General features: G+C 36.9%; 12 protein-coding genes and 3 long non-coding RNA genes across 23 annotated transcripts; 9 read left to right on the top strand and 6 right to left on the bottom strand.

The window, feature by feature from the left end:
• Nucleotides 1-14,462: 14,462 nt before the first annotated feature.
• Nucleotides 14,463-16,046, top strand: LOC110892518. The gene is made up of 2 exons (XM_022139677.1): nucleotides 14,463-14,729; nucleotides 14,835-16,046. The coding sequence occupies exons 1-2, from the start codon at nucleotides 14,463-14,465 to the stop codon at nucleotides 16,044-16,046; spliced, it is 1,479 nt and encodes a 492-aa protein (XP_021995369.1).
• A 45,876-nt stretch (nucleotides 16,047-61,922) lies between these two features.
• Nucleotides 61,923-63,472, bottom strand: LOC110896437. The gene is made up of 2 exons (XR_002567913.2): nucleotides 63,095-63,472; nucleotides 61,923-62,079 (listed from the first exon to the last, which is right to left on the bottom strand). It is a non-coding gene; the product is annotated as an uncharacterized LOC110896437 (long non-coding RNA).
• Nucleotides 63,473-70,294: 6,822 nt separating this feature from the next.
• On the top strand, nucleotides 70,295-71,913 carry LOC110892517 (PKS-NRPS hybrid synthetase CHGG_01239-like). The gene is made up of 2 exons (XM_022139676.1): nucleotides 70,295-70,627; nucleotides 71,131-71,913. The coding sequence occupies exons 1-2, from the start codon at nucleotides 70,295-70,297 to the stop codon at nucleotides 71,911-71,913; spliced, it is 1,116 nt and encodes a 371-aa protein (XP_021995368.1).
• Nucleotides 71,914-72,129: 216 nt separating this feature from the next.
• On the top strand, nucleotides 72,130-73,294 carry LOC110892516. Its single transcript, XM_022139675.1, has 3 exons — nucleotides 72,130-72,190; nucleotides 72,266-72,706; nucleotides 72,804-73,294. Exons 1-3 carry the CDS (start codon nucleotides 72,130-72,132, stop codon nucleotides 73,292-73,294), a joined length of 993 nt encoding a protein of 330 aa, XP_021995367.1.
• Nucleotides 73,295-90,348: 17,054 nt separating this feature from the next.
• On the top strand, nucleotides 90,349-91,842 carry LOC110894274 (probable WRKY transcription factor 75). Its single transcript, XM_022141478.2, has 2 exons — nucleotides 90,349-90,775; nucleotides 91,522-91,842. Exons 1-2 carry the CDS (start codon nucleotides 90,402-90,404, stop codon nucleotides 91,697-91,699), a joined length of 552 nt encoding a protein of 183 aa, XP_021997170.1. The 5' UTR covers nucleotides 90,349-90,401; the 3' UTR covers nucleotides 91,700-91,842.
• A 9,558-nt stretch (nucleotides 91,843-101,400) lies between these two features.
• On the top strand, nucleotides 101,401-106,552 carry LOC110894273. Its single transcript, XM_022141477.2, has 13 exons — nucleotides 101,401-101,564; nucleotides 102,687-102,760; nucleotides 102,884-102,958; nucleotides 103,086-103,161; nucleotides 104,107-104,171; nucleotides 104,332-104,433; nucleotides 104,587-104,676; nucleotides 104,749-104,823; nucleotides 104,930-105,043; nucleotides 105,529-105,576; nucleotides 105,727-105,789; nucleotides 105,900-105,950; nucleotides 106,255-106,552. Exons 1-13 carry the CDS (start codon nucleotides 101,522-101,524, stop codon nucleotides 106,378-106,380), a joined length of 1,002 nt encoding a protein of 333 aa, XP_021997169.1. The 5' UTR covers nucleotides 101,401-101,521; the 3' UTR covers nucleotides 106,381-106,552.
• A 56,385-nt stretch (nucleotides 106,553-162,937) lies between these two features.
• Nucleotides 162,938-172,439, top strand: LOC110894270 (agamous-like MADS-box protein MADS4). 6 transcript variants are annotated; one of them, XM_022141469.2, is made up of 8 exons: nucleotides 162,938-163,298; nucleotides 165,427-165,508; nucleotides 168,904-168,971; nucleotides 170,055-170,154; nucleotides 171,285-171,326; nucleotides 171,410-171,451; nucleotides 171,522-171,676; nucleotides 172,217-172,439. In XM_022141469.2, exons 1-8 carry the CDS (start codon nucleotides 163,114-163,116, stop codon nucleotides 172,299-172,301), a joined length of 759 nt encoding a protein of 252 aa, XP_021997161.1. In that variant the 5' UTR covers nucleotides 162,938-163,113; the 3' UTR covers nucleotides 172,302-172,439. The 6 variants fall into 6 exon arrangements, with proteins under 6 accessions (XP_021997161.1, XP_021997165.1, XP_021997166.1 ...); XM_022141470.2 differs by having other exon boundaries at nucleotides 162,941-163,298; nucleotides 165,430-165,508; XM_022141471.2 differs by having other exon boundaries at nucleotides 162,942-163,298; nucleotides 171,531-171,676.
• Nucleotides 172,397-172,844, bottom strand: LOC110894272. The gene has a single exon (XM_022141475.2). The coding sequence runs from the start codon at nucleotides 172,836-172,838 to the stop codon at nucleotides 172,629-172,631; it is 210 nt and encodes a 69-aa protein (XP_021997167.1). The 5' UTR covers nucleotides 172,839-172,844; the 3' UTR covers nucleotides 172,397-172,628.
• A 3,987-nt stretch (nucleotides 172,845-176,831) lies between these two features.
• LOC110894269 (calmodulin-binding transcription activator 4) lies at nucleotides 176,832-192,147 on the top strand. 3 transcript variants are annotated; one of them, XM_022141467.2, is made up of 13 exons: nucleotides 176,832-177,294; nucleotides 178,148-178,273; nucleotides 178,386-178,501; nucleotides 179,054-179,142; nucleotides 179,303-179,348; nucleotides 180,900-181,323; nucleotides 182,240-182,406; nucleotides 182,504-182,588; nucleotides 182,689-182,912; nucleotides 189,183-189,820; nucleotides 190,369-190,936; nucleotides 191,371-191,664; nucleotides 191,887-192,147. In XM_022141467.2, the coding sequence occupies exons 1-13, from the start codon at nucleotides 177,282-177,284 to the stop codon at nucleotides 191,950-191,952; spliced, it is 2,856 nt and encodes a 951-aa protein (XP_021997159.1). In that variant the 5' UTR covers nucleotides 176,832-177,281; the 3' UTR covers nucleotides 191,953-192,147. The 3 variants fall into 3 exon arrangements, with proteins under 3 accessions (XP_021997159.1, XP_021997160.1, XP_021997158.1); XM_022141468.2 differs by having other exon boundaries at nucleotides 176,833-177,211; nucleotides 182,249-182,406; XM_022141466.2 differs by having other exon boundaries at nucleotides 176,833-177,211.
• A 2,047-nt stretch (nucleotides 192,148-194,194) lies between these two features.
• Nucleotides 194,195-206,639, bottom strand: LOC110894268 (histidine kinase 3). 2 transcript variants are annotated; one of them, XM_035980821.1, is made up of 12 exons: nucleotides 205,550-206,639; nucleotides 204,784-205,050; nucleotides 204,533-204,702; nucleotides 203,892-204,104; nucleotides 203,618-203,804; nucleotides 203,467-203,518; nucleotides 202,803-203,032; nucleotides 202,602-202,700; nucleotides 200,629-201,701; nucleotides 199,409-199,720; nucleotides 198,795-198,824; nucleotides 194,195-194,610 (listed from the first exon to the last, which is right to left on the bottom strand). In XM_035980821.1, exons 1-10 carry the CDS (start codon nucleotides 205,958-205,960, stop codon nucleotides 199,492-199,494), a joined length of 2,931 nt encoding a protein of 976 aa, XP_035836714.1. In that variant the 5' UTR covers nucleotides 205,961-206,639; the 3' UTR covers nucleotides 194,195-194,610; nucleotides 198,795-198,824; nucleotides 199,409-199,491. The 2 variants fall into 2 exon arrangements, with proteins under 2 accessions (XP_035836714.1, XP_021997157.1); XM_022141465.2 differs by lacking the exon at nucleotides 194,195-194,610 and having other exon boundaries at nucleotides 198,294-198,824.
• A 3,245-nt stretch (nucleotides 206,640-209,884) lies between these two features.
• LOC110896434 lies at nucleotides 209,885-211,395 on the top strand. Its single transcript, XR_002567911.2, has 3 exons — nucleotides 209,885-210,396; nucleotides 210,524-210,630; nucleotides 211,355-211,395. It is a non-coding gene; the product is annotated as an uncharacterized LOC110896434 (long non-coding RNA).
• A 4,620-nt stretch (nucleotides 211,396-216,015) lies between these two features.
• Nucleotides 216,016-217,281, top strand: LOC110896433. The gene is made up of 3 exons (XR_002567910.1): nucleotides 216,016-216,268; nucleotides 216,396-216,502; nucleotides 217,241-217,281. It is a non-coding gene; the product is annotated as an uncharacterized LOC110896433 (long non-coding RNA).
• A 14,538-nt stretch (nucleotides 217,282-231,819) lies between these two features.
• Nucleotides 231,820-261,124, bottom strand: LOC110926943 (ATP-dependent DNA helicase PIF1-like). The gene is made up of 2 exons (XM_035981209.1): nucleotides 260,406-261,124; nucleotides 231,820-232,009 (listed from the first exon to the last, which is right to left on the bottom strand). The coding sequence occupies exons 1-2, from the start codon at nucleotides 261,122-261,124 to the stop codon at nucleotides 231,820-231,822; spliced, it is 909 nt and encodes a 302-aa protein (XP_035837102.1).
• An 8-nt stretch (nucleotides 261,125-261,132) lies between these two features.
• LOC110892513 lies at nucleotides 261,133-265,507 on the bottom strand. Its single transcript, XM_022139672.2, has 6 exons — nucleotides 265,255-265,507; nucleotides 264,875-265,129; nucleotides 264,346-264,784; nucleotides 263,301-264,241; nucleotides 261,990-263,210; nucleotides 261,133-261,902 (listed from the first exon to the last, which is right to left on the bottom strand). The coding sequence occupies exons 1-6, from the start codon at nucleotides 265,505-265,507 to the stop codon at nucleotides 261,133-261,135; spliced, it is 3,879 nt and encodes a 1,292-aa protein (XP_021995364.2).
• Nucleotides 265,508-272,071: 6,564 nt separating this feature from the next.
• On the bottom strand, nucleotides 272,072-282,729 carry LOC110892512. Its single transcript, XM_022139671.2, has 5 exons — nucleotides 282,675-282,729; nucleotides 272,788-272,887; nucleotides 272,554-272,681; nucleotides 272,345-272,429; nucleotides 272,072-272,270 (listed from the first exon to the last, which is right to left on the bottom strand). Exons 1-5 carry the CDS (start codon nucleotides 282,727-282,729, stop codon nucleotides 272,072-272,074), a joined length of 567 nt encoding a protein of 188 aa, XP_021995363.2.
• Nucleotides 282,730-288,358: the final 5,629 nt, after the last annotated feature.

Here is a 288,358-nt window from a genome sequence, read left to right as displayed (position 1 = left end):
ACCCCTAAAAGTTTAGTCTAAATCCGCCACTGGCAATGGTTGTGTAATGTATGCATTATGGTTTGTATAGTGGTATTGATATATATTATATATAGATATAAATTACAATGAACCTGTCAAACGGGAAAAAAAAGACGCGGGTTCATCGTAATGCGCGAGTCCTAGATCAACTTAGTTATTTTATTTTGTGTTTTACATTTCGGTTTAATTTCTTCGCATTAACACCGCAACTTCAGTGTCGGTGGTCGCTGACAGTAGTATGGCATTAGTGCTCGCCCTCGCCGCAACGCGAGGGGTGCTTAATACTAGTTACAATGCAAATTGAAAGTCTTCCATTTTCCTCAATCTAAATCAATCCCTTTAGAGCGACTTTTAATCGATAAGTACCTAATAAAAATGGGGTCTTAGAATTTTGGAGGCCTGAAGCATTAACTTTTAGTACTAATTTAATACTAACGGGTTGGCCCTAGTGTAGGGTGGATGTGTTATGATGCGTATGACTGTATGTATACGTGTATTATGGTGAAATGAACATTTTTTTACAAAAAAGTGAAATGGAAAAAGGTTGTATAATATTGTGTGAAAGTTATAATTTTAAACAATATCTACTTTAGTTTATAAAGTTATGATTGTTAACCAAAACTATTATTATTATTATTATTATTATTATTATTATTATTATTATTATTATTATTATTATTATTATTATTATTATTATTATTATTATTATTATTATTATTATTATTATTATTATTATTATTTTAAATTCAATAGTAACGAATAGTGTAAAAGTTTAAATTTATGCAATAACTACTTTAACTATAATAATTACTTAATTATAAAATTGTGATTTTAAACTAACTAGCATTAAGACCCGCGCGCGTTGCGGCACGGATTCTTCGCAAGCATCGAATGGATTAGTCCAAACGTTATGTGATGTGTTAACCATATGAAAACACGTATTTTGACGTATTTGATTAAACTCAATGTAACCTATATAAACATTACGATTGGATCAAAACATAACGTAGATCAAATAATAGAGTAAAATCATAACGTATTATATATGACCCGAGTCATACATAGAAAACGTAACGGGCATAACGCAAAAATGAAAAGAGATTACTTAGAGCTTTCAAAAAAGGAAAAAAGAAACCACAATCTGACTCCACTTGGATTCAAACAAAATTTACAAAACATTCATAAAATAATCACGAAAACATATTATATTTGATCCGACTCGTTTTGTCGTGCTTGTAGATTTTCATGAGTTTTTTAAGATATAAAATTACTTGGATCCAAACAAAATTTACAAAACATTCATAAAATAATCACGAAAACATTCTAAAAGCCTTTAAATTTTAGGAACCGCGCGTTGCGACGAACTTGTCAAATGGAGAAAAATAGACGCACTGCGATTGGCATGTCAAACGGGAAAAAACGTTGAACCCCACACGCACGTTGCAGCGTGTTGACTCGCAAAATATAAAAAGAAACGTAAAATGAAAAACTTGCGAAAGATGAAAAATATGGGGGGATCAAAGTTGAAAATATAAAAGTGTTGGGGTTAAATTGTAAAAGATGAAAAACTTTGGGTTAAAAGTAAAAAAGTAAAAGGGGTTAAAATGTAAAAGATAAAACCTTTTGGGTTAAAATTGAAAAATGCAACTTTTTTTTTGAAAAACCCCCAATGCATATATTACAACAATATAAACCAACAACTTGTTGCAAATTTATAATATAGAAATTAGTTTTTATATTTCAACTTTTAAGATACGACGTATTATAAAATTTAAGATATGGTGTCCTGGTGTGTCTATTTTTATCTACATTACCATAAAAATAAAAATAAAAATTGGAACTGAGCTGCGAATAGCAATGTACAATGAATAGAAATACAAACGTACATGTTATTAAAACTACTCATATTTAGTGTTTTATTTTAAACCAATGACGTTTACCCTTTTCATTATTTTAATAATATAGTGTAATGTTTTATAACATACTGAATATAGCCTTGTGACGTAATTGTTTTAAATCTTCGTCTCAATAAAAGTTTTGTTTAAAATCTGTTGGAATAAACATTATTGATTTTTTGTTTTTTTTTTGTTTTTGTATTGTGACGAATCAAACCAATACCGTGTGCGTGGAGAGTGTAAATTGTTTAACCTAAAGGAGTAGAAAAGAGTCATGTTGTGTAAACACGTTGATAACCTTATGCTCTTCTACATGCCTAGACAAGTTCAAAACCTATTGATCACTAGTTAGGTCTTCAATGCCATTATCTAAATCTTTTTTTCAAGATTTTGGAAATAATAATATATGTCGTCACTAACATAGTTGCCTACCTCATACATCGTCTCTGAAATGTCATGAACTGAAAAACCTATATATGTCGATCATGTTCACACAAAAGTTAGCTTACCACCTTCGTATACACGACATGGACTCTTTGTTAACTTACCACCATGTCATGGCCTTATAGTGCATAGAGGAGGCATCCCAACTTCAAATTTCATATTTTTACTAGTTAGGATCATGCACATTAAACTAATCATAAACACATCAAAATTAGGGTAAACTTACCATAGAGTTCAAAAACTTCCTCTTCCGTCAGTGGCTCTCGTATAATCCAAGTGGATTGTTGTGGCTCTTTCATTGTTGGGATCGTATACATGAGATTCTTGGGGAAGAAGATGATTGACGAGCACGGCGTGTGTGGAGAGTGTAAATTGTTTTATCTAAAGGAGTGGAAAAGAGTCGATGTTATAAATGAGGGATTTGGGGGTGAAAAGGAGGTTTTATGACCTGGGATTGTTGGTAGGTGGATGGACATAAAAGCCCTCACGTGATAATCACGTGACCAGACATAACTTCAATTTTTAACCTTGTTAGTGGTAGAGGATTAAAAGTACAATGAGTTTCCAATTAAAGGACTGTAGCTGTAATTATTGAAGTTAAATGACATCCTATGCAACCCGCTACAAACATAAAGGACGAAAAGTGAAATTTAACCAAGGACTGTAGCTGGAATGATTGTATAGGAATTTCATAGGTGAAACGATGGTAGGGCTACCGTCTACTTGAAAGACAAAACGGTAATTGACAGATTCTCTAAACCTAGGAACACTTCTCAAATCAACCTTGGTTCTATCTTAACTTTAACCGGATATCATAAGTTAGACTCATCTTTTGAAAGAAAATTAAAGTTGAAAGAAATCATGTTCTTTGGTTTCACCGATCACCTCCATCTCGCTCTCTTTTCTTCTTTGTGTGGGGCAAGTTGTTGCTATTCAAACATATTTAATAACCAAAGGACTTCGTTGAGTGACGAATGCAAGATTTTTTCGAGTGAGATTCCACTAAAAATTCAAAACCGAATGAGTTCCTCGTAAACCCAGTAAGTGGCCAAATTAATGATCGAGAAAAGAGGGTGATATGCTAAAAAATGGGCAAATGGCCACCGAAAGAGACTACCGATGGTGTAGGAATATATGTTGGTGTTTACTTTAAACCAAGATTGACTTCATTGAATGTTACTATTTAATAATACGTGTCAGACATATTTAATAGCAAAAGACTTCATTAAATGTTACTATATAAGGCTACACGGTATGGGGGACGTCCCCACACCGTCGCGGTCCGACGCCGCAGCAAACACCGTGCCCCCCCCCCCCCCCCCGTCGCGTCTTCCCCGTCCGAATTTCGCCGTTGGCGACGTTCCAAAAATGTGGGCCCATTCCGAATTTGACCGTTGAAAACAAGAAAATTAAATACTTTTTAACGGCTATTTTTTTAATCCTCCCCCATTTCACTTCCATTTTTATAAATACTCACCCCTTTTACTCATTTTTCACAACTTTTCACCCACTACAATCTCACATCTCTCTCACATTTTATAACCCTCTTCCCTTTTTATAAAAACTCATCTATTTTTTTACCCGCTACCACCCCATCTCTTGCTAAAAAATTATCATGGCTTCACACATTTCTTCCATTTCTTCAATTTCTTCTATGTCTTCATCGTCTTCGTCTGCGTGGTATTCATCATCTTCGAAAGAGGATGCTATTATGCACAACATGATTATGAACGCGGCTCAGGTGTTCATGGCGTCTGATGAAGGATCGTCCCAACGGCTAACTAGACGAGCAAAATATAACCGCGACCAAGAAGGTATTTTACTTTTTTTCCTTATGTTTTATATAGATTTGAAAATGTATTTTATAATTAATTTCATTTATGTTTCGTTTGAAATTTATAGCCGGCCACGATAAACTAGTAGCCGATTATTTTGCTGACGAACCCGTGTACCCATCCGAGATTTTTTGACGTCGGTTCCGCATGAGTCGTCCACTGTTTTTACGTATTGCAGGCGACATGGCCCAGTCTGATCCGTTTTTTACATTGCGAAACGACGCTAGGGGGCAAAGGGGTTTCAGTAATTTATAAAAATGTACGTCGGCCATTCGCCAACTTGCGTACGGTTACGCACCCGATGCATTAGACGAGTATATTAGGATGTCTGAAAGAACCGCACGTCGATGTTTGCACAAGTTTTGCCAATGGGTTGTCAAATTGTATAGCAAGCGATACCTGCGGAAACCGAACGCAAACGACGTTCAAAAATTATATCAAGCACACGAACAGAGACATGGTTTCCCAGGAATGCTCGGGAGCATTGATTGCCTGCACTGGCAGTGGCAGAACTGCCCAGTTGCATGGCAAGGTCAGTATACTAGGGGAGATCAGGGACATCCGACTATCATTCTAGAGGCTGTTGCGTCACAGGATCTCTGGATATGGCATGCTTTTTTTGGTCTACCTGGTTCGCTCAATGACCTTAACATCATATACCAGTCACAGATATTTGAGGATGTAGTGGCGGGTACAGGTCCAGACACAAGCTTTACGGTTTCAGGGGTGGAGTACAGGCGAGGTTACTACCTAGCCGATGGGATTTACCCAACGTACTCGACAATCGTTAAAACTATCCCGCACCCAACCGACGACAAAAGAAAAAAGTTTGCGAAGTTTCAAGAGGGTACAAGAAAAGATATTGAACGGGCTTTTGGTGTTCTACAAAAAAAAATGGCACATCATTTCACATCCAGCACGTTCGCAAACACCAAAGAGGTTACGACACATTATGTACGCTTGTATCATCCTTCATAACATGATCATTGAAGACGAAGGGAGAGCGATATGCGAGTACGACGAAAACGCGTCTACTGGAAATTCTGTTCCAGTTAGTGAGGAACAACAAGATTTGAACGCCTTTGCTCTACGTAACGAGTACACACATCACAACCTACAAGCGGACTTGGTGGAGTACATTTGGAACAACGCTCAAAACGAACCCAGCCACCACATGGAAGACGAAGACTAGTAGCTTATTTTAATATGTTAGGATATTTTTAAGTTTATTTTTTTACTTTATTTTTTTTAAGTTTATGTTTTTTTTTAAATTTATTTCTTTAAGTTTAATTTTTTTTAAGTTTATGTAATGTTTTTTAATATTAGTGAAAATATTTTGTTACTTTATTTGGTAAATGTTAAATAAAAGTTGAAGATTAAAAAAATAAAAAAAACATAAAAGTGGTGGAGGACTATGACTAGGACCATCCTCCCATGCCCTCTAGTTTTGGAGGATGATCCATCCTTGGGAGGACTATGTTGTGTCGCCTACGTGGCGGATCATCCTCCAAGGATGGACCATCACCATACCTTGTAGTCTAAAGATTTAATAACTGACTTTCATTAAGTGTTGCTAATTTTTTTACTGAAAGTTGTGGTTCGGAAACAAAAAGAGAAAAACAAAGGAAGGACTTCCTCAATTTTTTTTTTTTTGAAAATTAAACTTCATTAACACAAACGATCTCTAGATCCCCAAGACGAGGACCTAGAAGACCACATTACATCAAGTCACAATTACACCATTCTTCCCAATTACATTTTTCCTTTTTATTCCTATTGTTATACCATAAAAAACCATAAGTCTTCACATCTCAAATGACCTCATCAATCCTTGTGATCTTGTTATTAAAAATACGGTCATTTCGGGCCTTCCAAATTCGCCAGCAACCAATAATCATCAGACCGTGAACCATGTTTCTTGTAACCGTACGAAGCCGCATACTTTTATAAATATTCGTGAGATCGTGTAAGTCACAAACATAAAACATCGGGAACTTACACCAATTCGCAACAACTTGCCAAAGGACATTTGAAAATATGCACCCTGTAAATAGATGATCTGCCGTCTCTATGTTATCTTCGCAAAAGACACAGAAATTGTTGTCGACATGTATGTTTCTCTTGATCAAAGCCTCTTTAGTTGGAAGTCTTTCCAATCTCGCTCTCCACATAAAAACATTGCACTTTAGGGGGATCCATTTGCACTAATCGAAAATAGCCGCCGGTTGAGTCACCTCATTAGCCGTGAACCAAGCTTTAAGATTCGCCACTGTAAAATCAGAACCGGTACCATGCCACGACCATGAATCTTTCTTTTCAGAAAGCTTCACGTTCGCAAGCAAATTAAAACAATCCGTCAATTCCAAAGTTTCGTCTAAAGATGTCGGATCGTGTTTCCATCGCCAAGCAAAGCTACTGGCACCACCCACCTTCAACACTCTATCCGACACCTTACATTGTTTCTCCATCTCAATGCGGTAAAGAGTAGGAAACCGCACCTTCAATGGAGTGTTGCAAACCCAAGGATCCAACCAAAAGCGGATGTTTTCACCATCACCAATATCGGCCCTAATCAAGGAATTAAGATTCACATCGGCAATCTTCGTATCTCTACCCAACCGGACTATCGAACACCAAGGACCTTTGATCCTACCATTACTCGGGTATAGCTCCCAAAGTCGAGCCGAAAGATGAATTGAGTCAATCACTTTTTTCCACAACGCATCCCCTTCACATCTATATCGCCATAGCCATTTCAACAAAAGACAATGATTCGAATGCTCCAACTTCTTCACACCCAAACCCCCTGTATGAATGCCCACCGTCACCTTGTCCCAACCCACCCAATGGAGTTTTTTCTTCTCATCGCTACTACCCCACAAAAAATTCTTCATAAGAATCTCTAGATCCTTAATCACCTTCTTTGGAGCTTTATATAGTGAAAAATAATAACAAGGAAGACTCTCCAAAACCGACCTTATAAGAGTAAGACGACCGCCAATAGATAGAACATGAGCTTTCCATCTGGATATTTTCAATTCTTCAATTTTTAAATCAATAGAGATTATCATTTACAAACTTCTCCCTAGTCTTGTTAGGATCCACCGATCTTTTTCTCTAACTAAGGTAAATATTATCTTCGCAATTTCTTCATGGTCCACTTCTCTACACCATTCTTGCTTGTCATCAACACGGGATCTATATATATCGGTCTTAGGCTCTTAGCTTGTTTACTTGTCTAGACGGAGCACAATCAATCTATGATTGAACAGTTCGTCAACCACCCTCCCGTATGATAATCTATTGCCGGTTAGACCATAAGGACTTCCTCAATTGAATGTTACTATTTTACTAAACCTGAATGATGATGGTTGACATCATTAAATGTTACTGTTTACTATACTCTAGCTAAAAAAATTTTAATTTAAAATGTAGCCACGTCTCCAAAGTATTGATTGATCATCTATGGTAATTCATGAATTAATATAAAAATGCAATTAAATTACACAACTTGGGTAATTTGACTGACTATTGATCAAATCAGTTGATAAAGTCATGCCACAAGTAGAAAAAAAAACCCAACTATTATCCGTGGGTTCAACCCGACCCGAACCGAACCCGAAAATTTTAAACGAACCCGAACCTGAAAATGCTGTCATACATGTGAACCCGAACACGGCCAAAATATTTGCGGGTTAACCCGAACATGTCACATTCAACCAAATTTGCAAATAATTCATGGTCCCGCTACTACGTGTCGAATAACGTCACCCTTTTACGCCCCGCGTCACTCCTCCCTTTTTCGCATCACACCACTTTTCTAACGCCTGTGGACATGACGTAGCGACCCGTTTTCAAGCCCCTCGGTGTTTAGTCTAAAGGACAGGAGGCAAAATATATTCAATGTAAATTACGTATTTGACCTTGGATGGTTGCTCTTAGCCCAACACATTCTGCCATGCTTTTTGGCAAGGAAACGAAACAAAATGTCTGTCTGTCTATATGTGGTGTGGCCGTCACATAAGACAAGAATAAGGAACATTTAGCATAATATTAAACCTGAAAATAACAATACTACCCCTCCACACCACACCACACCACAACACAAAAAGGTCCTTTAGTAAGTGAGTTTCCAATCGTATCATTCTTGGGATCGTGAAGGATCAAAGTCTGATCCATTCTTTTAGTTGTTTTTGTGTTGCGTTCAGTATTTTGTTTTTAATTTTTTTTTCGCTCAAGTCTTTTTAGCTCAAGTCCTTTTTAGCCGGCGAAAGTTCAAGGGCGAGTCCTTACTCAATTCGTAAGGACTAGTAGTTTCCATCCGCGCATTGAGGCGGAGACCCGGCAGGAGTGAGTTCGCTCATATCGGTAAGCGTAAGAGAATAACCAAAAATTAAGCTCGTACATGACTAAAACGATATGTACATGGGTTTGGTTATAGCGGCTACATTATCATCATCATCAAAACGTAAATAAAAAAAATTCAATTCTATTGATGTAACATTTTTTTATAAAAGGGAAATTTCATATTCATGTATTTTATTTTATTATCTACATTTTCAAAATTGTATGAGCATGAATACTAAACCATATATATATATATATATATATATATATATATAGGACCGCTAAAATGAAAACCACCTCCAGTTGTAAGAACCATGAGAACTACACCGTACGGGACGAGTTGGACCAAAATTTTTTTAACGTCGATGCGTGTATTATAAACATATTTGTAAAAAAAATGTTGTGTGTGTAGTTTGAGCACCACAAGTTTGTATTTACGGGTACCGTAAAATTTAAATAAAATTTACGGTACCCGTAAAAACAAACTTGTGGTGCTCAAAACTACACTCACGACATTTTTTTTTTTGATTTTTTTTTACAAATGTGTTTATAATACACGCATCTACGTCTATGAAAAAAAAATTTGGTCCAACTCGCCCCGGATCAAAAAGTTATCATGGTTCTTACAACTGGAGGTGGTTTTTATTTTAGCGGTCCCCTATATATATATATATATATATAGTGGAAAGTTCAAATGAGAACAAATTTTTTGTAAGAATAAAAAGAACAAGTTTTAAACCAATAGAAATGCTCCATTTTACTTCATTTAATATGTACATTTAATGTTATTAAAAAGGGCATATAGGTAAATTTATAATTGTAATTAATTAGCTAACTAATTAAACTTTGTAACTCACTTAGAAATATACTCTTTCAAGATAAAATAATTTATGGTGAAGGACAATTTTCGACATGTGTAGGATAAATTTTAATATGTGCAGGATAAATTTTGAAATGTGTATGATAAATTTAGATATGCGTAGGGTAAATTTCGGTAAGTGTAAGATATATGTAGCATAAATTTTGAAATGTGTAGGCTAAATTTTTCTTTGCTTTATTAATGAAAGATAACATAATTAATGGGAGGAGTTATAAACTATGTAATGTTTTACCATTATGCCCTTTTCTTCTTTTTGTTCTCACATTAAATTTTCTTCTCAAATGAACCTTCCCCATTATTGCCAAAATCGCCCCTGAGGTTTGGGCACATTTGTCATTTTCGTCTAAAATAACACTTTTGTACTATTTTGCCCCCCACGTTTGTAACTTTTTGTCATTTTCATCCAAACCACTAACTTAGTTTATTTTTTCTGTTAAGTTAAAGAATATTTGGATAAAATGGCAAATATAAACCACAGGGACGAAAATGGCAAATGTGCTCAAACTCTTTTTAATTCCTTTTATTTAGTTAATTTTGTCACATATATAATAAAAAAGAATATACATGCAATTTTTATACGAAAAAAATAATAGTTTTATCACATATGTTTTTATAAATTTTCATCCATCCACTAACTAAGTTATTTTTTTCTATTAAGGCGAAAGATGTTTTAAATTTTATAAATTAATTTTTTTCTATTAATTTTATAAATTAATACAAGATCTTTTATTTATTAAATTTCAAAAGAAATCTAAATACAATTATGAATATTTTTGTATTGTAAATTAGATATAATATTCTTTTTAACGAGCAACGATACCATACTTCTTTGGTATTGGTATCAAACTGCACCATATCGGTACCAATTCTCATTTTACATGTATGGTTACCACTACTATAGAATGAAACATCAGACGCGGTCAACGTTTTTTTAGACACGGTAAAAAAAACCGTCATCAAAAAGTGAGATATATATTGTTCAAAATTTGTTTAAGAAACAACCAAATCCCGTCTAAAGGGTTTTATAATGAACCAATTTAAAATGCTTGCATCTTCCGAGCCATCCTACTTCATTTGTTGGATAAAAACAAGTTTGAGTTTTAAGTTGATTTTTTAAAAATTTATTTATTATTTGTATCAAGGTTACTATATGTAGTATTTTGTTCAATAGAACTTTGTTTTCTTTCTCTAAGTAACATGAATATTTCGATTCTGTTTTTGAGAGTTTAACAAGAAAATTGCTCGTCGTGAAAAGTGTTTATCACAAAATATTAGATGGCATTATACTTACTATTTGGTGGGTAATTTTAAGGTTTGGTAACGGTACGTTGTTTGATGGGGGCACTGGCTTTTGTTTTTCGTTAGGAACGAATTTAAAAGAGTAGAAGATGAATTACAAACTTGGTACATATGATAATATTTGTTTATTTGACATTTTTCTATAAGGTCACAAGCATTTTAGTTTTATAAAAATTAGAGGTTTAAGTAGATTTGTTTTTATAAAATTGATCTATATAAACAATTGTAAATTAATTTCTGTATTAATTTATAAAATTTAAAACATCTTTCGCCTTAATAGAAAAAAATTAACTTAGTTAGTGGTTGTATGAAAATTTATAAAAAATATGTGACAAAACTATTATTTTTTTTTTCATATAAAAATTGCATGTATATTCTTTTTTATTATATATGTGACAAAATTAACTAAATAAAAGAAATTAAAAAGAGTTTGAGCACATTTGCCATTTTCGTCCCTGTGGTTTATAGTTGCCATTTTCATCCAAATATCCTTCAACTTAACGTAAAAAATAAACTAAGTTAGTTGTTTGGATGAAAATGGCAACAAGTTACAAACGTGGGGGGCAAAATGGTACAAAAGTGTCATTTTGGACGAAAATGGCAAATGTGCTCAAACCTCAGGGGCGATTTTGGCAATTAACTCTAACGTAATTAACGGGAGGAGGCAAAAGCTATTCAATGTAAATTACGTATTTGACCTTGGAAGGTTGCTCTTAGCCCAACACATTCTGCCATGCTTTTTGGCAAGGAAACGAAACAAAATGTCTGTCTGTCTATATGTGGTGTGGCCGTCACATAAGACAAGAATAAGGAACATTTAGCATAATATTAAACCTGAAAATAACAATACTACCCCTCCACACCACAACACAAAAAGGTCCTTTAGTAAGTGAGTTTCCAATCGTATCATTCTTGGGATCGTGAAGGTTCAAAGTCTGATCCATTCTTTTGGTTGTTTTTGTGTTGCGTTCAGTATTTTGTTTTTAATTTTTTTTTCGCTCAAGTCTTTTTAGCTCAAGTCCTTTTTAGCCGGCGAAAGTTCAAGGGCGAGTCCTTACTCAATTCGTAAGGACTAGTAGTTTCCATCCGCGCATTGAGGCGGAGACCCGGCAGGAGTGACTTCGCTCGATATCGGTAAGCGTAAGAGAATAACCAAAAAATAAGCTCGTACATGACTAAAACGATATCTACATGGGTTTGGTTATAGCGACTACATTATCATCATCATCAAAACGTAAATAAAAAAAATTCAATTCTATTGATGTAACATTTTTTTTTATAAAAGGGAAATTTCATATTCGTGTATTTTATTTTATTATCTACATTTTCAAAATTGTATGAGCATGAATACTAAACCATATATAATATATATATATATATATATATATATAGGATAAGGATCATTACAGAACACTAATTATTGCGAGAACAAAAAGAACAACTCTAAATCTCTAAATTTTGGGATTTAAGGTCTATATTTCTTAAATTTTATGTTTCTTACATTCATATGTGTATTATATTTACATAAAAAAATTATAAATTTTTTCCTACACATAGTCTACATACATGTAGGTAATTTAGCCTACACATAACCTACATGTGTGTAGCACATGTAGGTTATTTAAAAACTGAAGATTTTTCATATTTTGTTTTAAATTCTAGTGTTAGAAACAATAAATCTTACATTTATAACATTTTCTTTTAGTTTTTAGGTTTTTTAGATTGAAAAAATGAGTGATTCATTTTGTTCTGCGTGTTCTCGCAATATTTAGTGTTCTGCATAGAACCTTCCCCTATATATATATATATATATATATATATATATATAGTGGAAAGTTCAAATGAGAACAAAATTTTTGTAAGAATAAAAAGAACAAGTTTTAAACCAATAGAAATGCTCCATTTTACTTCATTTAATATGTACATTTAATGTTATTAAAAAGGGCATATATGTAAATTTATAATTGTAATTAATTAGCTAACTAATTAAACTTTGTAACTCACTTAGAAATATACTCTTTCAAGATAAAATAATTTATGGTGAAGGACAATTTTCGACATGTGTAGGATAAATTTTAATATGTGCAGGATAAATTTTGAAATGTGTATGACAAATTTAGATATGCGTAGGGGTAAATTTCGGTAAGTGTAAGATATACGTAGCATAAATTTTGAAATGTGTAGGCTAAATTTTTCTTTGCTTTATTAATGAAAGATAACATAATTAATGGGAGGAGTTATAAACTATGTAGTGTTTTACCATTATGCCCTTTTCTTCTATTTGTTCTCACATTAAATTTCTTCTCAAATGAACCTTCCCCTATATATTCAGAAAAATATGACTAGAAACACACAAAAACATATGACTGGTGTGTGTGTGTGTGGTAGGGTTTCAAGAGAGGCAACGCTGTTTTAGCTAACAGAGACACAAAGCAAGAGCAGAAGCGTCGTTTACCCCCTTTCCCTAAACAGGCTCCCATGCCTATCGATGATCAGAGTTCCAATTCCGTGAAAATGTGGAGCGTATATAAAGAAGGCCTTGGTATTTCTTCTCCAAACAACTCTGACTTCTCAATCTTCCACAACCATGAGGTTCACCATCCCACTCCTGAGCAATGTTTTCAGAACCGGACCGGAGGTCGACTCGGTCGCCTTACGGGGTCAAAGGTCGGACCGGTCCGACCGGTTCGACCGAACTTAATATGTATATATAATATATTGATATAGATATATACATACGTACCCATCAAAACTATCAAATTGTTATGAATATTGAAGGGGTAAGGTCCCAAAAATCCCACAAAGATATGGGACCATACCACCAAACCGACCTTTCAACCTCTCTAACCTTGCGCGGCCGCGCATTGGTCTTGCAGAAGGAAGAAAGAAACTAACGAGCGATAGTCGCGCGCCCAAAGAGAAAACCGAACCCTTGCGACGCCTTCCATTTAACAAAGGGTCAAAAACCCTGAGACCAAAATGTCCACCCAAATATCCAGACTTGGATATTATTTTACCCAGACTGGGATTTGTTCAGCTGTGTACACACTAAGAGGTGTCACACCAGATTACTGCAGTAATCTTCTAGAAGAGGTACAATCGTGCACCACCCAGACGGTTATAACCGTCTGGACACGTGTCATCATCACAAACATTACTGAAATCACAACGATAGCATGTGATTGAAGAATGATCTCCACTTGGATCACTTTCCACGTGGCAATTCCCTAGCCATAGGATCAGGTCACGATCCGTGTGCATCCACGTCTGATCAAGGCAAACTAACAAAGATTAAAAGAAACGTAACGGAAGGAAAAATAACCGCTACGGCGTTAGCATCTTCCGTTATCTTTTCAATAACAGATTTTCCCTCCCAAACTCTCGGTTATAAATAAGAGAATTCTTCAGGTAAAAATTCAGATCCAATTTCACTACTCAAATACCTTTATCTTCTCCATTCAAATACTTATTCTCACACCGGAGTCGGGTCAAGGAGAGAACCCTTTTTCTCCCCTTGACGAGGCTAACGGTGCTCTGTTTTGCAGAATTACCAGAGAAGGAGTTCGATTTCCACTGAACCAATTGAGAGAGAACTAACCTTTTATGCGGATTCAAACCCCCTGGTTCAATTGATTCTAATCTGTTGAACCAGTGTTTCTTCATTGGCGCCCACCGTTTTCTCAGTTTTTCTAGTTCCTATCTCGTTTCGGTTCAGTTCATCTCATTTTTCTGTTTTTGCATATGGCAGAAAATTCATCTTCTCACCGATGGTCTGGTCCTCGACCAAATGTCGGAAACAATTTACCAGTCAAAGGGATGGTGGAAGAGGCCTCAGACGATAATGAGGTTCAATCTAATGGAGCAAATGACCCTGTTACTCTAGGGATATTTCCCACAAATCCCGCCCAATCAATTCTACCACCGGGGGAAACTCCGATATCATGGTATGTCCGGTCACAAGGAGCATTAAATGCAGTGTATACACAATTATGTGCTCAAACCGCTCCCGTAACACAATCGCGAAGGCCGGGATCTAGAGCTCATGCTTCCCAACGAGAAGAATCAACGAATGATGGAACAAACAGCTATTAGAGACAACACCATGAGTCACAGCCTCGTCAAAGGCAATCAGTTCATGATAGGTTGGGCTCCCCTTGGGATGCTCACACCGATGAATCTAACCAAACGTATCGTTTGAGCGCAAACACCAGCGTATTCAACAGGCTGCACCCAAACTCTAACAAATCCAGGCCCCGAGCGGTGTACAACCCTAAGGCAGAGCATAATTACGACTTAGTTTACCGCCCTGCAGAAGCAGCGGAAAACTCGAAGTTTATACTGGAAATAGCTCTGGCTCCGTTAGAAAGGGCAAAATTACCATCTAACGTCGGCAAATTCAATGGGTTAACTGATCCCGACGATCATTTGAGGGTCTTTACCAGCGCAGGATTGGTCGGCGGTTGGACTCTTCCGCTTTGGTGTCATTTGTTTGTTCAAACATTAACGGGGCCAGCGCGAATCTGGTTTGATAATCTACCAACGGGGCAAATCGAGTCATGGAAAGACCTGCGCCAAAAATTCTTAACACATTTCAGCCAGCAAAGGCGCTCCATGCGGGATACATCTGATATCATGAACATATGGCGTCGAGATGATGAGAATTTGGAAGATTTTATAACCAGGTATAATAAGGAAGTATTAGAGATCGGTGGTGTCCACGAACAGTTAATCCGCGCTCAGTTTAAGTACGCGGTTAGATGTGACGATATGGTCAAAGTGCTGTCCGGAACAGAAGGTCTTCCCAAGAGTTGGGAAAAGATAATGGCGGCGGCCAAGGTTTACGCACAAACAGAGAAAAACCTTACTAAAAACAGACCACCACCACCACACAGCAGGCCCACAGATTTAAGTGCAACGGGCGAGCGAAGATTCAAGAAATCATGGCGCGAGTCATCTGGAAGCCGCTCCTCTGAAGATGCTCGCGCAACAATTAACAAACTCTCTGCTCAGAGAGATAACAAGCATGAAAACAGGGAGAGGCAGTGGACCCCACTGACCAAGACCCCGGCGGAAGTCCTGAGTACCGAGGATTATCAGTTTAAACCGCCAATCCCGATGAAGAGTAAACGTGGTCAGGACCTAGCGCAGTATTGCGAATATCATAAGGATACGGGACACACCACAAACAATTGCATTTCCTTGCGCATTGAGATAGAGAAAGCCCTCAAAAATGGGGAGTTTATGCATCTACTCCAGAATATGCGCAAGGAGATAAAGCAAATCACCCGGGGAGAAGAAACCTCCAACAAACGGGCCAAGACTTAAGAGACTCTGCAGAAGTCCCCGCAGGAAGAAAACGTCAAAAAATGGCAGAACTAAGTTAAGTTCCATCTAATTATTAAGACTTTGTAATGCCTCTGCGCGTTATCCATGAATAAAAATTACAAAGTTTCTATCATTTGTATTTACAAAATGCATGCAATTTCTTTTTAGTAAGCACGAAAACATTATGGTAATATAAAATAAGCTCCATTCGCGGTCGGTGATTATTTCACAAACGACCATAGACTCCACGCATGAGCTTCATACCAACTTCATTCGCCTTACTTAAGTAAAAGCAATTGTACTCATGCAAAAAATTGTAAAGGCATTCAAACAAATAGAAACATATTACTTTCAGCGTACAAATACGCCCTGACAAGATTCAAACACGGCAGTGTTTCGAGTTTTTACGCGAACAGCGCAACAAAACAAGGATATACATCCCACAAAAAGAAAAGGGGGAAAAACACAAATTGTTCAGAAACAAATTTCACCCTACTCTAAATTTTCTTCCTCATCAGGGAAGATTTCTTTAAGCTGCGCTACCGGATCGTCCGACTGCAGCGCTACATCTATCAACTCCATAACTGGGAGTTGTAAGTTATTAAACTCCGCCTTCATAGAAGCAAGCGCGGCCGCAGTATCTACACCAAAAGTAGCAGACTTGCTGTCATCCCAAGTAACTTTCAGCGCACTCGTTACATGATGAGAGCATTCTGCATAACCTTGCGCATAACCATCCCGCCGCGCAGCAACCACTAAATCCGCAACAGTCTTATCCAGCTCTTTAGAGTTTAACACATATTCAGCAACCTATGAAACCAATCAATAGCGGTTAACACAAAAGAAGAGAGAGAAAAAAGCCAACACAAGCGCATATATAAGGTAGGAGCTTACACAGGCAATCCCAAGATCCTTCAACCAGGTTATGTCATTCCTTAAGGGCTCAAGCTCGCTCTCTGCTGAAACCCGCGCCGTCTCTGAATTTTCCAGTTTTTCTTCGGTCGCAGTCAAGCGGCGGGAGAACTCAGCATGATCAGAACGCGCAAGCTCCAGGTCCTTTTTCAGTTGTTCCTGGTCAGAAACCAAAGCAGTAAGTTCCTCTAGTTCCTTATCCCTAATGGCAAGAGTGCTTAAAGCTTGTACCTCCCGTTGCTCGCTACGTTCCCTATGAGCACGAGCTTCTGCCAACAAAGCTTCCAAGTCAGCTTTCTCTTTCTTCAATCTCTCAACCTCCGCATCTTGATTCTTCAGCTTTTCAACATCAGCTTTGAGGTTATTTATGATAATACGGAGATTTGCCTTCTCTGCGTTATCCTTTTCACAAATCTTCCTCCAGTTTTTTCGTTCTTCAGAAAGAAGAGCAGCTTCAGCTTCAGCCTTTCTTTTCCAACCAGCAACAGACCACTCCTCAGTCTTCCGCTCAGCCTCAAACTTGGCTTGATCATTTTTTAGTTTCGCCATCAATTGGGCTAGACGTCTCTCATCATTGGAGAATTTCTTCTGAGCCGCCGCGAAAGATTTCTGCTCCTTATGCATATTATACCACTCCCGAACAATACGATGGGTGGTAGAAACATGAGAGGCGGTCTCAGCAACGTAAGACTGATAGGCTTGATCACAAGATTGGCTTTCTTGAAACTTGACCTCCCCAGGCGGAATTATCCCCTGCAACCAATCTTGGCACACATGCCAGTCCGCAAAATTATCTCCTTTCTTCAAATTCCAGACAGGAGCATGAGGGTCAGCAGCATCCTTCTCCAAATAGCTCCGATAATAATAATCTCCCAAAGTTTCCTCTGGACGGATAGGAGATTGCTTACTAACACCGGCTGATGAGTCTTGTTCTTCAACTGTTGTCTTCTCAATATGCTCCGGTGTAGTATCTGAAGGAGCAGGACTAGGAATTTTTTCGGTTGACCCTCTCCCTTGGTCTTGAGCAACTACCTCAGGAGCCGAAGGATTATCCGTATCATCCGTCTTACCTAGGCCCGCATCAGCAGACCTCTCAATTTCAACAGGCTTCTCCGCATCGTCATCAGCGCCTTCTGCAGCGTTCGATTGAACAGTTGCAGAAGCATGCGGAGGAGTAGGAGGAAGTTCTTCATGCACCACGGCTTGAACATTGGTGGGAGATGGAGCAACAGGAGTTACTGTAAAAGTAAAAATCCATAAAAATTTAACCCATAAAAAGGAAACAAGAGAAGATGCTGCTTACCAGGAACAGATTCCGTAACAAAAGCATCAAGATTCCCCCTTCGAGTAATCTTCTTTCTTTGAATCTTCTTAGGAGGCTGATCCTCCGCGTTCGTATCAGTTTGTTTTCTCTTGCTTGCTCTTCTCTGCACCAAATGCTCAGGACTAGATTCCAAGTCAATTGGATCATCTGGGTTGGATGGAGGAATGTCAGCAGAATCTTTCGGCTCTGGTTTCGGCCGCCGAATAGTAACTGCAGGCGTAAGACCCTCCAAAGTATCAGAAACCACCACATAATCACACTTGTCAGAAGAATGGCGCATACCTTTCTTCTCAACATTTTTAACTTTGAAAGATTGAGTCTTTCCCGCATCACCTTTCTTGGGCGCAACATTAGTAGCCGTAGCGCGCCTTTTCCTCTCAGGGCCTACGCCCAAATTTGACAACTCACCTACAAAGCGCAAAGAACAATTAAGGCGCGAGTAAAAAGATAAGACGGACAGCGCACACAATCTTACCTGCGCCAGCAGCTGGAGGATCAGACAAATCCGCGTCCCGCGGAAGAGAAAAATTCCTTGCAATACGATCATACCAAAATTCTTCATCAGGATCTTTCTTAATGGTACCCATTCTCCCCCGTTCTCTTTTGTAGGCAACAACATACAGTGAAACAACTGCAAGAAAAAACAGACAGGCTCAAAAAAAAAAAAAAAAAAAAAACTTAAACCGTACCATGGCCCCCCTCTGTGTATACAGGCTTGTCGTCCCGATCCATCTTCCAGTTTAAACTCATCCCAGCTCCGACAAGGGCTTTCTCCGGCAAAGCAATATTAGGTACCTCCTTCAGATCCTGGTACCAAGTTTCATCAGAAGGGGTCCGGAGTGTTTCAATAGGAACATCCTCTTTTCCCCTCAACACCATCCTCATCGGAATCACTCCGGCCTTAATAAAGAAAAATTTCTGTTTCCAATCATGGAAGGATTTCGGAGGATTGAGCAAAATCTTCTTTGCAGTAGCTCTCTGAACAAAAGAGTAAAACCCCTGGGTACAGTGCATTTGGTGGAAAACCCTAAATCGAGGAACGGTCGGCTCAATATTCATAGTCCGACACACGAACTCAAAATGTTGAACCCTGACCATACCAATAGGATGCAGTTGAGAAAGATGAATATTATAAAATGTAAGGATGTCAAGAAGAAACGTCGTTGCAGGCAAACGGAAGTTGCTATCACAGAAGAAATCCCAGAAAAGGGTGATGTATCCAGACGGAGCATCTGCCGCTGTCTGCCCTTCTTCAGGGTACAGAGCACCCCAACTTTCCGGAAACTTAAGATTTCGCATCAAACCGTCAAAAGACCCCCTCGGCCACTTCAATGGTGGAAGTTTAGTAGACATCTCTTCAGCAAGACCTTCTTGATTTTCTCCGGTCGACATAAAAAGAGGAATGATGGATTTTTCAAGAAAAGAAAGGCATGGGAAAAGTTTCAACAGAACAATGATGGCACTAGGAGGTTACCCAAACGTTATATACTCATCGCAATAAATAAGCATCGGGAACCGTCACAGCAATTTTTTCGGATATCACAGTCCTTCGAAAGAGCAGGAAAAGTACACACGCGTTTGCACACGCGCGTGAAAGGCACGAATAGCAGCATATACCTGACAATGTCAGCTTGACCTACAGTCCTAGCTGTACCATCCTATAAAGACAAAAGATTTCCAAAATCCCCAAAATAAAATAGAGTCTTCTCATAGAATATTTCTCATTTTTCGCGCTCAAAAACCATCTCTCTCCTAAGTCCAGTGCTCCACTTATTTGCATAAGTACAACACTAGACTGGGGGGACTTGAAGGGGTAAGGTCCCAAAAATCCCACAAAGATATGGGACCATACCACCAAACCGACCTTTCAACCTTTCTAACCTTGCGCGGCCGCGCATTGGTCTTGCAGAAGGAAGAAAGAAACTAACGAGCGATAGTCGCGCGCCCAAAGGGAAAACCGAACCCTTGCGACGCCTTCCATTTAACAAAGGGTCAAAAACCCTGAGACCAAAATGTCCACCCAAATATCCAGACTTGGATATTATTTTACCCAGACTGGGATTTGTTCAGCTATGTACACACTAAGAGGTGTCACACCAGATTACAGCAGTAATCTTCTAGAAGAGGTACAATCGTGCACCACCCAGACGGTTATAACCGTCTGGACACGTGTCATCATCACAAACATTCCTGAAATCACAACGATAGCATGTGATTGAAGAATGATCTCCACTTGGATCACTTTCCACGTGGCAATTCTCTAGCCATAGGATCAGGTCACGATCCGTGTGCATCCACGTCTGATCAAGGCAAACTAACAAAGATTAAAAGAAATGTAACGGAAGGAAAAATAACCGCTACGGCGTTAGCATCTTCCGTTATCTTTTCAATAACAAATTTTCCCTCCCAAACTCTCGGTTATAAATAGGAGAATTCTTCAGGTAAAAATTCAGATCCAATTTCACTACTCAAATACCTTTATCTTCTCCATTCAAATACTTACTCTCACACCGGAGTCGGGTCAAGGAGAGAACCCTTTTTCTCCCCTTGACGAGGCTAACGGTGCTCTGTTTTGCAGAATTACCAGAGAAGGAGTTCGACTTCCACTGAACCAATTGAGAGAGAACTAACCTTTTATGCGGATTCAAACCCCCTGGTTCAATTGATTCTAATCTGTTGAACCAGTGTTTCTTCAAATATATTATTGTATTATTATGGTTATCAACTCCTAAAATAGACTGACTTCTTCTCCAAGTTTCCTTCTCCTATATATACTACATTGTATCTCTTGTAATAGATATCTCAATCAATGAAATATTAGATCTCTTCTCCCTTTTATTTTCTTCTTCTTTCTTTGCTATTAGTCTTCTTTCTTTGCTATTAGGCTAGTTTCACAACACATTATCAGCACGAGTTGCTTTTGAACTTGGATCTCATTATCACAAGCTTTAATTCTCTCTAAATGGGTCATCAACATCATCGTCGGTAAAGGTACGGTTTAATCATTCATGATTTAATATCGATGTTAATCATTCATGATCTAATATCGATGTGTTATCTTTTGTGTTATATTTGTGTGTTTGTTACCATTATTGGATAATATTAATGGAGGTGGGATGGTGGTTTTTCACAAGATTTAAATTACTTTTGTTTTGAGATTTAACTAATGAGTTACCACATGAGATGAGATTATTAATAAAATAATCAGTAGTTTTCATGATAATCGATAATTCCTAAATCTAAGAGTTTTTTTTTAATGTTAATATAATAGATAAATGGTATCTCTTTTAAATAGTGTGCACCTTAATCGACATTTTTTGTTCGAATATCATAGATCGATTAGATCTCTGTATGTTTAAATGGTTTTATACTTATGTTTAAATGGTTTCATACATGTTTGAGGGGACGATAACTGTATTTTTGGTAATATTTAACAAATAAGGAAAATGGAATCATCCGCATGAATTTTTGGATGGCCACTTGGTTAAACAATTCAAGCTTTGAATTTATAAAAATATAATATTTATTACTTGATAAGGCTATACGGTATGGTCATGACTCTCATGATCACCATGGCCCTTCACATCAACGTTATATCACTTACTTCTAATCCATCATCCAAAACCACTACCCTAAGGGTGTGGTCATGACTCAAACCACTATTATCTTACTTTAATTTATTTTTGTGAAAAGGAAAGAAAATATTGAATAAGGAAAGGAGGCTCGTGGTTGCCATGGTTTAATGCATGGGAATCATGGTGGATGAGACAAGGGGTGGTGTAGCAATCCATTAATGGTCTTACGTGACGATTAATGACCCAACCATGCCCCTCACCCTATAGGCTAAGTGTAAGCTTTTCATTTAAAAACAATTTAAGGATTTTATTGAATCATGTGAAACCAATTGTATTAAGATATTAATATATTAGGTGATAATAATTGTTTATTGCTATGTATACATTTTATTCGTTATTTGTAATTGGACATGGTTTATTGGTACCATCTAGCACCAGATCAATATCATCTAATTAAATTATAATAATTTCATCAAATAAATTATAATAATTTCATCAAACAACATTCACTACAATTGTTTTTCTAGAGTGTTATGATTTCTAAATCTGATTAAACCAAATTACAAATAAAGTTCCTGTTATGTTATCTGGAATGTATGACTGCAAGTTATAAGTTAAAATGTTGAAAATTGTATAATTGTACTCTGTGTATATGTATTCTTGATGGAATATTATTATTCTAATACTTGGCTTTTGAATAGTATTAAATAATTTAAGTAAAATATCAACTGTGAGTTATTTTGATTCTCATATAAACGTGTTTATATAATAGTAAAAGATAACCACTTATTTACTTAGAATAATATGACATGTCATAAGTTTTTGCCTTTACTGAGTTGATTATAGGGTTCACATCTTTTGATTCTAAAGTTCTAAGCTTTTGATTTAACAAAAAGTCATGTATCCTTTTATTTGAAGAAAAGTTAAAATTTAAGTTAATGGTTGATATGTGATTTGATTACATTAACACCAACCTGTATCCTTTACATTAATGGTTGAATCGGATAAGCATATATAAGTGTAATTTGTGATTCAAGATGTATACTTCCGGTGAATAATTGCAAATTAACTTTACATTGAGATTATTTGTTATTATAAATTTTATTTGATTATATGTTTTTAAAACGACTTGATGGAAAGTTATATTTTATAATGTTTTAATACAACTTGATCAATATGGTGTTATAATGTCATGTAATATATAATTTGACTGTATATTATTGATCATTGAAAGGTATTGATCATGGATATAATTGAGAAGTTACCATATAGAATTGTAATGATGGTCATGTTAATAATGAGATCGACCATCTAAAATGCAACGATGATCATGTCAATAACGAGGTAGACCCTAAAAGTGTCATAACATGATTGTTGAACTTTGAAGTTATAATACATTTGTTGTATCTTATATTTTGTATTACATACATGCAAGTAATACATATGCGATCATAAACCAGAAGTTTATGGATCATGATTATTTACTTATTCGTTTTTGCCTTTGTTTGATTTTATTCTAATTGTTGTTATGGTTTAATTTGTTCAGGCTCCAGTGAAGTGAACACAAGGGGTGCTCGGGAGTGGATCAAGCTTCTGACGGATGCTGGTGCGAGCATTGGCTTCAATATCCAGGCACTCTCCATTGCCACCAACGACTGGGTCAGGGGAAGAAACCCGAACGATGCCAAGTCCACGGTGCCCCTTAGGTTTTTTGACAGGGTTGTCTTCTACCAGCCACAGCTTGATTATCCTCTTCTAGGCGGTTTCCTGTTCGAAGCCAGGAGGGTCCTCAAACACGGCGGCTAGGTTCACCTGCTGAGCCGTCCCGACAACCCTAAGCAGCCCGCCAAAAGCGCACACCTGACTTGGCCTTTGGAGACGCTTGCTATTCAAAATGGGCTGGTCTGCTCCGTGGAGATCAGAATCTCATGGGGTGGTGAAAAGCATAACCGTCCTTGGACGCTTGTGGTCTTCACCCTTCTGGTCGGTCCCGGTGGTTCCTGTTGAGGAGAATAGCAAGGTGTGATGGTTTTGGAGCAGAAAGTAAGATGGTTGCTAGTAAATAAGTTTGGTATTATTAGTTATGCTAGTACTTTTTAGTGGAGATCTTGTGACTTTGGTGATTCTTGTGATGTGGTTCAAATGTTGTTTTTTGAAATGGACATGTTTCCATGAATTTAGTTGTAACATGATCACTGTTTGTGTCAAAATCCTATCTTTGAGCACAGTTTAACTTTATGTCAGTCAATCCATTTGCCCTTGCTTGGTTTCAGTCATTTACACATGAGCAATGTATGTGTATGTGTATGTGTACTTTCTTTTATTGAAGACACCCCCATAAGTTGAACCTTTCTTTGAAGGACACTCGGAAGGTCGACACTTTTAATCAAGGACGCTCACAAAGTCCAACTTTTTAATTAAAGGCGCTTGAACCATTCTATTAAGACAAAAAAATTATTTTCATTTTACAATATTATGATTTGTGTCTCTGGTCAAATTTTATATGTAAAAAAGATTTGAAAATATATATGTAAATTTGTGACTTGATACTTGTCATACTCATTGAGTGTGCAATATAATGAAGACTCGAGATGTCAGGCATGTAGATGTATAAAATGCAATATAACGAAGTATTCAAAGCAACCAACTCCACTAATATGGGATTAAAGGTGTTGGATTTCTAACTAAACTAGGTTTGTAGCCTATGCGCGCGTTGCGGCACACATGGGTTTAACTAAGACAAAACAACATGGGTATTTAAAGCAAACACATTCAAATAGAATGAAGCCTTCAAAAACGTAATAAACTATTATAGAACACGAACAAAGAGAGACTTTTCTCTATATATATTACCATAACACGAACACGCATGCATTGATCAATACTTCATGCGAGTGAGAAAATTTAGTCTGAGTTGATTAACCTAACTTGGGAACTGTTCATAAACAAAATGACTTTAGGACCATTTACACCTAGTTGGCAGGTATATAATTTCCATATTTGGCACATACTTCTTAACCTCCCCACTCTTCAAGTATTCCTCGATTCCTGGGAACTTGAGCACATAATTATCTTCGCTCATGGTCGACAGTGGTGTAACCTCAACTTCGGATCATTTACACCTTGTTGTGGAGTTCCAGTTTTCTTTACAAATGACTTGTAACAGTTGAGAATATTGAATTATTAGTTATAGAGAAAAGATAAAAAGTGCTCAAATTCAATGAGCATGCATTAGAACTATATCAAATGTTGAATAAAATTACTTGTACACGAGGCAACCAAAGGATAAGTGTATTGAATATCATATATATTTGGTGCATGGAGGGAGTACTTGTTGGGCCTAAATACATTCCTCTGTGACGTCATCACACAATTTACAGATTCAATACCATGTTATCACAAATTATATATAACCCAAGGTTTTATATGGTGCTTTCTTTCCCGTCTATTCGTAAGGCGTTACATTCTTTTTCTTATTGGGTATGATGTTCAACACATAATTTGCCGATAAGATTGCTTCCCATGAGCTTTCCATCTGGATATTTTCAATTCTTCAATTTTTAAATCAATAGAGATTATCATTTACAAACTTCTCCCTAGTCTTGTTAGGATCCACCGATCTTTTTCTCTAACTAAGGTAAATATTATCTTTGCAATTTCTTCATAATCTTAATCTTGGACCACTTCTCTACACCATTCTTGCTTGTCATCAACACGGGATCTATATATATCGGTCTAAGGCTCTTAGCTTGTTTACTTGTCTAGACGGAGCACAATCAATCTATGATTGAACAGTTCGTCAACCACCCTCCCGTATGATAATCTGTTGCTGGTTAGACCATAAGGACTTCCTCAATTGAATGTTACTATTTTACTAAACCTGAATGATGATGATTGACATCACTAAATGTTACTGTTCACTATACTCTAGCTAAACAAATTTAATTTAAAATGTAGCCACGTCTCCAAAGTATTGATTGATCATCTATGGTAATTCATGAATTAATATAAAAATGCAATTAAATTACACAACTTGGGTAATTTGACTGACTATTGATCAAATCAGTTGATAAAGTCATGCCACAAGTAGAAAAAAAACCCAACTATTATCCGTGGGTTCAACCCGACCCGAACCGAACCTGAAAATTTTAAACGAACCCGAACCTGAAAATTCTGTCATACATGTGAACCCGAACACGACCAAAATATTTGCGGGTTAACCCGAACATGTCACATTCAACCCGAATTTGCAAATAATTCGTGGGCCCGCTACTACGTGTCGAATAACGTCACCCTTTTACGCCCCGCGTCACTCCTCCCTTTTTCGCATCACGCCACTTTTCTAACGCGTGCGAACATGACGTAGCGACCCGTTTTCAAGCCCCTCGGTGTTTAGTCTAAATGACAGGAGGCAAAAGCTATTCAATGTAAATTACGTATTTGACCTTGGATGGTTGCTCTTAGCCCAACACATTCTGCCATGCTTTTTGGCAAGGAAACGAAACAAAATCTCTGTTTGTCTATATGTGGTGTGGCCGTCACATAAGACAAGCATAAGGAACATTTAGCATAATATTAAACCTGAAAATAACAATACTACCCCTCCACACCACACCACAAAACAAAAAGGTCCTTTAGTAAGTGAGTTTCCAATCGAATCATTCTTGGGATCGTGAAGGTTCAAAGTCTGATCCATTCTTTTGGTTGTTTTTGTGTTGCGTTTAGTATTTTGTTTTTAATTTTTTTTTGCTCAAGTCTTTTTAGCTCAAGTCCTTTTTAGCCGGTGAAAGTTCAAGGGCGAGTCCTTACTCAATTCGTAAGGATTAGTAGTTTCCATCCGCGCATTGAGGCGGAGACCCGGCAGGAGTGAGTTCGCTCGATATCGGTAAGCGTAAGAGAATAACCAAAAAATAAGCTCGTACATGACTAAAACGATATCTACATGGGTTTGGTTATAGCGGCTACATTATCATCATCATCAAAACGTAAATAAAAAAAAATTCAATTCTATTGATGTAACATTTTTTTATAAAAGGGAAATTTCATATTCATGTATTTTATTTTATTATCTACATTTTCAAAATTGTATGAGCATGAATACTAAACCATATATATATAGTGGAAAGTTTAAATGAGAACAAAATTTTTGTAAGAATAAAAAGAACAAGTTTTAAACCAATAGAAATGCTCCATTTTACTTCATTTAATATGTACATTTAATGTTATTAAAAAGTGCATATAGGTAAATTTATAATTGTAATTAATTAGCTAACTAATTAAACTTTGTAACTCACTTAGAAATATACTCTTTCAAGATAAAATAATTTATGGTGAAGGACAATTTTCGACATGTGTAGGATAAATTTTAATATGTGCAGGATAAATTTTGAAATGTGTATGACAAATTTAGATATGCGTAGGGGTAAATTTCGGTAAGTGTAAGATATATGTAGCATAAATTTTGAAATGTGTAGGCTAAATTTTTCTTTGCTTTATTAATGAAAGATAACATAATTAATGGGAGGAGTTATAAACTATGTAATGTTTTACCATTATGCCCTTTTCTTCTATTTGTTCTCACATTAAATTTCTTCTCAAATAAATCTTCCCCTACATATATATATATATATATATATATATATATATTCAGAAAAATATGACTAGAAACACACAAAAACATATGACTGGTGTGTGTGTGTGTGGTAGGGTTTCAAGAGAGGCAGCGCCGTTTTAGCTAACAGAGACACAAAGCAAGAGCAGAAGCGTCGTTTACCCCCCTTTCCCTAAACAGGCTGCCATGCCTATCGATGATCAGAGTTCCAATTCCGTGAAAATGTGGAGCGTATATAAAGAAGGCCTTGGTATTTCTTCTCCAAACAACTCCGACTTCTCAATCTTCCACAACCATGAGGTTCACCATCCCACTCCTGAGCAATGTTTTCAGAACCGGACCGGAGGTCGACTCGGTCGCCTTACGGGGTCAAAGGTCGGACCGGTCCGACCGGTTCGACCGAACTTAATATTGTCACACCCCGATCTCCACGTGTCACCGGTGGGCCCGGTGTGGGGTACAGTGACGTGGTTGGCATCGTCATAGACAAACAACAGAATATAATAATGCACAGCGGAAGCAGAATAGATACATTTCAACTTTAATTAAATTGACATAATAAATATCACAGTAGTTGAAACGGATCCACAGGCGGATCAAATAAAAATAATAAGATATAATGTTCAACAGTTTATTTGTCGTCCGAGCTTGCGAGACTATAGTGGACGCTCTTAGGAAACAGTCAGCCTAGTTCGTTTAGTACCTGCACTTAACCTTTTGGGAAAATACGTCAGTTTACACTGGTAAATACAAATCGACTGACTCATTTTGAAAATGATTGAAAATTTATTTAAATGCACAAGGCATAAATATTTTATTAACTTGGGATAATTATGCAATATAAACTTGTGAACGAATTACATGTACTCGTACATTTGGTGGCCCGGGATCTGCTGTCCGGGCTAAAGATTAAATGACACACCACATTAAAGAGTTATACACGCCGGGTGTACGCCTACACCCCGTGCTCTGGTCGTGGCCATCTCGTAAGATAATGCCAAGGATATCCGGGACACGGTCAATAACCCCCCAAAGCCTAAAGTAAGACAAGACTGTTTAAACGAGTCGCACAAACTATTCAAGACTGTACACCACTAGGGCGCAGGATTTGTGCGCTCGATCAAGCGGTATTCTATATACCGTACCCCAAGCCCGTATAGGGAAAATAAGTCAACATGTATTTACCTGAGCAAGTATGAATCACAATTGGTAAGTGTAGGTAGCTTTTACTGGGCCTCCTAATCTGGAACAAAGGTTTATAATAACCTATTAGGTTCCTAACGGGTCCTTTATTTAATCTTTAGCTTAGACCGGTTAGTTTTAAGGACGATACGGTACAAGCGCACGATTAAGCGAAAGACCGGATAGAATGTGATTTAGACCCGACAAGTTTGAATACTTGTATAATATGGGTATACTAAATACATTCTGGATTTTGAGCTAAAAAAATGATAACGTTTGACCCGTTTCGGTCAATTTACGCAAACTAGTTACGTAAACCGAACCGAACGCAAAAAGGGCGTTACGGGTAGCCAAAAGAGTCAAATGCAAGTTCCCTGAGATAATATGCTTTAAATATGATATAATATCAGTAAGTTATGTTCTATTATGCCCCGAATGATTTTAAACTCAATTTATGCCTTAGAAGGGCATTTTGGTCATTTAAAAGATTATAAAAGAGTCATATTAGAAATCTGAGTTTCGGGTCTGGTTCATACAGTAAATATACTTCATTTAACATATTATAACAGTAGGGTATGACCCATATACCAAACTCATCATTTAAAATCAAACTATGCACCGTAGGGGTATTTTAGTAATTTCACAAGGGCTAAAAATGCCAAAACTGGAAATCTGAGTTCATATACTTATACTTACTGTTATTATATGAAAATATACTAATTACATCAGTAGGTATGAGTCTTTATATGTTTAAAATGAGTATAACGCTTACTATGCGCTAAAAACGCTAAAAATGCGATTTAGAGCCGTTTCCGGGTTTTCAAAAGAAAGCTGAGATTTTTATATTTCCAGAATGCTCAAAATAATTTATTTAACATATAAAATCAGTAGAAAAAGGTTTCGGGTCAAAAGGATGTATAAAACTCATTTTATGGCTTAACGGTCAAAACCGGCATAAACCGAATCGACTAAGCGACTTAAGAAACGATCAGCCAAAAATTAAATAAAAATCATCAAAATTCCCAAAATAATATATAACATCAGTGGGTAAAAAGTTTTGTATCAAAACGTGGCCTGAAATGGGTTATATGCAAAATGCGCCGATTATGTAATAATAAGATATAGTTTTACGATATCGGCCATAACTCAAAATCTGGACCACCAACTGATCTCAAATTTTCGGTGCAAGTTTATAAATTAAAAATAAAGATTTCTACTCTTTCACTTTTCCAAAAATCACGTTTTATATCAAAAAGGGCAAAATAGTCAACTTTAAGCATAAATCGGAAACATGCAAATGAATCGGCTAAACATAGACTCAAGTATCAAAAATTCCAGAGAGTTTTACCAAAATAAAAATGGTCTAAAATGTGCTCTAATACAGATCTCAAACATGCATGCACGGATCCGAATCGATAGTCTACGAAAAAGTCGTTTTACAAGACTTTCGGTTCCGATTCGTATTTATACTAAAGATTGTCGAGTTGATGATGATAAAACACATTCTTATATCCATTATAAGTTATTTTTGATGATCAAACGGATTGCATGTCATCTACATTACCATTTAAGCTTATTTTTGCAAAAACAACTTCTGTTGACTTTTTAGAAACAACTTTGACTCGACAATTAGCATGCATAAAGTGGGAATCAGAGAATACCCTTTTGAGGGTTTGTTTCCCACATAAATACCAACATATTAGTGGTTTCAATTTGAGAAATGACAGAGCTAAACTCGTTTAATCGAAAGGTCAAATAATAAGAACAACGGTTTTGACTTTTACTAATAATCAAGGCAAGAACGAATTAGAGACTGATATAGAAGCTTACAATGGTCCTATTGAAGCTTAGTTAACACTTAGAGTCAGCCTTGTCGTTCAGATTTGCTCCAGAAGTGTCTTGAGAGTTCTTGAGGGTGCTAGTGTTCTTGATCACAATGCAAGTGCCAAGAAAGTGAAGAAATGATCTGATTTATGGAGGGATCAGATGTTTGTGGATAGCTTACTGTTGTCCTAGGCATGCAAGGGAGTTTATTGGTGCAAAAGGAGGTGATATGAGCTGTTTACCACTTCAAATTCGGACCCAAATTGCAATATTCGCGAATTTCTGTATCTGATAGGGTCACGCGGCCCGCTTGGGTTTGTCCAGGCGGGTCGCCTGGCCTCTGCTGTTGTCAAACAACTTTCATATTTGGCAGTTTTGGTCCCTGTCCTTGCACGCGATGTTTCGGCTACTTATTTCGACTCGTAAACCCCCAAAATTGGTTTTTAAGAACCTTGGGACATTTACCAACATGGTAATGTCCTCGGATAACTTTGCGCTCAACCGAAAAGTCATGAAATTCGACGTTGACGCTTTTAACCCCTCAAGTACGGTTTTGGCCATAACTTTCTCATACGTTAACGAAACTTCACGAAATTTTTACCACATATTCTAGTGAGTATATTTTAGCATTACAAAGCTTCGGGTCTGCCAAAAGTTCACTCAGAGGTATAAATTCAACATGTTGACACTTTTGGCCCCTATAGTTTGTAATTCCTCACTTTTGGGCATTTTTCGCTTCGTATGATCCATGAACCATCCGTTTAAGGTTATAAACATTATGTAGGGTTATCATAGAGTCTATTTATCCATTGTTGACACTTTGGACCCTTACGTTCCATAGTTTTCACCGTTTGTCACTTTTAGTCCCTCTAAAGTATATTTTCACATACCGGAACCTTATGACACGTGTCAAGACATTATTGGACGTAATTTTTTGAGGTGTTACATCCTCACCCCCTTAAAAGAAATCTCGAACTCGAGATTTACTGAAACAAATGAGGATATTTCTCTTGCATCGTGGATTCCACTTCCCACGTGTATTCGGGACCTCTACGGGCATCCCATTTGACCTTTACAATAGGTATGTACTTCCTCCGAAGCTTTTTCACCTGTCGATCCTCAATCGACAAAGGTTTTTCCACGAACTTCAAACTCTCATCTATGTGTATATCTGTATGCGGTATAACCAGTGATTCGTCAGCGAAACACTTCTTCAAATTACAGATGTGGAACACATTATGAATAGCGCTAAGTTCTTCAAGCAAGTTTAACTTATAAGCAACTGACCCGACACGTTCGATAATCTCGAAAGGTCCTATATATCTCGGGCTTAGCTTGCCTTTCTTTCCAAATCGCATCACACCCTTCCAGGGCGATACTTTAAGCAATACTTTATCACCTACATCAAAGTGAAAATCTTTGCGCTTAGGATCCGCATAACTTTTCTGCCTATCCCTGGCAGCTTTCAAACGATCGCGTATCTGCACGATCTTGTCCGTCGTCTCAAAAACGATATCTGGTCCTGACAACTGGACATCTCCAACTTCTGCCCAACAAATGGGCGATCTACACTTTCTACCGTATAAGGCCTAAAAAGGCGCAGCCTTGATGCTGGAATGGTAGCTATTGTTGTAGGAGAATTCAATCAGTGGTAGGTTCTTATCCCAACTACCACCCAAATCGATCGCACATGCACGAAGCATGTCTTCCAAAGTTTGAATAGTACGCTCACTCTGACCATCAGTCTGAGGATGATAAGCCGTACTAAAATTCAAACGAGTGCCCAACGATTGTTGGAAACTCTTCCAAAAATGCGATGTATATCTAGTATCTCTATCGGAGATAATAGATACAGGTATACCATGCAACGCTACAATCTTATCGACGTATAATTGAGCTAACATATCGGAGCTATACGTCTCCTTGATGGGTAGAAAATGAGCTGACTTAGTCAGTCTATCTACTATGACCCATATGGTATCATTTCCCTTTTTCGTCTTCGGCAACTTGGTGATGAAATCCATTGTCACCATTTCCCATTTCCACTTGGGAATTTCAGGTTGTTGAAGCAAACCTGACGGCTTCTGATGCTCAGCCTTGACTTGCGCACAAGTCAAACATTTAGCTACATGCTCAGCTACTGACTTTTTCAAACCAATCCACCAGTAGTTTGCTTTCAAATCCTGGTACATCTTATCAGCTCCAGGATGAACGGAATATTTAGAGCTGTGGGCTTCCTGGAGGATAACATCCCGAAGTCCTCCATAAACTGGAACCCATATTCGTCCGTTTAGTCGTAGCATTCCATCTTTGTCGTAGGATAACTGCTCCTTAGTTACTCCTAACTTCTCTGCAGGATAGTTAGCTTCCAACACAGCTTCCTTCTGTGCAGCTAACACCCTTTCATTCAAATTATTTCTTATTTCAATGCGCTTGGCATTAATTCTGATTGGTTTCACCCTTTCCTTTCTGCTTAAGGCGTCGGCAACTACATTTGCCTTGCCTGGATGGTATCTTATCTCGCAGTCATAATCATTTAAAGTTTCCATCCATCGCCTTTGACGCATGTTCAATTCCTTCTGATTGAACAGATGCTGAAGACTCTTGTGATCTGAATATATTATACACTTGGTTCCATACAAGTAATGTCTCCATAGCTTCAAAGCAAATACAACTGCACCCAATTCCAAATCGTGGGTGGTGTAGTTCTTCTCGTGCACCTTTAGCTGTCGAGAAGCGTAGGCAATGAATTTGCCTTTCTGCATGAGTACACAGCCCATGCCAGTGTGTGACGCATCACAGTACACCACAAATTCTTCTACGCCATCAGGCAATGTCAACACTGGAGCATTGCTCAACTTCTTCTTCAAAATATCGAAGGATTCCTGCTGCTTAGGGCCCCAATCGAACTTAATCTTCTTACGAGTCAACGAAGTTAGGGGTGCAGCAATTCTTGAAAAGTTCTCGATAAATCGCCTATAATATCCTGCCAATCCGAGGAAACTACGAATCTCGGTAGGAGTCTTCGGCTCCTGCCAGTTCATGACTGCTTCTACTTTAGCGGGATCTACTTGGATACCACGCTCGCTTACTACATGTCCAAGGAATTGGACTTCTCGAAGCCAAAATTCACACTTCGAAAATTTGGCATAAAGCTTCTCTTGATGCAGAAGTTTGAGAATACAACGAAGGTGTTTCTCATGGTCAGCTTGGCTCTTCGAGTAGATAAGGATGTCGTCAATAAAGACGATAACAAATTTATCTAGATAGGGCTTGCAGACACGATTCATGAGATCCATGAATGCGGCTGGTGCGTTGGTGAGCCCAAAAGGCATCACTAGGAACTCGTAATGTCCATAACGAGTCCTAAACGCTGTCTTGTGTACGTCTTCCTCCTTGACCTTCAACTGATGACAACCGGACCTCAGGTCGATCTTTGAGAAGTAGCTTGCTCCTTGCAACTGATCGAACAGATCGTCGATCCTGGGTAACGGGTACCTATTCTTGATAGTGACCTTGTTAAGCTCACGGTAATCGATGCACAGACGCATCGATCCATCCTTCTTTTTAACAAACAAGATTGGTGCTCCCCAAGGAGACGAGCTAGGTCTAATAAAACCTTTAGCTAACAAATCATCCAACTGCGTCCTCAACTCCTTCATCTCCGTTGGTGCCAATCTGTATGGTGCTCTTGCTACAGGCGCAGCGCCTGGAATGATGTCTATCCGAAACTCCACTTGCCTATCTGGTGTTAAACCGGGTAGTTCTTCAGGGAATACTTCAGGGTATTCTGAGATAACAGGGATATCTTCAATCTTCGGCTTCGGCTCATCAATGGTAACTTGTGCCATATAAATGACACAACCCTTCTGCATGCATCTGGATGCCTTGAGCATGGACACTTGCTCCGGCAATCCATGCTGGGTATCTCCTTGAATAGTAAGTGACTCACCAGACGGAGTCTTTACTATCACTTGCTTTCTGTTACACAGAATCTGGGCTTGGTTACGCGCTAACCAATCCATGCCTATCACTATATCGAATCCAGCTAGCTTAAAGGGAAGCAAGGATAACGGGAAAGAATGATTCCTAATGGATATAACACATCCATCTAGAACAGTCGAGGCGGTTTCTATGGTTCCATCGGCTAATTCCACCTCATATTTCACGCTTAGGGTTTTAACAGGAAGGTTCAGCAATTTACAAAACTTATCATCTACAAACGATTTATCAGCTCCTGAATCAAATAGGACTCTAGCAAAAACATCATTTACAAGAAAAGTACCTGTAATGACGTTGTCGTCTAGAACTGCTTCCTTGGCGTCCATTCTGAAGACTCTCGCATTAGTCTTCTTTCCTTCATCGGCTTTCTTTGCATTCTTTGGGCAATTTGGCCGGATGTGCCCTTTCTCGTTGCAACCAAAACAAATTGCATCCTTAATCTTCTTGCAATCTAAGGCTTTATGGTCTGTGGACTTGCAGATTCCACATCGTTTCTCGTGAGACTGGGATTTCGCTTCCAAACGACATTTCCCAAAATGGTGTCTCTTGCAGGTCTTGCATCTGGGTTTCTCACCCGATTGATGATCTCCCTTCTTAAATCCCGACCCTTTCTTATGGTCGTTGTTCCCTCTGTGTCGTTTCTCCGATCTTCGTGAGGTGTCATCCTCACGTTTTCTTTTGTTTTCCTCCGAGCTCTTCATAGCTCTCAATCTGACTACATCTTGAGTGAGGGAGAGGGATAGATCAGCTACGGATCTGAATGTCGTAGGCCTTGATGCCTTAACGCTCGCTTTGATCTCTGGTGCCAGACCCCCAATAAATCGAGCAATCCTTCGCGGCTCCGGGGTCACCAAATACGGCACTAATCGAGATAAGGTGTTGAACGTGGTGAGATATGCCTGACAATCGAGGTTCTTCATTACCAGGGATACGAAATCCGACTCAATCCTTTCGACCTCATGCTGCGGGCAGAAATTCTCTTTGATTAGGGCTACAAACTGATCCCATGTCAAGCTGTACAGAGCGGCCTTACCGGCAGCTTGTAGAAGAGACTTCCACCATGCTAGAGCATCTCCCTTGAATGACTGGGATGCGTACTTCACAACGTCCCTATCAGCACACCCGCTGATGTCAACAACTGTATCCATCTCATCAATCCATGTCATGCAGTCAACTGCTCCTTTTTCCCCAGTAAAATCCCTGGGTTTGCATGAAACAAAATACTTGTACGTACAGGACTTGCTGTGCGTATCATGCTTCAGCTTGATTTCTTGTTTAGGAATACTGTTGTGGTTGGAGGAGTGATTATCCCCCTCATTCTTCTTCGGCTCATTCTTCTTAGACGGTGGCTTACTATGAGCCTCTGAATGAGTCTTGGGCTTTACATGCGTTACAGTTCGGGTCCTACTCCGAGTCCCGCTAGATTCCCTGAATTGCCTATCCATAGCTTTGGCAACAGCGTTTTCAACCAGTGCTTGCAGTTCCGCACCAGTGACGTGAATCTTTGTATCATCTGGGTGTTCTCCAGAATGACTGTTGGTCTCCTCCGATTTGGCCATGTAGCCTTAAGCTACATAAAAGGACAAGGTCTTATTTAGAAACCTAACAGTATTATCGTTCTAGACGATTTATTAACCATGATATTAAGAATCATGATAGTTAATTTATTTAATTTCATTCAGGGCTTTTATTAGCAGCTATATTATCGAATGAAATATATATTGGCGCAATAGGCCTAGTCACTTCGGACAACTTCTAAATTATAAATTTAGATTTTTATAGGATTAGCATTGTATAATTAAACAAATAATCCTTTACTTGGCAGGGAGTCATAAACCACAACTGCCTTTTTGCCTTATATGACATAGTCATAACCCGTAGGTATCAAGTCATAATCAGACTTGTATACAGATATAATCTGTAGATAATTTATTAAAAAGGGTGACATGTGTGATTTTACGAATCACGCTTAGTCAAGAATGTTAACATGTTTTCAGATGTTAACAGATATTTGAATCTTTTCAACCAGGTTTTACCATATTGGCTAGGCCTTTTAATAAGACATTCAAGCTAGGTTCTACCTTACTAAGATTCTTATTAAAATGGCAAATCAAATAAAAATTGATATTTTCCATTTATTTAAATATTAAATTCATGCACATAGATAAAATGAAAAATTTAAATTAACCATTTTAATTAAAGTAAACTAGTACAACTTTTGCCCTAAACGGGACTTTTCTCAAATAACATGCCCACGCAGGGGCTAAACCAAACAACAGACAAACCAAACAAAACAAACCCACGCAGGGGTTAAACAGAAACAACATACCCACGCAGGGGTAGAATAAGAGAAATATACCCACGCAGGGGTAGAATACAGGAATAAATGTCCACGCAGGGACATGAGTAAAAGAGCTAACAACAAAGGATTTAATAATCCTTCTTACTCTTACCCTTAATCAAGTCAACCATCTTCTTGAACATACCGCGGTTGTGTCGGCGATCATTTTGCAATTCCCGTCGCACGTCGTGTATCCCTTGCAGGATTTCTTGGACTTGCGGTGGCGACATCATCGGCGCCGGCGGCGGTGGCTGTGGAGGCTGCGGCTGCTGGTACCCTTGCGGTACGTACCCAAAAGCTGATTGTCCCATAGCCCAGGGACCTCCAAAAGCACTCTCCTGGTTGAGAGGGTTGTAGCCTGAAGCTAACCAGTAGGGATCTCCCGTATAATCATAACCGGGAGGAAAAGTCGGCTCGAAAGGGTTGAACTGTGTTGCGCTAGCATACGCAGGGATGGGCTCTCCAAAGTTCTGCGGCGGTAGTGGCGCAGTAGTCGCAGAAGTAACCTCTGAGACGGGATGCTGAGATTCTCCCATCTCTGACTCCTCGTGGAGCGGCGAGTAGCGGCCGCTACCTGAATGTCGAGGGGTGGCAATGCGAATCCCTCCTCGCGTAGACATACGCGCGTTCCTCCTTGGCCTCTGAGGCGGAGGAGGTAAAACCGGTGGTGGTGGTGGCGACGGAGTAATCACGTCGCGCCAAAAGGCCTCAGATGGGTCCTGCTGCAAAGGCGGCTGCTGAAGCTGCTGCTGCTGAGATTGGTGCTGAGAGTGCACGGGAGAACCGTGATAAGACTGGTGCATGGGAGAGTTGTGGTGGCTGGGGGTATAAAACCAATCATGCTGCTTAAACCTCTCCTCGTAGCTGTCAACACCATTGAATGGTGATCCCCTGTATGGTGACCCATCCGATATCTCAATGGGATGGTTAGGCGTGCCGGACGGTGGCAGGGAAGGGTCAGTGTCCTCGTCGACCTCCATCTCGTTACCACCAGAGAAGTGGTCTTCAGGTCCTAGTGGGTTATGACCCACTGGTTCATCCAAGTAAGCATCAGGGTTGTATAGGCCCTGATAAGCTGGTGTTGGGTAGTGGTGAGGTGACTGGTGTAGGGGTATGAAAGATCCATGGGAGTCATGGGGCCCATTTTCAGAATGTGGCCCAAAGGAGTGAGGTAGGGATGGTGAGGTACTCAGTGATATCGAGAACAAAATTTTTGTAAGAATAAAAAGAACAAGTTTTAAACCAATAGAAATGCTCCATTTTACTTCATTTAATATGTACATTTAATGTTATTAAAAAGTGCATATAGGTAAATTTATAATTGTAACTAATTAGCTAACTAATTAAACTTTGTAACTCACTTAGAAATATACTCTTTCAAGATAAAATAATTTATGGTGAAGGACAATTTTCGACATGTGTAGGATAAATTTTAATATGTGCAGGATAAATTTTGAAATGTGTATGACAAATTTAGATATGCGTAGGGGTAAATTTCGGTAAGTGTAAGATATATGTAGCATAAATTTTGAAATGTGTAGACTAAATTTTTCTTTGCTTTATTAATGAAAGATAACATAATTAATGGGAGGAGTTATAAACTATGTAATGTTTTACCATTATGCCCTTTTCTTCTATTTATTCTCACATTAAATTTCTTCTCAAATAAATCTTCCCCTACATATATATATATATATATATATATATATTCAGAAAAATATGACTAGAAACACACAAAAACATATGACTGGTGTGTGTGTGTGTGGTAGGGTTTCAAGAGAGGCAGCGCCGTTTTAGCTAACAGAGACACAAAGCAAGAGCAGAAGCGTCGTTTACCCCCTTTCCCTAAACAGGCTCCCATGCCTATCGATGATCAGAGTTCCAATTCCGTGAAAATGTGGAGCGTATATAAAGAAGGCCTTGGTATTTCTTCTCCAAACAACTCCGACTTCTCAATCTTCCACAACCATGAGGTTCACCATCCCACTCCTGAGCAATGTTTTCAGAACCGGACCGGAGGTCGACTCGGTCGCCTTACGGGGTCAAAGGTCGGACCGGTCCGACCGGTTCGACCGAACTTAATATTGTCACACCCCGATCTCCACGTGTCACCGGTGGGCCCGGTGTGGGGTACAGTGACGTGGTTGGCATCGTCATAGACAAACAACACAATATAATAATGCACAGCGGAAGCAGAATAGATACATTTCAACTTTAATTAAATTGACATAATAAATATCACAGTAGTTGAAACGGATCCACAGGCGGATCAAATAAAAATAATAAGATATAATGTTCAACAGTTTATTTGTCGTCCGAGCTTGCGAGACTATAGTGGACGCTCTTAGGAAACAGCCAGCCTAGTTCGTTTAGTACCCGCACTTAACCTTTTTGGGAAAATACGTCAGTTTACACTGGTAAATACAAATCGACTGACTCATTTTGAAAATGATTGAAAATTTATTTAAATGCACAAGGCATAAATATTTTATTAACTTGGGATAATTATGCAATATAAACTTGTGAACGAATTACATGTACTCGTACATTTGGTGGCCCGGGATCTGCTGTCTGGGCTAAAGATTAAATGACACACCACATTAAAGAGTTATACACGCCGGGTGTACGCCTACACCCCGTGCTCTGGTCGTGGCCATCTCGTAAGATAATGCCAAGGATATCCGGGACACGGTCAATAACCCCCCAAAGCCTAAAGTAAGACAAGACTGTTTAAACGAGTCGCACAAACTATTCAAGACTGTACACCACTAGGGCGCAGGATTTGTGCGCTCGATCAAGCGGTATTCTATATACCGTACCCCAAGCCCGTATAGGGAAAATAAGTCAACATGTATTTACCTGAGCAAGTATGAATCACAATTGGTAAGTGTAGGTAGCTTTTACTGGGCCTCCTAATCTGGAACAAAGGTTTATAATAACCTATTAGATTCCTAACGGGTCCTTTATTTAATCTTTAGCTTAGACCGGTTAGTTTTAAGGACGATACGGTACAAGCGCACGATTAAGCGAAAGACCGGATAGAATGTGATTTAGACCCGACAAGTTTGAATACTTGTATAATATGGGTATACTAAATACATTCTGGATTTTGAGCTAAAAAAATGATAACGTTTGACCCGTTTCGGTCAATTTACGCAAACTAGTTACGTAAACCGAACCGAACGCAAAAAGGGCGTTACGGGTAGCCAAAAGAGTCAAATGCAAGTTCCCTGAGATAATATGCTTTAAATATGATATAATATCAGTAAGTTATGTTCTATTATGCCCCGAATGATTTTAAACTCAATTTATGCCTTAGAAGGGCATTTTGGTCATTTAAAAGATTATAAAAGAGTCATATTAGAAATCTGAGTTTCGGGTCTGGTTCATACAGTAAATATACTTCATTTAACATATTATAACAGTAGGGTATGACCCATATACCAAACTCATCATTTAAAATCAAACTATGCACCGTAGGGGTATTTTAGTAATTTCACAAGGGCTAAAAATGCCAAAACTGGAAATCTGAGTTCATATACTTATACTTACTGTTATTATATGAAAATATACTAATTACATCAGTAGGTATGAGTCTTTATATGTTTAAAATGAGTATAACGCTTACTATGCGCTAAAAACGCTAAAAATGCGATTTAGAGCCGTTTCCGGGTTTTCAAAAGAAAGCTGAGATTTTTATATTTCCAGAATGCTCAAAATAATTTATTTAACATATAAAATCAGTAGAAAAAGGTTTCGGGTCAAAAGGATGTATAAAACTCATTTTATGGCTTAACGGTCAAAACCGGCATAAACCGAATCGACTAAGCGACTTAAGAAACGATCAGCCAAAAATTAAATAAAAATCATCAAAATTCCCAAAATAATATATAACATCAGTGGGTAAAAAGTTTTGTATCAAAACGTGGCCTGAAATGGGTTATATGCAAAATGCGCCGATTATGTAATAATAAGATATAGTTTTACGATATCGACCATAACTCAAAATCTGGACCACCAACTGATCTCAAATTTTCGGTGCAAGTTTATAAATTAGAAATAAAGATTTCTACTCTTTCACTTTTCCAAAAATCACGTTTTATATCAAAAAGGGCAAAATAGTCAACTTTAAGCATAAATCGGAAACATGCAAATGAATCGGCTAAACATAGACTCAAGTATCAAAAATTCCAGAGAGTTTTACCAAAATAAAAATGGTCTAAAATGTGCTCTAATACAGATCTCAAACATGCATGCACGGATCCGAATCGATAGTCTATGAAAAAGTCGTTTTACAAGACTTTCGGTTCCGATTCGTATTTATACTAAAGATTGTCGAGTTGATGATGATAAAACACATTCTTATATCCATTATAAGTTATTTTTGATGATCAAACGGATTGCATGTCATCTACATTACCATTTAAGCTTATTTTTGCAAAAACAACTTCTGTTGACTTTTTAGAAACAACTTTGACTCGACAATTAGCATGCATAAAGTGGGAATCAGAGAATACCCTTTTGAGGGTTTGTTTCCCACATAAATACCAACATATTAGTGGTTTCAATTTGAGAAATGACAGAGCTAAACTCGTTTAATCGAAAGGTCAAATAATAAGAACAACGGTTTTGACTTTTACTAATAATCAAGGCAAGAACGAATTAGAGACTGATATAGAAGCTTACAATGGTCCTATTGAAGCTTAGTTAACACTTAGAGTCAGCCTTGTCGTTCAGATTTGCTCCAGAAGTGTCTTGAGAGTTCTTGAGGGTGCTAGTGTTCTTGATCACAATGCAAGTGCCAAGAAAGTGAAGAAATGATCTGATTTATGGAGGGATCAGATGTTTGTGGATAGCTTACTGTTGTCCTAGGCATGCAATGGAGTTTATTGGTGCAAAAGGAGGTGATATGAGCTGTTTACCACTTCAAATTCGGACCCAAATTGCAATATTCACAAATTTCTGTATCTGATAGGGTCACGCGGCCCGCTTGGGTTTGTCCAGGCGGGTCGCCTGGCCTCTGCTGCTGTCAAACAACTTTCATATTTGGCAGTTTTGGTCCCTGTCCTTGCACGCGATGTTTCGGCTACTTATTTCGACTCGTAAACCCCCAAACTTGGTTTTTAAGAACCTTGGGACATTTACCAACATGGTAATGTCCTCGGATAACTTTGCGCTCAATCGAAAAGTCATGAAATTCGACGTTGACGCTTTTAACCCCTCAAGTACGGTTTTGGCCATAACTTTCTCATACGTTAACGAAACTTCACGAAATTTTTACCACATATTCTAGTGAGTATATTTTAGCATTACAAAGCTTCGGGTCTGCCAAAAGTTCACTCAGAGGTATAAATTCAACATGTTGACACTTTTGGCCCCTATAGTTTGTAATTCCTCACTTTTGGGCATTTTCCGCTTCGTATGATCCATGAACCAACCGTTTAAGGTTATAAACATTATGTAGGGTTATCATAGAGTCTATTTATCCATTTTTGACACTTTGGACCCTTACGTTCCATAGTTTTCACCGTTTGTCACTTTTAGTCCCTCTAAAGTATATTTTCACATACCGGAACCTTATGACACGTGTCAAGACATTATTGGACGTAATTTTTCAAGGTGTTACAAATATGTATATATATTATGTTGATATAGATATATACATACGTACCCATCAAAACTATCAAATTGTTATAAATATATTATTGTATTATTATGGTTATCAACTCCTAAAATAGACTGACTTCTTCTCCAAGTTTCCTTCTCCTATATATACTACATTGTATCTCTTGTAATAGATATCTCAATAATGAAATATTAGATCTCTTCTCCCTTTTATTTTCTTCTTCTTTATTTGCTATTAGTCTTCTTTCTTTGCTATTAGGCTAGTTTCACAACACGTTATCAGCACGAGTTGCTTTTGAACTTGGATCTCATTATCACAAGCTATAATTCTCTCTAAATGGGTCATCAACATCATCGTCGGTAAAGGTACGGTTTAATCATTCATGATTTAATATCGATGTTAATCATTCATGATCTAATATCGATGTGTTATCTTTTGTGTTATATTTGTGTGTTTGTTACCATTATTGGATAATATTAATGGAGGTGGGATGGTGGTTTTTCACAAGATTTAAATTACTTTTGTTTTGAGATTTAACTAATGAGTTACCACATGAGATGAGATTATTAATAAAATAATGAGTAGTTTTCATGATAATCGATAATTCCTAAATCTAGGAGTTTTTTTTAATGTTAATATAATAGATAAATGGTATCTCTTTTAAATAGTGTGCACCTTAATCGACATTTTTTGTTCCAATACCATAGATCGATTAGATCTGTGTATGTTTAAATGGTTTCATACATGTTTGAGGGGACGATAACTGTATTTTTGGTAATATTTAACAAATAAGGAAAATGGAATCATCCGCATGAATTTTTGGATGGCCACTCGGTTAAACAATTCAAGCTTTGAATTTACAAAAATATAATATTTATTACTTGATAAGGCTATACGGTATGGTCATGACTCTCATGATCACCATGGCCCTCCACATCAACGTTATATCACTTACTTCTAATCCATCATCCAAAACCACTACCCTAAGGGTGTGGTCATGACTCAAACCACTATTATCTTACTTTAATTTATTTTTGTGAAAAGGAAAGAAAATATTGAATAAGGAAAGGAGGCTCGTGGTTGCCATGGTTTAATGCATGGGAATCATGGTGGGTGAGACAAGGGGGTGGTGTAGCAATCCATTAATGGTCCTGCGTGACGATTAATGACCCAACCATGCCCCTCACACCCTATAGGCTAAGTGTAAGCTTTTCATTTAAAAACAATTTAAGGATTTTATTGAATCATGTGAAACCAATTGTTTTAAGATATTAATATATTAGGTGATAATAATTGTTTATTGCTATGTATACATTTTATTAGTTATTTGTAATTGGATATGGTTTATTGGTACCATCTAGCACCAGATCAATATCATCTAATTAAATTATAATAATTTCATCAAATAAATTATAATAATTTCATCAAACAACATTCACTACAATTGTTTTTCTAGAGCGTTATGATTTCTAAATCTGATTAAACCAAATTACAAATAAAGTTCCTGTTATGTTATCTAGAATGTATGACTGCAAGTTATAAGTTAAAATGTTGAAAATTGTATAATTGTACTCTGTGTATATGTATTCTTGATGGAATATTATTATTCTAATACTTGGCTTTTGAATGGTATTAAATAATTTAAGTAAAATATCAACTGTGAGTTATTTTGATTCTCATATAAACGTGTTTATATAATAGTAAAAGATAACCACTTATTTACTTAGAATAATATGACATGTCATAAGTTTTTGCCTTTACTGAGTTGATTATAGGGTTCACATCTTTTGATTCTAAAGTTCTAAGCTTTTGATTTAACAAAAAGTCATGTATCCTTTTATTTGAAGAAAAGTTAAAATTTAAGTTAATGGTTGATATGTGATTTGATTACATTAACACCAACCTGTATCCTTTACATTAATGGTTGAATCGGATAAGCATATATAAGTGTAATTTGTGATTCAAGATGTATACTTCCGGTGAATAATTGCAAATTAACTTTACATTGAGATTATTTGTTATTATAAATTTTATTTGATTATATGTTTTTAAAACGACTTGATGGAAAGTTATATTTTATAATGTTTTAATACAACTTGATCAATATGGTGTTATAATGTCATGTAATATATAATTTGATTGTATATTATTGATCATTGAAAGGTATTGATCATGGATATAATTGAGAAGTTACCATATAGAATTGTAATGATGGTCATGTTAATAATGAGATCGACCATCTAAAATGCAACGATGATCATGTCAATAACGAGGTAGACCCCTAAAAGTGTCATAACATGATTGTTGAACTTTGAAGTTATAATACATTTGTTGTATCTTATATTTTGTATTACATACATGCAAGTAATACATATACGATCATAAACCAGAAGTTTATGGATCATGATTATTTACTTTATTGGCATGACCGATTAGACCACACCGAGTCAATGATGATGTGAGACATAATGAAGAACTTGAAGATCCTTCTAGCTGATAGCATGTATTGTTTGCTCTTAAGGGAAATTATGTATTTGTCAATTAAGGGTGTGTAACCCTAAATATTCTGGAAGTGATTAAGGGATATGCATATCCCAACATGATACCATTTAGTGTTTTAAATTGATGCATCGTCTAAATGGTTATCAAATTCACAACTTGATGTTTGTGTAATTTATGGCTTAGCTAATAAGATAGCAAGCACAATAATCCAGATTGCATGTATTTATTAGCAGTGACGATAAGTTTATTTCCCTATCTATTAATGATCGGCAGAATAAGTGTTGAACTTCCTGTAGATTATGTTCATACAGAAATTGCTTTTGTTAAAACGATCATTGAACGTCTACGATTGATAGAAAAGCCACTAATCATGTGAGCAAGTTCATGTTTATATATGCGTACATGTAATTTTACATGCGATAACATTAATATACATCAAGCCAACATGTTGTAATAGTTTCTCCCTATAATAGTTGGTTTTTGGTCAGAAACCAAATATATCCCTTCTAAGATTTTGGTTGTGTGGTATATATTGAAATTGATCCACCACTACGCATAAAGATGAGACCTTAAAAGATGGTTGGGAATATATGAGAAATTAATTGATATCCACCTCAATGGATTAACATTCCCAACATCAGGGGGAGATAAAAATCAGTTGGAAAATAAATGAGTTGGTATGAATTATCATTGATCCTCAAAAACTAAAAGTGTGAACCAGAAGTTCAAAGAATAACTCATATACAAAGGTTAGCGAATCTATTACCAGACGCATTCACTGACCTTAAAAAGGTGATTATGTCACATATACCAACTGCTAATGCTCCAATTAAGATGAGTGTCTTAGAAGGACAACCACATGTTTGTAATGAGTCTATTGCACGTTTGAAGCGTGGTAGACTAGTCGATTCCAATAATAAAATTCCTTGAAAGTTGGAGCAACTAATTAAGATGGTCAAGTCGGGGTTATATTAAAAAGGTCTCCTGAAGAGACGGTAGACATGATGGTTCAAGAAGAACCTCAGGTACCTGAAACTAAAGAGATCTCGATAAGTTGTATCATGTCTAAGAAATGTATGGAATCGAAATAAAAATCGACGTCGTTATACTTTTGTATATAATATAGCGCTTGAAATGATGAAATGACGAGGATCAAGATTTAAGATCTGCCTATGAATGAAAATACATAAATGATTGGCCAAAATGGAATGACGCAAAGTATGGCAGATTTAAATTCTCTAATGAAATGGAAAGTTTTTGGACCAACAGTCCATACAACTGAATTTGTAAAGTATGTTGGATATTAATGGGGCTTTTATGCGAATCATGTGAAAATCAAATTAAATGAGATAAGGCAAATATGGTGCACAAGGATTTTCGCAAAAATCCATGATTGATTATAATGAGACATATTCTCTAGTGGTGGATGTAATGACTTTCCAATATTTTATTAGTCTGGTAATGTAAAGAGAGAATTGATATGCGTCTTATGAATGTTATGTATCACTTGATACTAAAAGTTTACATGAAAGTCCCTCAAGGATTTGAATTATCAAAAATCATGTAAAATGAGTTATCGAGAACGATATGATCGTTGTATACAAATTCATATTTGAATACGTTGAATATAATTGGAACTCCTGATGAGTATCGTAAAGCATTTAAGTGCTTTTAAGGTTAGTTGAAACATCTTAAGGATGTAATTCTTGTGCACCAATAAGTATACATAGAAAACTTGTGCCTGGTTATTATGGCATCTTAATGTACAATGTATAAGCATGGTACAATATGGATTAAATATTCAAGACATCCTTGCATATGATATAGAAATCAATGAGGAGGTATATGTAATATAACTCCTAAAGAGTGGATGCACGTACATTGTTTTTCAAAGTTGAAAGAAGTATGTATATGATTGCAAATGCCTGAAGCATTGATTTCAAGTCCTCAAGAATGTATCTTTATAAAGTTAAAGATAGTATGAACTAAAATAGTCAAGTTGAGTGTTGTACAGCTCATGATATATTCTGATAAAGAGCAATATAAGTTTGATAATATTATCCATCTTTATCAAATGTTCTTTCTTAAAAGTTCACTATAATCGCAATTTATAGTGATGATGTCTTAGCATCATCAAGAGAAACTGGCGAGCTTCTAGAACGGGAATTTTTTTAATGACCCTAGCACAGTCTAATTATTACTTGACTTCAGTTCGAGTATATTTGTAATCATACTTTTATTCATCTATCAAACTACTTCTAGAAGATGTTGGTGGGACATTTTAGTATGTAGAGAGCTCAACCTTATAGTATGTTAAAGGTTGTTTAAACACTTTTTATAAGAAATGATTATTATCATCTCCTTCCAAAGTAGAGATTCTCATTTCAAAAGTACCATGGCTAAAGTGCAATTGTAAATTAACTTAACTTTCTAGCTATACATGATAATATATATTTTTTATTTGAATTTATCAACATGATATAGCACATGTCCAATGAGGAGACATTTGAATGGTAAAGCAGATATGTCGATACCCTAAAGCACTAGAAGTCTCACAAGAAGATTTTACAACATTACTCAATACAAAGGATTGCACTTCAAGGCATCAAACGACAAATCATTCTACAAAACTTTTGAGCAACTTTCGAGGATGATGGACACACTTTACTTAAAGGATACATATTATAATGAGGGGGAGATTTATTCAAGTTGCACTCTTTTTCCCTTAACTAAGTTTTATCCCAATGGGTTTTATTAGGCAACATACATGATCCAGAAGTATCAGGGGGAGATAATGTGCATTACACACTGCACTCTTTTTCCCTTAGCTGAGGTTTTGTCCCACTGGGTTTTCCTAGTAAGGTTTTTAACGGGACAGCATCTCAAAGCGTATTAAGTTGATAACCAAGGGGGAGTGTTATAAATATATTATTGTATTATTATGGTTATCAACTCCTAAAATAGACCGACTTCTTCTCCAAGTTCCCTTCTCCTATATATACTACATTGTATCTCTTGTAATAGATATCTCAATCAATGAAATATTAGATCTCTTCTCCCTTTTATTTTCTTCTTCTTTCTTTGCTATTAGTCTTCTTTCTTTGCTATTAGGCTAGTTTCACAACACAAATGAGATTTTAAGTTTCTATTCATATTTTTCATAAAGCAAATCAACAGCTTATCACTTCCCAAAATATCAATTTTACTTTTTCAAGAAAACCTGCCATCTAATTTCAATCAAAATTAAAACACCTTTGACTTTTCAACATATATTAATATTTACTTATTTTCACACCTCTTTATTTTCCTTTTCCCAATACCCATTCCCTACCAAACACAAACCCTAAATTCCTCTGCCATCAAAGACTCTAACCACACAAACTGAAACAACCATGTCAACTGCTTCTCTCTCTTCTTCAATGGATTTAAACATGACCGGCTCGACCTCAACCTCTGACCCGCCGGCCCGACCGCCCGGCTGCCGGCCCGACCACCGGCCCAATGTTGAAAAGGCTCAAACATTGCTCCTGAGGCAGAAAAAAAGTGCACTCAGAGATCCCCGTAACAAATTCATTCCAGCTCTCCCTCCGAAACCAGCAACTCCCCCTCCTCCGGCCACTACTCCCCCTCCTCCGGCCACTACGGAGCTCCCAGCCAGGCAGTATGAAACAGTCGACCACTTAAACCAGCTGAGGAAGAGACTTATCTACGGGAACACCTACCATGTCCTGGTGGTAAGGAGAAGACAACTTCTCCACCTCTAAGCGACTCGCTAAAGAATTCGGTACTGGGAATCTTTGGGCTGCCAACTTCTGGGCCACCTCCGAACATCCTCCAGGTAATTTCTTTCTTATTCGTTTTTGCCTTTGTTTGATTTTATTCTAATTGTTGTTATGGTTTAATTTGTTCAGGCTCCAGTGAAGTGAACACAAGGGGTGCTCGGGAGTGGATCAAGCTTCTTACGGATGTTGGTCGAGCATTGGCTTCAATATCCAGGCACTCTCCATTACCACCAACGACTGGGTCAGGGGAAGAAACCCGAACGATGCCAAGTCCACGGTGCCCCTTAGGTTTTTTGACAGGGTTGTCTTCTACCAGCCACAGTTTGATTATCCTCTTCTAGGCGGTTTCCTGTTCGAAGCCAGGAGGGTCCTCAAACACGGCGGCCAGGTTCACCTGCTGAGCCTTCCCGACAACCCTGAGCAGCGCGCCAAAAGCGCACACCTGACTTGGCCTTTGGAGACGCTTGCTATTCAAAATGGGCCGGTCTGCTCCGTGGAGATCAGAATCTCATGGGGTGGTGAAAAGCATAACCATCCTTGGACGCTTGTGGTCTTCACCCTTCCAGTCAGTCCCGGTGGTTCCTGTTGAGCAGAATAGCAAGGTGTGATGGTTTTGGAGCAGAAAGTAAGATGGTTGCTAGTAAATAAGTTTGGTATTATTAGTTATGCTAGTACTTTTTAGTGGAGATCTTGTGACTTTGGTGATTCTTGTGATGTGGCTCAAATGTTGTTTTTTTTTTAAATGGACATGTTTCCATGAATTTAGTTGTAACATGATCACTGTTTGTGTCAAAATCCTATCTTTGAGCACAGTTTAACTTTATGTCAGTCAATCCATTTGCCCTTGCTTGGTTTCAGTCATTTACACATGAGCAGTGTATGTGTACTTTCTTTTATTGAAGACACCCCCATAAGTTGAACCTTTCTTTGAAGGACACTCGGAAGGTCGACACTTTTAATCAAGGACGCTCACAAAGTCCAACTTTTTAATTAAAGGCGCTTGAACCATTCTATTAAGACAAAAAAATTATTTTCATTTTACAATATTATGATGTGTGTCTCTGGTCAAATTTTATATGTAAAAAAGATTTGAAAATATATATGTAAATTTGTGACTTGATACTTGTCATACTCATTGAGTGTGCAATATAATGAAGACTCGAGATGTCAGGCATGTAGATGTATAAAATGCAATATAACGAAGTATTCAAAGCAACCAACTCCACTAATATGGGATTAGAGGTGTTTTATTTCTAACTAAACTAGGTTTGTAGCCTATGCGCGCGTTGCGGCACACATGGGTTTAACTAAGACAAAACAACATGGGTATTTAAAGCAAACACATTCAAATAGAATGAAGCCTTCAAAAACGTAATAAACTATTATAGAACACGAACAAAGAGACTTTTCTCTATATATATTACCATAACACGAACACGCATGCATTGATCAATACTTCATGCGAGTGAGAAAATTTAGTATGAGTTGATTAACCTAACTTGGGAAGTGTTCATGAACAAAATGACTTTAGGACCATTTACACCTAGTTGGCAGGTATATAATTTCCATATTTGGCACATACTTCTTAACCTTCCCACTCTTCAAGTATTCCTCGATTCCTGGGAACTTGAGCACGTAATTATCTTCGCTCATGGTCAACAGTGGTGTAACCTCAACTTCGGATCATTTACACCTTGTTGTGGAGTTCCAGTTTTCTTTACAAATGACCTATAACAGTTGAGAATATTGAATTATTAGTTATAGAGAAAAGATAAAAAGTCCTCAAATTCAATGAGCATGCATTAGAACTATATCAAATGTTGAATAAAATTACTTGTACACGAGGTAACCAAAGGATAAGTGTACCGAATATCATATATATTTGGTGCATGGAGGGAGTACTTGTTGGGCCTAAATACATTCCTCTGTGACGTCATCACACAATTTACAGATTCAATACCATGTTATCACAAATTATATATAACCCAGGTAAAACTTAATTATTATACTTTAGAAAATCAAAACCCTTAGATTGAAATGAGCTATATTCCCAAGTAATGACCTCTACAGATCATGAAATCAAAGTATTGTGTTCAAGTTCTTTATCTAGAATTAATTTACCTAAAACTGGTTTAGGGCATAGCAGATATTTTTGTATGGGTTAAACTGGGGCAGGCTTGGGCTACCTGCACATGTAAAGGCAATTTAATAGAGGTATTATACATTGAGTATAGTTCAGACGACTTTTAACCCGGTTCTCAAATCTTCTAGTTCAACAATCAACACGTATCTGGGAACCCCAAAAACCGAACACATTCATAGAATTTTTTTTTTTGAAAGGCAAGCGAGAATCAATTTTATTTTAATATATTAATTTTCTGGAAAAAAATAGAATTAAAAAATAATAAAATTCGAGTTAAACGGGGCGTGTTTGGATCAACCGTTAATATTCTGGTCGTGTTTGGGTTCATATGTATGACATGATTTTTAGGTTCGGGTTGTGTTCGAGTTCGTCTAGATTTTTTGGGTTCAGGTCAGGTTGAACCCGCCAACCCATTTTTGTAAGTAAACTTAGCATACTAACTATTGATTAATAGTTGAAGTATTTTTTGGGAAAGAAAGGAGTTGAGCCAACCCCTATCCATATCGACTCATACCAAAATGCTACTCGGTTTGACTGTTCAATCTAAAGCCGTTTTAACCAATTTCTCAATCTATCATGACCTGTCCATTTTTATACCTCTATCAATAACCATTCCCTTAATTCCAGAAAAGAAAGATTATTTTTTAAATACAAAAGAGGCTTTGTATATCTATTTGACACACCAACCATTTATTAGAAAACGTTGAAATTTTCAAACAGAAAGCGTGTCGACCTATACCAAATAAGAACACCATCACCTGTTTTGCTTTGTACCAAAAAATTCCAGTTGTGATCCAACCCCATTTGACATGTTATCAGCCAAACTACTTGACGTGCCATTTTAATGCCTTTACCAATAACTATTTAAAAAAAGCATCATTAAAGATAGTTCTTTTTACCTGTAAATTATCAAAGACTGCTAAGTGTGACCAGCATGCGCCATATGTTGAGCTAAATCATGAAGCAAGGGCAGAACCCTTGGTGGTATGAGAACCAGAGGATTATAAACAACTTTTTTCGGCAAAGGTGGGACCTGTCTGGCTATTAGAAGGGTTCTTGCCACTCGGATCTGGTGATCCTGATGATGCCAGAATTGGCTAGGCAATCATACAGCCAATCGGGTTCCACGGGCTTGCTGAAAAGAAAATCATTTTATGATAATTAGTTAAGTATTCATCAACATTGGGGTGGCAATTTGTGACGGGTTCCACCCAACCTGAACACGATCCGTTTACCTAATCGTATCGAAAATTTGAACGATAAACCAGATATGTATCCGTATAACCTGAGTAAACCAGATATATAAACAGGTTGTCGGGTCAACATGTTGTAGCCAGGTTGATGGATATAAATTATGCGCCTATTTTAAGTGAGAAGCACATGATGATCTGTGGTTTTGATTAGTCTAAGAACCCAAGAGATTTGGGTGTAAGATACTGCTCAGGATTCTCAATGACAGATATTCATGCACGATCGACTTGTGAGAAAGGAGTATGTTGACTTTCTAAGTATAGCAATGAACAAAGAAAGAATAGTATTGAAAGTACCTTAGATAATGGTAGTTCGGTTACATTTGATTGCACAAATGAGCTTTCCATAACATATGGGACCCATTAAGTCCTTTCAAACATGCATCAGTAAATATTGTTCCTGTGATACAAACAGAAAATCGACACTTTCTCAAGTTCATGCTGTCGATTTCATATTCCAAAATAGAAAGGTCCAGCGAGAAGGCAAGAAAAAATAACAACATATATTGGCTAAGATGCAACAACTTTAGCAAAATAATCATCTAGTTTGCTGCTGCAAGTTCAATAAGAGAACAAAAGCACACTATAATACACATCGGTTTGCAACTCACACTTAAGTCTTAAGCAGAATAAGACTCAATAAACAAACATGTAGCAACGAATAGAAATAAAAATCAGTTAGGACTTATGCCATTGAGAGTGTAGCCAAACCCTTTCCAGCCTTTGCCACCACAACCTCCGTGCCACCATCTTGAGTTCTTTTTGTTATAGCAACTATCTCTTCATCTGATAAGTTATTTGCTTGTGGTGTAGCCTTCATTTAAAAGCATTCATGAGAAAAGCATTAATGAGTCCCACAAACCAACAATTTATATACAATGTATCCATGTTCACAAGCACTACAATTGGTTCTTGTGTACACTTTTACGTGTGAAGATGAACCAAGAGACCTAGAACCCTGTCATACAACCTCAAAAGTCTTTTCATAAAAAACATGTGTAAGAACAAAGCAAGCTATGAAAGTATCTTGTGAGGGAAAACGAAATAGGTACCAAGTTAGTTCAAAATCAAGCGCCTCGATTGTTTCGCAAACGCTGACTGTTGTCAACGCCACTTCTTTCGATCCAAAACACCCAAAAATCTTTCCACCACCATCAGAAAGCCATGCTCTAATTCATCAAACTCATAACATTATACCCCAAAATAACAACAATTTAAACACAGCTAATAAAATAAATTTATACAAAAGCACAACAATACAGACCACATGCTTCCTCTGTACTTCAAATCATAATTTCATTTCAAATTTTAGTAGTTTGGGATAAAAAACAAAATATCATGTTTTTACATTGACGTAATGTTTATAATATGACTTGTAAAATACATTGAAAATAAACTTCTATCAAATGTATTATTTTTTTTATCAAATTTATATACAAGAAATGTGAGGTTGAAACGAACATAAAAGTAATCGGTAAAGAACAAAATTGAAAAGAAAGGTAAACAGACCATTCTTTCACCCATCTTTGTAGGCTTTTCAACTTCTGCAACCTCCAACCCTGTTCACCATTTACCGACCACCGCCACCTCCAACGCAACAAACATCATCACCCACCACCTCGAAGCTTATCGGGGTCGTTGGATTAAAGCAAGTCGGCGTACCATCTGGCCTATCCTCTGATCGTGAAATCATAAAACCCGTTTACCGACTCGTTTATTGATTTGGAACCGGAGTGGGTTCCAACATAAGAATCTAGAGGAGTGTTGAGAGGTGTGCGGTGGCGGATTAAGCGGTGGTGGGGTGGTGCGAGGGTGTTTAGATGAAATTGGGTTGGGGAGATGAGAAGATGATTGTGTGTACGTGTTTTGGTGTCTACAAGAAAGGGTGTTATATCAACACGTGTTATCAACCAGCCACCTAGGTGAGTGGCTGGCAGGTTCAATTGTTCATTCAGTTGAGCTATTAACAGATATTAATTTTGCATTACTCAATAATTAAAAATGAAGAGTTATTTATACAGATGGTCCATATGATAATGTTATATTACGATTTTATTCCAAGGTTTTCATAAATTATACTTTTAGTCTCAACTATATTTGTTTCATGACAATAAAAGTAAAAGTTAGGAGTGTCACCAATCAATTTACCCATATAGGTTATTATTATTTGTCAATAAGTCATCGTTTGGATTATCAAAATCAATCTTCTAATATGTACAACGTTTGATTCATGTATATTGTAGGGCATTATAAAAAGCGCTAACTAGAGCTATTATTCAAAAAAAATGTTTCATGAATCGTGTATTAATACTATTATATGGCTCTAATTTTGTTAGATTTTTTTGGGCTTTTAGAGTGGAGAATATAACGTATATTACTATTAAATATGTCACAATTTAAATTATTCAATTAATACTTAGTAAGCTCACAGAGTCTATTTTCTAAAAAAATAGGTTCAAACTATCAATATGTAATATCATTTTTTAAATACGTCACAGTTTAAATTATTCAAATCCAATTTTCTTCGATGTATGCAAAATAGAATATTTGTCTCAGTTTCTATAGTTTAACTAAATATCACATTTCTCCTCTATGTGTTGTTTGGTTCAAAATGTGATGGAATTCATAGTGGAATTAGAATTAATTCCATTAAAACTCATGTTTGGTTAGCATGGAAAGTAATTTGAATTGGAATTCTTTCCATAGCTCATGGAATTTTGTAAATGCTTTCATCATTCTCACATTTTCACACCTCTTTTTACTTTATTTCTCTCTCTCTCTCTCTCTCTATATATATATATATATATATATATATATATATATATATATATATATCTATGTATGTATAGAGAGAGACAGAAGAAGTGGTGTGTGAATATTAACTCGTCAAATCCTTTCATTGGAATGTTTCAAAATGACAAAAGAGCCCCCATATCCTTCCTATCCTATGGACTTCTTTTTCATCATAGGACCTAATCAATAATCAAAGTCATCAAACTCTTGATGGAATCAACACCTACCAACTCAGCTATCACAGGAGAAAACCAACTATCAATACAAAGATGAGAAATTTGAAAACGGTTGCTATAAAAATGTTCGTTCATACCCAGATAACCGATTGATCTATCATTCAATAGAAATGTGTTTGTTTGATCGATTGAGATTCTAGGATTGGAATATAAATTTGGAACACAATTTCATTTTAATGGTGATGAACAAAGAACATTAGATCAATTGAATAGAAAAGCACGCGAAGGTTTAGTTAGTGAGGGCTTGATGGGACACACTGGAGGACATGAAAATGGAAGCATTCATCTCCCATTAAATATTCAAGAAAATGTATATGCAGGAAAAAAAGTTATGGATACACCAAAGAACATGAAAATGGAGATTAGGTTAAAAAAAATGGAAAAGTGGCGTTAAAAGAGGAAAAGGGTAATTTCGTCTTTTTGATTTTCTAACGTTCTAATTCATTCAACTCATTTACTATCTACAATTTCGTTATTTTTGACAGAATTAATTCTAATTCCTACAAATTCCAGTTCTTTCAGGTGATTTCAATTCCCTAAAAAAATATTTTGTGAATCAAACGACCCCTAAATGTATCTCTAAGTTTTATTTAGCCTACCATATCACATTCGCTATCACTATCTCTATTTTACCCACATACATTTATCTTATTATATGTTCTCTTTCTTAGATACTTACAAACATTTGTAGAGATGATTAATAGTGAATCAATATATTTGGAGAATTATTATTCATAAAACTCTAAGTTGTAGAGATAGATATGGAGATTATATAGAAAATAATTCAAACGTTGAATATGAAGATAAAGATAAAGATTTAAATGGTGAATGCTCTAAAAGATATCATCTATAACTTAGGACACACATCACACCATAATATGAGAAGTTTAGATCTAAATAACCCACATAAAACAACAACGATGGCAACAACAACACGAAAATTTCCTTTAAATTTCAAATAAAGGTTTTCAAATTTTTCATCATAAATTTTTAGGACAAATAAGTTATATACACATATCTAATTAGGTTGAACCCACTATATACATCATGACCGTGACATGGTATAACACCTTAGGCAAATCACGCATCGGTTGTGGACAATAGAGACGTTGGGTTCAAAACACATGCCCCACCTCAAATATTACTAACGTGTTTTGGGCGAAGTTGTGGATCTCATCAGAACTCCATAGTTAAGCGTGCTTGAGTGGGAGCAGTATGAGTGACCTTTTGAGAAGTTTCCACTCGGACAACCGTAAACAAATATGTAAGCTCCTTATAGTAAAGTGGACAATTTTGCTGGTACAAGAAGCCGAATATTACATAAGAATTTCTTTAAAAACAACTTTTTTCTTACATATGATAAAAAAATAAATACTTGTAATCATGTTCCATATTCTTAAATAGAGATAACAAATGAATCAAAACCTAGCAAGAATATCTGAAACATTTGAGTTAGATTTTAAACCGGGTATGATATTGGTTTTAAAATATCGTGGGTTTGTGAAGAATATAGGGATGGTAATGGGTTGGGTTCGGGTCGGATATTGGTAATCCCATACCCATACCTGGTTGTAAAATCGTGTCCCATGCCCAACCCAATAGCCGTCGGGTATATATCGGGAAATTACCCGTCGGGTACCGGGTATACTCACGGGTATCGGGTATACCCATTAGTTTGTTAAAAAATATACATTGAGATTTCCAAATACATATTTTACTATTATAATTATTATATAATTTTATTTATGCAACAACTATTATAAATTAAAATATACATTATATACATATAAGTTTTATCATAAATTAATAATAACTTTATAATATTTATACACATATATGTATATACTTCACAACATACAAAATATAAATACTATCATCAAATACATATGCTAAAAGAAAATTTATTTTTTCATATTATGAACATACTAAAATAAATCACTAATAGATAAGGGTTAATGGAAAATAAAAATACAGATTAAAAACCTCGGGTATATAGTTCGGGTAAACGGGTATGTGGTTTCGGGTAATCGGGTCGGGTATCACCTAATCCCATACCCGACCCATACCCGTGGAAATTTTTAAAACTAAACTCATACCCCGCCAAATACCCGTCGGGTATCGGGTATACCCGTCCCATTTGTGTCGGATTTCAGGTATACCCGTCAGACTCGGGTATTTTTTGCCATCCCTAGAAGAATATGGTATTAAGTGATATATGCCTCAAAACCCAGACACAAATATATGTATCGAAGCAGAATATATTGATCTGATATATAACCTTAAAGAATATTATAAATAGTATCATGAACATGTTGTTAACTTAAAAATATCATATAACTGTTAGAAATGTAATTGATTATATTTAGTATTCCAACTCAGGATTTCAAAGGAGTTTTAAGATCGTGTTTTTATTATCACATATGACTATAAACATGTATATTCGGTACCCATGAATCAGATGAATATTGATTAACAGGTAAGCGACATATATGCGACATATTTTTCTTACCGACTATGGAACTGAGATTTTCAAAACTCCATCCATACTCGAGCCACTAGCATCCCTATGTTTAAAGTGCCTTATTCTTAGTCTTGTGTGAATTAATGTTTTATGTCCTTAGCCGTTCAAAAAGAAAATGTTTCATGTCCTCATATTTTGTTGGCTGGTAAATCAATATATTTATTTGATGGTAACAAGCTTGTTATTCAATTGTTTGTAAGCTCTAACTATAGTATGTATATGTGTATGCATGTATGAAAAGACAACTTGAATTATTACATGAACCAAAATTTTAAACCAAAAACAACATTGTACATATCAGCTGAATCTATAGACGAATCATATGGACTAGCTAGTATGTAACGAGCCAAATATATTAATATTATTGAAAATCAAACAAGTCAAAATCAAGGGTAAATTATATTTTTCGTCCTTTATTTTTGTATCGAATTGCAATGAATGACCTTTAACTTCAATAATTACATTTACAATCCTTTATTTGTAAAACTCATTACACCGTAGGTCCTTTAGCACTAACATCGTTAAAATTTTCAGTTAAATCCAGTCATGTGCATTGCACATGAGGGTAAATTCGTCTTTTTACTGTATTAAGGACTATTTGTGTAACAAATATGTTTTGCTCTTTAATCCATGCCCTCTCTTTCTAAACTCTCTCTATAAACTGTTTGCACTAGAACCATCCAAATCCGCCACACACCACCGCCTCAATCTCGATCCACCACACCGTCACATTACCTCCGTCCACCACACCACTACCTCCATCTAATTAAATAAGGGTCCTAATAAATCCACATGGTATCATATTATTCTAACATGGTTTATACGGGCCGTATAAGGTTATACGGCCCGTATAGAATAAAGTGAACCGACAAAGGCTGTGCCAGCAGCCTTTGTCAGTTCACTTTATTCTATACGGGCTGTATAACCTTATACGGCCCGTATAAACCATGTTAGAATAAGATGATATTGTGGTCGTATATATATTATACGACTACTTTATACGGGTTGTATATATCTATACGGCTCGTATACAATGAATTTCCTTTATTTTATTGTTTTATTACTATTTGACGCGACGTATTATTCCTCGATTCACGTGCGAGTAGACGTAAGATTCTCTGATTCGATGTTATATTCCTCGATTCTCGTGCGATTTATGTGATTAGACGTTAGATTCCTCGATATTCGTGCGAGTTATTTGATTCGACGTTAGATTCCTCGATTCGCGTGCTAATCATTTGAAACGATGTAATATTCCGTAAAATTCTTGTAACACCTCGGAAATTCATGTCCATTGAAATAAAGACACGTGTCACGAGAGACAGACGTGTCAGAAAAGCCGGATTAAATAAAAGATGTTTGGTAGGGTTTTAAGGGGCGTCATGTTATTTAAATACCTCTGAACAACCCAAGGGTGACATGTTATTAAAACACCTCTGAGCGACCCGAAATTTCTTTTTATATAAATCCCAAGATCCTTAAATCTTTTGAAAATCATCCTATATGATAACTGGTTGTCCCAAATAAATAAAGTTCCATCTGTTATGTGAACTTGGGATTTGACAGGATTGTTACTAATGATAATGCTGAATAAAATTCTCATAAGAAAGAACCAAGAATAAATATATGAAGCTTGTTAGTTAATTATGAGAATCCAAGGACTTATTCTTGATGTTTCCGTCAATTAAAGTTGCCATAAGATTCCAGGGTGTCAACATTCATGCAAGCATGCAAAACCTGAAAATGGTGGACCCTACATTGCAGTAAAAGTCTGATGTTTCGACATTTGAAAGTTGCATGGTCAAGACTTAAAAGTTTGCAAATTTTTGTCCTCTGACCATTGGTTACGGACCGCAAAGCCTGAGGCTTACGGTCCGTAAGGAGGGTACCTGGGCGTGTTTCAGTAAGGGCGGTTACGGACCGTAACCATTTTAGTTTACGGTCCGCAAGAGGTGTTTACGGACCGCAAGGCCATAGGCTTACGGTCCGTAAGGAGGTCGCTGGCAGCAGATTTTGGACAGCTGCCTGTTCAACCTGTTAACCGACTTAAAACGTAAATATTTGAAACCAGGGGCTTGCTAGGCAGTATTTAGTCTTATAGGGGCACCTGGGATCATCTCCTAACTATCCTAGAGTTACTTGGCAAGATCCTAAGGCACTTGGCTTACTATAAAAGGAGCTTGTGTTGTAACTATTTTTCACTTGTTCACTTGGCACTCTTGTTCAAGATCTCTTGGAGCTTCTCTGGACATCACCAAGTTTTCTTAGGCTCCATAATCCTTCTTAGGACTCTTGTAAGTGTCCTTAAACCCCTCTAATTACTTTTAGCTTAGCTAATTAGCTAAAAGTCAAACCATCGTAATTAAGGTTTGACTTCGTGATTACTTATAATGTGCTCTGTCAAATCACGAATTAAAGATACCTTTAAGTAGATAATTATGTGGGTAACAAACCCTTAAAAGGGTAATTCCAGATTCCCACTCTAACTATGTTAATTGTCGAGTCAAAGCTTATATTAAAAAGTCAACAGAAAGGTTATTTGCGAATTAATGCATAATTAGCAATGTAGGTTACATGCAACCTGTTTAATCATAAAAATAACTTGGTAATTAATGTAAGAACATGTTCCAACATGTTCAACTCGACAATTTTAAGTTTAGGCTCGGTTTGGAACCGAAAGTCGCAAAGTTTGACTTCTGCTTTGACTTTCAGTTCTGACCCGTTTAAGCCAAGATTAGGATTGCCTTAGAGCTTCTTTTGAACCTATTTTCATATTAGTATAACTCTCTGAGTTTATACAACCCGGTTCAATAGATATCCTATTCACATGCATGTTTCCGTTAATTGCTTATATGTTGACCATTATGCCCATTTGACCTTAAAACGTGATTTTTGAAAATGTAAAAGGGTAGGCACCTTAGTTGCTAATTTATAAACTTGCACCCAAAATTTGAAGTCAGTTTGAGGTCTAGATTAAGAGTTATGCTCAATAGCGTAATTAAGAGCTTCTTTACTAATTAAATGGCGTAAATTACGTATAGCCTATTAAAACCCAAATTTTTATACCAAACTTTTTACCCACTATTATAAAATAATATTTTGGGAATTTTGAAGATTTTTATCTATTTTTAGGCTGAGCATAACTTAGTGTACTAAGGTTTATTCGGTTTATGCCGGTTTTGCCCTTTTTAGCCATAAAATAAGTTTTACAAAACCTTTTGACCTCAAACCAATTTCTACTAATTTGTTATGATAAATAAATTATTTTGAGTCTTTTGGAATATTAAAAATATCATCTTTTTACAGAAAACCCGGAAATGGCTCCAAATCGCCTATTTAGGCATTTTTAACACATAAGTGTGCATTAGAACCTTATTAAGCCTAAGGGATTGAACCTACTGATGTGATTAGCAAGTTTTTATATTTTAAACAGTAGGCAAATGTTTTGAACTCCGAATTCCAGAATTGACCTTTTAGGCACTTGTGAAATTACCAAAATGCCCCTACGGTGCATAGTAAGGTTAAAGATAATAAATTTCACATAATTTTGATACCCTACTGTTATAACTTAGTAAATTAAGTATATTTACTAATGTAATCAGACCTGTAACTCAGGTCATTAATTTAACTCTTTTACACCTTAGAAAATGACCAAAACGCCCTTATGAGGCATAGTTTGGTTTAAAATCATTTGGGGCATAATGGAAGTTATCATTCCGATATCACAATATATTTTAAGCATAATAACTTCAGAAACTTGTATTTAACTCCTATGGTTACTCGTTACGCATTATACGCTTTCGGATCGGCTTATGTGGTTAATTTGACCCTTATAGCCGAAACGGGTCAAACCATATCTTTTTGGTCTCAAAATTCAGAATGTGATTATATTACCCATATGAAACAAGTGTGCAAGCTTGTTGGGTCAAAACCACATTCTTAAACGGTCTTCGCCTTATTGTGCGTTTAAAACCGTAATCTTTATATAAAACTAACCGGTCTAAGCTTAAGACCCGTTAGGATTCTAATAGGTTATTAAAACCTTAATTTCCAGATCTAGGAGCCCAGTAAAAGCTACTTGCACTCGTTATATTTGGTTTATGCTTGCTCAGGTAAATACATTTAACTTATTTTCCCTATACGGGCTTGGGGTACGGTATATTGTAACACCCTAGTTATTATTTAACATTTTTCGTATAATTTAAACTCATAATCATGTAATTACAATCACAATTATAATGAAAATACGGGCTTTTTAAAAACTTTTATAATTTAAGCGATATACATAATGTGATTTAATTCGCCGTTTAGAATAACGACACAACAACGTTGCGGAAGCTTTATCAAACATGTGTTCGGTTCCTCATTGAGCTTGACGCTTGATTTTCATCCGGGCTCTCAGCATACACCTGTGTTCAAAACCAACTCAACAGTTAGTTTTGATACTTTAAATAACGGTACCAATCAAGATAAATGATAATGGAAAGAAATCCCAAGGATAATCTCTTGATCCAAAACATTGCATTTCAAGTTTGCCTCCACCGTAACTTACGGTGGCACCGTAAGTTACGGTGGTCTCTGTTTAAGACTTTCCCCACCGTAACTCAGGGGGAGACTGCCGTAAAGAGTTCAACTCCACCGTAACTTACGGTGACACCGTAAGTTACGGTGGTCCCTGTATTCAGCCTTTTCCATTTGCCGCTTAATGACACGAAAACTTCCGTGTCTTTCTAATCATTAGTCTGTTCGACCTACCGTTTCTTCCTATGTGATCGTAATTTGATCCTCCATCATATGGAGTTAAAATCCGACATTCGGCTTAGCAAAACTTAAGACTTTTAAGTCTTCAGCTTATTATCCTTTTTACCAAATATTGACCCGTTCATGATTTTATCACACCAACTTGCTTATTTGATCTTTAAAATCATGAGGTTCATTATATCAATATCTCCTATCATATTACTCTCAAACCACGGGTTTCTTATATAATAAAATCCCGTTTACACTTAATTGCTTATTTTGACCCATTAAGAGTATTTAAGCACTTTTAGGCTCACAATCGCTTTTATTCTATTCTAGCATTGTAACCTATATTTCTTATATAGTATTCTTCCAACACAACTAATTGTGTGTTGGATTTAAAGTAGATATCTATGTGTTCCGAATTATACCCCTTGGAATATCATTTTACGGCAAAGACTCATAAGGAGTCTTTCGACCCAAGAATTTTATTTTCACTACTCATACTCGTCCTAAGCTTTTGTTTAATCATAAGACTCGTTTCCAAACAACCTCTAAGGGTTGTTTGTTCAATTTAGCCTACAAGGGCGTTTTGGTCGATTTTGGTCCTTCTTTTACAATGAAGGACTCTCACCAAATATTCGACCAAAATATCACTTTTAACTACAACATAAATATGCGTACCTGGCTCGGATCAACAAATAGACCCGATTTATGCCTCGCTTTTATTATCACACCATCAATGATGACGCAACTATCTGATTTGCTAATTAGTCCTGTTAACATAAGACTTGACGACCACATTAATCGATATTGTCAAATGGTGTTATCACCACCATTCGACCCGTTTGGACTATATGCCCAACATTGTCTTATTTAAATCAAAAACACCGTTTTTGATTTCCAATTTGTACATCATCCCATCCCGGGTTTTATAACCATACCCTTTTTCTTTTACACTCTTTTCTTGCAGTTTCAACCCATTTCGGCTTACGCCATGGGTATCCTTTTTAACCATGATTTACATAAGTCAACACTTGACAATTTTTTCCAAATTTCCAATATTATTGTTTTCACGTTCATAAGTATCGAAATAACAAGCATTCTACATAAGTGTGTAAATTACACTTACCTTGCATCCGAGCTACGCTTTTCTTCTATACTTGACTTGTTTGACCCGCTTTCACTCCAAGCTTCACCTAGCTTGTTTAAGCGCCAACTATTGTTCATCATTTACAAGGTGGTTAGATTAGTCATTTACAATCACGACTATACCACTTTACTTATTTTCTTAGCCGAAACCACTTATTCGACTTCATCACTAGTTAGTTTGACTTTCTAAAGTCAACTACATTTAATCATATAATATGCACGATTAAGGCAAATCAACATTATGATTAGAACCCGTTTTATCCCATGTCTCATGTAATTAGTCAAGCTTGTCAATTACGCGTTTCACTTGAATTTCAACACTTTACTTCTCATTTAGGCATTTTAACAAACACCTAATGGGCATCATTCTATACTTTTGCTAACTAGTCCGTAGTTAGTCATTTTTAGCAAGATTAACATCAAATTTCAACCCTCTATATCTAGTGTTCATGGACTACATCAAGAACTTATATCATAACAATCAATATTCATCAAATTAACACTCCGATCCGAGTGTTCATCATAACATACAAAAACCCATTTAGCACATAATAGGGTAATTATCAAATCCCTATTTTTGACAATAATTCATCAAATTTTCTACTAGGGTTTGTTTATAAACCAAGATATAATCATAATAACACTCATAGAATCAATATTCATTCCAGAATTTCGATTATGATTATTCATCATAATCTCAAAGTATCACCAAATCATAATTTTTAACATACCTTGTAATCCCCATGACTAGGTGATCACGAATTTGTGTTCATGCAATGATTTGGCTCTTGATTTGGGCTTCAATTTGAGAGATTCTTGAGGGATTAGGGTTTTGAGCAAGAGAGCCCTTCTTGGCTCTGGTTGAAGTCGCAGACACACACACGTATGTGTGTGTTTTGTTTATTAATTTGTTTAATTGAAACTTTAATTCAATTGTCCATGTCTAGTCCCTTCACTTTACACAAGTTATTTAAAGGGTAGCTTAACCACATTAGTTCTATTTTGTCAAGACACTAACTAACTAGGTTAATACTCCTAGTTACTTGGTGGGTTCCAGGAGCTAAAACCCCATTTTATTTTAAGTCCCGTTGACTCGGGTTCTTATAAACTCAATTCCTTAATTCTTTGATTCGCTTGTATTTAAATTATTAGGATTTCTTATTAAATCCTAATATTTACCGGGTTATCTTTACTGCTAACGGTACTTTACCCGTCTTTTGGTATTAACGGAGTATGATTACCAAACCCGTTTTAGGGGTGTTACAAGTCTACCCCCTTAGAGAGGTTTCGTCCTCGAAACCTTTTATTACATAATTCATTGAGTTTAGACTCAATGTATTTGAGCCAATAAGTCTTTTAATCAATAACTATACCTTTTTTTTTTTAACAAATCGTTAGTATTACCGAAAAGTACAATAACATCTTTTTGGTTACTAATTGTCTACATATCTCATGTGACATAGTGTAACTTCGAAATAACATAATCTCGTTCTTTCCACTAGTTTAGTTAACTTAGCGATATCCATCGCTTTCATATACTATCGAATTCTTTATGAATCCGTTACTTTGACCCGTTTAAGGGTCTTTAGTGAAATATTTCACTTTTAGCAACTATTTTTTTTGTTTTCAAATTTATTGATTCGGTTCAGCTATACCGAATCTACCACCTACTAGCAAACCAAATTTCTTGATTTGAATTGGTGACCTTAACCGGTCTCATTAACTAGTCTTATTAGTTCAGTTACTTTTATCGCTCGCTTGGTTATAACGTGATTTTATTTCACATTACATTTCCTAACCATGATCGTGTCACATCGCGTTTAGTTTGCATCAACCCTTTTTATTTTCGAAAATAACACTTTTCGAATATGTCGTCTTGCGCCTATCAGTGTCAAGACTTGTATTTTTCATGCTTATTATTTAAATTACTATCAGAATTTATGTTTGTAAAACGTTATTTCTTACTAAAACCGAAGTTTTAGTTTTAGGATCTTCTCATTAACCTTTGTTCATTGTCCATACCAGGATATTGACAGTCCATAATTTATTCTTTTACAGTCTTAGTCTTATGCGGGGATTCACAACTAGTTCCCCTTACTTTACACTATTGACCCGTAGATTCTTTCACTTAGCCCCATAGGCTATTTCTTTAAGTTTTTCACCTTCTTAAGGTGAGATATTAACAACTCGTTTCCCTCTCTTTATGACCCGAGGGTCTTTTTTTTTTTTTTTGTCTACCATGGTTTTTTGATCGGTTTTTCCCATGTGGGCAATACCTTTGTTTCTATGGCCCCGCGGGTCATTTATACTGTGGTTTTACAATGCCCTTTTTGTCTACCATGGTTGTTTCGTCAAAATGACTTATGTCACGAATTTCCTTGGGTCTTTTATTTCTATGTGCGCCATACATCGTTTTTATGGTTCCCGCGAAAACCATTTATACGAGTATGCCCATAAGATTTCTTGACCCTAAGGATCCTTTAAATTTTCATTCATCTTGACCTTACTACATCGGACATGACTGCGCTCATTATAAGAAGTTCATGCTATCATGTGTTCACTACTTACTTGGCCAGAGTAAGCGATCAACACGTGGTACGCGTGACCTTATTATAATCACCACATCACGTCCCATGTAAGTAACTCCTCAAATTATCTCCATGTTTATGGTTTCATTTGGTAAAACTTTATTTAATTGTTAGTTAACAATTATTAGTTTTAGTCATTTATCCTTGAACATGTACAATGTCCCTTTTTATGAACATTTATTCACATTCATTGATGTGATCATTACTTTTCTCAATAGGATTTATATTGAGAATACTTACTTGGATGATCACTCTCGTCCAAGTTTCTATATAAACAAGTCTTGTTATTCATTTGTTATTCATCATTGTGAATAACATATTTCCTATTAAATTTCTCTTGGAAATCAGGTTTTCCAAGTTCTATCTTATGTGTATGCAACCGTTATTACTTACGTGTTTGTTGCATATAACGACTCGTGCGATTAAATTTAAATGTGTGCACCTGGTAATGCTTGCCCTAACGGGCTTCTCTTGTCATTAGTCTTGTTCGCGACTGTTACGCGATTTTGGTCCTCGGTGAGCATGCTCCTCTCGTCATACTTTGGACCGTTCCATTATCATATCCACAATTTGTTTGACTCTCGTCGTCTTCAAACGCGAGTGTCCCTCAATTAAAACATTCACAAAGTTAGTAACGTCAACTTCAATAATCGCCCGTATTATAATACAAGACTTTTTCTACTCTACGCGTCAACATGCGTATTTTCGTCAACTATATCAATCATTTTAATTGGGGTAACGTGTATCACACGATAGCCCTATGTGTTGTTTACAACACTTTAGCATGCTAAACAATTAGCATACTTGTACTTACCGGATTTGCGATCAAGCCTTGAACCGAACACTTTATTCTTCTAACCTTGAGCTCTGATTACCAACTTGTAACACCCTAGTTATTATTTAACATTTTTCGTATAATTTAAACTCATAATCATGTAATTACAATCACAATTATAATGAAAATACGGGCTTGTTAAAAACTTTTATAATTTAAGCGATATACATAATGTGATTTAATTCGCCGTTTAGAATAACGACACAACAACGTTGCGGAAGCTTTATCAAACATGTGTTCGGTTCCTCATTGAGCTTGACGCTTGATTTTCATCCGGGCTCTTAGCATACACCTGTGTTCAAAACCAACTCAACAGTTAGTTTTGATACTTTAAATAACGGTACCAATCAAGATAAATGATAATGGAAAGAAATCCCAAGGATAATCTCTTGATCCAAAACATTGCATTTCAAGTTTGCCTCCACCGTAACTTACGGTGGCACCGTAAGTTACGGTGGTCTCTGTTTAAGACTTTCCCCACCGTAACTCAGGGGGAGACTGCCGTAAAGAGTTCAACTCCACCGTAACTTACGGTGACACCGTAAGTTACGGTGGTCCCTGTATTCAGCCTTTTCTATTTGCCGCTTAATGACACGAAAACTTCTGTGTCTTTCTAATCATTAGTCTGTTCGACCTACCGTTTCTTCCTATGTGATCGTAATTTGATCCTCCATCATATGGAGTTAAAATCCGACATTCGGCTTAGCAAAACTTAAGACTTTTAAGTCTTCAGCTTATTATCCTTTTTACCAAATATTGACCCGTTCATGATTTTATCACACCAACTTGCTTACTTGATCTTTAAAATCATGAGGTTCATTATATCAATATCTCCTATCATATTACTCTCAAACCACGGGTTTCTTATATAATAAAATCCCGTTTACACTTAATTGCTTATTTTGACCCATTAAGAGTATTTAAGCACTTTTAGGCTCACAATCGCTTTTATTCTATTCTAGCATTGTAACCTATATTTCTTATATAGTATTCTTCCAACACAACTAATTGTATGTTGGATTTAAAGTAGATATCTATGTGTTCCGAATTATACCCCTTGGAATATCATTTTACGGCAAAGACTCATAAGGAGTCTTTCGACCCAAGAATTTCATTTTCACTACTCATACTCGTCCTAAGCTTTTGTTTAATCATAAGACTCGTTTCCAAACAACCTCTAAGGGTTGTTTGTTCAATTTAGCCTACAAGGGCGTTTTGGTCGATTTTGGTCCTTCTTTTACAATGAAGGACTCTCACCAAATATTCGACCAAAATATCACTTTTAACTACAACATAAATATGCGTACCTGGCTCGGATCAACGAATAGACCCGATTTATGCCTCGCTTTTATTATCACACCATCAATGATGACGCAATTATCTGATTTGCTAATTAGTCCTGTTAACATAAGACTTGACGACCACATTAATCGATATTGTCAAATGGTGTTATCACCACCATTAGTCAAGCTTGTCAATTACGCGTTTCACTTGAATTTCAACACTTTACTTCTCATTTAGGCATTTTAACAAACACCTAATGGGCATCATTCTATACTTTTGCTAACTAGTCCGTAATTAGTCATTTTTAGCAAGATTAACATCAAATTTCAACCCTCTATATCTAGTGTTCAAGGACTACATCAAGAACTTATATCTAACAATCAATATTCATCAAATTAACACTCCGATCCGAGTGTTCATCATAACATACAAAAACCCATTTAGCACATAATAGGGTAATTATCAAATCCCTATTTTTTACAATAATTCATCAAATTTTCTACTAGGGTTTGTTTATAAACCAAGATATAATCATAATAACACTCATAGAATCAATATTCATTCCAGAATTTCGATTATGATTATTCATCATAATCTTAAAGTATCACCAAATCATAATTTTTAACATACCTTGTAATCCCCATGACTAGGTGATCACGAATTTGTGTTCATGCAATGATTTGGCTCTTGATTTGGGCTTCAATTTGAGAGATTCTTGAGGGATTAGGGTTTTGAGCAAGAGAGCCCTTCTTGGCTCTGGTTGAAGTCGCAGACACATACACGTATGTGTGTGTTTTGTTTATTAATTTGTTTAATTGAAACTTTAATTCAATTGTCCATGTCTAGTCCCTTCACTTTACACAAGTTATTTAAAGGGTAGCTTAACCACATTAGTTCTATTTTGTCAAGACACTAACTAACTAGGTTAATACTCCTAGTTACTTGGTGGGTTCCGGGAGCTAAAAACCCGTTTTATTTTAAGTCCCGTTGACTCGGGTTCTTATAAACTCAATTCCTTAATTCTTTGATTCGCTTGTATTTAAATTATTAGGATTTCTTATTAAATCCTAATATTTATCGGGTTATCTTTACTGCTAACGGTACTTTACCCGTCTTTTGGTATTAACGGAGTATGATTACCAAACCCGTTTTAGGGGTGTTACATATATAAAATACCGCTTGCTCGGGGAATTGACCTTAACCAGTTGATGGTTAAGTGCTGTCAAATTAACTCATTTGAAAATGTTGTTTTGTTTGTTTAACGCCTTTGGGGTTTTAATGACCATGTCCCGGATATCCTTGGCATCATTCCATGAATGGCCACGACCTTAGCACATGGGTGTAGGCGTACACCCGTAGTGTATTTTATTGCATATAATCGTCGGCACGGGAGGAGTCTCGCGGCGATTTATATTAAGTGGTGTGTCTATTGAGCTTTAACCCGGCACGACCCGGGCTACTGAACGCAGAACAAATATGTAATTCTTTTACAAGATTATTAAGCAAATAATTATCCCAAGTTATAAAAAGTTTTATGCCACGTGCATTTAAATCAATTTTAAACGTTTTTTTCAAAATGAGTCAGTTGAATTGTATTTACCAGTGTAAACTGACGTATTTTCCAAAAAGACTAAGTGCAGGTACTACGCGAAATAGGCTGGTCACTCCTTAAGCATCCATAGAAGTCTCGCAAGCTTAGGATGCATGAAGTCTGTTGAAATGAAGTTTCCTTTTTGTTTGATTCTGCCTGTGGATTTTATTTCGACATTTTGTGATACTTGGATATTACAATAAATTTTAAGTTGAAATAATTCTATCTTTGCTTCCGCTGTGCATTATAATTTGTGTTGTTTGACTATGACGATATCAACTACGTCACGATAATCCCCCACCGGGCCCACCGGTGACACGTGGAAATTAGGGGTGTGACAATTCTCTATATAAACGACACTAATTTCATTCATTTTCATTCAACTTCTATTCGTTTCTTCTATTTTTCTCTGTATTCAAATTATTTACGCTATAATGTCAGGTTGGGGTAACTTTTTTAATGTGTTTGATAACGAGGCGAATCAGGGGAGTTATGATAACAATGAAGATAACAAAGCGGGCATGTTTGATCTGAATGCTCCGTTCGATCCCATTCTTGCGTCTGATGCAGGTCAGGATACTTGGGGTTTGGATGCAATTCAGCCTAATTATGCTGGTTATTATCCATCACAACACCCGGTTAATTTTGAAGCCCCTCCTGTTAGTTTTGGACCACCGACTGATAGTTCTCAGTCTCCTCCCATAAGTGATGGACCGCCGGAGGGTCCAAATGCTGACCAGGAACGTAGTGAGTTTCAAAACAAGCAGGTATAACATTTAATTATATGTTTATTTGTTGTACGTTAACTATTTTATGTTTTTACGTTTGATGTTGTTTTTATTAAAACCTTAGATTAGGGTTGCTCAACCGGTCGTGTTCGCGGGTTGGTGGGTTCAACCCGACCTGAACCTGAAATTTTACACAAACCCGAACTCGACCCGAACCCGAAAATCGTATCATACATAACAACCCAAAAATGACCCGAACTTTCATGGGTTGAAATCTATGTTAATTTTTCTTTTTAACTTATAATCATGGCATAAAAATACGCACTCCATTTAATTTATGACGTAAAATATATTGTTAAAAAAACATAATATAGTATAAATGTGTAACGGGTCAAGCCGCCAACCCGACCATGTTGACCCGAACCCGACCCGTTAACCCAAACGGGTTCGCAGGTTCAACCTGAAACTGACCCGAACCCGTTTATACTAAAGCTAAACCGATTGGTTAATCATTAATTGACACATATAAGTGTTTTCGTTAGAAATTCGCTAGCATGGACGAATTGGTAGAGTGGTGTAGAGACGTTGGACGCGTAAATGGCTACGCCCTCGTCACCAAACGCACCATCTACGATAAACAGGGTAGCGGTCAGCCGTTAAAAATCTGGCTTACGTGCGATTGTGCCGGCGAGTACAAATCAACAGCCACGGTCAGACGCAGCGGGACCAGGAAAACCGGTTGCAAGTTCCAACTGATCGGGGCATACAAAAAGAGGTTAGGCTATTGGGATCTAAAGGTTGATGAAGCTAAACATAACTACGAACCATTTCTGTATCCAGAGGGTCATCCGTCCCTAATGAGGCTGACTCCATCAGAAGAGAGGACGGTGGAGCAAATGACGCATCAGAACATAAAACCACGAGACATTCTTGCTGCCATTAAAGAACAGAACCCCTATAATGTCTCAACAAGAAACACCATATACAACGCTCGGGCCAAATTAGGTCGAATGGAACAAGTCGGCGAGACTCCAATGCAGATACTTTTCGACCGGTTGGGGAAGGTTGGGTTTGTTTTTTACCATAGAACATCTCAAAACGGCGAACGGGTCGAGGATGTTTTCTTCATCCACCCGGAGTCGAACATGTTGTGGCGCGCCTTCCCGCATGTGTTGCTTATAGACGCCACCTACAAGACGAATCGGTACAAAATGCCGCTAGTCCAGATTATCAGTGTTACATCCACGTTGATGTCGTTTTGCATTGCTCATGCGTTCGTAAGCAACGAGAAACAGGAAAACTTCACATGGGTTCTACAGAGGTAGAAACACTCATTAGACAGTGTTATGGAACCCAGTGTAATAGTAACGGATAGAGATCGCGCCCTAATGAACGCATGTGCAACCGTGTTTCCCAGGGCTAGACATTCATTGTGTAGGTGGCACATACAGCAAAACATCTTCAAACATTGCAGGAAAAGCTTTAAAACATATATAGGTTTCTTTAAAAGTGGGGCGAGCTAATTAACTCAACGACCGATCATGACTACAACTACTGGTACGAGCGAATACGATCAAACTTGCCACGCAAAAAAAACCGACGGTAAGTTTTATATAATTTTTGTTTAATAATCGTATTTATTTGACTTGTCTTAACTGCACTTGAATTTGATTACAGAGATTATGAACTATTTGGATTCAATCTGGTTACAACCATATAGAGACCGGTTTGTTTCGTTCTGGAGTGACCAACATCTGAACTTCGGTCAACGTACAACGAACAGGGCAGAGGGTCAACATGCTCTTTTGAAGCAGTACCTAGGCGACTCTAATTACACCCTGGAGAAAGTGGTACCACTTATCGATAAGCTCATAAGAAGCCAGGTGACAGAAATCAAAGGCAGCATTGAAACAAGCAGGAGCCGAACATTGGGTCATCATAACAAACCAATATTTAATCTCCTACTAAAGAAGGTTTCACATGCCTGCCTAGAGTTGATATCAGACGAAGTAAATGAAATAGAAAATCTAATGTTATATAACCGTACATGCGCGTGCCGTTTGTATACAAGCTGTGGGTTGCCGTGCGCGTGTCGGTTGGAACCGTATACAACGAATGGTAATACATTATTCGACCAACCACATTTTATAATCATAGCCTTTCATCACGCAAAATCTTATTGACGTTTTATATTGTTTGTTGATATGTTTCTTAGGTGAAATGATCCCGTTGGAGTTGATAGACCCTTTTTGGAGAAAGTTAAATTTGGACTCCATAGTGGAACCGAGCAAGGTGGACTCTTTCGACTTAGACGGCGAATTTGCGCTTCTCAAACAACATTTAAGTGCTCAGCCGAGAGAACTCAAGAAAAACTTGATTCAAAAGATGAAGGAGTTGGTACAACTCAATAAGACGAAGCTTAAACAACCAGTTGTGCAAAAAAACACACGGGGTCGTCCAACTTTAAAAGCTCAGCAACAAAGGAAGGATGATTCGTTTACGGAGCCTTCTAGACACAGCTTTTTTACAACTCAGGACCAGTATAGTGATTCACAAGATGGGTTTGGCACACAAGAGTCAACGATCGAACCTACCAAGCACAGCTCGTTTGTCGAGTCACAGAGTTATTGTACTGAAACACCTACGTTCTTTGGCGAGATTGCGAAAGGCGCTAAGAATTCGAAAACGAAAAACAAGGTCGCATAATCAAAGGAAGAGCCACCAGACTTACCTTTGCTGCCTGTCGGACAAGTTAATATGTTCTTGCACTTCAAAAAGTACATTCCACCGTGCTTCTATCCACACCTCAGTCACATACAAAATGTGCAGGGTGATGGTAATTGTGGGTTTCGATCTATAGTGGTCGGCTTATCGCTTAAAGAGTGGCAGTGGCCGTTCATACGGCAGAATCTTCATGATGAGTGCAACCGGTTCCATGAACTTTGGAAAAACATAAATGAAGTTCAGTATCAACAAGTTCTGGAATCATTAGTTTGGTCCGACCATATAGACGGAGCACCTCGACATAAGTGGCTACAAATGCCATTCACGGGGCTTCTGATAGCAAACCGGTGGAATGTCATTTGTCTCTTATTAAGTGACCTTGGTTGTGCTTCATTTTTTCCCATGTTCACAACAGCCGAAGAAAGTATTCCGCATCAAACTGTCGCGCTTGTACATGTACACAGGAACCATTTTATTCACGTCAAATTAGAAGGGGAATATCCAATGCCAACCCCATCAGGATACTGGCAACAACCGACACGGAATACGCCAGCAGAAAGTTGGTATCACTATTATAAGGAACGTATTGACCAATATAATACGATCGTTGATGAATATAGGACCAGGGATTACATAGATATAGGTACCCTATGAATATAAAATGTTATTTACATGTTTTGACAATTTGTAATGATCAACATACACGTTATATAAATGTTTTGGCAACTTGTTGAAATTGAATTTGAAAAAACGTTTAAACGAATCAACGTTAACGCATACCGACCGTATTTTCGTCAGTTCCGCATATAGTAATTGAAAATAAATGAAAAATACTGAATTTTATACGGGTCGTATAAAAATATACGCCTCGTTTACCGTGATCGTATACTGAGTATACGACAGAATTAAAATAAATTAAATTACTGTATACGAGTCATATACTTTTATACGGCCCGTATACAAAGGAAAAAAGATCGTATAAGTTTTATACGACCTCATTTCCACCATACGGCCTCAACATTCCACCAAAAATTATCTTGGTTTTCTCTCGGATCGTTCTTGGACAGCGTTCTTCGGCGTTTTTGGCGTTTTCTTCTCGTTCTTCCTATACGGTACGTTTTCGTATAGTAAACTTTCAAATTCTGTAACATGTTAGATTATGGTCTTGTATAGTAAAGCGTAGATAGGCGTAACGATTACGATTGTATAATTCAATTTGAAAAAAAAAATTGAAACAGAAAATTGTAACTGATTATTCAAGTGTATACGGTCGTATAAATTGTATACGATCGTATAATGTTTGAATATTCAAACAATATACGATCGTATACACTTTATACGACCGTATACACTTGAATAATTAAAGGTTTTACGATCGTATACATTATATACGCTCGTATAACTTTTGAATATTCAAACATTATACGATCGTATAATTATATACGGTCGTATACCTGTTTGAATATTCAAACATTATACGAACGTATATTTTATATACGGTCGTATACTTGTTGAATATTTAAACATTGTACGAGCGTATATGATATGTACAATACGTTCGTATACAAGAACAGTATTCGTATAATACGTTAACGATAATCGTATAGTGATTGCTAAGTTGTAATTGTTATTTGTTACAGACGATATGGCTGAGTCATCAGAAACTAGTGCGGCCCGTAGAGGTCGAGGTCAGGGTCAGGGTCAGGGCCGTGGACGTGGACGCGGACGGGGACGTGGACGTGGAGAGGAGGAGGAGGTTGTGCCCGATTTTACTGAGACGGGGCAGTTTCTTAGAGATATCCCCCGAGGTACGGTTGCCTATAGGGTTTTGGGCAAATTACGGGAGATGGTGCTGGATGCGCCTCGGACCATAGATTTTCAGTTTTTGACCGATATTGGAGCGACCGGTCGGGTCCGGGAGCTCATGCCAGCTAACTCCCCGTGGGACCGCTTATTTGATGCCGCCGCAGTGCGGGCCCACAGGGAGATTACTTTAGAGTTTTTATCTACATTTTCATTTACGGACACCCGGGGTGGGGGGTTTTCAACATTTTTTGACGATAGAGGCCATAGCTTTTACCATTTGCGGCAAGACTCAGAGGATGACACTTCCTCAGTTCGCTGTTGCCTTGGGTCTGTACTCACAGGAGGACTCAAGGTCCCGCGCATTTTTTGATGCGCCAGTCAGCACGTCCACTGACGTGTTGTGGCCGTATTGGCGCACTATTGGGTTCGGGGAGTTCGCGAAACCGAGTCAGCGGTCCCCGAAGGCACGGGCGACTGATCTTTACGGCCACATCAGTGTATCGCCTGACGATCGCCGTTCGTCATGATAGCAGGGAATGGGTCACCCAAAATGACCTATTCTTCTTGCACGACTTACTTAACGGCGGGAGTGCCAACTTGGCGTACAAGTTGGCCGCATATCTCGCAGAGTACGCTTTTAAGCGACCCTCTTCCCACATCAGCTGTGGGGCCTTCGTCACCCGTCTGGCGAAGGGTTTCTTTCGCCTCCTGTCCCCGCAGGTGGCAAGTGATATGACCCTGACACGCCAGCTTGACAGGGTTGGGAGGGACACAGCCCTATCGATGGGTTTGGCTCGCGAGGTCGAGGGAGGGCAGCTGGTTTGGGCTTATGGTGTGGGTGAGGGACCCCGTGGAGAGGGTGGTGATGAGGAGGGAGACGATGGAGAGGGAGGCGAGGGCGAGGGAGATGGAGGCGATGGAGAGGGAGGCGACGGAGAGGGGGTCGTTCATACTGGCGATCGATCACAGGTAGCTGCGGAGGAGTTACGGGGTGATCGCCCGTACGTTCGACGCAGCGTGAGACAGCGTGTGATGCCTCCACCGGGGGTGGAGGAGAGACTCGTTCAGGTCGAGTCGGATGTAGCTGCAGTCAGAGGGGATTTAGCTGCAGTCAGAGGGGATTTAGCTGTAGTGAGAGAGGATGTACGGTGGATGGTCGAGGCGATTGTGGCTATGCATTCTGCCGCGCCCCTACCTCCACGAGCTGGCGCAGCAGCACCACCACCACCACCGTCGTAGCTGCTTGTTGTATTATTATTATTTTTTTTGTTATTTTACGTTTGAAACTTTGTAAAAGTTTATCTTTTTTTTGTTTTAGATGTAAAACATTATAAATATTAATCTTATGTTTAGATGTTAACTTGTTTGTTTAATAATTGTTGTCGTAGTTTATCATAATCATATCACATATTTATCGTTTTACATAGTGGAAACTTACTAAACATTATAAATACGTTTAACTAGAAACTCGTAACATAATCCGATATATACAATACTCTTTTAAAATTTACAAAACTTATTAAACGGTTTCCCGATTGCAACAAAAAATTAACTATTTTATACATATTTATCGTTTTACAAAGTGGAAACCTATGAAACACAATAAATATGTTTAACCACAAACTCGTAACATAATGCGATATATAAAACACTATTTTAAAATTTTCAAAATTTATTAAACGGTTTCCCGATTGCAACAAAAAATTAACTTTTCTATACATATTTATCGTTTTACAAAGAGGAAACTTATTAAACATAATAAATACGTTTAACTACAAACTCGTAACATAATCCGATATATACAACACTATTTTAAAATTTACAAAACTTATTAAACGGTTTCCCGATTTCAACAAAAAATTAAACTTTCTATACGGGCTATACGGGCCGTATAACATTATACGGCCCGTATACAGATTTCAAAACTAAAAACCCTTGTCCAACCTTCGAAACAATATGCAAGTATGTATACGACCCGTATATAATATACGTCCCGCATACATATAAAAACAAAAAAAACATTCAACTCATTAAATTCTGTGCATGAACATTCTATACGACCCGTATAAGTATATACCGCCCGTATACAAAAAGGGATGTGAAAATAAGATTATAAGGGTGTGGAAATAGAAGACCCCTTAAATAAAATTCAAAAAAGCACAACAACATTCAAAATAGATGCTCTGCATAACCTTCTTAATGTAGTCAAAGTTCATTCGTGACATTCAAAAGACACAATTTTTAACCAAAAAAGATGTTGCATAACTTTATTTTAATTCAGACATGATGCAATTTTCTGAAGAAATACGAGCCTTCATTATAGATTCATAAAACCGACAAAAATCCAAAGGGTTTTTTTTCCTAATGACGAACATGTTTAAACAGAAACCCTAACTGATAAGGCATCAAACAACTGGAAAGATTAAATGATAATGTCTTAACACAAAAATGCCAACCGATTAGGGCATCAAAGAACTCCGAAAATTAAGGTTAAAAAAACACTCATCAATCTCCGCTCGTTAACTTCAGTCAAGAACCCCCACAATACCTTCACAGTCGTCGGGTACTTACACTTGAACATAAAACACCACAAAACCACCGGCACTCAGATTCAAAGGTACTAGGGATCTGGGGATTTTCAAGCTGTGGAGCATTGGGGATCTGAACTTTTACAGATCTAATTCGACTGGTGGAGTTATTTGTAATGGTGGAAACGAAGGACGCAAGAGGTGGTTATGGGTCTATTGGTGAAGCTGGTGATGGTGTCGTGACAGATTTGGGGGTTTGCTTTCAATTCTGAAACTCTCTCAGTCTTGTCACACCCCAACCGATGGCGGAATTATCGGGGCATGACACTGAGCGAAACAGATTGTCCAGAAGTTTCCATAACAACCATCATCACTATTTAGTTTAAATAATACGTCCCATACCGTATCCCAAATAATAAAACAAGTTATTACAGATAAACATCTAGTCAAATGTTCTCTTCCGACAACTCAGATTCAAATAAAATATAAATATTGTTCAAATGCTTCTAGAGACTCGGTCTGACAAGATCTACAGACAACTATGCTCTAGACGCTTATTCCTAGCTCGCATTCCTAGCAGATAAGCATCCTAATTGCCTGTCACATACGTTAAAATAAGTCAATACATATAATGTAAAGGTGAGCATACAAGTTTGATATTAGCATAATAGAGTTCGAATAGTTTACGCATAACCAGCACGTACACAGAGGAAAACGAAGCATGTTAATTATCGACATGGATCTATCGATACCAATGACTGCGGGTTGACTGTCCGAGAGAGTTCGCAATACATGATTACCACCGTAATCCATGCAAGTAATTGTCCTTAACAACCCCCGTGTGAACGGGTGCTGAGTCCAAACTATAGTACTACGTCGTTAAGGCAGGTAGACAGCATTCCACGTGTAAACATAACAACAAGCATTCATTTAGTCACGTAATACATGCGGTAACGGTTAGTGTTCAAATAATTGAGTACTGTGTTCGATTGTGATTTGAAATAAGTAACGTATGTAACACCCAAAAGTGCTAAAAGCAAAAAGGGATCGAGTATACTCACAGCGATTGATTGATGGATTGAAGGGAGCGCTTGAGAGTAGGGTTAGCCTGAATAGTTCGATAGCATAATGATGAGTAACGCGTTAATCGGAAACAAGTGATGGAGGGTCGGACAGCCTGGTCGATCAGACGGTAGGTCCGATCAGACGGCTTGACCGTTCGGTTAACCAGTCCGTTCGGACAGCCTGCCCGATCGGTCGGTACGCCGATCGGTTGGCTGTTCGAGTGGATTGTTTCTTCCTTTGAGAAGGATGTGTTTGTGTATGATGGTTTGTGCTTTTGAGGTTTTCGTTGTAGTATTTGAGAACATTGAAGTGTTCTTACCTTTCAGGTCGATCGATCGAACGGTCGATCGATCGGTCGTTCGATCAGTCGGCTTAACCGATCGGTTAGACACTTCAGTAGTCAGTCCTCAGCAGGATGTCACCTGATCGGACAGCATGTTCGATCGGGTGGCATTCCAATACGTCGAACGAGTTGAAAATCGATTAAGTATTGAAGCATAGTATTTCATGATCCGAAGAGTAATGCTTACCAATCAGTCGTTCGATCCGACATTACTTCGTTCAATACCATACTTCATGAAATTGTCAAAACGTGGGACCATATGCTAGCCGATCGGCTGGCCTGGTCGATCGGCTGACCTGTCCAATCGGTTGGGCTGTCCGTTCGAACAGCCTAACCGTTCGGTCAGCATCCTGACCTGGTCGGCCTGTTCGTCTAACACTTGGCTGTTTTGATTTCTTGACGTTATATTGAGGTAGTTTGTCAACGAGCTGAACCATGGAACCTTTGTTCTTACTGGTATCCCCTGCTCGGACAGGAATCACCCAAGTCCGGCCGGTGAACTGTTCGGAACGATAGTTTGATGTTTAACCTGAAGTCGGTGAACCTCGTAGATAGGATCTGAATCTTGAACCACGCAACCTTTAGAATGATCGGTGAGTTGGCTCAAGCTCCGTTTCTACCGGTTTGAAGGCATTGAGTGTAAAAGAGTTGAAAGAAAGTTGGAATTCCTTCTTTCAATCCTTTACACCGTGTAAATGTTCAGATCTGTGATAGATCTTAGTTTGTTTATGTGGAAATCGGTTAGATTCAAGCTATTCATGGTGGAATGAGGCCAAAACATGATGTTCTTCAAGAACACCATGATGACATCATCCTAGAATGCTTGAATCTTGATGATTTCACGGTTAAAAGTTAAGATTTGAAAGACAGAAAGGTGTAGGAGTGTGTATTGATCAAGAAAGTATAAGATTTAGGATGAAAACTTACCGAAATCGGAAGAAATCTGAGAAAAGAAGGGGAGCACGAGCTGGTCGGTCAGAGAGTTTCCAGAAGTGGAAAGGATGATAATGACAGGCCTATTTATAGGCTTCCAAAAGGGGAAAGGGCTGGCCGATCGGCCAGGCATCCCGATCGGACAGCCTGCTCGATCGGACAGTCCGTCCGATCGGCTGGGCTATTCGATCGGCTGACAGCCTGATCGATCAACAGCCTGGTTTGAACGCTCGATGCGACGATTTCTGACATTTCGATTTCGATTGAAGATGATACGAATACGATAGATTTTCCTATTCAAATTACTTTTAGTCCCAATCACTGAATCTAACATACAATCATCTATATCTCGCGTAATCATTTTTCCACCAATTGTCACAACTTGATTTCGATTGAGTTCGATTGATTTTCGAGTTTCGATTCGATTGATTCGATTGATCACCACACAATACATAAAGTAAACATGCACAAGTAACACATAAGGCACACACACACGTATAATAACAACCAAGGTTCGCGCAGTTCGAGTTTCGAGTCCGATGATGATTCGATTGGTTTGATTACTGATTAGTTAACTTTATCGCATTGTTACTTCCTACCATTCAAAGTCGTAAATCGGTTCGCGTCGGTAAACGTTCGATTACTTCGATTTCTCTGATTAACAACACTTACTCCACATAATACAATAAAAGATAAAATAGACTAATTACAGTCAAAGAAGTCAAAGTTGACTTGGACTTTGACTTTGACATTCGAAAACACGGGGTGTTACAAGTCTCCTCTCCATATCGATCTATTGTAACCGTTTTTCTCCAACAACAACACACCACAACCCCGCCCTTCTCACTCCTGAAACTCTTTCTATCTCCTCTCCACATAGATCTATTGTTTTCGTTTGAAAACACAACCGCCACATAATAGATATAAGGTTTAGAGATTTGGGGGTTTGCTTTCGATTCGTAGGGACTGCTGGTGGTGGGGGTGAATGGGTATTTATATTTGTTTTATAAGTTTTAAAATGTATTTTCTTTTTCTATTAAATACTTTAAATTATTAGGTAAAATGACTAAACTAGCCTTATATGATCAGACTTAACTGAAAATTTTAATTAGATTAGCGCTAAAGGACCTAGAGTGTGATGCGTTTTTCAAATAAAGGATTGTGAGTGTAATTATTGAAGTTAAATGTTATTCATTGCAATCTGATACAAACATAAAGGACGAAAAGTGTAATTTACCCCAAAATCAATTTAAAATCTATAGAAAAAATATTAGAGAAATTGACCTGTAATAGTCTCACCTAGACCTTATTGGCCATTAATAATCCCACCTCAGAATATTCCCCCCACCAGTCCCACCTTTCATCTATTTTTCCTCCAATGGTCTCTCGTTAAAAAAAACGTAACGGAGTTAAGCTTTTTTCCAAATTACAAACAGATTTTTTAGGGCTTTTGATTAGAACGACGATACGAGTCCATTGATGTAAAACTTGCCTCGAAACGGTGCTACAAACGATGAAAACGGCGCTTCAATTCGGGTGTTTAAATTTCCAATTAACCAAAATCAAGTCACTTGGAGCATCATTTCGAAGTAAGTTTTACATCAATGGACTCGTATCATCATTCTGATCAAAAGGCCTAAAAAATCTGTTTGTAATTTGGAAAAAAAGCTTAACTCCGTAAAGTTTTTTTAACGAGGGACCGTTGTAGGAAAAATATGTGAAAGGTGATACTGGTGAGGGAAATATTCTAAGATGGGATTATTAATGGTCAATAAAGTCTATGTGGAATTATTACATGCCAATTCCCCAAAATATTAGACTTCATACTCTAATGACTAATCATTATGACATATTAGTTCAAACATTATTCATCCTAAAAATAAAACAATTAGTCATCCTAAAAATAAAACAAGTTAAAATATAACCATACAAATATGAAATGAGTATTATAAAAATGTTTAACCGATTGGTCCAACCCTATATCGACTCTTAGCATATGAACCGATCTGATTTTCAAAACATTCATAATAAGCGAGGGAAACCAAAAACTATAAAAAATTAACCTCTAGATATTCAACTTTCGATACGTGTTAATTCAAGAATCAAACTGATACAGGTGATATAACTCAAGAAGTTGGGTCGAGCTTGAACTTATCCAACTACGAGCTTGGCTTAATTAACTTAAGAGCGCTAGAGCTTAATTAATTGATTTTGAGCTGTGTGTTCAAAGTTGAAGATTAGCTAATGAACAAATGTTCAAGCTCCACTCTTTATTATTTATTCACATATATGATAGAGTTAAATGCTTGGTTGGTCCTTGTGGTATGCGAAAATTGCAGACTTGATCCTAATGGTTTATTAATTACAGAGTTGGTCCTAATAGTTGTACTTTTTGCACTCGGTTGGTCCTTATCACTAACCTCTGTTAAATTTATCAGTTAAATGTATGTGAAATGACTAGATTACCCTTGAGGAATTAAACTAAATAAAACTATCTTCCTCCTCCTCTCTCCCACCCTCACAAAAACCCTACCACTACACCTGCAACTAACACCACCGTCGCCCCTTCTGCTTTAGCCGCCGATAACCAGCGAACCAGCCACAACCACTACCCTTCGAAACCAACGTCGCAGACATCAGAATATATCAACACTCGTAAACCGTCGTCACCAGTTCAAATTAGTGAAATCACTCAACATTTTCCATCGAATTCTACAAGATGAATGAAAATCGTCTGTACGGATCAACAAGAACGAAGCGCAAGGATCGAGAACCATCATTTCCGCCGACGAAACGGCCACCGTCACCACCTCCTCCGCACGTGCGACGGTGAATACATCCAGAACTGTGAAACTTGCAACAGGGATGAATATTTAAGGAAAAAAATTGAACTTCGTTTGTATTCCGTTGTTGATTGTGGCGGATCTGATCTTCTAGTTCTAGTTTGTTGATGTTGTTTTGGTGAATTTGTTGAATGACCTATATGCTAAGCAAAGTTGATCTACAGATTAAATGCCTAATTTACGTTTCATTGTTCGGATATTTAACTGTGGTAAACCCTAGATATTGGATCATAAAGTTTAGATATTATGTTAAAACACGTTTTACTTACTTCAGTTAAACAATTGCTGAAATATGTGGTTTAAGCTGAGCATAACCGGATGAAATTTGATGCTTCGTGTGGTATACCATCTTTGATTGTGAGGGATGCGATCTTATAACTCTAATTTGTTGATGATGTTTTAAAATCGTTTATCTGCAAAAAAAATTGATGATTGTTGTACTGTGTTTATTTCAGGCTGTGCAATTTTTTTAATTGTTAGAGGGCAATTTAGTCATTTAACATCAACTTAACTAAGAAATTTAATAAAGGTTAGTGGTAAGGACCACTCGAGTGCAAAAGTTACAACTATTAGGATCAATTCTGTAATTAGTGAACCATTAGGATCAAGTCTGCAATTTTCGCAAACCACAGGGACCAACCAAGCATTTAACTCTATATGATATATATAATTGTTTGTCCAAGATTTTTTTTGAACGGTGAATTTCTTTTTTAGTGACCCAATGTCACACCGTCTAATCGGCGGCTCCAGCCAAGTCTGCTCAGACTTACGTTGTCTTAACCGGGCCTGCGCTGGGTTGCCTAGACTTGGTTACGGCGTTCAGCTGGAAACCGTATTGCCTCCACACGAGTTGCCTCGCTGAAGTAACAGTCGGATGAAAACCGGGGTGTGGCTCAGGATCGAACCCCCCTCGGTGGGTTTGTCACCATCATTCCCAATATCCACCCTAATATGACACAAGTGGGAATTGAACTTAAGTCTCCTTTAAAAAAACCCAAGTCTCCTACCACTAGACGGATTTTATGTCCAAGATTGACCGACTCATTTATTAATAAACATATATTTAAGCAAGGCTAGATTCGCATTTACACCCCTAATTAATATCATTTAACGGGTATCAAAATAATTCAACAATGGGCAGCTACATTGGTACCACGGTTCATAAATCATAACTGGATTATATATATTTATTTCTTTTTCTAACTATATATATTCACCATGACTTTATTACTGGCTTATTATTTATTCCAAAATTTCATTTCATTGTTAGCGTGCATATTATTTTTTTAAAACCAACAACACACAAAGAATTGAATATTTTTTATTTTATTCTTATCGTGTCTTGGTTTTATATATAAAAAGCCTACGTTATAATAAAAGTATAGGTAATCCTAAAAAAGCAGAACATTTAATAATGAACATAGAGATTTAATATTTGACACGATATGTTTATGAATTGAGTAATAATGTGCATCATATAGATTGAATTTACAGAAAAGTGAACATATGCGATCATCAAATTAATTTATTATGAATGTGTTGTTGTTTTTCTCTATTTGAACAAGAGCTCGTGGAGGGAGATAAAATACTACATTTCATTTTGCACTTTTTAGAAGTTACATGTTTACAAAGATTTCGGATCTATTTTGCACTTTTTTTACACACACACACACTGACAGAATACACATATATATAGATAAAGGGTAGTTTTTACAAAGGGTGAGATACATGGTTTGAAGGGATTATGTAAGAATTATAAAGATCTTAGAGTATCAGTATCAATAACCATATTGAGCAATCAATTTTTTTAAGTGAAATGTTAGTATTGAAAAAAATAAAATAAAAACCATCATCAACCAAGTAATTTAAAAAAAAAAAAACTTTTTTTATTAATAGGTTATTATTGTAAGAATAAAAAATATTTACGTATATTGACGAGTTACGTGTATACAACTCACGATGTGTGCGTGTGAGGTTTAATGGTGAAACCTTAAAAATGGAAAATCAGGGAACCATGCATTTAACATTTTAAATAAATCATAAAAATGAATTTAACATGTAAACATTTTTTTTTAAATCGAAGCTTTTAGTAGAAGTCATTCTGATATAAAAATTTACCTTTTTAACTGTTTATAAGATTTTTTTTAGTTCTTTATTTTTTTATTAAAAATGTCAATATCATCAATTCGAACGTGAAAAGGATTTGGAGGGGTGAAGATAGAATAATCTACCACAAGTTTTTTCTATGTTTTGAAAATGATAATAACTTTTTATATGATAATATTTTATAAAATTACACTAAAAATCAAGGATTTTTTTATTTAAGTTTGGCCTACTATACTTTTCTTATTTTAATAAAATCAACTTATTATTTTTTTTGATTTGTGGTGCATATAATGTGTGTATTATTAGCATAGCTTGCATAATTATTATATATCTTGCGTAATTATTTACATATTGTCTGATTATTACGGGCATATAATCTCTCGCCACACTCCGCATGTCACATGCTCGTTGATGCAGCTAATCTTTAAAACCTCTTATATAACCTTGTGTTGGTTAATTTGATGCAAATAATCTGTAAAACCTCTTATATAACCTTGTGTTGGTTAATTTTTACATCAAAACTAAGTCATTAAAAGCTACAAAAATTCATTTTTAGTTTTACTCTCAGCATCAACATTAATGTTGTTTATAATGTTTCTCCTATCACACCTATTGCTTGTGTAATGATTTTCATATCCATTATACATGGTGGCCGAAATAAAATTTTAATTTGAAGTAGTAAAATTAGGAAAACTAGTTTTTGGGTGTTAATTTTAGTATTAGAAATCTATGTATGAGAAACCAATTAAAACTAAATTGTTTTGTTAAAAAAATCAACCACCATGAAAATAACCAGTAAAAAATCAAATTCAATTAATGTGTTTCCTTCTTTGATTTTCAGTCTAAAATCACCATATATATTCACCTTCCCTAAGTAAAAATAAAATAAAAAAATACAGGCTTAGAAAAGACAAGTCATTAGAAACTAATACAGAAAATTAACTAAAAATCAAATCAATATAAAAAAATAGTGGTAATGACACTAAATGTATCGTATTTGACACCTTCGTATCAAACTAAAAAAATTCCTATATTAATAAGCCAAAATTTTTAATTTATCATGTTTATATATGTGATCTAAACCTCACTAATACCGCCAAAATTTTTAATTTATCAGGTGGGGCCTGCGTGGGCTCATTCTATACGCACCCCCCACCCTTCCTGATTACACCCCCCCTTGTGAGAGGGAAACTGTCGGTCCCACGCAGGCCCCACCTGTAAGTATGTGAGAGGAGGGGGGTGAAAAAAGTAAATAGGGGGGTGTAGAAAGTAGTACCCTTTTGCTATTAAGTGTTTATGTGGCTTAGCATGCAGAATGTTTATTTGTTACTTATTATATGCAAGGGTTTGGCCCCTCGTCTAGTCTGTCTACCTAATGTTTATATTTCGAGTAAACTTCCATTTTAGTCCCTGAGGTTTGGTCACTTTTGCCATTTTAATCCAAAACTCAAACCTTTTGTATCTGGGTCCCTGTGGTTTCTGTTTTATTGCCATTTTGGTCCAAAAATAAAATAAGGTCATATTTGTCTTATACAATCCTGCAATTTTGTCATTTTCCTCAGTGGCAAATCAGGTTATATTTGTCTTATAATATGGTATTTATTTATAAAAAGAAATGATCATTTTGCCCCTGCGAAAAAAAGACAAAATAACAGGATTTTATAAGACAAATATGACCTGATTTCATTTTTGGACCAAAATGGCAATAAAACTGAAACCACAGGGACCCAGATGCAAAAAGTTTGAGTTTTGAACTAAAGTGACAAAAATGACCAAATCACAGGGACCAAAATGGCATTTTACTCTTATATTTAATAACACAAACAACAAACTCATTTTTTTCTTCTAGAACTCAAAAGGAATTGCCAATTTTGTTCAATAATTCAAACTCAAAGCTACTTCCATGAATGTCTAGATGTTTTTATTCCTTTATTGTTGGTTGATGAACTGTATGCATGGAACCGATTGCCTGTTTATTAGTTGAGTTGGACATGACAAGAGTGGCGATTTTCATCATGACTTAAAATACACCACAAACATATATACGGCTTGTTTGTTAATTTAGTTGTCATGTCTAACTAAATTAACAAACAAGTCGTGTAGGATTAACCTAACATGTTTAAGTCGTTTAATTAAATATGTCGACCTGCTAACCCATATAATTAAACATGCCGCTAGCAAACCAAGTTTGACACATATAACCTATGTTTTACAACCCATCAACTGATTAACACGTTTATTACTACATGCCATCTTGTTTGACACATTTAAATAAATATATTCAATAGGTTGTGTCTCTGTTACAAAATTTTAAGTATGTGGGAGTTAGAGAACAACAAGTAAAGATATTGTAAAGGATTTCAACATATAATTTAGAGTTAAATGCCATTTTAGTCTTTGTGGTTTGAGTCATTTTGTCAATTTAGTCTAAATTTTTCATTTTTTGCATGTGGGTCCAAAAAGATTTCATCGTTGTCATTTAAGTCCACTGGGTTAATTCATCTATTTTTTCTGTTAACGAGAAGAACAATTTGGTCATTTTATATGTAATTCTGTTAACTAGGAGGGCAACTCGGCCATATAAAATGACCGAATTGCCCTTCTCGTTAACAGAAAAAATGGATAAAATTAATCCAGTGGACTAAAATGGCAACGATGAAACCTTTTTGGACCCTCAGACAAAAAATGAAATATTTATTAACTGGTAAAATAGCCCAAACCATAGAGACTAAAATGACAATCAACTCTATAATTTAACATAGGGTGAGATTAATATGCTTATAACACCTTATGTCAGTAAAAATAAAAATAGAGTGATTAAATATACTCGGTAAAAAACAAAAATAGAGTAATGATGTTCTTGATTTAGTAGAGAGGAGTACATTGAATATTTAAAAAACATAGGAATTAAGATGTATTTACGAGTAAAGTATACGGATGGTTCATGTGGTTAACTAAAATTTTGGATTTGGTTACTATGTTTTCAAAAGTACACGGATGGTTCCTATGGTTTGCACTTTGGAACACATTTAGTCCCCAGCTAACAAATCTAAAGGTTTCAGCATGTCTAACTTAGGGACTAATTGCATTACAAAGTACAATTATAGGGACCATCCATGTACTTTTAGCAAAAGTTTGGGACTAAATGCGTTACATAGTGCAAACCACATGGACCATCCGTATACTTTTAAAAAGCTAGAGACCAAATACAAAATTTTGTTGAACCACATAACCAGCCGTATACTATACTCTATATTTAACACAACCCTTTGCTATATTGTTTCAATTTTTATCCCAAATTACAAAACTACCAAACACACCCTTAGAAAATGAAAAGGTGCCAATCACTGACCCTAAAGTCATACAATTTTAACTCTTTTTTTTTTGTTACATAAAATAACCACTAAAGTCATACGATGTTATGTTCTTGAAAAATGATTACGACGAAAATCATATCCAAGTTACGACGAAAATTCTATCCAAGGTTTAAAAGTCATCACAACTTCTGTGACGTGGCAATCCCACGTTAGTCATAAAATCATTCTTCATGATGAGGTAAGAAGTTTTTATTTGACCCACCACTACATATATTTTTGTTTTTTTGAAAGTATACTTCTACCACTACATATTTAGTTACTAGTTAGTATATGTTGCATAGTATATGTGTTGATTTTGATATATCCCACGGTATATTATATTTCCTCGTTTCTAAAATGATATTCCGTAAAATATAGATAGTTTGAATTTAATATACAGTTATATAGTTTTAGATATGTATGATTATGGATAAACTAAAAAACTAATAAAAATATTTAAAATATAAATTCGAAGATAACCTTAAAAGAGAAAGAAGATTATTTAATTTAGAAAGAGAGAGGGAATGTAACTAGTTGAGTTAAGTCCGAGTTTATCTAAACTAGAGCTTGACTAGTTTAATACAAGAGAATTCGAAATTAAATTGTTTTAAGATCTATTTCTAAAGCTTGAAATCTGTTTATGTATAGTTTTTCAAGCTTGCGCCCGATTTGGCTTTAGCTTGTATATCTTTTATTAACTGTTTTAACTAAATATATTTATAAGGGGAATTGGCCTGTAATAATCCCATCTAGACCTTATTGGCCATTAATAATCACACCTCAGAATATTCCCCCACCAGTCTCACCTTTCACCTATTTTTCCTACAATGGTCCCCCGTTAAAAAAACTTAACGGGGTTAAGTTTTTTTCCAAATTACAAACAGAATTTTTAGGGCTTTTGATCAGAACGACGATACGAGTCCATTGATGTAAAACTTGTCTCGAAACGATGCTCCAAGTGACTTGATTTTGGTTAATTGGAAATTTAAACACCCGAATTGAAGCGTCGTTTTCATCTTTTGGAGCACCGTTTTGAGGCAAGTTTTATATCAACGGACTCGTATCGTCGTTCTAATCAAAACCCTAAAAATTTGTTTGTAATTTGGAAAAAACTTAACTCCGTTAAGTTTTTTTACGGGGGACTACTGTAGGAAAAATATGTGAAAGGTGGGACTGGTGGGGGGAATATTCTGAGATGGGATTATTAATGGCCAATAAGGTCTAGGTGAGATTATTACAAGCCAATTTCCCTATTTATAATTGTATAACAAAATACAATGTTTTTTTAGTTTTTATTATATATAAATACTGTAAGTGTTATGTAGTTATTATATATTTGTTATACTAAAAGGAATAACTGTATGTATAAATAAGAGGCTCTAGTAATCATTTGTGTATGAACATATTTAATCTTAATCAGTTTAAGCTTTTAACTAGTATAAACCAATCTGACTAACTTAGAATGTATAAGACCCATTTATATTCGTTGGAGAAGTGAATATTCATCATTCATGCTTATATAACTTTTTTTAGACCGCGAATTTCTTTAGTAATGATGAATAATGTTGAATAAGTGTTGAACCAGTAAGAGGGGTAAGAGATTCTGAGCTAGTAAGTGTTGTTTGGTTAATTATAAACCTTTGACTGACTATGTATAATAACTATTTTACCCTTCTGAACTATGTTGTGTTGAATAATATTATTTGTTTGGTAATGATGAATAATTATAAAAGAAAAATTTTAAAAAAAAAACATTTTTTTGCAATCGGGTCAGAACTGGGGCTGTATGTTGCACAAAATCTTGATGTAGGTATCTTCTTTGCAAATTGAGCAATGTAAATTCCGAATTCTAATAACACAAATAAATAAACACGTACTATATTCCTTCATGCAAAAAATATCCATTTCGTGTACAAATGTACTTTCCTTTTATAAATCACGACAAATAAAAGGAGGTTATTTAAAAAAAGTTTCTTTATTATTTAAATACCAAAATAACATAAATTAATCCAGTCACCTTTAATTTGTATATAATCCCTTTCTTCCTCTCATATTTTCTTCAAACCAGTCTAACTCTCTCTCACTAACTCTCTCTCTCTCTCTCTAGAAATGGACAACTTTGGTGCTGTGTTTCCCTACAACTCATCATCTCCAACTTCACAAACTGATGTTTCATCACATCTATCCCTGGATTTAATGCATGATTACACTCATGCTACTACTTATAGTAACAACGATGATTACGAACAGGTGGAAGGCGATCGTAATCTCGGTTCAACAGGAAAACGGTCGAATTGTGGTTCGGATGAAGTGGCCTTGGATTCGGCATCCGGTTCGGGTTTGGTTAATGGTAAGAAAAGTCATAAGAAGGTTAGAAAGCCTAAGTGTGCATTTCAGACCAGAAGTCAAGTTGATATTCTTGATGATGGTTATAGATGGAGAAAATATGGTCAAAAAGCTGTGAAGAATAACAAATTCCCCAGGTTTTATTTTTTTTTCATCAATTTTTGTTTATATATTCACTTATTTTAGGTATTTAAATTTTGAAACAATCATGATTTAAATTAACACATATTTTTCAATGTTTTAAGGGTGTGTTCATTTTTCAAACAGATTAAAAAAATCAAAACTTTATTAGAATTGAAATGAATTTTTATTACAAACATGAATTCAATTTTCGAATTTTCAAATCGGGTTAGCATCTGAATCTGCTTGAATATAATTGGAGATTTTTTATTTTAGATTGGATCCTACTCAAATATCCGAATTCGAGATACGTGTGTATATATATATACACTTTAATATTTTTACTTATATATCATATATGTGTAGGTTATATATTTTTTCTCATAATTCATTTATCCGAATCAATATAAATTTGAATCAGTTTTTTGAGTTATAAAACGAATTCAGATCGTCAGTGACGAATTCGGGAACTGTTTTTAGGGGGTTCTTTTGGTAGAATTTCACTAATTTTTTTTTCAAGTCATACAAGGTTTCTACTATTTTTTTCCATTTTCTCCAAACTGAACCCCAAAAAACCCCCTGCATCCGCCCCTGCAGATAGTATTCACTTTATAAAACATTAAAATTCAAATAACCTCAAAAACAATTCAATAAACACCCCTAAATCTTTCTGAAACCAAGTCATATGTTAGATGATTTATTATTATCATTAATATTATTGTTATTAACTTATTATTAAGATTGTGTATGAAATTCAATATAGGAGCTATTATCGTTGTACATACGAAGGATGTAACGTGAAGAAGCAAGTTCAAAGGTTATCGAAAGACGAGGAAGTTGTCGAGACGACTTACGAAGGAACACATACACACCCAATCGAGAAACCGAACGATAACTTTGAGCATATTTTGACTCAAATGCAAATCTATTCGACTTGCTAGCTAAAATAGGGAAACTAAATAATACCTAAAAGGGTTGCTAATTAGATGACAATTAAGCTTTTATTCTTGTAATGCTTTATGTTTGTTTAAGTTGCTTAAATTTATATCTTTATTTATTTAATTTAAAAGTATCATTTTAATCAGCTAAAACCAATCAATCATCATGAAATTTTGATTTGCCCTAATTTAAAACTAGTTCTTTTTATGCATTGAATTTCAAGTTAGATGTATTGTATATATGCTTTCCTCTTTGATAAACCAAGGAGGAGTTGTTTTACATTTATTTATGAATGATTGTGACAGGAAAATCTGCCAAAATACAAAAGTATGTTAGTTTAGTCAGACTAAGTAGACGCATATGAAAAACTGCAATTATATATATTCAAATTGGTTTTGAAGATGAGTTTTTTAAATATGTGATCGTGGTCTAGTCCTCACTCAAGATAGTCCAATAACATTATAATTTCTCTATTTTTAGCCGCAACTAATTATGTGTCACATCTCTTTTAAGTCTGTTTTTATTGTCACAAGTTTAATAAATTATTAGAAATGTAACATTATAAAGATAATGAATTATGGATATGTATTTAATTTCTATGATATAATCCGTTTTTTACCCGTAATCCAACCGTTTATATTACTATGATTGTCTTTGGCATCTTGTATCTTATATGGATACAATATATATTGAACTTTTTTAAAACAACTTTGTTTACTTTTGTTTAATTCATATTCATTTTACTTATATTTGAAAAATATTAACAACTAAGGTCTTTTTGTCAAACATAATATGCATAAACTAATACTTTGTGAAAATCATAGTCAAATCAGTTTGAGTGTTATATTAAGAAACGTATGAAAAACAAACTTGCTTATTATAGTAGTTCTTATTCATCGATTAAAATAGTATTTTAGCTAATTTATAATTTTTATATATTTATTATATAAAATAAAATGCCTATGTTGTTAGTGAATCAAAACTCCAAACGTGGTTTTATACATTTTTTAAATTGTAATTTATTAATTATAGATTAAAAGATATGATTAAATTATCATACTTTAATCGCATCTAAACCTTTTAGTTGTAATAATTTACGTTTTTTTGTGCATATGTATTTTGCATATATCTAGCCCTATTCATCATGTTGTACCTTTTAGCTAAAATTTGGGATAAACATGTCGGTTTGTTTTCATAAAACTTATTATATATATACGTGATTATATGTAAATATATTATTGTCTCCAACAAATATATAATTTAAAGAATATAAAGTTACATTTTCTTGAAAAAAAAAAAGATATTCAATTGTGTCCGGATACTACACTTGCACCTATAGGCTATACATACACACTTAATGCGAGGGTGGGTCGGACATAGATGAGTAGCTAGTGAACCAAACTCAATTGCGGCCATGTCTTAATTGTGCATAACAATTATAACAAATTTCAATAACTTAATATATAGCTAAAAACTTAGTATCAACATCTCCATCCCACGTAAATATATGTTGGGGGTGAGAATCATAACCTGTTCTTAAATTAATGGTTAATTTGGGTAAGAAAATGTAGGGCTGACTTAACGCTTTGAGAGGCCTAAAGCAAACTCTAAATACGGGGCTCTTTCCGGTTTTCAACTAATATTATTTTTTGTTGCTATAAATTAAGTATATGGGACATTCTTATATATTAGAGTGATGTTTTAAAAAAGAAACTAGATTATGATGTTATTAGGCATATATGTTACTGAAAAATAAGAAATTTAGTAAATAAAAGCTAATTTAACTAGTTCTAGAAATAGAAAATTAGCTTACATGCATTGGCGGACCCAAGCCCACTTCAAGGTGGGCGGGCGCACTCCCGGGGAAAAAATATTTAGTGTTAAATTCCGTCAAAAATTCCGTCCGCACCCCTTGGAATTTTTCGTCCGCACCCCTTGGATTTTTTGACCGCACCCTTAAACGCACCCCTTAGGTAAAAAGTGTTATCAATTTATATTTAAATTTTTTTTTGTAAACTCTTATTTAAAAAAAAATACTACCTAAATTATATAACTTTTAATACCTAACTAACCCAAATACCCATACATTTACCCACTTATAATTCCTAACTAGCTAGCCCACTAAGTCTTAGCCCATTAACCAAACCCAACAATATTTCAAACTATAATAAAATAATTAAAGCCCAAAACCTTTAGAAATTCTCTCCAGCAGCCGGCGACCACCGTAATCAGCCACCATACCACCGTCGTTTAACACCAAATCTAACCGGAATCCGAACACGGGTAAGTTTCTTTGTTATTTTGATGATTTTGGTTGATATTATAGGAGAAAAAAAAGGTAATAAAGTTGTTAAATAGGTTTGAAATTTTGTGTGTTTTGACGTTGTTTATGGTTTTTTAGATGATTTTTAGGGTGATTATGTTGTTTATATATTTTTAGGGTGATTACAACTAACGTTATGATTTCTAGGCTTGAATAGTTGAAAATTAAAATTGAAACATTATGTTATGGAGCGATGAACTTATGTTATATAGAGAAAGAATTGTTTAAAAATTTAGTTTTAAATGATGTTTTGAATAGATTTCAAAAAATGAAAACCCGTAGGGCGTTGACGTTTTAATTATGTTTGTAACAAAGTTTACATGTTTTTTATTATTATATAAATTTAGTTTGATGTTCGTTTGTTTTACATGACCCGACCTGACCCGACCCGATACGAACCGATTTTTTTTACTCATATACCTAGGGGCCTAAAATTTTTAAAAATGTTCCGCACCCCCATAGAAAAATTCCTGGGTCCGCCACTGCTTACATGCAAACATATATAGTACATAAACATAGAGTTACATATGAAAAGAGAAAACAAAAGAAAATAAGAGGAATATGAAGCTGGAATCTCAAAAAATCATTTAACTTCATGACTAACCTCCTGTGCCCATTCATTCTCTATAAACTATGTAAACCAATAATAAAAATCATATATTATTTTTAGTTAGTTTACCCATCAGCCAGCTATGAGAAAATGCATATGGGTTCATTTAGTTCGACATTGGTTTACTCAATATACAATGATTCATAGTGGATTATCATTATAATCCTTCCTAATTTAAAACATGTACAAATGGGCAATCACCACCCACAACCATTGTTTGTCAACACTTGATCGATGTCGAAGTACCGATCAAAATATAAAGTAAACAATGTGTCCTGAGTACATTAACTAGTTAGAATACAAAAATAGTTTAGGGTAAGTAAACAAGTAAGTGTATGATATGCTAAGTATTGTGTATACTGCTCCTAAATACTATTGTGTTTACCCACGTAATGTTGTGAGAACATTTGAACCACGTATCATGCATTCAAACACACTGAGATTTATTTGCATTTTATTTTGCATATGGTTTTATACACAACTCATGTTATTTAACATTCAACAATATCATAGAACTCTAACATTCAACAATATGTTATTTTTAGAATTAATCAACAATATGTTGCTTTTTATAATTTTAACTTATGGGACTTGATCCGATAAGCATGCAACATACATCGGTAGATCGACAATTCATAAACAAGGAACACAATTAAAAATCATTACCAACATATAAAGCATTTCAAGTTAACATCGAATAATCATACCACAAGAACTAGTATCATAAAGATATTGAATAACACGTTTTACTACTGTTGGATATTGAATACATGTGCAGCGGAAGTTGTTTGAATGTGAGAATTCACCATGTTTGTGATATGAGTGTGCAGTGAACAAAGATTTGCAGGCAAGAATGGAGAGGACAATTTGGGTTGTGAAATGTCTTGGTACCGGTTATCTTTGCCGGTAAACCATTTATATATTGGCGGTTGTTGACAGTTGGATTTGGAGGGAACCATAACCGTTTGAAGTGGTGCCAACCAAAAAAACAGCATAACCGTTCACATAATACATCGTTACATATACATATGATCATAGCATTTGAATATTAATTACATATATAACATAAATTAAGTTTATATTTACTAATACACTCCCCATAAACTTAATATTTCTTCCAAGAGTGCATTATCACGCTATCATTAGCTTCATTAACAGCTTTCTCAGCCCTCTTGAAATCGAACCTCTTCCTTCGTTGTAGCCTTTTAAGTCCATACCAGTCGTTTCCAGCGAAGAAGGTATAGTGCTCCTCGGCTGCTCCTTCTTGTTCTGCATTAGACTGCCTGCTAGATCCTTCATTCTTGTCCAAGCTTTTGCTCCGTCTTGTTTCTGCAACATCTACCTTGATCTCCTTTTCGGCTACTGCTTGTTGAGTAGATTTGAACTTATAATAGTAAACTAGTACATCTAAGTACATAGCATACATAAGTCTCATGAATTCCCCTTCATTGTAATCAAAACCCATGTCCTTAGAGATCACAACCCACATATTATTTTCGGTCACTCTCCGGTGACCTCCCTCCCTCTTAACAGCCATGTATGGATCCAATAAACTCACTTTCCTATTGTTTTCAGCATATGCAGGGAGCGGCCTTGTAGTGATCTCTAATTTGTCTTTTAGAAACCAATCAACCATCTCCTCAAACTTCTTTTCTATATAAAACTTGTATTTGCCGACATAACTGTCATCTTCTAGCATGTCCAGGAGAGCCTTGCAGTCTTGGAAGTCTTTGAATGGCATTGCTTGAATTATCAAGACATTCCAATCAGGCTCATTCGATGATATATTCAGGCTTTCGAAATATTGGTTTAGATATTCAGTTTTGAAGGTTTCATACTCCGGTTCGGACTTTAACACCGTTTCTTTCTCTCTATTTTACCAATCTCATCTTCCTTAGTGAAACCAAATATATCATTCTTCTTATTCATGACAGGGACGTTAAATGTAGGGAAAATTTTGCATGAATCCCCTGTAAACTTAACCGTGTACCCTTGGGTGATCAATTGATCCAAACTAAGTATGTTCTTATCAATGTCAGGAGTAAAGAAGACGCTTTGAATTCGAATTCTTTCAGATCCTGTCATTAATTCAACAATTCCTATTCCTTTTATGAAATAGAAATTATTCTCACCGGTTTGTGTTTCCACATCAAACATACTTTTAATTCTTTTGAACATGTCTAAGTTTCCGGAGTAGTGCCTTTTGAAAGATTTACTAACGTACCAGATTTCGGACCAGAATCCGCCATCTGTTCCGGTCACTATGTACTCCACTCTCTGATCATTTCGTTCACCATCATCTGATTCTTTCTGTTGTTGCGTCCCTGTGTTAATCGCTAGACGAATTAGTTGTGTAGCCTCATCGTTTTCTTTCTCCTTGCATGATGCAATCTGATGCCCGATTTATTGCAATAATAACATTTCCTCTGCAACCATTTTCTTTCCTTCTTCTCGTCGGAGCAATGTTTACATGACAGGGTCGTTGATGTCGTCATAGGATTCCCGTCACTTTCGGTAGTGGCTCTGATACCACTTTGTTGGATATTGAATACATATGTAGCGAAAGTTGTTTGAATGTGAGAATTCACCATGTTTGTGATATGAGTATGCAGTGAACAAAGATTTGCATGCAAGAATGGAGGGGACAATTTCGGTTGTGAAATGTCTTGGTACCAGTTATCTTTGCCGGCAAACCATTTATATAATGGCAGTTGGATTTGGAGGGAACCAAAACCGTTTGAAACGGTGCCAACCAAAACACAACATAACCATTCACATAATACATAGTTACATATACATATGATAATAGCATTCGAATATTAATTACATATATAACATAAATTAAGTTTATATTTACTAATAACTACAACCCAATTTATGTTATTAGTATGTCTCTATAAAAACCTAGAAAATCTCTCATGAGCCATGACCTTATTAATAATGTAAAGCATTCCATGGATTAACCAACATAAAGAAATCCATATATGTCATTTATCATTTATAATCAAGGTGTGGAGATACAACGAGATAAATAAGAGTCATGAGCAAAATCAATATGAAATTTTAGGCATCAAAGGAAAACTTAAGTGAAAGAGATGTGATTGCGTTCTTCGCTCTCTGGGTAATTTTGTATCTTGTTTAAACTTTGCTAGTTTCTTGCTAGTCTTTGCTCTCTGTCTCTTTTAATAATATTGTTTCCGTTAAAAAACGTAACATGCAAAATTTATTCAAACAGGATGAACGGAGGCAACATATTATTTATAATAATATTGTTTCGTTAAAAAAACTTAAAAAATTAATTCAAACAAGATAAACGGAGACAAGATATTATTTATATTAGAGTAAACTGCCATTTTAGTCCCTGTGGTTTGGGCATTTTTGCCATTTTAGTCCAAATCTCAAACTTTTTACATCTGGGTCCCTGTGGTTTGCATTTTGTTGCCATTTTAGTCCAAAATCCTAAAACCCTATTTTTGACTGTTGAAAACTGATTATTTTGTCCTTTAGTGCAGGGGCATTTTGGTCATTTTTTAAATTTCATTTGTTGTAAATTCATTTAAATGTTTAGTTTTTTTTAGCTCTCTCTCTCTCTCTCTTATTAAAACCCAGATCAAATAATCAGCTCTCTCTCTCTGTCTCTTATTAAAACCCAGATCAAATAATCAGCTCCCCCCCTCTCTCTCTCTCTCTCTTCTCTCTCTCTCTATAGCACCACCACCACCTCATCCCTCTCTCTCTCTCTCTTCTCTCTCTCTATAGCACCACCACCACCACCACCGCCACCTCCTCCCCTTTCTCACCACCGCTACTCCGACGTCGTCCCATCCAACAGTCACACCCACACCTCCTTCCTCGTTTACCGGCGACCAACGCCGTTTTCCGGTGACAGGCGACACTCCGATGATGAATCACTGAAGTTGTCTGTTAGTTCTGATATGTTTATATCAAATCTGAGTTTGAGTTGTATTTGTTGAGACATGGAAGTTTTAGATCTGAATTTGTGTTGATAAATTGCAAGATTGTTGTGTTCATCAATCTGAAAGATTTGCAGGTTTTTGTGTTGTTGATCGACTGGTTTTGCAGATTGTTGTTTCTGATTAAGGAGTAGGAAGTCAAATTGATTTGGTTGTTGTTTTGTGAGAATCGTATAGTTTACAGGTTTGATTATTGCAGAAATTTATCGAAGTTACAGGTCAGTATTGTTGTTTGCTGTTGCAACGAAGAAGAACACAAGTTGCAGGTTTTGTTTGCGGCTGATGTACTGAAAAAGACGTAGAATTGCTGAACGTTGTTGTGTTGCTTAATTATTCAGATCTGATATTGAGTGTATTGCTGAATTTTCAGATCTTGATATCATAGAGTGTTACACAAATTTGAAGAAGAGAAGCAATATATAAGACAAAGGGTTGTTAACAGCTGATTGATTGATGCTGATGAAGGAGGTTCGAAGTTTCCCCAAATAAATCATCATCATCCCCCAAATAAAACCCTAACTAGAAAGAAACTCAACAGCAGACTTGATTCTGCTCTTCCGGTAATGTTTGTGGTTAATATGATGTGTTTTGATTGAATTTTTGTTGGATAAAATAGGAATTAGTGGTGGTGTTCGACAGAGAGGAGAGAGAGAGAGAGATGAGAGAGATGGGTGTTCGGAGAGAGAAAGAGAGAGTATGCGTGTGCAGGTTTTAGTGAGAGAGTTCATGGGGATGGTGGTGTTGGCGGCAGTGGGATAGTGGTGGTGGGGATGATGCGGTGGTGGGGGTGGTGTGGTGGTAGTTCAGAGAAGAGAGAGAGAGCTGAAGTTGTCGATGATGAAGATGAACTGCAGAGTGTATATGTATGTGTGTATATTAATATATTTATATATATTAATTTTTGAATTAAGAAAATGTTAAATGAAAAGCAAAATGACCAAAATGCCCCTGAACTAAAAGACAAAATAGAAGGTTGCAACAGTAAAAAAATTTGAGTTTTTGGATTTTGGATTAAAATGACAACAAAATGCAAACCACAGGGACCTAGATGTAAAAAGTTTGAGATTTGAACTAAAATGGCAAAAGTGTTCAAACCACAGAGACCAAAATGACAGTTTACTCTTTATATTATTCATAGTCAATGTAAGTCATCTTTTTACTAGAAGAGGTGTGTACCTGTGTGGCAAGAGAGATCGTTGACAGTGGCGGATCCATGTTTTTTTTAATGTGGTCTATTTTTTTCGGTGTTTAAAATTTTCATTACAAAACGTTAAAATTTTTGGGTCGGTCCTCGTTCGGGTCGGGTCATAGCGAGGTTTGAACTAGATTTAAAAAAAAAAGAGGAAAAACAAGCTATACAAGGATTAAACCAATGACCTCTTGTTGGTAAAGAGAGGAATTTACCACTACACCAAGTTTCTTTTTTTATGGTGTCCACCTAATTGTATTTATGGGGTCCTTATATAATATAACATACCGAATCTAATAAATTTTTTTTTTAAAAACATTAGGACCCGAAGACCCCGACCCACTCTATGTGGGTCCGCCCCTAATCGTTGACTAGGGGTGTAAACAAGCCCAGAGGCTCGAGAGCTACTCGTGATCGGCTCGGTTAAAAGCTCGAACGATCCGAGCCTTACCGAGCCCGAGCCCGAGCTCGAGCCTGAAATAGAGCTCGTTTTGTTATCGAGCCCGAGCTCGAGCCTCAAATACAAAGCTTGTTTAGGCTCGCGAGCCTAAACGAGCCTATACAAATTTTTAATTTTTAAATATATAATATATTAATAATGATGATAACATTGATGAGCCGAGCTAGAGCCGAGCTTTGGCTCGTTTAAGCAAAGTTGAAGTGAGATCGAGCCGAACTTTTAGCTCGTTTAAGGTTATTCTCAAAATAGTTCGAGCCGAGCTCGAGCTTTGGATTTTACTCGCGAGCCGAGCTCGAGCTCAAAGAAGTAGGCTCGAACCGAGCCGAGCTCGAGCTCAAGCTTCATAAAAACCTAACGAGTCGAGCTCGGGCTTGGTCCAGCTCGTTTACACCCCTATCGTTGACCCTCTAATAAAAGAACTTTATGTTAATAAGAGTACTAACATTGTCACCTTTTGAACTAAATTATCACAAGCAAAACAAATAAAATGAGTAAAAAGACCACGTCGTAATATGTGAAAAGTGTTCATATCATGTTGATTGTTTACAAAAAGAGCCATTCCTATGATATCTGGTGTGATGTGGTGGTACGGTGCACTCTTATGTTTAAAACGTAGATAGTTCAAACCCTACAAAGTATAAAGATATTTTAACACTATTTAGGGGCTGTTTGTTTATCTTTTAATGGAGCTCTTAATGGTTCAGATCTTTTACTGGTTCAGCACTTAATGGTTCAGACTGTTTGTTTCGCGAACATATGTCTGAATGGTTCAGATATTTACCTCTGAATGGTTAAGCATTATACATAGTCTGAATGGTTAAGAACTCTAATCTGAATTGGTCAGACATTTGCCTTTGAACGGTTAAGTATTATACTGACTTTTAATGGTTTAGATCTCTTACTGGTTCAACACTTAATGGTTCAGACCTCTTACTAGTTCAGCACTTAACCATTCAGAAATTGTCAAACGGTCCCTTAAAAGTACATTAGTTTGCGTTCGAAGCATAAAACTTGCAAAAGAAAAATATAATAATAATAATAATAATAATAATAATAATAATAATAATAATAATAATAATGATTTTGTTGATTGGTTTTAAGATGCTTAGATAGACTATCGAGTGATATCACCTAAAAAAAATAAACACCAAAACGAATAATTTTAAAGAATAAACGTTTACATGTTCTTCTCGAAGCTCACCTAGTTTCTCGTTGACAAAAAAAAAAAAATTATGTACAAAATTGCAATCGACTCAAACTAATCGACGATGGCTCTTCCTCTCGGGAAGCTCACAATAATCATTGGCGCAGGTATCAATTGTTAATCGTTCATCATTACATCGTTAACTGTTAACCTAATGACTTTTTTTATATATATTTTTATCATTTTATCCGGTTTTCGATCTTCCGTATGCTTTCATTTGATGTTAATTAGTTACAGGAAAGTTGAATTTGAATGGTGATTGATGATTAATCATGTGTAGCTCACTGGATATAGTAGGGTTACACTAGAGAGATTGAATTTGTGTGTATATGTGGTTTTGTGACTGTTAGGGTTTTAGTGTAATTAGGGTTTTTGTTTGAATTGGGAGATTCAACAGTAGGATTTTAATGTTAAGTGTGATTAATTTCAGTAGCATAAGATTGTGTATAGTGGTGTGGCGCCAAACACCGCGTTAAGGGGTCGGGCGTGAGTGTGGTAACGGGCGTGTGTCTGACATGTGTGTGGATTAATGGGTTTGCTTGAAGATGTTGGGGAGGGGCAAGGCGTGAAGAGGACATTGTGGGTTTGCATTGATGTGGCTCCAACGTGGGTTGTGGTCACGCCCTGGGTGGGCGTCAAACCACAACACTCGGTCTAATTTGCAATAGCAGTTTGCATTGTCTGAAGGGGCGCCTTGTAATTCAAGTGGAATTTAATGGTGGATGATTGGATATTTGGATTTACATTGAATACCTAGTGCTCTATATAATGTGTGGGCGCTCGGGGGCAAAAGTGAAAGTGCTCTAATTTTAACGTTATTTTACTAATTTCGTGAAAATAACGTTAAAAGAGGGGATGGTTAATCATGCATCATGTGGTGGCGTTGATAGCCGAAAGACAAGGGGGTACATGCATTAATCGGCCTTTATCCCAATTGCTGAATGTTATGTGCCTTATGTCAAGGTTTGATACAAAACTACCATCGAGCCGGGGGACTCACTGGAAGCAGCCTCTCTATTCCTACGGGGTAGAGGTAAGGCTGTCTACATCTTACCCTCCTCAGACCCTACCTTAGCTTTGCTATTGGTGGGATTTACTGAGTATGATGATGATGTTGACCTAGTGCTCTATATGAATCATACATTGACATCCTTAACATTAGTTTGGTGCACACAAACTTAACATCATAGAGACTTGGTTAGCTAAACATATCATTTGATTGTTGGTAGGTCTTGTTGGATCAGTTCTTGCAAAAGAAGGACGCATTCCTGGTGTTGGTGATTTGTTTTCTGGGGCCTCTAAGGTAAACGATCTCTTTTCTAGTTAACTCCATGCATCATATCTTAATTATGTTCCAGTGCCACAATAGTCTCTTACTCTCTTCATTATCTTGTCAATTAAAGTTTTGTGATTTATGTCTTTACAGGTGCTCAAACTAATTAAGCATGATGAGAAAACCGGTTCAAGTCCGAAACCACGCAATGACTCGTTGATGGCACAGGTTTATATTATTACTGGTTCCTTACTTTTTAAACACCTTTTTTCGTATCCAGATAATGTTTAGTTTTAGATTTACAATTTCATTGATTAATTATTGGGTTATTATGATGCTGTATGATATGTAACAGGTTAACAGCCTAAGGCAGGAGCTTCAACTCTTAGCATCAAATAGACATGTTACCATTGTGACTTCTACTAATTCAGGTAGCTTGTTAATGGTTTCGTTATATATAGTTTCTATATTTCTATATATGTAGCTCATATTTATATAGTGAGATGACCGATACAACTAGGGCTGCAGACATACCGAACGAATACGAACAAGAACTTGTTCGTGCTTGTTTGTTAAGGAAATATACGTGTTCACGAACTGTTTATGAACATGAATGAGATTTTATGTTCATGTTCGTTCGTTAAGGAAATGAGCGTGTTCATGTTCATTTGTTAATTTTAGGTAACGAACGTTCATGAATAAAAACGAACACAAACTAATGTTCCTGAAAACAAACGAACACAAATGAAAATGAACGAACACAAACAAGCGTTCATGAACAGAACATATAATACACTAACACTTGTTATATATGTTATTTGTCAAAATTTTGAAGTATTTAAATAAAAATACAAAATTAACAACTCTAAAGAACGATCGAACACAAACGAACATAAACGAACACGTTACCAGATGTTCACGAACATAAATGAACGAACACGACCTTTGTTCATGTTCATTCATTCAACTAAACGAACAAATTTTTTGTTCGTGTTCGTTCATTTATTAAACGAATGAACACAAATGAACCGTTCACCGAACATTCAGTTCGTTTGCAGCCTTGGTTTTAAATTGCGTCAGCGCATCGGGCACATCACACATTTTAAAACCAAGTTTGCAGCCCTAGAAACAACAATGAAGGATATACGAAATACAAAACTATGGCATGGTCATATAATGTTATTTCTGAAAACTCTAGTTATACATAGCGTATACCAGTTAATGGAAGTTTAAACCATATGTTTTATTCTGTGAAATGATCTTCCTGCACATGATCAATGCTATACATGAAATGAGTTTATGAATGTTGATTTGTTGAATTTCTTTCAGTTATACTTTTCACCAGCGTCACTTTAATATGTTACGGTTACATGCAGGTTCCAAAAAATATGGGCTCATTGTCATTGTTGTCGTAGTAGGATATGGCTATGCTTGGTGGAAGGTAAGTTTCGCAAACTTAGCTACAGTTTCCTTCATGTTTGCTTTTCAAGTTACAGTTTTTTAATACTTCTTAACTTTAATGATATATCTATGGTAATGCATTTAAGTTACAGTTTCCTTCATGTTTGCTTTTCAAGTTACAGTTTTTTACATGTTTGCAGGGTTGGAAACTTCCTGATATGATGTTTGCCACAAGGCGTAGCTTATCTGATGCAACGAATGCCGTAGCTAAACAGCTGGAAAATGTTTACTCTTCGCTCGCCGTAAGTCTTTCGTTATAAAATTGTCTTTAGTTGTATGTCGAGGACACCATTTTGACCCGTTTACCTACGAATAGTTTTTGTATTATCCGAAATGTATTTTACTTTTCTTTCTAGTATAATATAGTTAATAAGGCTATTTTTGCCGTTGTTTAGGCTACCAAGAGGCATTTATCTTCAAGAATCGATCGTGTCGATTGTAGTTTAGACGAGTTTGCCGAAATCACTGCATCAACAAAAGAGGAGGTATGTTTTCTTGTGTTTTAACAGTTGAATATCGTATTACGTTTACGTAAACTTCTTTATTAAACCATGTAGGTTTCTTCTCTACGAGGAAATACAGAAGGGATTGCTTTAGACGTTCAAAAAGTACACCATGCAGTTTATACACTGGTGCGATTCATTTACTAATTTACATCACCTATATGACATTCAACATATTTTTGTTCTGAGATGGTCAACTCATGTTTTCGATACTGGTCAACTGTATATGTCATAGGAGACCAAGTTGAATAGGATTGAATTGAAACAAGATGACACAAACCTAGGAGTCGCGAGGTTACTACGTACCGCAATAACCTTGGAAAATCAGGCATCTGTGGGACACATTCAGGTATCGTATATTGATACTTTTGATTGAGTAAAATGCCATTTTCGTCCCAGAGGTTTGGCCAGTTTTGCGACTTTCATCCAAAGGTGTGTTTTTTCCGTGTATGGATCCAAAAGGTTTGAAATCTTGCCGTTTTCATCCGGCTCGTTAACTCCATCCATTTTTCTCCGTTAAGTCAGGGGTATAAAAGGACAATTCAGCCTTTTTCTGGGGTATTTGGTCTTTTTACATAAAGTGAAAAGGCTGAATTGCTCTTTAAGTTAGCAAAAAAGACGAAAATACCCCTGACTTAACAAATAAAAATGGATGGTGTTAACGAGCCGGTCGAAAACGGCAAGATTTCAAACCTTTTGATCTAGATGCGGAAAAACAAACCTTTTGACAAAAGTCGCAAAACTGGCCAACCCTCAGGGACGAAAAGGGCACTTTACTCTTTTTGATATAACCAATCAGACCCATTCATTCAGAGTGATGGTTCTAATTTGTAGGCAAACGCGTCTAGTTCATCAAGGCCAGCTCTTCCATCCACACAACGGGTATGCTTTTTTAACCCGTCTGTTTGTCATGCCATTTCAGCAAACCATTAAGCTTTTTTAAATGGGTCCCGCATAATATTTATCTTCAATCATTATTATGAACACAGGGCTTGTGAAATATTTTATATAAGCATCTGTTTCTCATTGCAGACTATGTCTTTGCCTCCGGTTCTTATAGAAGAGCAACAATCATCCCCACGTGTTTCGCCTGGGGTACGTGTCTTATCAATTGTCAGTTAATATTAGTAGTAGAAGTGGCAAATTATATTAAACTTGTTTTTGTTTTGGGGTCACGTTTGTAATTCTTGCTTTGTGTCTTTTAGGGTAAAAGACCTTTGGGAAATTCTGTCTCAGCCTCTGCCTCTGGCTTGAAGGTTATTCTTAATTCTTACGTTATTTGCAAGTATATAGAGGTGATAAAACGGGTGGCTTCCGGGTCAAACCGGATAATTTGTGATATGAGTCGTGTCCGGTTGACCCGGAACACTTTTTGTTCATTGTTTTATTTTCTTTAATCAATATGCTTACAAGGATTATTTCTTTAATCAATATGCTTCGACTCATTCATAAGTAAACAAACCGTCATCTCGTTTATACCAAACGGGGCCGACAACCTTCCATATTAGATTCGACAAAAATCTCGGTTTAAAATGTTAATCATGTGACAATACGTTTCAGGCTCTTCAAGAAAATCCAGAAGTGGTTGAATCAGAAGGCACGAGTTTACCCTCTGGCGTATTTGGGCGGACGTTCTCTAATATCGGTTCTGTTTTCTCGAAGAACCGCCCTTCTAACGGGCAGTGACGTTATATTATCCTCAGATGTGAACATGACACAAGGGGAACATATATTTTGATATTAAAAGGACCATTTTTGCATCTTGTAGAATGAAGAAGGTAGAGGGTAATGAATTTTGTGACAAGTGAGAATTAATTAGGTTGTGTTTATATAATAATACAAGGTTTATTTAGGGTTTTTGGGACTGTGCTTAAGACCACTGGATCCAAGGAGGCTCGTCAGTCAGTTTCGATCTCTTCCCAATTGAGAGCTGCTGTGGCTTTGCTGCCAAGTGGTGTTAGTTAAAAAGAATGACAGTTAATGGAGAATGCGCATGGATTATAAAATTAGTTAAAAAGAATGATAGTTAATGGAGAATGCGCATGGATTATAAAAGGTTAAACTCGGGTTGTCAATCGTTTTGGGTTAATAGGTTTAAAGATGTTAGGCTGTCTCCTTTGCATTGTTCCGGTCCTTTTAGGCTATACTATTCATGATTTTCTTTCATAGGTGGTCATTAAAGTAACATTTTGCGGATCAACGTTGGCAAACTATGCACATATAAATGAGCCTTTTTGTCTCGCGTGTAGTCAATTGCTCCAAAGACGGGATTTGTGAAGTGACGCGAGGTTAATCTCCAGCTAGTTTATTATAATAGTCCTTGTGTAGTTATCAATTTGATTGCACAACTCTTCAAGCTTGATGACCCACTCACGTGATGTGCCTAATGTGATTTGGACCAGTTGGCGTCGCGTGAATCAATTTTTGAAGAAAAAAAGATTGCAAGTTTCCAACCCAAAATAGACAAACCTATCTCAAACCAGTGGTTAGGTCCGTTCGGTTCCTAACCGGTTTCTGCCAAACTAGTTACAATATCAGTTTCGGTTCCGGTTCCGGTTCCGGTTCACAGACCGGTTAGTTTATGCACCACGATTGCAAGTCACAGTTTTAAAATGGGCCAGATGTTTCGCTGGTCCAGACCTGTTTTTCACATTGTGGCAAAAAGAATATCTATTGAATATGGTCTAGTGTTATTGGGCTGGCCTTCCCCCTGACCCCTCTCTAAGAAAAATTGAGTAGTATTCTTATACGATGATATTAAATAATTTTAAAAGTTTAGTATATGAAATAAATGTTAATAGCTTAATTGTAAGGTTTTTCTCATAAAGTGCATGTTGAGGGTTTCTTGGTTCAAGCTTGGGCTCAGCTCTTGAAATTTAAAAGAGCTCGAGTGTTGTATTAATTTATATGTCTAAGGCCTGAGTATAACTTATGAGTAATTTTTAAAGCTCTTAACTCGAGTAAATTACAAAAATCGTCCTTTATGTAAATCACTTATTGCAAACTGTGTCATTTGTCTTTAATAATTACAGAAAACGTACTCGATGTTTGCAAACCCTTGCAAGTTATGTCCTTTAATCCTAACTCAATTAATTTGTGTGGTTAAATCTGACCAAATGAACCCCACATGAGGGTATTTTTGTGGTTAAATCTGACCAAATGGACCTCACATGAGAGTAAAATGACCAAAATACCCTCATGTGAGGTCCATATGGTCATATTTAACCAAAAAAATTAACTAAGTTAGGGCTAAAGGACATAACTTGTAAGGGTTTGCAAACATCGAGTACGTTTTCTGTAATTATTGAAGATAAAGGACACAATTTGCAATAAGTGACATACATAAAGGACTATTTTTTGTAATTTACTCAATAAAGAATAATTTTTTACATAAATTAAAGATTATAATTTTATGTATAAAACAATATAAATTACTTTGCTATTTTTTATCACAGTTATATATAACAAAAAAATATTATATATTTATATATGTATATTATATTAAATAAAAATTATTATATTGATATAAATAATAAACTTATTTTGCTTGGTGAGCCTATAAAATCTCGGTATCTTAATCCCGGACATGAGCTCATCTATCACATGATCTCCAGTTTGGACTTAAGTTCGTTAAATATCGGCCGGTTTGAATTAAGTATTTCTCGAGTAACTCATAAACGTCCTAGTTCACTTGCTAGTCTTGTTTTTTTAATTTCTAAATTGTTATTATTTAATGTTTAATTTCTAAATTGTTATTATTTAATGCTTTAATTTATTAACTCTATAAAAGGTTATTTAAAAGGCTAAGACGTGTATCTAATAAGATTTTGTAAAAAGTTGGTTTCAAATACAAGAATCACCCAATTTAAGGCTTAGGCTTTTTAAATAAGTGATCACAAATTGAAACACAAATGCATTTCAATTCAGAAAGCTGCCAAACAACATATACATAAATATATATAATAAGTTTAAAAACCAATAAATTGGAGATGGTGGTCACCCAAAACAAAATTCATGATAGCCATTAGCCACCATCGCTATCAGAACCCTTGGCAGAAATTGAACCACTAGACTTAATTGTGGTTTATTTGTGGTTTATTTGTGTTTTATTTAGGGTAAGAGACAAAATTAAAAAAACACATTGCATAAATCAGATATATAATACAAATATGGTTGCATTAAGAATGTTCGGGTATACTTTCTATGCAAAGCTTTACATGCTGATGGTGTGTTTGGTGAAAAATATTCTAATTTTATAATTTGTTGTAGGATTGGAAAAAGGTTGTGCCGTACTTGATTTTTAGTGAAATGTGTATATGTGTGTGTAGAGCGAGTGTATGAGAGGTATCTTGTGTTTTTTTTCGTATGAAATGTATAAAGTATCCTATAAAGTATCCTGCATGTGTTATGTGTATTTTAGGTAAGGGTATATGTGCATGTATAATTATAAGTGTGATTTTAGATACATTTTTGTACTAATTTATACATATTATTGTAATCGCACAAACCAAGATACTTTGGACGTTGTAGATAATTTTATACATACCGTTTTAATCAACAATATATAAGAAGGTTTCTTTTTTAAGTTCTTTAAAAAAATTAACAATATTATACTTAGAGTAAAGGCATTGCTTTCTCGATTTTATAGTATAGCCTTGTAAAAAAGTATGTAGTATTTAAAAGTTTAAGACTATGTGTTGTGGGCATGAGCCATTGGCGCCCTCACCTCCCTTTGGAGGATTCTCATTGGTTGATCAATGAGGTCCATGCTCTCTTTAAACTCACTCCATTTTCACGCGTGTTAGGGTGAAGGGGCACCTTTCACCCTATCAAATCCAATCACCATTTGATACGTCATTCCATCACATTTTTATCATCACACTTGCAACACCCATCACATCATCACATTCCATCACACCACCACATATAAACCCACACCCAATCAAAACCGTTGAAACAACCCACACCCTTCTCCACGACTACGATATACATCACGGAAGTCCTCTTCATCATCATGAAACACCCACTTGCGGTGATGTTTCATATTCATCACACCCATCACGAGGGTTTTCAATGGGCGCCCCGATCCCCCTTAACGCACTCACGAAAAAGGGGGCGTGAGCCCCCTTGGTTGGTTACCTGGTGGTAACGTGGAAGGCTTTAAACCTCTCTACAAAAAGTTTAACAAAAAAAATTCAAAATTAAGATTCGTTATCTTTCAATCTAAATTTAAAATAAGGGCGACCAATTGTATATATAAACACACGATGTATCTATTCTTGTTCTATATATGTATATCTACGAAATTCGATCAATAAAGTAAAATCAAAAAGTGAAAAAAGTGTCCGGTAAAGACAACCAAGCAATGAAAGAAGCCATTATAGAGTTTAAGTGTTTTCCTTAAAAAGAAAGAGTTGTTCACGTGTTAATATATGTGACATTGACGTTGTTTCAGTTTTTAAGGTTAAACATTTGACATCATGGGATCCACAAGCATTTCCAACCACTCATCTTCTTTTCATGGTCCCCTCCTCACCCAATCAATTCCCACTTCCCCTCTTATTTTTCACAACCACCCCTATAAAGATGCAAACTTTCCCATATAACCCAAAGTCTTTATCCATCTTTTGGCAATACAAACAACCTAGAGATATTGAGATGTGTAATGTTTTAAAATCCGGTTTTTATACTGTACTGGATTAGGCTTAGAAACGGTTTAACTGGGTGCATCGGACGGTTCAACAGGGTGTACCAGGCGGTTTAGCGGATTCTACCGTACGTCCGTACGGTTCAACCGGTACTACTGGCAGGCTCGAACCGATTTTTAAAACATTGGAGATATGGAACTATAGATTGGATGAAGTCATTTTATTTTAATCTAATTGGTGAATAGGTATATTATTTTTTTACATATATAGAAATACCATGGAGTCAACTCCGGCCTTAATAGCATAACAAGTGTAAGTGTGTAAATGAGCTATAATCCATTTGTAAAGTTATTTCTAAAAGCTTAGTATATCTTAACCGAGTTCAAGCTTAAATGAAAGTTATTTAATAAATAAGTCTAGGCATGAGTTGCATATATTGAGATTGACTAAGGTTACGATTCGAAGTAAACATATTATATAAATAAGGGTTATTGGATTTTATCACCCTTAACTATTGGCTATTGGCTGTTGCCACCCTCAACTATCACTTTGACGTCCGCCACTCCCAACTTAACACTTAGTGTGTTCTGTCACCAAGTCTTTAACTGTTCACTAACTTTTGATTCTGTTACTATACTTTTGGGGTGTCCTAAGATCCCTAAAACCTTCCTAAAATCCCTATGACACCCCAAAATTATAGTAACAGGATCAAAAGTTAGTGATCAGTTAACGACTTGGTGACAGAACACACTAAGTGTTAAGTTGGGGGTGACGGGCGTCAAAGTGATATTTTGGAGTGGCAGCGGCTAATAGCCAATAGTTGGGGGTGATAAAATCTAATAACCCTGTAAATAAATATAACAAATACTACTATGTATACATGGTTGTAAAAGTCCCGACTAGGCTCCGAGTACTCCCCGAGTACTCGCTACAAGGTAGGTTGCCGAGGCACGAGTACTCTTCTCTCAGGCCAATTACTCCCCGAGTACTCCCGAATACTCCCGAGTACCTCCCGAGTACTCCCGAATCCGACTAGGGAGCGCCTAGCGACTTTTGCAACCATGTATGTATACATTATATAATTAAAAAAACAACTAAATAATATATGTTATCTTAATTCTTATATGTGTATAATTTAAAATATCTAATAATTTGATAAATAGTGAATAATCAAAATCCAAGCTTGAAAATTTACTCAATAGTCGAGCTCGAGATTTAGAAAACTACAAATTGAAACAAGGCGGGCTCAAGTTCTATCAAGTTAAACAAAACGAGATCTAAATCAAGCTCTTTGAGGTAGAGGTAGAGGGACTTGGTTAGGCTACTTTTAGACTACTCAAGAGTGCAACAATAAAAGGGTCATAAAACTATAACAATAAATGAGTCATAAAACTTTCACCGGCTTGAAAGGGAGTTTCAGATTTTCTTAATATAAAATATTAGCTATAGTATTTATTGCTATAATAGACATTCTACTATACTAGAAGTCTAGAAGTGACCTGCGACAAAGCGCGGAGGACACACCGATTATAAACAAAATTTAACTTGAAATATAGACGAATCATTAACAATAACACTAATAAAAAAACCTAAAGCTAAAATATTACAAAACTAAATATGTTTTAGTTTTCCTCAACCCCAATTGGTTCTAGAAGGTTCGGTTTATTTTAGGTCCAACCCGGTTTCTAGCCCAAACCAATTTAGCCAAAACCGGTTCTAACTGTGACATATGTGCCTCCACGACCATCAAACAAATAACAAACCAATGAAATATTGTGTTTCATACTTGGGATTTGTATAAATATGTGTATCATTTGCACATATCAATTCTCGTTCGATTTCGAGCTCTAAATCGCTTTCTGGAAAGTTATACGCGAACTGATGCGTAAACGTAATCAGTTTAACGCGACAAACACTCCGGAACAATGACATGGGCTTAACATACCTTAAATAACCTTTACATAACTTAGAAATAAGTTTTGGAGGGTTTGGTGTGTCGAAATCAAGTTTATTCGCTTACAGGGACTAATTTCAACAAACTACGAAAGTATGCCGATTCGTAGTGTAACGAACGTTCCGGAACTTGATCATAAGTTAAACATGCCCTAAATATCCTTTACATAGCTTAGAAATAGGCTTTGAGGTGTTTTGGTGCGCAAAAATAAACTTATTGATCAACAGGGACTAAAAGCGTCAAAAAGTGCCAAAATGACCAGATTCATTGTATCTAGTCCAATTTTGAGATTTTGATGGTTTTAATGGCTGATTTAGCATACTTTGGGCTGGTATTTGTTAGTTTTACATGTTCCCATGGTTTTGAAAACCATGTGCCCAAGTGGAGGGCCAAGATCGAAGCACGGAATGCGAGAAACGATCCTAACGGTTGTGGGTTTCCTATATAAACCCAAGCTCTCATTCCATTTTTGCTCACACTTTGGTTCGATCAACTCTAAGTTGAAGTTATTACTTCATACCTGAGTTGTTTGAATCAAAACTTCCTAGCTTGGACCCTTTGTAAGCATTCTTTCGTTCTTTTATGCGTTTTAAGCACGAAAGTCAAACAATGTTTGACTTTCTGCTTTGACCAGGTTATGGTCAACACAAAGTTCGTTTGAACATTGCAACGTGAGCGTAATCACGATGGTTATAGTCTCGTGTGACTATACCTACTAATTACCACGTTGATTAGGCGTAGTGGCGAGTCGTAGTTTCGGTCAAAATGCGTATTCATGCGTATTTTGTAACCAAACTACTCTTGGGTATCAAAACACTTTGTTTGATATCAAAACCTGTATTCTAACTTAATGTTTTAACATGTTTAGCTCGTCACTCTTAATCTAGTGCTTATATAGAGTCGTAAGTCAAGTTGTCTTAACAACCGCTTAGACTTTCAAACTAGACCCGTTTGGTCGATCATTAGGATCCGACCAAACATATTTTGTGACCATAGTTGCATAGGGAATAACCTTCCGAGGTTATACCTTATGGTCACTTCGTTTAAGTAGTTGTATGATAGGTAGTTTATATGCCTTAGGAAAATGACCAAAATGCCCTTTTTACGCATAAATTCATTTTAAGCATATGTAACCTAAATTTTCACATCTAAACTAATTAGGTAACATTATTAGACATGTTGAGGCATATAATACTTGTCATAGGACTAGTTAGGCGGTCCGAACGCGTTTCCCGCGAACGACGCGTTAAAGTAGCGTAAGTTACCTAAACGGGTCGTAATGGGTCGTAAGCACTTAGGTTAGGTTTCGATTTAGTATGTAGGCTTTGTTAAACCATATCATATGAGTTCCAATACTCATTTGGTCTACGAAACCTCATCCTATCCGATCTTCCGATTTAGGTCCGGTTTATTTACGTAGTACTTATAGTAGGTGCCGATTGATTTCCGTGATCCCTCTAGCTTTGCTGGTTGTTACTCAAGACTTCTAAGCATGCTCAAGTGAGTACATAGTTCCCATATTTTACTGTTTTCGATTGTTTTGGGGTGATTCACATGTGTTAAATGATTTCGATGTTTTAACGATGGTTTCGAAAATGATTAAAATGGTTTATATTAAATTAATAACGATTTCGATAAAGTGAACAAACTTGTTGGTTGTAGTTACATAACGAATAACATTCATTAGTTTTGGCCGAACCGACCAGTATTAGGTTATGCCGTTATGGTACCATAGGATTTGACAAATCCCGTTATCAGACTTCACCCATGGTTATGTGTGGGGGTTGTGGGTAACGACTGAATCTGTGATTGTTAATTTACCATTTGGTGGTTTATTAATGCGAGTTTCGAGATAGTCGAGTCACGAAGGTTTGGATGTTATTAGCGAGATGACCAAAAGTAATTTTCACAATTAAAACGAGAATGATTTAAATGACTGAAGCGATTTTAACGAGTTAAACGATTGGTTTTTGGTTAGTGTTTAGATAACGGGGCGGGTGTAATGTGATGAAAACATGGTAGATACGCCGCTGGTACTTCTTATATATAAGTGTTTTCATCATATTACATTCCGTGGCGTTATTTAGTTCACTTGGGTAAACGATTTTGAAACTATGTCACACAATGATGTTTTCTGAATAATATAAACCATACGAGTTTTATTAACGAGTTTTTACGAGATGTTTTACAATTTGATTTAATTAAATAAATGTTTTGGGTTAAGAATCATGGCTACGAGATTTTATAAATTATAACCAACTTGATTTGAGTTGGTTAATTATGTCGCAATACTATACTTTTCAAAACAAGGTTTTTAATTAAGTATTGCAACATGTAAACTAGCCATGAATCCGACACTCTCATAAACCTATGTGCTCGCCAGCATTTCTTTGCTGACTTTGTTTTTTTACATATATTTCAGGTGTTGTTGAATGATGTTGATTGCTAGGATGCATGCCCACATAGGACTAGACGAGGCCTTAGTGACTTAATAACAATGATAGACTATGTTTAACTTGTTTGTTTAGATTTCAAGATGATTTCAAGATGATGTAAATGTTTAATGTTTAATAAAACGAAACTTCAAATTTCCGTTTGTTTTGAAACAATGATTCTGTTACAACACTCCCCGACGATTCCGCCGCGATTTGTTGTTTTACCCGGTCGGGGTGTGACACTAATCCTTCTTAAAAAAACCAAACCGATTTGAGAAAAAAACAAGCCGGCAGGATTCTCACGCTTATAAAAAACATTTGAACATATAGGATTACCACTCTAAACCTAAATACCATAATTTTCACATTTACCATGTAATCAACTCAAAGGTCAGTAAGGTTTTTTCCGACAAAACCTTTTATTAAAAGATAACATTGAACTTGATTTTGAAAAATTCATGGAGTTCTTTTGATCTTTTATAAAAAAAAAAAATTAAATGACATCTTAAATATAAAAAATAGTAAATATTACCTTTAAAATTTTATTAAATAAAACTAATTAAATAAAACTTATTAAATGACATCTTAGTTATAAAATGTTTATTAAATTGAGTTTATTAAATGAAGTTTATTGGATTGGTGTCAAATTTCAATTCCATCCTTCTAATATGTATTATATAGTAGTATAGAAAGATTCAATAAATATTTTAAGGGTTTATGTCATAGATTAACAAATCACTCTTAAGTCTTAACTGATTCATCAACATCTAATTAAACACGTGGTTTCAAGTCTGTTTTTTTTAACGTAAACTTCATTAGAAACACACCAATCCATAAAATGGGGCGACCAAACCAAAACAAATTACATGATTACAAAGTTATATCATTCGGTCCATGACACTGACATCTTTTTTAATCTACTTCTAATCCAAAGATACCCCATCGATTTCACTTCGCTTATGATTTATTCAATCCCCGCTTGTTTATTATTAAACTATTTATTCAATCCCCACTTGTTTATTATTAAACTTTGGCCTATTCCTTGCCCGCCAAATGCTCAGTAGCCAATGATAACAATACCATGGAACACCTCTTTAGCTAGCTCTTTCAAACCGACATGATTGTGCATCTCTAGAAGGCCTCTAAATGAAAATGTGAAAAAACGGAGCCATTTTACACCATGCACTAACGTATTGCCAAATAATAGCAATGACCAGGCACGAAGTAAATAAATGGTCCATCGAATCTTCCCTCACACGAACACATTACACTTCGATCGGATCCACTTTCTACATTTCATAGCATATTTGTTACTAAAATCAATCCCTTTTGTTAGAAGCCTTTTCACCACCTCAACCGAGTAGATTTATAATTTCTTTGTCTAAAAAAGCTTTAATTATTCAAAACATTTAGCTATTGTTATTAATGGTGACAAGAATGCTAACATTTTCTCTAGATCATCTATCTTAGTACTAGGAAAGAGTCTCGCTTCCAAAAAAGTTGGGTGGCCTAGGAATAAGCAAGCTTAAAATTGTGAACGAGGCGCTTCTTACGAAATGAGTGTGGAGGTATAGGGTGGAGGAAGGCATTTTTGGAGAAGAGTGGTGAACGCTTGTCATGGTAAGAGGAGAGGTTGGAATATTTTGACTGCTAATCCTGCTTTGGCAGGTGTGTGGATTAATATCATAAGAATGGAGTCGAGACTGAAGATAAAAGGGAGAAATATCAATAGCTACATCAAAGGCATTGTGAATAATGGGGTTTCGATTAAATTTTGGGTTGACATTTGGTTTGATGAGACACCGCTAATGACTAGGTGGCCACGGTTGTTCGCACTTGAAAAAGATAAAACATGCAGTGTTAGCGAGAGAGTATTGAATAATGTGTAGGTAACGGGGTGGAACTGGAATTGGTGCAGAAATGGTTTTTCAGACGATGAACTTGCTGAATGGAAAGAATGCACGACGATTCTTTCGACGATTAACCTCTCGGATCAAAGAGATAAATGGAAGTGGATTCCAGAAGGGTCCAGATATTTTACAACGGCTTCAGTGAAAAGTTTGATGAATGAAGAAAAGGACACGGGTCAGTTTTATGTTGTTAAAAAAATGCAATTGGATTCCAGCGAAGTGCACTATTTTCGTTTGGCGGGCGGAGTTAGATCGTATTCTGACAAGGCAGGCGTTGGCTAGAAGAAACATTATGGTCGATGTGGAAGATTGCGCTCTTTGTGGGGAGGCTTAAGAAACTGTGGAGCACTTATTCACAACATGCGATATTGTTGCTCGTGTGTGGTCGAGTCTCAGTTCTTGGGCCAAGACTCCGACTATCTTTGCAGTTTTCTTCAAAGATCTGCTAGAATACTACAAGACATGCGGGATCGGAGTCAAAGGAAAAGAGGTGGTTCATGGCCTTATCAATATTACTTGTTGATGCATCTGGAAGGCGAGAAACTCAAAGATTTTTTCAAAGGGAAGAGGGAGCAGCGAAGATATAATGGAGGATGTTAAGAGATTGGGATTTCTTTGGTTAAAGTGCAGGTCAAAGTATAAGAACATTGTATAGAAAGAGTGGTGTAAATATCTGTTGTATATGGTTAGTGGTCCCCTTCGTTTTTTGTGGGGTCGGCTAGTTTTTTTTTAATGGAGTTTAATTTTCAATATATATATATATATATATATATATATATATATATATATATATATATATATATCTTGGGGAAGGATCCACTAAAAAGTGGATTTTGCCTAAGTAGCCTAAGAAGGATTGTGATAATAACATGTGACACTCCTAAGACCATAGGTAATGGTTAATGCCCACTAAGGGGCATTTTTCACCACATCATCATCATAATGCCCTTTTAAAAAAGGTGTAATGGTTAATGCCCATTTCATTTATTACTTTCCATTATTTTTCTTCTCTTTGGGCATTATTATAGAAATGCCCCTCACTCTTCATGCCCCTATAATGCCCATGAGTAATGGTGTAAGGGCATTATCAAAATCTTTCATGCCCTTATAAAGCCCCATTACATATGGTCTAATAAGTAGGATTGAAGGGCATTTTGATCCTTATAAATAGGAGTAAAAATGACATGTGGCACCCCTTTTGTTTTTTTAAAAATACAACAAAAAATCTAGTACAAAAAAATTTAGCACAAAAAATCTAGTACAAAAAAATATAGCACAAGAAAAATCTAGTAAAAAAAATATAGCACAAAAAAAATATAGTACAAAAAATATAGCACAAAAAAATTCAGCAAAAATGTAGTACAAAAAAATCCAGCACAAAAAATTGAGAAAAAAAATTTAAGACAAAACAATTCAGCACAAAAAATTTAGCACAAAAATATAGTACAAAAACCCAGCACAAAAAATGTTATACAACATAGAAATACAACAAATTTTAGTGAGTTTTTTTAGTCTTCATATTTTATATAGCAATATGGTACTCAATTTAAAGATAAAAAGACGCTCGATTTTACGGTGAAATTTTTATGAAAAAATAATATCGTATAAAAAAGTTATGAACGTTTAAAAAACGGGGGTGAAATATGCATGTGGAGAGAGAAAGTACATATATATGAAATTTTCCAATATACCCTTTCACTCATCATTTCTCCTACACTTTCATCTTAACCATTAATTTGAAAAATGAATGGTTAAGATTCCTTCTCATCCTAATTAGGCAAAATAAACTTTTTATTTGATCTTATCCCTATATATCTTAGTACTAACCGCTTCTACGTCATTATGGACACGCATAAAAGTTTTTTATGTTAAACAACCATGTATTATAAAGTAGACTTAATTCATCACTAGTAAATTTTATCTTTAATATTATAAAGTAGACTTAATTCATCACATTTAAATTTTATGTTTCATGAGTAATTAAAAACTATATGAAATTGGTTATTAATGTTCACTACTCGATTTATGAGATTTCAATTTCTAGTCTTTCTTCGTAGAAAAAATTACATAGATTAATAGTGATTGCAACCTTTTAATATATTATTAATCATGTTATTTATTTCAAGTTTTTCAATTTTTGTTTTTTGGGCATTTATATTGGTTTTGTATCTAGAGAAAATACTAGTTTTGATGATATTGCATATGCCCATTTATGATTATTTCTAAGGAATAAGACCAATAATAGATTATAAAACTAGGGGAGGTTCATTTGAAAAGAATCTTCTTGCAATAAGAAAAATAAATTAATCTAGACCCTATATTTTTTTGATCAATGGTTGTAAATCAAGATATAATTTTTGTCTACTTTTAATTAATGGTTTAATTAATAAGGGTATGATAGACATTTTGATTTAGAATACTAATAAATATTAAAAGGGTTACTTAAGTCTTATTAATGCCACCATAATTTCCTCCTTCACCACATTTAATGTGTTGGTCCTACACCAATTTTATTAGAAGTGACCAAATTGTTTAAAAGTGTTGGGGTCCTACACATATTTTATTATGAGTCGCAAAATTATTTAAAAGTGTTGGAGTCCTATACATTATGTACCTTACACCAAAACATTGTTTTTATGGTGTAGGAAACGTTGAATATGTAGGATCATGTGCATGATTGTTTTTATTGTGTAAGGTGCAAAACTATTTTATAGGATGACTCATTTAATGATTAGGGTTCATTAGTTTGAATAACAAAAATAAAGAATATACTCATTAAGTAATTTATTTAAATTACCTTTGTACCCTTTATTCTTTTTATTCTTAATTTATATTTTTTTCTCATTTGAACTCTCCATATAGAACCATATCAACAAAATTAATGATTGTAAGGCTCTTAGGTGGATCCACCATGTAATAATGGTGATGAAACACCGATTAACACAAGGTTTATCGACGGGGTTATTTCGTCTATGGGGTTCAACCTCTTTCCCTTCTCGTGTCGATGGCTCGAAATCTGCAAAACAGTAAACACCGTCAGTCTCGTTAAGAGGGGGAGAAAGGGGATTTCCCTCTTAACCAGGCTCCGGCGTGAGAATAAGTACTGTTCCGGGAGAAATAAACAGTGTGTGTATAGTGTGAGTTTAGAGCATAAAAGATCCTGAACCTGAATGATGAAGGGTCCTATTTATAGCCGGAGGGTAAAGGAGGGAGGAGCAGCTGTGCCAGCTGTGGGTGCGCGCCAGCTGTCCGACCAGGGGGAATATCCTTTTGGTTTGCTCTGTTGTGGCAGGCGTAGTGGTACACGTGGCGCGCTTGCATTTGCCCATGCTGGAAACCTTGTACTGACGACGTCAGTTCTGCTCCCTGATTTGCTGCAGGCCTACGTGGCGTCCTGCGGTTGGTGACACGTTTGTCCTTTATGTCTGGTAGAGCATCTTTGGTGCCACCTGCAGATCTTCCAGAAGTTTCTAGAAGCTTCTGGATTGCTTTGCTGATGTGGCTGCCAAGTGTGCTCAGAAAGTGGTGTGGTCCCTGCCATGTAGGCAGGGAATTGGGACCATACCTCTTCAAGTCCCCCCAGTCCAGTGTGCCTTCTAGTTGAGTTGATCGTCTAGGAGGGATTCTGGACTTATAAGAATAGTGGTTTTTACGGCGCGTGGAGTTTGGTGATTTGGAAGAAAGATTTGAACCAAACGGACGCGTCGCGCATGGGTTTTGGCCCTTTATAAAAAATGAGCCAAATGGACGCATGGCGCATGGGTTTTGGCCCTTTATTAAAATGAGCCAAATGGACGCATGGCGCATGGGTTTTGGCCTTTTATAAAAAATGAGCCAAATGGACGCATGGCGCATGGGTTTTGGCCCTTTAAAAAAATGAGCCAAATGGACGCATGACGCATGGGTTTTGGCCCTTTATAAAAAATGAGCCCAATGGACGCATGGTGCATGGGTTTTGGCCCTTTATAAAAAATGAGCCAAATGGGCGCATGGCGCGTGGGTATTGGCCCTTTGTAAAAAGTGAGCCAAATGGACGCATGGCGCATGGGTTTTGGCCCCTTGTAAAAGGTGAGCCAAATGGACGCATGGCGCATGGGTTTTGGCTCCTTTGTTGTTTCCTTCTGATGGAAGCTTGGTGGGCATGGGGAAGTGTTTGGTGTGACTATCCGACACCCCTGTCTTATCAGAGGTAAACAGTTGCTTTTGCAGTTACTTTCTGTCACGTCAGCCGGTTCTGTTGCCCATGCTTCCCGAAAAAAGAGCCGACGTCTTCTCTCTCTTCTGACGTGCCACTCCTTTATTGGTTCCTTTTCTGGACTCTGACGGTCCACTACCCATCGCATTAAATGCGATGGGTATAAATAAGAGGCGGTTACTCATTCCTCTTCACTTTTTCAAATTTCAAGTGTGTTTTCCTTCTATCTTCTCTCTTCGTTCTCCGTTGTTCCAAATAGTTTTCTTGAATTCTTTTTTCCGACTTCTCTGTATTTACATCATGTCTGGTACGAATCCTTCTCAACGGAAGAGGAAATATAAGGGGAGGGCTCCTCCTGGTCCTGACCAGGCGGTCATTGGGTGGAAGGAGGAGGAGTTCATGAATCTGGTTAGGGGTATGGGTTTCCGTCCCGAGTGGGGAACCCAGTATCCCCTTGCCGGTTCTACTGCCTTGGACGCCCCTTCGGGCCATATCACTTTGTATGCTGCGTTTTTTCGGGAAGGTAGTTTCAGATTACCTATTACAAAGTTTACTGCTGCCGTGTTGAGGGGTTATGGGCTTCATATTTCGCAAATTAATGCTATTGGGCTTCCACGCATTACTCATTTTGAGTATGTCTGTAGGGCTTACCGTATGGAGCCCACGTTTGAGATGTTTAATGTGTTTTATAGTGTTACGTATGCTAGTGGTTTCTATTCGTTTCAAGCACGAACGGGTGTTGCTCCGGTGTGCTCTGTGCCTTTGAAGAGCCTTCATGACTGGAAACAGAAATTCTTCTACATCCGCCGTGGTGTGATTCCGATAGATATGTCCTATCGACAGGTGAGCCAAGGAATTCCAAAGGTAGACGTTATGGAGGATTATGCTGCCCAGGACTGGTACAAGAAGATAACCCAAAAGGCGACTGCCATTTCCCAGCTGGAGGAGATGGCTTTGGTTGGTGCCGGGATGAGTTTATTGTGGATGCCCAAGAATCCATTGGGTCAACCTGTATATAGCTATCAGGGCAAATGTATGTTTCTTTCATAAGTTATTGCTGAGTTATTTATGTTTGTTGTGTTTTTGTATGGTTTCTTATCTTCTTGCCTTTTTGTAGTTGGTTACAGCTTGATAAATGTCTTGGTTCTGAGGTCGGCGGGTGCTATGGTTGAGGCTATTCAAGAAAATGGGAAACCGACGTGGCTAGACCAAATCCGGGGTCGTTTTTTGCATCCGACTGATGACAGCTTGAGTAGATATGCCAGCGAGGTTCTAGGTGAAGATGTTTGGAATGATCCTGTCGACCCGGGTCGAGAGGAAGTTATTGTTCTTTCAAGTGGGAGTTCTGACCAAAACCTTGAAGGTCTAACCTCTCGTTGCGCGCGTGCAGGTACCGCGCAGGGTGATGCTTCCGAACCCGTGCATGAGGTTGCTGGTGATGATGATGTAGAAGTGCTTGTTGATCCTTCTGCTCAGTTGGAGCCGAGGAAGAAAGCGAGAACTAATAAGTCTGGGAGGAAAGAGGGAAAGGCTGAGGGTAAAGCTGCTGGTTCTTCTCGTAAGCAACCCTCTACTCTTCCTTGTCTAGATTATGTGGTAGTTTCTGACACGTTGTCTGGCCTAGGGGTTGGTGAGAGAAGTCGAGAATCGGATCTTGATGACAGTGCTACTTTGACTGAACACATGAGGAAAAAGGCCCTCGAGGATCACAAGCGCAAGCTTGATGAGCAGTCTGCTGCTCTTCTTGCTGCTAAAAAAGTAAAGCTTCATAAGGAGGCTCCCCCGGCACCGTCTGAATCTGAGGTTGATCTTGGTGTTTTTAGTGGGGGTCGTGGAAATCTTCTGGAGGAGATCTATGCCGCGTCTGCTCCTCCTGCTGGTAACTTGTTTTTAGTTGTATATCTCTTTCTTTTTTTCTTCGGGTTGTTTTTAATTCTTGTTTCGTGACAGCAATCAAGATTGACAAGAAAACTCGTGTGGTGGATATTTCTCAGATCACGCCGCCCACTTCCCCACCATCGAGGACGGTTGGTCTGACCCCTCCTCGTGATGATGTTGAGGCAGTCAAGAAGGGTGGAGAAGGGGCTACTGAAGATGTGGGTGAAGGTGGCGGTGATGCTGGAGTCATTGGTGGTGATGGTGGAGTTATTGGTGGTGATGGTGGAGTTATTGGTGGTGATGGTGGAGTTATTAGTGGTGATGGTGGAGTTATTGGTGGTGATGGTGGAGTTATTGGTGGTGATGGTGGGGCTGATAAGGGTAAGGGTGTTGAGGTGGAGGTGGAATCTAGTGAAACTACTCCCCACCAAACCATTTATACCAAGCGTCCTCCTGGTAGAGGTGGGGCTACTTCTGGTGTGGTGCGTAGCCCGCAATTTGAACATAATCCTGCTGATTCTTGGGGGGACCCAGAATCCTGCTTGTGATGACTTACCACACGCCCCTCGCTGGAACCTTACTCAGGGTTCCAGGATGAATGACGTGAACAATTGCCATGAATTTTTTGCTATGTCTCTCCCTCCTGCTGAGAGGATGTTCCAGAAAAACCGCAATCGGTTTGCCTTGTTGGACGACCATGTTCGTGCCGGGGTTAATTACTTTGCCACTTCTCAGGAAATTCTTCGTGAATGGAGGTTGATGGGAGAGGAAACGCTCGAGTTTGAGGAGTCAAAGAAGTTGTTTGCTGAAGAGAGGGAGAGATTTAATGCGGAGAAGAAAGGCTTGCAGTGGAGGGTAGCTGATGCTGAACAAAAACTTGAAGAGCAAAAACAGTTGAATGTTCAGAAGCAGAAAGATTGGGAGGCCGCGTGCGAGCGCACGAATGTTGAGATGCAATCTCAGCGTGATGCGATCGTGCGGTTGTCCAGTGAAAAATCAGAACTTGCTGAAGAGGCTCAACAGGCGCGTGTTGCGTCCGAGAAGAAAGAGAAAGAATATGTTGATCGGATCGATAAGTTAGAGGTTCTTGCCCAGCAGAAGGCGGCTGAGTGTGAGGCGACACAGCGCCTTCTTGCTGAGAAGACTGCTGAATGTCAGGCAGCTGAACTCCTTGCTGAGGAGGCAGCTGCTGACACCAAATGGTTGCTTTCTCGTGGTGTACCCTTGGTAATTTCTTTTGTCTTGTGTTGCTCTTTCGTCTTTCTTTACTTTTGTGATCTTTTATTTGGTTGCCTTGTTTTATGCAGCTTGCTGACCGCATTCTGAATTCAACTGAACTTGCCACGTACATGTTCGAATTGGGCCGAGCGGGTTATAATAGTGGTCGTAAGTTTGGATATGCCGAGGGCAAGGCTGCATCTGTCAACAAGGAGAGAGATTACCATTTTGAGTTGTATAAAGAAGATTGTGACGCTGCTTATGCTGCTAAGCTCAAGGAGTTTTCGACCCTTGACTTTGCTGTCGTCCGGGCTGCGCAAAAGTTATCTCGGAAACTGGATGGAGTTGCTCTTCTGAAGAAAGCCCTTGGAGATGATGCTGATGCGGCAGGGGGTGCTGGCACCAGCCATGCTTGATTGGTGAAGTCCGGCTTGTGAGCCGTGTATGGCCTTGATTGGCCTTGTAATGTTCATGGTTTGGACAATTTTATTCTGTTTTACCTGTTATAGTCGTATGTACTTGACCGTAATTGCTTGATGGATATTTTGTTTGTCGCTTTTGTGTTTATGCGAATTTTGTTATCGTCATAATATGTGCATGTGTAATTACTTTGATTAGGTGTCACGAATGAATGATGGCGCTGACAGGTGATGTTGTGTTACTACAACGTTTTATTCTGTCGTGTTGATGCGCGCACTTATTTTGTGACTTACGAAGTGATCGAGTTGCAGGCTATTGTGTGAGCTCAGCTGTGTTCAGCCTTGGGACCGTTACAATGTTTAGTTGCCTTGCTGTCGATATTTTCGTGTTTATGTGGGCACGAAGTTTTAGTTTTGGCGTTTTGTAGGCTTTGGTTGTGTTTCCGACCCGGCTGTGCACTTTGTTGTAACGAGCTTTGGAGGTCGACAACGTTTCCTATGGTCGAGCCATTCGATGTTTTCGTGTACGCCCAAAGTAATAAATGCAGTTGTGATAAGAAATTTGCATGAAGTAAAAGTAGCCAAACACTTCTTGTATTATAGTAAATGTGTTAGCGATTCGTCCTTTGCGATTACATAATTGTTTTACATGTAGCACTTCCTAAGTTGCTGAGCGTTCCAGGTTCGCGGAACCTCCTTGTTGTTGATGGTGCGCAATTTGTAAGCTCCTTTGCCGAGTACTGCATCGATGATATATGGGCCTTCCCACTTGGGGGCTAGCTTTCCGGGCTTTTCTGCGTTCGAAGCTTCATTGTCCCTTCGGACGTAATCTCCCGGATTGAAAGTGCAGACTCGGACTCTGGAGTTGTAGTATTTCTCCAGCTTTGTTTTGTACTTGGCCTCGTTGATTGCCGCCATCTCTCTCCGCTCTTCTAGGAGATCCAGGTCGATCCTCCTTTCTTCTTCATTGTTGATTAGGTTCATTGAGAGCATTCGTGGAGAAGGTAGCCCGATTTCTGCTGGAATGACTGCCTTGGACCCATAGACTAGGCTGAACGGTGTTTCGCCGTTGCTTGTCTTTGGCATTGTCCTATGGGCCCACAATATGCTAGGCAGTTCGTCTACCCATCCTCTTCTTTTTTCGCCTAACCTTGCTTTGATACCCTCAACGATACTTTTGTTGACTGCCTCTACTTGGCCATTCCCTTGCGGGTGCGCAACCGAAGAGAAGGTGTGCTCGATATGTAGTTCTTTGAACCATCGTTCGAGGTCGTCTGCTGCGAAGTTAGTTCCGTTATCAGTGATGATCCTAAGAGGTAGGCCAAAGCGGCATATGATTTGTTCCCATATGAATCGTTTGACGACTGCCGATGTGGTTGAAGCAAGTGCTTTCGCCTCTACCCATTTGGTGAAATAGTCGACTGCGACTATTATGAATTTGACCGCCCCTGGTGCTTCTGGGAAAGGACCTACCATGTCTATGCCCCATTGTTGAAAAGGCCATGCGGTTGTGACCGGTACGAGTTCGTTTTTGGGGCGCATGGTCTTGGGTGCATGTCTCTGGCAGCCACTGCACTTCGTCAACTCTTTCGCAGCATCCAGATGCATCCCGGGCCAGTAGTATCCAGCGTTCATCACTTTTGCCACCACCATTCGAGGCCTGGCATGAATACCGCAAATTCCTTCATGAACTTCCCGGATTAGGTAGTTTGCGTCTTCGGCATCAACGCATCTCAGCAATGGACCGAGGTACGACTTGCGGTACAGTATTTCGTCTGCCATCTGATAGTGTTCTGCTTTGTATTGGATTTTTCGCGCCTCGGCTTTGTTTACGGGAAGTATCTCTGACTGCAGGAACATGATTATCGGTGTCATCCAGGACGTTGTTCCTGTCTGGATGACACTTACTTCTCTGAGTGGAACGGATGGGTTGCCTAAAACCTCTATGCGCACATCCTTTGCTAGGTGCTGGAAACTTGTTGATGCGAGCTTACTCAACGCGTCTGCTGGCTTGTTCTCGCTTCTGTTTATGTGATGCACCTTGTAGGAGTAGAAGGTTTGTAGCAATGTTTTTGCTTGACTGAGATAGAGTGCCATGACGTCCCCTTTGGCTTCGTATTGGCCGTTAGTTTGCCCTGCTACCAGCATGGAGTCCACATGCGCTTCGATGTGTCGGACCCCCATTTTGATTGCCAATCGTAAGCCAGCCAGGAAAGCTTCGTACTCTTCTTCGTTGTTTGTGCTTTTAAAATCTAGGCGTATGGCGTACGTGAATTCATGTTTATCGGGGCTTACCAGCCTTAGCCCTGCGCCTGCTCCGTCTTCATTGGACGCTCCGTCGGTGTATAACAACCATGGCTCTTCTGTTTGCTTTTTCTCAGCTTTTTCCATTGCTTTACATTCTCTTTCTTTGTCATCTGGGACTTCGGTCATAAAATCTGCCAAGACCTGGCCCTTGATTGATGGTCGTGGTCTGAAAACCACATTGTGACCTCCCAGTTCTATCGCCCATTTGGCTAGCCTTCCTGATACTTCTGGCCTTGCAAGGATGTTGCCGATGTTGTAATTTGTTATCATGTGGATGACGTGATTGGCAAAGTATCTGCGCAGCCGCCTTGAAGCATGAATCAGTGCAAGGACTAACTTTTCCATAATTGCATATCGGGTTTCTGGGTCGGTCAAAGTTCGTGACACATAGTAAACTGGTGTCTGGACACCTTGACGATCGACAAGCAGCACAGCTCCGACTGCCCTATCGGAAGCTGAAAGGTAAAGTACCAAAGGTTCTCCCTTGTTTAGTGCGGTTAATGTTGGCAGTTTGATGAGACAGTCTTTCATCTCGCGGAACGCGCTCTCTACTTCCGGAGTCCACTGAAACTGGCTTTTATTCATGCAATTGCGCAAGGTTTTGATGAACGGAAAAGATTTTGCAGCATGATTAGCTAGGAAACGATTGAGCGTAGTTAGTCGTCCTGCTAACTTTTGCATGTCTTTGATGTTTGATGGTGAAGGCATTCTTTCTATGGCTTGGACTTTTTCCAGATTCACCTTAAAGCCATCTTTTGTGACGATGAAGCCTAAGAACTTTCCTTCCTCCATACCGAATGAGCATTTTGCTGGGTTCAGCTTGATACTCACGCTGCGCAGCGTGTTGAAAGTTTTCTGGATATTCGCCAGCATCATGCTCTCTTCCTTGCTCATAATCACCAGATCATCCATGTATACTTCTATGTACTTGCCGATGGCATCACTGAACGTTTCGTTCATCAATCTTTGGTATGTCGCACCCACATTCTTTAGGCCGAAAGGCATCTTGGTATAACAGTACAACCCCGTTGGCGTGCGGAAAGCGGTTTTATCCTCATCTTGGACAGCCATTTGAACCTGGTGATACCCCTTGTAACATTCAAGAAAGCATTTACATCTGAATGTTGCCAGAGAATCGATTTTTTCGTCTATGTCTGGTAAGGCGTAGCAGTCGCGTAGGCAGCCCTTGTTTAGGTCTTTGTAGTCGACGCACATTCTCCAGCTGCCGTTTGGTTTCTTTACCATCACTGGGCTTGCTACCCATGTTTGGTATCTGACTTCTCTGATGATGCCCGCATTCAGTAGTTCTAGTACTTGCTCTTTCATGGCGTCATGCTTTATATCGCCCAGGTGGCGCTTGGCGTGCACCACTGGCTTTGCGTCTTCTGAGACGTTCAGACGGTGCTCTGCAATGTGCCGTGGAACACCAACCATGTCAACTGGTGTCCAGGCGAACACGTCCATATTCTCGTGTAACAACTTCTTGAGCGCTGCGCGTGTTAGATCGGACATCGCTGGTCCCAGGGTAACTGTTTGTTCTGGGTGAGCGCTGTTCAACACCCATTTTTCTGCCTCTGCGCGTGGCGCTGCTTTACTTGCTTTTGTAGGCCTCATATCATCTGTTGCTAAGACTTCCTTGCTTGCGTATATCAGTGCGATGCCTGTTTCCGTTGGGAATCCGACGGCCGAATGTGGTGCAGAGCAAATCATACTGAAGTCTCCCTGGGATTCTCTTCCTAGGAGGATGTCGTGTCTTGAGTGTGCAGGTAGCACCATGAACGTGACTTCTTCTGTTCTTGAATTTCGTCCGTCCGAAAGTAACACCGGGAATGATATCTGTCCCAGGGGAAAGACGGCCTCGTTGCAGAAACAGGTTAATGGGTAGTCTACTGGCTCCAAGCGCGCCTTGTCCTCCTGGTCAAATTGATTGAAGCATTGTTCGTATATGATATCCGTGGTGCTCCCCGGATCGATGAAGATGTAGTCTGTCTGATAATGACCAATCACTCCTGGAATAACTATTGGTCGTTTTTCCCTTGGGCCTCCTCTAACAACTGGAAAGATGACTTACTTCTCGCGCCATGAATCATCTTGTGTGCGCTTGTTGTAATTTTTCTTTGGTCTTCGTGGACCTCCTTGCACCATGTGGGTTTCCAACTTCCTGAGTTTTTTGTTATCTGGCCCTTCGTCTCTTCTTTGGATTTGGCGGTAGTCGCGCTTTCCGCCTTTGACCAGGTGAGTGAGCTTTCCATCTCTTAGGGCTCTTTCAATTTCTTGCTTCAAGCTAAAACAGTCATCGGTTAGGTGACCTGTATCCTTATGGAATTCACAGTAGAGATTGGGATCTTGACCCCTTTTGTTGCGCATCTGTAGGGGTGGTTTAAAGTGGTGATTTTCAGTGGCCAAGACCTCCGAAGGGGTCTTTGTTAATGGCGTCCACTACTTCTCTCTGTTTTCTTTCTTTACTTCTTTTCTGTGTGCTATCTGATTGATTGTGTGTCGCGCATCTTCCCTTGGTGGGCTTCTTTCTCTATGACTGGAAGACCTCCATGACTGGCCTCTGCCTTTTCTGCCATGTCGGTCATTAGAGTTATGTGCGCGTTGACGGTGGTCGTCACCGGTCAACTGTTTATCTGTCTGTGCTATTGTTTTGGCGGCCTCAATGAAAGTTTCCCAATCTTTGGGTCCTCCGTCTCTTCCTTTTACGCGCTTGATCAGATCATCACACTTGACTGCCCTTATGAAGTGTGCACGCATCATTTTTTCTCCCATATCTCCAATCTCCAAACATTCCTTGTTATATCTTCTGATAAAATCTTCCACGCTTTCGTGGTCTCGACGCCATATGTTTAGACAATCTGCTGGGTCCCTGGCGTGCCTCCGCTGTTGAGAGAAGTGTGCCAGGAACTTCTCTCTGAAGTCAACCCATGATTTAATTTTTCCCGCTGGTAAGCTGTCGAACCAGACGCGCGCTGCGCCCACGAACGTTTGTGCGAACAGGTGACACCAAGTTGGTAGGTTCCACCCACCTGTTGCTCCTGCGCCTTTGAAGACCTGGAGATGATCATCTGGATCTGTCAGACCATTGTATTTACCAACGTTGTGCGGCAGCTTGGTTTTGTCTATAGCAGCTGTGGCAATCTCCCTGATGAATTTCGAATCTTCAGCCATGTCGTCTGGACGATAGCTTAGGGTATAATCATGCTCTGCCTTTGGGTTATACCATGCGCGCTTTGCGGGCTAGTATGCTTCATGCTCTGGATGAAGTCTGCTAAACACTGTGGTTCCCCTTTGTATGTTGGGTCGTCTTCTTCTTCATCCCATTCTGTGTTCATATTACGCGCGCCCAAACGAGCCTGGATCGGTTTTCTTTGCACGTTGGGATTTTGCACAAAATTGCTTTCTGTTTCGCCATAGGTATCGCGCGTGTCGTGCGCGCTTGGTCTTCTCACATTTTGAACTGGTCCTTTCTCCGGACGTAGGTTCCACGCGTTAGTCTGCTGAGTTGTATGTGTACTCAGAGACCTTGGTTGTGGAGTTACAAATGCTGACTGGTTAGCTTGTGCTTGGAGTAGAGCTTGCTGTGCGCTGAGTTGCGTATAAACGAGGTTTATGGACGCCATCTGTTCGGCATACCAGGAAGCTAGAGTTTTTCCTTCGGATAGCCCTAAAAGTGCGGAGTAATTGAGTTGTGCTTGTTCCGATGGAGCTGAGGGGCCAGCTCCATGGCTTGGTGTCAACATTGACGGTGGTGTCTGTTGCAACACTTCGGTCGGAGTTTGGAGTGCGGCTCCATTTGTGGTTTGAGTGATGATCCTTGCTGGTGGAGTTTGGAAAGTGGGTCCAGTTGTGGTTTGGCTAACAACCCTGGATACACTCCCAAAGATAGGAGGAAAATCATTGTTCAGTTGTCCCTTTGACCCCTTTGGACATGTGCTGTGTCCGAGACGAGTTCGAAGGAAGAAACTTCTCCGTCGACTGGGTGTGAGGGATTTTGTTCGGCCATTTTGACGAGTGTTTTTCAATAGAGAAAAGAGATGAGATTGGTTTTGCAAAAAGCGGATGGCGCCAATGATGAAACACCGATTAACACAAGGTTTATCGACGGGGTTATTTTGTCTATGGGGTTCAACCTCTTTCCCTTCTCGTGTCGATGGCTCGAAATCTGCAAAACAGTAAACACCGTCAGTCTCGTTAAGAGGGGGAGAAAGGGGATTTCCCTCTTAACCAGGCTCCGGCGTGAGAATAAGTACTGTTCCGGGAGAAATAAACAGTGTGTGTATAGTGTGAGTTTAGAGCGTAAAAGATCCTGAACCTGAATGATGATGGGTCCTATTTATAGCCGGAGGGTAAAGGAGGGAGGAGCAACTGTGCCAGCTGTGGGTGCGCGCCAGCTGTCCGACCAGGGGAATATCCTTTTGGTCTGCTCTGTTGTGGCAGGCGTAGTGGTACACGTGGCGCGCTTGCATTTGCCCATGCTGGAAACCTTGTACTGACGACGTCAGTTCTGCTCCCTGATTTGCTGCAGGCCTACGTGGCGTCCTGCGGTTGGTGACACGTTTGTCCTTTATGTCTGGTAGAGCATCTTTGGTGCCACCTGTAGATCTTCCAGAAGTTTCTAGAAGCTTCTGGATTGCTTTGCTGATATGGCTGCCAAGTGTGCTCAGAAAGTGGTGTGGTCCCTGCCATGTAGGCAGGGAATTGGGACCATACCTCTTCAGATGGCACCCAAGATTAGCCCATTAATTATTTTCTTGTTTTTTTAATCCATTTTCATAACACAAGATGAATCATTTATCCTTTCAAACCTTAATCAATTTTTAGAAGCCCTTTCTTAATGCATGATCAATCTTACCAAACAATGAATTATACATGATTGTTTAGGGGGCGTTTGGTTCGCGGAATGATTTAGAATTGGAATTGGAATTTGTATAGGAATTAGAATTTGAAGGAATTGGATTTGGAATTTAAACATTCCAAATGGAATTGGAAATTGTTGGAATTGGAATCTCAATTCCATTTTTGTTGTGTTTGGTTGTCAAATGAATAGGAATCCATCACACGGCACCCACAACCACCTGTTCGGGTCGAAACGGTACGGGTCGAAACGGTACGGGTCGAAACGGTTCGCATCGAAACGGTACGCGTCGAAGCGGTTCGGGTCGAAACGGTACGGGTCGAAACGGTTTGCGTCGAAACGGTACGGGTCGAAATGGTACGCGTCGAAACGGCACGCGTCGAACGGTTCGATTCGAAACGGTACGAGTCGAACCGTTCGCGTCGAAACGGTACGAGTCGAAACTGTTCGCGTAGAAACGGTACAAGTCGAAACGGTTCGGATCGAAACCAATATGGGTCGAAACGGTTCGAATTGAAACGGTATGGGTTGAAACGGTGCGGGTCGAAACGGTCGAAGATTCCAATGAATTTACTTTAATTCCTTCACATATAGGAAGGTTTTTGAATTCCTTTAAAGGAATTCATGCCTAATTCCAATTCCAATTCCATTGTGAACCAAACACATGAAGATTGGAATTGGGATTCCAATTTCCTTAAATTCCATTGAATTCCTGCGAACCAAACGCCCCCTTAGTTGTTATGTTGAGAAAGTGATAAATTGATGAAAGCTATCTGACTCATTTTAACCTTGCCTCCTTATATTCGTGTTATTATTTTTACTTATTGATACAAAAAGTTGTACATCCGTCATTGCATAATGCAATATTACATAAAAAGGGATAAAAAGTGATGAATACATCATGCATGTGTATATATTTATTTGTTTATATATTGTATAGATACGAAAAACAAAAAAATAAGAAAAAAGTTGTACTTGACTTTATTTTCACGCAAGTGAAAGCATTTTCAAATGTGGTGCGACAAAAAGCATGTCATGTGATTGGATTCCATTTAATGGTAAGAGTTAACAAACCAAAATCACATTGGAGGTTTGCAGAAGGAAATGTCGCATCACAAGTTGGCGTTATGGAATGTCTCATAATGCTTCTATACTTCTACTCGAGATGCAATAAGATTTTACTTAGATGAACATACATTTACTCGATAGATTACATGTCAAACGTTGTGGCTTCATCGCTACTCATTTGATTCAAGTAAACTCAATAATTGGATTGATGTTACCAGGAGTAAATATAATTGTTTATCATAACTTAACGGATGTCTAAGGTGTTCTAGATTGAATTATAGGTTGTTTTTTTTTTAATATTTGAACAAATTCTAAGGTGTTCTAGATTGAATTACAGATTTTTTTTAATACTTGAACAAACTATTTAATATCATATTAGTTGCGACATTATCATAGTCTAGTTTTAGTAAAATCACCTAACATTGTCTTGGTCTTTTTCTAGTCAAACTAACTATTTATCATAGTATAGTTTTAGTAAAATCACCTAACATTGTCTTGGCCTTTTTCTAGTCAAACTTATATTCTCAAATATTATTTGAAATATATTGGGGTTTTTACATATTTTCCCCTGTTAAACTGGCTTATTACGTATTTCCCTAAACCAAAAAAACAATTACATATTTCCCCTTTTTTAAGAAATTACCCAATTACCCTTGTAAAAACACACCACTTGTTTCATAATCCCACTCATATTTACGACGCTTAATCTGCCAAACCCTACATCACAATCGTCCTTTCTTCTTCCTCTGGCTTCGCTACTTCTTTTATTCCGTGAGTTATCATTTCATGTCAATCAATTCTATTTAATTGTTACTTTAGCTTGCTTTTCTATAATAGACTATCGAATTTATTTGTTGGAATATGAGCGTCATTTAGTGTTTTAGATGACCATGCTAACTGCTAAGAGATAATCATTACTTTAGTTTACTATGTATTAAAAAATTGCAACCATCTTGATTTTAGTTATCACAGTTTGTTGATGGTGATCGTTTACAGCCAGCCGTACATTCAATATTTGTATAGCAAATGTATGAAAGTGAAGCAAAATCAAGAAACTTTAATATAATACTGGTTAATGCTACAATATATTTAGGATTTAGGATATGCATCAGTGTTGTTTAATTGTTTCAATGCGAAAAACAAACCTTATTTAATTTTTTCAACGCATATGAATTATTCGTTTTCTTTTCAGGTGATTCATGATGGAAGATGATAATATGGATGATATGGAAAGCCACTCATTTACACAAACTTTGAATTTTTGGTATTGCATTTGTATTCGAGACTTTATGTTTTTTAACGGAATTGATTATGAACAAATAAGGATTGCATTTTAATGAAAGTTTGTGTTTTTATTATGAGTATTATGGTATTGTTTGTATTGTTTGACAAAAGTAACAAGTAGAAGAATTGGGTGGGTACTACATGAATTAGGTAAATATGTAATTGAATAATGATATTAAAATGGGAAAATATGTAAATATTCATTTAATTGCTCATTAAGAGTAAAATAGTCAAAAATAAGAGTCATTTTAATCAAAAGGGGAAATATGTAATATATATGGGTTAGGGAGGGGAAATATGTAATTATTTTTTTGGTTTGGGGAAATACGTAATAAACAGGCTTTAGCAGGGGGAAATATGCAAAAATCCCAAATATATTAGTCTAAGAAGAATACTAAAATATTATACTGTATTATATTTGGATCATTCGTAATGGCGGATCTAAAAGAAAATTTTAGAAAATTCTAAGTTTTTTTATATTACATTCATAAAACATAAATTGTTTTTACCGTATATTTATGGTTATTTTGCACTTCGCCGAGAATGTTGAAGGTTAACCCTTACACCCCCTATAATCCATATGGATCCGCCATGGTCATCCGGGAACAAGAAACACTTAGACATGTAAAAGGGCTTAGTTGTTGGGTGGCATGGCGTATACATAATATTTTCTTGATTATTTGACATTTATATACTATGAATTAGCCACATGTTTGTGCATAGCGTAGTTGTGACTTGTGTTGTTTGGGTTGTAAGTGCTTTATTGTGTTGTAAGTTATGTCTTCGGGGTTGTACACTGATGTGGGTATATATTGCTTTGTTTTAGGGTTGCTTCATTTAGAAGCAACGCACTTTCTCTATATTCCGCTGGTGTCTGCCAACGCCACCAGTCCGCCGCCGTAGCGACATTTACTGAACCATCATATTCTGTTGTTTTCCGGTAACACACCTTAGCGACTATGTTTAGTTGACGATTTAGTTTCTTTTGTCAGAGATACACCTTTGATTTCCATCGGTATTTTTTTCGATTCCGACCGGAATCATTGTTTTTGGTTTTCTTTTGCTCCGATTATGTTGGATTGGGCCTTTGATGTTGTTGCATGTTTTTTAACAGATTTTGCATCACCTTTTTGCTTGTGATGTGCATGTGAGCATGAAAGTGTGGACTTCGTCCTACGTTTATTTTTATGGTTGGTTGGTTGTGTGTCGTTAGACTATTTTGAGGCTTTGATGCTCTTGCATGCCTTGTTTTGAGTATTATTCTTTTACATTCTGTTGTTTGGGATTTGGCATTTGTTGTCACACCCCAACCGATGGCGGAAACATCGGGATGAGACGAACAAATTGCTCAAAACATCATAACACTATGTGACAATATAAATTAAATTGAATTTCATAAATTGCTAAAGTATAATACAAGAATTCAACATAAACAACATTGTTTCGATTATACAACAACAAAATAGTTTAATCTAGGTGTGTTTCTAAGTCCACTTAAATCTTGTTTCATCACTTAGCATCATCTTGTCTATCATCCTGCAACATGTATTAAAATAATCAACAAAAAGTTGGCGAGTATACAAGTTTTGTTACATAGCATAAAATAGAATAAAATTGTTTAACGTGTTCATATCCAACATAAATGACATGATGCTAGTTACTAATACGCTGGAATGGTGTCACTATATGTTCAAACCCGAGAATACAATGCGTTAAAAGAGCCTAATCCCAAGAGTTTAGCGGGTGGTAACATGTTTAACTTAACAATACCCCAAGTCTAATGGGTGGTGCATTACTCCTATAGCGCTATAATTGTTAAGGTGGGCTTGTACGAAGTTAATGAGCATATAGACACTAATAATTTAAATAGCATATGAGATTAACAAGCATCAAATCGTTCATAGACTAACTCCCAATAGACTAGCGGGAGGTGAACATGTTTACATGTGGATAGAGTATGATTCAAAAAGTTTCAAGTGTTTAATGTTTTTACATAGAATACATGTTGCACCCAAAAGTGTTTAAAAATTAAAATGGGTTCGAGTATACTCACAAAGTTGCATATGCTTTCCGATTATCCAATGTGACGAAGTTGATGAGGTTTAGAAGGTTGAATATGTAAGGGTTAAAGTTCAAGCATGCTTAGAGTCGAGATTCGGAATAAAACAACATGAAAGTATTATATCAACATAATCATCTTTAACACATAACACTTGTATGACACTTGGTAACCACGAGGGTTATAATAATGTTTTCATGAGTTAAACACTCATAAGAATCATAACAAGGTTTAGGTCCTAGATGATGTCCTACTACTTTGACAAATGAACATGAATTCAACATCAAAGGTTCGAAGGTACATAGATATTATTTAGGTTAGGTAGTATATATTAATAAGTCCATAGTACAAGTATTTCAAGCATGAGGTAGAAGATTTAATCTTCATTTAGGTACCTCAAATGTGTCATAGAAGTCATTTAGGAGGTAGGAAGAACAAGCTCCCATTTAGGCACCTCTTTTGTGTTCACCACTACACTTGATGTAAGAACAACCAAGGAGGGTCTTGAACAATATTAAGACAATAATAAGAACAACTATACTATGAGAAATCATCAAATCATGTGAGGATTCTATATTGGATAACCCAAGTTGATCCATAATCACTCATTCGTCAAGCTTGAAGCTTGAACATGACTTATGGGTCAAAACCCTAAACAAAACATAAAGTATTTGAGGATTATCCTCTGATTTTGTATGTCTCAACCTTGTTTTTAAGCCTAACTAACCATAGGAGTGGTTATAAGCATAAGGATATAGGTTTGAGTGAGTTAAACTCATGTCTAAACAAAGATTAATGAAAACAAATTTAAACAGTACACTTTGAAGCCTTTTTACCGGAGTCCCAGGGACTTATTTGCTGTGAAACACCCCTAGAATCGAAGCCAAGGTCAAGCCAAGCGTTCTGGAAAAAGAATGGACCAAAACGGATAAGAAATGAAGAAGTTATGCTCATTTTCGTAAAGCTCGATGAATCTGTCCGAACCTGAACTTTCAGCAACGATTTTGAGTGATTGAGAGGGATTTGGGAGTGTTTGTAAAGTATTAGGAGACTGATTATAAGTGGTATTTATAGGGGAAAAGATTAGGGTTAGGTTGGTTGACATTTAAGAGGTTGTTGGGGTTTAAAACAAATAAAAAAACAATTTAAAATAGCCATTAAGGCATTGCGGCTGTAAAGGCTATGATCAGCCTTAAATCCCATTTCTTTTGTTGTTGACTTGTGTGACAATAGCATATTATATTAAATAAGTTAGTTAATTAATTAAAAACTATTAAATGTAAAATGGTGGTGGAAGATTATATAAAAAAAAATAACAAACAAGGCCGCTAGGCAGTCCTGGTCGAAGGGGCTGGTTACAGCCAGTAAACCTCTTCCTCCTTTTTATTTTGTGACAAATAATTGCTTAGTATATTATGTTAGGTTTAAATAACATATAACCTATCCATTTAAATTAAATGTAACATGAGTTGGGAGGTTTATTAATAAAAAGAGACTACATAATGGTAGTCCATAGCTGTCCGACTACATAGGCTTTGACAGCCATGTTTTTATTCTTTTTATTTTTTTTAAACATAAACTAGTTTTTATTCTTTTTATTTTTTTAAACTTAAACTAGGTAGTGTACTGAAGGGGTATGGTCCCAGATCTCGCGTCAGCATCGACCGCGAGTGACCATTACCCTTATCAAAACCCCCACTAGCTAACAACCTACTTGTGCCCATGCGAGAACGCGTCGGCACAAGGGTTGAATCCAATCTATCTAGTAACGAAGGAGGACTTACATGGAATATGAGAACGGTAGAGTGATGCGACAGAGCATCACATCTGGTGTACGAAAACGGAAGTATTCACAGCGATGCGGCATCGCACCGCATCCAGTGAACACTTCTATCAATACAAGAAAGCCTTACCTTAGGCATAAAAGAAGATGAACGTAACGGTGCGGCTGACACCGCACCATATGGGCATTTTCGTCACGACAAGGGATGCAGGCAAATAGTCTCCGCGGACGACGATGCGGCTAGCACCGCATCTCGCGTATTCCTTGATCACAAGTAGGAGACGCGGTAACTTCAGATGTTACCGCACGTAGCGATGCGGCTTGCACCGCATCCTATGCACTCAAACAAGTGGGACTGACACCACAGTGCAGGTGGCACCAATGGCAGTTACCTGTCAGAGCTACGTAAGCAATGGACTGACGTGGCGTAACCTCCACAACCGACAAGCCTGACACACCTGCAAAGGTGCAGCACGTCGTCAGTCCATCCATCATCATCCTCCTTCACTCCTCGGCTATAAATACCAACCCCAAACCAGGTTTGAGGTATCTCTTCACAACTCTCTCACTACTACTACTATCTTACTTTGCTTCCCAAGCAAACTACTGATTCTCACGCCGGAGAGTGGTAACAAGGAGCACCCCCCACCCCATCCTCCTTGTTACGAGTCACGGCTTGTTTCCTTGTGCAGGAGATCAACCACCGGTGATCCAGCCAGCGATCCTCGGGAGGAAGGGATTAACCCTTCTTGACGAGACCAGTGTGTTAACCCTGCCCGGTTAACCATTGTTTCATCATTGGCGCCCACCGCTACTCTTAGCATTTTCTAAACCATCCTTTTTCCTCTCTCACGATCATGACTGATCACCAAAACAACACTGCGGATAACCAAAATCCCCCAATCCCACCTCCGGTAGGGGTCAATGCCTCGACCTCCCAACCCGGACACATCGGCACGTCCACACAAAGGAGCCCCTCCTTTATGTTTGGACATGACTTATCACAGTTCCCATCTGTGATCCCACCAGGCATGACCGTTCATACCTGGTACGAGCAGCAGGCAGCCATGCTGACCGCAGCATACAACCGCGCTTGCACTTAAGCGAATATACGAGCTGGGCTTCCCCCATCACCGCACACCCCTGTTGAGCGTATTTTGCAATACGACGGCAGGATACATTCACGACCGGCTTCAAGAAGCCGACGTGAAGAACGGGGATCGTCTTACTGTTCGGTCCACACCCTCAACGAGGATGATTCCTCATACGGGTCCCACACCAGAGGACCGGTACAGACCCGCCTTGGCCCCCATGGCGAGGACATGAGGCGATCAACCTCCCTACGCGGCCCAGGCATTCAGAGCCGATTGGGCCCACAACCATACACCGAAGGGTACGGTCATACCGACCCTGACGACCATAGCTACCGCGGTGATTCGCATGACACCAGCAGCAGACCGGGAGGACGCAACTATGTTCCTCCCAGTCATCCCCGCAACACATACCTTAGGGCGGCAAAGCGCCCTGCGAACGAGCCATACAGGCCAAAGGCAGCGGCCGAAAATTCCAAGTTCGGCACGCGAATTGCCAACGCCCATGTCACCACGACAAAGTTCCCATTCAACGTTGGGAAATACAGTGGTTCGACCGACCCGGACGACCACATGAACATCTTCATAGGCGCGGGCATCAACGGCCAGTGGGATGAACCCACTTGGTGTAATTTTTTCCCCCAGACCCTTACGGGCCTGGCCAGGGCATGGTTCGATTCTTTGCCAGTGGGATCACTGGATTCATTCGAGGACTTGCGTACCAAGTTCCTCGCCCATTTTAGCCAGCAGCGACGCCACGAACGTGATTCGTTGGACGTCATGAACATCTGGCGAAGAGACGACGAATCGCTCGAAGCATTCGTCGTCCGATACAATAAAGAGTGCCTGGAGATAGGTGACGTGGCAGACCAGATGGCACGAAACCACTTCATCCGGGCCGTCAAAGACAGAGAGATGATCATGACCATCTCTGGCAAGGAAGGCTTGCCCAAAAAATGGGAAGATGTCATGACCGCGGTCAAGACATACGCCCAGACACAGCGGTCACTTGAACCGCATGTGACAAAGGCAAAGCCCCAAGCCGAAACATCCCACCAAGGGTCCAAGCGTAACAATAAACGCAACCGGGACGTTGGAAATCGCGATATTTCCAAACCGTATTTCCCGCGAACCAACACGTTCGACCCAAAGAACTACAACCCCGCCCGAGACAGTCGGGCGTCAAAAAAAGATTCTCGAGACCGCAACTGGACCGAGATCACCATGTCGCCAAGTGAGGTCCTCCTTGCGGACCCACAGTTCATGCGACCGGCCCAACCGATGAAGTCCAAGAAAAATCAGGACCTCACACTCTACTGTGAGTACCACAAGGACTCGGGCCACACCACCAACAACTGCATCAGTCTCCGACTGGAGATTGAGGGCGCCTTAAAGGAGGGGAAACTGCAACACCTTTTGCCAGGTGGGCAAAAACCCACCAAGCGCATTACCCCTCATGGCGAAGGTACCTCCTCCGGGAAGAGAACCATGCACGTGGCTTCCACCCACATGATCCACGGAGGCAAGGGCAGGCCGCGCAAAGCGGCGAGAAGGCCGGAATGTGACTGGAAAGACGAGCAAGTCGTCTTTCCAAAAGTCCGAGGCGGACCGCGCGATAGGCGCGCCGTCGTCATTTCAGGCCAACTGGCACACTACTGCACCGAGCGTCTATTCATCGACCCGGGCAGTACATCTGATATAATCTACGAACAATGCTTCAACCAGTTCGACCAGGAGGACAAAGATCGGTTGCAAGCAGTAGATTACCCGTTAACCGGGTTCGCAGGGGAAACTGTCTTTCCCCTAGGCCAGATTACTTTCCCTGTGCGTCTTTCCAGCGGAAACCGCACAAGGACAAAAGAGGTAAACTTCATGGTTTTACCTCACACCTCCAGATATGACGTACTCCTCGGGAGAGAATCCCAAGGGGATTTCAAGATGATCACGTCCGTCCCCCACTCTGCGGTTGGTTTCCCAACCGAATCGGGGGTCGCGATAATCTATGCCCGCAGGGACGTCATGATGTCGGACGAAGTACGTCCGACCAAGGTCGCAAGGCCCACTCCCAACGACCAACCAGAAAAGTGGGTTCTCAACGCGAGATACCCAGAACAAAAGGTCACATTGGGTCACGCCTTATCCCCGACCACCAAAGCGCAACTGAAGCAGCTTCTCTTCAGAAACCAAGACATCTTCGCGTGGACACCCGCAGACATGACCGGGGTCCCACGTGATATTGCGCAACATCACTTGAATACCTTGCCAGGTATTAAGCCAGTGATCCAAGACCGACGCCACCTTGGGTCAGCCAAAAATCAGGCGATGCAAGACAGATCGAAGAACTGCTCTCCGCAGGCATCCTGCGGGAAGTCAAATACCAGACGTGGTTATCCAACCTAGTCATGGTAGAAAAGCCGTCCGGGGGCTGGCGCATGTGCGTCGATTACAAAGACCTTAACAAAGCCTGCCCCAAGGATTGTTACGCGCTTCCAGAAATCGACGAAAAAGTCGATAATCTCGCACCATTCAGGTGGAAATGTTTCCTCGATTGCTACAAAGGGTACCATCAAGTACAAATGGCAATCGAGGATGAAGACAAAACGGCATTCCGGACTCCCACCGGAAATTACTGCTACACAAAAATGCCGTTTGGGTTGCGCAACGCGGGCTCAACCTACCAAAAGTTGATGAACGACACTTTCCGCGGCCAAATAAGCAAAAGTGTCGAAATCTACATGGACGACCTGGTCGTCATGAGCATGGAAGAGGATACCATGCTCACAGATATTGAAAGAACATTCCAAACTCTGCGCAGCGTTAACATAAAGCTCAATCCAGGAAAATGCTCGTTTGGAATGGAAGAAGGCAAATTCCTTGGGTTCATCGTCACTAAAGATGGATTCAAGGTAAACCCGGAGAAAGTCCAGGCGATCGAGCGCATGCCATCGCCTTCATCGATGAAGGATATGCAACGGCTAGCCGGCAGGCTAGCGGCACTTAACAGATTCTTAGCCAACCACGCAGCTAAGTCTTATCCGTTCATCAAGACCCTGCGGAGCTGTTCAAAGAAAGAACAATTCCAGTGGACCGCAGAGGCTGAACAGGCTTTTCGGGAAATGAAGGAGTGTTTGATACAACTCCCAACTCTAACCGCACCACGCAAAGATGAGCCACTCATATTATACCTATCCGCCGCGGATAACGCGGTGGGTGCGGTATTAATAGTGGAGCGAAAGGGGGTTCAAACACCCATCTATTACATCAGCAAGATGCTCAACGACCCAGAGACGAGATACTCAATAATGGAGAAATTGGTGCTAGCATTAGTGCACGCTTCAAGACGGTTGCGACGCTACTTCGTAAACCACGTCATCACAGTGCTAACCAATTACAGGATCGGCCCGATCCTATCCAAACCCGACATCTCTGGGAGATTAGCAAAATGGGCAATCGAGCTGGGCGCGCACACGATACACTATAAACCGCGCCCCGCGATTAAAGGCCAGATCTTAGCTGATTTCGCCGCCGAAGTACCGGTGAATCGCATCCAAGAATGCGAAGAAGCACAAACTCCTGCACCAACGCCACCCTCCTCCGAGACATGGGCACTATTCACAGATGGTGCCTCCAACGACGAAGGTGCGGGTGCAGGTCTACGACTCGTCAGCCCTGACGGCCAAGAGCTTACATATGCAATCCGCCTCGAATTCAAAAGCACAAACAACGAGGCAGAATATGAAGCCCTGTTAGCGGGACTACGTCTAGCAGTCAAAATCGGCGTGCAACATCTGGAAGCACACGTCGATTCCTTGTTAGTTGCAGGCCAAGTACGCGGCGACTATGCCGCAAAAGGGGATATCATGATCCTCTACCTCGAGCAAGCCCTGCAACTAAAATCCAAATTCGCTTCATTCAATATTCGCCATATTAATCGAAGCGAAAACAAGTCCGCAGATGCACTATCAAAATTTGCATCTACCAGCTTCCAACACTTGGCAAAGGAGATACGCATCGAAATCCTGCAAAATCCTTCGGTACCCCTGCGCCAAGTCAACGTCATCCAATACGGTTCAACATCATGGATGACACCTATTATCGCATATCTACAGTCAGGTGTGACTCCCGAAAGCAAATCAGAAGCACGCAAGCTACAATACAAAGCGTGCCATTATCAAATGGGAGACGGTATCTTGTACCGCAAATCATACCTCGGGCCACTACTACGATGCGTCAACCCCCAGGATGCCACATACCTCATCCGAGAGATACACGAGGGCATATGTGGCATACATGCTGGACCACGCATGGTAGTGGCCAAAATCATGAATGCCGGGTATTACTGGCCCGGCATGCACCTGGACGCCGTCAAAGAGTTGCGCAAGTGCATTGACTGTCAACGTCATGCTCCAAAAACCTTGCGGCCAAAGAACAACTTAGTCCCCGTCACAACTGCATGGCCCTTTCAGAAATGGGCAATTGACGTGGTGGGACCATTCCCTGACGCTCCGGGTGCGGTTAAATTTATCATAGTAGCGGTTGATTACTTCACAAAATGGGTGGAAGCAAAACCGCTCGCCTCAACCACCCCTATGATAACAAGAAAGTTCATTTGGGAACACATCATCTGCCGTTTCGGATTACCAATGTGCATTGTCACCGATAACGGCACCAACTTCGCTGCCGACGAATTTCAAAAATGGCTAAAAGAACTACATATTGAGCACATATTCTCATCAGTCGCACACCCGCAAGGGAACGGCCAAGTTGAGAGTATCAATAAAAGCCTAGTCGAAGGGATCAAGGCACGGTTGGGAACGGCCAGGCGTGGCTGGGTCGATGAACTCCCAAGTATCTTATGGGCTCACCGTACAAGCCCAAAAACAAGCAACGGGGAAACACCATTCAGCCTAGTCTACGGTTCAGAAGCGGTGATCCCCGCAGAAGTAGGTCTCCCCTCTCCTAGAATGTTGGCTATTGAAAAACTAGACAACAACATGGAACGCAGGATCGATTTGGACCTCTTGGAAGAAAGGCGCGAAAACGCTGCCATCAATGAGGCCAAATATAAATCCAAACTTGAAAAGTACTACAACACGCGCGTCCGCGTTTGTACTTTCAACCCAGGAGACTACGTCCTACGCGACAATGAGGCATCTAATGCCGAGCGCCCAGGCAAACTCGCCCCCAAGTGGGAAGGACCCTACCTCATCAAAGAGGTCCTATGGAAAGGCGCGTACAAATTACAAACGCTAGAAGGCGAACCTATCGCACGAACATGGAATGCTCAACAGCTTCGACGCTGTTATATGTAAGCCATGTTCTTACATTTCGCTATGTAACCTATCGGGCCGCAGGCCATTTGCAAATAAATAAATAAGCAATTTTATACATTATTGTTTGTTATTACTATTACAAATGCGTGTTCCACTTTGCGGTATCCCAAAAACAGATTGGCAAAATCTTCATTCGCGATACCCATACAAAGTGGTAACCACACACAAATATTGTAATAGGCCAGCAAGAGGCAAAAAGACTTGCATATTTATCCGGCCGGATAAACAAGTTTTTGTTAAACACTTAACACAATTCCTGAGCCCAAAAAGGCAAACAACGGAATTGACGCGGACTCATACGACAAAGGTATGGAGTACACTTGACCCCATTCACAAATGGGTAGAGTTCCGGACATATAAGCTTTTACAAAGCTTACACAATTCTAAAACCCTAACGCGGTAAATAATGGAATTGACGCGGACTCATACGACAAAGGTATGGAGTACACTTGACCCCATTCACAAATGGGTAGAGTTCCGGACACATAAGCTTTTACAAAGCTTACACAATTCTAAAACTCTAACGCGGTAAATAACAGAATTGACGCGTCCTCATACGACAAAAAGTATGGAGTCTACTTGACCCCATTCACAAATGGGTAAAGTTACGCATACATACGTTCAGACATGCAAGAATTAAACACACTTGTACAAACTGAACAAAAAACTTTATATTCAAAAAGTTCAAGCACCCACACGATGCTTAATGAATTTACATAAAGTGCCTATTCTATACAAAAGGAACACAAAAAGGAGGCACACTAGCCAACCTAAAACCTATTTTGTACCACTGGTTCCCGCATCTCCTCCGGCACCACCAGCTGGTTCTTCCTCTTCCGCATCCGGATAAAGCATCCGCAAGCGGTCAACATAGTCCGCAACCTCCAAACAATCGTCCAGTTCCCCTTCACAGGCAAGGGGCGTATCATAAAAGGAGGCTTCGGCCGCTTTAAGAAGCGACTCGGTGTCCACACCATGGAACCCGGATCGCTTATCAGTATAACCGCCTGCGGATAATACATTGATATGCCCGATGCAGCGGTTATAACCAGCTTTAAAGCCAGCATCGCGCGCACGTTCCTTAACCAGGTCCAAACCAGATGCGGTCTCAGGGGCATTCATGATAGCCTCAACAATCTACAATAAAAGAATCATAAGTCTTGGATACTAATCCAAGCAAATGTAAAGGCAACGGATACTTACACGCGCGATACCGTGAGTCCGCAGCCACTCACGGTCAGCCTCCAGCTGGTTAAAAGAGGACACCAAGGCATCCTTGGCCTCAACAGCGGCGTCAGCCCGCTTCTCCGCAACAGACACGCGGGCAGTAAGGTCTGTAACCGCGACCTCCCGGGCCTGAACCTCAGCCTGTCAAAAAACAGTACAGTTTACACGATAAACATTTACGAAACAAGGAAGAAAGTAACAAAGTTAAAGAGACATACCTGCAGGCTGGCAACAACTTTGTCCAAACGAATGCGCTCCGCATTCGCCTCTTCAAGAGCCTTGGAAGCACGGCTCTCCCTCTCTTCGGCCTCCTCAAGGGCTTTCGCGGCACGAGCCCCGGCTTCTTTGGCCTCTTCAAGCGCCTTCAGGGCGTCGGCCTTCGCCTGCAGCGCTTTAACAGAAATGGCCTCAGCCGCAGCTTTCTCCTGGCTCAAGGTAAAGTTCGCCGCCTTGGCATTCGTCAACTCCTGCCGAGCATGAAACAGAATGTCGTTCTGCTTAGCCCAAGATTCATTCCACTTCTTGCGCTCATTGGACATTTTTTCATTCCAACTTTTGCGCTCATCAGCAAGAAGCTTAGCAAGGGTACGCACCTGTTTCAGCTGGGCAGTGGCAGCCCATTCAGAAGTCTGTTTCTGCTTCTCAAAAGCAGCACGATCCTTCTCAAGCTTCTCCGCACCCGCACGGGCAGCCTTAACCAACTTCTCCGCTTCAGCCCGCATGCGAGCAGCCTCTTCCTCGCGGCGGCCCAACACCTTGTAATCTTCCAAAATGGAATTCGCCACAATGGAAGACCCTACCAACATTGTTGAGAGCTGGTTTATGCGCAGCTCCCGGGGTGCAGCACGGGCACGTTCCACTTCAAAAGGGGTGCCCAGACCACCCAAAATCTCCTTGCATGCAGAAGGGTCATTAGAAATATCATCCCCATGCATAACAGTCCAGGGGGGTCGGTGATACATAGTACTGCGACCCTGCGTGTAGGTGCGGTAGTAATACTCCAATTCAGACTCCCCAGGCTGAATTGGAGGCCCATCATAACCCGCACCACCAGCAGACGAGCCGCTACCCTTCTCACCAGCAGGAGACTTCGGCGGCTCAGCATCCTGCTGCCGCACCTCAGCATCAGACTTCTGCTTACCAGTATCTGAAAACCTCAAATCCAATCCATCACCCTCATTAGGAGAGATCAGATTGTCCGAGGAATCCACAGTGTCGAATATCCGGTCAGCAGTCGTTTCCACCGTTTTCTCCAAGGGGGGATCGCGAACCGGCCCAACAAAAGGGGCCGTAGGCTCATTGGGCACGACAGTCTCCTTCGATACCCCCGCACCCGCAGCAGCGGTATGCAGAGGAGACGAAGGGAAGTCAAAGAAAGAATACCCTGCATCTCGGGATTCTGCAACACAAAGAGCATCAATGATTATTCCCACCTATTGTACATACAAAACAAGGAAAAGGGATAAACTTACCAGCAGCAACTGCAGGTTTCTTTTGCGCCGGAGCAACTCTCTTGGTCTGCAGTCTCCGACGCTTCGGTTCACCACCACCAGCAGCCTTTTGCTCTGGTCCTCTTTTCTCACCAACAACGGGGGGAACCACAGCAGTCCCACCCGCAGCCGCACCACTACCTATAACACCCAAACCCTCAAGGGTGTCAGATACTACCACGTAATCGGTATATCCCCGATAACAAGATCGAGAGGTACCTGCGGCTTCAGCAACTGAAGAAGGGGCAACTGAGCCTTCAGAACTCCCCTTGCCACGACCCCGCACGGTTTTCTTCACCGTTTTCTTCTCCACGGTCTTTTTTGGGATGCGTTTCTCAAACTTCCCCAAATCCGCAAGGATACCTGGATTGACACAATCAACAAAACCAGTCAAAACGATAAACTGAAAAAACTAATGCCACGTACGACATACCTCTTGCGTCTCCTGGCACCGGGGCATCCAGCACCGCACGCGATGGTACGCGGAAGTTGCTAAGAATTTCAAGGTTGAAGCCCTTCTTCAGCTCAACCGCAATAAGTTCAACCCGGCCCTCGAAATCGGGCTCAAACATCCTCCACAAGCCAACCGCATCCGCTGATACATGCATGCAGGTTAATACAAGCCTTAAAGAAGTAAGGAAAATAACAAAGTGTAAAGAACTTACCACCACCCTTTTCCCGCAAAACGGGCCTTGCCTTCCTATCTGGTCTCGTGAGCATCATCCGCAATACCCACAGTTGATTGTTATCCAACCTCTTGAGTTCAATAGGCCGCAGCCTAGAGAACCAGTCCACGGTCTTTGCGGTAGCAACAGGAATGTCTTCATTAGAAACTCCAACGTTGACATTCCTGAAAGACATGCTAGCATAGACCGCACAGGCTTTCACATAGAAGAACCTTTTCTTCCAGCCTGTCACACCCTTAGGAGGCGTCATCAACTTCAAGCTCCCATGCCGTTGAGTAAACGAGAAAAAACCGGTGTTCACCGTCAACTGGTAGAACCGCCGGAAATTTTCCACTGTAACGGGCAAGCCATGGGCACGGAATGTATATTCAAAGTTCCTAATTCGGAACATTCCAAAGGGACTAAGTTGGGAGATATGGAGATGATAATACTCCAATACCTCCGCAACAAACACCGTCACCGGAAACCTAAGGTTGCCGTCGTTGAAAAAATCAGCCCACAAGGTTATATAACCGGCCGGAGCATCGGCACCGGTGTCCCCCTCTTGTGGGTAGGTAGCATCCCATTCGTCGGCCATCTGCACAGTGGCCTTCAGGAGTGTAAAACCACCCTTTGACCACTTCAACGCCGGTAACCCACCACCGGGAACGTCAACGTCATCATCTTCGTCTTCATCAGCCGCTACTACCGGCTGTTCAGGGTTTTCACCCTCCACATTGTGTGGACTAGATGGTTCAGCCATCAAGAATATCAAAGAAACAGAAGATGGTGAACAGAAAAACTAGAAACCCTCACTGGAACTTCAAGAAATTTCGTCGGAGAAGACAAAGAACAAGGTTTCTCTCACCGGCAAATTTTTGAAATTTCAAACAAGTGAGGGGAAACCACGAACGGTTTCCCCTTATATACCCATCGCAATTAATGCGGAGGGAGAAAACAAATCATCACGTTCAAAAAGAGCGAATCGTATGACACCACGTGTCGAGCGCCGTTTTCGCTGACGGTTACCACGCGCGCGTGGCCACCCACGCGCCTGACAAAAGAAACGTTTACACTCTTTGCTACAGTGCATTTAATGCCTCGGGCAGTGCAAACGTCCTTTCATTTCAGCACATGCCAGGAAGATCTCACCAACTTCCACCAACTCACACGTGAGATCAGCCACGTATGCAACAAAAAGCGACTACATTATCCAATTATAAGCGGCATGCGGTTTCTCTGGTATACCGCACCATAACCCATACCGCATGTCGTTTTTTAACATACCCCTAAAAGTAGGTAAAAATATATATCTCTACACTATAAGGGGGTATAATACCTATCCGCACTACCCACGAGCACACGTGGAATATGCGGACATGACACACGAGCCCGTTCAGGTGTGTCAGATGCTCAGAACCAGCATTGTCCGTTGGACTGAACCGCATCTCAGACACAGGGGAACCGCATTGCCTTCATTCTCTTCAAGCTTCAAATCCCTCCTGTCCGGTTCACAACCGCAGAGGGTACATGAACACCTTCTTTAACAAAAGGAAGGAAGGGAATGTACGCGAACGCACATCAGCAACCCTGTCTCCTGAACCTTCAAGAGCTACATCCGAGCAACACACCCGCTTCGAGCAAATGTGGTAATGCAAAACCACAGACACTCACGAGGAGCTACGGACATAACCATAGCTTCCGCAGAGTGGTTGCTACGGAAGAGCCAAGCCCACTCCACATCACCGAGCAATGCTACTTCAAGGCAAACTCGGTATTGGAGCGGGAAGGTAAGTGGCTACAAAACGAACGCAGATAAGCGCTCTAAACGAGCCTTTGTCGAACAGCAAGCGTCCGAACAGCGGTAACAAGTCTGCTTATGACTTTGTTTGCCCGCCTATGGGCCGGATAGAATAAACAATGGTGGGCATACCCTTTCCTATGACCATGTTTATTTACCCATATTACAAATATACATTGTTCGACCAAACATGGCCAACAATGACGCAATGAGGTAACCGCAAAGGACGTGCGGTTACTAGAGAGCTATGACGACGAACACGAAAACCCAACAAAAAAGGGATCGTCATCTCATGACTAGATGCTGAACATAGAGCTTGAGCAAAGCACTTACAAGCATCAACTACTTTTGATCCCAGTCTCAAAGATTGATCCAAAAGTTTCTTTTCTTCTTCATGCACCAATTCAACAATTGGTTTGAAGAAAAGACCACCTTTAAAGGGTGGGAAACCTCTGCATACCTTCAAACCACCATCTCAGAGGTTGGTTCGAAGTTTGTGCAGCATTACTAACAAAGTCTCCAAGAGACCTTCGGCACAACAACAGGTGGCAAGCCACCTGGTGACATAAATCGGCTGAGAATATCGCGTCCGACGAGATTCCTTCACCGATACGGAAGAGGCGTCAGATAACCCTTCCAGACCTCCAGCTTGATTTACATACAGAAAAGACCACACATGGTCTAGGATCTTCTCCAGACTCCAAACTACCTTCCAAACACCATAGTCCAGTACTCCTCCCACATACAAATTGTATGTGGCAGCAACACTAGACTGGGGGGACTTGAAGGGGTATGGTCCCAGATCTCGCGTCAGCATCGACCGCGAGTGACCATTACCCTTATCAAAACCCCCACTAGCTAACAACCTACTTGTGCCCATGCGAGAACGCGTCGGCACAAGGGTTGAATCCAATCTATCTAGTAACGAAGGAGGACTTACATGGAATATGAGAACGGTAGAGTGATGCGACAGAGCATCACATCTGGTGTACGAAAACGGAAGTATTCACAGCGATGCGGCATCGCACCGCATCCAGTGAACACTTCAATCAATACAAGAAAGCCTTACCTTAGGCATAAAAGAAGATGAACGTAACGGTGCGGCTGACACCGCACCATATGGGCATTTTCGTCACGACAAGGGATGCAGGCAAATAGTCTCCGCGGACGACGATGCGGCTAGCACCGCATCTCGCGTATTCCTTGATCACAAGTAGGAGACGCGGTAACTTCAGATGTTACCGCACGTAGCGATGCGGCTTGCACCGCATCCTATGCACTCAAACAAGTGGGACTGACACCACAGTGCAGGTGGCACCAATGGCAGTTACCTGTCAGAGCTACGTAAGCAATGGACTGACGTGGCGTAACCTCCACAACCAACAAGCCTGACACACCTGCAAAGGTGCAGCACGTCGTCAGTCCATCCATCATCATCCTCCTTCACTCCTCGGCTATAAATACCAACCCCAAACCAGGTTTGAGGTATCTCTTCACAACTCTCTCACTACTACTACTATCTTACTTTGCTTCCCAAGCAAACTACTGATTCTCACGCCGGAGAGTGGTAACAAGGAGCACCCCCCACCCCATCCTCCTTGTTACGAGTCACGGCTTGTTTCCTTGTGCAGGAGATCAACCACCGGTGATCCAGCCAGCGATCCTCGAGAGGAAGGGATTAACCCTTCTTGACGAGACCAGTGTGTTAACCCTGCCCGGTTAACCATTGTTTCATCATGTACTTATTAATTTATGTTTGTAAGTTAAATATAACTATTAAATGTGTAGTAAGATGTGGTGGATGAAATATTAATTAAAACAAGCAACAATTAACATCAGCCATAATTTTGGTTGCAATGCCATCTTAAATCCCTTTATTATTATTATTATTATTATTTTTATTTTTATATAAAATAACAAGACTTTTATTGTTAAATAATTTAATTAATTAAACAAATAAAATAAATAACCATATTTATAACCAGATTAAATTAACGATAAAAACCTTTCAACAATTATTCATTTCGCAAGGTTTTCGAGTTTCCAGAATTTGGATTCGAATGACAAAGCGGGTCGGATTTCGGAAATCATTTTTGACGGATGTTACATTTGTCTATGAAGATGAAACGTACGTTTTCATCTGAGGCTTATTTGTGAACTTTTGTAGATCAAGATGCAACTTTTATGTTCATATGAGGCTTTTCTTTTGAAGTTTACACTATGATGTTTATTTGTTGGTTGATGTCAATGAGGATGTTTACTTTCTGTTTCACCCGAGATGTTTTTTTGTTGTTTCATGTCAATGAGGATGTTAAATTTATGGTTCATCTAAGACTTTTAGTGTTTGTTTTTTTTCCTATGAGTATTGACACATGTTCGGGTTTGGTGCATTATACTTTATACCCAATGACGAAGATTTGAGTTTGCATCCGAGGGTGTAACTAAGATGGTGCTTTGGTTTGGGCTTGACACTTTCAATGTAGCCAACCAAGACTGTTGAGCTTGGTTTGGCTCCGGTTTAAACTGTGAGTACATGCATTTGTGTTGGGAGACGTTGATGGGTTTTTTGTATGCTATGAATTAGCAACTTGTTTGTGCATTATTGTTTTAGTTAGATGTTTCTAATTTGTTTGTTCAGCATTGGCTTTGTCTTGGTTGCCTAAGTTATGGTTGGTTTGGTTCAACCTTGGCTTTGTCTTGGTTATGTGGGTTTAGTTCAGCCTTGACTTTGTCTTGGCTGCCTTGTCTTTGGTTTAGCCTTGGCTTTGTCTTGGCTACCTGTGTTACATATCTTTGCTGCCGTATTTTGGTTTTTGCTGATATGTTGTTTGGAGATTCATTTCAGACAATTTTGCTATGTTGATGGCATGGTAGGTTTGTACATCGGACTGTTTGGGTTATTTATGCTTTGTTAGGTTGTAACTTGACTATCTTGTGTTTCCTATTCTTTTGGTATTTAGTGTATTTACGATTGCTTCTTCTGGGCTCCCCTTTTTAAGTGACACTGATCGTGGGTCGGTTTTGCAACCCTGTGGTGGTTACATGCATAGAAAATGTTTTTATTTCATAGCATATAAATGTTATGCGTAAAAAGGTTGTGATGGATAAAATCTTAGTTTACTAAACTGTGATGGCCTAGTATAAGCAACCGGTTTACGTAAGGGGGAAAGGGGTGCTCAGATCCCCTACCCTAACTCCCACCAGTCTCCTCATGCCATGTCACTTAGACCACCGACTACCCTAAACTACCCGATTTAGTGGCTCCACTAACCTAAAACATGGACCCCGCCATTTTAAACCATTCTCTCTCTCCATACACAAAACTCTCTCTGTCTCTTTCATACCACACACACAAACCATCGGCTTCCACCCAACCCCCTACTTTCAGGGATACTACCCGCAGGACCGACGATGGTGTGCGGCCTGCGGGTAAGGGGTACTCGAAGGCATGGTCTGAGCATCCCACCTCCCCTAAGATTACCCGAGCCTAATTTATCAGCATTATAAAATTCAAGGCGGGTTAATGGTTGTCTAATAGTCTTATTATTATTGTTTTTTCTTTGTGTCGTTTAGTTTTCCTATTTTCCGGGCGATGGCAAATTATATCAAACTAGCTAAATGCCTAAACGCTTGACGTGATACGTACGAGCCTAAATTTATCTAATCACGTTAATAGGTTTAAATTATTACGCCTTAATGTATTTAAAAAATTGAATTAAATTCTAACTTATAGATCGATTCGTAGGTAAAAAAGACAAACTCGAACGAGGAGTGTAATGTTTTTGAACAACTTAGACGTATTCTTGAACAGGTGGTCGAGTCTGACTGTAGGACCAATGAAAAATTGACACGGATCCGTGAAAAGCAAGCTGAACTCCAACTTGAGATCAACGCATTTTATGCTTGTTACGCTGACCCTAATAACGTTTGTCAGGGTCAACGTTTTTAGGTGTTGTAAGCTATAGTAATTGTTGATTGTAATTTTGTTTTAGTTATTAATGGCAATCAACGATATGTTTTTATGTTCGCATTTATTAAAACATATGAACTAAGAAACCCTGCCGCATCGTGGCGATGGTTAAACCTAGTTTTTACTTATTTAATAACATTGATGTGACATTAAGATGCCATGTCTTTATATAAACTAGTTTTATACCCATTCGATGGATGGTATATTAATGGTACAATGATATAAGGAAATCTTCATACCTCGCCTAATTTGGCACTCGCACCCATTACACCAACCGAAACCAGTGGAATGTGAACTTTTTTTTTTTTATCTGGATAAATATTCGTCTGGACAAATCTTGAAGTAATTATGAACACGTCATGCTCAAGAAAATAAATCATTCCTTTTCAAAGTTTAAAGATTTTATATTAAGCGAACTGTGTTATAAGGTTAATTCTAGAATTTCATTCACAAGAAAAGATTAGCTATGAAGTTTTACTATCTACACTCAAAAGTTTAGCACGAACAGCTCGCATTCCAAATCCCTGGACGGTGTTATTTTGACTTTGTTCGATTGGTTCTCATCAAGGTCCAAGCACAAGGTTTTGAGTTGTTCGGCATGGGTCTCTAATCCTCTTGGATGTGGTTAATATATTATTAGTTTTGGTTGATGTATGCCATTAGGTTCTAGGTTCTTTGGAAGGCTTTTGCCTTTGTTCCTTTCTAATGACATGCCGCTCAACAAAATATATCCTTTAGGAGCCCTGATCTCCTCTCTAAAGAAATAGAGATTTTTTTTTGAAATGTATGTATTATCTATATCTATACATATAATAAAAGAAACCAAGTTTGGGACATTTGTCATTATTCTAGACCATCCTTAGATAATTATTATTTAATTTAAATTATTAAATATCAATTAAATTAATATAAATTTTATCAACCCTAAATTGTTAGCATAAACTTAACTTCAAATCATAAAGTCTTATTTAAACTAAAAAGATTGTTTCACTTAATAGTAGATAAACATGCATATTATTTAATGTTAATGTTATTATTGTTTACTATGAGAAATTATATTAAACAGCTTATTAATCAAACCAAAAATTTAAAATAGTATTAACCTAATTTAAAAAAATAATAAAAAAATCCATTTTGATTTAAAAATTTTTTTTAACAATAGATAAACTCGTGTAATACACAGGGTTTTTAAAGATATAACAATTTTTTATTATTTGCTATATAAAATTAGATTTATTCAACCCGTACAATACACAGAGTTTTTTTTAAATATAACTTTTTTATTATTTAGTATATAATTACATTTCTTCAACCTGTGAATACACAAGGTTTTTTTAATATAACTTTTTATTGTTTGGTATAAAATTACATTTATTCAACCCGCACAACAAACGAGGTACTTAACGATATAATTTTAAAGATTTTTTTAACAATAGATAAACCCGTGTAATACACAAGGTTTTTAAAGATATAACATTTTTTTTATTATTTGCTATATAAAATTAGATTTATTCAACCCGTACAATACACGAAGTTTTTTAAAATATATTTTTTTATTATTTAGTATGTAAAGTTATATTTCTTCCACCGGTGAATACACATGGTTTTTTTTTAAATATAACTTTTTTATTGTGTGGTATATAAAATTACATTTATTCAATCCGCACAATAAACGAGGTTCTTAAAGATATATAATTTTTTATTATTTAATATATAAAATTATATTTACTCAACAAGTGTAATAAATGAGGTTTTTAAAAACATAATATTTTTTGTTTAATATATAAAATTACATTTATTTAACTCGTATAATACACGAGGTTCTAACTTAGTTATTCATAAAACAAACCACCAGCCAGTTACTCTCACAACCCAGGAGCAGCCTATGCAACAAAACTACATGTTATGGACTAATACCATTGTAAGGTATGAGACTTGTCCCACATCAGTTGTATGGGCAATTGATATGGGGTTTATATACCAAATGAGCTATCTCATCCACCCGATTAGTCTTTTTGTTTGAGTTCTCTCGTTTGGTATGTAACATTACATCACCGTAAACAAAATCCAATCTGGCCAAGAGATTGAGTTACAATTTATAGATTTGACTAATACTTTATTTTCTTTAAAAGAAAAATATTTTGAAAAAATATTTTTAAAGATGAAGAAGATAAGAGAACTAAAAAGGAAGCCGACTTGTAATGTGAATGTCATATCTACTAAATTGAACACTCTTTTATCTTTTTTCACAAAAATATAAAACACAATCAGAATATGAGATATGATTCTAATAATAATTTAGAGTTAATTACACAAATGATTCATGTGGTTTATATCTAGTTTCGCCTTTAGGTACTAACTTTTTTTAACAGGTTTAGGTTTTATGGTTTTAATTTTGTAACACATTTCGGTACTAACACTAAAATTATCAATATACTGACTAAAATACACTTCAATTCCTTTTAATTTTATCAATGTAAAACCTTTTGGGTACTAACATCTAATTTTATTTAAGTTTAAATCAATTTTACAAAATCAATTTTTTTTTATTTTCATCTTTTTATTATATCTCTTAATTAATATAAAATCTATTTATTTTTTATAAGTAAATATTTATATATAATGTTTTTAAGAAATGATAAATAATTTAGCACGATAGAAGTTGCTCAAAATCTTAAATAATTAAAAATTCAATAGGTATAATAATAGTTGCTAATGTGCAAATAAATTATTATTAAGATATTAGGTTAAAACTTCGTGTATTACACTTGTTTAATGTATAAAACTTAGTTTTAATTTTTGTAATTTTAAATATATGGGATTAAATAATATAAAACCAATAATAATAATAATAAAAGACTGTATCTCATCGGAACTAAAGTGTTTCCTAAGCACATAGATACACAAATAAAATAGAGACGTCATGGTTTAATCACACCGTCTTAAAATGTGCCAAGTAATTGATTGTGACAAACAACTCAGATTAGATCATACATTTTTACGATTTTACTACAAAATATATTAAATTAGTTGTAGTTATTTTTAAACAGTTTTTTCTCGATTATGCTACATAGCTTGATATATTAATTTAACTAATTTTCAGAAATTATATTCGTGTGTTCTCAAGATTGCTATGGATTTTAGTAGATACTTATTATATCATTTGATTCATTATTTAATTGTATATTAAAGAGTTTTTATATATTCATAATATTAGTCAGATATTTATCTAGTATTAATTAGTAATATTATTAATAAATAAAAAATGGAGCGGACGTTTTCTGACTTTTAATTAAAATTCATAAATAAAAAAATAAATAGATTTTATGTTAATTAAGAGATATAATAAAAAGATGAAAATAAAAATAATTGTAAAATTGATTTAAACTTAAATAAAATTAGGTGTTAGTACCGAAAGGTGTTACATTGATAAAATTCAAAAGAATGGAAGGGTATTTTAGTCATTATATAGATAATTTTGGTGTTAGTACCCAAAGGTGTTACAAAATTGAAACCATAAAATCTAAACTTGTTAAAAACAAGTTAGTACCTAAAGGCGAAACTAGGTATAAACCACAGGACCCATTTGTGTAATTAACTCAATAACTTATTGTTATTATTTATCTTAGTGGCTGTTTGGCAATTTTAATGGTTAAGTGTTGAACCAGTAAGAGGTCTGAACCATTAAGTGCTGAACCAGTAAGAAGTCTGAACCATTAAGAGGCAGTATAAGGGTATAAGGAGTGGTTAAACACTTTAAAGTGGCAAACCAAAAAACCGACCAATGAGAGCGTGCCATGTCAATTAGGCAAAAGTGTTTAAACTTTGGTGAAAAATGTTGGCAATGGTTTAAACACTTGGTGAAGTGGTAAACTATTTTTTTTAAAAAAAAGGAAAAAGGTGTGATTGGTTGAGATAGGAATGGACCCCACCCACAATACCCTCCCTCTCTCTCCTTCTCCCTCTTCTCGAATCGGTAATCCATCACCGATTTTGCTCCTTTGCCGCGTCCCAAGTTTGTCGGCGGCGGTGTTTGCCGCTCGGCAAACACGTTTGCCGTTGATTGCCGCGTCCCACACCGTATCCCCTAATGCTTAACCGTTTGGAGGAAAATATCTGACCAATTCGGATTAAAGGTCTTAACCATTCAGACTCAGTATAATACTTAACCATTCAGAGGTAAATGTCTGAACCATTCAGACATCTGCTCGCGAAACAAACAGTCTGAACCATTGAACTAGTAAGAGGTCTGAACCATTAAAAGTCTCATTAAAAAGTAAACAAACAACCCCTTAATATGACCACCAACCACGAACAGTCAAATGTGAACTCTTTTTTTTTTTTGCCGGCAAAAGAGAACTATATTAACCTAGACTAGTTCCATATTACTTTACTATATATAAAAATGTAATTACATGCAGGGGCGGACCTAGAGTTATAGAAGGGGTAACCTTCGTTACCCTTTAATGCTCCGGTGATTCTCTGACGGTAGTGTAAATTTTGAAAAAATTTGACGTTTTTTCGATTTCGTTACCCTTTTTATTGAAACATTACCCCTATACGGATTTTATAGATCCGCCACTGATTACATGAATGATGTTGTATAAGTTATCTAGACTAATTCCATATTAGTTTACTATGTATAAAAAGGTTATTACATGAATAACGTTGTATAAGTTAATGAATAGTAAACGTACAAATTATTAAAAGTTACAATATAAGATTAATTTTCCGTTATAAATCAACGTCCTTTTATTTTTCATTATTACGTACAATATTTTGTTTTCTTTTCTTGTAGTTTTAAAATATAATGTTTATAAAATTATGAATATACCGTTGTACGTGCTTATTTTAATATCGGTTTTATTATAAATTTTATTTACAATGGAACTAGTTCAAATATAATTGCTTGTTTTATTTCTCTATTTTCTAATACAGTTTTGTTTTTCTTTTATAACTTAAAATCCAACTAGAGCAGTGCAATATTTTTATTTTTATCTAAGTTTCAATATAAATTTTATTTTAATTTGGTTTGTTTTCCATACTTTTATAAGTGACTACATTTGAGTCTATCCTATAATGCTTTTCGCTCTTTATAAATTATAATAAGCTATTGAAACACAAACATACAATTTAGTTTATTAAACAACTAACATTTTCACTAGGGTTATAGCCTAGTAGTAACTGTAAAATATGTTTGGGGGAAGAATTCAGGTTCAAACACGATAAAAGATGAAAAGATAAAAAAATTATGAAAGTTTAGCTGTTCAAAAATAAAAATAAAAAACTTAACAATTTTTTATATACAAGGTTAGATTGAATACATACAGGGATAAGTAAATGATATCGGTATCGAATCATATCGTACTAGGTATTTTCGGTACATATACCCGTTTTTTGTATATTTTTGGTATCTGTACCGGTTCAATACCAGTTGATGCCAAGCTCATCCTTACACGTATAACATCCCCGTCTGACCGTACATGTAAACCGTTCTAGTATTTAAAAAATGTATCCGAAATTAATACTACCGTATGATCATATATAAAAAAATAATTACTTATTTTCTCTAACAGTAAAAGTTGTCAAAATATTTGGTCAAAGTTCATAGTGAACCAATGGATAGAAGGAAGGTTCAAAAAGTAATAAAGTAAAGGGTTTAATCTGTTGACACGTAGCACCCATTATCATATCGGTTTTAAGGTTTCCTCCTTTCATATTATTGTCTGTCGATAAATCTAATCATCCACTTTACTCCACCAATCTACAACACTATTTCACTTCAATATTCTTTTTTTATATAAAAACAAACAAAAAGTGTGACAGTTTTTTTAGTATTAACGATGTATCGATATATATGGTATGTGTATAACTGTATATATTGTCATGAACCATCTCAAACTTGCATATTATCATATCAAAAGTAATGTAAAGTTTTCTTTTCCAAAATTTAAAGATACTGAGGTTAGCTGAAACTTTTTAATAAAATTATCAAATATGATGATTAAGAGTGGCTTCCATGGCAAAGATATGAAGATTTAAGTATGATTGATTAGTTGTCTTTGTTGATTTTGAAAAAAAAATCAGTTAATGGTCGTATACGAACCCAATTGAATTTAAGAGAGTTCTAGTTTGACTTGTTTTGAGCGTCATGTCTAAAGTTCAGTAAAAACCTATTCAAGTTGGAGTTTGGTTTGGACTCGGCTCATATATTATTTCAATTATTAAATTATTGCATTTATATACATATAAAGTTATAGGGTACAGATTCTAAAAGAAGTTCACCATATTTGAAAAACTTGAGAAACATTATGTACCACACATTTCTATAAGCTTTTCGTAATATACACATATGTATAGTTTAAAATTGACTATATGTATATTGTCAAATCTTGAATTATACACATATGTATATCGTCAATTTTAAATTATACGTAGTTTTATATTACGAAAATCTAAGGAAAAATATGTGGTCCATAATGCTTCTCAAGTTTCATAATTATCTTAGTGTTTCTCACATGATTCTAACCCTAAAATTATATTTGTATTATTTACAATTATATTTATTTACATATATATGTAACATAGTATGATATATAGTGATATTTTCATAGTGTGAGGTTCATTGGGGAACACTAAAAAAGTGGGGAACCGACTCAAACGAACTCCCATTGGACTCATTCCAGCGGTGTTGAAACCGGCTCGTTGAAACCTAACTACGATCTCTTAACCCTAAACCCTAAATCATAACCCCTAAACCCAAAATATATTAGGGTTTGGCTTTTAGGGTTTGGCTTTTAGGGTTTAGCTATAGGGTTTAGCTTTAGGGTTTAGTTTAGGGTTTAGGGTTTACCTTTAGGGTTTACCTTTAGGATTTAAAAAAAGGGTAGTTGCACGGTACCCCTGACCGCGGAAGGGATCTCCCTTCCTAGTTCACCACCCGACAAGGATCCCTGGCGGCAAATACCCATAGCCATCAAAGAGGGGTAAGAAACATGTTCCAAACCCGAGACCTCGAGTGTCCTCGGTCCGGCTTTAAAGCGGGTGTCGGTGGCCACCAAAGTGGCACTAATGGGAATTGAACTTGGGTCTCCATTGGAGAACCCAAGTCACTCCACCACTAGGCCACTTGTGGTGGTTACCTTTAGGATTTAGGGATTTAGCTTTAGGGTTTAGCTTTAGTTTTAGCCTTTAGGATTTAGCTTTAAGGGTTTATAGTTTAGATTTTACGGTTTAGCTTAGGTTTTAGCCTTATTTTTTAGCTTTAGGGTTTAGAGTTTAGGAGTTAGGATTTAGGGTTAAGAAGTCTTAGCTAGGGTTCGACAAGCCGGTTACAACGCCACTGGAATGAGTCCAGTCGGAGTTCGTTTGAGTCGGTTCCCCGCTGTTCCCCACTTTTTTAGTGTTCCCCAATGAACCTTCCCCTATTTTCATAAATATATACAATAATATTTGTAATGTAACTATATATTTATTATATTAAACAAAAACTATTATGTTTATTTTTTTATAAACTCGTTTTGCGAGGCCAGTCAAGTGTGGTGTATGAGATAGTGATATGCACAATGCAAGCTTTTAACAAACAATTTGAAGGAGCTAATCGGATGGCTCGACTCATTTACAATTACACTAAAAAGCAATGAAATCATATATGTTAAGTTTAGTCCGTACAACTATATCCACCAAAACCCTTTTACTGACCGTATTGTTTATAAAATATGTATTTGTTGTATTTATACAAGTTCCAAAGGAAAAATAACATATGAATATGTCTCTTAGGGGTGTTTATCGAATCGAATATCGAATTTTCGAATTATTCGAATCGAATTGTTCGAATAATTTTTATTTTTCCTTGAATTCGTATTCGATTCGAATTCGATTAAAACCTATTGAATTCGATTCGAATTCGTATTCGAATAAAAACCCCAATTCGTATTCGATTCGTATTCGATTAAAATTTCGAATTCGAATCGAATTCGAATTAATTCGATTTAATTCAGATTCTTTAAAACATGTAAAAAACTATCAAAATGAAACATAAATTTTAATGCAGCCATAAAGCACGATATCACATTAAAAAGTTTCAAATAAAGTACCACAAGTCTAAAATTCTAAAGAAGAAGTCGGGAATAATCACTCCACATTACAAGTTAATATTTTTATGGCTAGAAATCCATTGATAGATTTGTTACTTAGGTTTTACTTATAGGTCATGTAGTGCGTTTGGTAATGAGTAATTTTAATACTTGGAAAAATTTTTGAAAATAATTTATAGTATAGCTTAATAAAAGTTATATATGTATTATATATAAAAATAAAAAATAAAAATGTATCATTTTTGTTCGAATTTCGAATCGAATCGAATTTGAAATTATAAATTCGTATTCGATTCGTATTCGATTAACTTGACTCGAATTGAATCGAATTCGAATTCGAATTCTTATAATCGAAACGAATTCTTGATAATCGAATCGAATTTAAACGAATTTCGAATTTTTCGAATTCGAAACGAATCCTGAACACCCCTAATGTCTCTAGCTTTTTGTGAAAAACACAAATTTTACCTACACATCATCATAGGTATATTTGTCATGTTACCAAATGTAAGGCCAGTTTTGCATCTAGAGTTATTAAAATGGTATAAATTAGAGAATATATTGTGTGACCTATAAATAGTTTAAAATTAACACCAAAATATATTGACGTATCGTGTCAAGTAAAATGTGACACGTTACTTAATATGTAAACAACTTATATGGCACCCATAAACAACAACCATGAATCAGAAACAAGCAACTTTTCTTCATACAATTTAAATAAGTCATCTACAATGAACTTTTTAATATAAGTGTGACTAGTGGTATGATGTTTGCCCCCACAAAAATAATGCAAGTTTAAATCATTGCAAGTAAAATGTTAAGCAGTCTAATTAGCCTAGTAGTATATATCCGAAAAACATGTATGCCACCATTGGGTGTAGAGATGTACAAATCAATTTTTTTTTAAATATCGGTCCGTTTTTTTTTTTTGGGGGGGGGATTCAATTTTTTTAACCGGTTTTACATTATGGGAACCCAAACTGATACTAATCGATTATGTTTGGATAAAAACCAGTTTAAACTGTTTTCTTAACCGGTTTCGGTTTTTAAACTGGTTCCAAAGATCAAAATTACTAACCGGTGGTTTGGTTCGGTTGGAAATCAATTTCGCTTTTTTTCTGCTTTCGGTCCTAAAATCGATTTTTTTTACACTTCTAATTGGGTGTCCCCACTGATCGGCCCCACGACCAAAATTACGAAGGTAATTAGGTGCCACGTAGTAAATCAGGTTGTGATGAGGTTTGATTCCCACACCTCCACAATTGATTATCACCTCTTACAATCGAGGCACTATCGTGGGGACAACTTAGCAATATCGAGAAGCGTTTATCCCTATGTTGTTAAGTGTTCTAGTCTAATATTAGACATTGATGTAGATTTAATACCAGGTTTAGTAACTTATTATCCCAAAGTTGTGAGTTATTAACTTATTATTATTAAAAAAAGATAAACAACAATTAACATTAACAACAAAGGTAATTAACAAGTCTACGTCATGCATATACATACAGGATGCAACTGTACGCTTTCGTTTTCACCTTCTCTCACTTCATAATACACAAACAAACACACTTACTTACACATATGTCTGTATCTATATATGTAATAAGCATAAACATATAAGGAGCAATACAAGGTAGCAAAATCCACAAACCTCAAACTCCAAATCACCATACAATACAAATTCTCTCTTCATGTAAAACCAAACCGAACCGAACCGATCGAAAATGGGGAGAGGTAGAGTCGAACTAAAGCGAATCGAAAACAAAATCAACCGACAAGTAACCTTCGCTAAACGAAGAAACGGACTGCTGAAAAAAGCGTACGAGTTATCCGTGTTGTGTGATGCTGAAGTTGCGTTGATCATCTTCTCTAATAGAGGAAAATTGTATGAATTTTGCAGCAGCTCAAGGTATTGTTATACTGTATATTTATATATATTATATATTTATTTATATATATTATATATTGTGTATTGTAGTGTTGTTGTTACAGTGTATATTGTATGTTGTAGATCTGATGAAAAGGAAAAGGTGAATTTGTTTGATTTGCTGTTTTCGTGAATGTCTTGTTGTTTATGGTACTCCGTGTTTGTTTTGTTTGTTAGATCTGATTTGTTAATTTGTTATATGTAAAATAAAGTTTTTTTTTTATCTACTTTTGTTGGTTAATTTGAGTTGTGTAAAGTTGTTTAGGGTTTGAGTTTTGTATGCAGAATAATTTCTCTCTCATCTTTGTTCTTGTTTTCTTATTTTTGTTTCTGTTTTTTTTTTTTTTTTTTTGGTTTGATTTCTGAAGTTATGATCCGATTTTGAAGGTCTTTGTTTTGGTTTTTCAGGTCTGTACTTCTGTTAATTAATGGTTTGTTCTTGAATTTTCTTCAGTTTTTTTTCAAGCTCTAGTTCTAGGGTTTTTATTAGGTCTGAGTTGATCATTTTTATAAATTTATTTTATTTTACTTTTTCAGTTTTAAAAATTTGTTAGAATTTTCATTCTGTGTTTCGTGTATGAGTTTTCTTCTAAACATGATTAATTAAACCTCTAATGTGATTAAGAGTTGGTCAAACTGTATTAATTAGCTATATCGATAGCGATTTGAAGACAATCGCGATTGAATTTCTTGGCTTGCTAGATCTCAAATCAATAGTTTTTTCATTCTTTTTTCTCTATGTATTTGGTTCAAGAAATTTGCAAATCTGATCTCAATTGTGTTGACCAAATTTTGGTCTTTCAAAGTCAAATCTGGTCAACCTTTAGTTCTCTTCTAGGGTTAGAGAATTGGAACATAAAATTTCCAAGATCTCATTGGTAAAACCATAATTAAAGGAAAATGTCATCAAAGTCGAATTTATCGTTCACTGATTTTCTTTCTTTAACCCCATTGAAGGCCATTTGTCCTACGCAAGCTGGATTTTACCTGATCTCATTGATTACCAGCTGGGTATTGACGTGTTTTTTGAGTTTTTCGGTGACGGGTTCTCACAATCACAAAAGATGTCATGAAAATATGTATTGGTTAAATGGGAGCAGGGAATATTATGAATTCCATGGTTAGCAATTGAATCTATATATACATAAGTTTTTGGTCATCCTATTTGGGGCAAAACATGCTTCTTTGTGTGTAACCGAACATGAAAGGATCGAGCTAGCTTCGAATATAGATAGTTAAGTTATGGTGAAGGAACATGTTAGGACTTAGGATTCTGGAATTCTTGTACCAAACATCCTAATTAGGTTGACAAAGGATTAGCCCTAGGATCATTTATGATGTTAGTTAATTCTTGTTTTATTATCCATTGTGGGAGTGCATACATGCTCCTAAATTCTTTTGCTCTTTAACATGAAGACATGTTCATATACAATTGTTTTTGGTACACAATTTCATATAAACAAACATAAAAGTACATAACTGCTAATTAAGCAATGGTCTAGTTATATATCTTTTATGGTAAGTTTATGCATATTGAATTTGGATGTTGATTGCGAGTAATCAAAGTACTTTAGGGGTGTAAACCAGCTGAACTAAAACGAGCACCCTCTGTCGAAGCTAATTTAACAAATGAGCTCAGAGCCCGATTAAACTTCACTTACCGAGTTTAAATAGACTCACGAGCCTAAACAAACTTATTATTTATATAATTTATAGTTAAATATAATATATGTATTTACATAATTATTGTTATTATTATATGATAGAAATAACTAATTATATCAATTGTGTTATATATAAAAAGTATTTAAAGAATTAATAAATAACAAACCGGCTAAGGCTTAAAAAATAAAGTTCGAAACGAGCCGAGTTTAGATAGCCTGAATTCAGACTCTACTTATTTACGCCCCTAGAGTATTTAAAAAACTATTTATTTGTTTATTATGCAAACTGTATATTTGATTGTTCACGAATGTAATTATATACTTACTTTAAAAATAAACATATTTAGCAATAAATATACATAGTTGATATGCTGCATCACTTATTTACTAATTTTTAAATCTTATATACAACTATTATTAAAGTTTTTGTCCATATCTTCTTCTAGCAGCATGCTAAAGACTCTTGAGAGGTATAAAAAATGCAACTATGGAGCGCCTGAGATCAATGTATCTGCTAGGGAGGCACTGGTCAGTATTCCATTTTATATGCAATATGCATTATAAATATTATCCCCCTCTTGAAGATTAAGAACCAAACACTCAGTTGGTTAATTTTAGTTATAACAGTTATGCAGTTTTACATTCCATTAACTAATACTCCAAATTCCTAAATAACTCAAGGGTGGGCTTTTTTAAAATTATATAAATAAAAAACATTTAAATGCTTATAAAAAACTATTACTTTTTGGTAGTTAAGCACTTAAGCCTTTGAACTAAATTATGGTTTTTACCCTACAGATTAATGAACGAGTTTATGATTGATCTGCTTTTTACATGTTGTGTAAATAATATAAGCTTTGACTCTAATTAATTGCTTTCAGATATGGATGAATGCAAAGTTAATATATTTGTCTTATTTTTTTCTTAAGGAAATCTTTTACATGATCAAATTATAGTATAAGTTGCAACCAAATCTGTTAATCATATTTTTATAACAATAATAAGTAAAAAGACTCGTTTTATGATCACTAATTATAGTCTTTGAGGCCTTTAAAAAAATTATAGTCCTTAGACTCTTAGAGTATATATCCCAATGGGATGTCTTTAGCCTATCTGTGGTCCTATGTTGTTAAAAGCGTTATGCGCACTTAAGATGTAAGGGTCTCGCCTGGAGCCTAGGCGCAAAGACGCAAAAAAAAGCGAGAGCTTTTCAAGTAAGCCACCGTAGTTAAAAAATAAAAGAAATTATATATAATACTTTAATAGGCATAAAATTAATAGTTTTACACTATTATACAAATATAATGTAAAAAAACATAATATATGCTTTTAGAATATGTACAACAATAATTAATGTTTATAAAAACATCTAAGTATTTGTAACAAACTAAAACAATAAAGTGGAAAACAATTTAAAGATTCTACAAATTAGGTTAGTTATTTAAGACAAAGACTAGCCTATGACAATCTACACATAATCTACAAAAGGCAACCCATCAGTTTTATTGAATTAGGGTTTAACCAGGGATTCTCCCCATCTGTTGAGTCTTCGACAAGTTGCTAAACCAGGTTCCTAACTATCTACCCTCTCTAAATTAACGTTTCAGGCTGTTCCTTCTTGTTTTAGGCTGTTTTCCGGTTTAGGGTGGCTTTTTGCGCCTGCGCCCAGCTCTAGGCGAGCGTTTGAGTGCGTTTTTTGAAAAAATACACAGATTTGCGCCTAACTCTCCACCAGGCGGCTTAGTTGCACCTCGCTGTGCCTAAGCGCCTAGCTCGCTTTTGACAACATAGTTGTGGTCGTCATTGGATTTCTTTATACGTAGCGCGTGTTTGTGTACAAGCGCAAGTATGCATTTTCTTCAAATTTTAAATATGTTTACTTAATTTTTAAAGAGTAGGATTTTTTTTGGCTTTTCGCATCTTATGTCTAGTCGGCGAACGAGTGTTTTACGCCTTTTGAGTGCAATTGCGACCTACATTACAATGGAACAAAGTTAAAACTTGCTAAAAATACAAAAAAAAAAAAACTTGATTACATGCAAAAGTCCATGTGATAATTGGATATACTGTGTCTGGAGCTCAGATATAGATGGCTTGCATATTATAATCCCTTAAACAATTCAGGAAGCCTTTGATAGCTTGTCAAAGTGGATATAACTATTTGGACATCAAAGAGATTAAGAGATTAGGCATGTCTTTTCACACCAATATTTTTACTTTTAAAGTCAAAATACACACATCACAGGAAATTGAATATTCAACATTTCAAAAGATTCTCTTAACAAAATTTTGATATCGTTTTACATGGGGTATAAAGCAAGGTTAATATATTTTGTTTTCCTTTGCTGGATAAGGCAATAATAGATAGAGCTGGATAAGGCAATAATAGATAGAGCATAGTCACCTTACGGAGGTATCAGACTCTATTCTGAGGTTATCCGGGTTTTCATCACATCGTGTGTTACGCCAGAAAGTTCTTCTTTTGTGGTGACACAACAAATGTCAAGTGGCAGCCGGCGGTATAGTTTCCCTGGGGAACACCCAAGCCAAACTCTGAAACCAGCGTGAGCCCGGTTAAAACAACATAGTCTGGCCGGAGTGGGGCATCGGGGCTCTCCAATTTGGGGAGTGCGATACCTCATACAAGAAAGTCGGTGTTTCAAAAAAAATAAAAATTATCGACCAATATAACAACTAAAGTATTATTTTATGTAAGGCTATGTGTTATGGTTTTTTTAGTTTTATTGTCATATCAAAGAGCGATTATCACGCAACTTATTTTTACTTTTGTGTGTAATCGTTTCACATCAAAAATTAATAAAAAAATAATAATAAAAAGAAAATCAACGATGAAGTGTAATTGGTTGAAAGTTGGTCCCACAAATATAATTACTTCATCATGCCCCCCCCCCCCAGTTCCGGGTGGGGCGTGTGTCAAGTCACATCACACCGGAAATCTGATCACGTAGGCGAGATGTGAATGTGTAACACACGGCCTAATGTGTTGATTTTATAATAAGTTTTTTACATAAATGAATAGAGCTGCAAATGAACTGAACGAACAAGACTTTGTTCGTGTTCATTTGTTAAGAAATATATGTGTTCATGAACTGTTCATGAGCACTTACCGAACGAGATTTTATGTCCGTGTTCGTTTGTTAAGAAAATAAACTTGTTCGTGTTCGTTTGGGTTTGTGTTTATTTGTTAACTTTAGGCAACGAACGAAAACGAACGTTGATGAACACAAACTAATGTTCATGAACACTAATGGAAACAAACGAACACTGACACTTACTAAATATTTTATTTGTTGGAATTTTGAAGTAATTAAATAAAATATAAAAACTAAAAACACTAATGAACTATTAAACAAGTTACCAAACGTTCACGAACATAAATGAACGAATGTGGCTTCTGTTCATGTTCGTTCGTTTAACTAAACAAACGAAATTCCATGTTCGTGTTCGTTTGTTTAATAAACGAACAAACACAAACGAACTTTCTGCCAAACGTTTAGTTCATTTGAAGCCCTATAAATGAAGCAAAATAATGATTTTGGTCCGTAGACAAAGAAAAAACAACATTTTTGGCTACATAAACGAGCACCCTGTTACAATTTTTCCATTGGAAGTGATAGAGACTTGTATTTTTGGTGGATATTTCTATATCCAAATGTTTATTGTGTAACATCTTACATTTATATGGTCTAGGGTTTTGACATTGAGCTAGGATTTGTCGTCCCACCAAGAGTGACCCACAAATATATATTGTTTGTCTCACATTATGCGCTCTATCTCACTTATTTATACACCAATATATAGTTTTACTAATGTTTTGTATTAACCATAATCGATGCTGCTTAAAACTTAGATTATATTAATTGTAATACTAAGGTGTAAACTTGTGTCCATCGTGTCTGCAGGAGTTAAGTAGTCAGCAGGAGTATTTAAAACTTAAAGCACGTTATGAGGAGCTACAACGATCCCAAAGGTAAATCTAACTAGTTAAAAAAAATTTATTAATGGTTTACACATAAAAAGAGAAAAAAAAAAAAAAAAAAAAAAAAAAAAAAAAAAACCTTTTACATACAAACATGCATATTATGCACATAAAAAACCATCAAACTAATTTTTGCATATATATATGTAGGTTTATAAATAAATTAAGGGGCTGTTTTTTTACCTTTTAATGAGGCTCTTAATGGTTCAGACCTCTTACTGGTTCAACACTTAATGGTTTAGACTGTTTGTTTCACGTGCAGAGTCTGAATGGTTAAGACCTATGATCTGAATTGTTCAGACATTTGCTCTGAACGGTTAAGCATTATACATGCTCTTAATGGTTCAGCACTTAATGGTTCAGACATCTTTACCGGTTCAGTACTTCACCATTCAGATATTGCCAAACAACCCCGAAATTTATATACCCACTTAAATTTCAAAAGATATGAAAAAAGTTGTATTTCAACCATTATATATAATGAGAAAGTATAATGTACTTCAAGGCTTAACCTACATTAACATACATGACAAAAAAAATATAACGTGCGTTATTATCATAGAACGTGCGTGATTATAGTCCCATGCGTGATTATGTGGTCCCATGCGTGATTATGTGGTCCCATGCGTGATTATACCCCTGATCCAACGGTTACCATTGTCTCCTACGTGATGTATGATAAGGTTTTTTGTATGTTAACCTTACTCTATATATAATATACTTTTTTTTGTTCTTTTTTTATATTTTTATCCCTCCAATTTCGACGTTGACACTTACAACCCTTAAATTTTTAAAGAGTTTGTAATTGAGTTTTACGTGTTTATTTTTATATGCGTGTAGGTATAAATTCAAGTTGATTTACGTTTTGACGTAAATTTTTCCGGACATGAGTCGGGTCAAATATATAATACGTTTTCGTGCTTGTTTTTGTATGCGTTTTCAGCTGATCTACGTTTTGACGTAATTTTTTTACAAGATGCCGCGGCAACGCGTGAGGCAATTTACTAGTTTTTTATTTAATAAATATAAAACTGAAAAAGTGAATGAATCATTTGTTATTTATGTAAATACTAGAAATCTTCTTGGGGAAGATCTTGGGCCTTTGAGCTGCAAGGAACTGGAGTCACTAGAAAGGCAACTCGATACATCTCTAAAGCAGATCAGATCAGCACGGGTATTTATTTATTTATGATTTATGAATCTACAATACCATATATAGGGATGAGCTTGGTACCGGAACCGAAAATCCCCAAAAGTAGGTACCGGTACTGTTACCGAATATATCCGGTAATCGGTACCGGTATTTGAAGGTAAAAATCGGTAAATATTCGTACCGAACCGGTACCGTACCAGACCGGTACCGAAAATGTCAAAAGTCGGTACCGAATCAGTACCAAAAATGTACCCGGTTCGATAAATTCAGTACCGGTACCGGTTCGAGATACTGGGTACAATTTACTCATCTCTAATCATATATAGTTATATAACATTGTGAAACTCATTATCCACTTTTTACAATCTTAAAATAAAATAATAAATAATGTACAACTTATATAATCATATGGGTAACAACTATGTTGGGTTGGTGGGCTGAATTGTTGACTTGGAACATGATCCATGTATTCATGAGCCGTTTAACCTATATGTTTATTGTTTAAATGAGTCAAACGGGTTGTAATAGATGTATCCTACGGGTTGGGCGAGTTGACGTTATATATTTTTTATTCTAAATGTAAACGAGTCAACCTTTGAATTAAAAGGGATAAACAAGTCAACCCGAAAACAACTTGTGTGTTTAAGATGTTTGACACGACACTTAAATGAAATACCTGCCTAGTTAAAACTGAATTGTTACATACATAATCTGACATTTTAAATAAAAACGATTTAATTATATAGTATATGTTGGAAATCAGGCCCTTGATCGAATAAACAAACACGCAATATGAAAAACTTGTTCGACTCTTTTATTAATTTATCAATGAGAGCACACTAATTACAATGACCCTAATCATCTATTTATACTAAACTTATTCTAGTCCTAACCTGACTCAAACTCTATTAATAAAATAAATAAACAAACTAGATAAACCTATCTAATAAACCTTGATGCCCAAGAAAACATCCCTAGACTAGAATTAGGAAACCTAAATAAAATAAACTAAAACACTTAGCACCCTCCAACTTTTGAGTTATGACAAGATTAGTCCCAACCGTATATAACCCCAGTCAAATCGAGATAGATAAATAAATAGATCGAAAGTGTCACCTATGTTTACACTAGGGTTTTATGTATATTTACAGACCCAGTCCATGTTGGATACACTTACAGATCTTCAGAAAAAGGTAACATTGTAACATTTTGGATACAATTCTTTTTTTTTTTTTTTTTGTTTTGTTTCTATTGCTCAAGATTTTTGGTACTGTAGGAGTATGCACTAAATGAAGCAAATAGAACCTTGAAACAAAGGGTATGCATGTATGCAATATTATTAGTTTTTCATATTACTTTCAACTACGTGAATTAAATGACACTAATAGTATTTGCAGTTGATGGAAGGACATCAAGTAAGCACACTCCATTGGCATCCACATGCTCAACTCGAAATCGGATATGACCGACAACATGAACCTCAACATCAAACTGGTGAAGCCTTCTTTCACCCACTCGACTGCGGGCCCACTTTACAAATGGGGTAAGCTCTCGCATATTAGATTGATTTTTTGTTTACACGATTTTTTGTTTACACGCACATATGTTTGTACATCGATCACTTGTGCTACCTAGCCAAGTGGTAAATCACCGACGGACACATCCTTCGGCCATCACAACAAAAATAACAAAACCCAAAAAAATTACATTTTTTTAAGTTCCACTAACGGATCACCGACAAAGAAAAAAACCCAGAAAATAAAACCAGAACTTGTCAGGCTCTTTAGTGATTAATGACAAATTACCAACTTCTTTACGGATAAGTGTCCTTTCAGGTGTTCCAGTCGTTGTCCATGAGTTTGACAGGTTTGTGACAGATCAGCCTTCCACAAAATTTGAACTCACTTGACAACGACTAGAACGCCTAAAACAGACACTTAGATGCAAAGCCGTCAATAATTTATTGTGAAATGAGTGGGTTAGGTGGATATTGATCCACGTTGGATTCCGTTTTCCTCTATTATTTTCATTTTAATTAGTTTATTCCAAATTGTTTTGAAATGAATGAATGAATGAATTTTAGGTACCAAACGGATCCATTGACGGCAGCAGCGAATGAAGCAGGGCCCAGTTCCAATAATAATTACATGTCCATATGGTATCAGTGATCATAATAATAATAATTTAGCAATATATTACTTTGTGAGATTGAAGATCTTGTTTTACTCATAAACAGCCAATGTGTGCTTAACCATTATTGCAACTCTTACTTTTGAACATATATAGGATTTATATATTATAATTAATAACATATACATATATGTCTCATGCATGCATGAACACACATATACACACATCCATATATAAAAAAAATACATAACATACCCAATAAGATCACACTCATAAAAAACATGCAAAGATTATACTAGTTTTGAAAACTACACACAATATGAAAAACATAGGAAACTATAGGATTATGAGATCTTTGGTTTTAGTCAACTAATGTAGAAATGGATCTTAACGGCGAACAAGAAGAGACAAACGAAACCAAAGAAAAGCAACGAATGAATCAAGATGGCCGGTCCGCTTGTCTGAAAGTTGCCAAACTCAACGCAGCGTCTGTGTCCTGGAAGCTGAAACAGTAATCCGGGTGTGAATAACACGAAGAGCACCACGGACACAAAAACCGGGCCCCAATCCAACATCTTGATTGTTTTTTAAAGACAAGTTATGTATTTGTATTGCTTTTGTTTATGGTTGAGTGGTTTGAGTTTATGTATATGATAGATTGGGAGGCATAGACTTTGGTGAGAAGCAAAGGGGTTGGACTTGTCAGTTGTCACTTGTGGGAGGAAACCTAGTGAAGCAAGATTCACAATCAAAATCTATGCATATGCATGTGATAAGATCTTGTATTTTAACACAACTACATTTTCACTATTTATCCTAAAAGGACTGAAATACCCCGGTATAGGGTTAACTTCTCATGGATTGGGCCAAACGTCTAATTAATGGGCTTGGTTAAAACCTTTTTGTTTGCTTTTTATTAACACTGAAATACAACGTAACGTCAATCTGGTGCTAGCTCATTCGGTAAAGTGTCTTGTCTCTTAGTTAGGGATGAGCATTTGGTATCGGGTACCAGTACCGAATTTCATGTACTGGATTATTTACGCTACCCACTTTTTGCCGTTTTCGGTACCGGTACTCTCAATTCAATACCGGTAACCATATTTTATACTATCGGTGCTTGTACCAATACCGAGCTCATTCCTACTCTTGGTGGGAAGCCTCGGGTTCAATACCTAGCCATGGAGTAAATTTATGATATTTGGAATATAGAGTAGGAGTGCCAGTGGTGTAGATTTAAAGTTGTCGACATTCGTAGGGGCAAAGGTTAATGGTGGCCCGGAGATACCTTAGCTCTCACCGATTATTCGCTCATAGTGTTACTTTTACCGAAAAATCTTGAATTTTTTTTTGTAGTGTAAAATATTAGATTTGTAAGAGTCAGCCCCCCACCGATTTGAATTTTGAGAGTCTGGCCTCCACCGAGTTTTCGTTCAAGCTCCGCCACTGAACAATCGTCTACAGTTCACCATTCAAAAAACAAAATATGACATGACCCTTGCAAAGATTTGAACTCCTACCACTTTTATTCGCGGGGGAGGGGGGATGCCCAAGGAAGTAGCTATGTTATGAGTATATGCGACTCCCATTAAAATTTGAAACCGACCACATGAAATTTTAACACCGACTCAAGAAATATTTGTTAAGGATTTTAAAATTACACAAATATAGTTTTATAAACTAATTAACAAATACAAAATAACTAAGCCCGCTTCATAATTCATACAGTTAAAAAAATAAGCGAATTTTAAACTAAATCCATTAACCACTTAACCTAAGAAAATAGGTGCGACATGTTTGTTTGATGGTCTGGTTAGGTTGAACCCTAACTACAATAACCGTCCGATATAAATTTTAACTATCTGATAAAAAAATTGTATCATGCTAATTATGTGAAAGGTAAGTTAAGCTTTTGTCAAGTGGTTGGTTCAAGTGATGGTCCAATCAAATTGAACAGCATACACCATAATTTTCTCATAAATCATGTTCCTTCATTCATGTCATTGTTGGGATTGAACCACCCAACTGTCAATTTAAAATTCTCTATCTAAGGACCAATTTAGCTACATGTCGAAGGCCATTTGTTTAGTAAGTCACACGATAGATGTCGCCTTAAAAATATATATTCATACGTATATTTGATTAAATATATTTTCGGATAATATTCATACATGATTAATCGTTTTTTACATTACCTGAACTAAAAAACATGTACATGGCTAGTGTACACATATGTATGTCCAATGAATATGTTTTTGTTAAGTTGTCTCCTAGTAAAACATGTCTTGTACCGTTTATGTAATTAAAAGGGATATCGGATGTAAATAACCGCAACTTTCATCGATAAGCTGATAGCATTCCCAATTTCGATTTGTACCATACCACTCCCAGCTTTCAACTTATTGGCCGATAGCACTTCAAAGTTCAAAACTAACCCAACACTAACCCATTTTGCTGACATCAGCTGCCGCGTCACCAAACTAGTGTCACATCAGCTGACACGTCACCAAAAAGCCACATCGGCTGCCACGTCATAAAAAGCCAAGTCAGATGAGACGTCAGCAGCCACCTCAACTGCCACATCATCAAAAATTCAACATTAGATGTCACATCAACACACTAGTGTCACATCAACAAAAAAAACTATCTGGGTTAGGGTTCAGTTAGTTTGGGAGAGCTATCGATCAATAAGTTGAAAGTTGGAAGTGGTGTGGTACAAATAGAAAATTGGATGTGCTATCGGCCAATTAGTGAAAGTTGAAGTTATTTAAATCCGATATCCCTAATTAAAACCATTAACCTAAATACGAGGTATAATAACAATAGTAAAGTTATTGTATCCTTATATCTAGATTGTCTATAAAAGTTTATAAGCTTGTAGTTCATATTTGTGGAATATATATAGGGTAATTGAGGGCTTCACAAGTGTTAGAAATGTGTCTAAGACATGACGTATTAACATCGTCATTGATGGCATAAAAACACATAACTACACATAAAAGAGTAGACATGAAAAAACTACATGTCAAATGTGATCTTATCATGCACTCACCATCGTACATTGTGAGTGTCACAACAATATATGATGACATACAAACTAAGATTTGTTTTAACAAAAAAAATTTTGAATCTTACAATCTTGTTCACAACTATGAAGCTGATCATGTCTATCTAGTGAATATGACCACTTTTATAGTAGTGACAAGGGATGTCACGGCCATGAATACGACATTACACACTCATTTAAGTGTATAGGTCCAGAAAGATATATATATGTATGTGTGTGTGATTGAAAGGAGTTAAAGAAAGTGGTTCTTGTCACCATTTATAATTTTGGATTTGGGACCAATTATCTTCCCTTCAAATAGTTGTGTGAAAGGTGGCTACCATCATTATTCTTGCTCAAAATCCTACTTTATTTGAGTTTTCGAAATAATGAAACTGCATTGGTTTCTCGTCATCCGTGCAATCCTCCAAGTCTTGAGATAAAAAAAGTAGTTGCTCATAAGAAATTATTCCAAATCTAATTATATGTGTATTAAAATTGCAGGCTGGTTCTCTAAAAAAAAACCCATTTAATCCATCAAAGCTATAAATATGCTTGAGTCCAATGAGCTTGTGGTGGGGTAGTATAGGAGAGAGTTAGGTTTTCAAGAGACCCACGTTCAATTCATGCTTCTTTCCATTAGTTTTCAGTGGCACCTGATGATGATGGGAGACTAGACGAGTAGGCGGCGATCGCTAGTTCAATCCTTGAACTGAATGAGTTTTACCTCACCGCACTGTCGTGCCTTCGGGTGAGTGTTCACGGGCTTTTGCCCTAGGTGAGGGTTTTCCCCAGTTCGGAGACGAGTGTATCCCTATGTGGTGAATTTCGCCAGTACCCTATTTAAAGGATTCGTTGGCCGTTAAAAAAAAATAAAAAATAAACATGTTTGACAATTCAAGTAACAGTATGATGCTCTCAGCTTTAGTTAACCTTACCATTTAAGCCCTATACCTTTTCTCTTTTTTTTTTGTCTAATCATATTTTGCCATTTGACATAATCATCTTTTTTTGGTTTTCTCTTTTTAAGTTTTAATTGGACTTGTGTGGCATGAACGTTTTGCCGTTTGACAAACTCATCTTTTTAGGTTTTCTCTTATAACTTTTAACCAAACTTGTGTGGGATGAACGTATAAGGCGTCAAAGCTGCTTCAATGTTTTGTTTTTTAATGTTCTTCTCTTACAACCTTTAAAATATGATGTTTTATAACCTTCTGAATTTACCATTCCAACGTCCTTATTTTGATCAGTTTCTTTTTATCTTTTAACCATTATAACGGCTACATGTACTATAACGAATTGAACCAATACTGATCGAATTTCTACGCCGCGAAGAAATCTCACAAGTTGTTAGTAAAACATTAAATTTATCATTAATTTATTTTGGTGAATGAAAATATTTATAAGAAACAAGCCAATTTGTTTTTGGTCAATGAAAATATTTATAAAACATAAAAGTGACAGAAGAAGACCAACTGACCAAGTCCTCATTCCTCAATCAAACTATATTTTACACACACATTATGCACGACTTAAATAATTAATACAAAAAAAAAGACACTTTTAACCACCCCTCAACGTAACTTCCGGCACACCTTCCTAACCCCTTCGCCGGAGTTTCACCACCACCTTTCACCGTACCACCACCACATATACACCAAACACCATGCGTTTGCATCTATGTTGTTCCGATAACCGTCGTGTCTGCTCTCTGAACGATGTAAGTTAGTTACTCTACTGAAATCAGCGATCTCAGTTCCTCCGGCACCGTTAGATCTGTCTCCGGCGTACGTTGTTGTTTTCTAGGGTTCCGCCGTTCAGAACTAGGTTTGAACTTGCGTGTGTACCGGACGAATCGGATTTGATTCAGTTGAGTACAGAGTGTACGGATGATGACGTCAGGTGAGGTTTTGATTACGTAATTGATTGCGTAAGTTAATCGATGTGTTTTTGTTGAGTGTAGAGTGTACGGATGATGACGTCAGGTGAGATTTTGATTTCCGAAAGTTGATTGAAGTGTTTTTGTATGTATAGGCTTCGTATATGGAGTGAACGTTCGTATGCTAGTTGTTGAAAAATTTGTTAATATACTTGATTTGGTTCATTCATGATTTAAGAGTTTAACTGCTGTGAGTTTATAATCGAAGTGTTTATTTGTTAAGTTATTGAGTGTTGATTGTATGTGTAGGCAATATGGAGTGTACGTTCTTATGCTGAGTTGTTGAAAAGTTTGTGAATATGCTTGGTTTGGTTCATCCATGATTTAGCAGTTGAACTGCTGTTAGTTTATAATCCAAGTGTTTTTGTTGAGTTGTTGAGTGTTGATTGTTTGTATCTATAGGTGTATGGAGCCTGCATTTATATATTCGTGTGCTGAGTTGTTGAAAAGTTTGTGAATATATTGATTTGGTTTATTCATGATTTAAGAGTTTAACTGCTGTTAGTTTGTAATCGAAGTGTTTTTGTTAAGTTGTTGAGCGTTGATCACTTGATTGTATCTATAAGTATATGGAGCGTGCGTTCGTATGTGCGTATGCTGCGTTGTTGAAAAGTTTGTGAACGTGCTTGATTTTGTTCATTCATGATTTAAGAGTTTAACTGCTGTTAGCCACTTAGCCTGTTAGTTTATAACCGAAGTGTTTTTTTAAGTTGTTTAGTATTGATTGTACCTCACCCGAGCTGTTAGTAGAACAAGCAGTTGCGTCACTTTCTCAATTTGAGCAAGTAATGCGTGTACAATTGTTACATTTTTCTGTGCCACAAGTATATCATGTAACAGCATTTATTTTGCTATTCTAATGTCGGTTCCGTATCTTGCCTTTTTGTTTCAATTCTCAGGGTATAACATCACAGATCTTGTTCAAGAAGCACAAATCCGGTGGTTGAAGCCCGGTGAGGTACTCTTCATACTGCAGAATTTTGAGGAAACACAGCTTACCAATGAGCCTCCTCAAAAGCCACCTAGTAAAACTCTTCCTTTTTTTTACCTTGGTGTTCATTCTTCTTATAAAGATGTACGTCTATTACAATAGTTTGCTGATCTCTATCTTATCTCTTTGATTGAATGCCTTTACAGATGGTTCTTTGTTTCTGTTTAACAAGAGGGTCCTTAGGTTTTTTCGTAAAGATGGGCATAACTGGAGGAGAAAAAAGGACGGAAGAACTGTTGGGGAAGCGCATGAACGTCTAAAGGTTTTTCTATTCTTTATTTTGATTCATGGTTTATATGCTTTTGACTAGAAGTTAAATCTGAGTTTATTTGAGATTAGAATGTTTCTCAAGTACTAATTTTAGAGTCTTCAACTTTGTTGAAGTTTTTGTAATATACTATGAGTAAAATGCAATTTCGTCCCTGAGGTTTGGCCAGTTTTGCTACTTTCGTCCGAAGTTTTGTTTTTTTGCATCTACATCCAAGGTATTTCCGTCGTTTTTGCTAACTTAAAGGGCAATTCGATCTTTTTCACTTTATGTAAAAAGACCGAATACCCCTGAAAAAACTGAATTGCTCTTTAAGTTAACAAAAAAGATGAAAATACCCCTCACTTAACGGAGGAAAATGGATGGATTGAATTAACGAGCCGGATGAAAATGACAAGATTTTAAACCTTTTGGATCCAGATGCGGAAAAACGAACCCTTGGACGAAAGCTCCAGAACTGGCCAAACCTCAGGGACGGAAATGGCATTTTTTTTTCTATCTGATGTAGCTCCATTATTTATCCATTTTACATTTGTTTTGGTGTAGGTTGGAAATGTTGAAGCTTTAAATTGTTATTATGCACACGGTGAGCTGAATCCGAACTTCCAAAGGCGTAGTTATTGGATGTTGGATCAGTGAGTATCTTTTATCTCTTTGTGGGTTTGCTTTTATTACAGCTGGCAACTTAGTTTTATCATTTATGAACAATTTGGTACTCGGTTTACTATCTTAAATGAAAACTAAAACCTTGATGTAAATTTGAAAATAATTTTTGTGTTAACATTTTGGTGACAGGGGAATGGATCACATTGTACTTGTTCATTACAGAGACATAACCATGGTAAGTCTTTTGATTTCAAATAAATAGTGTAAGTTGACAAATGACATTCCCTTATGGATTTCCAGTTACGAGTTTCGGATAATTTACCGCTTACAATTTAAACACCTAGAAAATTTCATCTCATTTTAGCATCACAAACTGGGCCTGCGAATGAACCAAACGAACACGAACAAAGGCATGTTCGTGTTCATTCATTTAACTTTAACCGAACACGAACGCGACCATATAATCGAACACGTTTTAGTGTTCATGTTCGTTTATTAAGAAAATGGGTATGTTCGTGTTCGTTTAAAACCTAAACGAACAGTTCACGAACGTAAACGAACAAACTGAAATGAACATAATTTGACAAACAATAAACACAAATGAATATAATTGAAGAAACACAAATGAATATAATTGAAGAAACACAAATGAACATAATTTACTAAACATAAACGGACATGAAGTAATTTCTTTATATAAATTAGTGATAAATTACGATAAATTCCATTGGAAAATCCATTTTTATTACTAGAAAGCTCAATTACCAATTTATATAAGTGGATTATGTTTAATATCTATACTAGGTTAGAACCCCGTGTATTACACGGGTTGCACAAATGTAATTTTATATAATAAATAATAAAAAAAGATATATCTTTAGAAAAAAACTCGTATATTGCACGTGTTGAATAAAATATGTGATATGTTAACACAAATAGTCATCAAGATTGATCTTTTAAAAATAAACATTGATGTACTGTTTACTTGTTATAACATTTTACATTGTTATAGCGATGCGTCTAAAAACACTTACAATTTGATAGAAGCATATGCCCGACCTAGAATAATTATTTAATTCTATTGAAAAAATAATACAATTATTAAGTATATACCAAACTGGAACCTTTGATTCCCAATTTACCATAATTTCAATCACCGAACTCCAAAGTATATATATCTACTCATAATAAATACAAACGTTTATTCTTATCTAAATTTTTGTTTAGAATTATATAGAAAAACAAATATTTGTTCTTATCTAATTTTTTGTTTAAAATTATTGTTATTATTTGCTATGATCATAATAAAAACAAACGTTTATATTATTATCTAATTTTTGGTTTAAAATTATTATTATTATTATTATTATTTAATATGATCATAATAAAAACAAACTTTTATCATTATCTAAATATTTATTCTTATCTAATATTTTGTTTAAAATTATTATTATTTAATATGAGAGATAAATAGGAAAATAAGGTGAGAAAGCACCAGAAAGCGACACGTGTCCAAAAAAGATTTTTATTTTTAGTACATGAAGATGAAGATAAGTATAACTACATATGTATTTAAATTAAAACGAACAATGAACGACATAAACGGATGTTCACGAACATAAATGAACGAACAACTCGTGTGTTCATGTTTGTTCGTTTATTAAATAAACAAACTTCCTGCCGAACAAGTTCATGAACGTTCGATTCGTTTATAGGCCTATTACAAACAAATGAGTAATTGACAACGTTTTGTTTCCCCGTTGAATTTTTTTTATTGAGAGTGCAGAGTGGGCATAGTCCTGGAGCCATTTCCACATTCTCTACAAGGTCTTCTACTCTTATTCAGGGCTCAAGCTCCTATGGTTCTCAGTTAACCCAATCTGCTGCTTATAGTCAATTTCGGGAACCTTACGACAACACATCGAGTCCCAGTTCCATAGAAGTTAGTTCAGATGCAGTTACTAAGTCCAACGGGACAGGTTCTTTGAGTTATACACAAGGAATTGAGGAAATTGGCGGTTCGCCTAATTCGGAAATTGATCAGGCGTTGAGAAGGATAGAAGAACAGCTGAGTTTGGATGAGGATAACTTGAAAGATATTAGTGCATTTTATAATGCCAATATTGAGATTTCAAATGATTCGGCTAATGAGCGAACTTATGCGGGGATGCAACATGGCTCAAACAATTTTGCATCTGAACAATATCCAGGTTTGTTTCCTTTGTTTACGGGTCAGAACGTGTCATCTTTAGTACGGGTTGAGTGACCTGCAAACTTTCTTTTGTGCATCTTTTATAAATGAAGGATTACAAAAATTGCACTTTTTAAGATGGCAAATAGCATATTTGAAAGGTTTAGGAGGTTGTATGCATCAAAAATAGACTTTAGGAGCCATTTAACTCGTTTGACCCGTTCCCCTTGTAACCAACCCTTTAGTTGACCCATTCTATTCTATGTATACTTAAAATGCTTTTTTGTCAACATCAACCAACTTTGGCCCCTCAACTTTGGTAGTTACATATTTAGTCCCTCAACTTTGGTAATGATATATTTAGCCCCTCAACTTTGGTAATGATATATTTAGCCCCTCAACTTTGATAATGATATATTTAGCCCCCCAACTTTTGTCAACATCAACCAACTTTGGTAATGACATATATGGCCCCTCAACTTTGGTAATTGACATATTTAGCCCCTCATCTTTTGTCAACATCAACCAACTTTGGCCCCTCAACTTTGGTAATGACATACTTAGCCCCTCAACTTTAATAAGGTTTCCTTTTTGTTAATTTTCATCATTTACCCTTACACTTTATTACAGTTACTATTTAGACCTTTGCTTATTTTTATCCACGTTTTGAACTGCGGGTGGTAACCCACTAGTTTATAATAAAATACAACCAAAGTTAACCCATTCATAGATAAAGGGGTCGAAATTGTCACATTTGGTTTGCAAGATATCCTCCATTTTATAACCCTTTTCAAACTCCTTATCTTATTACCATGTGTGTTTTCACGACTCTGCTGACAGCTTTATTTGGTTATATGTGCATTCTCTTCATCTGCATTCCATGTCACATTATGATAAATTTTAATTGAATTGAACAAAATATAACGGAACTAAAGAATATGAAGGTGGGTATGTGAGACCATATCAATACCAGCAACAGTCAGATGGTGAATTTGCTATTACAAGTCAACAAACTTCACTTTGGGATGACGTATTAAAACATAATGGGAATGCAGTAGCTGACGGATCTCAACAGAATTACGTATACCCTTCAGACAAAAATGTAGGCTTATATCGATCATCTTCTTTGAGTAGTATTCCGTTCGTTTGTCATTCCATTTCGTCAAACCTAACAAACCGTAATTTTATTATTCAAACAGGGAGTACTTTTACCTCAATCAAGAACAGATACAGTGAAAGAGCAAGAGAAGTACAATTCTGGATATACTGGTGCAAATAACAACTGTAAGTTGAGTATTTTATCCAGTGTTGATTTCAGTATTCTAAATACGGTTTTCACAATCATGGAGCTTTGAAATCTGTGGCAAATTAATTCCATCTCCAGCATCTGTACTGCTGCCTCATGAACTTGAAGATTTTAAATTGTCTACATATACCCCTGCTAGAAATTTATCTGAAAGTTACCCGGACTTTTACTCAACGATGTTTGACCAAGGTCAAAGCGGACTGCCTCTAGATTCAGATTCAAGTTTGACCATTGCACAAGAGCAAAAGTTTACTATTCGTGAGATAGCCCCTGAATGGGGCTATGCATCTGAGCGTACAAAGGTATATTCACTGAAACTGCATAAGGATTTCTTCCTGAATTACCTGTGTTTGGTCCTTTTAATTAAGTTATCCTTTTATCATGATTTTTGAGATTTAAGATGAGGGTTGCAGTGAGCTGAACAAAGTTAACTAGTGATTAAGCATTTTGTAATTTTATAAAGACGATTAATACTTTACATGCCCCTGCTAACCACGATATTGCTAGTTGTATTAGATGCCATAAAAAATTGTATTTTTTTAATTATATTTAGGGAATATAAATTTTATATAACCTTAGCAGTTAATGCAGTAAAAAATCGGATATCGGTCAAGGACTGATATTTGAGATATAGGTTATCGTGGTTGAAACCGAGTTAATCTCTTAATCCATAAGTTAGTTAGTTTAGATAGATAAGTTTAGTTTATTATTAAAGTAGCGGTTACAAGGCGGTTATGAAACTAAGGGACCAAAGTTGACAAAGGGAAACTTCATAACCACCATCACTTATCGAAGAGGTGTGTCCCTCACACACACCCTTTCGGTTTCGACTTCAAGGCACAAGGAAAAGACATGATGGTTCGGATTGAATGGCTGGAAATCAACATACCTCTTCATGATCAATCTCAACCACACAATCCAAGAGACATACCCTTTCGCGAAGAGTTGTGTCTATTCATTCGTGCCTCTTAGAAACTATAAATAGAGATAGTTTGATTTCATTTGTATTCACTACTCTCATTCGATTTGTATGTATTACACTTATTCGATTATTATAAAGTTGTTATTCAAGTTATTCACGCTCGTTAGAGATCAAGATCCAAGTTCGGGCCAACAAAGTGGTATCAGAGCATCAGGCTCTAGGCGTGGGAATCGCAAGGCATCGCAGGGAATTCGCGATCAGGTTTCAATTTCGTTTAAATTCGCAAAGTTTCAATTTCATAATTTATTTTCGGTTCTAGGAAGTCGGTTGAACCGAACGGTTAGGAATCTAGGGTTCGTTTGTTTTGATTCCGGGGTTATATTGCGAATTAGTTTGATTTGGTTGTTTTGGTTATTACACGATTCGGGGAATCGGGGTTGTTAAGATATATTGAAACCAAAAGGAAAGTTTAGTAAAAGTGAAGATTATTCGGAAAGAAGATATGTCAGGAACATCCGGGCAAAATCAGATAAATGGAAATTCTCTTTCCCAGTTTCAGTGTCCGATACTGAAACCAACAAACTATACGGTTTGGGCTATTCGTATCAAGACGATTCTTGAAGCGAATGGTTTGTGGGAAACGATTAAACCGGCAGAAAATGCAACGGTAGACACGAAGAAAGATAAATCTGCCATTGCATATTTGTTTCAAGCAATACCAGAGGACGTTGTATTGCAAGTTGCAAGTTGTAAGACTGCAAAGGAGATTTGGGAAAATCTAAGGATTAGACATGTTGGCGTAGATCGGGTACAAAAGGCGCGTATGCACACGCTAATGTCAGAATTTGAGATGTTGCAAATGAAGGATGACGACACTATTGATTCATTCACCGCAAAGATCAATAGTATCGTTACCCGAGCAACAGAAGTAGGATCGACTATGAGTCAACCGACTCTAGTACGCAAACTCCTAAATGGCGTACCGGATAGGTTTACTCAAATCGTTGCCTCTATGGAACAATACTCCGATCTAGAAACCATGACGCTACAAGAAGCGGTCGGAAGATTAAAAACGTATGAAGAACGTCTCAAGTTAAAGAAAGGAAGTCAAGGGGAAAGCCAAGATAGGCTTATGTTTACACATCAGGATAACAACAGAGGAAGGCAATTTGGAAACCGCGGTCGTGGTAGGTTTAACCAGACACGTGGAAATTGGCGAAACAACGGAAATAGGCAAAGTCCCAGAAACGAAGGATCTACATCAAGGCCCAGAAATGGAAATTCAAGAAACTGGAGGAAGTTTGCAAGAACCGACTTAAGTAAGATCCAATGTTTTAAGTGTCAGAAGTTTGGACACTACAGGAAGGATTGTTCTGAGAAAGACGATATGCAAGAGCATTCAAACCTCGTCGAGGAAGACGAAGCACCCGTATTGTTAATGACAATACAAGAAGAAAATGTTCAAGAAAGGGCTCTGCTAAACGAGGAACAGATAAAACCGACAAGTTATGCCTCAGGAGATGAAAATCTATGGTACTTAGACAACGGGGCCAGCAACCACATGACAGGAGTGCGAAGTCACTTCAGGGAATTAGATGAAACGGTGACAGGGCAAGTACGTTTTGGTGATGGGTCACACGTAGAAATTAAAGGCAAAGGTTCAATACTACTGGAATGTATGAATCAAGAACAAAAGATTGTCTCACAAGTATACTACATTCCAAGTCTGAAGACCAATATATTGAGCCTCGGACAACTTACAGAAACTGGTTGCAAAGTGGTTATGGACGGAGACTTACTGACTATCCGAGATCGAAACAGAAAGCTACTAATGCGAGTCAAAAGATTGAAGAACAGGCTGTACAAGGTCAAACTGAAGACAGGAAAACCAATCTGCTTACTATCAAAGACGGAAGACATAGCATGGTTATGACACGCGAGGTTAGGCCATTTACACTTCGATGCTATTAAAGAAATGACTCGTAAGAACTTGGTACATGGAGTTCCCCAAATAAGTCATGCTAGTCAAGTCTGTGACGCATGCTTATTAGGAAAGCATAGTAGGGCACCATTTCCAAATCAGGCAAAGTTCAGATCTTTAAAACCTCTGGACTTAGTCTATGGAGATTTGTGTGGTCCTATAACTCCACCAACACATGCTGGGAAGAAGTATATATTCTTACTTGTAGACGACTGTACTCGCTACATGTGGGCATATTTACTAACTTCCAAGGGTCAAGCATTCGAAACATTCAAGGAGTTCAAGGAAAAGGTGGAAAAGGAAGCGCAGACCAAGTTAAAAATGCTAAGGACGGATAGAGGAGGTGAATTCACATCGGCTGAATTCAACAAGTATTGCAAAACAAATGGCATAGCAAGACAGCTTACAGCACCATACTCCCCACAGCAAAATGGAGTAGTAGAAAGGCGAAACAGGACGATGTTATCCACTACTCGCAGTATGTTAAAGGCAATGAACATGCCACAGAACTTTTGGGGTGAAGCAGTACGACACGCGATATACGTACTAAACAGGGTTCCGACAAAAGCCCTGGTAAATAAGACACCATATGAAGCACTGAAAGGAAGGAAGCCAAATCTAGAACATTTGAAAGTCTTTGGCTGCACTGCTTACGCTAAGGTACTACCACTTCAACAAAAGAAGTTAGATGATAGAAGCGCACCTATGGTTTATCTTGGAATAGAAGAAGGATCAAAGGCGTATAGATTATATGATCCAGCAAAGAACAAGATATGTGTCAGCAGAGATGTAAAGTTCATGGAAGGTCAACCATGGAACTGGGATAGTTATATGGAAACGGTAGATTCAGGGAATCCCGAATGGACGAACTTTGTCATTCATGAAGATGACATACCACCAGAGTTAGAAGAAAATGAGCCAAGTAGTCCAGGCAGTAGCGGACCAGGCAGTAGCGGGCCACATCATGACGATTCAGGAGTAGATCAGACAGAAGAACAAGACTCCTATGTAACCCCGCCAGCATATTCATACAATCAGAACTCAGCAGGAAATTCAAGCAACATACAAAATGGAGGTCCATCCACTTCTGAAAGTACAACAGGAAATATCAGCAATACTCCAGTAAGACTAAGAAGTCTCGAAGAACTGTATGACGAAACAGAAGAAATTCAGTTAGATCCACATGAATTATTACTCGCTGAAGAAGAACCAAGGAATTACAAGGAAGCATCTAGTGACAGAAAGTGGATTGAAGCAATGAAGGCTGAGTTAGACTCGATAAACAAGAATAACACTTGGAGCTTGACGGAATTGCCAAGAGATCACAAGGCAATAGGCTTAAAGTGGGTATTCAAGACTAAGAAAGATGCAAATGGAAATATTGTCAGACACAAAGCAAGGCTAGTTGCAAAGGGATATGTTCAGCAACATGGAATAGACTTTGACGAAGTCTTTGCACCAGTAGCACGTATGGAGACGGTACGACTAATGTTGGCTTTAGCAGCATATCAAGGTTGGGAGGTACATCATCTAGATGTGAAATCTGCATTCTTACACGGAGACCTCAAGGAAGAAGTTTATGTATCACAACCAGAAGGATTTATAAAGCCAGGAGATGAAGGAAAAGTTTACAGACTATCAAAAGCACTGTATGGGTTGAGACAAGCACCAAGAGCTTGGAATACGAAACTAGATCAAACCCTAAAGTCACTTAACTTCAAGAAATGCACTTTAGAAAGCGCAATCTATACAAGGACGAATGAAGCCTCTACACTAATAGTTGGAGTCTATGTTGATGACTTGATAGTCACTGGAACATCAAAGAAGGAAATAGACATCTTCAAGTCTCAGATGAAGAACAAGTTTGATATGAGCGATCTAGGATTGCTAGCATACTATCTGGGAATCGAAGTAATTCAAGCAAGGGGTGAGATAGGCATCAAGCAGACAGGATACATCAATAAGATACTCAAAGACGCTGATATGTTATCCTGCAATGACACAAAGACACCCATGACTCCAGGAACTCAACTAACAAAGACTGAAGAAGGAGATCTAGTAGATGCAACACACTACAGAAGCCTGATAGGTTCTCTCAGGTACTTATTGCATACAAGACCAGATCTATGTTACCCAGTCAGTCTACTTAGTAGATTCATGCAAGAACCAAAGGAGCAACACCTGAAAGCAGTAAAGCAAATACTACGTTACATCAAAGGAACTAAAGAGCATGGAATCATTTACAAAAGACAAGGAGGATGTAAGATCACAGGTTATAGCGATAGTAGTTTTGGAGTTAATACAGACAAAGGAAAAGGAACAACTGGTCTGGTATTCTACTTTGGAGAATCACCTATAACCTGGTATACACAAAAGCAACAAACAGTGGCACTCTCATCATGCGAATCAGAATTTATGGCAGCCACTGCAGCAGCATGTCAAGCACTATGGCTTAAAAGACTGTTAAGCGAAATCACAGGCTGGAAGGAAGAAAAGATAACACTCAGAGTAGATAACGTTTCAGCAATAGCACTCATGAGGAATCCAGTCTTTCACGGAAGAAGCAAGCACATTGACACACGCTATCACTTCATAAGAGAATGCGTGGAAAACGAAGATATCACTGTGGAGCACATAAGTGGAGAACTACAACGGGCAGATATACTAACAAAGGCACTAGCAAGGATCAAGTTTGCTACAATGAGGGAACTGCTCGGAATTCAAGATTTAAAGCAACTCATGGATGTTCGAGATTAAGGGGGTGAATGAAACCGAGTTAATCTCTTAATCCATAAGTTAGTTAGTTTAGATAGATAAGTTTAGTTTATTATTAAAGTAGCGGTTACAAGGCGGTTATGAAACTAAGGGACCAAAGTTGACAAAGGGAAACTTCATAACCACCATCACTTATCGAAGAGGTGTGTCCCTCACACACACCCTTTCGGTTTCGACTTCAAGGCACAAGGAAAAGACATGATGGTTCGGATTGAATGGCTGGAAATCAACATACCTCTTCATGATCAATCTCAACCACACAATCCAAGAGACATACCCTTTCGCGAAGAGTTGTGTCTATTCATTCGTGCCTCTTAGAAACTATAAATAGAGATAGTTTGATTTCATTTGTATTCACTACTCTCATTCGATTTGTATGTATTACACGTATTCGATTATTATAAAGTTGTTATTCAAGTTATTCACGCTCGTTAGAGATCAAGATCCAAGTTCGGGCCAACAGTGGTGGGATATCGGTAATTTTAATATCATGTAGAATTTATATATCTAGCAATTTAACATTTAACAAAGGTGCTGATATCGGGAAAATCAGTGATATATGGCCAATAATATCAGTACCGATATTTGACACCGATATCTTACATGGGGACCGATAACCGATATGTCGGTGATATATCATCAATATTAACAGCATAGTATATAACTATTATATGTATTTTTTATTTGTTTATTGTGCTTTCTTGTGTCAGGGGTGCTCTTTTTTTGCACCTTGAGCCTAGGTAACAAGCTAGCTCTTTGTGTGTTGACTGCGCCTTTGACTCCCTTTCATGATGCTATGCTATTATGTTTGATGCTTACATAAAGTAATTGAATACCTTTATTTGTTCGTTATATACCTTTACAAGTCAAATACGTGCATATTTCTTAATGCAGGTACTCATTATCGGGACTTTCACATGTGATTCGTCCAATAGACAATGGTACTGTATGTTTGGTGAGACCGAAGTTCCTGCTGAAATTATTCAAGAAGGAGTCCTGTGCTGTTATACTCCGACTCACTCGCCTGGCAAAGTAACTCTATGTATGACATCAGGCAACCGAGAGTCTTGTAGCGAAATCAGGGAATTTGAATACCACGATAAACCAAACAGTTATATTAATAATCACCTAAACGAGAAAAAATCTCGAAACTCCGAGGAATTATTATTACTTGTGAGATTCGCTCAAATGTTGCTATCTGGTCAAAAAGAAGGAAATTTGACAGCTGGCGAAGAGGACTCGTGGTCTCAGGTCATTGAGGCTCTTTTAGATGGAAGTTTGGCGTCATCCGATGCAAGTGATTGGCTTCTAGAAGAACTTTTAAAAGATAAGTTGCAACAATGGCTTTGTTCTAGATTGCTAAACGAGAAAGGTGTCACGGCTTTGTCTAAAAAAGAACAAGGGATGATACATATGGTTTCGGGGTTGGGCTTTGGATGGGCCTTGAATCCGATTCTTAAGTCTGGAGTTGGTGTGAACTTTCGTGATATTAATGGCTGGACTGCTCTTCACTGGGCTGCTCGATTTGGAAGGTAAGTTGTTATGTTTATATATCTGGTCTACTAATCTGTTTTGATAATTTAATACATAACATGTAGGGGTGTTCATTGGATCGAATATCAAATTTTCGAATTGCTCGAAACAATTTTTTCAAATAATTTATTCTTTTTGCTTGAATTCGAATCAAATGCCGATAAATTCGAATAAATTCGTTTTGATTCAAATTCAGTTAAAATATGTAATAAATTTGTTTAAGTTATGGGCTTTGTAATGGGCTATATTAATACTTAGTATAAATTTAGAGATTAATTTATACTATATAGCCCAATAAAAGATATATATGTATTATATATAAAAATAATAAATAAATATGTATAATTATAATTTGAATATCGAATCAAATTTAAAATTATAAATTTGTATTTGATATACTGGACTCGAATTGAATTGAATTGAATCGAATTCGAATTCTTGATAATCGAATCGAATTTCAAACTTTTCGAATTAGAAATGAATTCTGAACACCCCAAATAACATGCAAAATTGTAAGAAGTGACCATTTTAACCAGTTTACATATAGGGAAAAAATGGTAGCTGAACTCCTGGCTTCTGGTGCGTTTGCTGGAGCGGTTACAGACCCAAGTCAACTAGACCCAACTGGTCAAACTCCAGCTTCTATAGCTGCGAGATGCGGGCACAAAGGACTTGCAGGTTATCTCTCAGAAGTCTCTCTAACAACCCATCCATCTCTCCAGTTACAACAAACAGAACTTTCTAGAAGCTCCGCCGATATTGAAGCTGAAACGGCAGCAGTTAACGGTATCTCAAAGCTAAATCTTGTTACCAATGACGATCCTTCTCTCAAGGATACTTTAGCTGCTGTTAGGAATGTAACTCAGGCTGCTGCACGAATACAATCTGCTTTTAGGGCTCATTCTTTTAGGAAGAGACAACAGAAGGAATCGTATGTTAGTGGAGATGAATATGGTATACTTTTAAGTGACATTGAAGGACTTTCAGCAGCTTCCAAGTTGACTTTTAGAAATGGGAATTATAATAATGCAGCTTTGTCTATTCAGAAGAAATATCGAGCATGGAAAGGCCGTAAGGACTTCCTTGCATTTCGCCAGAAAGTCGTCAAAATACAGGTATGTATATATAGAGGCCGGTTAACGTACGAGACCACCTTATCGTGTGATGCATGCGCGAACATCTCGACCGCACATCTGATCTAATCTAGGCCTTCAATTGAACGCAGTGGCACAATAGTAATTAGCTATGCATAATTACGCACATTATTGCATAATTAGGCACGTTATAATACATAATTGCGCGCGCTATTTTCATAATTACACATGGGTTGGGTTAAACCCTAATTATGCACGTTATTTGCATAATTACGCATGGGTTGGGTTAACCCTAATTACGCACATTATTTGCATAATTACGCACGTTATATTGGTGGTCGCGTTCTGTCGCACGTTAAGAGCCTTTTGTATTTTAAACTCTCTCTCTCTCTCTCTCTCTTGGGCGGGTTTGGTAGCTGGTCAAACAGGTATCTTATATTTTTGGTGTTTGGCAGGCTCATGTAAGAGGTCACCAAGTAAGGAAAAACTATAAGGTTTTCTGTTGGGCGGTTGGTGTAGTTGAAAAAATTGTGCTGAGGTGGCGCCGTAAGGGAGTAGGCTTACGTGGATACAAACAAGAGTTGGGAGCCTTTGATGAAAGTGAAGATGAAGATATTGTCAAAGTGTTCCGCAAGGAAAAGGTGGATGTTTCTATTGATGAAGCTGTTTCACGGGTGCTTTCCATGGTGGATTCTCAACCGGCCCGCCAGCAATACCGCCGTATGCTTCAAAAATACCGACAAGCCAAGGTGGGTTCTCTTTATATAAAAAGTTATCCGTATTTTGTTCTTTTTCACATTTTTATTGTCTTCTACAACCAGTCAATTGGCTAGTTATGTGATACATACCGCTACTTGAGTTGGTAAGAGAACATGAACAAATATATTTTTTTCTTAAAAAAGGAACACGAACAAGAAACTTAGTTTTTATAATCAGTCATTCATGCTCGTTCGTTTTTGTTGTTGGTGCAGGCCGAACGTGAATTTCTGGAGAGTGAAGCTGCCTCAACATCTCAAGGTGATGTAATGAATATGTAGAAGAAGATATATTCATTATTATTATTATTTATTGGCCTAACTAATATCGAGTGTTTGTGGTAGATCATCAAAGGGTTTTTTTTTTTTTTTTTTTGTATATATGGACATGGACTACAGTTTGCTTTGAAGTTAGGTGTTTTGTGTAATTGTAATTAGCATAAACAGTATCTTTAATCTCCATTGCTTGTTATCTTCTCTGAAATCTCACTGCTTCTATAGCGGGTTAGTTTTAGTGGTCATATAAGCATATTTTGTGTTTCCAAATAATTAATTTGTTGAATATGATTATTAAAGTTATATGGCGTAGATGGGTTTAAATTTTGTTTTTGTTGAAACAATAAAAAATGTTTATTTAAGTTTGTAGATTTTGACCTTTCTAGCAGATACAAACTACTGCAATTATCAACCCATACATACCCTTTTAACTTATTCTTGTTTTGTTTGATCTACAAAATCATGGATCAATCTCTGTAAGTAGAGGCTTAACTCAATTACTTGTGAATATATTGGTTTGAATTGCATCTGCTTTTTAAAACAACAATAGATGTGCGTACTAAAATCTCACGCATAGCAAAACTATTTATAGCATTGTATCAAAGTATTCTTTTGTTTTTATTGTGCATGTGATGTATTTGAGAAACCTCTAAATGTCATACATCACATGCACAATAAAAACAAAAGAATACTCTGCTATTAATAAACTCAACTTTCACAACAAAGCAAAATACATTTCACAACACACCAAAAAACACTGTACCTTGGGAAGTCTACATGTGTAGTGCAAGCTATTGTAGGAAAAAAAAAACAAAATATATTTATATTTAAAACACAATCAATATTTATATTTAAAGGTAAAAAAATCGAAAAAAAAAAAAAACACATTTTACATCCTCCACCCGGTTATGTTCTTCAAAGAATTCAACTTTGGACTTTTGTAAACACACTTTCTAAACAAGCGACTTGTCAGATTCACATTTCAAGTCGCTCTCCGTACCAGTGTATCGGACAAATAGAACTCCCGCCGTCTTCTTAATTCATGTCCGGCTAAACCTGCAAACTCCGGTGACACAAACTTCCAGCCAGCGATAAAGAGGGGGATGCACTAGTAGTACAAGCGCATTGTGAACAGATTCTAACAATACGCTGCTAGTACAAGCGTATTACCTATTTTTCGAAAAAATTTCAATACTACACCTTTGATCAAAACAAGGCAGAATTTTACACCTTTTTTCCAAAAACACTCTGGAGGATAAGATGCAGGCTAACCATACATCTATCTTAGGTTCCAAAGGTTAGGTTCCTTCAAGTGAGACTCTCGGCTTTAAAACTTAAGTAGACACAAAAGCATATAATAGAAACATGTAGTGCTAGTGCGGGGAATCTAAGTAGCAGAAAAACAGAATGTATTAATATATGGTATTAATGAGCTACCAATAACAGAAAAAATCTGACATGATATAATATAGCGCAACAAAGAAGACATCATCTACTCATCTAGACACAAAGATAAGAAGGTAGAAAGTGACATGCAAAGAACATCGAATACATATAGAGAAAGTTAATCTCCTAAGAGAAAGATATGTCAAATTTGCATTATCCCTTGAAAGTTAATCTTAATCCAACGTCTTGGTGAACTCGTATCCTTCACCGTATTATTGGAGAGGAGTTGATCAAATTATTCTAACATACTTTCCAATCTTATCACTTTTATTATCATAATATATTATTAAATAAAGAAAATCACACTAATCCCTTTTTATGTTAAAATTACAGCTTAGGCACTTTGGGATTGACTTTGGAAATGACTTAGTGACTTAGGGGCTGTTTGCCAACTTCTGAATGCTTAAGTGCTGAAAAACTAAACTAACTCTTTTTAACAAACCACAGGGACGAAAAACAAAACTAACTCTTTTATTTTAAATTTAATTATAATAACAGGGGCATTGTGATCATTTCAAATAAACTAACAGAATAACTGGATGACATTAGTGTGAGTGGCTGTAATAGTTACGAAAGTGAAACCACAGGGACTGTTGTGGCAATTTTTAAACTAACGGACTGAAATAGTAATTTTTGACAAACTATAGAAACGAAAAACGCAATTAACTCAAACATAAAATACCCAAATCCAATCTGTACATTTTGAAGACAAAAAAATGAGAGCAGCAAAAAAGAACACTGTACATTATTCCAAATGAAATTTGGCTTAAACCAGACAGTAACCACAACCAAACATTCAAAAAGACACAAGTGAACTTCCTTTTATACATATATATACACACAAATTTACCAGCTATACCGAATAATCTCAGCGTCCTAAACAACCTTAACCTGAAATTTGTACTTACGTATATATATATATTACTACGTACAAAGTAACCGTATTTATTTTGATGTTACAACGATATATACCACGATACATTCTTTTGCCCTGTGCAGGGTGCATGCATCAACTAATGCAAACTAAACAGCAGAAACCGAAGACAGACCAAAGTCCGAGATTTGACCAAAAAGTCAAGTCAACTGTTGAGCCTGTTCCGTCTTCTGATAACTTGGAAATATGTATCAAAATCTACATTGGAGGCAAATGAATTGGTTTCTGTATCTAAACTCGCTCTACAAGATGAACATATCTCCACCAATAAATGACTTCTGTATGTACATTATAGAAATGTCTTATTTCTAAAACGTAATAGCCTAAAAACACAAAAGAAAGTGTACTTTCTAAAACGCAATGGACTGAAAACACATAAAAATGTGTTTTCTATAAACGCAATGGACTAAAAACACTTCAAAAATGAACGCAATGGCCAGAAAACACAAAGAAGTGTCTTATTTCTAAAACGCAATGGCCTGAAAACACATAAATATGTGTTTTACCTAAAACGCATTGCACAAAAAACACAAATAAATTTCTTTTTTCTAAAACGCAATGGCTAGAAAACACTTAAAAATGTCTTTTTTTCTAAAACGCAATGGACTAAAAACACAAAAAATATGTTTTTTCCTAAAACGCAATGGACCAAAAACACAATAAAATGTGTTTTTCTAAAACGCAATGGCCTAAAAACACAATAAAATAAGTTTTATCATTATGTTATAAAACACAATGATTTAGTGTGTTTTATAAAACACAATACAAAAAAAGTGATGAACTAGATGTGTTACTGCGTTTTAGAAATATACACTAGAAGTTGTAAAATGCGTATAATAGTGTCATGTGTGGCGGCTAGGTGGTTTTTTACCTATGGAAACAATATAGAATAGAAAAAATTGACATTTTCCATAATCAAAAGAGCTGCGTTTTAGAAATTCCCACAAACCAACCATTTTTTTAATGATTGAAACTTTGCTTTAAGAATAACTTATGAAAAAAGAATAATATAAATAGCAGTATGTGTTGTAACTTGTGCATAAAACAAATAATATAATTGAAGTATTGCGTTTTACAAAATTACCAAAAATCAGCCCACTTGTTATGAAAAAGAATAATATAACGTGGTGTTTTCACATATGCATAAAACAATAATATAATTGAAACCATTGCATTTTATAAATTACCAAAAATCAACCAAATTTTCAGTAAAACACAATGCGTATTAGTTCTTCTAGATAAAAATGATACTGGATAACCATGGATGTTAGTTGATTATAAACATCCATAAAATTGCCGTAGAATCATGAGAAGACTCTTGACTAGAGAAATTGCCATCATTTCTATCCTTTCCCTCAAAACTCAATCTGCAGAACTCAATAAAATTGCCTTATTTTTCTTCCATGGTAGACCATCTTAACAGGAGACTGCGGCGGTGCTGGATCTGAGGTCGCATGATGGTGGCGGAGCGAAACGGTGGTGGAGTGGTGTTGGTGGTGTGGAGATGGGATGAACTATACGGATCTGGGTTTCTTAGATCTAGGGAAGGAAAGGTTGAAGAAGAAGAGAGAAAATTAAATATTCTTCCCCTTTATTTTTAAATTTTGCCACATGTTATAGTTCTATTGTTTTCTATCCTTCCTAGTGAAACTAAACTTCCTAGTTGATCCACTCTCAGAAAAAAGATTATGCTTTAGTTTTAGAAACATTATTTTTATCAACTTTAGGATGTAAAAAAGCCAACAAACCTAAATTTACTAAATTACCCTTTTAATGTCAAAATCCCCTTAGCTTAATAGAAAACCAAATGATGGTCAATATGTATTTCTTTGTTCTTATTTTTCATATTCTCTACATAACTCACCGCTACATAAACTGATTAACTGTTTTTCAATATAATAAAACTAGGTTATAACCTCGTGTATTATACGAGTTGAATAAATGAATATATATACTAAATAATAAAACAATATATTTTTAAAAACCTCATTTATTTCACGGATTGAAGAAATGCAATTTTATATATTAAATAATATTTTTATAAGAACCATATGTATTGTACGGGTTGAATGAATGTAATTTTATATACCAAATAATAAAAAAAGTTATATCTTTATAACCATGTGTATTACACAGGTTAAATAAATGTAATATTGTTTACCAAATAATAAAAAAGTTATATTTTTAAAAACCCTTATTTATTACACGAGTTGAATATATATGATTTTACATACCAAATTATAAAAAACAAAATATATGTTAAAAAACTAATGGGTCTACTCGGTACGCGATAGATATGGTGATTGCGAAGATGAGAAAAGAAGATACAGTAGTCAAACATGTTATTCAAGAAGCAAATAAGCATGTTATTCAAGAAGCAAATAAGCAGCCATTTGAGTGATAAAATATAAATTATATTTAAAAAAACCCGTAATAAATCTAATTTTATATATAATTAAGACTTTGTTATTGTTAGTAAAATAAATGACTTTATATTTGTAATTATCTGTAATTAATTAGAAGAGATTGAACTAAATAATAATTATCCATAAGAGATTATACTTAGCAGGAGAATTATCTATAATTAATTAGAAGAGATTAAACTAAATAATAATATTTTGTTATTGTTCGTAAAATCAATGATTTTATATTTGCAATTATCTATAATGAATTAGAAGAGACTATACTAAATAATAATTATCCATAATAGATTAAACGAAATAATGTTTAGTTGGAGAGTTATCTATAAATAATAATTATTCATAAGAGATTGAGAAAATCAAAAGATACATAGCCTAATGTGATGACAAGTGCCACATAAATGGTTTCTTTTATTATATAGTACAGATAAAACATAAAGAGTTAATTATGTTTTTCGTCCCTGTGCAGTGGCGAATCCAAGAACTTCTTTCAGTGGGTTCGTTTTGTTAGATTCTCACTATTTTTTTTCCAAATCATACAAAGTTCTCACTAGTTTTTTCCAAACCGAGTGGGTTAATGTGAATCCACAAAACAGGGCTCGATCCGTCACTGTCACTGTGGTTTGTCAAAAATCATTATTTCAGTCCATTAGTTTAAAAATTGCCAAAACAGTCCTTGTGGTTTCAATTTCGTAAGTATTACAATCTACCTCACCAACGTCATCCATATATTCTGTTAGTTAATTTGAAATGACCATAATGCCCCTGTTATTAAAATTAAAATAAATAGAGTTAGTTACGTTTTCCGTCCCTGTGGTTTGTTAAAATAACCATTACAGCCCATTAGTTTAAAAAATTGCCAAAACAGTATGAATATTTTCACAACTTCCACCTTCAACTCACCAACAATGGTGGTTAACAACTTCACCTATCTAATATCCTTTACTCTACTCTCCGCTCTCCATGTTTCCTCAAATCCAGTCAGAATATCACCTGCTCATGTTCCGACTCCACACCCTCTCCATTTCATCCATCTTCAACATCTCCCACCACACACACACACACATACCTAAACGATGACCACCTTCACCACCCATTATGCCCACCACCGTCATCACACCTGAACGATGACCACCTCCTACTGACGTCGATTGTGATGGAGAAAATTAGGTGGCCGGATTTGAAGAAACAGGGAGGGTGAAAAGTAAAGTGAAGGTACTGTTTTGGCAATTTTTAGAACTAATGGACTGTAATAGTTATTTATAACAAACCACAAGGACGAAAAACGAAACTAACTCTTTTATTTTAAATTTAGTTATAATAACAGGGGCATTATGGTCATTTCAAATAAACTAATAGAATAACTGGATAACGTTAGTGTGAGTGGACTATAATAGTTACGAAAGTGAAACCATTAGGACTGTTGTGGCAATTTTTAAACTAATGGACTGAAATAGCGATTTTTAACAAACCACATGGACGAAAAAAGCGATTAACTCAAACATAAAATACCCAAACCCAATCTGTACATTTTGAAGACAAAAAAATGACAACAGCAAAAAAGAAGACTGTACATTATTCCAAATGAAATTTGGCTTAAACCAGACAGTAACCACAACCAAACATTCAAAAAGACACAAGTGAACTTCCTTTTATACATATATATACACACAAATTTACCAGCTATACCGAATAATCTCAGCGTCCTAAACAACCTTAACCTGAAATTTGTACTTACGTATATATATATATTACTACGTACAAAGTAACCGTATTTATTTTGATGTTACAACGATATATACCACGATACATTCTTTTGCCCTGAGCAGGGTGCATGCATCAACTAGTGCAAACTAAACAGCAGAAACCGAGGACAGACCAAAGTCCGAGAGTTGACCAAAAAGTCAAGTCAACTGTTGAGCCTGTTCCGTCTTCTGATAACTTGGAAATATGTATCAAAATCTACATTGGAGGCAAATGAATTGGTTTCTGTATCTAAACTCGCTCTACAAGATGAACATATCTCCACCAATAAATGACTTCTGTATGTACATTATAATGTCATGACGGCTAGTTTCCTGAAATAAAGGTCGTTAAAAATTAGCCCGACGTGAGCTCAATGATACAAATATAGAAGAGAGTAAAATGCCATTTTCGTCCCTGAGGTTTGACCAGTTTTGTGACTTTTGTCCAAAGGTTTGTTTCACTTTTTCCGCATCTGGATCCAAAACGTTTGAAATCTTGCCATTTTCATCCAGCTCGTTAACTCCATCCATTTTTCTCCGTTAAGTCAAGGGTATTTCCGTCTTTTTTGTTAACTTAAAGTGCAATTCGGTCTTTTTCACTTTATGTACAAGCATTTAGCATAATGTACAAGTATTCAAAATACCCTTACTAAACAAAAAACAAAAACCTGTAGGTAAAAAGACGGAAATACCCCTGACTTAACCAAGAGAAATGGATGGAGTTAACGAGCTAGATGAAAATGGCAAAATTTCAAACCTTTTGGATCCAGATGCGGAAAAACAAACCTTTGGACAAAAGTCGCAAAACTGGCCAAACCTCAAGGGACGAAAATGGCATTTTACTCTAATAGAAAATTATTTTGGGACAGAGGTGTATAACAAGATGAAATTTTGATGATAAAAACTGTGAAACTTACCCTTGTGAAGAATCTGAACCCCGTTATCCAAAACGCCTCAAAAAACAGGCACGGTTTGGTTAGTTATTGTGGGGTTGATTGGGTTACAAGAAAAATCGAGAAACTTCTTGATAAAGTTGATTAGGTTCAAAGGGTTTAGATACATAGCCATCCATTCCAGATCTAAGACATTGTTCGTGTGTAGCCTGAATTACATCAGCAGTCATGGCTAAAATCGGTACATGCCAACGTGAAATATTTGCATAATCCCCGACTTGGATATGATTATTTATGGCGTATTCCATCTCACGAATCACGTTTGTTGCTTGAAACCTGCAATTATAAGCTCGAAAAGTCAAGAAGTTGGCCTAAAAAAGTCAAGATGCAACTCTTATTCAATTTATAACCAATTTATTAAATTATATACCAATTTTAAGTGGGTTGACTATTTAGGTCAAACCATGTGGATTTTCTAAGTTGTATTAATAAATTGATGCTTGAATAAACACTTCTTCAAAAGTCAAGAACTTGACCTAAAAAAGTCAAAACGCATCCTTATTCAATCTATATAACCAATTTATGCATCATATACAATATGTTTTTAGTGGTTTGACTTTTTGGGTCAAACCGACGCTCTTTCTATAAACAACTTTACACACCAATAAACGTCCTTCAATCCAGACACGAAAGTCAATCAATAGACACTTAAAACTTTAAAAAAAAAAATTACACTAAAATGAAGTAGAATTTAGTTTCAACATGAATCTAGCCTAAAAGTCAAAATAACCTCCTCTTTTCATAATTAGTAATAGAGTTAAATGCCATTTTAGTCCCTATGGTTTGGCCATTTTGCCAGTTTAGTCCAAAGGTTTCATTTTTAACCTGTGGGTCCAAAAAGGTTTCACAGTTGCCATTTTAGTCCACTGGGCTAACTCCATCCATTTTTTCTGTTAACGAGAAGACCAATTCGGTCATTTTATATGGTTGAATTGCCCTTTTAGTTAACAGAATTACATACAAAATTACCGAAATGGCCTTCTCGTTAACAGAAAAAATGGATGAAGTTAACCCAGTGGACTAAAATGACAACTGTGAAACCTTTTTGGACCCACAGGTTAAAAATGAAACCTTTGGACTAAACTGTCAAAATGACCCAAACCACAAGGACTAAAATGGCATTTAACTCTTAGTAATATATGATCATGTCATGATAAAAGAAATTATAATATTATTATTCTTACCCGTCCATTTCCGGCATCTGAATATCCATAAAACAAGCATCAAACGAATGAGGCGGTTTTAATAGCGAAATAGCTTTCCTTCCACTATCGGCACACGTAACTTCCGCCCCATATTTCTTTAACGCACCCGCAGCAACCCGAAGATTTACATTATTATCATCAACCACTAATATTTTCCTCCCGATTAATAATTTCGATAAAGATAACTTCGGGACTTCTCCATTTCTAGCATTATCTTTATTACCACCCATTGCCCGTTGTAACGACCCCGCCAACATGCTCACCCTTAACGGTTTGGTAATCACAGGTGGCGAAGGGACACCGTTACTTTGGCGGGACCCACCGATCGAATTCGTTAAAAGAAACAATTTTGGGGGAACCTTGAGATCTAAATTTCTCAACTTGTAAGCAAAAACAGATGAGTTAGTTAAATCTCGATCCCAAACGTCCTCTTCGATTAAGACCAGGTTGACGATTTGACTTCCTTTGGTCAACATTGACAACATGCTGGTCAAACTAGGGACGATTTCAACGTGCATTCCTAGCCGTTGGATGTGATATCTTGATACCTCGGCTCGTACGGGCCTCGGGTCAACGATGACGGCTAGCATGTTGCAAAACTGTGACTTTGACTCACCGTTCATTTGCTGCTCATTCGGATTTGAAAAAACAGCAGTGAAAGTGAAAGTTGACCCGATCTTTGGAACGCTACTGAACCCAATCTCACCGTTCATTAGATTGACCAAACATTTACTGATGCTTAGACCGATACCTGTTCCTCCATGAATACGGGAAATCGAGGGGCCCACTTGCATAAAAGGTGTAAAGATTCTAGATTGTGCATCTAGAGGGATTCCGACACCAGTATCTTCAACGGATATTATTAACTTTATGGATTCAGACGGATCCACGGTTTGGTCCGTGGGTCTAAACGCTTCCCAGCTTCGCTTTCTATCGGCTACAGGTAGTCCGCTCAATGTGTCTTTGCATGACGATTCCGTTTCGACATCAATTGAGTTCGTAACTTCCTCAAGAAGGTGTACGGTAACAAAGATGTGCCCTTTCTCGGTGAACTATAGCCATTGAAACAACAATGTCAATCAACTATACTAGTATTATGTTACATATTCAATCGTTTACTTAATGGGTTGATTTAGGTTATTTTTAACGCTAACGGGTCATTTCAACCAAATTATGTGTAATGGGTCAACTTTAAAAATAATTTCGGCAATCATATATAACATAGTGATTAGAGTAAAATGCCATTTTTGTCCCTGAGGTTTGGCCAGCTTTGCGGCTTTCGTCCAAAGGTTTGTTTTTTCCGCATCTGTATTCAAAAGGTTTGAAATCTTGCCATTTTCATCCGGCTTGTTAACTCTCATCTATTTTTCTACGTTAAGTGAGGGGTATTTTCGTCTTTTTTGTTAACTTAAAGGGCAATTCGGTCTTTTTCAGGGGTATTCGGTCTTTTTACATAAAGTGAAAAGGACCGAATTGCCCTTTAAGTTAACAAAAAAAGACGGAAATACCCCTGACTTAACGGAGAAAAATGGATGGAGTTAACGAGCCGGATGACAATGGCAAGATTCCAAACCTTCTGGATCCAGATGCGGAAAAAACAAACCTTTGGATGAAAGTCGCAAAACTAGTCAAACCTCAAGGACAAAAATGACAATTTACTCTATCATCTATTATGTTACATTTTCAATTCTTTACTTTTAATGGGTTGATTTAGGTTATATTTATCGCTATCGGGTCATTTCAACCAAATTATGTGAAATGGGTCAACTTTAAAAATAATTTCGGCAAAATCATATCTAACACGGTGATTATTTATAAAAAAAAAATAATAATAATAATAATAATAAAAAGGTGTTAGACAGGTCAACCTAACCCATTTTGACCCATTATCCAACCTATCATATTGCGACTTATAATTTATAGAAAAATAAATGCATACATGTATATCTTACCTTAATAGAGTTACCCATGAGATTTGTGATAATTTGACGAAAACGCCCCGGATCACCGATTAATGTCTCGGGAACTTTTTCAGATACATAGGCTGCCAACTGTCATTACGCAAGATAGCATTAGAAATGTAGGTCAAACCTCGAGTCAATTAAAGTTATCTCTAATAGAAGACATAAGATAAATATATGTAAACGAGTTACCTCAATTCCTTTTTCTTGTGATTTCCCTGAAAATAAAGACAAAACATCATCCAAAACAGCGCGAAGCTCGAATCGAACGGCCTCGAGCTCGAGTTTTCCTGATTCAATTTTAGCTTGATCAAGAACAGCGTTAATTAGTGAAACAAGAGCTTTTCCGCTAGCTTGAGCCGTTCTAACATAATCTTGTTGCGTTACGTCAAGAACAGTATCCATAAGCATATCCAGCATCCCTTAATTTATATATAAAAAAAAACATGAACTAAATCACGAGTAAATTCAACATATTTTTAAGAAAGGCAAATGCACAAAAAAAAGTCATTAAGTACAAAATTTATCATTTGAAGTAATCAATTTTTTTTGCTCAAATCAAGGTTCAAGAATTACCAAAAAAGTTACAACTCTCAAAATTTTACATTAAAAGGTCCAAATTTAACGAAAAGGTCCTTTTTTTCGCATTATCGAGTCCTCAACTCTGTTAAGAGTACTTGTATGTAAAAATTTAAAAGACTATGAATTAATCATGCAAAAAATAATTCCCTCATAAAGAACAGCAAACTTGTTAAATTAAATTGCGCAAAAAAAGTAGATTCCTTCGAATAATTTGCCTCAAAGTTTGATACCTCTATGTGCATTTAACCCTTTAAAAAGTTATAAAATAACTTACCAAGAACGCCATTCATCGGGGTTCTAATTTCATGGGAAACAGTAGCAAGGAACTACACAAACACAAATGTAACAAAGATTTAGGATGGTTATAAATAAAGTAACCAAAGATTAAAGTCAAGATTTAATGTTCGGTCAAACGAAAAAAACACCTGCGATTTTGCCAAGTCAGCATCCTCCGCGTGTTTTTTGAGCACTGACATCTCGTGATAATCGTCTTCAACTTTTGCTATTCTATTTACAGTTGCATGAAAGATGTGCCCGACAAGCAAAGTAATCACGAAAATACCGAAAGAAGTTGATATTGCCAAGATTTGCCACGGTGGTTTTTGTTTAAATCTGTATTACCAAAAAGACTATTTATTAAAATGAGCACAAACACGTGCGCGCGGATGTAAATAGAAGATTTTTGGAGGTACTAATTACCTGCAACGCATCTCATGCTTTCTTGACGGGTCACCAAAGTTAAGAGGACTAACATGTTGTAAACCAGTGTCCGAAACATCGGTGCCATACATACTAATAGGGTTTGACACATTAGTCGTATCGAAAACGTTCACGTAAATGATTTGCTTTCTTGCAAGTTGTTGAAGTAACTTCTCGACCAATGATCTAATATCAAACACCCCACCAAGGTACCTGGATTTGACCAAAAGTCAACGATAAATTACTTGGGCACAAAAATATCCCTTTTTTGCATAATGAGTAAAGTACGCAGATGGTCTCTGTGGATTACCAACATTTTGGATTTGGTCCCTAGCTTTCCAAAAATATACGGATGGTCCCTGTGGTTTGCAGTTTGTAACGCATTTAGTCCCCAGCCAACAAATCTAAAGGTTTTAGCATGTCCAAAGTTAGGGACTAAATGCGTTACAAAGTGCAAACCACAGGGACCATCCATGTACTTTTGGAAAAAGCTAGGGACTAAATGCGTTACAAAGTGCAAACCACAAGGACCATCTGTGTACTTTTGGAAAGCTAGGTACCAAATCCAAAATTTTGGTAAACCACAGGGACCATCCGTGTACTTTACTCTTCCATAATCTATTGGAAGCTAAAGAAATTACCCCTCGGTTGCTTTGATTCTTTCCTCCGGAGTAGCATTAGAAGGTAAATCTCGATTATAAACCGCAAAAGTCAAAATAACTCCGAGACGGTTTGACTTTATAAGATCCAATGGAGCAGTGAGAACCCCTTTTCCTAATGCTCGTGCACGCAACACGTTATCGCGATCTTCCTGTCGATTATAACAAAGAAAACATAAGATCATTAACATTTCTTTTTTTTTTTGCAATGAAATATTAAGATGTTAATATACCTTTCCGGTCAACATATCAAGAGAAATGACATGAGCAACAGTATCTTGTGCGAAGATAACGGGGGCGTATTCGGGTTGAATCGGTGACGGCTCGAATTCTTCGGGGCTGTATTCGTCTTTTTTAACTGGGGTCATGTTCTTTATGGTCCATCCTTGTTGTTTCTCGAATTGTTCTCTTTCGGAATGAAGTACACGCACTGCATATGCCACCCCACTTGTTAGTGGTCTCTCAAAAGCAGTTCGTTCCGTGTACTTTGCAAAAGTCTCCTGTTGATTCCACAAAGTTTGTTTAATTACAAACACTAATCCAACAAAAATAACCAAATTGTTCGGTTCGATTCCCTTTTCAAAGACAACAAAAATAATTATAAAATTTTGCGCAACCGAAAAAAATAACCCAAACCGGCTAACAACACAATTAAGAACTACAAAGCCGAAGTTTCCAAAATTATCCGAAAATGAACCCGAAGTCCACAAAGTCAACCAAAATTGTTCCTTTACAGTTCTTAAAAACAACAAAAGAATTCAAAAGATCAAGTAACTGGAAACCCCCAATTGGATTAAGAACACAATTAACCGTCCGATTACACGAACCCTAACTACACAAACTTAACAGAATTTGATCACTTCCTTTGCTAAAAACAACAAAAAGAATTCAAAAGATTAAGCAACTGAAAATACCCAAATGGATTTAGACCACAATTAACCACTACAACCAATAAAGTTTCAATCTTTATACAAAAAATTACATAAAATAGAGTTGTACCTGATCAATTGCAGAAGGGTTTTTACCATGGTGAAAAGTAGAGATCAAAATAGACATAGCTTGAACATGATTCATACTAACATTAAACTGATCTTGAAGCATTCTAGCCCTTTCATCACACATGTTAGCTAGTGTTTCTTTCCTTTTTTCCAAAGCTTGAGATCTCAAATACCAAAAGATCCATAAAGAAAGAAGTGTACCAAATGCAATCCACAAGATTAGAAGCTTTCTTAACCATCTTTTTCTTAGCTTTCTTGGCCCAAGTTGTTGATAATAATGAAGATGGATCATACAAGTGTATGTTGAAAAGATCTCAAGAAACTTCATCCAAATGTTCATACTTTTATTTAACTTCATTGAGATTAATGATACAAATGAGCAACATAGCATCAACACAAGGATCAAACTCATCCACACAAGTAAAAAATTCTCAAACACTTCATATGTATGTGTAAATAAAGGGTTCCACTTAACAGCTGGTTTCTAAAGAATATATATATATATAAATTAAACTAAACTAAAATATAATAATTAGGAGAATAATGATAATAAAATAGAAAAAGATAAAAATGAAAAGGGGAATAGGGAATAATAACAGGGAAACCTTTGGTCACCTTATAAAGTGTTTAATCAAGGAATCAAAACCCTAAAATTTAAGAAAAAAATTTGACAACAACACACACATAAGAGAAACAAGATTCTTAAAGGGGGAATATGGATTATGTTATCTTGTTATAACTAACTACTACAAACCCAGATGGGGGGGTCAATTATCAACAAAAAGAAAGAATCTTTTTTAAAGTCTACTCAATCAAAATCAAGAATTTGTAAAAACCCAGATGAGAAAAGAGGGTTTATGAGATAAAAACTAAACTAACGAACGTGGGTAATTATTTGAAGGGTTTGACTTGAGATGATCTTGAGTGAGAGTAATCAATGAATGCAGAAGAGAGAGAGAGAGAGAGAGAGAGAGAGAGAGAGAGAGTTGGAAAGAGAGCATCTGTAAAAGGCAAGATGAGAAGAATATGGTTGTAAAAATGTCCTCTAGCACACCTCCTCCTACCTCCATTATCCTATCCATACCATCCATCCTCAACTATTCAAGAATATTATTATTTTTTATGAATTATTATATGTTTTTCTTTAAATTATATTGTGATTGTGATGACAGGGAGCTAGTAGAAATCATGGAAGACCATCCATAACAATAACAATAGGGTGTTAATATTAAAATATCAGAAAATTTTGTTTTAACATGGTGTATACGGGTCGTATAAGTTTATATAGCCCGTATAAAATAAAATGAACCGACAAAGTCTGTGGCCGCAACGTTTGTCAGTTTATATTACACCATGTTAAAACAATGATCGTATATAGCTTTATACGGGCCGTATAATGGTATATGATCATATAGATAGGATTTCCTTTTTTGAGTTAACATTCACACATTAGGGTTTCGATCTGGCAGTCTATATAGTGTTTAGAACCATCAAATCGAACGGCTTCTGCTATCAAGGAAAACGGGTTTCAGTTTTCTTTTTATTTTGAAACAAATCCCATTTCATTTAATAGAAAGAAAACTCAAATAAACGACCATTCGATCTGGCAGTCTATGTAGTTTTCTTTTTACTTTTAAATAAATCTCATTTCACACATCTGTGTTCGTCAATTGGACATCAATTGATGTTGATGTCCTAGTTTGGTGGTTTGTTTGAGTTTTCTTCTAATAGTGCAAGTCATCTATCATAAGTCGTACTTGCTAAAAAACGCAATGATTATTAAGAGTCTGAGTGTTAAGCTTCATGTTCTCAAGTTCACAATGATTATCAAGAGTCTGAGTCTTCTTTCTCTTTGAATAAATGGCATTTGTTAAATGAAATATGTGAAATGTCAGCAACAGTCTCTGAAACTTTCAATAATAGCATCATCCCATCATAAAAAGAAAAGGTAAGAAAAGGGTCGTTTCTATACACACACCCCTATAATCTTGTTATAACGACCATTCGATCTGGCAGTCTATGTAGTGTTCAGAACCATCAGATCCAACGGCTTCTGCTATCAAGGAAAATTGGCTTCAGTTTTCTTTTTTACTTTTAAATAAATCCCATTTCATACATTCGTGTTCGGCAATTGGACATCAATTGATGTTGATGTCCTAGTTTGGTGGTTTGTTTAAGTTTTCAACCTTCCTTTTCCTTCAATTTCCAGAACATTTTCCCCAAACGAACATTCTCGATATCAGAACATCGTTTAAGCAAGAATCTAGACTCAAGGAGACCATACGCGACAAGGTGGTGGTTTTGGAGGGAAGAGATTCACAGTTACGAGATTTTAGTTGGGTTACAAATGGGTTGTATCGGTTATTCAGATCTGTATCATCTTTCCAAACTGCAACACACGAATATGTGGTTCCCAATTTCTAACATATCATCACAAAGCCCCCGTGTTTACATGTTGTGTACAATGTAAACTGGGATAATGGATAGATATAGTTCTCGAAGAATCTCGTTCCGCATTCTCTCCTTTTGCTAATTCTCAAAGATGAAATAAGATCAACCTTAACGTAATGAAATAATGGTAACAGCTACCAAGGGGATAATGGATATGGTAACAACTACCAAGGGGATAATGGATATGGAAACAACTACCAATGGGATAATGGATATGGTAACAACTACCATGGGGATATGGATATGTTGCATAATTCATTTAGTTTCTGTTTGGCACATTCAATCTCCGTTGCTTCATTAAAATTAACAAAGCGGTCTCGGCTGCATGAAGCTTTGCATTCTCTTTGATGTATGTTGCAAGTTAAATCCACAATCAATGTATGTTGGTTAATTATAAGTATTGCATTTGCGTTAATGAGATATTAAATGTTTTACTTGCAAATATAAATGTTTTACTTCAAATTTTCAACCTCAGTTCCCAACATAACACGCCTCATCTCATCTTTTTTACTCTTTTCTTCGATTTCAACAAATCTTTTCAACAATAAGTAAAGTACTTGGTTTCAAGTGCAATCTTGGATTAATCATTGACGTAGTAAAATATGAGCTTTTACAGCAACCATATCGATATTCTAGTTCTCCTTTTCCTTCAATTTCCATAACATCCTCCCCAAACCATAACAAAGTCCTTTTCCTTAATTTTCAGAACCTTCATTGTGAACTTGAGAACAGGAAGCTCAACAATGGTGGTAATAAGTCTGTTTACGACTTTGTTTATCCACCCATTGATTTCAAAAAAGTTATTAACTAACTCAAACAAAGTTCGTAGTTCTAAATCCTCAACGTTACTGCGTTTTCGTCAATTCCATGTATACTAATTAAAAAAAGAAAGTTGGTTAATTGTATACGGGTCGTATAACGTTATATGGCCCGTATACAAGACATAAAACAGTGCTCGTATGTTGAGTATACGATAGAATAAAAAATTAAAAAGGTTGTATACGACCCCTATAACTTTATATGGGTCGTATACAGTCTTGCAATTAGTCAGCAGTCATTACTTTTTAATGAACTCGAATTCAGGAAATGATGAGTAATGTGAGGAGAAGCGTTGGGAGTTTTTCCTTGGTAGTGTTTTTCCTTTTCTAATATCACCATATTCAAGCATTCTGAACCCTAACTACAAACAACCCAAGAAACTCCAGATACTGAAAATGCTATCTAAAGAATCATTAAAATTTATTAAACAACAACACGCCCGCAAAACTCATCAACGACTGCGTGTTGTGGGCATTGAGACAACAACAGATAATGAACGAATTGTTGGACTTCTTGTTCCAAATGCTGTTGTAGGATCCGTACTTAAAGGTCTCTATCTCTCTCTCTCTCTCTTACATAGTTGATATGATTAGACCACGAAAGAACTCCACCCAGTAGTTAAAAGACAAATAACAGTATCATTTTTTGTGTAAAACTGAACAACCGTTTAATAAATTTTGTTGGTTTGTGTAACATCCGTAAAAAAATGGTTATTTATTTATTTATTTATTTATTGTTTAATTAATTAAATTAAATTAAATTAATATTTCAATTTAAAAGATTTACAAAACATATTTAGTTTTGGTTAAATAACAAGTAACCTAGTTAACTTTAATTAAGTTTCAAGGTTATGTAAATTAACCAAGTTAATTTGACCACTAATTCATTAAATCTTTTAAGTTAAGGGGGTCATATGGATCTTTCCAAAAAAAAAAATATATATGAATTACAAACCCAGAGCCCCTTAACTAAACCCAGTATATAAAAAGGAAGTGACAAACCCTAATCCTCATATCATCAGCCGCGTAGGAGGTTACACAAACCTATTCTCATAAAACCTCACTCAAGGGATCAAACTCCTTCATCTTCCTCATATTTTCTTCACAGACACTTGTTTCTTAAAAATCTCTACTCCCACTCGATCTCTACTGCCAAATCACACAATACACACCATATACCTCACCTCCACACCCTCTCTACAACTAACCGGCGCCGGAGCCGATTAACCGGCGGCCGGCGATGGATGACGCAGCCGACAACCCCATACCCCTCTCTCTCTCTCGCACACCATTTCAGTCAGAAACACACAAGACCTCGACGACAATTCAACTTCCGGCGACAAACGCCGCTTATGGCGGCAACACTGTCTTCCGTCGCCGACGTCGAAGTGGCGGACGACGGCGGTGGTGATTCGGGGTCAATCGCAGGTTCGGATCCTATCTCGGTTCAGACTTAACTCGGGTTCAGGCTTAGCGGGAGGTTGCGGGTCTCGATACTCGGGTCAGAAGGTTGTCCGGGTCGATGATGATGATGGTCGGGTTCTGACGGCACCGGGTCAGCGTGGTCGTCTCGGTTCCGGTAAGGGTTTTGGATAAATCTGTTACATTTTCTGTTCTAGTTCCTAAGCGGATTCGGTTTCGGCTTCGTGTATTTAAGTTTCAAATTCCAGTTCCGTTCTAACATAGCTTCTGATGTTTCGGTTCAGTCAACAGCAGTCAAACTCAGTCATTGGTTCGGGTTCGCTATGGTTCGGGTCGGTATCGGTTCGGTCAAACTAGTTAGCTGGTCAACACGGGTTACTCGCGAGATACGGTATACCATTTATGACATTTTATTATTATTTCTTTTGTGTTTTGTTTAAATTTCTTTTTATTTTTCATAAGTATACACTAAACAAACTCGAACCGAGACATTTAATTTTTATTGATATATTAACATTTGACGTGAATCTTGTATACATTTTTGTTGTTTGTTGAATTTTGACATTTTAAATGACACTGTGTTGTCGGGATCGTCCAAAAACAGAGGAAACTCTGCCCGTTTTTCGTCAAAATATATAAATATGTATATATAGATATATATACCACACTTTTCATCGAATATATACATATATACCTAATATAATTTTTCGTCAAATATGTATATGTAAATATCCGTTATACTTTTCATCAAAATATATACATTACTCTAATACGTTTGTCGTCGAATATGTATATACCTAACGACAAGATATATATATATATATATCTAATACGCCATTCGACAACGTACATATATATATATATATATATATTTTATACCTTTCGTTAGCCTATAAATATATATATATATATATATATATATATATATACCAAATATGCTTTTCGCCAAGTATATATATATTCATTATCACGACAGCACGCCTACAACCCTTATATGAAATCGATTTAGAGTGTTCTTTCATAAACGGTGTTAATTATACACGTACGTTCAAATTCCACTTCAAATCCGCCGTCATTAATTTCGTATACTCATGCACCATCGTTTGCCCATATAGGGTGACCTCGGTGTTCCATCCTCCTAATCTCATACACTCGTCAACACTTGGATAATCGGAAGACTTAGCAATTATGTGAGTATACTCGTATTTCCCCCTTTTATTTTTACCACTTTTGGGGGTGTAACATGTTTACCTATTGAAACTTACACATGAACTTTTGTCTAAACACATGAACATTCCGATAACATGCTTGTATACGTGATGACTTGATACTTTAAATTTGGGTGATTCTTATGTGTTGAACTTATCATTAACTTCGTACGAGCCAAACCTTGACATATGTAGCGCTATAGGATTAACGACCCGCCTCTACTGAAACTTTGGTTATGTCATGAGCAAGTTGTGTTTTCTTGGTTTGATATGTTAGACACATGCCATATTTAATGTTTATCTTGAATCGCATGCTTGCAATGAGGAATTGTTCACACTTTTATCTTATGCTATGTATGTACCAAACTTGTATACTCGCCTTTGCTTTGCATTGAATTGTATTTTAAACATGTTACAGGTTGATGATGATGAGACCATGAAATGAAGTAGGCTTGATGCCTAGATACACATATAGACGTTTAGGTTTAAATGTTGTATCACTTTTGATTATGTTGTTATGTATTTCTTCGAACATGTTGTTATTTGCTTTTCTTGTAATGTTTTGACAATTTATTTTGGAAATGAAATTTGGATTATTAAATTATTGTCACAAATAGCGTTATGATGTCTCGAGCAATCTTCACACTTCGTCTCATCCCGATGTTTCCGCCATTGGTTGGGGTGTGACAGATTGGTATCAGAGCCATAACTATAGGGAATTAGGAAAAGTAAGAATGCTTTAACCTAGTCTATAGTTCTAGAGCTTTATTTGTATGTTTTACTTGAAATTACTAGCATGCTATCTTATTTGTTTTTATTTATTCTCTTTTGATCTTGTAAGCATATGTGTCACTTATGTGTTAACACTTAACATGCTATACTTGTTTTTATTATGTGTTAATACTTGTTTCATCATTTTATCCTTTATGCGTGTTCTTGACATACTTTTTATGCATTAATATTCTTTTCATCATTTCACTTTTATCGTGATATTCTTGACATGTTGTACTTGTTTGTTTAATCTTTAATATACACTTTTCCTCACACGTTTTACTCGATTATTCTAAATCCGACAACACACATATTACACAAACGAGACGAGTTCACCAAAATAGGCGTGAAACCCATAATTTGGTGAACAACTCTCAATCCATCCACTTTCCTTTTCTTTTTACACGAAATTCACCATCAAGTTAGGAGTGAAATCCTCACCTTGATGGAGAAGTTCAAATTTCAAATTCTAGTGGACCCTCGTCAAAGTGTTGAAACTAAATTTTGACCCGACGAGTACCAACCACACTTAGGATACGAAATCGTCAAGTTAGGGGTGAAACCTGCACCTTGTCGACTAGTTCCACTCCTTGATTTTTTTTTATCCCGCCAAGTCTCGAAATTTCGATTGATTTGGGACATGTAGTAACTGGAAGGGTGAATACCATTAACCGAGATATCGGCGAGAGTATTCCACCTATTAGGCCAAAGCATGTTTCTCAAATTCAAAAGACTCTTCGACCTCTTTGGTTAGTCAACGTTCCGTTTTGGAACCATCCGAGTTTCCTTTTATCAAACTCACGCTTTATTATTTTCGATCTTTTGTCAATTTTGAACCATTTTGAGATTTCACTTTTGCGCATGCATCATGCTATTACTTTTCATACGATTATACATTATTTGCATGCACATTTTCACGTAATTTTATGTACACTTTTGTAACGAGTGGAGACATATCATCGAGATAGGAGTGATTTCCTTACCTTGACGATTAACTCCGCTTTATTTCTCACCTTACAACGACCTCACCAACGAGTTAGGGGTGATTCCCTTACCTAGGTGATCGTTACCAATGCTTTCTTCTAATAAGCTATATTATGTAAACACAATCATGTTTATACCTAAATCATTTATCATGTATTTCAAAATGCTTCATTTATTTAAACGTACCTCTTATTCTATAATTTATTTTCACATCACTCGCACACACAAAATTCTTAGCTTTTACCATAAACACTTATTCCCCGACATTCAAAATTTCACGAAATGCTACTTACCAACTTAATCGGTCCAACAAAACCATTGCTCACGAAATTTTGTATTCAACATAACTATTGAAACACTTATAAAATATTACAAATATTATTCAACATTTACTAAAACTTCTTTCAAAAGCAATAAAACATTTTATTAAAAGACGCTTTTTCAGCAAACACTAAGTCCATATACCAAATTCCTTTTTCTAAAGGATCAACTTTTCACGAAAATCCGTAAACTTCGAAACTTTCTAATACAAAGTTACTTAAAACGGCGCAAACTTATTACTCTCTAGAACTTTTTCAAAATCTCACTCAATACGTCAATTAAATTCAAACCACGTGGACAAGGGAACTTCATAAGGACCGAAAATTTTCAACTTATGTAAACTCTTTTAAAACCGCAGTAGCATTTCCATTACTTTACAAAGTACTTTCCACATAACCAATAGACGTTTAATACTCCCTTTACATTCACAAACTAGAGTCTGTATCTCGTGACAACTCGATCGATTTACATTCACAAACTATACACGCATATCATTTTACACGTTTTAGTCAATGTTTCACAACAATCTCATGAGCGTCACTCATCCCCTTTTCTTTCATACTCGAAACTTTTAAACATTTACGCGCATAGACTCGTGTAGTTCGATTTATACTATAAACAAAATCATTATTTTCTACATCCATGCTTATACATTTTATGCCTTCACTTATGTTCGCACTTACACATTTACGTTATACTCATGATTCAAAATTCGTACGTTTTACGTTAATACATACACTCACAATTATACACTTACGTTGTCCTTACAACATGTCTATACTACATTCGTATTCATGTTCATACGCTTTATGTTTTCATTTGCACTTACACAACTTTGTTACACTTATATTCATACACATATTTTATTCATACTTAACCTTCATGTTTTACACCTATATTCACATTCATATTCATACTATGCTCATACATCTTATGTTCACACTGATACTTATATTTATACTCATACGCCTTGTGATTACGCTTGTGCTCATATTTGTACTCGCATTTATACTCTTTTTTCATACGTTTTATGCTTATGCTTATCCACATACTACTTACACATTTTATGTTTATGCTCATACATGCATGCATATTCATACTTAAACTCATGATTCATACCTTCATACCCATACGCGAGCGTAATCCGCGTGATTTGCTTACGTGGGTCTCATACATACTTAAGCATGGACTTGCTTACATACTACATTCTTACACGTACACATTCTTACTTTTTAAATTATGTATATCCTGACTCATACACGACTAGTACAAGCTATGCGGATCATGCGACGATCAATATAATCGCGGGTGCACACGGGATTATAGTGATAGGCGTATGAGAACCATAGAGTGTACTACTGTGTATGGTAAGACACGGAACGTAACATGACACCGAATACGAAACGAACGTAATGTGGTTAAAACATGGTGGATACGCCGCTGGTACTTCCTATATATAAGTGTTTTCACCATATTACTAAACTTTCGTAAAACGTGCCATGAGAAAATTCAGTGTTTTGCAGACCTTTTTGGACCTAATACAAACTTTAGACAACTCACAAACGTATTATATCCGATTATCCACCACGAAACTCCATTCTTAGTACACTACTTTTGTCTATCCAAAACTTATGCCATTCTTATACTTGCATACATTAAGAGTCAACCGTTCACTTCCATACTCCCACTATTCTCTATTATTCGATGTCTTATATTCCATGTCTTTTATACGAACCCCGTTCGCGATCATGTCTCATCTATTCTCTCTGTTGAATCTTTGGATGCTACCTTTTCAAAAGTCTTCGTTTTAGATTTCGAGGACGAAATCTCCTAAAGTAGGGGAGACTGTAACATCCGTAAAAAAAAAATGGTTATTTATTTATTTATTTATTTATTTATTGTTTAATTAATTAAATTAAATTAAATTAATATTTCAATTTAAATGATTTACAAAACATATTTAGTTTTGGTTAAATAACAAGTAACCTAGTTAACTTTAATTAAGTTTCAAGGTTATGTAAATTAACCAAGTTAATTTGACCACTAATTCATTAAATCTTTTAAGTTAAGGGGGTCATATGGATCTTTCCAAAAAAAAAATATATATATGAATTACAAACCCAGAGCCCCTTAACTAAACCCAGTATATAAAAAGGAAGTGACAAACCCTAATCCTCATATCATCAGCCGCGTAGGAGGTTACACAAACCTATTCTCATAAAACCTCACTCAAGGGATCAAACTCCTTCATCTTCCTCATATTTTCTTCACAGACACTTGTTTCTTAAAAATCTCTACTCCCACTCGATCTCTACTGCCAAATCACACAATACACACCATATACCTCACCTCCACACCCTCTCTACAACTAACCGGCGCCGGAGCCGATTAACCGGCGGCCGGCGATGGATGACGCAGCCGACAACCCCATACCCCTCTCTCTCTCTCTCGCACACCATTTCAGTCAGAAACACACAAGACCTCGACGACAATTCAACTTCCGGCGAAAAACGCCGCTTATGGCGGCAACACTGTTTTCCGTCGCCGACGTCGAAGTGGCGGACGACGGCGGTGGTGATTCGGGGTCAATCGCAGGTTCGGATCCTATCTCGGTTCAGACTTAACTCGGGTTCAGGCTTAGCGGGAGGTTGCGGGTCTCGATACTCGGGTCAGAAGGTGTCCAGGTCGATGATGATGATGGTCGGGTTCTGACGGCACCGGGTCAGCGTGGTCGTCTCGGTTCCGGTAAGGGTTTTGGATAAATCTGTTACATTTTCTGTTCTAGTTCCTAAGCGGATTCGGTTTCGGCTTCGTGTATTTAAGTTTCAAATTCCAGTTCCGTTCTAACATAGCTTCTGATGTTTCGGTTCAGTCAACAGCAGTCAAACTCAGTCATTGGTTCGGGTTCGCTATGGTTCGGGTCGGTATCGGTTCGGTCAAACTAGTTAGCTGGTCAACACGGGTTACTCGCGAGATACGGTATACCATTTATGACATTTTATTATTATTTCTTTTGTGTTTTGTTTAAATTTCTTTTTATTTTTCATAAGTATACACTAAACAAACTCGAACCGAGACATTTAATTTTTATTGATATATTAACATTTGACGTGAATCTTGTATACATTTTTGTTGTTTGTTGAATTTTGACATTTTAAATGACACTGTGTTGTCGGGATCGTCCAAAAACAGAGGAAACTCTGCCCGTTTTTCGTCAAAATATATAAATATGTATATATAGATATATATACCACACTTTTCATCGAATATATACATATATACCTAATATAATTTTTCGTCAAATATGTATATGTAAATATCCGTTATACTTTTCATCAAAATATATACATTACTCTAATACGTTTGTCGTCGAATATGTATATACCTAACGACAAGATATATATATATATATATCTAATACGCCATTCGACAACGTACACATATATATATATATATATATATATCTTATACCTTTCGTTAGCCTATAAATATATATATATATATATATATATATATAAATATATATATATACCAAATATGCTTTTCGCCAAGTATATATATATTCATTATCACGACAGCACGCCTACAACCCTTATATGAAATCGATTTAGAGTGTTCTTTCATAAACGGTGTTAATTATACACGTACGTTCAAATTCCACTTCAAATCCGCCGTCATTAATTTCGTATACTCATGCACCATCGTTTGCCCATATAGGGTGACCTCGGTGTTCCATCCTCCTAATCTCATACACTCGTCAACACTTGGATAATCGGAAGACTTAGCAATTATGTGAGTATACTCGTATTTCCCCCTTTTATTTTTACCACTTTTGGGGGTGTAACATGTTTACCTATTGAAACTTACACATGAACTTTTGTCTAAACACATGAACATTCCGATAACATGCTTGTATACGTGATGACTTGATACTTTAAATTTGGGTGATTCTTATGTGTTGAACTTATCATTAACTTCGTACGAGCCAAACCTTGACATATGTAGCGCTATAGGATTAACGACCCGCCTCTACTGAAACTTTGGTTATGTCATGAGCAAGTTGCGTTTTCTTGGTTTGATATGTTAGACACATGCCATATTTAATGTTTATCTTGAATCGCATGCTTGCAATGAGGAATTGTTCACACTTTTATCTTATGCTATGTATGTACCAAACTTGTATACTCGCCTTTGCTTTGCATTGAATTGTATTTTAAACATGTTACAGGTTGATGATGATGAGACCATGAAATGAAGTAGGCTTGATGCCTAGATACACATATAGACGTTTAGGTTTAAATGTTGTATCACTTTTGATTATGTTGTTATGTATTTCTTCGAACATGTTGTTATTTGCTTTTCTTGTAATGTTTTGACAATTTATTTTGGAAATGAAATTTGGATTATTAAATTATTGTCACAAATAGCGTTATGATGTCTCGAGCAATCTTCACACTTCGTCTCATCCCGATGTTTCCGCCATTGGTTGGGGTGTGACAGTTTGTTTGTAGCTAGGGTTCAGAATGATTGAATATGGTGATATTAGAACACTGTACACTGCATGTAAACACAGTGGCTTTATGATGCAAGGAATATATTTTACTTATTTTATGTCTAATCATATCATTCACTACATGGAGCAAATAACTAGAAAAGGAGAAAATATGGAACGAGATTCTTCGAGAACTAGAAAAGGAGAAAATACGGAACGAGCAGTTCGTCGATGACATGATAGATAAAGATCTTTCAATGAAAGCCAATGCAAAAAATGCGGAAATGTTGCATAATTCATTTAGTTTCTGTTTGGCACCTTCAATCTCCGTTGCTTCGTTAAAATTAACAAAGACTCTTTATATGTTGCAAGTTAAATCCACAATCAATGTATAGAGCTGCAGCAACAAAGCATTCTCTTTACGGAATCTTATTGAACGTGAACAAACCATCCATTTGGCTTGAAAAACATAGAGGTATATTAGTTAAAATCACTACCATATGTGAACCCTCCAGAAGAAAGCGCAGACTGATACATAAAAATGCAAATATTCTCAGACAATTCCTAACAATTGTCCATGTGGGTTGTCGCAAGAACCCTGCCGATGTTCGGCTTTTAACTACCGGATGGAGTACTTTCGTGGTCTAATCATATCAACTATTCACTATAAGTTTTTAGATGGTGTTTGTAAGGTTTAATTGCCTTGTGTACAATGATTGACATCTATCATTGAAATCTATATACGGAACGAGATTTTTTGAGAACTAGAAAAGGAGAAAATACGGAATGAGATTCTTCGAGAACTAGAAAAGGAGTAAATACAAAATGAGATTCTTCAAGAACTAGAAAAGGAGAAAATATAGAACGAGATTCTTCCAGAACTAGCAAAAGAAGAAAATACGGAACAAGATTCTTCCAGTAAACCCTTGAATCCCAATGCTTCTCCTAACATTACTCATCATTTCATGAATTCGAGTTCATTGAGAAGTAATGACTGCTGACTAATTGCAAGAATGTTTATTGGGCTTCCAATGCTCACACAGGGTGATAAACAACATTGATCTTGTATTGGAGAACTGAGATTGAAAAGATTTGTTGAAATCGAAGAAAAAAGTAAAAAAGATGAAATGAGGCGTGTTATGTTGGAACTGAGGTTGGTGATTTGCGAAAGGTTGGATACGCATGAGAGTATAAAATTAAAAAGTCGCGTGTATATTAACTTTGTAACAAGTTTGCTGCTAATTAGATTGGAAGTCATTTTTCCTATTTGGCCAAAGCGGGGCTAGAATATCCATTATCCCCTTCGAGAACTAGAATATCGATATGGTTGCTGTAAAAGCTCACATTTACTACATTGACCATGTGTTATACATGCGAGACGTAGATGCATTCAGGACAAGCAAGAGAGAATACGTCAATGATTAATCCAAGATTGCACTTGAAACCAAATGCAGCTGTAGGATCCGTACTTAAAGGTCTCTCTCTCTCTCTCTCTTACATAGTTGATATGATTAGACCACGAAAGAACTCCATCCAGTAGTTAACAAACGAATAACAGTATCATTTAATGAAATTTAACGTATATACCGCATTCGAAGATCCTTGCATCACAAAGCCAATGTGTTTACATGCAGTGTACAGTGTTCTAATATCACCATATTCAAGCATTGTGAACCCTAGCTACAAACAAACCAATAAACTCCGGATACTGAAAACGTTATCTAAAGAATTACTAAAATTTATTAAACGGTTGTTCAGTTTTACACAAAAAATTATATACGGGCCATATAGCTTTATACAGCCCGTATACAGATCTTAAAACCCAAAAACCTGATCAAACCTCAAAAAATAAACACATTTGGCCGTATAACATTATATTGGTCGTATACATATGTATACGGGCCGTATAATGTTATACGGCCCGTATACATGTAAAAAAAAAAAGATTCCAGTGCATTTATTTCTGTGCAAAATCATTCTATACGGATCGTATAACCTTATACAGCCTGTATACACTAGGGGATGTGAAAATAAGATTATAAGGGTGTGTGTATATTATCACCTAAACAATAAACTTCTATATAGTTTCACGTTACTTTATAAAAACACTTGCATTTCTTACATTAAAAAACCTTCACCAATAAAAACATTAATATATATATATATATGTAGGGTGAGGTTCTAGAGTGAATATTATTGTATTTGTGATTGAGTGAACAAATGCTGGTCATTGATTTACATCATCAAATTGTAAAATACGCTAGTATATTTTCATCATCAAAGGCTAGGATTAGTTCACACAGTTTACTATCAACCTAACTCTATGTATGTATGTATGTATGTATGTATGTATGTATGTATGTATGTATGTATGTATGTATGTATGTATGTATGTATGTATGTATGTATGTATGTATGTATGTATGTATGTATGTATGTATGTATGTATGTATGTATGTATGTATGTATGTGAGAGGGGGTGCCTCTTCCTCGGTCCACAACTCTGGACCGCACCGCTGGACGAGACTCACATCAAGAAAGTCCGTCACCTCTTGGTTTGTTCCTTGCCACATCATTCGGACAAGGGAACTGGACCTCTCGATGATGGCAAGTTAGAAAAAAGTTGAAAATGGTTACATAATAGTCTTATCACTTATGTCTCATAATTAAAATAAAGTGTATAATTTATAGTATTTTTGAGTTGTGTAGATTATCTTTTTAAATTTCTACTCTAGGATGTTATTTAAAATTAAAATAATTTAAGTTGAGAAAACTTTAAAAGATTAAAATTTTTAATATCAATCTTGGTTCTATTTTTAATTTAGTTCTATACTTTAATTTGTATACCTTTTTTGTTCATTTACTTGTTACTATTTCTATATACCTAAAAAAATGTTATAGGTATAATATGAAAAGTTTTTTTAGGTATAATGTACCAGGCATATTTTTTAACCTAAAGTATTTAATTGTGGTAAATGTTGTTTGTTGTACTTGTGATGTAGGTTTTGTTTGATGATATTAGTAATGTTAAACTTGTGTAGAGTTGTCAAAGCATGTAAACTACTCATATGGATATGGATGTTTAATATATTTTGATATTTTAGTGTGTAACAATAACTTGTGTTAGATGATATCATAACGATCCAACTATACAACACTCTGTTTAATCACGTCAACTAAGTTAGATATATTTGCATTTGGATCATGGATTTGCGACTGTTTCTAATCCAACAAAATCTAAAGCTAAACCCTAAAGTGATAACGGTATTGATTTTTTACTTTTATTTGATCGGGTAATATATATCTGAAAAACCATATAAAGCAAAATGAAAAGCAGACACTTCAAAACCCATGTTTTCTTCTAAAACCTTAATGATTTTGCTTATTTTCCTTTCCTTTTTGATCCACTACAACATCAACTGAGAGCTGTAAATATAAAATATATATGGGCTTTGTTTCCATCCCACCTTCCTTTCTATATTTCACACAAAATCTGAAAATCATGAATATATTTAGAAAGAAAAAAAAAAGAATAATGATTTAAGGTTAGATTGAGATATTTTTGATTTAGCATCAAGGCTTTAGAGAAAAATGATATGATTTAAGAGGTGTATGTTATGCCATGTTGTGTTTGTTATTTGAGAATAACATGTCTCTATTTGTTAGGGTTGGGATGTGTTTGATCTAGGGTTAGGTTATCATATTGTTGGGTTTGATTTGTGGTTACAATACTATGCTTTCTTAATTTTAAGTTAAATTGACTAAGATTTTGGTTTTGGGATTGATCTTTTTTATTTTATAAGGAAGTGCTTAATTGCAACATTACATAAGTTCGTGTTCTTGGTGCTTCTTTAGTCTATAATTAGCTTTTCAAAGAAAAAAAATCATGGAAATATAAAAAAAGAAAAAAATGAATTGTATATTGTATACTATTGGTATACAAACTGAATGAATAGTAATTATTTGTTTTAAAAGTTTTTTTATGTGTTATTTAGTGGTTTTTTATATGTATTATGTGGTTTTTTTATACATCTTATATAACTTGCGTTTGTTTTTTATCGATGTAAATCACGTTTCGGTATTTTGTGGTCATATCAAGATTTTTTTTTCTCTATGGGTTGTTGTAACGAGTGTAGGTGGCGTAACAAAACAAACCAATACCGATCAAATTCCTGTTGTGTTGGTATATTTTTGGTCATATCATATTTTTTTTTTCTCTATTGGTTGCTATAGCAAGTGTCAGTATCAAAGTTAAACGAACGAATTTCCGACGCAACGCACGAATTTAATATCACTAGTATATCTTTAAAATATAAGATAGATGAATGAGGAATATAACATATAAAATAAACCAAAAGTATCTTGTTAGAAATTTTGTAGTCATGATTCCACCCTACAAAGACATGCAATGCTCATAGTAAATTACTAATATACCCTTAAGACAATAAGAAAACAGCTATGAAGAGATGATGAGTGTGAATGAATGAATGAATGAGTAGTTGAAGATGAGGCCCCATGATGATGGTTACCTCTCAAAAAAGTGGTATTCATTTGCCCTCCATATGGTAATTGCCTCACACTTTCTTGAGTTCTCATCAGTCATCACTTCGTTTAATTCCCACACACGCAAATAGATTAAACTCAATATATTATATTCTTTCAATTATTTTTAGTACAAACAAGCAATAAAATTGTTTCCCTCTCATTCAAAAAAAATATAAGAAAAATGGACTTGAAACTGGTGTGGATTGATTAAAGGTTTTTTAACTAAACATTTTGTAAAACAAATACACTGTCTAACTTTATAATTCTTTTGTAAATAAGTACATTAAATGTTTGTTATTAATTTGTTTCTTAGGTGTTAATTAACAACAGTCATATAGTTTCTAAGATTGATTTGATTGCTAGTTCAATATGAGAAGCAACATTCTACACAAAATCCAAATATCAAATGGTTGGAGATCATCATCATCTTTAATAAGTCTACACAAAATACAATGACGATAACGAAATAGGTTATTTTAGTTCATAGTGGTGCCAACAATTAAACAATTTTTTAGAACTTGAGTCTCTACTCGCACATCACTCTAATCCCTTCTATACAATATTGGTGAAGAACCACCTATCATTTTGAACAGTGAGGGATACAGAAGATAAGTTCAGTGATAGCTCAAAAAAAATTTTAGGAACTAGTGGTATTCTAATATTTGTTTACGGGTATCTCGATACAAAAAACGGAGAGAAATTTTTTTTTACTAATTTTACACTCCACCTACAAAGTTGAGGGGTAGACCAGGCAACCCCTACCCTCTACATACAGACGCCCTGATTTTAAAGTGTCAACCTCTTGTTTCGATGTGTCGATGTGAGCCCTTGTACCCTTTATAATAAGGGTAAATTACACTTTCCGTCCTTTTTGTTTGCATCATATTGCAATGGATAGCTTTTAACTTCAATAATTATAGTTCCAATCCTTTATTTACAAAACCCATTACACCCTAGGTCCAAAAATCCTAACTTGGTTACTTTTCATGGTTAAATTTAGTCATGTGCGTTGCACATGAAGGTATAATCGTCTTTTCAAAACATTAATCCATATATGTGTTAAAACCCCTTTCAAATTAAACTCATTTTTCTCTCCTTACCTGCAGTCCTGCACCCACCACTACCTATAACCAGGGTTGCAAAAGTCATTAGGCGGTCCCTAGTCGGCCGACTGGGGAGTTGGGAGTAATCGGAGTACTCGGAGAGTACTCGGTGAGTACGCGGACATGATAAATATAAAGAAAATTAATTGGTGTATATTATATACTAGGCTATCACCCGGGAACATCCCGGGATAGGGAAAATTATATTTGAAATACAAATACATAGATAAAATTAGTAAACTAATTAGTGTGTTCTTTCCCTTCCTAACAAAATCTTTTATTCGGTTTTAGTAATATTCCAATTTGGCCTCCATGAGTGTTTAAAGGTTTCATGTGGAACTATTAACTTTTAGGTTAAGAGTGAAATATAATTATAATAATGTTTGGAGATGGTGAAGATATGTGATGATTGTATGAAGATTTGAAAAGTGATATTTGTTGATGTTTAATAATGCTCTGTAATAGCCTGGATATTCGGTCCAGATAGCAAAGGATTAAAAACATATTTACATAAACCCCGTTAACTTTTGTAAAATGTATATAGATATAGTCAATCTCATTTAGTATGATAGTATTATTTTAAACCTTATTAATTAAATGAAAACAGAAAAAAAATATAATTATTAAATTGAAATATGTTTACAGCTTTGACTGGCATTTTGAAAAGATTGGGGTATTTTTGGATACACAGTTATAAATTGTGTATAAAATATTTGAAATTACTAATACAAATATTAAGTTAAATAGGAAAGTTGTGTAAACGTATATAAGTAAATTTGAATAATATATTCTTTATTGACATATGGTATTATAGTAATAGAAAATGTAATTATACCAGGTTAATGGGCCGCTTTGTAAAAATTGATTGGGCCGCTTTATAAAAAATAATCCAAAATCACATATACCAACAAATACTGGCCTACAAATTTAATTTGTAAACTATCATTGGGCAGTCCAAACTATCATTGGGCCGTCCAAATATGTAATTTAATACAGCAATTTTTTTGACATAATTAAACATGAAACGTAATACACTTAATTCTTTTATTATTAAACTAAGGAAAAGATAAAACACAAGAACTTGAAACAAATTACATAGTTCGATAAACAAAAGATGAATTAGTATCAATTTAATTAAATTTTTCTATCAGAAAGGGGAAACGATTGTCTCCAAAAATAATGCGCCTTTAGGTCCGTTAAAGCTGTCAACCTGTTGAATGTAGTTAAAAGAATCGTTGCACAGTAGAACTTCAACAGTATCTCCCCAAATACTTGTTATCAACCACTTATTGTCTTGAATTATATTCGTCCTTTGCTGGGCTCCAAATGTTGAACTATGCGAGCATTGCTGAAAGAAAATACCGTTATCCAATCATCATGTTCATATTTGACCAATTCTGCAGTTAGTTCATCAGAATATTGAACAACAATGCCATGGAGCTTGTTCGAAATTGTTAGAAAATGCACTTGGCAAGGATTGACTTGAATACGCTCGGGAAAACGAAGAATACTGAACGATTCAGATATAACATCAAAAGCAACAATGTTACATTCACCAGGTGGAATCCAGTAATTGGAAACAGTGAAATAAATTGTTTTGCCGGAATAAATTCCAGGAGACCATGAATAAAAGTTTGAACCTAACATACATCCTTTCAAGAAACTCAATTTTCTCCATGAGTCATTATGTCGTGAATATACACGAGCAGTAACTGCCCCAGCGAAACAGTTAATATGAAGCACTTTCAGATCGTTGTGCTCGTCAACGTACATCCCACCCGTATCGTCATGTCGACCAAAATAACGACTAAAATAGTCGTCCGATATCAACTTAAAACGCCTAGTGGTTGGATTCCAAAGGACGAGCTCATTGGCATCAGTCCTCCTAATGCAAAGTAAAATCAGTCCGTTAAACGAACCTATAATGATTAAAAAGGATGGCTCGACATCGTATGGAAAAGTGACGATTTTTCTGGTATCGACTTCCAAGTTGCCAGATACTATGTCGTCAACGACAATGGTATTTTCATTCAAAGAGAGCAGCTTCTTTTGTAGTAAGTTTGAAACTCGTCGGGTATGTATTAAGACAAACTTTGGTGTAGATAACTCATAACACCATTGTTTGCAAACACACTTGAATTGACAAACTACCTTTGCAGGTAGTCTCGATAAGATCTCTTCAAACATCATGTCATCACCAATACGTTCCATGATCCTTAATACTCTGATAACAAAAAAAAAATAAACAAAAAACGATTGTATAAAAACTTATTGTATAAACACTTGAGAACTATCAATTGAATATCAAAAATTTTATAATATAGTTTACAATAACTAACCGGGTTAGTGGAGGTGTTATGTGTAAGAATCTAAGAATGAGAAATAATGAAACGAAAAATGGGTATTTATAGGACTTTCATACTATACATTGTAAATCGGTTATTATTACTAAATTGACGTAAATTTGCTAATAAATACCGACAAATCTGTTTTAATATTTCATATATATAAAACTTGCTAAAAAAATATGAAGTTTTAACAAAATTAGATTTGTTCTCATTAATTGCTAAATGGGTATACAACTATTTCCATAGCATTCACCAATCTATTTATGTTTCGATAGTAATAAAACTATATATTTGGAAAACTTAATTTTAAATATAAGATTTATTACATATCAATATTATAGTCAACTAAAAAGATCACATCTACAGCAAATTAAATGTTGGCAAATATAAATTTCTTTCTTACAAAATTTATTATTATTTACAAAATTGAATAATACACTATACAATACCTAACCGTGTAAGTGGAGGTGTTGTGTATAAGAATTGAAGAATGAGAAAGAATTACACAAAATATTGGTATTTATAGGACTTCAATTATATATTGGAAATCTGTTATTATTAAAAAAAAAGGTCAAAATTTTTTTTTATATATAGATGTTGCTAAAAAAGGGATTTAAAAATAATTATATTTAAAGTCGTTATTTGTTACATGTTTTAACAACTTTTTCAATAACTATTAACAATCAACTTATGTTTCTGTTCAAATAAAAACATATCTTTGGAAACCTTACAATTAACTATACGATATATTAGATATATATTAATATAGTTAATATAAAAAAAGGCAAATATCATCAAGTTAAATGTTGGTATATTATTTGTACCAAACGCGTATTTATATAGTCAATAAGAAAGAGCGATTCTCATCTACATAAGGAAAATACATTGTGAGATTGAAAATCTATTTACATCTTGAATGTACATATTTTAAATCACATAATGAAAAAGTTACGAAAGACTTATCGTTTAGGTGAACTTGTTTATTAATTTTTGTATTATGATTTTTATGGATATCTCAGTTGAAATTAGATTGGAATTCAATCGAGATTCGATTGAAATTCAGCACAAAGAAAACCAACACAAAATATAAAAAACCTCGGTTCAATCCAGACATTGATATTGAAATACCAATGAATGTTTAATATCATGTAATGATTGATAAAAGTTGAATGTTTAAATCAAAAAATCTGATTTTAAATAATAGAAATATGAGCTAATTTAATTTCTTGCTAACTTTCTCCAAAGTCTTGAAAGTACTTGAAGTTGAAGACACGTAGACGTCATCCAATGTACGTTTTTTATTTTTATTGGTATCACAACTGGTGTTAACATCATCGTCCTTCAAACTTGGGATGTGACTTTTCTTCTTTATAAATTCTTTATCATTTACCTAAAAGAAATGTGAAAATATATTAAAAAATAATATAATTAAAAATCATATAACTATTAATTTATTAGTATGAAACGTGTATTGAAAAAAAAATTACCTCCGTAATCTTCATCTTTTCTTTGAGCTTATTAATAATTGACTCATCATCAGTCAAGTTCGTGACAAAATACATCTCATCAAAGTTAGTAAGATTATAATTTGTTATCTCAATTTTAAAGGCAAACTTCTTTCCAATCAAGTTGTTTAAATCCACGGGAAAGATTACTTTTTCAACAACCTATGAATCAAAATATTGTATGAAAAAGTTAATAAGAAATTTTTAGAAAATAAAATGAAAAAAATAGACAAAGAGAAAAATGATTTATACATACAGGTGTTATATTTTCTTGAAACAATTGTTCAGCCGACTTGAGAACAACTTTTTCAATGATTTCATCAACCAGAGGATGAAATAATATTAGTGGAACATCATCACTGTTGTCTTCCACTTGAACTTTTATTTTGAATCTAATTAAGTTAAATAGAATCACACATATATACAAATAGATTATTTTCCAAAACATATAAATATTAAATAAGATAACAAATTATCATATTACCTTGGAACTGGATATATAACACTTTCATCACAATTAGGGTTCTTGCAAACATAGAAAAATTGTTCCTCCATACTCGGGCTGTCTATAAAATCTGTACCAGCCTCGATTAAACATTTAGGACACTCCATATAGTGCCAACCAAAATGCTTATCGATACCAGTAATAGTACCAAGTATGATAACAAATTGAGGCTGTATAAAATAAAATTTATGAAAATAGTTAATTTAAAGACAATGTTCATCTACTTTTGCCATTATAAATATATATACACACCTTCATAATTTGCCAAAGATCATATATATTCCTCAAAGGAGTATTCATGATAAATTCATCAGTTAACATCTACAATAATATAAACGAAAAGTTAATTTTGTATGTAGAAAATAAATAAAAAAGTGGCATTAATAAATTTATATATTACTGGTAGAATAGAGTACAAAATAAATCAAAATTAAACTAATACCTTTTCAAATTCGAGGTGAAATAAAGTTTTTTCTCTTGTAATGTATAAATTTCTAACAACTTTGAACATGTATTTATAAAGACATTTTAATTTAGGAAGTTGTTTAATTTAAAATGTTATATTACGATTTAAACTAAATCTATATATAAAGTAAATACTAAGATGATTGTATTTATTTTTGATTTATGAATTTTATATTTACTATATATCTTTTTTTTTAGAAAGAGTTTGACTATTATGTTTTTGGAATGAATCGATGATTCGATAATTAATACACTTAATTTAGAAAGTTTAAAACTATTTTAATAATGTTTTAGTATCTTTTTAACAAATTCAAAACTTATATTTAAATTATAATAATTAAGAAAGTGTAAATAAACATTTTCCGTAAAGTTAATAAATTATAATTTAAATTTAATAGTCATAATATAAGTAAATATGGTGAGAATTTACTTGTATGATATCGACAGATATATATTATATATTAAAATAAAACTAATGAGATTATGTAATTATTTGGGTTTCTTTGTACAAAATCTTTTAACCCATATCTCTTCTCCATATACAAAGATTTCCTCCCACTTCCCAATAACCTCCATCTTTTTCATCGGTTACATCATCTTCATCTTCTTCACTTATTCGGATCATAAAGGTATGCTTCAATATCTTAAATTCTGAATTTCATTGTACTGTTCTTGTTAACTCTTTGAAAGCATTGTTAAGTTTGAAGGTCTAATCTTCGATTGTGGATTTTCGTTTCTATTCATGTTTATATATAGATTTAGCACATTCGGCTGATTGTTAATGAGATTAGTTGAACGATATGTGTTATTTTGATGTATTAAATGTGATATATGATAAAAGACATGTTTAAGGTAAGTTTAAAACATTCTGATTTTGAATTTTTATTTTGTATTATACAATGGAAGATGTTATATTAGTAAGTATATGTTAGATTACCGTTATTATATACTAAATGTTTATGGTATGAGGTCTTACTTTCTAGATATGTTAAATTGATTATATTAGGTATCATCATCTTTTTTGCATTATGATAATTGTGGAAAACATTTTATTATGTGAATATGTTGTTTAGATTATGTGCAGTACATTGATTATGTTTTTTATTCAACGGAATACCTAATCTAATTAGTTCATGTTTGTTCAAACGCAGATAACTATGACGTCTTTTTATAAAATATTTTCCTCCGACTGTTCAGAATATCTAGTAAGATAATTAATCTTATAAGTACATCATTTTTTCCTCATTTCTTTATGTTAATCCATCTTATGTTTTTCAAGGAAATACCAAATCAATATAGCAACAGATTCCTATTGAATGCTGAACCAAACAATCAAGCCATTATCAAATGTGTGAACGGTAAGGAATTTGAAGTAATTTTGACTAAACATAAAGATGCGTTTGTGTTCATGGATGGTTGGGAACTGATTGTAGCCAAACTATCGTTTACGGAGGGTTGTTTTCTGATGTTTAAGCAAATTGACTTGTATTCGTACTTGTTAACACCTTTTAAGAATATGCAAGACCATCCGATCTTCGGATCTAATGTTCCTTTGTTTACCTCCATGTCTACCGAGAAAACGATAAGCAATGTTGAGTACTTCTGTCAACGCTTCACAGAAGAGTCGAATGATAATTTGGTGAGTATACAAACAATATTTTTATATGGTTTTCACTAACAAATTTATGTTATTTAAACTGCATGAATATTATACGCAGATAATTCCTGCTGATTTCGTTGAAGATACAATACGTTTACCATCTATTAGCAAGTTAACATTCAAGGTCCATGTTAATTTGTGGGACAGTTTTGATGTGATGATTCAGAAAGACCGTAATCTTAAGGTGTATCTTCTCTACGATCATGGGACAATGTTGTGAATTACGTACCTATATACCCGGATTATTACGTTGTGATGAGGTACATTTTTAAACAAAAATTCCAGCTGATTGTTTATGACTTGAACGGTTGTGAGATTCTTGTGCCGAAGCGTCTATACACGCTTGCTGCTGGAAACATACCTAAACCAGGTCCTTCAAATATTGAAAGACAAGACACCGATGATGAAACCGATCATGAAAACGATGAGGAAGAATCTGATCCAGATTATAATGAATCAATGAATGATGATTCTGTTGATGTTTCTTCTATCTTAACTAACTCTGATATCGATGGAATGAATGATGAGGAAGACGTTGAAGTTTCAGATTCTGAAGAAGATAAAAAGGGTGATCCGGACTACAATCCTATTGAGTTTGAATGGAAGTACGACAGGCGTTTTGTAAGTTCAGTTGTTATTCATATTTTACATATATTGACATAATAGAAAATCCAAAAATTATTTTTAGTATTTAATTTTGCAGTGTTATACCACTCATAATCTAATATTTTGTTATAATTATTTATTGTAGCGTCTTAATGTAAATGTTGCTGAAGCATCCAGAATTGATATGACTATGGAGATGTACGTCCAGAATTTGGCTGGAGTGGACACGTTAATTTCTTTTCGTGCTGATAAACACGGTGGTGGTTTTCGCTATGAGGCTTTGGAATGGCGTAAGAAATTTACAAAACCAAATGGTATCAATTCTCCAGCTAAGTGCACGTTTGTTTATTGCCCAGTTCAAAACAAACTGATTCTGAAGAAGGTTGTCAAGTAGTTCCTTTCAAACACTTTAAACAATATAACTATAATTTGGGTTTCTTCTAGTTTTGTTGGTTGGCTGGTCTCTAAATTTCATTTTGCATCTTCATACTATAAGGTGTTTTGAATGTATTAACATATCTTGATGTAGACCTTTCAATACTTCTAAATGGGATCAAACTTACTTTATGATGAATCCGTTATATATTTAATGTTTAATTTATAATATTTATATCTTGCCAATGGAAATATGATTTAGAATATATTTACCAACGTGTGATTTTAAGATTGTTACATCAACATACAAATTAATTTAACAACTTAAAATATTTATAACAATTTACACATCAGTTAGAACAATAATGATATATTCTGCAATGAAAGATAAATTAAACGTATCATTTGTCCAACATAAAATGAAAATACTTTAAAAACAGTACAAATTTATGGCTAGGTTTATACATTTCGGGTTTCAATGAAGTATTTAAAAAATAAGTAAATCTATACGATAATTATATACATATAGATAAGAAATATATGATTACTAATTACTATGAGTAAATTAAAAAATGGAAAATTAATAAACAAATTTAAAAATTAAAAAATACTACAACTAATAGATAAAAATCTCGTACAATAGTTAAAGTTTTATTAAAGTCATTAAAATACAAATTTACATGAAAAACATATCAAAGGTGAGTGAACACTTCTTTATAAACAACATTGGTTGTTGTATTAGTAGGTTTCCCATCCTTATCAAGAATTAATATCTTCACCCCTTGTCTTGATTTAACTCTAGATAATGCCACATATAACTGGCCATGTGTGAAAACTGGTTCTTTTAAATAAAGACCAACCTTAGACAAAGACTGGCCTTGACTTGTCACACCCCGATTTCCACGTGTCACCGGTGGGCCCGGTGTGGGGTACAGTGACGTAGTTGGCATCGTCATAGACAAACAACACAAATAATAATGCACAGCGGAAGCAGAATAGAAACATTTCAACTTTAAATAAAGTGTAATAATAAATATCACAGTAGTTGAAATGGATCCACAGGCGGATCAATAAAAATAGAAATAAATAGTTCAACAGATAAATGTCGTCCGAGTTTGCGAGACTATTGTGGACGCTCTCTAGGAAACAGCCAGCCTATTTCCGTATAGTACCTGCACTTAATCTTTTGGGAAAATACGTCAGTTTACACTGGTAAATACAAATCGACTGACTCATTTTGAAAATGATTTAAAATTTATTTAAATGCACAAGGCATAAATATTTTATTAACTTGGGATAATTATAAAATATAAACTTGTGAACGAATTACATGCACTTATATCTCTGGTGGCCCGGGATCTACTGTCCGGGCTAGAGATTTAATTGACACACCACATTAAAGAGTTATACACGACGGGTGTACGCCTACACCCCGTGCTCTGGTCGTGGCCATCTCATAAGATAATGCCAAGGATATCCGGGACATGGTCAATAACCCCCCAAAGCCTTTTAAGTAAGACAAAACTGTTTAAACGAAATCACACAAGCTATTCAAGACTGAACACCTGTAAGGAGCAGGACTTGTGCGCCCGATCAAGCGGTATTTTAAATACCGTACCCCAAGCCCGTATAGGGAAAATAAGTCAAAATGTATTTACCTGAGCAAGTATAAGTCACAAACGATAAGTGGTGGTAGCTTTTACCGGGCTTCCTAATCTGGAACAATGGTTTATAATTAACCTATTAGATTCCTAACGGCCTTTTATTTAAGCTTAAGCTTTGACCGGTTAGTTTTTAGGAATGATACGGTTTACGCACGGTTAAGCGAAAGACCGGATAGAATGTGATTTAGACCCGACAAGTTTGTATACTTGTATAATATGGGTCTACTAAATACATTCTGGATTTTGAGATAAAAAAGATATCGTTTGGCCCGTTTCGGTCAATTTACGCAAACCAGTTACGTAAACCGAACCGAACGCGAAAAGGGCGATACGGGTAGACCAATGATTCAAATGCGAGTTCCCTTATGTAATATGCTTAAAATATGATATTATATCAGTAAGTTATGTTCTATATTGCCCGGGATAATTTTAAACTCAATTTATGCCTTAGAAGGGCATTTTGGTCATTTAAAAGATAATAAAAGGGTAAAATTAGAAATCTGAGTTTCGGGTCTGGTTCATACAGTAAATATACTTAATATAACATATTATATCAGTAGGGTATGACCCATATACCAAATATATCATTTAAAACCAAACTATGCACCGTAGGGCAATTTAGTAATTTCACAAGGGCTAAAAATGCCAAAACTGGAAACCTGAGTTCAAAATATCATACTTACTGTTATTATATGAAAATATGTGATTTACATCAGTAGGTATAAGTTTTGTAGGTTTAAAACAAGTACAACGCTTACTATGCGTTAAAACGCTAAAAATACGGTTTAAGGGCGTTTTCGGGTTTTCACAGTAAATCTGAGATTTTTATATTTCCAGAAGTCTTATAATAATTTATTCATCATACAAAATCAGTAGAAAAAGGTTTCGGGTCAAACGGATGTGTAAAACTCCTTTTATGGCTAAAACGGTCAAAACCGACATAAGCCGAAATGGCTAGGTGATCGAAGATCCGTTCAGCCAAAAATTAATTAAAAATCATCAAAATTCCCAGAATATTATATATAATCAGTTGGTAAAAAGTTTTGTACCAAAACGTGGACAGAAACGGGTTCTACGCGAAAAGGACCGTTTATGTAAATTTATAATATAGTTTTACGCTAATGGCCATAACTCACAATCTGGACCACCAACTGATCCGAAACTTTCGGTGCAAGTTTATATAATAAAAATAAAGATTTCTATCCTTTCACTTTTCCAAAAATCCCGTTTTAAATCAAAAAGGGCAAAATAGTCAACTTTATGCATAAACCGGGAACAAGCATTCGAATAGGCTAAGCATAGACTCAATCAAGGAAAATTCCAGAAGGTTTAACTAAAATAAAAATAGTCAAAAATACTTTCCAATACAGATCTCGAACATGCATGTATGAATCCGAATCGATAGTCTACGAAATAATCGTTTTACAAGACTTTCGGTTCCGATTCGTGGCTATACGGTAGATTGTCGAGTTGATGATGATTAAAACACCTTTATATATATATTACAAGTCATTTTTAATGATCAATCAGTTTGCATGTCATCTATATCATTAATCATATCATTTTTCACAAAACTCACTTCTGTTGACTTTTTAGAAATAGGTTTGACTCGACATTAAGCATGCATGTAGTGGGAATCAGTTAGTAACCTTTAGAGGGTTTGTTTCCCACATAAATACCAATCTATAACAAGTTTCAATTCGAGAAATTACTGAAAGAAATCCGTTTAATCAGAAAGTCAAAGGTTATGAACACCCAGTTTGACTTTTACTAATAATCACAACAAGAATGGATTGGAGAACGAATTGAATGCTTACAATAGTTCTATGGGTGTTAAATGATCACTAGGAGTCGGCCTTGATCTTCAGAAATGCTCCAGAAAGCCTGCTTGAAGTTCTTGAATGTTGAGAGCTTATGTTCTTCAAGTGCAAATGATCAAAATGAGGTCAATTCTTGTTTTAAATCAGTATTTTCGAGGTTCCTGTAGTTGTAGGCATGCAAGGCATGCTATTGGGTCGATTGGAGGTGCAAGTGAGCTGGATTCCACTCAAAATCGGAGCCAAAACAACCCAATTCGCGACTGTTGTCGCTGGGCGCTGGGTCGCGGCCCGCGTGGCACCTCAGGCGGGGCGCCTGGGGGTCAGCTGGTCAAACTTGGCTCATTTGTTGCACGTTTGGTCCTTGAACTTTAGATGCGATGGTTTGGCTACTTATCTTGATCCGTAAACCCTCAAACTTGGTTTCTAAGAACCTTAGGACTTTTACCAACATGGTAATGCCCTCGGATAACTTTGCGCTCAACCGAAAAACCCTGAAATTCGACGTTGACGCTTTTAGTCCCTTAAGTACGGTTTTGGCCATAACTTTCTCATACGTTGACGAAACTTCATGAAATTTTTACCACATATTCTAGTGAGTATATTTTAGCTATACAAAGCTTCGGGTCTGCCAAAAGTTCACTCAGAGGTATAAATTAAACATGTTGACACTTTTGGCCCCTATAGTTTACAATACTTCACTTTTGTGCAATTTCCGCGTCGTATGATCCATGAACCATCCGTCAAAGGTTATAAACATTATGTGGGGTTATCATAGAGCCTATTTATCCATTGTTGACACTTTGGACCCTTACGTTCCATAGTTTTCACTGTTTGTCACTTTTAGTCCCTCTAAAGTATGTTTTCACATAACGGAACCTTATGACACGTGTCAAGACATTATTGGACGAAATTTTTCGAGGTGTTACATCCTCACCCCCTTAAAAGAAATCTCGACCCCGAGATTTATTCAAACAAATGGGGATATTTTTCTTTCATCGTGGATTCCACTTCCCACGTGTATTCGGGACCTCTACGGGCATCCCATTTGACCTTTACAATAGGCACGTGCTTCCTTCGAAGCTTCTTTACCTGTCGATCCTCTATCGACAAAGGCTTTTCCACAAATTTTAGACTTTCGTCTATGTGTATATCTGTATGCGGTATAACCAGTGAATCGTCAGCGAAACACTTCTTCAAATTACAGATGTGGAACACATTATGAATGGCACTAAGCTCTTCAGGCAAGTTTAACTTGTAAGCGACTGCCCCGACACGTTCGATTATCTCGAAAGGTCCTATGTATCTCGGGCTCAGCTTGCCTTTCTTTCCAAATCTCATCACACCTTTCCAAGGCGATACTTTGAGCAATACTTTTTCACCCACATCAAAGTGAAAATCTTTGCGCTTAGGATCCGCATAACTTTTCTGCCTATCTCTGGCAGCTTTCAAACGATCACGGATCTGAACGATCTTGTCTGTCGTCTCAAAGACGATATCTGGTCCAGACAACTGGACCTCTCCAACTTCTGCCCAACAAATGGGCGATCTACACTTTCTACCGTATAGGGCCTCAAAAGGCGCAGCCTTTATGCTGGAATGGTAGCTATTGTTGTAGGAGAATTCAATCAGTGGTAAGTTCTTATCCCAACTACCACCCAAATCGATCGCACATGCGCGAAGCATGTCTTCCAGAGTTTGAATAGTACGCTCACTCTGACCATCAGTCTGAGGATGGTAAGCCGTACTAAAATTCAAACGAGTGCCCAACGATTGTTGGAAACTCTTCCAAAAATGTGACGTATATCTAGTATCTCTATCCGAGATAATAGATATAGGTATACCATGTAGCGCTACTATCTTATCGACGTATAATTGAGCTAACATATCCGAGCTATACGTCTCTTTGATGGGTAGAAAATGAGCTGACTTAGTCAGTCTATCTACTATGACCCATATGGTATCATTTCCCTTTTTCGTCTTCGGCAACTTGGTGATAAAATCCATTGTCACCATTTCCCATTTCCATTTGGGAATTTCAGGTTGTTGAAGCAAACCTGACGGCTTCTGATGCTCAGCTTTGACTTGCGCACAAGTCAAACACTTTGCTACATGTTCAGCTACTGACTTTTTCAAACCAATCCACCAGTAGTTTGCTTTCAAATCCTGGTACATCTTATCAGCTCCAGGATGAACGGAATATTTAGAGCTGTGGGCTTCCTGGAGGATAACATCCCGAAGTCCTCCATAAACTGGAACCCATATTCGTCCGTTTAGTCGTAGCATTCCATTCTTGTCGTAGGATAACTGCTCCTCAGTTACTCCTAACTTTTCTTCAGGATAGTTAGTTTCCAGCACAGCTTCCTTCTGTGCAGCTAACACCCTTTCATTCAAATTGTTCCTTATTTCAATGCGCTTGGCATTGATTCTGATCGGTTTCACCCTTTCCTTTCTGCTTAAGGCGTCGGCAACCACATTTGCCTTGCCTGGATGGTATCGTATCTCGCAGTCATAATCGTTTAAGGTTTCCATCCATCGCCTTTGTCGCATGTTCAATTCCTTCTGATTGAACAGATGCTGAAGACTCTTGTGATCCGAATAAATTATGCACTTGGTTCCATACAAGTAATGTCTCCATAACTTCAAAGTAAATACAACTGCACCCAATTCCAAATCGTGGATGGTGTAGTTCTTCTCATGCACCTTGAGCTGTCGAGAAGCGTAGGCAAATGACTTTGCCTTTCTGCATGAGTACACAGCCCATGCCAGTGTGTGATGCGTCACAGTACACCACAAATTCATCTATACCATCGGGCAACGTCAACACTGGCGCATTGCTCAGCTTCTGCTTCAGAATGTCAAAGGATTCCTGCTGCTTAGGGCCCCAATCAAACTTAATCTTCTTACGGGTCAACGAAGTTAGGGGCGCAGCAATCCTTGAGAAGTTCTCGATGAATCTTCTGTAGTATCCTGCCAATCCGAGGAAACTACGAATCTCGGTGGGAGTCTTCGGCTCCTGCCAGTTCATGACTGCTTCTACTTTAGCGGGATCTACTTGGATACCACGCTCGCTTACAACATGTCCAAGGAACTGGACTTCTCGAAGCCAAAATTCACACTTCGAGAATTTGGCATAAAGCTTCTCTTGATACAGAAGTTTGAGAATACAACGAAGGTGTTTCTCATGATCAGCTTGGCTCTTCGAGTAGATAAGAATGTCATCAATAAAGACGATGACGAATTTATCTAAATAAGGCTTGCAGACGCGATTCATGAGGTCCATGAACGCGGCTGGTGCGTTAGTGAGCCCAAACGGCATCACTAGGAACTCGTAATGTCCATAACGAGTCCTAAACGCGGTCTTGTGTACGTCTTCCTCTTTGACCTTCAACTGATGATAACCTGACCTGAGGTCAATCTTTGAGAAGTAACTTGCTCCTTGCAACTGATCGAACAGATCGTCTGTCACACCCCCATTTCCACGTGTCACCGGTGGGCCCGGTGTGGGGTACAGTGACGTAGTTGGCATCGTCATAGACAATCAACACAATATAATAATGCACAGCGGAAGCAGAATAGAAACATTTCAACTTTTAAATAAAGTGTAATAATAAATATCACAGTAGTTGAAATGGATCCACAGGCGGATCACATAAAAATAGAAATAAATAGTTCAACAGATAAATGTCGTCCGAGTTTGCGAGACTATTGTGGACGCTCTCTAGGAAACAGCCAGCCTATTTCCGTATAGTACCTGCACTTAATCTTTTGGGAAAATACGTCAGTTTACACTGGTAAATACAAATCGACTGACTCATTTTGAAAATGATTGAAAATTTATTTAAATGCACAAGGCATAAATATTTTTATTAACTTGGGATATTTATTCAATATAAACTTGTGAACGAATTACATGCACTTATATCTCTGGTGGCCCGGGATCTACTGTCCGGGCTAGAGATTTAATTGACACACCACATCAAAGAGTTATACACGACGGGTGTACACCTACACCCCGTGCTCTGGTCGTGGCCATCTCGTAAGAAAATGCCAAGGATATCCGGGACATGGTCAACAACCCCCCAAAGCCTTTAAGTAAGACAAAACTGTTTAAACGAAATCACACAAGCTATTCAAGACTGAACACCCATAGGGAGCAGGACTTGTGCGCCCGATCAAGCGGTATTTTAAATACCGTACCCCAAGCCCGTATAGGGAAAATAAGTCAAAATGTATTTACCTGAGCAAGTATAAGTCACAAACGATAAGTGGTGGTAGCTTTTACCGGGCTTCCTAATCTGGAACAAAGGTTTATAATTAACCTATTAGATTCCTAACGGCCTTTTATTTAAGCTTAAGCTTTGACCGGTTAGTTTTAGGAATGATACGGTTTACGCACGATTAAGCGAAAGACCGGATAGAATGTGATTTAGACCCGACAAGTTCAAATACTTGTATAATATGGGTATACTAAATACATTCTGGATTTTGAAGTAAAAACGATATCGTTTGACCCGTTTCGGTCAATTTACGCAAACTAGTTACGTAAACCGAACCGAACGCGATAAGGGCGATACGGGTAGCCAAAAGATTCAAATGCAAGTTTCCTGAATTAATATGCTTAGAATATGATATTATATCAGTAAGTTATGTCCTATATTGCCCGGAATAATTTTAAACTCAATTTATGCCTTAGAAGGGCATTTTGGTCATTTAAAAGATAATAAATGGATAAAATTAGAAATCTGAGTTTCGGGTCTGGTTTATACAGTAAATATACTTAATATAACATATTATATCAGTAGGGTATGACCCATATACCAAATATATCATTTAAAGTCAAACTATGCACCGTAGGGGCAATTTAGTAATTTCACAAGGGCTAAAAATGCCAAAACTGGAAACCTGAGTTTAAAATATCATACTTACTGTTATTATATGAAAATATGCTAAACACATCAGTAGGTATAAGTTTTATAGGTTTAAAACAAGTACAACGCTTACTATGCGCTTAAAATGCTAAAAATACGATTTAAGGACGTTTTCGGGTTTTCACAGTAAATCTGAGATTTTTATATTTCCAGAAGTCTTATAATAATTTATTCATCATATAAAATCAGTAGAAAAAGGTTTCGGGTCAAAAGGAGGTGTAAAACTCATTTTATGGCTAAAACGGTCAAAACCGACATAAGCCGAAATGACTAGGTGATCGAGGATCCGTTCAGCCAAAAATTACTTAAAAATCATCAAAATTCCCAGAATATTATATATAATCAGTTGGTAAAAAGTTTTGTACCAAAACGTGGCCAGAAACGGGTTCTACGCAAAAAGGACCGTTTATGTAAATTTATAATATAGTTTTACGCTAATGGCCATAACTCACAATCTGGACCACTAACTGATCCGAAACTTTCGTTGCAAGTTTATATAATAAAAATAAAAATTTCTATCCTTTCACTTTTCCAACAATCCCGTTTTAAATCAAAAAGGGCAAGATAGTCAACTTTATGCATAAACCGGAAACAAGCATTCGAATAGGCTAAACATAGACTCAATCAAAGAAAGTTCCAGAGAGTTTAACTATAATAAAAGTAGTCAAAAATACTTCCCAATACAGATCTTGTACATGCATGTATGAATCCGAGTCGATAGTCCACGAATTAATCGTTTTACAAGACTTTCGGTTCCGATTCGTGTCTATACTATAGATTGTCGAGTGGATGATGTTTAGAACATATTCTTATATTTATTACAAGTCATTTTTAATGATCAAACAGGTTGCATGTCAACTACATCATTAATCATGTTATTTTTCACCAAAATCGTTTCTGTTGACTTTTTTAGAAATAGGTTTGACTCGACATTTAGCATGCATGTAGTGGGAATCAGAGAGTGCCCTTTAGAGGGTTTGTTTCCCACATGAATATCAATCTATAACAAGTTTCAATTCGAAAAATAACTGAAAGGAAATCGTTTAATCAGAAAGTCAAAGGTTATGAACACCCAGTTTGACTTTTAGCAATTAACACAACATGAACGGATTAAATAACGAATTGAAGGCTTACAAGAGTCCTATGGATGTTAAATGATCACTAGGAGTCGGCCTTGTTGATCAGAATCCCTCCAGAAAGCTTGCTTGAAGTGTTCTTGAGAGCTCTTGAGAGAATGCTCCTTGTTCTTCACTTGCAAATGATCAAAATGAGATCAATTCTTGTTTTAAATCAGTATTTTCGAGCTTCCTGTAGTTGTAGGCATGCAAGGCATGCTATTGGGTCGATTGGAGGTGCAAGTGAGCTGGATTCCACTCAAAATCGGAGCCAAAACAGCCCAATTCGCGACTGTTGTCGCTGGGCACTGGGTCGCGGCCCGCGTGGCACCTCAGGCGGGGCGCCTGGGGGTCAGCTGGTCAAACTTGGCTCATTTGTTGCACGTTTGGTCCTTGAACTTTAGATGCGATGGTTTGGCTACTTATCTTGATCCGTAAACCCCCAAATTTGGTTTTTATGAACCTTAGGACTTTTACCAACATGGTAATGCCCTCGGATAACTTTGCGCTCAACCGAAAAGCCCTGAATTCGACGTTGACGCTTTTAGTCCCTTAAGTACGGTTTTGGCCATAACTTTCTCATACGTTGACGAAACTTCATGAAATTTTTACCACATATTCTAGTGAGTATATTTTAGCTATACAAAGCTTCGGGTCTGCCAAAAGTTCACTCAGAGGTATAAATTAAACATGTTGACACTTTTGGCCCCTATAGTTTACAATACTTCACTTTTGGGCAATTTCCGCGTCGTATGATCCATGAACCATCCGTTAAAGGTTATAAACATTATGTGGGGTTATCTTGGAGCCTATTTATCCATTGTTGACACTTTGGACCCTTACGTTCCATAGTTTTCACTGTTTGTCACTTTTAGTCCCTCTAAAGTATGTTTTCACATAACGGAACCTTATGACACGTGTCAAGACATTATTGGACGAAATTTTTCGAGGTGTTACATCCTCACCCCCTTAAAAGAAATCTCGACCCCGAGATTTATTCAAACATATGGGGATATTTTTCTTTCATCGTGGATTCCACTTCCCACGTGAATTCGGGACCTCTACGGGCATCCCATTTGACCTTTACAATAGGCACATGCTTCCTTCGAAGCTTCTTTACCTGTCGATCCTCAATCGACAAAGGTTTTTCAACAAACTTTAGACTTTCGTCTATGTGTATATCTGTATGCGGTATAACCAGTGAATCGTCAGCGAAACACTTCTTCAAATTACAGATGTGAAACACATTATGAATGGCACTAAGCTCTTCAGGCAAGTTTAACTTGTAAGCGACTGCCCCGACACGTTCGATTATCTCGAAAGGTCCTATGTATCTCGGGCTTAGCTTGCCTTTCTTTCCAAATCGCATCACACCTTTCCAAGGCGATACTTTGAGTAATACTTTTTCACCTACATCGAAGTGAAAATCCTTACGCTTAGGATCCGCGTAACTTTTCTGCCTATCCCTGGCAGCTTTCAAACGATCACGGATCTGAATGATTTTATCTGTCGTCTCAAAGACGATATCCGGTCCAGACAACTGGACATCTCCAACTTCTGCCCAACAAATGGGCGATCTACACTTCCTACCGTATAGGGCCTCAAAAGGCGCAGCCTTTATGCTGGAATGGTAGCTGTTGTTGTAGGAGAATTCAATCAGCGGTAGGTGCTTATCCCAACTACCACCTAAGTCGATCGCACATGCTCGAAGCATGTCTTCCAAGGTTTGAATAGTACGCTCACTCTGACCATCAGTCTGAGGATGGTAAGCCGTACTAAAGTTCAAACGAGTGCCCAACGACTGTTGGAAACTTTTCCAAAAATGTGACGTATATCTAGTATCTCTATCAGAGATAATAGATATAGGTATACCATGTAGCGCTACTATCTTATCGACGTATAATTGTGCTAACATATCTGAGCTATACGTCTCCTTGATGGGTAGAAAATGAGCTGACTTAGTCAGTCTGTCTACTATGACCCATATGGTATCATTTCCCTTTTTCGTCTTTGGTAACTTGGTGATGAAATCCATTGTCACCATTTCCCATTTCCACTTGGGAATTTCAGGTTGCTGAAGCAAACCTGACGGCTTCTGATGCTCAGCCTTGACTTGCGCACAAGTCAAACATTTGGCCACATACTCGGCCACGGACTTTTTCAAACCAATCCACCAGTAGTTTGATTTCAAATCCTGGTACATCTTATCAGCTCCAGGATGAACGGAATATTTAGAGCTGTGGGCTTCCTGGAGGATAACATCCCGAAGTCCTCCATATACCGGAACCCATATTCGTCCGTTTAGACGTAGCATTCCATCTTTGTCGTGGGATAACTGCTCCTCAGTTACTCCCAACTTTTCTGCAGGATAGTTAGCTTCCAGCACAGCTTCCTTCTGTGCAGCTAACACCCTTTCATTCAAATTATTCCTTATTTCAATGCGCTTGGCATTGATTCTGATCGGTTTAACCCTTTCCTTTCTGCTTAAGGCGTCGGCAACCACATTGGCCTTGCCTGGATGGTATCTTATCTCACAGTCATAATCATTGAGAGTTTCCATCCATCGCCTTTGCCGCATGTTCAATTCCTTCTGATTGAACAGATGCTGAAGACTCTTGTGATCCGAATAAATTATACACTTGGTTCCATACAAGTAGTGTCTCCATAGCTTCAAAGCAAATACAACCGCACCCAATTCCAAGTCATGGGTGGTGTAGTTCTTCTCGTGCACCTTGAGCTGCCGAGAAGCGTAGGCAATGACTTTGCCTTTCTGCATGAGTACACAACCCATGCCCGTATGTGATGCATCACAATACACCACAAATTCATCTATACCATCGGGCAATGTCAATACTGGCGCATTGCTCAGCTTCTGCTTCAGAATGTCAAAGGATTCCTGCTGCTTAGGGCCCCAATCAAACTTAATCTTCTTACGGGTCAATGAGGTTAGGGGCGCAGCAATCCTTGAGAAGTTCTCGATGAATCTTCTATAATATCCTGCCAATCCGAGGAAACTACGAATCTCGGTAGGCGTCTTCGGCTCCTGCCAATTCATGACTGCTTCGACTTTAGCGGGATCTACTTGGATACCACGCTCGCTTACTACATGTCCAAGGAATTGGACTTCTCGAAGCCAAAATTCACACTTCGAGAATTTGGCATAAAGCTTCTCTTGATTCAAAACTTTGAGAATACAACGAAGGTGTTTCTCATGATCAGCTTGGCTCTTCGAGTAGATAAGAATGTCATCAATGAAGACTATGACGAACTTATCTAAATAAGGTTTGCAGACGCGGTTCATGAGGTCCATGAACGCGGCTGGTGCGTTAGTGAGCCCAAACGGCATCACTAGGAACTCGTAATGTCCATAACGAGTCCTAAACGCGGTCTTGTGTACGTCTTCCTCCTTGACCTTCAACTGATGATAACCTGACCTGAGGTCAATCTTGGAGAAGTAACTTGCTCCTTGCAACTGATCGAACAGATCGTCGATCCTGGGTAACGGATACCGATTCTTGATAGTGACCTTATTAAGCTCACGGTAATCGATGCACAGACGCATCGAACCATCCTTCTTTTTAACGAACAAGATTGGCGCTCCCCAAGGAGATGAGCTAGGTCTAATAAAACCTTTAGCTAATAGATCATCCAACTGCGTCCTCAACTCCTTCATCTCCGTTGGTGCCAATCTGTATGGTGCTCTTGCTACAGGTGCAGTGCCTGGAATGATATCTATCCGGAACTCCACTTGCCTATCCGGTGGCAAACCGGGTAGTTCTTCAGGGAAAACTTCAGGGTATTCCGAAATAACAGGAATATCTTCGATCTTCGGCTTCGGCTCATCAATGGTAACTTGTGCCATATACATGACACATCCCTTTTGCATGCATCTGGATGCCTTGAGCATGGACACTTGCTCCGGCAATCCATGTTGGGTATCTCCTTGAATAGTAAGTGACTCACCAGACGGAGTCTTAACTATTACTTGCTTTCTGTTGCACAGAATCTGGGCTTGGTTACTCGACAACCAATCCATGCCTATTACTATGTCGAATCCAGCTAACTTAAAGGGAAGCAAGGATAACGGGAAAGAATGATTCCTAATGGATATAACACATCCATCTAGAACAGTCGAGGCGGTTTCTATGGTTCCATCGGCTAATTCCACCTCATATTTCACACTTAAGGTTTTAACAGGAAGGTTCAACAGTTTACAAAACTTATTATCTACAAACGACTTATCAGCCCCCGAATCAAACAATACTCTAGCAAAAATATCGTTTACAAGAAACGTACCGGTAATGACGTTATCATCAAGGACTGCTTCCTTTGCATCCATTTTGAAGACTCTCGCATTAGTCTTCTTCCCTTCCTCGGCCTTCTTCGCAAACTTTGGACAGTTGGGCCGAATGTGACCTTTTTCGTTGCAACCAAAACACGTTGCATCCTTCATCTTCTTGCAATCCACAGCCTTATGATCGGTGGACTTGCAGATTCCACATCGCTTCTCCGAAGACTGGGATTTTGTTTCAAACCGACACCTCCCAAAGTGGTGTCTCCTACAAAACTTGCATCTGGGTTTCTCACCCGACTGATGATCACTTTTCCTAGACCCCGACCCTTTCCTGTGGTCGTTGTTCCCTCTATGTCGCTTTTCAGATCTTCGTGAGGTGTCATCCTCACGTTTCCGTTTGTTCTCCTCAGAGCTCTTCATGGCTCTCAATCTAACCGCATCCTGAGTGAGGGAGAGGGATAGATCTGCTACAGATCTAAATGTAGTGGGTCTTGATGCTTTGACGCTGGCTTTAATCTCCGGTGCCAGACCCCCAATGAATCGAGCAATCCTACGTGGCTCCGGGGTCACCAAGTAAGGCACTAAACGAGACAGCGTGTTGAACGTAGTAAGATACGTTTGACAATCGAGGTTCTTCATGACTAAGGATACAAAATCCGATTCAATTCGCTCGACCTCGTGCTGCGGACAGAAGTTCTCTTTAATCAGGGCCACAAACTGTTCCCATGACAAACCGTACAGTGTGGCCTTACCGGCAGCTTGTAGGAGTGACCTCCACCATGCTAACGCATCTCCTTTGAATGACTGGGACACGTACTTAACGACGTCCCTATCAGCACACCCGCTGATATCAACTACAGTATCCATCTCGTCAATCCACGTCATGCAGTCGACGGCTCCCTTTTCCCCAGTGAAATCTCTGGGCTTGCAGGATACAAAGTATTTGTACGTACAGGACCTGCTGTACGTGTCACGTTTCAGCTCAATCTCTTGCTTCGGGACGCTGCTGTGGTTGGAGGAATGATTATCATCCTCAACTTTCTTTGGCTCACTCTTTTTAGACGGCGGCTTACTATGAGCCCCAGAATGAGTCTTAGCCTTGACATGCGTCACTGAGCGGGTTCTACTCTGAGTACCACTAGATTCTCTGAACTGCCTATCCATAGCCTTGGCGACAGCATTATCAATCAGTGCTTGCAATTCTGCACCGGTAACGTGAATCTTTGCATTATCTGAGCGTTCCCCAGAATGACTGTTGGTTTCTTCCGATTTGGCCATCGTAGCTTTAAGCTACAATAAAGGACAAGGTCTTATTTAGAACCTAACAGTTTTATCGTCCTAGACGATTTATTAACCATGGTATCAAAAACCTTAGCAGTTAATTTAATAAATTTCATTCAGGCTCTTATTAGCAATCAAGGAATGAAACTACATATATATTGGCACCATAGGCCTAGTCACAACGGACAATTACTAAATTATAAATTTAGATTTTTATAGGACTATAAATTGTATAATTAAACAAATAATCCTTTACTAGACAGAGAGTCATAAACCACAACTGTCATTATATAACATAGTTATAACCCGTAGGTATCAAGCCATTAATAGACTTGTGTACAGATATAATCTGTAGATATTTCTTTACTAGGCAGGGAGTCATAGACCACAACTGCCACTATATGACATAGTCATAACCCGTAGGTATCAAGTCATTAATAGACTTGTATACAGATAAAATCTGTAGATAATTTAAAAAATGGGTCGTGTGATTCTACAGATCACGCTTAGCCCAGAATGTTAACATGTTCTCAGATGTTAACAGGGAGTTGAATCCTTTCAACCAGGTTTTACCATCAGGGCCAGGCCTGTTAATAAGGCATTCAGGCTAGGTTATACCTTACTAAGATTCTTATAAAATGGCAAATCAAATAAAAATTGATATTTTCCATTATTTTAATATTATATTCATGCATATAAATAAAATGAGAAATTCAAATTAATCATTTCAAATTTCCAATAAAATACTAGTACATAATTGCCCTAAACGGGACTTTGAAATAACATAACTAGCATGAATAACATGCCCGCGCAGGGGCTAAAACAAGTACAACAATAACAGAATAAAACAAAACAAACCCACGCAGGGGTTAACAGAATAACATACCCACACAGGGGTAGAGAAAGATAGATATACCCACGCAGGGGTAGAGTACTGGAATAAATGTCCACGCAGGGACATGAGTACACGAAATAATAATCGAAGGATTCAACGATCCTTCTTGCTCTTACCCTTGAGCAAATCGAATACCTTCTTAAACAGGCCACTGGTGCGTCGGCGATCCTCTCGCATATTGTGCTGGAACTCGCGTCGCATGCTATCAATCCCCTGCAGGATCTCCTGAACCTGCGGCGGCGACATCATAGGCGCCGGTGGTGGTGGCTGGTAGTGCTGCGGCTGCGGCGGCTGGTAAGGCTGCGGCTGCGGTGGCTGTTGGTAACCCGGAGGGTAACCAAAAGTAGATGGGCCAGCAGCCCAAGGGTCTCCAAGTGGACCACTATGTGGGAGTGAGCTGTAGTTCACAGCTTGCCAATAAGGGTCTCCCGTGTAATCATAACCCTGAGGGAACACCTGCTCGAACGGGTTGAACTGAGCGGCACTAGCATAAGCCGGAATCGGCTCTCCAAAATTCTGCGGCGGCAGAGGCGGGATCGGAACAGAAGTAACCTCCGATACGGGATGCTGAGACTCCCCTGTCTCAGACTCCCCGGGTAGAGACGTGTAGCGGCTGCTACTAACACGTGGAGGGGTGCCTATGCGAATCCCTCCGCGCGTAGACATGCGCGCATTCCTCCTAGGCCTCTGAGGCGGAGGAGGTAAAACTGGCGGCGGCGGTGGTGACGGAGTGATCACGTCACGCCACAGGGCCTCAGATAGGTCCTGCGGTAGAGGCGGCTGCTGCTGGAGCTGCTGCTGCTGCGAGTGGTGCTGTGAGTGCACCGGCGAACCATGGAGCGATTGAAGCATCGGAGTACCATGGAGTGATTGAAGCATAGGAGAGTTGTGGCTAGGGGTGAAGTACCAATCATGCTGCTTGAACCTCTCCTGGAAGCTGTCCACACCATTAAATGGTGATCCTGTGTATGGCGACCCATCCGATATCTCAATCGGGTGGTTTGGTGTACCTGATGGTGGGAGCGACGGGTCCGTCTCCTCGTCTACGTCCATCTCGTGACCACCAGGAAAGTGGTCCTCCTGTCCAAGTGGGTTATGGCCCACTGGCTCCTCCACATAAGCATTAGGGTTATACAAACCCTGGTAGACGGGCGCTGGGTGCTGGTGTGGTGACTGGTGCAACGGTATGTATGATCCAAGCGAATCATGGGGCCCGTTCTCCGAATAGGGCCCAAACGAGTGGGGTAATGACGGAGAAGTGCTCGCGGAAACCGAATGCCTAGCAGGCTCGGCAATAGACCTCCAAAGGTCGTTGGCGGCTGTGTGGTGTGTAGCAGATGGGGCCCGCCTATGCGAGGGACCAGCCTCATGATCGTGCGATGTAGGAAATCCTCCACGACCTCTCATCCTTGGCGGCATCCTGATCCTGTCAAAAAGTCAACAAGTTGCACAACAAAATATATAAGACAATGCATTAATAAATAAAAATAAATTAAACGAAATGTTGAACATTTCCTAAGTTCCTTGTCTAGACTCGAAAATCGAGGAATGTGCAATTGTGTAACTGAGATTAAACACATCAGGATAGTGTTTAATTCACTCAGCATTGGCTCTGATACCAACCTGTCACACCCCCATTTCCACGTGTCACCGGTGGGCCCGGTGTGGGGTACAGTGACGTAGTTGGCATCGTCATAGACAATCAACACAATATAATAATGCACAGCGGAAGCAGAATAGAAACATTTCAACTTTTAAATAAAGTGTAATAATAAATATCACAGTAGTTGAAATGGATCCACAGGCGGATCACATAAAAATAGAAATAAATAGTTCAACAGATAAATGTCGTCCGAGTTTGCGAGACTATTGTGGACGCTCTCTAGGAAACAGCCAGCCTATTTCCGTATAGTACCTGCACTTAATCTTTTGGGAAAATACGTCAGTTTACACTGGTAAATACAAATCGACTGACTCATTTTGAAAATGATTGAAAATTTATTTAAATGCACAAGGCATAAATATTTTTATTAACTTGGGATATTTATTCAATATAAACTTGTGAACGAATTACATGCACTTATATCTCTGGTGGCCCGGGATCTACTGTCCGGGCTAGAGATTTAATTGACACACCACATCAAAGAGTTATACACGACGGGTGTACGCCTACACCCCGTGCTCTGGTCGTGGCCATCTCGTAAGAAAATGCCAAGGATATCCGGGACATGGTCAACAACCCCCCAAAGCCTTTAAGTAAGACAAAACTGTTTAAACGAAATCACACAAGCTATTCAAGACTGAACACCCATAGGGAGCAGGACTTGTGCGCCCGATCAAGCGGTATTTTAAATACCGTACCCCAAGCCCGTATAGGGAAAATAAGTCAAAATGTATTTACCTGAGCAAGTATAAGTCACAAACGATAAGTGGTGGTAGCTTTTACCGGGCTTCCTAATCTGGAACAAAGGTTTATAATTAACCTATTAGATTCCTAACGGCCTTTTATTTAAGCTTAAGCTTTGACCGGTTAGTTTTAGGAATGATACGGTTTACGCACGATTAAGCGAAAGACCGGATAGAATGTGATTTAGACCCGACAAGTTCAAATACTTGTATAATATGGGTATACTAAATACATTCTGGATTTTGAAGTAAAAACGATATCGTTTGACCCGTTTCGGTCAATTTACGCAAACTAGTTACGTAAACCGAACCGAACGCGATAAGGGCGATACGGGTAGCCAAAAGATTCAAATGCAAGTTTCCTGAATTAATATGCTTAGAATATGATATTATATCAGTAAGTTATGTCCTATATTGCCCGGAATAATTTTAAACTCAATTTATGCCTTAGAAGGGCATTTTGGTCATTTAAAAGATAATAAATGGATAAAATTAGAAATCTGAGTTTCGGGTCTGGTTTATACAGTAAATATACTTAATATAACATATTATATCAGTAGGGTATGACCCATATACCAAATATATCATTTAAAGTCAAACTATGCACCGTAGGGGCAATTTAGTAATTTCACAAGGGCTAAAAATGCCAAAACTGGAAACCTGAGTTTAAAATATCATACTTACTGTTATTATATGAAAATATGCTAAACACATCAGTAGGTATAAGTTTTATAGGTTTAAAACAAGTACAACGCTTACTATGCGCTTAAAATGCTAAAAATACGATTTAAGGACGTTTTCGGGTTTTCACAGTAAATCTGAGATTTTTATATTTCCAGAAGTCTTATAATAATTTATTCATCATATAAAATCAGTAGAAAAAGGTTTCGGGTCAAAAGGAGGTGTAAAACTCATTTTATGGCTAAAACGGTCAAAACCGACATAAGCCGAAATGACTAGGTGATCGAGGATCCGTTCAGCCAAAAATTACTTAAAAATCATCAAAATTCCCAGAATATTATATATAATCAGTTGGTAAAAAGTTTTGTACCAAAACGTGGCCAGAAACGGGTTCTACGCAAAAAGGACCGTTTATGTAAATTTATAATATAGTTTTACGCTAATGGCCATAACTCACAATCTGGACCACTAACTGATCCGAAACTTTCGGTGCAAGTTTATATAATAAAAATAAAAATTTCTATCCTTTCACTTTTCCAACAATCCCGTTTTAAATCAAAAAGGGCAAGATAGTCAACTTTATGCATAAACCGGAAACAAGCATTCGAATAGGCTAAACATAGACTCAATCAAAGAAAGTTCCAGAGAGTTTAACTATAATAAAAGTAGTCAAAAATACTTCCCAATACAGATCTTGTACATGCATGTATGAATCCGAGTCGATAGTCCACGAATTAATCGTTTTACAAGACTTTCGGTTCCGATTCGTGTCTATACTATAGATTGTCGAGTGGATGATGTTTAGAACATATTCTTATATTTATTACAAGTCATTTTTAATGATCAAACAGGTTGCATGTCAACTACATTATTAATCATGTTATTTTTCACCAAAATCGTTTCTGTTGACTTTTTTAGAAATAGGTTTGACTCGACATTTAGCATGCATGTAGTGGGAATCAGAGAGTGCCCTTTAGAGGGTTTGTTTCCCACATGAATATCAATCTATAACAAGTTTCAATTCGAGAAATAACTGAAAGGAACTCGTTTAATCAGAAAGTCAAAGGTTATGAACACCCAGTTTGACTTTTAGCAATTAACACAACATGAACGGATTAAATAACGAATTGAAGGCTTACAAGAGTCCTATGGATGTTTAATGATCACTAGGAGTCGGCCTTGTTGATCAGAATCCCTCCAGAAAGCTTGCTTGAAGTGTTCTTGAGAGCTCTTGAGAGAATGCTCCTTGTTCTTCACTTGCAAATGATCAAAATGAGATCAATTCTTGTTTTAAATCAGTATTTTCGAGCTTCCTGTAGTTGTAGGCATGCAAGGCATGCTATTGGGTCGATTGGAGGTGCAAGTGAGCTGGATTCCACTCAAAATCGGAGCCAAAACAGCCCAATTCGCGACTGTTGTCGCTGGGCACTGGGTCGCGGCCCGCGTGGCACCTCAGGCGGGGCGCCTGGGGGTCAGCTGGTCAAACTTGGCTCATTTGTTGCACGTTTGGTCCTTGAACTTTAGATGCGATGGTTTGGCTACTTATCTTGATCCGTAAACCCCCAAATTTGGTTTTTATGAACCTTAGGACTTTTACCAACATGGTAATGCCCTCGGATAACTTTGCGCTCAACCGAAAAGCCCTGAATTCGACGTTGACGCTTTTAGTCCCTTAAGTACGGTTTTGGCCATAACTTTCTCATACGTTGACGAAACTTCATGAAATTTTTACCACATATTCTAGTGAGTATATTTTAGCTATACAAAGCTTCGGGTCTGCCAAAAGTTCACTCAGAGGTATAAATTAAACATGTTGACACTTTTGGCCCCTATAGTTTACAATACTTCACTTTTGGGCAATTTCCGCGTCGTATGATCCATGAACCATCCGTTAAAGGTTATAAACATTATGTGGGGTTATCTTGGAGCCTATTTATCCATTGTTGACACTTTGGACCCTTACGTTCCATAGTTTTCACTGTTTGTCACTTTTAGTCCCTCTAAAGTATGTTTTCACATAACGGAACCTTATGACACGTGTCAAGACATTATTGGACGAAATTTTTCGAGGTGTTACATCGTCGATCCTGGGTAACGGATACCGATTCTTGATAGTGACCTTATTAAGTTCACGGTAATCGATGCACAGGCGCATCGATCCATCCTTCTTCTTAACGAACAAGATAGGCGCTCCCCAAGGAGATGAGCTAGGTCTAATAAAACCCTTAGCTAATAGATCGTCCAACTGCGTCCTCAACTCCTTCATCTCCGTTGGTGCCAATCTGTATGGTGCTCTTGCTACGGGCGCAGTGCCTGGAATGATATCTATCCGAAACTCTACTTGTCTATCCGGTGGCAATCCGGGTAGTTCTTCAGGAAACACTTCAGGATATTCTGATATAACAGGGATATCCTCAATCTTCGGCTTCGGCTCATCAATGGTAACTTGTGCCATATAGATGACACATCCCTTCTGCATGCATCTGGATGCTTTGAGCATGGACACTTGCTCCGGCAATCCATGCTGGGTATCTCCTTGAATAGTAAGTGACTCACCAGACGGAGTCTTAACTATTACTTGCTTTCTATTGCACAGAATCTGGGCTTGGTTACTTGACAACCAATCCATGCCTATCACTATATCGAATCCAGCTAGCTTAAAGGGAAGCAAGGATAACGGGAAGGAATGATTCCTAATGGATATAACACATCCATCTAGAACAGTCGAGGCGGTTTCTAAGGTTCCATCGGCTAATTCCACCTCATATTTCACACTTAAGGTTTTAACAGGAAGGTTCAACAGTTTACAAAACTTATTATCTACAAACGATTTATCAGCCCCCGAATCAAACAAAACTCTAGCAAAAATATCGTTTTCAAGAAACGTACCGGTAATGACGTTATCGTCAAGGACTGCTTCCTTTGCGTCCATTTTGAAGACTCTCGCATTAGTCTTCTTCCCTTCCTCGGCCTTCTTTGCAAACTTTGGACAGTTGGGCCGAATGTGCCCTTTCTCGTTGCAACCAAAACACGTTGCATCTTTCATTTTCTTGCAGTCCACCGCCTTATGATCTGTGGACTTGCAGATTCCACATCGCTTCTCCGAAGACTGGGATTTTGTTTCAAATCGACACCTCCCAAAGTGGTGTATCCTACAAAACTTGCATCTGGGTTTTTCACCCGACTGATGATCACTCTTCCTAGACCCCGACCCTTTCCTGTGGTCGTTGTTCCCTCTATGTCGCTTTTCGGATCTTCGTGAGGTGTCCTCCTCACGTTTCCGTTTGTTCTCCTCAGAGCTCTTCATGGCTCTCAATCTAACCGCATCTTGAGTGAGGGAGAGGGATAGATCTGCTACAGATCTAAATGTAGTGGGTCTTGAAGCTTTGACGCTGGCTTTAATCTCCGGTGCCAGACCCCCAATGAATCGAGCAATCCTACGTGGCTCCGGGGTCACCAAGTAAGGCACTAAACGAGACAGCGTGTTGAACGTAGTAAGATACGTTTGACAATCGAGGTTCTTCATAACTAAGGATACAAAATCCGATTCGATTCGTTCGACCTCGTGCTGCGGACAGAAGTTTTCTTTAATCAGGGCCACAAACTGTTCCCATGATAAACCGTACAGTGTGGCCTTACCGGCAGCTTGTAGGAGTGACTTCCACCATGCTAACGCATCTCCTTTGAATGACTGGGACACGTACTTCACGACGTCCCTATCAGCACACCCGCTGATATCAACTACAGTGTCCATCTCGTCGATCCACGTCATACAATCGACGGCTCCCTTTTCCCCAGTGAAATCTCTGGGCTTGCAGGATACAAAATATTTGTACGTACAGGACCTGCTGTACGTGTCATGCTTCAGCTCAATCTCCTGCTTTGGGACGCTGCTGTGGTTGGAGGAATGATTATCACCCTCAGCTTTCTTCGGCTCACTCTTTTTAGACGGCGGCTTACTATGAGCCCCAGAATGAGTCTTAGCCTTGACGTGCGTCACTGAGCGGGTTCTACTCTGAGTACCACTAGATTCTCTGAACTGCCTATCCATAGCCTTGGCGACAGCATTATCAATCAGTGCTTGCAGTTCTGCACCGGTAACGTGAATCTTTGCATTATCTGAGCGTTCCCCAGAATGACTGTTGGTTTCTTCCGATTTGGCCATTGTAGCTTTAAGCTACAATAAAGGACAAGGTCTATTTAGAACCTAACAGTATTATCGTCCTAGACGATTTATTAACCATGGTATCAAAACCTTAGCAGTTAATTTAATAGATTTTATTCAGGCTCTTATTAGCAATCAAGGAATGAAAATATATATATTGGCACCATAGGCCTAGTCACAAGGACAATCACTAAATTATAAATTTAGATTTTTATAGGACTATAAATTGTATAATTAAACAAATAATCCTTTACTAGACAGGGAGTCATAAACCACAACTGTCATTATATAACATAGTTATAACCCGTAGGTATCAAGCCATTAATAGACTTGTGTACAGATAAAATCTGTAGATATTTCTTTACTAGGCAGGGAGTCATAGACCACAACTGCCACTATATGACCTAGTCATAACCCGTAGGTATCAAGCCATTAATAGACTTGTATACAGATAGAATCTGTAGATAATTTATTAAAAAGGTGGGTCGTGTGATTTTACAGATCACGCTTAGCCCAGAATGTTAACATGTTCTCAGATGTTAACAGGGAGTTGAATCCTTTCAACCAGGTTTTACCATCAGGGCCAGGCCTGTTAATAAGGCATTCAGGCTAGGTTATACCTTACTAAGATTCTTATAAAATGGCAAATCAAATAAAAATTGATATTTTCCATTATTTTAATATTATATTCATGCATATAAATAAAATGAGAAATTCAAATTAATCATTTCAAATTTCAAATAAAATACTAGTACATAATTGCCCTAAACGGGACTTTGAAATAACATAACTAGCATGAATAACATGCCCGCGCAGGGGCTAAACAAGTACAACAATAATCCAAATAAAATAAAACAAACCCACGCAGGGGTTAACAAGATAACATACCCACACAGGGGTAGGGAAAGATAGATATACCCACGCAGGGGTAGAGTACTGGAATAAATGTCCACGCAGGGACATGAGTACACGAAATAATAATCGAAGGATTCAACGATCCTTCTTGCTCTTTCCTTTGAGCAAATCGAACACCTTCTTAAACAAGCCACTGGTGCGTCGGCGATCCTCTCGCATATTGTGCTGAAACTCGCGTCGCATGCTATCAATCCACTGCAGGATCTCCTGAACCTGCGGTGGCGACATCATAGGCGCCGGTGGTGGTGGCTGGTAGTGCTGCGGCTGCGGCGGCTGGTAAGGCTGCGGCTGCGGTGGCTGCTGGTAACCCGGAGGGTAACCAAAAGTAGATGGGCCAGCAGCCCAAGGGTCTCCAAGTGGACCACTATGTGGGAGTGAGCTGTAGTTCACAGCTTGCCAATAAGGGTCTCCCGTGTAATCATAACCCTGAGGGAATACTTGCTCGAACGGGTTGAACTGAGCGGCACTAGCATAAGCCGGAATCGGCTCTCCAAAATTCTGCGGCGGCAGAGGCGGGATCGGAACAGAAGTAACCTCCGATACGGGATGCTGAGACTCCCCTGTCTCAGACTCCCCGGGTAGAGACGTGTAGCGGCTGCTACTAACACGTGGAGGGGTGCCTATGCGAATCCCTCCGCGCGTAGACATGCGCGCATTCCTCCTAGGCCTCTGAGGCGGAGGAGGTAAAACTGGCGGCGGCGGTGGTGACGGAGTGATCACGTCACGCCACAGGGCCTCAGATAGGTCCTGCGGTAGAGGCGGCTGCTGCTGGAGCTGCTGCTGCTGCGAGTGGTGCTGTGAGTGCACCGGCGAGCCATGGAGCGATTGAAGCATCGGAGTACCATGGAGTGATTGAAGCATAGGAGAGTTGTGGCTAGGGGTGAAGTACCAATCATGCTGCTTAAACCTCTCCTGGAAGCTGTCCACACCATTAAATGGTGATCCTGTGTATGGCGACCCATCCGATATCTCAATCGGGTGGTTTGGTGTACCTGATGGTGGGAGCGAAGGGTCCGTCTCCTCGTCCACGTCCATCCCGTGACCACCAGAAAAGTGGTCCTCCTGTCCAAGTGGGTTATGGCCCACTGGCTCCTCCACATAAGCATTAGGGTTATACAAACCCTGGTAGGCTGGCGCTGGGTGCTGGTGTGGTGACTGGTGCAACGGTATGTATGATCCAAGCGAATCGTGGGGCCCGTTCTCCGAATGGGGCCCAAACGAGTGGGGTAATGACGGAGAAGTGCTCGCGGAAACCGAATGCCTAGCAGGCTCGGCAAAAGACCTCCAAAGGTCGTTGGCGGCTGTGTTATGTGTAGCAGATGGAGCCCGCCTATGCGAGGGACCAGCCTCATGATCGTGCGATGTAGGAAATCCTCCACGACCTCTCATCCTTGGCGGCATCCTGTTCCTGTCAAAAGTCAAACAAGTTGCACAACAAAATATATAAGACAATGCAATAATAAATAATAAAATAAATTAAACGAAATGTTGAACATTTCCTAAGTTTCTTGTCTAGACTCGAAAATCGAGGATTGTGCAATTGTGTAACTGAGATTAAACACATTAGGATAGTGTTTAATTCACTCAGCGCTGGCTCTGATACCAACCTGTCACACCCCGATTTCCACGTGTCACCGGTGGGCCCGGTGTGGGGTACAGTGACGTAGTTGGCATCGTCATAGACAAACAACACAAATAATAATGCACAGCGGAAGCAGAATAGAAACATTTCAACTTTAAATAAAGTGTAATAATAAATATCACAGTAGTTGAAATGGATCCACAGGCGGATCAATAAAAATAGAAATAAATAGTTCAACAGATAAATGTCGTCCGAGTTTGCGAGACTATTGTGGACGCTCTCTAGGAAACAGCCAGCCTATTTCCGTATAGTACCTGCACTTAATCTTTTGGGAAAATACGTCAGTTTACACTGGTAAATACAAATCGACTGACTCATTTTGAAAATGATTTAAAATTTATTTAAATGCACAAGGCATAAATATTTTATTAACTTGGGATAATTATAAAATATAAACTTGTGAACGAATTACATGCACTTATATCTCTGGTGGCCCGGGATCTACTGTCCGGGCTAGAGATTTAATTGACACACCACATTAAAGAGTTATACACGACGGGTGTACGCCTACACCCCGTGCTCTGGTCGTGGCCATCTCATAAGATAATGCCAAGGATATCCGGGACATGGTCAATAACCCCCCAAAGCCTTTTAAGTAAGACAAAACTGTTTAAACGAAATCACACAAGCTATTCAAGACTGAACACCTGTAAGGAGCAGGACTTGTGCGCCCGATCAAGCGGTATTTTAAATACCGTACCCCAAGCCCGTATAGGGAAAATAAGTCAAAATGTATTTACCTGAGCAAGTATAAGTCACAAACGATAAGTGGTGGTAGCTTTTACCGGGCTTCCTAATCTGGAACAATGGTTTATAATTAACCTATTAGATTCCTAACGGCCTTTTATTTAAGCTTAAGCTTTGACCGGTTAGTTTTTAGGAATGATACGGTTTACGCACGGTTAAGCGAAAGACCGGATAGAATGTGATTTAGACCCGACAAGTTTGTATACTTGTATAATATGGGTCTACTAAATACATTCTGGATTTTGAGATAAAAAAGATATCGTTTGGCCCGTTTCGGTCAATTTACGCAAACCAATTACGTAAACCGAACCGAACGCGAAAAGGGCGATACGGGTAGACCAATGATTCAAATGCGAGTTCCCTTATGTAATATGCTTAAAATATGATATTATATCAGTAAGTTATGTTCTATATTGCCCGGGATAATTTTAAACTCAATTTATGCCTTAGAAGGGCATTTTGGTCATTTAAAAGATAATAAAAGGGTAAAATTAGAAATCTGAGTTTCGGGTCTGGTTCATACAGTAAATATACTTAATATAACATATTATATCAGTAGGGTATGACCCATATACCAAATATATCATTTAAAACCAAACTATGCACCGTAGGGCAATTTAGTAATTTCACAAGGGCTAAAAATGCCAAAACTGGAAACCTGAGTTCAAAATATCATACTTACTGTTATTATATGAAAATATGTGATTTACATCAGTAGGTATAAGTTTTGTAGGTTTAAAACAAGTACAACGCTTACTATGCGTTAAAACGCTAAAAATACGGTTTAAGGGCGTTTTCGGGTTTTCACAGTAAATCTGAGATTTTTATATTTCCAGAAGTCTTATAATAATTTATTCATCATACAAAATCAGTAGAAAAAGGTTTCGGGTCAAACGGATGTGTAAAACTCCTTTTATGGCTAAAACGGTCAAAACCGACATAAGCCGAAATGGCTAGGTGATCGAAGATCCGTTCAGCCAAAAATTAATTAAAAATCATCAAAATTCCCAGAATATTATATATAATCAGTTGGTAAAAAGTTTTGTACCAAAACGTGGACAGAAACGGGTTCTACGCGAAAAGGACCGTTTATGTAAATTTATAATATAGTTTTACGCTAATGGCCATAACTCACAATCTGGACCACCAACTGATCCGAAACTTTCGGTGCAAGTTTATATAATAAAAATAAAGATTTCTATCCTTTCACTTTTCCAAAAATCCCGTTTTAAATCAAAAAGGGCAAAATAGTCAACTTTATGCATAAACCGGGAACAAGCATTCGAATAGGCTAAGCATAGACTCAATCAAGGAAAATTCCAGAAGGTTTAACTAAAATAAAAATAGTCAAAAATACTTTCCAATACAGATCTCGAACATGCATGTATGAATCCGAATCGATAGTCTACGAAATAATCGTTTTACAAGACTTTCGGTTCCGATTCGTGGCTATACGGTAGATTGTCGAGTTGATGATGATTAAAACACCTTTATATATATATTACAAGTCATTTTTAATGATCAATCAGTTTGCATGTCATCTATATCATTAATCATATCATTTTTCACAAAACTCACTTCTGTTGACTTTTTAGAAATAGGTTTGACTCGACATTAAGCATGCATGTAGTGGGAATCAGTTAGTAACCTTTAGAGGGTTTGTTTCCCACATAAATACCAATCTATAACAAGTTTCAATTCGAGAAATTACTGAAAGAAATCCGTTTAATCAGAAAGTCAAAGGTTATGAACACCCAGTTTGACTTTTACTAATAATCACAACAAGAATGGATTGGAGAACGAATTGAATGCTTACAATAGTTCTATGGGTGTTAAATGATCACTAGGAGTCGGCCTTGATCTTCAGAAATGCTCCAGAAAGCCTGCTTGAAGTTCTTGAATGTTGAGAGCTTATGTTCTTCAAGTGCAAATGATCAAAATGAGGTCAATTCTTGTTTTAAATCAGTATTTTCGAGGTTCCTGTAGTTGTAGGCATGCAAGGCATGCTATTGGGTCGATTGGAGGTGCAAGTGAGCTGGATTCCACTCAAAATCGGAGCCAAAACAACCCAATTCGCGACTGTTGTCGCTGGGCGCTGGGTCGCGGCCCGCGTGGCACCTCAGGCGGGGCGCCTGGGGGTCAGCTGGTCAAACTTGGCTCATTTGTTGCACGTTTGGTCCTTGAACTTTAGATGCGATGGTTTGGCTACTTATCTTGATCCGTAAACCCTCAAACTTGGTTTCTAAGAACCTTAGGACTTTTACCAACATGGTAATGCCCTCGGATAACTTTGCGCTCAACCGAAAAACCCTGAAATTCGACGTTGACGCTTTTAGTCCCTTAAGTACGGTTTTGGCCATAACTTTCTCATACGTTGACGAAACTTCATGAAATTTTTACCACATATTCTAGTGAGTATATTTTAGCTATACAAAGCTTCGGGTCTGCCAAAAGTTCACTCAGAGGTATAAATTAAACATGTTGACACTTTTGGCCCCTATAGTTTACAATACTTCACTTTTGTGCAATTTCCGCGTCGTATGATCCATGAACCATCCGTCAAAGGTTATAAACATTATGTGGGGTTATCATAGAGCCTATTTATCCATTGTTGACACTTTGGACCCTTACGTTCCATAGTTTTCACTGTTTGTCACTTTTAGTCCCTCTAAAGTATGTTTTCACATAACGGAACCTTATGACACGTGTCAAGACATTATTGGACGAAATTTTTCGAGGTATTACATGACTCTTGTTGATTGTCATAGCAAAACACACAGCAACAGGAAATTGTCGTCTTTGAAAAGCAAAAGGTATTTTTTTGTCGGATGGAATCATGCTAATTCTTGGAATGAACGTTCTAGTTCCAACATTAGCACCTGATATAATTTCACCTTCCATAACCCTCTTTCCAAGATATGTAACTTTTAACCTTGTACCATTACATAATCCATTCTGTTGGTCAATGTTCCTAAGAAGCATAATAGGAACACCAACTTTTAGAACCAGACGATGATTTGGTAAACCAGATATCTTTAAACCATTCAAAACATCAGGTGAATACAACTCTTGTTGGAAGGAATCAATACCTTTTTCAGTTTCACATATAGTATCAGAACTTAGGTACTCTACTGGTTCACCAGGAAACAACTCTAACAATCGATCATTTATTTCATGAACGACCTCATTTTTCGGTGTCAGAATGGCTCTTTCAGAAAAATAATCTAGATCCATATATCTTTCTAAAACCGACGGATACACAAATCGAATTAAACTTTCAATGGGATCGGAAGAATCTGTAATTAGTATATCAGAAGGTATTTCTACAATTGCAACGCCATCGTTGTCACCTCCAACTTTACCTTCCCCGATATCAAGAAGCCATTTGGCAAATTTCTCAGTCTCCACCATTGTGGATTGTGAAGCACCGATAGTCAACCTCATGTTTTTTGTTAAGGTAAGTAATTTACAGTGTGACCATATGTAAGATAACTCAAGGAAGCATTAACAATTTCTTGCCTACTTCCGTTTGGAATAACAGGAAGAATTTGCCTAAAATCACCACCAAACACAATTACTTTACCTCCAAATAAAACATCCGACTGAGAATTGCTTTTGTCAACCAAAACATCTTTAAAGGTTCGGTCTAAAGCTTCGAACGCATGCCTATGTACCATGGGTGCTTCATCCCATATAATTAACCTAGTATGCTTAAGCAAGTAGGCTACATCACCATCAGCCCTTATGTGACACATCGAACTCTCGTCTAAATTTATGGGAATGTGAAATCTAGAATGTGTCGTTCTACCTCTTGACATTAGCAAAGAAGCAATACCACTCGAAGCAACATTTAGAACGATCTGTTCTCTAGACCTAACGGATAAAGCTAAAGTCTTCCAGAGAAATGTCTTACCTGTTCCACCATATCCATATACAAAAAATACACCTCCTTTTCCATCTTCAACTGCTGTCATAATTTGATTATAAATGGACATTTGTTCGTCAGTCAATGAAGATATAAGAGTATGTAACTCACTCTGAAGCTGCGGAATATCAAAAGATAATTCTTCGTCAACCAAACGATTGTTTCCAACAACAAAGGAATCGTAATCAGGATAAGGAATTGTCGGCCATCGTGTCAAAGAGGAACCATTTCGAATCAGGTACTTTTCAATCTCAACCAATGTCTGATTCTTCAACCTCTCATCAGACATTACAAGTTCTGTAAAGATAAAAAAATAAAATAAAGATTAAGAATGTGAATAAAATGTATCTGAATAATGTTATGGGTAATATATTGAAAAGAAACCTTTGTTTTTTGTTGATCTTCTTCTATTGTATAATATGTCATCGGCCAATAATTTCCATGTTTGTTCAAATACATATTCAGGTCTTGACAATGTGTTTGACAACAACAAAGTAACAAAAAGTGCACGAGTATAACGACCATCACCCGCAAAATTGGCTTCCTTAATTGCTTCAATGTACTCCATGTCATCATCTAACAAACCCATAGCATAACACGCGTCCCTGAAAGTTAAAAACACCTGACCATCAACAGTTCTAATATCTTCAAACGATTTGGGTCCTTTGACTTTGTTTAGGAGAATTCTAAGAAAATACGGTTCACCCACAGCAGGGGAAACAGAATGAATCCGTCCGATCTGTAACAACTTTCTTTTACGTGGTTTCCATACTCTATCTGTTAACTTCCAACAGAATTTAGTAGGAAACTCAACATAGGTAAGTTTCCGTGCATTTTCATCGTTTCTGTTCATCTCAAACCACTTTAGAAAAATCGAAGAAGAAACTGATGGCTTATCCAAAACTTCTTGTATATCGTCCTCGGCTCCAAATACAACATTTTGTTGACCTTCAAGATGAAAAGGAAGTCTCATAACTGGAGGAAACCTAAAGTGAACCTCATTTGCAAATATCCTCCAAGAAGCTTCACAGGCTGAAACGTACCTACAATCATAATACGCTTTGATCTCATCCTTTGTTGTTTGTTCATTTTCTGTACCGTCTCGGTTTGACACTACAAGGGAAGCTCTATCTGCGCCTTTATTAATGTACTTGAACAAATATTTAATAGAACCAGCTTGATTGCACCATTCAACATTAATGTGAGCTTGGTATCTTTTCAAAAGAACCGGACTATAAGGAACAACACTTCTGTTGTCTAATTGAACGTTGGACTTTATAACAGTGTTTCCATTGTCTCTTCTTCTATATACAGGGAAACCGTCAGCATCAGTGGTGGTCTCAGGGTTGAATTTTTTGGGATAGTTTTTTGAACATCTACTATCAACCATACAAGGACAACTCGGATTTGCATTTCCACATGGACCATGAATCATGAAATCAGTCACAAGTGCATATAGGCTTGGATCTTCTCTCTTATCAGGTATCTCAGCAGAAATGAACTTGTCAAGATGATCAACGGACAAAATTTTGGATTCCGGTTTCAAAAAAATGCAAATGTGAGCATGAGGCAATCCACGTTTTTGAAATTCCACAGTATAAACGGCTACATTAAAAAATGATATTTAGTAAATGGTGAAAAATAAATTATAAATATTTATGGTATTATAAAAATATATAAAAAGTATAATTATACCTGCACTTAATTCTCCAAATACTTTTTTGTCCTTTAGATCCTTTGTAAGTGAATCGAGCTTTATTTTAAACAATCTACACAAAATGTCTGGCCTGTCTTCAGGCTTAATTGAAGTATTTCTCAAGTATCGTTTAATCTCTGGCCACTTCGGATTACATGTAACGGTAATAAAAAAATCGGGATATCCAAACCATTTACATATAGCCATAGCATCTAAATAGTTTTGTTGCATATAGCGTGATCCACCGGTAAAAGAAGATGGTAATAAAACACGTATACCAGTATTTGATAGATCATCTTTTCCTTCGTTTTTCAAGTTTTGAAGATTTGAATATGTTTCAGACCTAAGATGTTTCTGTTGAAAACGAATATAATTAAGCCTTTCACTCTCAATCATGGTATATGCATCTACCAAAAATTGTTGAAACAATCTCCGAGCATTTAAAATTATAGAAAAGGCAGATGATCGATCTTGAATTCTATAAGCAAAGAATTCTCTCATTGTACACTTGGGTCGAATTTTCTTTAACGTACGTATACCATCCCTATGAGGAATGTCTATTCTATATCCATCATCACCATTAGGAAAAAGGATTGGATACTGAAGTGCTAGATATGATGGATGAAGTTCACTGATTCGTTGAAGACCTTCAGTGTGAGACTCAACAACAATATCACGATGATCAATTATTTTATGTAGATCACCAACTATCAATGCAGCAACTTCTGAAGTTGAGGGCAAGTTGTAAGTACGACCGTCAAGATCTCTTTTGTAAATGAGACGAAGCTTGAAATTTTCATTAGGATTCTCATTGAAGTGGTTTCTTGCAATTCTATAACTTTTAACCAACTCATTATTATGATCCAGGAAGTCTTTTAAAAACTTAATGAGCTGAATATCTAATTGCTTTAAATGAGAATCCGACTTATTTGTAGATTCACTGAAAAAATAGAAACGCATAAGGTAAATATGTGATAGTATGTAACATCAAAATATTGGTACATTGAAAATACTAAAATACTATAAACTATGGTGTAATATTACCTGAACAACCTTTTCCGATTTGAAACTTCATTATCAGTATCGTAAATATAAAGCTGGGAGAACTTTGGATCTTTACCAGGTGCAGGTACCAAACCACCTAATGTGTGGAAATTCTGTCCACTAATACGAAATACATATGGTGCCTTACCACTGTTGATACTCGAATCTACCTTTCCACCCATTGATGTGAAGGAGAACATAGAATTGTATCGTCGGATATTCTTTAAAAAGTACTTACTTTTTTCATTAGAATTTCCAAATAGATCCTTGTATACTGAAGTAGGTTCTTTCAAATCTGGAAGCTCCACTTTGCCATAACCACAACATAAACTATAAGTTAACTTACCCAATGTAATTCGACCTTTACCACCTTCATCAGACCATAATAATGAATGACACATCTCGCATCTAAGGATTTGATTACCATGATCCAAATAATCTGTAAACATAACATTCATTTTCAATTACGATTTTCATAAATTAATAAAAAAATATTATTTAACTTAAAACACAGTAACATTGTTATTACCTGTGGATACACCTTTATAAGGGTCTTCAATGGAATGTAAATTTTCATTGTCGTCATCAGAAGTAAGATCTACCATTGGAATAGGTTCGATAATACGTTTCTTAGGTAAAACCTTTTGTTTACCAGATTTAAGCTTAGTCAACGTAGAAGAAGATCGAAGAATGTTGTTACTGTTTTGTGTAACAATGTTTGAAACAATAGAAAACTGAGAACTGCTAGGCGTATGGGTTAATTGGTTATTAAAAGTAATAGCACCTGTGAATGTCATAATTAAATGTTAGTAAAACAAACTTTTGATTGTAATGCAAATCTACTTCATACATATATATATAAATATATTGAGATGATATATTCTTTTAAAATATTATCAGATTACTTACCAGTTGTTATGCCACTTAAGGGTGTTGTCGTTGTTAAAGATGTAAAGTTACGCACTGTCTGAAAACTATTAGATGAAGAAGGAAGATTAGGATTATAATTTTCTTCGTCGGTTAACTGGGATTTGTTAACAATTTTAGAGGATCCTCTATCACTTGGTGCACTTCTTCTTTTATTTGACTTTGTTCGCCTATTATCAAGATAAATCTTCCGCATTTTTCTTCTATGAGCAGCAAGTAATGCTGAAATGTTCATTTTATTAATTTTTTAGGTTGAAACAAACAGTTTATATATAAAATAAAAAAATAGAGATTATAAACAAATTTCAATAAAAAAACGTTACATTAAAATATGACATACCATTTGAATTACATAATAAAGGGACTGAATCATCTGTAACTAAATATATTAAACAAATAGATTTTATCAGTAGAATACAAAAAATATTAAAGCAAAAAAGCTATTTGAAGAATTCTACAATGTAAAATTTTACCATTAGTAATGTTCGACAATGGTGTCCTTCCAAGTGTACCTAAATAATTATAAAATAATAAAAGGGAATAAAAAGAAATTTAATAAAAGAAACAAATTAATTTAACCGTTAACGTAAAAAATAATTGTAAAAACAAAACTTACTGTTAATTGATTGCGGAACTAATGTGATATCACTCAACGGGGTATTTTCTAATCTTCTCTTATTTAACATCTCCTAAATTATATAATTGAAAAACATACAAATTATATAAATGAAAAACATACAATTTATATAATTGAAAAACATACATAAGAAAAAATAAAAAAAAAAAGTAATCATCTCATAGCCGTTTATTTACTAACCCATCAATCAATATCTTCTCCCCATAAAAAATTTCATCATTACATTATACACATCATTTCTCTTACAAAACTAAAACACAATCAACCGTCTTCTTCATCATCTAGGGTTTTGAAAAATCAGAATTTCTAAATTGGAAGATAATCAAAGGGATTGCACCATACCTTCTCGGACAATTTTAAACAAAAAGGTATGATCCTTATCATCGATATACTACTCATTCACTACTATTTGAGTAATAATAATGTGTGAAATGTATAAGTAACTTTAATTCGGATGAAGTTAGAACAAAGTTACATTATTAAATCATATATCAGTAGTATTTATAGATTGCATGTTTTGAATATCATTGATTTAGTGGGTTGCTATAAATTTTAAACTATCTGACTAAGAATAGGATTACTTACATGTTTAAATAACATTGACTCTGTATTAAGTTATTAATTTTGAAAAAAATTAGATAACCGAATATGAGATTAACATAAAAAATACAATTAGGGGTCGGATAACTTAATAGGAAAATACTTAGCTTTATAAGTCAGTACTGTTTAATTATTAAATGTTCATAATATTGTCAAGAATGATTTTTAGTCAGAAAATGATACTTGTTTGGAATATTTGTCTTTTATATGTTCTACCTGTTTTAAAATAGATTTATAATTGAAAATCAAAACATCAAAATTAAGAAAAAATTAAAATATATGACTACATTGCAGTTTAAAAGATGGTATCATCATTTGTTCAACTGATGGAAGAACCTAAAGATCTCTCATTGGTATGTGTACTTTCATCTCTAAATTGATGGATCTAAACATCGTATGTAATATGTAATATTGACATAAGCCTATTTTTTATTGTTTCATGTAACTGTTAACCCAGCTGGTACCTGTTCAATTTGTGATCAAAAAATGGGGAAAAGATTGGCAACACATGAACATAGAGGTTCATCATCAAGACGGTAGACATTGGACTGTAAGACTTAGACACATGAATAATCTACCAGTGTTAACAGATGGTTGGAGGGCTGTTGTTAACAGTCTTAATTTGTTAAAAAACACTTGGCTGCTGTTTAGAAGCTTAGGGGATAAAGAGTTGGAGGTTTATCCTTTCTTAAAGAATGTGTGTGATGAATCATTCATAACAATGAACAACTTAGCAAAGTTGGGTCTTACGGTAAGCATACTATTTAATAATTAATAGTTATTCAAACTTTATAAGATAATTGAATTGAAATTGTATTGTTAATAGTAATACTTATATACTTACATTAATAACTTGCAGGTAATTCCAAGTGAGTTTGTTACCATGTTTTTCAAAAATCACGAGGTAAACGGCATTTACCAAGTATATGCAGCTGGTAAGTACTGGGATGTGATGGCATCCAAGATTCATGTTACATATGCTTTTACGGACGGATGGCCGAAACTGTGTGAGAGGTTGGAAATTATGGAGGGTGACACAATGATCTTTGAGAAGATTAATAATTTTGTGTTTCAATTGAGGGTATTCAGGAAAGGAATTGAAGTTGAATTGGGGTTTCACGAAAAATCCGAAGATAATGATTTTTGTGAAATCATATCTAAAAGAACATTCCAAGAAAGTGTTTGCTATGTAAGTATTTTTTTCTTACAAACAACATATATCACATAATTCAGGTTGCTTATATTTCTGCTTATTTTTTTCCAGCAGAAGTTTGGTGAATCTGAAAGTGAAAGGGAGACAAGTGGAGATTTAGTGATGAATGAGGTACTGGATTATAATTTACATCAAGTATATAATAAAATGTTGATTAATGAAATAATATACTACTGTTGCATTAGTTTCGAATAAAAATGAAATTGAACATTCATTAATTATGAAGATAACATCTTTGGAAATGAAAATTAACAGATTTTGAGTAGGAGACAAGGCATTCTAGATTGTGAGCAAGTTACATCACCTAAAATTAATGATTCTACCTTTGAGGTTAACGTCAAAGATGAGGTAATAAAGATTTAGTATACATAATCACAGCTTTTACAAATGGTTAAAACCGTTAATTATTTATACTTTTGATCCCTACCATTATATATTTAATAGATTTACAAAAAATACTATTGTTTTGTAAAGGTGATTGAATCAACATCAAAAAAAGGAAAGGAGGTTGACAAGACTCCGGAAGTGGTGACACCAAAAGTTGAAAACTATCGCCGATCATCAATCAAAAGAGAGGTAAAGTTTATTTTAATCACATGTATTATAACACTTATCATTTATTGTTGAATAACCTCTTTCACAATAATAAAATGCATATCATTCATAAAAATAATTATATTCACAGAGTATAAACTACAAAGAGAAGGTATCAAAAATTGGAAAAGAAAAGAAAAGGAAGCTTGGTAGTGGAATTCCATCAAAGGCTGAAGTTGATACTGAAAATTATGAGTTTACTCGAAAAGGAGAAAACAGATTGGTATGGAAATTTGAAATATAATGTTTAAGATAATGTAAGTAGTTAATAAGGTAAGTTATAATAATAACATGTAACATATTTTATGTAGCGACTTCCTGTTGAGGTTGCAAGGAGATCTGGTCTTACAGAAGAACTTCATGCATTAAAGATTCAAACTTTGGATGGAAAAATCATGTGTAATGAAGTGGAAACAGAAGAAAATGGTGGCAAACCGCGTTACAAAATGGTGAAGTGGGATAAATTTATGTCTGCAAACAGTTTGAAGAATGGTGACATGCTACACTTCAACTTTGTTACGTCTACACAGGTGCTCGAGTTAAAAAGTGTGGATCGAAAATAGAACAATATGTGAAAGGATGGTAGTAGGGTTATATTTTGTTGGCTTATGGATTGTGAATGATAAGGGTTTTGGGGGGTAACCATATAATTGGTTATGAAGACAATGCTGTTAGTTTTTTGGCTACATGATTATGTAACATGTAGATGTAAATTGAAACTATTATCGGTTAGCTCAACAATATATAAGTATATAAATGAATGTTAATCATCTTGTTTCTGTGTTGCATCAAACTAACAAAAACATTGATTTTAGAAAAACAACATGTAATAAACCATTGTATATTCGTTTATCAAATAAGATAATAAGAGTGGTAAACATACCTGACGGATAATAATAAGCAGAAGGATATAGTTTCAAAGTAAATTATTCCAGACAATGAAACGGTAAACGGATGCAAACTTACTTGTTAGAAGGAATGACAAGCAAAAACACAGATCTAAAAATGAACTGGAAAATGCAACTAAAACATTGAATAAAGAAAATGATTGATGACAAAAAGTTATACACACTTCTTCCTTCATTTATAGAAAGTCGATAGACAAATTAGGCAAATTGTTGCTAAATTCTAGCACAAAATATAAGTACATAATTAGTTGATACTAATTATGATTGCGTAAGTTTGTAATGAAAGTTATTTGTGATCCCAAAAATTATTCAGATCTTATAATTATATAATAAATCAATATATTTGTTAAAATATTTTAAGAAATGTTCATAACTTGAATAAACCCGAAATATCTAATAGTAAGAACCATAATAAGGTTTTCCATTAACCCATAAACATATTATTTTAACAATGGAAAATTGCTAATTGTCATTATCATATACTTGATAAATAGTACGTTCACCATTTTCAATAACCACCATCTCCTCTATAACGTTTACGTTCTTTTCACTTGCATGTTGATCATGAAGTCCATACAGTTCAATGAGTTCACGCGGCCACAACTCCATCAAAACAGACGAAGAAATGAACAAACCTTGGTCTTGGAGCATTTCCTAAAAAAAATAATTCAAACATGTGAGTTTATTGAATAATGAACATTGGTAAAATAAGCCATAATTGGTGTTGTAAATAATAAAACTCAATAAACATTACAAGATAATCTTCAACATAGCAACCACGTTTAAATGCAAATTCACGTGATGATAAACCATCAAGCCATTGTTTAGAGACCAATTTGAATCGATGTATTGATTTCGTATCGATCCTTATTAATATCTGGAAAAGTATCAAATGAAAAGGAAGCTCAACCATTGTGTTTCTAAAACCAATTACAAAAACAATGATTTCATTGTGTTTATATATGAGTAAAGAATTTCAAAATAGGAATTGATAATGTCAAAATGGGAAATTTCCATACTTAAGATACCTTCTAAATATCAATTATGGAATTGATCACATATTGTTTTAATATAGAATTATATTTTGTTATTTTCATGGGAAATTTGATATTCATATTGTTCTAAATTTCAATGGGAAATTTTCCATACGTAAATGATACATATTCTTATAAGTTATAAGTCATTTACAAATCTACGAAAGTAACAATAAGTATCTTGGGTTTAGGTTTTAGGGTTTAGATGAATAAAATAAATAAGAATAAAATCTTATCATTATTATATATTTAATTATTAGAACCTAAACAAAAGAAACCATTATTTTGAATAATCAATGCTATATAACCTTGAAATACACAATAAATTTTTTCAATTTTTGTCTGAAATCTTGTTCATAACATGATATATAAATTATTGTATCGGTAAATTCACATTTTGCACCATGTTAGAAACTTATATCAAAGATCTTTTAACCTCATTAAAATAAACACAAACTTTACCAAAGGATATCACCTAATGTAATAAACACTCACGTCAAATAAAAAATTATCAATTATCAAGCAATAATAACCGTCAAAGTAATAAAATTGTCTTCATAAAAAGCATAATTATAAAAATAGTAAAAACGTTCAATCATGCAACACCATTTGAAGACCATACTTCAAAATCCTTATTTCTCAATTTTTGGCGTGAGGAGATCCAAGTCGACAGCATCGTTTATTTCAACTTTCCCAGGACTGTTACGACGTTTAGTAGAAGAGCTATCAACAGCATCAACATCATAAACATCTTCCAGGTTACGTTTAATGTTCTCGAACTTCGTCGCATCTTGATCACTACCATCTATAGGATCTGGCGTAACGCTGTCACCCATCACAGATTGAGATTCCTGAAACTACATCATAGAAAAAAACATCCATCAGTTTGATAAAAATGTAATCTATCTACAGGAAAAAAAAGTGTAGAACAACACAAGTATAATACCTTCCCTAAACCTTTGACATTACCAACTGAATCGGACAAACTTTGAACATTTGACTCAGAAAAGTCAGACTACAAAAATTTAGAACTGTTTCAATTTATGAATAAAGACATATAGTTATTAATAACTGAAATATTATTATGCTTGGAAGAAAAGCGTAACCTCATTAAGTTTCCATTTTTTCTCCAAAGCAGAAAGTAGATCCTCATCAGAAGATAACATTGAAATCCCATAGTTTTCAACCTGGTTGGTAATGTTAAAATTGGAAATTTTGATTTGGAATGCAAACTTTTTGTTCAACAACACATCAAACTCAGATGGAAGTGATTGAAACGATCCTTCGGTGGAAGTGTCAACCTGTATAATGAGAAAGATATAGTAACATATATATAAATTGTGTAATAAAACATGAAAAACCTTTATCAGAATGATAAATATTTGTACCTTCGAGTAGATATCTAGCAGTTCTTTCGAGGTTTTTTTCAAAAGCTTAATAGCTTCATAATCAAACAAAGTACAGGAAATGGTTCCAGTTGAATCCTGAACCCTTAGAGGTATCTTGTATCTATTATACGATAAAATGTTAACAATTGTATAAAATTACTTTTGAAATTAATTGTAAAAATGTATAGATACCGATGAACAGGAACAATGTCAACAGCATCACAATCTGGGTTTATACACTCAAACGACTTGTCATCCAACACGTCAAAACTGCCATCATCTCTTTCAACCAACTCAGTTTTCTCTTCAATTTGCTTCTTACAAACATTGCATGATAAATAATACCACGGCTTATCATTTGAAATAGCTATAACAGTACCAACAATGATAACCTTTTTCTCCTATCAAGTAGATAAAGATTGTAGTTACAGATAAGTATGTGAAAATGACATATAAGATACGTTAAGCATATATATGTTTGATATACATGCCACGTCAATAGAAGCAATAAAACCGGTCAAAACAAAATCTTCAGCATTTAGAAACTCATCTTCTGTATTCGAGATCACTTGTGAGCATGATTGTTTACTTGAAGATGATTTAGAAAACTCCTTCTCAAGATATCTATTAAAGTATAATATATTAATACAAATTTTAATCCTTTTTATAAAACGAATAGTAAGTTATTAATGATATACCTGTCTTTGAATTCTTTGATCTCATGAATATCAGAATTTATGAAGACACGACTTGCTTCAAACATGTTAGTCAGGCCAACTTTACCTGATTGTAACACACATTTAATTGCAATGACAGGTATAAAATAATCATTTGAGCATTGTAAAGACTAATATAGATAATTAAAATACATTTTTAGATTACCATATGGGAAAAACATAGTTAATACCTTGATATATGTTAACTGTTCCAAAATGGACAAGTATAACCACATGAGCAGGTCGATTTTTGTCATTCATGTAGTTTGACAAAGTGATTGCATAATTTTTCCACAACGTTACACTAATCTTCTGATCTCTGTAAATTTTCAAAGTCACTGAATTATTTAATAGCAAAAGAATATATCAATACATATAGTGACTTAAAAACATATATATTAAATTGTTGTTTATAACATTATTACTCGAGATCCTTCAAGGTAATGGTCATTCGTTTTGTTTTAGATCCATCCTTCCTATTTGCATCTTCAATAGGATATGAGACAACCAAATAACCGATGAAATCTGTATATTAAAATAGAATGAAAAAATACAAACAACTGATCATAAGTAAAAAATTAAAAAAATAAAAAGTATACAGTAGTTACCTATTGGTGTATTCACTTCAATTTTTTTACTCAACACAGATTTAAAATCAGTGAATTTAAATAAGTACCGAGGACCAGTGTCACACCCCCAAAATACCACCTAGGGAATGTCCCTGTTAGGCGTGTGACGTACCAATAACGAGCCACTAATTACATTGAACGCGTACAAGTTTCAAAATAAAATCCTTAATTATTAATGTAAAATACCATCAACGAGTTTACATGAAAACCAACATGTTCAGCGGAAGCAAATAGTAAACCAAAGTTAAATTGTTCAAAACCAATGTATATTGTCAATAAACAATCACATGAATCCTTCCAGTCGACCCATGACCACTCCAGCTACTCCAGACAGCAAGTTCCAATGCAAGACATCTAACGACCTACAAGCATGCAAACAAGTGTGTCAGACGACGCTGGTGAGTTCAAAGTTTTGTTAACGAGTTTAGTTACCAGCTATATGTATAAAACAGTTTAACAATTTGATTTGATGTTGTTATTACTCGATTACCGTATGTGGCGACTAGATGTGAATGCCCAACCCCAATGCCTCCATATAGGCATTGGTCATGAGGTCAAGGTATCAAACAACCTTGAAGAGATGTAAGGGGTCTTATATGTACACGATGTGAATGCCCAACCCCAATGCCTCTAACTAGGCATTGGTCATGAAGTCCAGGTAATTAGTTCACGCCCGTCCTTTCGGCCCGGTGTGAGGGTGCCAAACCTAATAGCGCTATCAACTAAATACCTCGTTGCTTCTTCAGCAACACGGTAGATGTATGGGGTCTTACATGATTTATACTGTGTTCAATAACCAACATCCCAAATAAACAGTTTACCCATTATTCCCTTTAGAAACGTATACCAGATGTCCCAAACCACCGGGACGCATGCTTAGAAAAGTGCAGTGAACTCACCTTAGGTTTGCTCGGTAAGACTAGTTACGTGTTCAGTACTCAAATCAATCCTAACATAGTTACCAATATCAATCAGACTCATGCACCAAAATCCACTTATTATAACAAGTTGTAAACACAGATTGGTCATCGCGTGGCACGTATGGCGTAACAATTCACGTAAGTTCATATCACACGTAATTCACATAATCCTCAACAAATATTCGAATCACACGTAATCACGTAACACAAACATAACCGACTAACAACACTTGACAGTTCGTTACATTATTCAAATCAAGGTGCGGCCCACTGGGCTCTACCGATGTAAGTGTGTGTAACCCATCGAGCCCAAGTTCAATTTAATAACCCAACTAAATGTTAACACTAGCTTTGACATCCTGATTTGCAACAAAATTGTTGTTCACATAATCACCTATTCCGATTTCATAACTGTTTCTTTCCTTCCTACCTTAATTGTATCCTTCACCATAGTTTTCCTTTTCAAACTATAACAAGTTACCAGTTAACAACTACATTAACATCCGCACCGAGTATCAATCCTATTATCGAGTAACAATCATAATTTCACAAATTTGTGGCTCACAAATAACCCTTAATAAATTACCAAATCATTAGCATGTGTTCATTAATCGAATCGAATCAACACAATAAACTAGATAACCAATTGTTTCGTTAATTATTCATCCTCATCATCGTTCATATTCGATCAGATCGGTTATCAATATAACTATCACAATGATTCATAAACGCACAGTTCTAGTTCTTCGGCATTACGGTCGGTTATGAACATCAACACACTTAAGTCTAGAGTTTACATCGTTGCAACGGATCATCCATATCATATCATCACGCAAGCATGCACATGATCATAGAACCATAACTTAACCATATTCAATATATACTAGCACATAATCACAGCAAGCAAAGAAGATAAATCACTAAATAAGGAATCATACCGACCGAAGGAGAGTGCGACGTTGAATTGAATGAGGTGGATGAGACTTCACGATGGGTTTCAAACAATGAAACTGCCGTCAAGATTTAGAGGGGTTAGGGTTTGTAATAACTTGCAGGGGTTGTGCGTCCCATCTCACGCACTCACGCATACGAATAAGAAAGAGATGAGCCGGAGGTCGGTTGGGCTTAGGGGAAGCTGGGCCGAGATTGTTTACTAATGGCGGTGGTCCAATAATATCTCAAAGTGAATTGAACTAGTTGCTTGTTGTTGTCGGCCATCTATATAAGATCTCTTCATCCAAGACAAGTTAGTGGAAAGTTTGGCCCAATCACAATTGGTCATTCTTAATGAAATGTTATAAATAATCGAGTTGACAGTTAGAGAATGGTGGCCCATGTGCTTGGTCATATAGAACAGTTTGTTAGCAATTTCCCATCTGAATGCACGTGCATGAGGAAAGTTATTTATTACCATCACTCGGCTCAATAATATTTTCTACCTAAGGTAGTTCAAGGATATGAGCGGCCCCTACTAACCTCTTGACGCAATAATACTCAAGGACACGCTCACTCGTACCCGATTACATTTACGTTTAACAAATTTAACATAGTGAGAAATGTTACAGAGGGATAACGAGAGGAGTTAGAATCACGAGTTAGAATCACGAGACTAAACAACACTAACCTTGAGAGTTTGGGTTGTCACATCATCCCCAACTTGAAAGAAATTTCGTCCCGAAATTTGATAAGTAATCCAAAAGTGACGGGGTGTCAGGTTAGGATGATTGTGGATTTCCTCGGGTGCCACATCATCCCCAACTTGAAAGAGAATTTCGTCCCGAAATTCGTCAATGACAGCAAAAGTTGATTCAACCACCTGAACAATTGAGGATATTAGAGTTTTACCAGATCTTTACGTTCCCACGTAGATTCCGGTCCACGTCTTGAGTTCCAACGAACTCTCATGATTGTCATACGACTATGCTTACGAACCTTAACCTCCCGCTCCACGGTTTCGATGGGTTCTTCGATAAACTGCAAGCTGACGGCGATCTTCGGTTCTTGGAGTGGTACAACAAGTGTTTAATCGGACAAACACTTCTTTAGTCGTGAAACATGAAAAACATCATGAACGTTACCCAACTCAACAGGTAACTCGAGCTTGAATGCCACATTGCCAATACGTTCCAGGATTTTGAATGGCCCAACATAGCGCGGATTAAGCTTACCGCGTTTCCCCAACCGCACCGCACCCTCCCAGGGTGAGACTTCCAATTATGACATGTTCGCCCGCAGTGGACTCCTAGCGTCTCCTAAGCTTATCGGTTTTTCCTGGCGGTCACACGTTATCGTTACGCGATTTTCGATCTAAGCAATCTTCTCAAGAGTCTCGAGTACAAGTCCTAGACCCGCGATTAGGTTGCCACCCACTTTAGTCTAACAAGGAAATCGACATTGTCGCCCAAGCAATGCCTCAAACGTAGTTGTCTGAATACTAGAATGGTAGCTGCTACAGTATAACTCAACTAAAGATAGGTATCATCCCAATTCTTACTAAAGCCAATCATGCACATGCTCGCACCTGAGGAAAAATCTACATTCGTCTTGATTTATCACTTTACTCCCCCGGGATTTGCTTATCAAATTTCCCGCCCGTCTGTCCAATGCTCATGCCTAGACGTAAGCCAAGGATGTTGTGTGTTGCCTGTCATAAATCAAGCTTAGATCAAAATCAGTGGTAACAGGGGTTGGCACCTCGTGCCTAAAAGTCACCTCTCTCAGAGGAACATTCACAGCTGTAAAGACTCGTCAATTTCCTTGTTTGCAAGAAAGTGTGCTGGTAACGTGAGACAATCGACGATCACCCAGGTGACGTTGCTTCCGTTTCGAGTTGTAAGTAGACTAGTGACAAAATCCATGGTAGTCTATTCTCATTTCCATATGGGTGTTTCTGGTTGCTGATACTTCACCCTGTCTTTCCCACATGTCAAACTCCGTTCCATGCGTGGCTATGTGGGCCTTCAGGCCCGGTCATCCGTACATGGTCTTCAGGTTTTAATACATCCTATCAAACTCAGATGAATAGGACATCGAGGCCCGTGTGCTTCGCCTGCACCATTTCCCTAAGGTTGTTGTATAGTGAGGTCCATATTCGTTCCATGAAGTAGCAAATATCATCCGATCTGCCAAAGGTTGCTTCCCGATGCCCGCATGGGTCAATCTTGAGAACTCTCTTCCTTCAGTTCTCTAGTTTGAACAGGGCGAGTAGGATCAGGCAAGTTAGAGTCGATAGTGAGCTGCAAAGCTCGTGCACGTTCAAGTTCCACAGCCGTAATCCTCCCAAAAGTTCCATCCCACGATGCCAATTACTGATTTAACTCTTCCAAAACCAGGGTCCACGGGAGGCCCTTGTGATCGGTCTAAGTAACGCATTCGGTACCGTCCAAGTAATGCCTCCAAGTAAATCCAAAGACCATGGTTTCCACCACCGGTTGTGTCGTGCAGCTCCCCTTTGTAACTCCATTACGCAAGTCATCACTCCTCGTGTTGCGTCGACGTGTAACTGGGACTCTGATTCAAACCATAATGACATACCACTGAATTACCCGCACCCTCGGGTAAGGACGATGCTCAGTGCGTTGCAGAGTTGGTATTCAAATGTTGAAAAGACCTCCTCCTGACCTGTCTTTCACGAACACAGCACCTGGCTGTGGTAAAGAGATTTAAGCTGCGCGACCTCCGAAAATCATGCGATTAATCTGCGATATCATCAAGCGAGACCAAGAAATTGTTGTATCCTCGAACGAATCTTAGCGAGGTTCACGTGCATTCCCACTTCGTTGATTATATGACCCAAAAAAGTTATCTCTCGAATTCAGAAGTTACATTTATTAAGACTTCGCGCGGTGTGGCTCCTCCCTCGGGAGCTCTCAAATAAGATACAAAGATGTCCGTGATGCTATTCACTCCTGGTAATGATTCAAAACGTCACTCAATAGCATGGTCGGCTCACATGGTCCATTAAGTTGCTGGTGATAATTACTCCAATGGTCATGGAATACAAAGTCGTATGGCCGTATTGCGTTCGATATTCCGTTTCAGGAACATTCTCCTCTTGGTCTTCCGTAAATACATGGTCGAGGCAAACAGTTCTTGATTGTCACCTTGCTGAGTTCTGGATAATCAGTACACATACGAAAAGGCTTTATCTTCCCGAATATAGTTGGGGCTCCCCAAAGCGAACAAAAACTATGTCCAATAAAACTCATGTCCAACAGTTCCTGTAGATAGTCCTTGCAACCCTCCTGGTGCAAGACGGTATGTAGCACGAGTAATCAGGGTTGCCCCTGTCGTGAGATCAAACTGAAATTCTGCCTAACAATGGTGGAAGTAAATCTGAAAGCTCCTCGGGTAGCACACTAAGAGGAATCACGAATAATTGGTGGATCCTCGATCCTCTTTTCCTTAGCCTCAACATCAGTGTCGGTTGCTAACGTAGCGGGGTGAGCCCTCCGTAGACACTTCTGGGCCTTCATAGTTGATATGGCGCTAACCATTGCACCACTCTTTTGCTTTAGAACAAATAACGATTCTCCACACAAAATTTTCTCCTTACAAGGTATATCTGCGCGATTTTTGAATAACTAATCCACACTAACTACTGCATTGTAACCATCAGGGGTAGTAGAAGGAAAGTCGATGTCGAACACCTGTCCCCCCCAAGGTCGAGTTTGCACCCTAGCGAACATATAAGGCTTCAATTGACTTGCATCATCCGATTCCACAACAAGTTCAGTTTCAAGAAACATCAGGGTTAAGCAGAACAGTGACAAAGTGATTAGTTACCAAGAACGTGTAGGCCTTCATGTTGTTATAATCCTGACGTCGCCTACGCCAATCCTAAATGTCCTTCGTGAGTACCATATCAAGTGTTGTTGCTACTGCTACAAGAATCCCCAAAACTGTCATTGCTCCCTGGGTTGTTGTCGTCTTGAATTATCAACGGCCAATCCATGCCGTAGGCACCTTCATTTCCATATTGTAGGCTACTATTACAAGTACCCTGGTGTTGCCATGACCGTTGCCTCTAATGTCGTTGCTTGAAATGGAACCCTATGATCTTTCACCAACCAAGTCCATCTTTCCACATTCTGTGCCACGCCCTAAAGCGCTAATCACTATGCTGGTGACATTCCACACTGTAATCAGTTGTCACCGCTTATGCCCTAATTGATTCGTAAGAGTCGACTTCCATAAGTCGCTTACCCGGGTTAAAGATTCGATTAGCGTCAAACTGCTGATGTTCGTTGCTGGTAATCAAGGTCGTCCAATACTAAGGTTGGTAAGGTATTACGCTCATCCTCTTCTCCATCGTCCTTGCGAGTTGTCTGAGTAATACACGGTATGTTTCCAGAGCGTTGCAGGAGTGATCGCACTTCAGGGTCTAAGACGTTAACGCGCTAGGTTCTAACAAACAAGAATAGGTGAGGAAGGTATAGACCAATCATTCGACGCGGAGACATCCATCCCAGGGATGTTCGTACAAGCACCTAACATTCTACACAATTCGCTAGGCGTTCAGATGGGTGATCAGGTAATACTCGATAGCATCGAGATTCGTAAGGATTCAGAGTGGAGTGAAAATATCACGTTCAAGTAAGAGACAATCACTGCTATGACTCTTATAGACTATTGTGTTTCACATCGATTTAATAACAGAATGGAACCCCTTTTCACTCGTTAAGCCTCACTGGGACTCGCATGCACCCCACATTATTATTATGTGTGCACCCACAATAATATTATGATTCGCATGCTCATCTCAGATCCTCCTAACTCATGTCAAATGGTTCCTCAAACTCGAGTAGCAAACAAAGAGCATCACAAAACGTAAGTCATGAATGTCTAGGGAAATACCACCCTATTAGTCACATAACACATGCAAGTAATTCATGAATTCATACTGTTGTGCTAAACGTGCAATCACATGATATATCATATGTGAGTGTTCACTAGTTATGCATTACAATGAGTATACGAGAGACGAACCTTGCAATCTGGAGCTGAGTGTCATGGTCTTATCCTTGTTTTCAGAACTGTTTGGTTATAGTCTGGTTTTATAAAAACGTTTTTAAAACCAAGTTCACTATAACCAGTGGCTCTGATACCAATCTATCACACCCCCAAAATACCACCTAGGGAATGTCCCTGTTAGGCGTGTGACGTACCAATAACGAGCCACTAATTACATTGAACGCGTACAAGTTTCAAAATAAAATCCTTAATTATTAATGTAAAATACCATCAACGAGTTTACATGAAAACCAACATGTTCAGCGGAAGCAAATAGTAAACCAAAGTTAAATTGTTCAAAACCAATGTATGTTGTCAATAAACAATCACATGAATCCTTCCAGTCGACCCATGACCACTCCAGCTACTCCAGACAGCAAGTTCCAATGCAAGACATCTAACGACCTACAAGCATGCAAACAAGTGTGTCAGACGACGCTGGTGAGTTCAAAGTTTTGTTAACGAGTTTAGTTACCAGCTATATGTATAAAACAGTTTAACAATTTGATTTGATGTTGTTATTACTCGATTACCGTATGTGGCGACTAGATGTGAATGCCCAACCCCAATGCCTCCATATAGGCATTGGTCATGAGGTCAAGGTATCAAACAACCTTGAAGAGATGTAAGGGGTCTTATATGTACACGATGTGAATGCCCAACCCCAATGCCTCTAACTAGGCATTGGTCATGAAGTCCAGGTAATTAGTTCACGCCCGTCCTTTCGGCCCGGTGCATTGGCGAAGCCACGCCCCCCCGAATTTTTGCGAAACCGGGGGGGGGGGGGCGGCAACGTATATACCTATACGAAAGTACTATTCATAACACTACGCATCGAAAAGTTCGGGGGGTCGGGCGCCCCCCCCGGAGATACCTTATCCTTCGCCCATGGCCCGGTGTGAGGGTGTCAAACCTAATAGCGCTATCAACTAAATACCTCGTTGCTTCTTCAGCAACACGGTAGATGTATGGGGTCTTACATGATTTATACTGTGTTCAATAACCAACATCCCAAATAAACAGTTTACCCAGTATTCCCTTTAGAAACGTATACCAGATGTCCCAAACCACCGGGACGCATGCTTAGAAAAGTGCAGTGAACTCACCTTAGGTTTGCTCGGTAAGACTAGTTACGTGTTCAGTACTCAAATCAATCCTAACATAGTTACCAATATCAATCAGACTCATGCACCAAAATCCACTTATTATAACAAGTTGTAAACACAGATTGGTCATCGCGTGGCACGTATGGCGTAACAATTCACGTAAGTTCATATCACACGTAATTCACATAATCCTCAACAAATATTCGAATCACACGTAATCACGTAACACAAACATAACCGACTAACAACACTTGACAGTTCGTTACATTATTCAAATCAAGGTGCGGCCCACTGGGCTCTACCGATGTAAGTGTGTGTAACCCATCGAGCCCAAGTTCAATTTAATAACCCAACTAAATGTTAACATTAGCTTTGACATCCTGATTTGCAACAAAATTGTTGTTCACATAATCACCTATTCCGATTTCATAACTGTTTCTTTCCTTCCTACCTTAATTGTATCCTTCACCATAGTTTTCCTTTTCAAACTATAACAAGTTACCAGTTAACAACTACATTAACATCCGCACCGAGTATCAATCCTATTATCGAGTAACAATCATAATTTCACAAATTTGTGGCTCACAAATAACCCTTAATAAATTACCAAATCATTAGCATGTGTTCATTAATCGAATCGAATCAACACAATAAACTAGATAACCAATTGTTTCGTTAATTATTCATCCTCATCATCGTTCATATTCGATCAGATCGGTTATCAATATAACTATCACAATGATTCATAAACGCACAGTTCTAGTTCTTCGGCATTACGGTCGGTTATGAACATCAACACACTTAAGTCTAGAGTTTACATCGTTGCAACGGATCATCCATATCATATCATCACGCAAGCATGCACATGATCATAGAACCATAACTTAACCATATTCAATATATACTAGCACATAATCACAGCAAGCAAAGAAGATAAATCACTAAATAAGGAATCATACCGACCGAAGGAGAGTGCGACGTTGAATTGAATGAGGTGGATGAGACTTCACGATGGGTTTCAAACAATGAAACTGCCGTCAAGATTTAGAGGGGTTAGGGTTTGTAATAACTTGCAGGGGTTGTGCGTCCCATCTCACGCACTCACGCATACGAATAAGAAAGAGATGAGCCGGAGGTCGGTTGGGCTTAGGGGAAGCTGGGCCGAGATTGTTTACTAATGGCGGTGGTCCAATAATATCTCAAAGTGAATTGAACTAGTTGCTTGTTGTTGTCGGCCATCTATATAAGATCTCTTCATCCAAGACAAGTTAGTGGAAAGTTTGGCCCAATCACAATTGGTCATTCTTAATGAAATGTTATAAATAATCGAGTTGACAGTTAGAGAATGGTGGCCTATGTGCTTGGTCATATAGAACAGTTTGTTAGCAATTTCCCATCTGAATGCACGTGCATGAGGAAAGTTATTTATTACCATCACTCGGCTCAATAATATTTTCTACCTAAGGTAGTTCAAGGATATGAGCGGCCCCTACTAACCTCTTGACGCAATAATACTCAAGGACACGCTCACTCGTACCCGATTACATTTACGTTTAACAAATTTAACATAGTGAGAAACGTTACAGAGGGATAACGAGAGGAGTTAGAATCACGAGTTAGAATCACGAGACTAAACAACACTAACCTTGAGAGTTCGGGTTGTGACAACCAGACCAGTTATCAGTTTTCAGAACAGACATGAATGCATAAAAAGATAGCTTCTGATCTTTTCCGGTAACCTTAATTTTGGTTGTATCTTTGGCTAGGGATGGTTTATGAATCAATAAACAGTCATCAACTACCAAAAACTTAAGGAACCGTTTGAAAAGCTTATGTAAACAGCTACATTGAATGAAGGCACCCTGAAATTTAAATTATATATAACGAATCATACAAAATGAACACGTATAATTATTGATAAAAAAGGATATTAATAATTATATAAAAACTTTAAATATCTTACCTCTTCATCCATTAACAACATGTCAACACGATAGATCTGGTTATCATAACCATTCATTTTTTTATCCCACATAGATATGATCTTAGCTTTGATGGTATAATTGGTGGAATGAGCATTAAATGACCTGAACATAGTAATATGATTGTTCTCCATTTCACTGGTAAAGAAAGATAATTTTAGTAATTGATTCTAATTCTGATCTATATAAGAATGAATAAAATAATTAAAAACAGGGAAAATGGTTTAACCTCAGATTTCGAAAACCACAGCACGAGAAAGAAAGACAATTTGAATGTGGAGTCAGAGTCTTTAACTTCTGGTCTTATTTATACAATAAAAATTGAGTAAATTATGGCATAAATGGAAGATATTTTTGGAAGTTATAAATCATTTGCAAAAATAAAAATTTTTGGGAGACAAAGTAATTTGGGTAACGGTTTTAATTTCCTAATCTGTTACTATTGGTTTGCTATTAAAACTAATAAATTAAAAAAAACAAATAAACATATTTACAGTTACCTAAATAATGAGTTTTTTATAAACAATGTATACATTTTTTTAGGATGTTGCAAATAAAGAAATTTTAATAGTACAGTTGGTAATATCATAGTTAAAACAGAATTCTATCAAGAGAGAGTTTGAAAATCGTAACCTGTACACTATGACATTTGACCATTTGAGCTAAAACCAGATAAGGATGAGGCAAAATCTGAGGATGAAATGTAAAGACCAACAATGTTAGTAATCTAAGTAAAAACAGACGAATCATTGATTTAGGTTTATACGTGCAAACATGAACAAACATAAGATAAACAAAATTGATAACAAATAGAAATTAAAAAGAATTATCGAAATAATAACAGAGATGAAACGACATAATTAAATATTTTGCAATTGTTAGTAACATAAAAACAGACAGAGTCGGTGGATTATAACAAATTTCATTGATAAAACCAAGTAAACCACATAGTAATTATAAATTTCAAAAAAGATTGATACTAAATAATTGCAAATTGCGTATCTGTAACTTCTTAAACTATCCTTTAACTTCCGATGCTGAATCCGAACATTAATCTTCAATTGACAAGAGCAGGGCTGGGAAGAAGATGAAACGATTTAGGGTTTTTAATTTGGAGAATGAATGATTTACGGAATTTAGGTATATTATATACCCGGGTCAAAATAAACAAAATGGGCAAACTAATTCGGATCCCGTGCGTGAAACATAGACATCCCACATTTTCCCGCCAAAAACATAAAATGGTTGCATAATAGAGGGACACGTGTCCCACACTTTATTCATATATTATATATATAGATATGTTAAAAGAAGCATAATTCATGTCAAAATAAGTATAATTTAAAATGAAATATGTTTGAAGTTCAAATCTCACCGAGTATAAGGCCGAGTAGTCCGAGTAGAAGGCCAAGTAGGCCGAGTAGTCCGAGTACAAGGCTAAGTAGGCCGAGTACAAGTCCGAATTATTCTAAATACAAGGCCGACTAGTCTGAGTACAAGGCCGAGTAGTCCGAGTACAGGCCGAGTAGGCCGATTTTGACCGTCGCTGACTAGTCAAGTCCGACTAGGGTAAACTCGCCTCGGAGGTGGTCCGAGGACCGAGTACTCGCCGACTACAAGGCCGAGTAGGCTGACTTTTACAACACTGCCTATAACCACTACTAACCACCATCACACAACTAGCACTAACCACCACCTGCAACCACCACTAACCACCCTCACACAAATCTGAATGACGATCTAGAAACCCTAAACCCACTACCATCTGCACAACCGCCCTAGCACCACCACCACCACCGCAACATTCTTTATTTCTCTCTCTCTCTCTCTACGTCCTTCTTTTCCGTCAACCATCCCAACACCACGAGTACTACCAGTCGACCTTAATTTTTCTATTTTCTTGTTTGATTTGGAGCAGTTGATTGGTGATTGGTTGCCATAGGAAGAAGGTATTTTTCAGATGCTAGAGGAGAGGCAATGTTGATGGGGACATTGAGAAGCCAGATCTGTAAATCACAGATCTGTCGAGAGGGTGGAGGAGAAGTGTTCGGTAGGGGAGTGGCGGCAGCATGGGAGTACCTCCAGTCGACCTTAAGATAGTCGACCTTAAGATAGTCGACCTTAAGATTTCTGAGAATAAACAAGTTTGTGCTTTCTTTGGATGGATTATTTGAACGAAATGTGTTTCCGGGAGATTGATACAGAATAAACGTTTAATCATTTCTTGATTGAACCTGGTAACAGACTTGTTTAATCGTTTGTTTTGTTTTATTGTTGTCGAGAATTCGATTGTCGATTGGCATTGGTTTTAGTTTATAGAGAGAGTTTAAATAAGTGACGGTGGTTGCAGAGGCGGGGCGATGGTGGTAGTCGTAATCGGCGGTGGTGACGGTGGTGATGTTGCTGGCGGTGGTGGTTGTTTTATTCTTGAAAGGGAGAGAGTTTAAAGATGATGAAATGAGATGTGGTTTATATGTTATATTTTTGGTTTTATTTATTGAGAAGCATTTTAGATAAAAACATGAAATGACTAGAATACCCTTAAGTGAATAGACTTAATTGAAAATTTTAACTAGGTTAGTGCTAAAGGACCTACGGTGTAATGGACTTTGCAAATAAAGGATTGTGACTGTAATTATTGAAGTTAAAGACTATCCATTACAATCTGATGCAAACATAAAGGATGAAAAGTGTAATTTACCCTTATAATAAATATTCAAATATTATAATGCTTTAATTAACAATTTATGAGAGTTGCAATAAATAAGATTGTACTAAAAGTATTCAACAACTCATCTTTATACTAAAAAGTTGTCATTCAAACGGTTTTATAACTTGATTATCGAATTGAATTGCATGCTTGAAACATTTTCTATACCCGTTTGGTTACTCATAAAAAATAAGAGGGAGAATATAAACAATTAAAGGTGTATTACATCATAATACCCAAACCATATTTTTGTTCTATCGAACTGGATAATTACTCATTATCCGTTTAAAGTAGGGTCAACAACTATGAATTGAAGATGGCTTGATCAAATAAATTCTCATTCTTTATTTTCCTTGTATATTGGTAGTTACATACTCTTATTTGAGTCTTGTATATTTGAGTTAGCGATTAACTTATTACTTGAGGCTTGTATAAAAACATACAAAATCGTTGTAATTTGAAAATAACCATCAATCCTTATAGTACAACAAGCTGGCTCAAGTTAAATATGAGTCAACTTCTAGCTCTGATGTCTAATTGAAGATTATGAATCGAACCAGTTCGAGACGTATTGTTGGAAGTTTGAGTCGTGAGTGATGTCGTCTCAGCTCGCTCATTGCCAACTCTCCTTTGAAGGATATGTGTTCATTATAGAGTTGTGTCCACAATCTTTCAAACTTAACATCTTGTAACTTTTATTGGACTCTAATTTATGATACTAACCCACGTCGCCTAGAATAAATCTTACGTTTAAAATAGAATAATGTAAGCATAAAAAATCTTAAATGTAATCCTAATATGTATATCTATCTAAATCCTTATTAATATCTTATCGAAATAGATTCCAGTGTTTGAATAGTTTAAATTAAAACCATATAACTTATTTTATACTGGATTAAGACCTTGAAACTCTTAGGGGCTGTTTGTTTAGCTTTTATTGGGGTTCTTAATGGTTCAGACCTCTTACTGGTTGAGCACTTAATGATTCAGATTGTTCGTTTTGCGAGCAGATGTCTGAATGGTTCAGACATTTGCCTCTGAATGGTTAAGCATTATACTGAGTCGGAATGGTTAAGACCTCTAATCTGAATTGGTCAGACATTTGCCTCTGAGCGGTTAAACATTATACTAGCTCTTAATGATTCAAATCTCTTACTGGTTCACCACTTAATGGTTCGGACCTCTTACTGGTTCAACACTTAACCATTCAGAAGTTGTCAAACAGCCGCTTAGTCTATTTCTTTGTATGGAAATATTGTAAATCACCGAATCATACATCAAAGGATTTTTTTTAGCCGGCGGTCTAAATCATAATAGAGGAAAGGTTTGTTTTTTATTTCACCCTCCCCACCCCATCCCTACCATAAGTGGAATTTTACCGAGTATGTTCGTTTGTTTTATATATTAAAGGAATTTTCTATTTAGAAAACTAAGGTTTTTATGTCATTTTAACGGTTTATCTACATAAATCCTTTGACCAAATATAAATTGTTGAATGTGTGGTTTCAAAAGAAACCGAACATAAAGATTGGTTGGTTTATATTGTGGTGTGAATAGGACCAGCCAACAAATTGAGAGTTACCTTGTAGGGATTACCCTTAACATTTAAGTGGAAACCAACACATCTTTCGGTCAAACACGATAGTACGGGGGACCCATACAACGACTTGTCAATAAATTTACTTAAATCATATTTCTTAGTAAATTGTCCCGTGCGTTATTCCTAAATAAATTTACGTTAAAACATAGACTAACTAAAACTGTACATAAAAATAAGCACGAAAGCGTATTATATTTGACCCGACTCATTTCTGGAAAAAAAAAATCATGCCAAATCGTAGACCAACTGAAGACGTACATAATAATAAGCATAAGAAGATATTATATTTGACCCGACTCATTTCTGGAAAAACATTACAGCGAAACATAAATTAACTTCAATTTATACCCGCATATACATAAAAAAACACGTAAAACTCGATTACAAAGTCTTTAGAAAATTAAAGGGTTGTAATTGTCAATGGTAAAAATTGAAAGGTAAAAGTATAAAAAAAGAAGAAAAAGACAAATAAAAAAAACAAATAGACAAAGAAAAAAAACAAGTCACTATTCACGTAAAGTCGGTAGTTGTAATATACTAGTAATAGTAATAGTAATAGTAATATGAACTCGCGTGTTGCGGCGATAATATGATTTTATTAGTTTGTTTTATTATAGTATCAAAATTGTACTGGCACTTTGTATAGCAAAAAAAAAAGAAAAAAGATTGCGCAACACAGGTAACTTTGTGTAAGAAAAATGAAAGCTAGACGTCGTTGATAACCATTGCAGCTTAGAGTTCATAGAGTGTTGGTAACTTTATTAAACTTCAGGGCTGTAATGTAAATTCGTTAAAAAACACAAATATTTTTTTATTAAAATTGTATGGTCATATACTAAATTTATTAAAATTAAGGGGTGTAAATGAAATTTTCAAACTATAAATTAACAACCTTTTGTTGCTTTATATAGTTGTAACATATGCATCGGGAGTTTTTCAAAAGAAATTTGCATTTTCACTTTTAACCCAAAGGTTTTTATCTTTTGCATTTTAACCCCTTTGACTTTTTTAGTTTTAACCCAAAGATTTTCAACTTT

This window comes from Helianthus annuus, chromosome 12 (genome assembly GCF_002127325.2).
Source record: "Helianthus annuus cultivar XRQ/B chromosome 12, HanXRQr2.0-SUNRISE, whole genome shotgun sequence".
NCBI lineage: Eukaryota > Viridiplantae > Streptophyta > Magnoliopsida > Asterales > Asteraceae > Helianthus > Helianthus annuus.
Note: the sequence above shows the minus strand (reverse complement) of the source record. Positions and strands in the feature narration are given on the sequence as shown.

What these genes read in the sequence shown, in the direction of transcription:
- LOC110892518 (XM_022139677.1), top strand. Translation starts at nt 14,463, where the DNA reads ATGGCAGAAAATTCATCTTCTCACCGATGGTCTGGTCCTCGACCAAAT. An exon ending in TATGTGCTCAAACCGCTCCC is followed by an intron (nt 14,730 to 14,834) that starts GTAACACAATCG and finishes CATGAGTCACAG; the next exon opens with CCTCGTCAAAGGCAATCAGT.
- LOC110892517 (XM_022139676.1), top strand. Translation starts at nt 70,295, where the DNA reads ATGTCAGGTTGGGGTAACTTTTTTAATGTGTTTGATAACGAGGCGAAT. An exon ending in GTGAGTTTCAAAACAAGCAG is followed by an intron (nt 70,628 to 71,130) that starts GTATAACATTTA and finishes TGTTTTCGTTAG; the next exon opens with AAATTCGCTAGCATGGACGA.
- LOC110892516 (XM_022139675.1), top strand. Translation starts at nt 72,130, where the DNA reads ATGACTACAACTACTGGTACGAGCGAATACGATCAAACTTGCCACGCA. An exon ending in CCACGCAAAAAAAACCGACG is followed by an intron (nt 72,191 to 72,265) that starts GTAAGTTTTATA and finishes ATTTGATTACAG; the next exon opens with AGATTATGAACTATTTGGAT. An exon ending in GGAACCGTATACAACGAATG is followed by an intron (nt 72,707 to 72,803) that starts GTAATACATTAT and finishes TATGTTTCTTAG; the next exon opens with GTGAAATGATCCCGTTGGAG.
- LOC110894274 (XM_022141478.2), top strand. Translation starts at nt 90,402, where the DNA reads ATGGACAACTTTGGTGCTGTGTTTCCCTACAACTCATCATCTCCAACT. An exon ending in AAGAATAACAAATTCCCCAG is followed by an intron (nt 90,776 to 91,521) that starts GTTTTATTTTTT and finishes AATTCAATATAG; the next exon opens with GAGCTATTATCGTTGTACAT.
- LOC110894273 (XM_022141477.2), top strand. Translation starts at nt 101,522, where the DNA reads ATGGCTCTTCCTCTCGGGAAGCTCACAATAATCATTGGCGCAG. An exon ending in ATGACTCGTTGATGGCACAG is followed by an intron (nt 102,959 to 103,085) that starts GTTTATATTATT and finishes GATATGTAACAG; the next exon opens with GTTAACAGCCTAAGGCAGGA. An exon ending in CTCTTCCATCCACACAACGG is followed by an intron (nt 105,577 to 105,726) that starts GTATGCTTTTTT and finishes TTCTCATTGCAG; the next exon opens with ACTATGTCTTTGCCTCCGGT.
- LOC110894270 (XM_022141469.2), top strand. Translation starts at nt 163,114, where the DNA reads ATGGGGAGAGGTAGAGTCGAACTAAAGCGAATCGAAAACAAAATCAAC. An exon ending in AGCAGATCAGATCAGCACGG is followed by an intron (nt 170,155 to 171,284) that starts GTATTTATTTAT and finishes GTATATTTACAG; the next exon opens with ACCCAGTCCATGTTGGATAC. An exon ending in ATAGAACCTTGAAACAAAGG is followed by an intron (nt 171,452 to 171,521) that starts GTATGCATGTAT and finishes TGACACTAATAG; the next exon opens with TATTTGCAGTTGATGGAAGG.
- LOC110894272 (XM_022141475.2), bottom strand. Translation starts at nt 172,838, where the DNA reads ATGTTGGATTGGGGCCCGGTTTTTGTGTCCGTGGTGCTCTTCGTGTTA.
- LOC110894269 (XM_022141467.2), top strand. An exon ending in GCCTCCTCAAAAGCCACCTA is followed by an intron (nt 178,274 to 178,385) that starts GTAAAACTCTTC and finishes ATGCCTTTACAG; the next exon opens with ATGGTTCTTTGTTTCTGTTT. An exon ending in AAGCGCATGAACGTCTAAAG is followed by an intron (nt 178,502 to 179,053) that starts GTTTTTCTATTC and finishes GTTTTGGTGTAG; the next exon opens with GTTGGAAATGTTGAAGCTTT.
- LOC110894268 (XM_035980821.1), bottom strand. Translation starts at nt 205,960, where the DNA reads ATGAGTTTGATCCTTGTGTTGATGCTATGTTGCTCATTTGTATCATTA. An exon ending in TTGATATGTTGACCGGAAAG is followed by an intron (nt 204,703 to 204,783) that starts GTATATTAACAT and finishes TATAATCGACAG; the next exon opens with GAAGATCGCGATAACGTGTT. An exon ending in TCATGGGTAACTCTATTAAG is followed by an intron (nt 201,702 to 202,601) that starts GTAAGATATACA and finishes CAATGGCTATAG; the next exon opens with TTCACCGAGAAAGGGCACAT.
- LOC110926943 (XM_035981209.1), bottom strand. Translation starts at nt 261,124, where the DNA reads ATGAGGTTGACTATCGGTGCTTCACAATCCACAATGGTGGAGACTGAG. An exon ending in GTAATACCTCGAAAAATTTC is followed by an intron (nt 232,010 to 260,405) that starts GTCCAATAATGT and finishes GGGTGTGACAAG; the next exon opens with TCAAGGCCAGTCTTTGTCTA.
- LOC110892513 (XM_022139672.2), bottom strand. Translation starts at nt 265,507, where the DNA reads ATGAACATTTCAGCATTACTTGCTGCTCATAGAAGAAAAATGCGGAAG. An exon ending in CTTAAGTGGCATAACAACTG is followed by an intron (nt 265,130 to 265,254) that starts GTAAGTAATCTG and finishes TGACATTCACAG; the next exon opens with GTGCTATTACTTTTAATAAC. An exon ending in AAGATCAACAAAAAACAAAG is followed by an intron (nt 261,903 to 261,989) that starts GTTTCTTTTCAA and finishes TTATCTTTACAG; the next exon opens with AACTTGTAATGTCTGATGAG.
- LOC110892512 (XM_022139671.2), bottom strand. Translation starts at nt 282,729, where the DNA reads ATGTCTGTTCTGAAAACTGATAACTGGTCTGGTTGTCACAACCCGAAC. An exon ending in TCACAACCCGAACTCTCAAG is followed by an intron (nt 272,888 to 282,674) that starts GTTAGTGTTGTT and finishes TTTAATATACAG; the next exon opens with ATTTCATCGGTTATTTGGTT. An exon ending in ATCAAAGAATTCAAAGACAG is followed by an intron (nt 272,271 to 272,344) that starts GTATATCATTAA and finishes ATACTTTAATAG; the next exon opens with ATATCTTGAGAAGGAGTTTT.